Here is a 288,358-nt window from a genome sequence, read left to right on the forward strand (position 1 = left end):
CTGTCTGGCAGCGACATACCATTCTGTCATTTCTGAAATAGGAAATCACAGTATGATCCCTACTTCTCACAAGACAGATGAACAATATAGATTCAAGTCATGCAATTCATATTATGTGAAAACCAGTGCTCCATCATTTAGACATTATTGTCCTAGACATAGTCCTAATGCTTTCTTGGGTATTTGCATTTCCTTCTAAACTGGGAATTGGGAATTAGAATTAAGATTTTAGCTTTGCGTGATTTGTTAGGAAATAAAACATGGTTTTGAGTTCAGACGCGTAGTAATCAAATCAAGAAGGCCGAAGAAAATACGGCTTTGTATTCAGATGCGTTGTTAAAAAAACGTGTTTTATTTACCAACAAAGCACGCAAAACTAAAATCTATTTCCATTCTAACACGTTCTAATTAGCCCAGGAAGGGATATTAATCTGAAATCCCCTTTTTATGAGTAAATGGACGCATTACTTCCCTTGGCGCTAAAAGTAGGTCATTTTGCGAAACGTGTTTTAATCGACAAGACAATACACGGTAAAATCCTTCTTTGTTTATATAAAAGAAAATCTTACAACTGTTAGAATGGAAGATATAATTACGTCACATGAATATGCTACCTTGACGTAGTAGATCTGCTAGTTATTGTTTAGCAAATCTATTTAAGTGAAAAAATAAGGCTTCAGATCCGTGCATTTGCGTACCATATATGAGGAATTAAAATAATGTACAAGTATACAATAATTAAAACTTTGTCTTAAGAAAACCTGAGAAATCTTATTTCATTTTATTCTATGGCATTTTCTTAAGATATTGCACACATCACCTCTGTACGTAAAAAAAATCTTACATTTCTGTAAGCTATAAACCGGACATTCCCTGACAAGGAATGATCTCAAAATCGTTTTTTTTTTTTTTTTTAGATAACTAGAATATAACATGTATTTCTAAAGAAGGCTTTAAAATTTAATTACTGACAAACTATGATGTTACGGAAACATATAAGAATTGTTGTTTTTACTACTTTTTTTACGATGAAAATCGAAAAGCCTTTGTAACGCTTACTCGAGGTAAACTGTCTCGATTATAAATATTTATATTTTGAAGTCACAGTGATAATTCACTAATTCCGCTTCAGCGCTATTGGCTACGAGGACGGGAAAATGTCTTTATTGCCGCGGTGGTTCGGAGTTCGATTCCCGACGCGGTCATCTTTTTTTGTTGATTTGGAATTTTTATTATAATAACATTTTAGAAACAAAAACTCATATTCTAATGTTCGTAATATGACCAAACTACAATTTGAGAGAAAGATTATCTTTAGCCAAATTTTGAGGTCTGTGCTTTTAAGAAGTAATGTAAAAAAAATTGTGTTTTAACGTTATTAATAAATAAACAAGAGTGTCATGATGACCCTGCATCGCTCACCTGAGTAATATGAGCTACATGTTTCAGATGTCAAAATGATGATAAAATATTAAGAAAGTCAGTAGGTCACATTCATGGTCAATGAAATTCAGTTTTACGATTTGTGTGCAAAACTGTGTATGTCATCAAAATTTCAAGGCTGTATCTTAAAAAACAAGAAAGTACGTCAGTAGGTCAAGGTCACAGTCAAGTGACATCATATTACTTGGGGTCATCAGGTAATTATAATTAAACAGTCTTGGCGGGGCCTCTTTTAAACACAGGGGCATAGTTTGAACAATTTTGGTAGACAATGCATCATACTAAATATCAAAAGCCTAGGTTGTATGGTTTCACCCTACATTTTGACCCTAGGGGGATAATTTGAACAATCTTGGTAGAGGACCACTAGATGATGCTACATACCAAATATCAAAGCCCTAGGCCATGTGGTTTTGTACAAGAAGATTTTCAAAGTTTTCCCTATATAAGTCTATATAAACCATGTGACCCCCGGGGCGGGGCCATATTTGACCCTAGGGGGATAATTTGAACAAATTTGGTGGAGGACTACTAGATAATGCTACACACCAGATAGCAAAGCCCTAGGACCTGTGGTTTTGTACAAGAACATTTTTAAATTTTTTCCTTTCGGTTGCCATGGCAACCAGATTGCTGCATGGAATTCAATTCTTTGAACAAATTTGGGAGGGGGCTACACAAGGATCATTCCTGTGAAGTTTGGTGTAATTCTGCCAAGTGGTTTTCAAGAAGAAGATTTTTTTAGAAATTGTTGACGGACGACGGACATCAAGCGGTCACAATAGCTCACCTTGTCACTTCCTGATAGGTGAGCTAAAAAGAGGTATACTTCATAATATAAATGCGGAATAATTTCACATGGGCATAGCTTGGCGATGTATAACCGACTTTGAGATTTTCAGTTTATGTAAAACAACATTTTGCAATACACTATTTCGATCCTAATATGCTTTTTATCTAAAACTGAAGGTGAAATAAATATGCACTCTTTCTTGGTCACAGCAAAAAAAAAACGTTGACCTCATCGCCCGTTAACGTGACATTTTAGCTGTTTTAACAGAAACAAGCGTATTAGAAAACATTTTATTACTTGTGCTAACACGATTTGTCTTTTATATCTGTAACGTATTTGTTTAATAATATCAGTTTGTCATTTGAATGGCCATAATTGTCTTGCAAATGAAAACAAAAGCACCCTTGTTAGGATGTTGCTATATTTTTCACTTTGTTCACACAATAATATATCCAGGATTGTTTTGCTCAATACAATGCACTTGTTTTCAATGATAGACACACGTATAATCATGGGAAAAAGATTTTTTACACAAATGACGTGCAAGTGTATTTATCCATAGATTTTAAAGATGTCTTAAAGGCTCATTATTCAGCGCAATTCACTACAAACTGGGACACAAATTTAAGATATCAATTTCGCAATGCCTTTGTTATTGTTAATGCTTTTGTTGGCGACAATGAGTGAAGCTACTGATTTCTAGCCCAGCCGTTTGATCCAGTCATATCTAGAGAATGCACTGTGCTTATGATAGACGGTGACATTTATTAAGCATAAAATAGCAATTAAAAATACGGTCAAGAGATAACTAGTAAAATGATGATGTTTATGAGCGATTCGATCGCGATAATGCTAATAATTTTATTCATTTAATCGATTTGTCAATAACATTTTATTTATTTTACGCCAGATTTCTTCGAAAATGTCCCATACATCAACGACACTTTGAATATCGTTCGATCTGTCATGATACTTCCGAGGAGACTTTATATAGAAATCATTGCTTTATGTTTGAATAACCAAATGGTAGTGCCTAGCAACGCTTCCAATTGTAGAAATGCCTAGTCAGCAGAATAGAGGCTGGCTGCTCTTATCTCGATCAGGTCATTTCCTATACACTGTACCGGTATATTTTGTTCTTTAGTGTACTGCATAAATGCTGAGACACAGACTTAACATTTTAACTCAGAACCCGGAATTTCGACTTATATGTAATTTGAAATTTCCACATATTATGTAATTTGACATTTAATTATACTTACCCGATTTTTTCACTTAGTATTTTGCTTTGATATGCGTAAAATTTACACATTTGTTCTTTTGTCAAAGGACTAAAACGTTGATGATTCGGTTTTTCCTGTAAACTCCCGAGCTTGGGAGTCATTTTATTGCCTTGAATTTAAAGATAAGGATACATCTACGTACCCAAATATGTATTGTACCCAGCGTAAACATTTAATGCATTTATCTATTGACGACCTATCCTAGTCCCCTTAGCTACTCAGATTTCAAAATTCAACCAGATATAATTACACTTAAATGTCCAAGTCTATTGTGTGTCTATACTCCGGTTGTAGGGACTCAGATCAGATCGAAGTCCTTTAGATATGGTCAGAAATGTGAAATATTCAAAGTTCAAACACTATCTGATAGCGTTTGTCCCAACATTCTACCAGTTTTATTGGTTAAAAGCTGGTCACGTGATGACCCCCTATATTTCTGTGGAGGATCAGTACATTTTCATGTCAATCTTATCGGTGTTTGATATAGTAATAATTATTTTAAACAATCATGTACTCTGGAAATCTGGACATTTCTGAGATGCTCTTGAGTGTCTCCCACCTAACGTAGAGGCCTGAACTGGAAAGACGGCTTCGCGTGTATCGGTGCTATACACCGGGCACGTTAAAGACCCAGACTGTCTATTCGCAAAGAACTTGGCTAAGAAATGATTTCTCTCTATCTGTTCTGGGGGCTTTACTCACTCTGTCCCTCTGGTCAGATTGCTCTGTGTCTGTACCAGTAGAGGATGAATTTTGCACCCTGTGTGGCGGCGTTTGCTATATGTAAAGCGCCTTTGAACGTGTTTATCATGAAAAGGGCGCTATATAAATCTGGTATAATAATAATAATAATAATAACAATAATACTCTTAGCAAACCCTCCACTTCTCCCTGAGGTATATATTCCTTGTCCGTTCTATACTTACACATTCATATGGCATATTCAATCTGCAATGTATCTGATAATATCGACAAACGTAACTAGAAATTTCGACTTTCACTATTTTAAATATCAAGTTAATTAGACGAAATTTGAAACAAATATTAAATTATTATAATTTCGAGTAATATGTCCAGAACTTTCGAGTTCGTAATTTGAAATTTTGAATTAGTTTCTCGAAATTTCGAGTTGAGAAGCATCTGGCACTAATGGTGTGCCGAAATTTTAAAGAAAGCAGTTTAAAGATACAAATTTCATAAATCACTACTAGACATTAGAAAGACGTAGAAAATTGTGTCTGAAAACGATACTATGTATAACATGATAAAAATATGCTGCTAGTTATTACCATGCGGAACGATCTTCTTTAAATTTCTGCTATACGACTGTCACTTATGTCATGTAGAGTGTAATCTGTTACAGCTGTAGAACTGATAGAATAAGACAGTATCGGAAGGTATCACGGAAAATATGAATCCTTTCAGTTCTTAAGAAATACTTCATATACAGTATTATTAATTATCATATTTAAGGTAGTTAAAGGCATGTTTGACTAGAAGATTTGCATAACCTTCTTTCAAATCTGTAACTACTGATGGATGATGGAGTTCATCTTTGTTGATATGGACATGAAGCCCATGTGTTGGTTTACAACAAGATGAATGCTTACAAATGTCTACATCTTGCACGATATCTTAGCAGCATATGGCAGTTTCAACGAAGTACCAAGGAAAGGAATTCAATCTGCCTGACATCTGGTGTTTTACCGCTGATTTTATTTGAATTATGGATTCCTACAGTCAATATAATACACTGTATAAACCTCTGGTCGGAGAAAATGGCTTTTCAATTTCCTGAGAATTGTGACCGTTGGTTTTGACATTAATCCCTTTGCAAATAAGTACATAGAAATCAGCTCATTTTATATTGATTTAGCAGAGGCATTATCGAGAAAACTCTTAATTATGTAATATTCTAGCTTTAAGATGTTTATTTATTAAATATTTAGTACGCTATCAAATGCCCGGATTGTCACCCACACGACGGTGAAACTTGCCTTTAATGGAAAATGTCAGCAATAATGAGAGTCTTGTCTTTTGAATGAATAAAGATCCCCAATTGTTTTCTCTTGTCTTTTGACTGGATAAAAATTCTTCAATACGACTGCCTCGTCTTGTCTTTAGACTGGAAAAAGTCCCAATATGACTGTCTTGTCTCGTCGAATAGATATATATTACGATTAACATGTGCGTGTTTATTGAAAATAAACACTCCCTCGCTAGATACATTTTCGCGAAAATGTGCCAATTGATTCGTTAATGTTTGAAAAACAGGAAAATTAAAAACTTTTAAACTTTTCTTCCGAGTTCATGTTACACGTATTGAAATGTGGTAAAGAAGCAGGAATTCGATTCCAAACAGCAAAACTGTACAAAAAGTTGTATATATAAAATTAGCTTTAAGATATCCAATAGCCATCTTTCACTAAACTATTTTATCTTTAGATATTTACTTCAAATGTTTTAAACCATCATCAAATGTGTTGAACTTAACTAAATATAAAAATTAACTTTGTATATAGTGCTACATTCATGATTAAATGTCATGCTGTAACAGAAGCCATTTTTAGTGGTACATAGCACACATTTATACTGTGTATCATTACATGTGTACTGGGTTAAACCTAATGCAAAGTACTGTTAATTCACATAAACGTTTTCGTTGCATGTTTACATTAACAATATGAAGTAATTTTGTACATGTTTTAAGTACGTAATTTAAATCTCAATATATACCTTTAATATTCCTATGTGTGTATTCAAGCTACGGGAAGATATTCCTAAAGGACATCTGATAGCAAGTACACATGTGCGTAGCAACTACACATTTTTTATACGTCTGCCCTGATGATTATGATATGAAACCGGTAGGTAGACAGAAATACAGATAGAGGAAACCCATTGGATGTTTTTCTTTTTTATTTATTATATACTTGTCCAGGAGTAACTTTTATTATTTTCTATTATATATATATATACGAAATGGAGTACATCCTTAAAATGATTCACAAACAAAATATATAGAATAAAACAGCTTAAAGGCTTTGGTCTTTAAATTTAACAGAATAACGCTTCTGTCAGACCGAACAAATAAAGGAACACAGTGGAGCACCGCCGTGGAAAGGTCAGTGGCCAAAACACCACAGGGGATCCTAAACCGGTCTATGGTGTGCACTCAACCTCTCTAAAACTTATTCCATATAACTAAAGGATATGTATGCACAATGCAGCAATATATAATTCATTTGAAATGTTTCTCCATGGCCGGGTGGTTAAGGCCCATTAGGATAGCTGACTTTGAAAGACTTTACCCCACGGCCGTTGGTTTAAGGCCTCTCTTGGTGTGAAGATTTCTTTCATGTGTGGAAGCCATCCAGCTTGCTTGCAGAACGTCTGTAGTTCTTATAGATGCCTGCCGGTGATAAAATCTTACTCAGAGACTCTGAGGCACATTGGGTATTCCAACACATTCGTAAAAAATCTTGGAAGATGCAATATGTTGACTTTTAATTGCGTCTGTGAGAGGTTACCTCAACCGCCAACCCCCCTCCCCCTCATGCTAAAAAATCTAAAATCATGAGGTGAAAACAGTACGGACAGTCAGTAATCTAATGCAGACTAAAGCAAAACTAAAGTTTAAAATTGAAAGTACTGCGGATTTTTACTAAGACTAATGTTGAGCATATGGTGTGTAGCATTAGGTAGAGAGCTAATTTGATATATTTTCCATTCCATATGGACAAAGATGTAATATCGAAGCAATTCGTTTAATGTTTAACAATGCAATGTAATTCTAAGAATAATCGAGGCGTTAAACACTGTTGATTAATGTACTTTTCATCCTTTATGTAAAGAGAGCCGCTTAGAGAATTACAGAGAAGGTCATGTCTAATTACATTCGTTGATGGCCTTACAATTGTGTCTCTTGTAAACTGTCGTGGCTAATTCCATCCCTATGCAGAGGTAGTCTAACGACTGAATTACTGAATGTACTCATTCCACTATAGCGTATGACTAGGGAATAAAAATTTAGACATTTATGTAAATTATTGTACATAATATGAATAAAGATATTCACATTTAATTTTCAAATCACCTTAGTGAAAAAGACAGCGACTTAAACGTATAAATTGTTTGAAAATTCAGTCACACCATAATATATCTTAACCTACTTTTTTTCTAAATGTGTTTTGTTTTCATTTAGTTGACACGGTGCTCCCTCTCTACAGCGGCACTCAGAACAACCAGTTCCTCCTTGCAATAACACTTGCTTCTGACTCCAAAATATGCTTATTGTTCATTATTTTAACTCTCTACAACAACTCCCGAACAACAAACAAATTCTCCGCCTCCCAAAGGGTGTTGTTGTAGAGAGGGAGCACTGTATATATATATATATATATAACTTTTTAACAAGCATTGTTCATATTGTTCATTCTTTTATATTATGTTCTCATTTAAGTACACAAAATAACAAATTCAATTAGAAACAACATAAATATTTCAGGAAAGGAAATCAATTAGACACTTATGATGATAACATGTGGGATGATATGATAAAGACCAACGTTTGATGCATTTGTTTTTTTTTTGGGGGGGTTTGTTGTTTTTTTTTTTTGGTTGGGTTTAACGTCGCACCGACACATTTTTGATACATTTGTGGACATGATTATTACAGCATATCAGAACTGACGATATATATATATAGAACTTATATAAGTACCTATCACAAGAGCAAATATGCGTGCTATACCCGTTTCCTTGCAATCGACATAAACCATGTTTTTAGCACTATTTCTTCTAGATAGATACACAGCAAAGTTAAAGGTATATAATAAAAACAGAAAATATAACAATTAGTCCACGTACAGAAAGACATACTCAACACTTAAACACTGCTGTTGTGATAGTGAATAAAACCTTTAAGAAGATCCTTTGGGAAACATAGAACGCATCCAAGCAAAAATAGAAGCAGATTCGGTTGAAAAAGGGATTAATGCAATCGTATATGTTACTCTTCTCAATCAAAAAAAATGTTCAGCATTCTATATTCACATTCGAACATTCATTTCTATAATATGAAATAAAATTAATGAATCACGATTAGTATACCACTACAATAAAAGTACACACATACAAGTACACAAAAGTGCAATTAGGCCAAATATATAGGACATGCTCCAGAAAAATGACTCGTTTTATTGCTTACAGGACTTTCACAGATGGTTATGGCAGTTGTAAATAGCATTAAATGGCATTATCCATACTTAACAAGAGACAGATAACAAATGTAGGCAATTGTCTTTCGCGGAGAACATTGTTATTTCATTTTTTGATTATTTGTTCAAGACAAAATACCAAAATATTTACTTTCTGAATATGTCGCGGTGGTTTTCACTTCAGTTACATGTATATGAAAAATAGATACAAATCATGATTGTTGAGTAGATATCAAATCAATGTGAATTTTAAGAACCACATTTATAAAAGGTAGTGTTTGAGCATATAGGGTAATAGTCACCACAATTTGATCGAGACTTTTATTTGAGAAGTAATCTAATGTGCAATAACATTCCAAGCATTGACTTTAACGAAATTACATTATTAATCTACAGATGCAACTAAATAAAAAATTGGAAGTTCAAGCATAGGAGAGGTTTTGTTTTTTATATTTTACGACCGTTACACGGCACTCAAATATTGATATCAATTATTTAAAGATATCCAATGGTCACTGTTCACTAGAATATTTGATCTTAAGCTATTTACTTTAAATGTAGAAAAATCCTCATCAAAGGATGTAACTTCACTAAAATATACATGAATTATGTGTGGAAACTTCATATGAGCCGTGCCATGAGAAAACCAACATAGTGGTTTTGCGACCAGCATGGATCCAGTCCAGCCTGCGCATCCGCTCAGTCTGGTCAGGATCCATGCTGTTAGCTTTCAAAGGCTACTGCAATTACAGAAACCGTTGGCGAACAGCGTGGATCCTGACCAAATTGCGCGGGCTGGTCTGGAACCATGCTGGTCGCAAAACGCACTATGTTGGTTTTCTCATGGTGTGGTTCATATGAACTTTCTTTACATGCATTATAATTATAGGAACAGCATCAATATATACACAGAAGTATAAAGACAAACTAAGACACATAGACATCAAGGACGAAACGAGCTCAGACGGGAACTGACATAAAGTATTAAGTGGCAAAAGCACCACCGGGTGCATGTAACGGCTAAAGATAAAAGAATGTGTAAATAAAGTTTTTACCTCAGAGTTAACCCCATGCAAACCTAATGGTAACAACATGTATGTTATTTCAATCACTATAACGCTCATGTAGATTTATATAAAAACAATCCGAAATACTAACCATACATGCATGATCTCCATGCCTTTGCAGATAACAAAGAATCAAGAAAATCAACATTAAAGATCCGACGAAACTTTTATAAGTAATGCGTTTGCCAACAACATTAAAGGTCTGGCAAAACTTTTATAAGCAATGCGTTTGCCAAACAACATTAATGGTCCGACGAAACTTTATATTAAGCAAACAACATTAAAGGTCCGACGAAATTTTGTAAGCAATGCGTTTGCCAAACAACATTTATTTAAAGGTCCGACGAAACTTTTATAAGCAATGCGTTTGCCAAACAACATTAAAGGTCCGAATAAACTTTTATAAGCAATGGTTTTGCCAAACAATATTAAAGGTCCGACGAAACTTTTATAAGCAATGCGTTTGCCAAACAACATTAAATGTCTGACGAAACTTTTTTAAGCAATGCGTTTGTCAAACAACATTAAAGGTTTGACGAAACTTTTATGAGAAATGCGTTTGCCACATAAAATCTTAAGGTAGTTCTGCACTTTCAAATATTATTCTACAAATTTATCTTTAGATTTAGTCGTATTTCTAAATGTACACACAGGATGACATTTATGCTTGTTATAATTATCCTTTCGCTAATGCCGGATCCAGGCTTCTGTGCTATCTGGATAAATGAAATCACACCATGACTTACGATTTATCAAAAGTGAAACTCTACCTTAATTAAGAAAAAATGACTGCACTTTCTTCAAAAGAGACTATTAAGTTTGATTTAATAGCTGCAGTAAACATAACTTATTAAACATTTTAAATCATCAATGAAAATAGAACATGTCTGACTCCATGGTGTTTGCTGAAAATACATCATTATGTTACATTCGACTTCTGTCAGATTTCAAATGAGTTGTAACTCGCTCGAGACATTACTTAACTTTTAAATACGGCTAAACTGTCGCTTATGTGGGCTTTGAAGCACTAAAGTTAGCAAGGAGAAAAGTGTATAATTAGGCAACGTTATAAATTACCTTCTTTCTCATTATTAAGAACTCTAACACTTTAAAGATTTTTTTATATAAACAAAGACGGATTTTACCATGTTTTGTCTTGTCGATTAAAACACGTTTCGCAAAATGACCTACTTTTGATTATTCCGCCTAAAAATGATTCCAGATTAGTATCACTTCCTGGTGTTTGTTTGATTGATTTTGGTTAAAAGCCCGTTTCTTAAACAGTATTTCAGTCATGTAACGGCGGGCAGTTAACCTAATCAGTGTTCCTGGATTCTGTACCAGTACAAACCTGTTCTCCCCAAGTAACTGCCAACTTCCCCACATGAATTATCAGTGGACGAATGATTTCAGACACAGTGTCTTTTATCGTCACGGAGAACATACGCCCTGCCCGGGGATCGAACTCGCGACCCCGTAATCCGTAGACCAACGCTCTCCCTACTGAGCTTAGTGGGCGGGTTCACTTCCTGGTGTAATTCGAACATGTTAGTATGGAAAGTAGATTTTAGTTTTTCTTAAGGTTTTGTTCAGATGCCTCGATTCGCATTGTTTTGTATTGTTTGCAGTTCTAAATAAAATTGCCCTTGCATAAACTATATATAACATTTTATTTTTACAAATGCTATCAATTGTTTTATTCAAAATACTTTAATCATTTTTATAATTTCGTTTGATCTTTTCTCCTTATATTCATGAACTGTTGTGCATTTGATTAAATTAATTTGCCTGTTACAAACAGACACTTGTGTCCGGTAAGCGGTTTGTTTTTAATTTTGATATATGTATATCCACAGAAAGATCCAATTTGCTTGAGACTAGGGTAGACTGGCAGTACACATTGTAACATGTACCTTTGATACTTATCAAGGTATAATGTAATTTCTATCTTCAATTTGTACCAGAGAATCTACTTTACTTCAACTTCTAGTAAAACGTGTTTATGTTTCATTTCAAAGGATTAATACTTGTACTATCTCGCCTATACCACACACGATCCACGCTATCTGGCGGAATGCAATATCGCTCAAAGACTAATCGAACTTCAATGTCAAGAAAAATGTTTAATCATTGATACATGCTATATGTATCATTAAAATGTTGAAACACTCCCTGGATTGATCTTAAGTGACTGAAGCTCGTTTGTCAGACGTAAATACGCCTGTTTTGATGCAAGGAATTGTTGACATTCTTGTCTGAAAAACATTTCTGATAAAGTTTCAAGAATTATAGGTTGCCTGATATTTTGAGACTTTTATTGTCGTAACGCATAAGTTAAGTGTCGGACTGACGTATACTTATGCAGAAACATTTAAATTTATGCGACAGAAAACCAGAATATAAACTTCTATGCAATCATTACCAACGAGTCAATTAACGAACATTAAAGGAAATAGCTCAGAATGGTATGGTCTAAAGTACAACACAGTTTTGAAATTGAAATGTATACAGATTCAATTTTATTTAAAACCAGTATTGTGAAAAGGGCACATTTGAATTAAAGACACATCAATTGACTATTACATCGCATGTTGAATGAAAATTGGTTTGATTTGTGTTACGTACCTTTGTAAATACTCAAAGTCTATAAGAATGGTTACTTTGTTGTATGAGCGGATGCGTTTTAAGCTCACCTGGAAAAATTCGTTGAAAAAATGTGGCAGTGGGTGATCTCTCTTGAGGCCACATTTATGTCTCTATCTTCGTGAAGCTTGGTCAGAATGTTAATGCAGATGATTTCAAGGTCCAATTTGAATCTGGGTCGTGTAAGATCAAAAACTAGGTCACCAGATCAAATCAAATGAAAAGCTAGTTAACATTGTAGAGGTCACATTTATGACCATATCTTAATGAAACCTGATCAGAATGTTAATCTTGATGATGTATAGGTCAAGTTCAAAACTTGATGAGGTGGGGTCAAAACCTAGGTCACTAGGTCAAATCAAAGGAAAAGCTTGTTAACATTCTAGAGGCCACCTTTATGACTGTATCTTCATGAAACTTAGTCCGAATGTTAATCTTGATGATATTTAGGTCATGTTCGAATCTGGGTCATGTGAGGTCAAAAACTAGGTCACCGGGTCAAATCAAAGGAAAAGCTAGTTAACACTTTAGAGGCCACATTTATGACCACATCTTAATGAAACTTGGTCAGAATGTTAATCTTGATGATCGTTAGGTCAATATGTCAGGTGAGCGATACAGGGCCTTCATGGCCCTCTTGTTTAATGTGGCGTTTGTTTTTTATTAGACAGTTTGTCCTTGATTCTTAAGTGTGAAGACGGTTAAATTATTTCATTGTTCTAAGATAAAGTTGCTCCACGATTAATCTATGAACTTATAAACTATGATAGATCATAAACAAAGAGCATGATATATTACACCGTGAAACCATTTACTTGTAGACAATACATTTTGTTTATATACAATTGACAGTTAATGATAATATTTGCCCTTACATCACTGTATGCTGTCACGTGACCTGGTGTACGGCGAGAAAAATGCAGGATGGCGGACGTGGATATTGGGGAAAGGTAGACTCCTCGTTTGTTCATTGATTTCCCTGTTAATATTTCCTTTAGGGGAGAATGTTTTGTCGAATAACACGGCACTGACATTTGTCTTTCATCGGTTGTATACCATTACCTCCGACAATGGTTTGAATTTCTAGACTTTGCTCCTGAATGCAACAAAAACAACGGAAAATAAATTTAAGCGAGGAAAGACTCGGTTTTTTGAATTTTCCATCACTTTCTTCCACGATTTCTGCCAAATTATGAAGTACACATAGGCTATGTACATAGACAAAACGTGTGTATAAGCCAGTTTTCTGAAAACCGCATATTTCCTAAAAAATATTCCTTTTTGAAATGTGCCAAGTGTACGGACGGAAGGCCGAGGTTATTCTGTCGATGTACGGTAAGACGACGCCCAAAAGTGTATGGTAAAGCAGACAAAAAATCAAAGATTTTGCTACAAAATGATGTTCGGAGAGAAGACAAAATCCTGACACGATCACCAGCTGCCTTACCCTAGAAACTTAGAAGGATTAATGTGGTCTATTTTTCGACATTCGTGCTGCCAATTTTCAATGTGTTTCCAAAGAATTCTTCAGTCTCTCTAAACCGTACAGAATTTTAAAGATTATTGAAAAATTAGAATGAACTTGTTTCTGTGTTTAGCTCATTTGAATGATGTTTAATATCTGCATATAATCTGATAGATATATTCTTTCATGCACTTGCTTTTGGGGACCTTGATTTGTTGGGAAGCAAAGTATGGAGAGATAACAGTATTGTGTTTTACCTGATCATGTGAGCTAACTTGAACAAATGAATATAAAGCTACAATTTTCTTTCGATTTATCACTGTATAAAGTCATAAATCAGCCTAACACAAGCTGTGTTATGGTTCGAATCACGGACTAGAAATATTTCCGCCAATTTTGTGAATAGTTCTTCCAGAAACATTGTTATATTTTTAAGGCCGAATTTAGAGTAAATACTGGTCAAAATGTTCACAGAAAACATCACTAAATCTAAAATTGCCAAAACAGCTTAAGGCACAGATAACAAAAACCGTAACACAAAAGTGTGAAAGGTATTGCATGAATAAGGTTGCAGTCAGAACATACACCTAATAACATTAAAAACAACATAACGTAGGTATATACTCACATTTTCTGTTACAACTTTTATATTAAGTGGCCAAACTTGATTTCCAAAAGAGTTTGGAGCTATTTACTCTTTAGTGGCATACCTACTAAATCAATACTTTATAATTTATATTATTGTAAGTGTATTTTCTCTATTACGAAATACTGAATTTCATTTTGCATCAAAAGGCGCTAAAAAGCCACTTTTTGATCTCTATCATGTCTATGTTGATTTTATTAAGGACGTACGAGCGTTTTTTTTTTTATGATATCCGCCATTTTGAAAAATATTTCTTCGAGCATTGAATTTTAACAAAAGTTTTGCCAAAAATTAACGCTAAATAATTAAAATTTGACTAATAATGTACCATTTAACAAAATAGATTCTACTTTTTATAAAATATTCACCCTTATTTTTGGCTGGCATTTGCTCAAAATTGACGTAAGATTTACAATGGGGTAGAGGTAGGTAATTTCAAATATCTAACAAAGTAGATCAGGTTTGGTTTTGATATTTTCCTGACTGATACATATAACAATAAGCCATGGAACGGAATTCATATAAGTTTTAAGTAGCTTGTTTTCCAATCCATTCGATTAAAAATTTCTTTGTTTGTTTGTACTATTTTGATTGATGTATGTCTTTTTATCAAACTTTGTTAATTTGAATATAGTACTCATGTTTGTATATACCATTTGTGGAAATAATACAGTTTAAACTAACAATAAGCTATAACTGAAATAAAAGTTTTCAAGATAGCACTTTATTTTATCTCGAAAATATAGATTAAAACAAAAAGGACAAAATAATATCAAAATTCAGCAGTTTTTAACAGTTATTTCTTCATAAATTTCACAAATAGATATACGGTGACTCCACCCTTTTTTCTTTCCGTTTTGAAGCATTTTTGTGTGTCATTAAAGCTGCACAATATGTCAGAATTTTTCTGTAGATCTAAATACATTTTTCCATTTAAATTAAGTGGGTGGGGTAATTATGTCAACATGTAAAATAAAAGAGAAGTGTTAGTGACATTTATGCTTATATAATGCTGACATCACATTGTATTCATATCAACCTGTAAGACATGAAATCCCCATAGCATTAAATGGGATATTACATGTTTTATAAGGTACCACCATCGGTGACTTGTGTTTTTTCTTCTCTTGTTTGTCTTAGAAACTAATATTCGTCAAGCTCACAGAGTATGAAAAAAAATCTTAACGTTGGAAAAAATTGATTGAAATACTTCTGCATATACTGACATGCCTTGTGATAACATATGAAGTTTCCTTAGGTGACTGTCACTGTAATAGATTTTTATAATGCGGATTGCGATCATATTGCGTCAATGAAAATTTACCTCATTTTAAATGGATTTCTTTATACTGGTTTTAATGAAAACATCATTTCAATTGAATTGAGTATATGCCCTTTTCTCGTTATTCCGAGCCCCTTAACCGGTATTTCAGTTCTTGTCAGTAACAGTTTAAGTTTCAAAAGAGTATTTGCTATAGTTTGATACTCCAATATCTGAACTTAAAAAATACCCATGAAGAGAAATTCTAAGGAATGTTGTCAATGAATAATCCAGGCTTTCACATGATGACCCTCACCCTCTGAAACAGCCAGATACTTTCTCGTTGAACCGAGACTTGTGATCATTTGTACTAGCTTTCAAAAACTAATGCTTTTTTGAAAATAAAATAGTTTTTAAAATTAAGAACAGATACATAATTGTTTTGCAGACAAAAATGTTTTACAATAAGTGGTTTCAGTTTTCTATAAGAAGTAAATATATTACCTCAGTGATATTAGATAAGCAAATTTTGTGCAAAAATTTTCTGTTGTATATATTTCTATTTTAATGCAAGTAATACTATTTCTTTTTATTCTTGTTTAACTGTTATATGATTTGCCACAACATGCATAAAATTTAGAAACAGAAAATAGCTGCAAGTGCAAATTTTCCAAAGGCTCGGATCAATGAAAAGGCTCGGAATTACGAGAAAGAGGCATATACCATCACATCATCCGTATTCTATCATCTGGAATTTATCGTTACCATTGCAAATTTCCTTATCAGTTTACAACTTGATAACCAGAATCTACATGATCTATCGATTCCTATATTTTAGGTTACATTCTCCTAAAAATAAATTAATATTAACACATGAGACAATATCATCAACTTAAAATAGTATGTAGTTACCTTAATACCGTGTATCGAGACCTGAACATGAATCTCATGTAATCCTATAGAAACACCCGCTAGAAATATCAAACGAAAAGGAAGGAACAAAACTTGGTCTTTATCTCTGCTTTAATGGACAACCGTTATGCGTTCCATTGACTTTTTTCCCTTCTGACAAAATATTTTTTTTTAAAATATTGTGTACAAATCATGACCGGCTTATGTCTTTGACAGGCTGATTGGTGACACATTGCTGAATTTACATTAGCATGGTCTCGTAGGAGAACTTAATGACATATGTCACAAAGCTATTCGGTTGAGGAACTGTTGAATCAGACTTGATACCATTATTTCTATCTCTACAGAAATCAGACATAATCTCAAGGGAAAAGCAGCTGTTAATTTAAAAGCTGATATGAAATGTTTCCAAATTGCATTCGAGTTATTTACTGGAGTTCATGTTTTGTATATTTTTAATTCGTTAGAAAATTGTATATCGATCATTGAACAAGTCCTCTATAGCCTTGAAATATAATATGGCGAAACTACTAAATATGACTGACGTGTCATTTATATATTTAAATAAAACGTTTAGCAATATCCTTCGTGTAGTTTTATCTCAACCTGTTTTGTTCATAGGATAAACATCATGGAGATATTCGAATTCTGTATAATTATTTTTCTCGAAGCGTAAGAACCGAGACGAAATTTGATGTGATATTAAATCTAAAGAATAAAATTAAGTGAACTAGTTATTTAAAACAAAATACCCTGTCTTAGGCCAGGTGATTATTACGGTCTTTCTTTACATCTTGAATAAATCAAGCAGACGATTAATGGGCACACCAGCATAGTAAAATATTCGCTTAAATATAACAGAGATATATGGCATTATTAAAACATGAGAATAATGTACTTGATTAAAAAAATCACACAAACATTGAGTAAGGTATAAAGTTTCATGATTATCCAACGTTCGGTAATCTATTGACAAACCTCAAGCATGTCAGTATATTAATCGCTTACACTGTTGTCTCCCCTTGCAATAAAGAGACCTCTGCAATCAAGAACATTTTATCAAATTTTATAAAGCTTGTTGTTTGTTGTTTTTTTTTAATTTTAATTTTGATATTGTTTTGAATATATCTGAAAGAGTGGAGATTAACGCGTGTGATAAGACAGACAAAAAAAATTTCGAAAATACAAAAGAATGCTTGAATATCTTTTAGACGGTCGTATTATTTCTTTTGCCACGTGGCATTTGCGAATGTGGCGATAAATATAGCGGTAGGGGAGATAATTGCTGCTCGGAGTTGGGTTTCAGTAGCCCTACATGTAGATTAATCAAATTTCAGTGTCACTAAATTTTCCCGTTAAATGGTTACAAAGTTTAAGGAAATACACACTCAGAAATATCCGGATGATTTTTCAGTTGATTGCTTTTTTTTCTATATGAACTGTGCAGGTTTTCAAAAGTATTATACTTGGAGGGAAATATAACAGAAATATCGAATTTTAAAAGCACTTGAGCCAAATAAGACAAGCAATGAAATAAACAGAAACTCTGGTATAACAGTTTCTTTTCACCAACTATGACATGTGCTCCATTTAGTCAGCAAAGAGAGGCAATGTGCATAAAATAAGAAAAGTTATTATTTCTTGAATGTCTTTTTATTGTCAGTTTGCCCAAAGAAGTATAAAATACACAGAATGGCAACAGGAGATAATCTCACTTGATCAAATGTGATAGAAACAAAACGTCTGACGATACAATATTTTTATCCTTCTGCTGTCTGTTTCATACACGGTAAAACGAGATCTCCTTCAGCTGCCACGTGATGTTGGCGAGATTTGCACTATATGTCTTTTAAGTTGCCGATCTATTTAATTTTATAGCTCTTTGGTTTGCCGTAATTAGTCTGTATGATCTGTTTACAACATATTTCGTTGAAGCACTGTTCAATGTATTATAAAAATTGTAAAATCAAATAAATATTTTATTGTATCACGCCTGAATTGAAACAGAAGGAAAGGAATGTGGATAAATAAACATAAGGTGATGTTTTGGCTCGGTTTGATTTAGCCTGTTCATGGACGGTAGTGGAAGTACAAGCTTCCACGCCCTCTAGCCCCGGGATGAGCAGAACTCAACATTTACACGTTATAAGTACCAGAATGTAATTTAGAGCCATCCGCAGATGTATTCATACGGCGGTGCACATGTAATCTTCAATGATGCACAGAGTGCGGTTTCATGAACAGCGGCGTATGGGGTCCCCAGATAAAATAATGGCTGTGCCATAAACGAGAAAACAATGGGCAATTAAGGAGTCTAAAGCGCCACCTATTTTTTGAATAGTCGAGCTAAAAACATATTTTTTTCTTTCTTTTTCAAATGCTGCAGACTTATCTTACTCATGCAGTGTCCGTGTAAAATTGGTTAAATTTTTGCCATACCTGACATTTGCTGCAGAAATATGCAATTTCACCTTCTACTACAAAGACAAACAAGAGCTGTCGGAGGACAGCAACGCTCGACTATTCAACAGCCTTGTCAAATGAATGAATACAGAAGTCGGAAAAGGGACATAATTTTGTAAAATTGCAAAACAGGGTTATGGAGCCTGCACAGTGCTTATAAATCAGCTCATGACAGTGGACAAGTGTGTGAGGTTTTTATCAATTCCCATTAGTGGGTACTGAGATACCAGCTTACATATTTATAAAGATATAAATAAATCAAAAACTGCTAAGTTGAAAAAGGGGCATAACCTTGTAAAAATGCAAAGTATAGTTGTTGAACCTTTGCCCTGCATGTCACATTATGACAGTGAACAAGTGTGTGAAGTTTCAATCCATTCTCATTCGTGGATACTGAGATACCAGCTTACATACAAAAACTTAACCGAAAACTGCTAAGTGGAAAAAGAGGCATACTTTTGATAAAAATGCAAAGTAGAGTTATGGGACAGTGCATGTCACATCATGACAGTGAACCAAATTGGGACACAGACGCGGACCCCGGCCCTGACGCACGGGCGAGTCCACTAGTTCTATCTGTTTGAATAGTCGGGCTAGAAAACATCAAGTTCCCTAAAGTTTTACTTCACGTTTCGGAATCACGAGAAAATTTGAAAATGATCTTAATTTAACAATAAAATTTTCTTACAATAACGATGTTATTTATTGTAATAACGAAATATTTTCTATGATATAAAATACATACATACATTTTAGAATGTCTTCACCTGTACCCGTCATTTATATACAGCAAACTCAACACGAACAAAGCATGGACAATTATTGATATATACATCATACGGCCAAGTTAAATTTTAATTTTGTAAAGGTACTTCAAATCACTCATAAATATGACAAAACGAGATATGTTAAAAACTTTCCTAAGAATCAGCACTGAATATCAGTAATGTTTTAAAAAAACTGCAATAAATATTTATATGCAATCTAATTTAAACTCCATTTGACTTGGTATTTTTATTTAGCACAGACACAAATCAATAAATGGTCTTTGCCTAAAAGAGGACAATATTAGAGATATTATGTTATTATCACAACAATCTTGATATTTTAGTGAGGACCGTGTTTTAAGTTGGAGAAAAGCCTCAAACTATCCATTATGTGAAAGAATGGACAATCTCGGCGCGTTGCGACTCTCGACTTGTCCATTCTTTCACATAATGGACAGTTTTCGGCTTTTCTCCTTTACATAGTTCCTATTTTCCCTTCTTTAGAATGACGAATGATATTAGTTATACAATACAATATTATCTTAATTATTAAGAAAAAAGAAAACAATGAAAAAGCTTGTTACGGTAAAGGAGAATAAACCAAAAGACGAAGGAATTGCATTTGCAAGACTTTAGTAGTTATGAGTTAATTGTTTAAAACTTTTTGGCACTTCGGGATCTTGATGAAAAGGAAAATCGAATCTCTGCCTGTACCCGTTTGAAATTTCGATATCTCTGATACTGCTGCATAGAGATTTGAACGTAAACAGGTTCTTTTTTCTTTCATGTTTATTGATCTCATACTTTGATCTTATTATGATTAAGAATATAATGATGGCCACTGTATCTACTAGCAAAACTCGTGCAGCATTGACAAAATATCAGAATTTTGTAAGATTGACCCAACAGTCGCGAAAAACATTTGGTTTATCTGACCAGTATATATCATAAATATGAACCAAATGTTTACTTTGAATGTCATTATTCTACAGGTAAATGATGTTGAATTAAAAAAAAAAATTATGCTTTAGATATTGTTTCTCGTATCGATTAAAGGATGTCATGCCTCAAAAGCACACACTGTAGGGGCGAATCTGAGTAAAACATGGATATATCGCCAAAATATAGTTGATTGTTTACGCTTTAAAACATAGATGTAAATGAATAAGTCAGGTTATTGCTGTATACACTCTTCACTATCATTTTCATCCATAGAAACAAATTTGGTTTTTAATCTGTTTTATTATGTTACGTCTTGATAAAAGATACATTTATGGTAATATAGCAGGCAAGGAGCTCGTGATTACATTGCAACAGAGTTTTATCTATATTTGAGGACCTACTTTTTCTAGGATTTAGCACAGATTATTTAGCGAAGTACAAAGGGTAGACAACTGCATGATGGCATTATGCACCTTTCTCAAATGAATCAGCAGTGCTAAGTTTTAACTCTATTGCGTTTTTCGTATACTATCATATATGTTTTACACATTAGATATGTGTGTGAAACGGAGTTTTTGGGTTTGGATCTGTTTCCTGTAAAAAATAGACACTAGTTTATGATACAATATTTATTTCTAGTCAGTATGTTGTGTACAGTAAACATCATTCATATAAGAAATTCTAAGTTCTGTAACACAATCAATTAACATACATTTTATATTACATGTTCAATATTGTAGTAAATAGCATATTCCTTTAATAATCATTCATACATATATTGGATAGAACAATGCTTAAAAAGGAACATGCTGAGCATGGAAGCTTGCTTCACTGAGAAAAATAAGCATCATATAAAGTTTCAGGAGTAAAAAATTAAATAAAATGATACACAATGTATGATAGTTTCTAATTGATTATACATACACATGTTTAACAATCATACACTAATGAATAATGCGTTTAATATGGGGACTTTGTATTTGAAATGTAATTATTGAAAGTCTGTAAACATGGATATTTGAACTATTAATAAGTTCTCCAATTTGGGAAAATTGTTTAAGGTATCCGATCCACAAAAGAACAAGTTGTATATAACTGTGCTATTAAAATATATCAAATATTGATGTCTGGTAATATAATTATTGTATCATTTGAAAGTGTTCTGCCTACTGAAAAAGAAAATATGAATTCCATGGCAAAATATATTATACAATTTTTATTCTTTTACTTTATTTTTTTAATGATATTTGAACAGAAATCCAGTAATTACAGTGTAAGATCTATCATTACGCAGTCAAACTCATGACTGTAGTGGTTCATGCATATTATTGTTGCCATCTTATTTACTAATTCTTGTTCAGCTGACACAGCCCTTTCAAATGATACCAAAACACATGGGGTCACCAGGCAAAAGGTTATCTATTTATGGATCGGATACCTTAATTTAGATATTTGCTTGGCTAGTAAGATTATACCAAAAATGTCACGAAAAGAACACTATAGTATTATATTTTGAAACGAACATATTGTTTCAAGATCCATTACTGTAACAGTACCGCCATCCAGCTGGCTTACGGAAGGTCGGTGGTTCTACCAAGGTGCCGTGCTCGTGTTGACATAATGCAGGGAGGGGAATCCGGGGCTTCCTCCAACATCAAAGCTGGAAAGTCACCGTATTACCTATAATTGTGTCGGTGCGACGTTAAACCCAACAAAACAAATAAATAAATATAAAAAATACTGTAAAACTATCTAAAAGGTAACTTAATGACCATACACAAAATTACTTTAGTTTAACATTATTAAAAATGTGAAACCTGGTGAAACATAATAGCTGACCAATTTAAAATTATACAGAAAAATGTACATATCTGTACAAAAAAAAACCCAACAAGTCAAGATATAGTATTTACTTCTACAGTCAGTGTGAAATGTCTGCCCAAGGTATACAGAAAAAATGGTCTGGTCATGATAAACAGGTCATAAATATAATAAAAATTTAAAATGTCAATCTGTTTAATCAGCATTCTAATTGTTTCATCAATCATCTATAATTGAACCTTAAGCGCAGACATTTTTTATGATTTGTTGAATTATGAAAAGGGGTTTCTTATCACGTTTTAATTTGACTAGCAGTCTTAATTTATTTGCTTTGAGTATACATGTGAAGTTCTCACTGTGGGGATTGCACAACAAAGATACAATTAAATTCTAATCGTTTACTAATGATCCAGAGTTTGAAAGTTTGAACAAATGTCTCTACAATTCCAACATAATAACCACAATTTTGTTATTATGAATATGAGAATATGTTAATATGTATACTATGTTGTATAAACTAATGCAATTAGTTTTAATTTTAATAGATGTATCCGATTTTGGTGCATATTGGTACATTATTTTCTTAATTGTGATATACAGTCAAACTTGCTCGGGAAACCATGTCTTTAAAGGGATCACCTGCATTAAGAGACCTCTTTTCCAGTTCCCATTTGTGTTAAGGAAGAACTAAGCATGTGGTTTTATGAGACCGTTTAATGCAAGTTATATCTTAAGAGAATCTCAGGATTTTGATAAATTTTATTTCTTAGAACGAATAGACATGTGTACAAGTGATACTCAAGGGTTTGTTGCTATCTTACGTTTATACGAAACAGGGTATTGTTCTAATTTAACATGTGAAATAACTATGTTAGTCGGGTTCTATTCATGTTACAAACTGGAAAAAAGATCATAGTTTTAGTCAACCACTTATTTAGCATAGTGATAAATGTCTATAGATTATTAGATTTGAATCGCCAAAATTTAATATTCATCAGTTCTGCAGCGGAAATGTTGCACGCCTCTAAGAGAGCGTTATTATTCCGCGAAAGATTGAGTGCACATATTTCTTGATGCAAATCTGATGATCTTTTATGACACACGCATCCGCACATAAAGTTATATAAATGATTTGTTATTAAGCCTATTTGAAATTGATAATATCGTCGTTAAAGAACTTTTAAACTCGACGGCATAAATGAACCTGACGCCATACCAAGTATAAAACTTTGAATGTCAATATGGAAAAATCTCGACATTTTCAAATTTCATTGAAAATAAACTGATAAACATATTTATTAAATAAGTATATATTATAATGCTTATATGGCGCTTTTCGCACACTGAATAGCAGTCTTAAGCGTATTGTTTCATTCTTGCACAGACTGTGATACTATTTACAGTATAGTGTAGGCCTTGATGTATTAATTTTCTTTGCAGTTATATTGAAACAAATATTTCGAATGTAGAGCAGTCGGTAAATATTTCATTTTCTTACCATTCGATGGAAAGAAAGGTACATAAACGAATGAGACGTGTTTTACACAGAGCAACAGCGACTTGATACAACATATGTCATTAAATATAAATGTATCCTGTTGAATGTGTTTATACCAAGCCTACACGTAGCATATTGTATAGCTACATTGAACAAAAATTAAACAAGGATTACACTTACACGAAAATATGTACATACAGATTGCTACAAGAAATGAAAAAATCCTTATATATGTATCAGGCAGTTAAGTGAAGCTTTTGGGAGTAAGTAAATACAAACGTGAACCACCTACAATTTGAACCTCACTCTTGATTATTACGAATTTCATTTTCTTCTCATCATCATCTTGCTGGATTTCAATGAAACGTAATGTAAACCTAAGAAGCTTTCGTAATTCATAGACTGAACGTCGTTTGTCCCTGGTGTCAAGTACTTTCCATTGAGATTGGCCTCAAAGCAATTGTTATACCACCAGGCACCGTGGCAATCAATAGGACAGTGGCCGCCTTGATCATAAGTTGAAAATTCCTTGCCATTGTGGTATGGACCGAACCTGTTGTTGCTGTAAACTGATTGAAAACAATAAAAAAAATCAGACAAATTAATTATATCGCTGCATAAATAAATTTAATGTTCTACTGTAATTTATCTGTTAGAGCAATTAAAGTAGCCACCAAACAGGTACTAGAATATTAATATTTGTAATTATAAAATAACCTCAAAAGACTTGACCGTTCCAAGGTGGTGCCCCACTGTGTTCCTGTATTTGTCTGTTTTGTCCTTGCGATTTAAGGCCCAGTATATATTTTATATATTGGTTATAAACGATTATCTAAAATGTCTTATTTAAATTAATTACATGCTAAAGAATGTAGAAACGTTAAATGGAAATAAAACACAGTTTCTTAATAAATGAATAAATATCGAATGATCTTCTTCACGAAAGTAACTCCAATTGTTAGTGTTTAATTTAGATAAATACCTTAAACATTTTCTGATATAGCACTCTGTGAGCAATTATCAAAGATCAATCTAAATACAAAGAAAGTAACAGATATATTCAATTAAAAAAAATGCCTAATATAGTATTATTCATTACAACGTATAATAACTGAATTCGTGTAGTTTATTTGTTAAGGCGATGGTTTACCATTTGTAAGACATTGTGCACATGCCCAGCAAACTAAATGTGTTTGAACATATATTTTCTAAACCAAAGTCATTATGCTAAATGGTCTAATAATGCTGAAATAATGAACGAATTACCGTAGAAGTGCTACAAAACATTGTTGCGTTAAATGACGTCACCGACGTCATAACGGCACATGTCAGTTACTGTGCAAAAGCGATAGCTTTTATATTGCAAGTACGTAATTCTGAGCATTTGAGGTATTTTTTAACAGGCAGTATTTTCCAAAATATTTTTATGAGTCTTTTTGCCTAAAATAAAGATCAGTATTTTGCAGCATTACTAATGATTCGGAATGTAATCCGGAATATAAGCGAATTGCTAATATTGACTGACGTTATTGGGAATATAGTTCAGTATATAGTTTAGGGTGCAGTGTTACTTAATACGAACATTTTCAAACAGAAATTGGACAGTTTGATTTGTAATACTTTTTTCCGTTTTTACTGATAATTTATTACTTAATATATACTACAATTATAGTCTAACAGTATTTCTATTTTGCAGAATATAGTGATATCTTAATGAAAATAATGTTACCGCGGAATAGAACCCCATGACCTATATATCTAAATGTAAATTTCAAAGGCATTGACACTGCTCAATTTGAGGAACACAGTTTTAACATTTTCTCTGTATTTAAATGCTATCCATGAGAATAATATTTGCATGCAGAAAAAATTATCAATACTAAAAGTCAGAAGAGGAGTACTGCAGTATGTTCCTTAAGCTTTGATAATTGTTTAAATTAAAATAAATACAAAAAACAAAGATATTACTTACTTTTGAAATAAATTATTTTGAAGCTTCATTTATACAAAAAAGGGTAAATTTATTTTCCTAAGAAACAGGAGCTGCTTTTGAGAAAAGCGCATGTCCCCACAACTGCCTATTCATCTAAATAGTAAGTCAGTTTTTATAAACTCTTTACTCACTACAAATATACATTTGAAGAGTAAAAAGGCTGATTTGTTTGGTAATTAAAGGGCAATAATTCCGAAGTGCGTTGGGCAATTTGGCTAGTTAATGAACTTGTCCGAGGAGTTATGGTCAAAAACATTTGGTTCAAGTTTGGTGACGAGTGGAAGGGAAATGTTCGACTTAGAGCGCGGACAAGAGTAAAATGGCCGATCTGAATTGTTAAAATAAATTCATTTTACAAATCAAGCAGCATGATTAAGAACATTAGAATCTAGATTTGAATACAAACAGGATAACGTCAACCATTTAAGTCAGTATTTTGTTATGTCGCTGTTTTAATTTATTCATACTCTCTTTTCAGCTAGCTTGGTCATCGTTCACTATTTTTATCAGTACTGACTTATTTTCCCACAACGGATCTGACACAATTTGCTAATAAGAAACTGATGAAAAATGACTGATGTCAAGATAATAAGATAAAATATCAGTTTGATTTTTTCATGATTTTAAAACGCATAGACATGTAAAGTAGTTACTAACAATATTAATATGGTAAATGGAAATTATAAATCATAATACTAACTTCTCGAAGAATCTATAGTTGATCCAATATGTAGTGTATACGCCGGTCCAGCGGAAAGAGAGAAATTGTTGAATGTTTCAAATCCTCTTGTTCCATTTGCTGCTTCTAAATCGATCCGTAGATCAGTACGTCCTTGACCAGCCAACTGTTTAATGTACCTCAGACCTATTTCATATGCGATAAGTACCAATTTAAAACTATCCTGGGAAAAATCTAAAACACTGATTACATTTTAATTATCTTCAACTGATAGACCTCTTGAAAATCATTATTGATATACAATTTAAGAAAATAGCAATCCAAAAAATTTAGTTAAAGTAGAACAGTTGAGTTTTATTACTTCAATAGCAAAATTGAAATGTGATAAGCAGCAAAATACTGCAGAGGCCTTTCTACAACTCTGACAGAAAACTGGTAATAGTTTAACTCGCCAGCACTGACGGACCTCCTGGTCAGTCATTATTTTTACGCGATTTTGTTGCGAACTTAAGGAAAGAGTAAATCATATCAAAAGTTGAGATTTTTTATCAAAAATGAATTTCAAAACAGGCGAATACCTTCGAATATGAAATACATGTACCTTTATATTAAAGCATAGCAGAAATCTATAAATCTGACAGAAACAGTTCACTTAACATCTTATATGACTCTTGTGACGTTAGTACGTTTTTGCGGGAATTAACTGTGACGAAATGCGCAAGAATCCTTAAAAACGTGAATCTAAAAACAAGTGAATACACAAGTTTACATATTTAGCTTCTGTGCCATTCATGCGCACTAAATGAAGTATATTTTGTTCTTACACTGGAACAAAACAAATTTCATTTACAAAATTGCGGTGTTTTGTGAATAGTATTTCTTTTGTATGCGGTTAGATCTTAATGGTTTTGGATATTAAGACCTACATTCTATTTGCAAATATTAAAGAAATTATAACAAAAGTGTCCGTATTGACAGTCAAACAAAATGTGCTAATTTTTTGCTTTATTGCATTCTATGCTTCCACAGGAACAACATATCGATTTTATTAAGTGTCTTTAAAAAATAAATATCAATTCGTTTTCATAGCGGTGATAGCGTGAGAAAAGGAAAAAACGAATTTCAAGAAATTGTATGCAGTGTGATGATAACATTTTGTAGGTACTGAAAACTCGATGACTCATATTGTGCTTTTTGAGTTATAATATTCTGTTCAATATGTTAACAGATAATCATAGTAATTATGAAATAAATTCCGAACAGTGATTTCTCGTTGAATAAGACTCATATAATAATATATTCCAAACATGGATTTATTTTTTAAATAAAAATCTCCTTGGTCAAGTAGTTAATGTCGTTGACATCAAATCACTTGCCCCGCATTGACGTAGGTTTGAGCCTATATGGTGTTGCATTCGTCATGTAAGTAGGCCATTCAGCTGGCTTACGGAAGGTCGGTGGTTCTATCCAGGTACACGTCCGTAACGCAATAAAGCACGGAGGGGCATCAGGGATCGTCCTGCGACATAAAAGTTGGAAAGTCGCCACAGTACATATAACAGTATCAGTGCGACGTTGAAAAGAACAAACATAATGAATAAAATCGTTTTTGGTGTTCAGATGCGAAGGAGCAAACCAGTTTTGCACATATTATTTAGCTTTGTAGACATTATCAACGATTATTGTATACATCTTTGAAGATATTCACCAACATTTTGCATGATGTGTTTTTCTTCCAGCACGCTGGTATGACGCCTGGCGCTATGACTTAAGAAATTGTGACCTACAAATAATATATATGTTGCATAAAACACACAGTTTCAATCTGCATTGTTTAATAGGCAAACACATCGGGTCATGTTAGAATCAACTGTAAAGCAAAATATAAACCGCGTTCTTACGCGAAGTAAGACTTACCCAGCCAAAATTCAGATTTCAAATTTCCAAATCCTTGCTCATACTCAGAAAACTTTCTGTAAAAATCCACTGATCCATTAAAACGGTACTGGAACACCTACATGAAAAGGAACGAAAATGAAATTGGTTTTCCGTTGGGTCAACATAAAACATACCCGCAACATAATTCATAATTTACAATGTATTAACAATTGTAACATTGAAATTATTGAAAGGAAATTTGTGCATCCTAGCAATTCAGGTTTGTTTGTATCATTCAAATGAGTGTAGTTTAAGTAATGAAAGTTGATGAATTTGTTATTTGCGGAAAAATGAATTATACACATGCCGTTTCGTTGCAAAGCCTGTACAATGTGTCGATGACAACAATTTGGGATCATAATGAAATATTGATAAATAAGCTGATAAATTTTATTTGGAAATTTAATTAATTCCAACATAAACGTTTTGGTGTGGAATAAGTACATGTAGTATGGAACACAAAAAAAAAATATGTCCTAAAATATTATTTATTTTTTGGAGATATTGCATCAGCAAGTCTGAGGTAACGTCTAATATGTATTGGGGCTATTACTATTGACTTGACGAATGGACAGTATGTTGTATTCTTCTACTGCTATTTTTTTTTTTGGACTTCTTATGAAGATTTTATCCTGCATTGCATAAGTAACTAAAGATTTTAAATGAACAATAATACATGATGTTGGAATTATTTTAAGGTTCTGACATTTGTACTTGTTTTAAAACCAGCCAAATAGGACCTTTGAAGTAATAATATTCACTAAATGAAGTCTTAATGTTTTAAATAATCCATTGAAAACAAAAAGAGACGTGGCATTAAGAACATCATAAATGCAGTATAACCTTGTCGTGAATAGCTTGCATCAGTCGTGGCATTTCTACGACAAATAATGTGTACATTTTGTTCAAACTGAACATCATTTATTTGAATATTCAGAAACGATTAAAATGGATTTACTGAAAATTAGCTTAATTATATATTTTAGGAGTCATCGTGGTCCTTTTTACCGGTATCTATGCACCTCTATATTCTCATAGTGCTTGTTTTGTGTAGTTTACTCTAGATGTAATTCTAACGTTTAATTGACATACCGTCCAACCACCTCCATCAGTTGTCATGTCGCAATATACTTTAATAAGCTGACGACTTTTCCATGTTCTGATTGCATAAATACCGTCTTCTCTATTTCCACCGTACCGTAAAATGTCAAGGCAATCGTCTGTTTTTACTAAAATATCAGTTTGATGTTGATTAAAATACTGACAAAACAGTAACAAGTAGACCCGGTTTGATTCAATATGTTCATGATGTGAAATGAAATTTGCAATACTCTTCGCATCCATTAGCACTAGCTTATGTGGAACTATTTATACAAATACTAGGTAAGTACTGCCCATGTTGTTTACGCTGAGCTTAGTTTAGTTACAGAAAAAAATCAAGTTTTTGCAGACAGGTTGAAATTCATAATTTTTCGAGATAAAACAAATGACAAGGGTATAGTCTGCTTCGTTGTTATGTCGTGTATGGCCGAATTTGTCTAGAAAACTATAAAAAGGCTTGACTACTTCATTGATACATGTTCAGTAAAAATAATTTGATCATGAATTAGCTGATCTATAATCATTGCGTAGTGATGAGCCTGAAAACCCGTTGTTTATCGCAAATGATACAACGACAGATTTCTTTCTATGATGTACGAACGAATCGTGAAAATGTCTTTAAGTAAATTTAAAACCCAAGACTAAATTAGTGTAATAATTCTGAACGAAACTGACTTGCATGCTTTTAATAGATAAATTGTGAATTGTGTCCAGGTAGTCGTTTGACCTACATTACTGCTAAATTATTGACATGAAGTTTTACAAGTAATCTTTAGCAAACTTTTAAAAAATTAGACTGTCGGAATTGTCAGATATACATTTTCTATCAAACTATGTATGTCGTACCAGATGAAGACGACCAGCCTAACAATGACAAAGTAATGTTCTTAATGAAAACTAGAAATCATTTCATATGTCATTATGTAGTACCTGAAGAGCATTTGATAACTATGCATCTAAATTGTTTAGTAGGTACAATAGCTGAACAGTAACAACAGAAAATAAAAAGCAAACATGGTAGTGTTTCTGGTAGCATGGCCAAAAAGGTGGGATCGTTAGACTATGTTTTATAGCGTTAGACTATGTTTTATAGCATTATTATCAGGTTTTAGACATACAACCTTTTTCAGTAAATGTGTCAAGAATACATCTAAGAATTGTTGATGATATGTGTGTAGGATAACACTGTACACACAAATAAGGTGTAGGAATGGGTTTGCGACGCTCATATAACAGTTGTCTAGGTAGAAATTATGCGGCGTAAAACAGTGGTAACCTATTTTATTATAATAAGTAACAAAAGATAACAAGAGCTATATTAGGACAGCAATGTTCGACTATTCATCAGCCTTGGCATAATAGAAAAGTTTTTGAAAGAATATAAAAGTCGAAAAAGGTGCAAATGCAAAAGAAATGTAAATACAAAGTTAAGGAAATTATATAGTGCATGTCAGATCATTACAGTGATAATACAATCTGTTCTCATTAGCGGGTTGTGAGATACCAATTTACATAGAAAAAAACAACACCTAACCAAATCGTAGCTAGTGCTTACAAGAACTAACAAGAGTTGTATTAGAAACAGCAACGTTCGACTATTCAACGGCCTTGTCATAACAGAAAGGTAAATGAATGAATATAAAAGTTGAAAAGCGGGTTGTCAGATACCAGTTTACATAGAAAAAACCTAACCAAATCGTAGCTAGTGCTTACAAGAACTAACAAGAGTTGTATTATTCAGTATTATTCCCCTTGATTTCACTTAAATAGATACAATCAATCAGTCAATCATTCAGCTTTAAAGACAAGAGGGACAATTCGCGTAGAAAATTTACTCAGTTAAGTACGGTACATTTTTAATTACTCATAAAGGAGAAGAGTATATATAGAACGGATTCTAAACATATTTCATTAAGATTGTAAGATAAAGCTAGAAACCAGCTGGATGAATAGATGGGTCAGAGGCAGTGCAGTTTACATCTTTATATTACAGTTGTGAGGCTGAATTAAAAATGATTAAATATGTACGTTGCAAAAGCGTTAACAATTTTGTTGATTTGCCGTTTACGTTTATGTTTACATTTACATGAGTAGTCAGCTTCCCGTTTATGTTAACATTAGCACTGATATGATGTGTCGCTATTAATCAGTCAGTAAACTCATGTATGCATGCAATAAAGTATGGCGGGAAAGTTTTTTAAAAAATCGTGGTTACTGATTATTATAAAGGATATGGCCATAATCAAGAGACATAAGGTGTTATTTTCGATGAAGTATCGATGCAAGTTTATAGAATGTATTTTTTTAACAAGTTAACATATAAAACTATAGAAATTACCCTGGTCACAGTAGGTTCCACCAAATCCTTCCTTGCACGAGCAACGGTACTCGTCAATACCATCGATACATGTTCCATTACCACACGTAACTGAGCTGCAGTCATCAATATCTTAAACCATAAATATGTTTGTATATTATATTGATTATATGTCTGCAATGTAATTACACAATAAATGCAAATATGGAGATGTGTTAGTAAAACACGCATGCCTCCCAAGATGGCCTCATGATCACAATGACATTTGTCTTTAGGGTTATCTACATACCAGAGGCTATTATCCTTAGAAGTATGACGCCTGTAGACCAAACATTCTACAAGTATCAATAGGAAATCCTTTGTCGACAGACAGACAGACAGTAAATAGTTTTGAGATTTTTTTTTTCACTTTGAATATATTGACTGTGTTTAATTTTGGCGGAACGTAATTGTATCGCGGAAAAAAATTATTCTAAAATAGCGACTGGGGTCAATTGAGTTCCTGTAAGCAATTGGACCATGGACCCAGTCGGTAAGTTGGACAGTTAATTATTTTCCACAGGGCTCCTTATATGTTCCTACACAGAATTGTTTAGCTACTGTCAATGCATAGGGCCATAGAATATGTCAGTGTCTTAAATATAAAGTTAATGGCTTGTTTATTCAATTTCTAGTTAAAAGATGTTATTAATATGTTTTGTTAAACATAAGAACACTTTTCAGTTTTATGTCATTTTCTAACTTGTCACCGAAGTATAAAGTATAGATTGTTTGTTGTCACCAACACCACATTGACAAGCCAACAAAAGGTATAAATCATTTACAATTTCCGTTAAAAGTGTGAAGCAAGGTCACTAGATGATGATATCATGTATGTTTAACAGTTTATGGCAAGAGACTCTTTTTTGTTATGGAAAGCAGAGCAGTTGCAGTCAGTCTCTTTATGAAATATATAAAATGAATATGATTTTTGAATATAATCATATTAGAATATTAACTTTAACTTCCACGCATGGTTATCAGTGTGTTTGTTGCTCGCTACGTAGTAGCAGACAACATTAAAAATTTAATTTTCGCCGTGTCTGTCCGCCCGACCGCCACATTTTTTCAAATGTTTAAATGAAAATATGTTCTATTTTTTTGGTTCTAAAACATAATTCCTATTATTAGATTAGATTTACCGAACGTCTGGAAACGTCTACTACTTAACCAAAAAATGTCAGCTGGCTGGTTTAAGCAAAAGGAAAGTTTGTTGTTACATAAAAAATGATTAAAGTGTCATTCAAACAGGCCATAATTTGACTTTCAGGTTGGAAATATACCGACTGATCCATCTAAAACCGTATACGTCATCTGAGTGATACTTTTAGGGCCTATAGGACTATGTACATAAGTAACATGGCTAAGTTTGGAAATATATACAGGGAATTTATCAATAAATTCATGACTGTTATTGACATGAAAGTCTGGGTTTTACAAATAAAAGTGTAAATAGAGTTACTGTAGTAGTTTCCCTTTGTTGTAGAATCGCCATTTGCACAAATAAAAAACACGCATGGAGAAGTGTGTTCTTACGGGTTTGCATTTTTCTTCCTTTGTTTATTACCATTCAGAAAAATATTGGCGGTCGATAAATTTTGGCGGAAATGATCCCAACCGCCAACATCAGCAAAATAAAACAACTACTAATACTAATCAGTACACGAGATGCTATAATTAATGAAAGACACTGCGAAACAATTTCACTTTGTTATATGATAAATAAGACATCGTCAACAATGCATATGTTCTGAGGTACGTTAAAATTCATGTACAATACTGCAGATGCCAATTTCTGAGTCTTTAGATAGTAGTGCATTCTCCAGTTTTCAGATATTTCACATACAAATAATTCTTACTGAGTTTACAATAAAGAACAATCGTGAATTCTTAATCCAGTTACTTTTAAAATGAACATCTTAGTAATACTTACTATTTTCGCAGAAACGTCCTGTATAACCAGACAGACATACGCAATTAAAATGTTCCCCTTTTGATATGCAGATACCGGCATGGCATGGTCTAGACTGACACACATCTGTACAATTTTAATACGGAATTAATTGTATAGTTTGAAAAATGTATCCATAGACTTGCCGTTGAATAAAATTGTCTCAATGTTACAGTGTAAGAATTACATCATGAGGGTGCAGACAGAACGACAAACAATGATTTTATTGAAGAGCAAATCATTGTTTTATATATGTCATTTCGATATGTGTAATACGTTATCTAGAACTATTATCTACATCTTTGAATATAGCCAGCAAATATTTGCCTGTTTTGTGGGATTTCCTTATCAAGCGCGCTGCTATGACATTACACTTGTGACGTACGAGAAGCGCATCTGTTGAATAATAAGTTTTTTTGTTTCGTATTGAAAAAATCGGTTCGTATTACAATAATATGTAGTTATTATTTTTTTTAAGGTGTTTCAGTAATCACAAAACATGCATCAAACTAAAAACATACCACAATTGTCGTTTTCACACGACTCGATATCAATGGGGTTTCCTTGACAATATCTGCCAAAAGGAGACGGTGTTGGATTTGAACAAGTCCTTGACCTTGTTCTGAAACCACCACCGCAGACAGCACTGCAGTTAGTCCACATCTGCCAGCTTTCCCAGCTTCCATCTTTGTAGTAGTGAAATGAATATCAATTAAATGTTACATTAGTAGGTAATGGTTAAAGCTTGTTACCTATTACAAAATATTGTATAACTTTATCTTATGAGACCACTATGATCACATGGGCAACTTATTCTAGCATTTTACGTAAATAAATAAAGCAGAAAATGACTACGGATTAATTTACAAAAAGGCTCTGTTTTTCTGAGTTTTTGTTTGAAAATACTTTCGTAAACAAAATAGTTAGAGAACAGAAACAATATCGTCTTTTTGTTATTAGACTAGTTTTCAAACTAGTTGGTTGTTGCCTAGCCTGCAAAATTATAACTTTAGTAACAGCCATTTCATCATAAAACCCATGCATTTAACAAACATCACCATATTTATAGCGACAGTTTCATTTCGGAAATACCTTCTTCGTAATGTAAAGCGATATTAAGACGTTTAGAACACATCTCTTAAAGAGTTAAGGAACATACCTGTTTTAGTAGTAGAAGCGAATAGAATGATAACGCCAATTAGTGTCACAATGACTGTAGCCGACAGGAAAATCAGTAAAACATATATTATTTTCCTCTGTGAGATAGCTTTACATCGCTTGGTGTCAACATCCTGGTTTGTTTTACTCTTTTCTAATGCCTCATATAACTCGCAATCCTTAGTTTTCTGTAGCGATTCATACACATCAGTTTTTATATCCGTTTCTGTGACGATGCCCTTTTCTGTTATACTGTCATTTCCTGTAAAACTTTCATTTATATATTCAGTAGCCATTTCAAAAGAAAGAATTTTGTATTTCAGTAAAAATATTGTACTAAAGTGATGAAAATCTTACTTCCTGTTACTTCCTGTTACACTTCATGTACTTCAAGCTGTGGGCCTATCATCACTAAATCTAACAGTATATATGTTCTGAATGTTTGTTATAATTGTTAATAGAAATAATTTAATGTCATTACTACTTAAGTTGTGATACATAAATATGAAACTTTAGATCATATAAGAAGACTAAAAATGGTTAAATTTAATGAATTTCAATATACTACTGACTGAGCCCTTCTTTGCAATGAAAACGCCCGCACACGCTGGGAACCTCTCACTTTCTACCTGTTTCGTGGAATATATCATTTTCATTGTCAATCCAGTTACAAACGGCAAGATAATTATAACTACCTTGCCTTTTTAGCTCATGGTAACTTATTGTGATCTCTGTGTCTGTCTTTCGTCGTGCGTGCGTCCGTCCGTCCGTCCGTCCGACGTCAACAATTTCTTAAAATGAAATCTCCAAAACCACTGAATTGATTTTAATGAAATTTGGCCTGGATGTTTCTTTGGTGGTCTTCTACAAAAGTTTTTCAAACCGTTCCGCTTGGTTGCACATAGTGGCCGCCAGAACTACAAACGGAAAACCTAAACCTCTAGTCCGATTTTAAAATAATTTCACACAAATGGTCCTTATGTTACCTTCTATAAAGATTTTTTTCCATTCATCAAAAGCATGGCCTTCAGGGGGCGTGGCCACTTTACCCTATATCTATATAGTAGAAAACTTTAAAATATTCGTGTGTGAAACTGCTGGCCTAATTTTGAAATAATATTACACAAATTGTCATTGCGTAACATTTTACAGTTATTGTTCAAGCTATTCTGATCCGTCAAAAAACATGGCCACCAGAGAGCGTTGTCACATTTCCCAACATGTATATTGTAGAAACTTAAATCATTTCCTTGTATGAAACTGCTTGCCCGATTGTTTACACGGGCACGAAGTACTAATCTTGAGCTATTGTGATCACGTTTGTCCATTGCGCGTGTATCATGCATGCGTGCATCCGTTTGTCATCAGGAATTACTTAAAACGACAACTTCCACATCACTACTGAATTGATTTTGAACAAACTTTACACAAACTATCTCTGTATGGCTCTCTTTTCAAAATTGTACGGATGTTTTCGGGGTTTTTTTAACATGTGGGTCATTATGGTCAAAAATATGTTTTCAGCTATCAAACTTTAAAAGTATTTTTCTCTGAAACGATAATGACTAGAGCCTTGATATTGGGCTTGTGACAACAGGGTTTGACTCTCTACCGTAAGTGTTCAAATTACTACCATATGGTCAGAAATGACAACGCCCCTGAGTGTTAGATGTGTAACTGTATGCTTATGTATAAAAAGTTTTAAAATGGTCTTCTAAAAAGCCATAAATGCTAGAGCTTTAATATTTGTCATGTGATATAAGGGTAGACTTTTTACCATAGTTCTTCACATTATTGCCCTAGGATAAAAATGGCCAAGTCCCCGTGTATGACTTGTACTTAATATAGGCTTATATATAGGAACCCTCGAAAGTCTTCTCTGAAGCCAAAATAGTTAGAGCCTTGATATTTGGCTTGTAATATCAGGGTTTGATTCTCTACCATAATTGTTCAACTTACTGGCCAAGGGTCACAAATGGCCACATCCCCGGATGTGTCGTGTATATACTATAAGCTTATATATAAGGAAGTTTGAAAATATTCTTCTCTGAAGCCATAATAGCTAGAGCCTTGATATTTGGCATGTATCATAAGGGTTTGACTTTCTACATAAGTGTTCTAATTATAGCCCTAGAATCAATACTGACCACGCCCCTGTGTGTGACATGGTCTTACTATAGGCTTATATATAAGAAACCTCGAAAATATTATTCTCTGAATCCATAATAGGTAGAGCCTTGATATTTGCCGTGTGATATCAGGGTTTGACTGTTTACCATAATTGCTCAAATTATTGCCATAGCTTAAAATGCCATGTCCATGTGTGTGACATGTATATGTGTGTGGCATGTATATATTTTATGCTTATATAGAAAAACCATGAATATCTTCCACTCTAAATCCAAAATAGCTAGTAACTTGAAGGCTTTTACACATGTGAGCGCTTTAGGGTCAATGACCTTCTCGCTTAACAAATCTGCAAATTCTAAATATTTTCATGTAGACTTATGGCGACAATCGGGGGTCACATTGTGGTATGCAAAAAAAAAATGAAATGGGATAAATAGGATAAATGTCGGTCAAATCAAAGCGGGTAGTCATGCCGGCGGTTATATGTCAAGCAGCCACAGAGTACCTTTGACAAAAATGAAAGTACAAACTGTTTGTTGACAATCGGTCAATAGTTTGATATGTGAAGTGTCGTATTATCTGATTGAAAGATCAACTTCAAAGGACGACACTACAATAAAACAGATGAGTTTCCCAATATTTTTCTAATGAAGATTTTGTTGTTTTCGTTTGAAACTCACAACATAATTAATCTTTACGGATACTAATTTATGTACTGCCTTAGCTAATATAGGTGAAAATGCTATAAAGAGATTTAGGTCAGTCATTTTATATTATTCATTCTGTTATTTATATCATACAGTATGAAAATGAATCTGTCAATAGTTAAGGTTGCAGTAACGTTACTCTGCAAAGCTTCATTACCGCCGGACAGTTACCCTCATTCTGCAGCTACAGCCAGTGACAGTTTCCTAAAGTAAATGGTGTGCCAAAGAATCAGTGATGCTTGCGGTGCAAAGGCATTGTCCTTGTCGTCAATGATTTATTGTATAAATATGTAAGGTGTGCCGTCCGTCATAGAATGATTGGAAACGTTGTCTGATATGGCAATTTCGATATCGGTAGCCAATAAAATACAGATTAACTGGTAATCCTAGGCACGCTCTTCAAAATGGCCACTACACAAACCGAAAGTCGCTTCTAGTTAAGAAAGGGAAACAACAGTGATTTTATTTGTGTTATAAAGGCCAATAAGAATACTGACACAGATTATGCTAAATACATGTACTGTTGCAAAACATACACACATATAGTAAGGGCGTGACCAAGTTATCATCATCATTATCATCTTGAGTATTTGCCTCCCTCCTTGTAGGGTATATTTGCAATGTATGTCTTGACTTTGTGTCAGAAAGATTTGGAAGAAAAGAAAAAATAGATATCATTTGGTTTTTATCATTTGCCTATGGGCGCAGATGATGTACTGAGGATAATTCATGAATTAAAATATTTCCAACATATCATTTTCAAACACTTTTTAAGTCGGATAATATGAACGAAATTGAATGCAGACATATCCAAATTATTTCTTGATAAGTCGGTTATTACTCAATTATCAGCCAGGTTTTAGCGGCAGATAACCATCACTGACAAATTGCAGGTATATTACATGTTTTTTTCATGTTACAACATCTGCAGATTTCCTTGGGATCTAATGGTGCTCAAAGCACATTAGGCGACAATGTATTCTGAGGAATACTGCAGATGCTACACAGGAAACAAACATGTATAAAAATGTACAAAGCTATTCTAGCATAAGGTATGCAGAGAGCTAAAACACAGAATATAGTGTCCATATGTGTCATCGAATATTCTTAAAATATACGGGAATGTCAGCTTTGTCTGAATACATTGACATTATTTCCATAATGGAAATATATTATAGGGCCGTAATACCTTTACGCTTTGCTACGAAATGCGGTAAAAAGGTGTGTTGATAGCACATGAGTACGAAAATCTATGTGTTAACACACGATTACTTTCCTGTAAAAACACCCTCTTACAAAAAAGCAGTTGCATGCTAGAATATTTGAAAATATACAATGTATTTTGCACCGTATTATATCATTAATACTTCTGTTTGTCCATGGTTTTTTTCGAAGGGAGCATCCAGTTTTATATTTGGGTAAAATGTATCATCTTTATATTTTTTTTTTACTTCAGTATCTATCACAGTTTTCCAGATAGTCAGAGTGTTGGAAATGATACAAAACATGTATTCTGTCATACTGTGATGATTTCACTAACATTAAATCTAATATATCTAAACAATTGCTAAGTTATAAAAGTTCCAAAAAGGAAGCTGAAGGATCACAATCACCCTTCGATGAGTGTGAACATTGCCATCTTCTAATATTATTTTCTTGAATAAAAAAAATCTGAAGCTATGACGAAAACCTTGTTCAGAAAAGCCAGCATAACAGCTTACCAACCATACACTATTTTATGGGAATAATGTTATTAGACCTCATTAAGTTATGGAAATTAATCTTCAAATCTACTTCTTTTTGTTATTATATAAACAAGTAAATATTAACTAAAAGGTAAACTTAATTTAAGTTTTCAAGAGATATATGTCCCTTTAAACACAAATAACTCAGTCATAAAGACATAAGGTACTTATCTAACAAACCCTTACATTTATGGAAGTTAAACATACAAAATGTATACAGAATATTTTATAGAACTTTTAATGAAAAACAGAAAATAAGATAATTAAAGGTGGCAAAATTCAAAAATTCATACTGTGAAATCATTATTATTCGTAGGGGAATAATTTTCATGGATTAAGTCCCAACGAACAGATTGTGCCCAAGATGATGTAAATTGTACTTAATGTCGTCAAAAATACACCATAACCGTCCGATCTGGTCCGTAGTTGTGTGCATGCGGCAGTACTGACCTGCAGCTTTAGTGGGCGTTGAATTCTTCATGTGAGGAAGCCAGCTGGCTTACGGAAGGTCGGTGGTTCTACGCAGGTGCCCGCTCGTGATGAAATAAATAATGCACAAAGTGGCACCTGGGGTCTTCCTCCACCATCAAAGCTGGAAAGTCGCCATATGACCTGAATTTTGTCGGTGAGACGTTAAACACAATAAAATAAATAAATATTCAGCTTTAGTGTTGTTAAGAGAGGCTCCACCAACGATAAACATAGATATGCATCGGAACAAAACCGACTTCTTCATTCAGACATTTACCCGTGGTTTGTTTACGACATGCTCGTCAAAGTAAAAGTAGATACTAAAAATAGTAGTTAGACGTAAATTCACGTGACAGACCGCACTATGCTGTGGCTGTCATTTACATTTTTTACATTATTTTGTCGCACATTGTTTTAAGGATCCTATATATAATATGGTGTACTCCATGGTGATGTAACATGCCCTATTGTTTTATGTGTTATAATAATATTTGTAGCTTCTAACCAAGTTTATACCTGGATTCTTGAGCCCAGACGATCTATATCCAGAAAAGACGCTTCTCTTATTCCAAGAAGACCCTAGGCATGGGAAGCAACTACCCCACCCCACCCCACTTTTCAGAAGACCCTAAACCAGGAGTTATATCCGAATCTACATCTTCCGGCGAATGATTGTGAGATCCTTCAGCATTTATTTTCGGAAGATTCGAAAAAGTTCGAAGAAACCGGTACTACCAGGAGTCAAACTGGTAACATGGCTGTCCGGATTTGACATTAAAGTACCATTTACCATACTGTTGTGACATTTGTTACGTCACCAAGAGTAGTATTCGTCGAGTATAGACAGTAATTCAAATCACTTATTGTTTCTCTTTTATTCATTGCACATTTTCATCTTTTGTTTTTCATTTGTAAATAAATTTGTCGATAGTGTAGAGAGTTGTTAACACTTGTTCTTATCAGCTATTGTATTGTTTGTCTGTCTGTGCTTCGTCCATCCTGTGATACATTTAAAATGGCAAATATATCGCCAGAATTGTTTTGACGATAACATTAAAACTAATCAAGATGTAATGAAACTTTAAAAAGTTCCTATTGCCAGTAATCAAAATGCGTTTGAAAAAAACGGATAAATAGTTTACAACATTAATGGTTCTAAACGTTGACACACCAGACAATGAAAAGTGAAGTGAAATCTCTGCCTATACATTTCAACCACTCTCATAATGCTGCCTAGGAACGGGAACTTAAGAATCTACTTTTTCCTCAAAATCCATTCTTCTTTTTTTGGATCTTTTAGTTTGATCTAATTACGATTATGATAATTAAAAAGACGTTGTGACCGCTGTGTTTACAAACAAAACTAGATTAGCGTTGTCATGTGAAATATATCGGAAATGTAACATTGTCCAATCAGTAATCAGTTATGATATATGTCAAACTTGCTCGAGATGAAATTACAAAATATGTATTATTAAGATATCAGTTCTGTTAAGGGACCGGCGGTTTTTGTCCTTCCATAGTGTGGTCTCTGAATGCAAGTTATACTGTAATAGAATTTCAGGATTATCTGTGTTAAAAGTTTTATTTCACAGAATCGAAAGGAATATAAGTGTTACTCAATGGTAAGGGTTTGTTGCTGTCGTTCTGTTTTAACATATGAGATAACTATGTGAGGCGGGCTCATTTCATTTTACTATACCATTCAATCTGCACAGTCTCTAAATAGTGTCAACCTAAGTTGATTCAGAAGGATGCCTTTTAATAGCAACCTGAAGTTCACTTAAGTTTCACGAAGCATGAACATTTCCAGTCATGCTATAGCTAGAGGGACATATACTTTATAGGGAGGTTATTACCCCTTGGCTATATCAAGTTTACTCTCAAGTTAGATTATCTAAAGACCAAGCCGAACAACGGTTTTTAAATTTATTTACAAAGCCATTATCAAAAGTAAAAACAGCCAGTCTATAATATGAGACTATCATCATAAAATAAAATGTGACAACAAGTAATACAATGAATACCACGTAATATTGTAATTTCTTGAACAAATCTAAAGATGGGGATCAGCTAGGGAACCCAAGGCTTGTGACGGAGGAGGGCCGTCTGCAACCCAATTTGTACGAGATCTTACTTTAGTGTTATGACAGAATGCGGCTGTCTTTACCCTTGTAGAGATAGAAACACTAAGTATGTAATAATAGGGATCCACATTGAAACCCCCATTAGGGTTATAACAGAAAACGGCTGCCGGTAACCCAGATTATGACAAACAAACATACTAGACGTAGGGTCAGAATTGCTGACCAAGACTAACTGATTTCAAAAGTATTAATGTAAACTTACAATAATAATCAGACTGGTCTTAGATTAGCATAATAACATATTTATAAAAAATATTAGTTTCTCTAATATCATAAACACAAAATCCTTTTCACCTTAAAGATACACTGAATTCGTATGAGAATTTATTTTAGATTAACTGTGAAAGAAATGTAATTTTCAATGTATTTAATACACGCAATACACAGAACTATACTTCCAATTAGCATGTAGACGAGTCAAAACTCTTTCATTCCTTCCATCTATATACAATAAAGATGACAGGACGAAATATGGCTTATTTTAGCTATAATCATGAGTAATGAAGTATACACACAGCAAGTTAATGGATATGAAACCTATGTTTTCAATGTTCAACAATAAAGAAACAGCATGATTTTGTAAATTAAAATCGATTTATAACATGTAACCCTAACCTAATTTTCAACAAGTATTCAAAGCTGACCAAAAAAGCACGAATTTATTCTGGATAGTATAATTCATTAACATGGAGATTAAGCTGTCAATTGACTGTTCAAATATTAAACAAATATTTGATGAAACAGTCAGAACTCCAAAGTACTCAAAACCAATATAACGTAGCCTCTATTCAACATAATTATATTATTATTGTTAAATATTTAAAGCCGTAACCACTCTGCACTTCGATCATACAGTTTGACATAGTCCTTTGACGGAACTTGAGGAGTATAAATGGTCAACATTTTGAATACAAGGCACACTTATCAAATAAGCAGTCCCAGCTGTTTCCTACAGCGCTCAAACAATATGACCAAGCATGTGTCTCAAATGAAAATGAGAGGATTTTTTTCAAGCTGAAATTTGATACAATTTTAAGTGTATCACCTATTCCACCGAATATCACTCAGATATCATCTAATCTCATTATTAGATGTCGTCAAATCTCTATATCACTCTATAACAAACTGATCAGTTCCCACTTCAAAATAAAAAAATATCTCACACTAATATCTATCTAAAGTTGTAGATAACAAATAAATATTTAACCTCGAGGCCTACGTGTCCGAGTGGCTATGGTCGCTGACTTCAAATCACCTGCCCCTCACCAATGCGGGTTCAAACCTCACTCTGGACGTTGAATTCTTCATGTAATGAAGCCATCAAGCTGGCCAACGGAAGATCGTCGGTTCTATCCAGGTGTCTACCCGTGATGAAAGAATGCACGGAGTAGCAGCTGGGGTCGTCCTCTACCAAAGCTGGTAGTTTGCCATATGACCTTTAGTTGTGTCGATGCGACGTTAAACCCAAAAAAATATTTTACTTAATAAGCAAAATAATGATGGAGTATCAAACATTGATATCACAGTAACAATTGTTTGAAATTGTAGACATCAATATAATTATCGTAATAAGCAAAGTAATTTTTAAATATATCTAACCTTACATAAAAGACATTGATATTACATTAACAAATATTTCAAATTGTGCATATCAATATACTTAACATTATGAGCAAAGTAATGATTAAAGATATATACATGTCCGTGACCTTGGTAGGCCCTAACATAAGAAAAGGCACAAACAAAATTGTCATACTTACATTTCCTAACAAAAATCACCATTGTTTACATAAATCCAGCAAACTTGCGGTCTAAGTTCACAGTTTCATGATTTTCTCGAATTCCTGAATGTATCTATAAAATATTTTTAAACGTAAATAAACGACCAAAGTAAGGTGACAGCAAAACCGCTGAGTCATACCGAAAACATATGAAATCCCTTGCTTGGCGCTCAGCATTTAAAAGGACATAGGTACCCCCTCTCTGAGTCTGATGAACTCACGGCGCTTGATATCATCAGGCATGAGGTGTCAAGAGTGCGATATCTAAGTTGAAAAAAATGAAAAATCTTGCTAAACAGTGGACCGATCCGAATGGCATTTTTATCAAATACGCAAGCTTCTACGCGCTCAACTGGCTCTGTTACCTAAAGTTTTCCTAACTGTTAAGCTATTTCTTATAACCAGCAACAGAGGACCATATAAATTGTTCGAGCTACTCCCATACCTGAACACGCGATGTTTCCCTGTACTACAAAACTTCATAACACATGATTCATAACACATGAAAAGTTTAATCAAACAGTCTAAGTTGAATAAATGAAAACTTTGAAGCGATGTTTCACTACACATAACCTTGAAAATGTTTATTTACAACAAGTTGATAATTTACAATTTTACTTACGTTCATGTGAGGTAAAGTAGTAGCAATAAGGCTACGAACTGCACATACGTCTATTGTATGTGTCAAAAACTATCGCATAAAAGATGTTTACCATGGTTCCGTAGTTGAGACTCTGGTACATTTCGCCAATATTTTTAATTTTGCAATACAACAGGTAAAAGTTTTAACCAAACAGCGGCTTTTTGTGACAATATTCGCTACAAAAATCAAAATCGGCCGTGAATAGCGTGACCGCGTCCTTTTTAATATCAACACCGAATTATGAAGAACACCCTTATTATTTCTAAATATCCGATTAAAAGAATAAATCCTTATTTATTGAAGTCACGTAGTGTCCTCTCAATTAATTGTGAGCAAGTATTTTGCTAAGAGATTGCACGAAGGGCGTTCAATATGTAATGTTACTCCGTATGTAGTTCCGTAACCGCTTGTTATTTTTAGATGCGGTTTTCGGCACATTATAGAGCAATTTATTGGGAACACAATGCTATATAAATTATAAAAATCGGCAGGTATAAAGTAAAAATATATTAATTTTAGTGAGGTGTACTCAGGTATACTGGACCCTAATTATAATTTAGGTTTGTCCTGGGCAGCCAAAGTCTCAGAAAAATAAAATAACTTGTAAAATCACAAAATTCTATCATTTTTCTACGAGGTACAGCAATTTGTGATGTGTTTGCGTTTGTTTTAAACTATTTATTGCATTTTTAATTTTACAACACAACTAAAAAGCTAAACTCAAGGTTGATTCCATCTAAAATGAGTGTTGAGAGCGATTAATCAAAGTTGTAAGAACTAGTTTCGCAATCGAGAATTAAGATATTAGTATCAACTTAAAATACAAGAACTTTTTAAACAATGAGTATCGCGCCTGACAAAATTGCAGAGGCTTATTATACTCAACTTATCATTTTTCGAGTAAAAATATACACACTCAATTTAAAACTGTTATAAACATTTTTGCTTTAGTTTTCAAATGTTTTTGTGAAGATCATGATTTGTTTTATCTGCTTAAACTGAAAATTGAACTATAGTTCTAGTTGTTGAATAGTAGAATCAAGGAATTGCATATTACAATCTCAGTATTTTGGACATAAAATTGTCTAGTATACCCGAGTACACCTCACTCAAATGATTATATTTTTACTTTGAATCTTCCAATTTTTATAATTTATATAACATTTTGTTGCTAATAAATTGCTCTATAATGTGCCGAAAACCGCATCTAAAAATAACAAGCGGTTACGGAACTACATACGGAATAACATTACATATTGAACGCCCCTCGTATACATTTTCCATTCGGCTAAATCTGCCAGGATACGAGTTATATGACCCAGGGAAGTGCCTACGCCTTAAGTGTGTGTATGTTCGGGTTTAACGTCTTTTTCAACAAATTTTCAGTAATATAAACGACGGTGTCTACTTGTAGAAGTGAGCACAATGCCCAACTTTATAGTGCTGCCTCACTGGAATATCACGCCGTAGACACGTGGCATGATACCCCACCCAGTCACATTATATTGACACCGGGCTGACCGGTCCTAGCACTATCCACTTAATGCTGAGCGCCAAGCGAGGAAGCTGCTAGTACCATTTTTTTTAAGTCTTTGGTATGACGCGGCCGGGGATCCAACCCACGACCTCCCGCACGCAAAGCGGACGCTCTACCACTAGGCTGCCTTTTGTATCTTGAACAATGAAATGGGTCTAATCGTTAAGGTGACTATATTTTAGATTAGCTGACAAACGATGTAAAATGTCCTTTGTTAAAACGTATAGTTGCTGAGACCAAATAGTTCATTATCAAATTTTCCTCTAGCTACCTTGTACCAATGATTCGTAAATGATTTCAGTTATGAGCTAGATAACTTCAGGAATCAGAGAAAATCACTCAATGTTTCACCTATCAACCTTCAACTAATGAAATCAGCTCAAACTCATGTAGGCTGCAGATATTATACATGACTGGTTCACGTCAAACAATATTTTTGAATCTACAATATACGAGCCCTATCGTATAGATGCTCAGCCTATGTCTTTTTTTTAAAACTGCAACTCAAATGTTTGCCCTGACCGCCTATATGCTATCACATGTAGCATTTAACTATCATATAGATATAGCGCCGGTGCCTTGACTGTACTTCGCCAACAACGCTGAACCTCGTCTATAAGCTGGAACTCTCCTACTATCTCAATAGATTACCAAACTCTGGGTCTCTGTCTCAGCTTTCCGATGCTCAGCCTATAGTTGCTATCGTCTGGAGTATTCAACTACCGTTAAGGTAAAACTTTTATGCGCTGGCCCTATAGCTCGAAACCTTGTTGAAATTCTTCAACTCTTCTTTAGTCGTCTTCTTTTTAATAATTTATCCGCCCTGACAGTGTAGATGCAATAATTTACTTATCAAGGTACTGGGATAAATTATTAGTTGAATCCTCGGTGTGTCTTCTTCTGTCGCTGGGCACAGAATCCATCAACCCATTTATACTTTAGCAGACGTGAGCTTTGATTGGTACTATTTATAGAACTTGTTTCTGATTGGTCTAAATTCGTACATAATATTTTACAGGATCCAGCTAACACTGTAGTTAACCCAAATGTTCTATAAATGACCCAATTCCTATTATTAAGAGCAATTCAAAAATAATCATAGCAACGATAGCATAGAAAGGGAGTCAAGCACTAGCTGTGCTTATGTGTTACGTTATCAATATATTAAATATACAAAATATTCTGACAGAATCCAATCCCGGTAATACTATGAGTGCGCACGCTTACCAGAAAAAAACGACAGAAATAACTCGGGAGTCTGAGAATGCAATAGATAACAGTGGGTTAATACGTCAAACTTTTGTTTTCGTTTGTTTGTCTATCAGGAGTAAATTGTATAAATAACGACAAATATATATCATTTAGCCGGCTTTATTTACATACGTACAGAACTAATATAGATAATCAAAAGGTGATCTAATATTGTTAAAATATATTCGAACACTGTGAGAATGAATTATGAAAAATGAATCGACTTTTCAGTTTGTAATTTAGCCTTTTTCACCAAGAAAATTGTAAATGAAAACAAGCATGTAGAATATTTATGCTATTGTTTAAGGTAAACAAGTTAACCGCGCTTAATTCTAAAACTAGGTGGTATGTTTAGGACATACAATTATTTTTTTTAGGATTAAATTATCTTGAGTGATCAACATCTTATTTCGTGCGCACGACATCTTATCTTGAGCGATCAACATCTTATCTCGAGCGATCAACATATTATCTTGAGCGATCAACATATTATCTGGAGCGATCAACATATTATCTGGAGCGATCAACATCTTATCCCGAGCGATCAACATATTATCTTGAGCGACCAACATATTATCTGGAGCGATCAACATCTTATCTCGAGCGATCAACATATTATCTTGAGCTATCAACATATTATATCGAGCGATCAACATCTTTTCTCGAGCCATCAACATCTTATTTTGAGCGATCAACATCTTATCTCGAGCGATCAACATCTCTGTCATCTTATCAATATATATTAAGGACCTTTGTGTGAATTCAGATCATTAGTAAAAATATACGGCTGCCACCGTTTTGTGTTCTTTTTTTCTTATTATACTTATAACCGTTTCACATGTTTGCAGGGTTAGAAATTTAAATACGCAAACTGATAAAAACGCAGCAAAAAGTCAGTGATGATGCAAAGAAATAAATTTATGTCCTTGACAAAAAAAGGAATTAGTATGTAGGCTTCGCCCATATATTAAAGAATTTCCTTGTTTTCCTTTAATTCATGCATGCAATTTTTCTGCGCGAATTTATCAGTCGAACTGAAATTTCTTGCTATCTAATAACATGCAGTATGCATCATTGGTTATGTTCATTTGATTTCGAAGATAGGATGACCAATTATACGCATTGCTCTCCCAAATGATGTGATAAACTTGTACATGTACTTGTGGGAAGATTAAATAACAGCGGAATAGGCGGGACCCTAATTAACAACTTGTCCGTATGTTTTACTGATGACCTAAATGCACACACAAAGGGCCTTAATATATATGAATAAAATGTCGTGCGCTCGAGATAAGATGTTGATCGCACAAGATAAGATGTTGATCGCTCAAGATAATATGTTGATCGCTCGAGATAAGATGTCGACCGCTCAAGATAATATGTTGATCGCTCGAGATAAGATGTCGATCGCTCGAGATGAGATGTTGATCGCTCAAGATAATATGTTGATCGCTCGAGATAAGATGTTGATCCCTCAAGATAATATGTTGATCGCTCAAGATAATATGTTGATCGCTCGAGATAAGATGTTAATCGCTCAAGATAAGATGTCGTGCGCACGAAATAAGATGTTGATCGTTCGAGATAAGATGTTGATCGCTCGAGATAAGATGTTGACCGCTCCAGATAAGATGTTGATAGCTCGAGATAAGATGTTGATCGCTCAAGATAATATGTTGATCGCTCGAGATAAGATGTTGATCGCTCAAGATAAGATGTTGTGCGCACGAGATAAGATGTTACTCACTCGAGATAAGTTGTCGTTCGCACGAGATAAGATGTTGATCGCTCAAGATAAGATGTCGTGCGCAAGAGAAAAGATGTTGATCGCTCGAGATAAGATGTCGTGCGCACGAGATAAGATTTTGATCGCTCAAGATAAGATGTCGTGCGTACGAGATAATTTAATCTTTAAAAAATAAAAATGTCCTAAACATACCACCGTATAAAACTGCCTATAAAAAGAAATAAAAAATGCACATAACATTCACCACATGGTAGTGTCTAAAGGAAACACTACTTAACTACTATTGAAAAAGAGAAGGCAGTTTGAAACTTAAGAATTAATTGCTAGTCATTAGTGTGTATATGACGTAATTTACGCACTGCTGAATTCTTTATTTAGCAAATAACCTTTTAAATAGATAAATTTCATATGTTTCTTGAGTGTAAGACGTAAATCATTGTAATTTCTTTCATTATAGCTGGAAGAAGTAGAGAAATTGACTTACAGAAATAAAAAAATAAGGTGCATATATGTATCAAGATATTTAATAATTCCGCCATTTTGTTTTTGTCGCCTTTTTCATCAAATATTTAAATTCTCATAATTTTCTCATTCTTATGTCAGTTTTGAAAATTCATTCACTACTTAAGATTATTTAAGACATCTTAGCACACTAGATTAACGTAAGAAAAAAATGATTTACCCTTTAAGTTGCAGTGTCAATGAAGTCACACAATTCAACCGCGCATGCGAATAACTGGTTTATATGGTATTAAATAATGTTGTTTAAATAGTCTGCAATGTTTTGCTCTAACTTGACAGAGACATTACAGGGTATTTCTTAACAAAATAGGTAAGTTAGTGTATTAGATATCAAGTGTATAATAATACATGTTCATGAAATTATATGGTGGTCCGCAACGCGACGGTAACGAACAGTACCTGTCAACAAAATACAGGTTCAGTACAGTACAATTGTCGTTTTATTATATCTTCAAAAAAAAAACCTCTGCATTGTAAACAAAAGGAATGGATTTTCTTGAAGGAAAAGCGACACGCTAGTCTTGACAACTTTGACAGAGAAGTATTTCAAAACGAGAAACGTAAGTAAAAACGATACATAAAGTTTTAAAAAGTCCCATTTACAATTTGAACCTATAGCTATATTCATGTATTACTTCATATGCAAGCTTTCGGATACAAAATAAAGTTACAACATTATATTCAAATAAGTAAAATTTCTGCAAAAAAAAACATCTTAAACGTCTTAAAATAAAAATATTACACCTGGTTTACTTTCCAAAATATGTCATATCTGTAGGGATAACGCATATTTTTTCGGGTTATAACGTCTGCAGAATCCTGAGGGTTTGGTTGGTGCCCGAGCCAGTAGGGCGAGGGTACCAACGTATCCTGGGGGATTCCGAAGATGTTTTAACACAAAATGAACATGCGCTAACGCTATTCTAGCATAAAACGCGAAAAAACTAATAAATGAATACATTCTACCTCAACGTCATTAAATGTTCATGAAATGCGCGGGAATATCTGAGTTGATGTTTCACGTTGACGTCATTTCCAGTTTCAGTTTATTTTTAATACAAGGCCCATAAGGGCATCTGCATGGCATAATAACAATTTCCACAAAACAGTTCCAAGGCAGTTCAAACATATTCAAAATGATAATTCTATCTAAGCGTGGCTAGACATGTGAAAATATAATTGATTATAAAGTTACATTTAATGGAAGGTGGTACTATTACCTTACCTTTTGCATAACATTTTTAACAAATAGTGCAAGTTTTAATAATACAGTCCTTTCCATTTGAATTATCCGTTTTGGGGCCGTAATACGTTTACGCTTTGCCATGGAACGCGCATATATAAAAAGGTGTTATAACAGCACGTGAGCGCGAGAATCTCTCTGTTAACACACGTTTTCTCTCTTGTTAAAACACCCCAAAAAGCGACAATAACAGCAGTTTTATGCTAGAATACATGTTTGTGCGCAGATCTACGGATCTCTGAGTCGTGAGTTCGAGCCCTGGGCGAGGCGTATGTTCTCCGTGATGATTTGATAAAAGACATTGTGTCTGAAATCATTCGTCCACCACCTCTGATTCATGTGGGGAAGTTGGCAGTTACGTGCGAAAAACAGGTTTGTACTGGTTCAGAATCCAGGAACACTGGTTAGGTTAACTGCCCGCCGTTACATGACTGAAATACTGTTGAACAAACGACGTTACAAAAAAAAAGAAAAAACATGTTTTTGCGCACACAGGTTATCGTAAAAACACAGCTACGGGTATGATGTTGTTGACTTATTAGCTTCTGATAATTGTTTACACTGTCACGGTATTTTTATTATGTGTCAAACAACGTTGCTTCATTTTCTCCTCATCATCATTTTGCTTGATTTTAAGGAGACAGTACCCAAGAAACTTTCGTAAACCATAGCTTTATCATTTGAGGTTCCTGGTGTTAAGTAACGTCCATTTAAATTAGCATGATGGCAATTGTTATACCACCAACCACCATGGTTATAGACTGCACAGTTATTTCTGTCGTGGTCATAAGTGATGAAAGCATTGCCTCGGTGGTATGGACCGAAATCGTCTGGGCTGAAAACTGAGCAGACAAATGTATAAGACTATTTTAAATAATCAATATTGTATCTATATATACCTATAAAATGAGGAGTTGCCTATAGTAATATTTAATAAACTGAGTCAAATATACAGACGAAATATTACTGCATCTTTTGTTGGCTGCCTTTATATCGTGGTTACTAAATGCAATTTTACGAACAATGAAAATTTCATAAAGCTCCTATTTTGACATGCTTCCGTGTTTCTTCAGTTTAGATAATTATCAATAGCGACACACCAAAATATAACACAAGAGGGTCATGACGTCCCTAGACCGCTCACATCAGTTACGCTGCTTGCTTCAACAGTTTTGTGTATGGTTATGCAATAAAAATGTCTGTACAATTATTATGAAGTAATACCAGTTTTTTTTTCTGACAAGAATGTTTTAAAGGTTTCTGCTAAATAAGTACGAGCACTTTATATGTATTGTGTGTGTGTGTGTGTGTGTGTGTGTGCGTGTGCGTGTGCGTGTGCGTGCGCCTGCGTTCGTGCGTGTGTTTGTAAACGCTACCAACTGGGTATATTCGTATGAATAAATACCAACAAACCGGGAATACGCCAGGAACCGGAGAATTCCCCCATTTCAATCTAACAATACCACGTTAATCCTGACCTTGAAATTAGTTGTGTCTCGAAATTTGAGCCTATCCTAGGCGTTAGAAATTTATTTCCCGGTATGCAGTCGTACACATATCTCGCACCCAATCAGAATTTTACCAGAGTGTGTATTCTTCGCCGTTTACTACAACTCGTAGTATATACACACAAAAGGATTAAATTATTATCACTTATTTAACATATGTTTTCGTCATTATAAGCTAATCATGCTAATGGGTGAAAAGATAAAATGTTGATTAATAAATATCAATTACCAATTAAAAATGTTTCACGTTCCCAAGACAGTTTTAAATATTTATATTTCCGCATATCTTTTCCGGCTTATTGTTTCACCAATGAGATTTTATTGCTACACTGATAAAATATTTTGACAATAGAAATATTATACCTGAGTATATTGTGATATACAGGAGAGCACCACTCAAAATGTGCAATTTATTTACGAACTATCAATATATATTGTGATAAAGGACATCGGACATTATGCTAGGGATTTTGCCCTAAGTTCAATGCTATTTCTTGAGTTCAGTAGCTGATAGTTTTATAAAACAGCTTCAAATACTGATAAATAAGTTATATTCCTATCAAACTGTCACAAAAAAATAGTTTTATTTCATATTTGTTTTCTTGAAATGCGAACAATTTGTAACTAAGGGTCATATTTTTGAAATATTTGAAATGTGTATTTTTAGTTAAAATAAGCATTGGTATTTAAGGTATGTCTACTGTGAAATATTTTAACACAATAAATAAACTTATACCATGCAGATTATCAGTTTTATTGACATTTTTTAAAATAAACAATACGGAAAAAATAAAAGTGGAACAAAACTTTTGGTCCCTAACTGTAACTCAGTTATTTCCACCCGAGTGCCCATGATAACACTGATGCATTGATCATAGCCTATTGTTTGCTTTCTATACATCTGTTGCTATACTGTATTTATACACATGTACAATACTGACCGGGTATTATGTGAAGGATTATTATTGAATACATGCAGTGGTGTAGCTGGCCATACATTGGCATAGTTGGCCTTTTTCAGTTAAAACGGAGGGGTGCAGGAGACTGCCTATTCCACTGTGGGTTCAGAGATGCCTTACTTTTAGCATTTTATATCAGTGGAACAGAACTTCATTAGCTAGTATCAACATTTATATATATATTCTTGGGGTGTCTGTGTTAGTTCTTTGAGGTCCTTACTAGTATTTCGGTTGGCTTCAAAATAAGTTTCAGACGTGTGAGCGAATTGATGTTAATTCTGGTGGTGTCAGTGTTAGTTCTGGGCGAGTCAGTATTAGTTCTATGGGTCTCAGTGTAAGTTCTGGAAGCAACTGGGTTAGTTAATGAGATGGTGTCTGGTAGAGTTCTGTTAAGGTATAGGATGCTGGATCGAATAAAAGCAAATGTTGCTCTTAAAATGCATTATAGGTTCACTTCAACTGTGTCCTACAAAAGGTAAAAAACTGGCACCTAAATGGCACTATTCCCATAGAAGTTTGTCTGTATTTCTTTGTCATGTTTACGTTGAAGACATATATGTAATATGTCGAGTGTGTGTGTGTGTGTGTGTGTGTGTGTTCGGGTTTAACGTGTTTTTCAACAATTTTTCAGTCATATAAACGACGGTGTCTACTTGTAGCAGTGAGCACAATGCCCAACTTTATAGTGCTGCTTCACTGGAATATCACGCCGTAGACACGTGACATGATACCCCATCCAGTCACATTATACTGACACCGGGCTGACTAGTCCTAGCACTATCCTCTTAATGCTGAGCGCCAAGCGAGGAAGCTACTAGTACCATTCTTTACGTCTTTGGTATGACGCGGCCAGGGATCGAACCCACGACCTCCCGCTCTCGAAGCGGACGCTCTACCACTAGGCTACCGAGGCGGTGTGTAATATGTCGAAGCCACTTGCTTGGTTCTTGACTTATGACAGATGCAGTTGTCTCAATCTGATGACACTCAATCGACGGACTTAGACTGTCAAGAGGTAACAGATCTGATTGAAAAATTCATAAGGTATACTTATAACGATCTGTCTGCTTTCTAGCTTGACTTTCTATGTCCGCGATTTATTTAGTTTAGTGTTTTCTGTGCTTGCAATATTTACAAAAATGAATAAAGCTTTAAGGTTTAGGAAACACATGCAATAAGTGTCAAATATTTATGTAAAAATTTATTTGCTGACACCATGTACGTAGTTTTTTTCAATTTTAAACACTTTCCCACCTGTAACCAAGTGCCAATTTTTGCAGCATACGTATATAATAATTATTTACAAAGGCATGTGAACTATTTTGTTGCGTCACTGGGGGGAAAGATGTTTAAAATGTAAAAATGATTTATGTTCATATTTTAAAAGAAAAGAGAATGAGAAATGTCTACAAAGTCGTCATTTTTGTTCATAAACTTGTAAAATGAAGTCGCATTTATCAAGAAATGGTCTTCAACTATCGTAACTGTGCAATTTCAGAAATCTATCCCTATGTCACTTTTTCCTTAATCGGATAGGCAATCTTAATAGGAAAATGTCCGAGGTCCTTCAATTAATTTCGACTTCCAGTAGTGCTCAAATAATTATGCATTGCTTATTGGAAACATATTTCAGTATAATTTCTAACAAGAATCTCTTTAAGCTGTTCGTAAGTGTTACTGTAATATGCTAACAGATGACACAATCTGAATTTGAATACTTCAATAATGTTATTAAATTACAATGTATATAACAGTCTGCCGTTTTCTGTGTGTTTTATTCTGTTAAGCATGCAGAAGAACAGGCAACAACAGATAACTTTGAAAGTAACATCGTTTGCAAACTGCAGCTGCTACTTACAGTCGTCCATGACATTCCCGTTTGCTATTTTGGTCCTCAAAAAGTAAAGTAGATACTAATTCCTCTCAAATCAGTGCACTGCATTTGAAAAACAGCTGCAATTTATTTTTAGGCATTACCTCCTGCAATGTTTACATAATCGGCTCTCTACTAGTAATGTAATTATCTATTTGTGTTCAAGAGTAATTAATACCACAAACCTAAAGAATTTTAACACAGCTTTATTACTAAAGTATTTGTCAAATCGAGAGACCACATAAAACATAACATTAGTACATTAACTGATTTACATTATTTACTACATATCAATGAAAAAGGATACAAGGATCTGACTCAAGTACGTTGTAGATACTGTTTAAAACATATGAAAATTCTAAAGCTTAGACCATACCTTACTCGTGCTGTTGTATAAATACAAATATTTAATGCCAAACTATGGAACTCCTGAGACACCAACTAAATACATGTAAAACAACAACAAAACAGTAATTGGGCTTGTATTGGCGTGCAAAACAAAAAAAAATTGGATATTCACGTTACGGACAGATTCGTCCTGTTGCAAAATTGTCACCAGAATCTGAAGTTCATAATTTTAATACTTTATAGTTCTACAGAACCTTCACGGATTTGCAATATTTTAATAAGCGTCTTATCTTTGTTTACTATCGCTTCTGTTTCTAGAATTATACAAGAATTAAAATTGTTCAGCATGGGAAAATGTGGACAACACTAAAACGTACGTTTCTGTATATCAATGTCACTTAGATATCAAATCAGACGGTTTATTATAATTTATTTTGTGTAAAGTATGAAATCTCAAAGTCTAAGTGCATTACTGACATACCATGAGTAATTTTTACAAAATACCTTTGCTCATCAACCTTAAGGAGAATCCTTCATCTTTATGTATGAATATTGCATAAAGTTATCTGCCCGTGATGTTTTCTTCCTTCAGAAATTTTATTTGCATTGAAATACCTTTTTTTCTGGGAAACACAAATATATCATAATCATGAAAATACTTCGGACATAGTAGTTTAGATTAAAAAAACAACAATATCAAATGCAATTAAAATGCCTATCACTACTTTCATTTTACTTATCCTTGATCAGAATGACTTTTACATGAGCGTTCAGTTACTACTTGTACTTTGTTTTGAAAGAGTCGTACACGCCAGACTCTGCATTTGGTAGAAAATACCAATATACATAAATCTTATATCGCGGTAAATTCAGCAGTTATTTTAGTTTTCATGCTCCTACTTTTGAAATGTCATACTATATGTATATTTTCGTGAATGAAACTCTACCAAGCATGCTTAATATTGTTTGCTATGAAATCTTGAAGCGTGTCAAAAAGAAAAAGTGTCACAAAATTTGGGAAAATACTTTCCAAGAGTGGGATTTGAACCCATGGCCGTCACAAATTCTTGAATATTACCCGTGTAAAGCAAACTTACCAGTGCAGCCTGGTTGTCAAAAAATAAAACAGAAGCAAAACTTTTGTATAAGAAATTCCTTTCCTAACCAAATATATATGACGGAAAATGGTGTTTGTTTTATTTATTTTTTGTGTTTATTTTATCAGTCGTAATAACATGACACAAAAGTACAAATCACTTTTAATTCAGTGGTAGATCCTTCCACAAACAAATAATATTACAATCAGTAGTTAATAAATTACATGTTTAACAAGGGGTACCGAGATATACTAATTATAAATGGGTTTGAGGCCACTTGATATTCTGACAGAGAAAGCCGATGCATCTGTCTGGAAAAAAAATGAACGAAAAAACTCAATCAGCCGAGAGCAGAAAAAGCCTAGTTGTAAGAGATAATTTTCTGAAGCTTAGAGCGATTTTAAAGGCTACTTCAACTAAGCAAATGGCGAATAGTGCTGCAAGAAAAGTAAGCAAAGGGCAACACTGTTGTGAATAAAGTGAAATTGACTTGAATCTTATCAAGTCAATGATTATGGCAAGCGTAACAGTAACAAGGCAAGCTAGGATTGCCAGAACATCATAGGCAAAACCTAGAAACGCAACACGGCAAAAACTTGGCAAGCGCAACAATAATTATAATAGATAAAGACTGCGGAAATCTGAAGGCAAGCACTGTACATAATGCAGTCATATATGCATCTTAACCGATGCAAATGAAGCCATAACTTCAAGATCGGTCTCGAGGAATGTACAACTGACTGATAAATAAAAAGGAAGCTTGATCCGCTCTCAGCTGGCAGAATTTTTTCCGCTATAATAAATTTTACACATTTATCCCCCAAAAATGAAGGAATAGTTTAAGTTTTTAATGAAAGTGTCTCTTTATATAATCTAGGTAGAACTCCAGACCGACGGCATTCAAGTGGATGCTATGTTGCCTCCAGAAGTTTGTAAAGACATCAATATCCGGGACTATGATTTTATTTTTCCGGAAGAATGCACTAGATATTTCCTCCAGCGATTCACTCGTTTACGATTTCCGTCCATAACAGACCACCGCTTGACAGCGCCATCCCATACCCACCTGTGAAGAATGTCCACGAAAATAATTGTACTTGTAGAAAAGGCGGTGCGAAGGTATTTTACCTCGCATGCAGTTATTTTCTTAATTTGAAAAAATGGAAGTTAAATGACAATTACTTCAGGTGGCAAAGAAAGAAGAACTGCAGCTTCTATGAGAGCCAGCGTAGACCTCTAAGGCCCACCAGGCAACTAGCTTACCTGGTAAGCGAAGATTTTGTTTCCCTGCGGTCTTGGTTCTAACACCTGTCCAATAGAGGATCGAATCACCGAAAACCAAGACGTCTAGAGATACAAAAATCCAACATTTATTGTACCCTTCAACTGGCTTATAATCAATTTTATTCGACAAACGGAGCTAATGTTGAATATAAACCTTATAGGAATAAGAAGACCTTTTGCGTTATTATTTCTGTAGAAATACCTGTAGCGGCAAGGTCTGTCCCTCTACCTATTCTGAAACTTTGCGATCTATAATGTCCTGAATGATATTTTGTTTCAGCCATGCATTTGTTAAGAATCTCCGAAAACTGAGAACTTGTGACAGGAATACCGCTCTCGTAACAAAATAGGGAACCCTTGATGTGTGGCCTGACTACTGTATGATTTGATAACGCCTTTACAGGGCAGAACTGATGGTTTACTCTTGGTATTTTAATGTGAAACGGATTACCCTGTTCCAAGTCAAATTTGCCCGTTTGTTCCGAGAAATAGGTTTCCTATAATAGTCCTATAAGATTTGCTTAATAACGAAATGGGCAATAAAAAGAATAATGTATGGTGGCTGATTTCTGCCAGTGTCGTTCTGTCGTTCTGGCGCCCCCGCCATAACGAAAGAACGACGTTTTCCTCTTTTGGCGTTGTCTCGTTCTGTCGTTCTGGCGCCCCCGCCATAACGATAGAACGACGTTTTCCTCTCATGGCGTTGTTTCTTTCCCTCGTTCTGGCGCCCCCGCCAAAACGATATAACGAAGAATGCAACGCGAAAGAACGAAAAACGACACTTATAAACGGCGCCCTAAAAAACGTCGTCTTGGCGTTCTGTCGTTCTGGCGCCCCCGCCACAATGACGGAACGAAACAACGCCAAATGTGAAAATATCGTTCTGGCGTCATGGCACAGTGTTGTCATAATTTTCGTATTTTGTTTAAGCCCATTTCTACTGTTTCATAAATAGATAGATACACCTTTTCACGGAATCCATACAAGTTTGGAAATGGCATATATCTTTCATATTTCACACTTCATTTCATTCATATCACCCGGTTTTGTTTCAAGCTTAAGTTGAAAAATAACAGCGACTTAGCATATATATCCAGCTATAATACTCAGGTTATTCAAATTTGGAAAATATAAACATACTGATAAAAACGGTGGAAGTTTTTATCTAGTGTTATATATGTATACGGTTAAATACTTAAAACATCTTAGCCATATTTTTACTCTAGGGGCCTCCGTGGCCGAGTGGTTAGAGTCGTTGACTTCAAACCATTTGCCCCTCATCGATGTGGGTTCGAAACCTCATTTAGGGCATATAATTCTTCACGTGAGGAAGCCATCCAACTGGCTTACGGAAGGTCGGTGGTTCTACCCAGGTGCCCGCTCGTGATGAAATAGTGCACGGAGGGGCACCTGGGGTCTTCCTCCACCATTAAAGCTGGAAAGTCGCCTTGTACCTAAAATTGTGTCGGTGCGACGTTAAACCCAACAAAATAAATAAATAATATTTTTACTCTAAACATAAGTAGATATTTTTTAATGCGTTCATTCTAGCTTTAATGGAAAAGAATAATATCAGAAAACATGTTGTTATATCCACTCCCTTTGTGAACTACATGTTTAAATATGACGAAAAACTGGGTCATCAATTAGCAGCAAACATAATAAACCTTAAGATACAATTTTCAAAATGACATTAAATTATATACATATCATAAACATGATGAAATCGGCTAAGACCACAACAACAGCCCCTTAAATATGTCTAAAAATAGATTTTTTCGTCGTATGTTTCCGCCACACTCCGTGAAAATCGAAAGTTGCCGAAAATGAATACAGGCACGATATGGGGATTAGGAACAACACAAATGGCGGTCTCCACTAAAAGGGAGTGACTCCGAGTTACTCTGCCGAAACATGACAACACTGCGCATGCTCTACCGGAACGCGCCAAAACGCCAGAACGATATTTTCACATTTAGCGTTGTTTCGTTCCGTCGTTGTGGCGGGGGCGCCAGAACGACAGAACGCCAAGACGACGTTTTTTAGGGCGCCGTTTATAAGTGTCGTTCTTTCGTTCTGTCGCGTTGCATTCTTCGTTATATCGTTTTTGCGGGGGCGCCAGAACGAGGGAACGAAATAACGCCAAAAGAGGAAAACGTCGTTCTTTCGTTATGGCGGGGGCGCCAGAACGACAGAACGAGACAACGCCAAAAGAGGAAAACGTCGTTCTTTCGTTATGGCGGGGGCGCCAGAACGACAGAACGACACTGGCAGAAATCAGTCACCATAATAATGAGACTTGTTGGAGCTGGCCAAATATCATTTAGGTTTGTCTGAACCGTTAAACACATTCAAAGCTACTTGATAGGTTGAGGGGGAGTTGTGCGCTACATCAGACAATATTAATTGCCCGGCTCTTAGCTGAAAGTATGCCAGTGAAAGACTTGTACCTGACGAGGGATTGGATCCGCCCCTGGAGCGCAGTCTCTGAACCTGTCCCAGTGAAAACGAGACAATGAGTCACAAACTGTATTGTAACGGCCCTCTACATGACTAGCCTTAATATGGGTATTTAGCTGTAAAGACCTTTATGAAAGGATTCTCACGAGACACATATCGCGTTCTGACTTCGATGACAGCTTATTAAGAATGTGAATCAGCGCGATATTGTCGCAGTTAAATTTTAGCTTTTTGCTTTTCAGTTCATCGCCCAAAATGAGCAGAACGACAACACTCGGAAATAACTCTAAAACGGTAATGTCAGACGTTATGCCTAAAACATGCAATGAATCTGGCAATTTAGCATTACACCAATGAGTTTTGAAAAATATGTCATTCCTTTCCCGCCCGCGCTATCGGTAAACAATTGAACGTCCTCATTTGTGATCCAATAGCGGTCATGAAAAACCGATATTCCATTGTAATTTTGAAAGAAGGTTAACAACATTTCTAGATCAAGGCGGATCTCTTTTTTTAGTTCGAATATGGTAATTTGGTTAAGAAAGACCACATGTTGTATCTATTAATCGGCGAATAAACGGTTAGCCGGCGACAATAGCTCGATAACAAAAATTCAAAGAGCCAATTAGGGACTTCATTGCTTTCAAAGTTGTTTTTGAATTAGATAGCAAATCATGTTTTGAAATTACTTCTTGTAATTTTGCGAACGGAATTCTGACTACAATTTCACCCGAGTCCAATTTCAGGCCTTAAAACACCAAAGTTTCGACAGGACCTACCATTTTGTCTTAGGCTATTGAGGCCTTTAATTCACTCATTGTCTCTTGAAATGTATTTAAGGCGGAGGCCGCGGACTCGGTGTTTTTTCACAGCCTAGAAAGTCGTCCAGATAATGGATCAAGTTTTCCGATTTAATCTTCGATTTAGCAAAAATTCTATATACATAGCTAATCTTTCGAAAATAATGCAACTAGTTGATGCTCGAAAAGGAAGAGCTTTGTCAATGTAAATCTATTAAGGAAAGCGAAACCCCAATAATACAAAATCGGATGGGGAGACTGGTATTAAACGAAATGCACTTTTAATGTCGACATTAAACACTCTGCAAGGACTCCCTAGGTTTTGTACTAGCTTAACCGCTCCATAGAAACTTATATATTGAACAGAGCATAATTGATAGACTCGCCAGGAGGATAGGAAAAGTGGTGAATTATCCTGAACTCCCCTAGGGCTTTTTAGGCACGGGACCAATCGGAGATGCGATTAAATAAGAAAACGGTGGGTACTTGAAAGGACCTGCCATCCTACCAGCTTCAGTTTCAGTGTTTATTTGAATTTTAATAATATCAGTGTTCAACTTTATAGATTTCAGATTTGGAGAATCCCTTGTCTTACGAGGCTCATTATACTGTAATGAAAATTTGTTTCTAAAATAGAAAAAGTGGAAACTCCACAGGTCTTTCAACACGACAAAAACGAAAATGTTGCAGGCTCGGTTTGAAGCCATTTAATCGAAATGCCGCCTCATATTTATCAATAGAGTGCAATTGTTTTTTCACGACTGAAACATTAGTTTGGGAAAATGCCAGATAAGATATGTCCAAATTACATGGCTCTGGTGAAACTAGTTTATTTTGAAGGCTGACTCAGGCCTTGACCTCTGAATTGTCTATAGTAAGGGCGGGCTCGAAAGGGTTTAGGCGGTGCTATAGCTTGTTTATGTTGAGATTGATTTCTCGGAAAGGTTACAGCCGGATGTGATTCGCCACATATTTTCAGGTATGCACGAATTTGCAGTTAGGCCATCTACAACTTGCTAGATGGAAATCATTGCAGTTATAACAGAAAGATGCCGAAGGCATAAAATTGTTCCGCACCTGGATGCAACGCCACCAGAGGTCGTTATTAATGACTGACCAAGGGGAAAGCAAGATTGCTAGGCAAAGACGGAACTGTTCGTCATAGATCTTCCATGCATATCCCCCTGACGCCAGGTACACTTCCTAATAGAAAACATATAATGAAAGAGTTCATAAAGTTTGTCAGAATAGGTATACAGATAAGTTAACGCCTATATTAAAAACGCGTCTGTCCATCTCTCAACTGAACAGATTTTTTCTTTTACACTCCTGTTTGGACGATTCAATATGACCGTCTGGGCCAACTAACCTTAGAACACAGCCGTTACAAAATTCAGTTAGCCTTACTGCACCTTTCAAAAGTAGCGCTAAATTAACGTATTCCCCTTTACAAATTTGTGGCTTTATATAAGTGGGGACATGAGCTGCCAGGTCATCGACCACTAAGCGCATGTCTGGCGGATTTGATACCATGCCTGAAGAGGAATAGAATAAAGACAGGGGAAAATTAGCAACATTCATACCCCGGTAACTTATATCACGCTCTAGATTAAAACTATTGGAAATTGTTCTAGCATGGTTAGTTTCCGTAGGTAATAAACCAGACTTCCTAATAAGGGTTTCGAAATAAATAGTTAGACCTACCAACATCAGGTTTTAGCAAGTTGTCCTCCTCTCCTCCTCCTCCTCCTCCTGGACTAGATCGTTCCGGGTCACAAGCAACAGCAGGTCTCGGGGGCGATGAATTCTGGCACTGTTTTCATCGGTCAACATTCAGAGGAGCGACGGGAGCATTCCCTTCATTCTCCTGGGCAGCAATACTCAACATTTGCCCTACAAACTGTAGCACCCCTTGTGACTGGGGCTTCTCTCCCCCTCTAGACATTAACTTGATGGCGAATTCCACGACCATTTGACATGGCAAAAATTTAATTTCTGTACTTAATGCGAATCCGAACTTGACAATGCTTTGTCGGTTTAAAACATAAAGTGAATCCCGCATGGAAGTTTCGAGCTTATATACCGCTATTCTAAAAAGAAACCGTTACCCGGCTTAATCTAGCCAAGACACTACATCTTAGAGTGCCGGGACCAGGCTGATTTACGATAAACTCCGAACGAAACCAAAATGCTTAGTAACTAGCTAGAGGAGTATCGAATAGCCTTAGCAACGGTATAGTAATGACAAAACGATGTTGCAGAACTTTTTTTCTTGATAAATAATTTAAATCATTTTAAGTTCAAAATAATTTCTAATATATGATTTGCTATTTTTCCTGGGCAAGAAATAGCGGTGCAAAAATTGGGAAATGTGCCATTGTGGAGTGAACATTAGCCTGGTATTAAATTCTTGTCTGCTCATAACAAACCTGAAATATTACTTTGCAAATATGCGCAAATGTTTTTAATTTAGAATATCAAGTTTTCGCTAGACTAATATAGGAAAGAAAAGGGAAAATAAAAATAATCTCCCTGATTAAATGATATGTGTTTGCCTCAGATCTATATCATTCAAATTGATTACCTCTATTCTTTTGTTTTTGTCTTAATCTTAAGACATTGTTTTCACTCGTAAGCAGTTAGTGAAGCAATATTCGCGAGGGTCATGGGTTCATATCCTACTCTGGGAATGTCGTTTTTACCATTTTGTAATACCTTTTCTTTTCTAAACTTATCATGATTTAACAGCAAACGGAGTTTAAATCATGATAATGTATACAATGTTTATATAATAGTAATACACTTGAATGTAGGACAAAAACTGAATATATGCTGAATTATACCCCGATCGGGAGATAATCCCAGTTGGTTTTCTGTTAATTTCTATTGTACTCGGCATAATTTCCTATAACAGAATGATTTTATAGGAACCACTCATATGTGTAGTATACTTCTGAAATTGGTAGCATGTTGGTCTACAAAATTGTGTATGTAAATCAATACTTTAATTTAAACAAAATTGAAGGAAGCTATTGTATACCTAGGGAAAAATTAATTAAATCATGAAGAAGAAACTACGGTATACAGCATTCACTAAATATCGAAATTCAAAAACAGTTGTTGTAAGCCATGCAAAGTGACTGAAGTATAAAATTGATACCAGTTAAAGCATAGGAAAAGTTCCTTCTAGGTCACATCTATATTAATACACATGTATATATTGATCATCTTGTAAAATTTTGGTTGCAATGTCTGGTTTAAATATTGGTCATCAGTATGTGGAACCCCAGGATGCGGCCATAAAGACAAGACCATTCTACCTTATTGACATACCGTACCCCCACCTACCCCCGTTTAATCAGGGTGTCATTGGCGCAGTGGTGAACAGGTTGGACTAAAACGCCAGCGATCCGGATTTGATTCCCGGTTGCGGCTGATATCCCGACTAGTGTGCAGTGCTGGGTGAATTAGTGTAATTGTTTCCAGCAGTATCGGTCTAGACTGGATGCTGGTAGGTAAATATGACGCCTGTCGTGGGCTCGGCTGGAAATCAGTTGTTTCATCCATTCCAGGTGGGGACTTTCGCCGACTACCCACGTTAAACAAGAAACTTTACCTTTACTTCTTAAGCGCCCCTGGGTCTGTTATATTTTGCACCAAGGGTGCATTTACTTCTGTACCAAAATTTAAAAAAAAAAACACCAAAATTTTGAAAAAGAACTATGTTGTTTTCTACTACCTAAAATGTCAAGTAAGTATTTCCACTAACATAAATTGTTAAATCCAAGAACAAAGTAAATCCGTTACCACTTTCACTTATTATAAAAGTAAATACGGCAATTGAGAATACACTGCCTATACACATTTGACCCGGTCGTGAAGTGTACCATTCGATGCGTGAATTTGTTGCGCATAATCAGAGGGTCGCAATGGGGTTTGTTTTTCACATATTGACCATGCATTCGAATGTAACGACTTATGTTAACCTTTGTGACAAATAAGATGTTTGATATGTTTCATAAAAAGCCATATCCTCGGGTTTAGTAATATGAAATCCGCGGAGCGCGTTCTCTCAGAGTCGCCTCAAATAGAAAAGACTAATTTTAACGTCAGAGGTTATTTCTAAGGTCACGGAGTTTGATTGGCCAGCTTGTAATGACAATAGCTTTCGAGGTCAGTTGCTCAGTTAAGAGTGACTTACCAACTCTCAAGAGAAGGAACAATAACCAGGTACTGATTTGTGCTATATTGTGTATCTTCATCGTTCTTCGATTGTTCTATGTCTTCTCATAAAACAGTAATTTAGTATATACATTTAACACGGACAACTTTGATTGAATAGCAAAGGATTGATGTTACACTAACAAACAGAATGTAGAATTTCCTCGATTTACAGACCCCCTCTGTGGTCGGGTGGTTAGAGTGGCTGACTCAAAACCTATTATCACTGTAGCCTCATTCTGATTGAGGAACATGGGTTCGAGTGAGCCCTGCTACCAAACATGCATCTTTACGTCAGAAAAATGACTGTTTTGTATGGAGGATGGGAGTGCTGGAACTTCCCAGGAAAATGTAATGGCTAAACTCTATGCCTGACATAACTGATAAACTGTTGAAAACAGGCGTTGAACCCATCAAATGAAATGAGATCCCTCAATTGACTTTACACATATATATGTTATGCAATAGGTGCTTCCACGTACACCATTTTAATAGCTAGTCTTCGTTTCGACTATACACACTCACACGTTTAGTTGTACACTTGTAGATCTACCTCATTTAGTCTTTACACTAATTTCCCGCTTCTGAGACACACACAGTTCCACAATTCGCCCGGTTTGTTACACGTGCACCTCAGTTTGTTTAAACACGAAATTCCCCGTTTTGAATGTGAAAAGTCTTTTTGCAAAATAATTAAAGATATCTTCAATCTAAAGCCTCGGATAATTTAAAAGTGATAAGAATAAGAGTTGATAGAAATATGAATGTAGTTGCTATAGAAATAAAGACGTTCCCGGTTGGTGGGTTTACATCCCCCAGTTGATAGCGTTTACTTGTGTGGGGGAGAGTTAAGACGTTAGAGTAATGATGTGAAATATTATTTACCATGATATAGTGGGACCAGAATTGTAATACTTACTTCTGGATGAAGCTATCGTTCTTCCTAGGTGAAGTGTGTACGCTGGTCCGATGGAAAGAGAAAAATTATCAAAAGTTTCGTAACCCATCGTACCATTTGGTGCTTCTAAATCGATACGTAAGTAAGTGGATTCTTTGCTGGCAATTTCTTGAATATAACGCAAACCTGATTTGAAAAGTTCTTAATATTTAAATATATGAAAAATTATCTTAATATTATTACAATCATTGTGCAATTGAAAAGATATCTTACGCGTTCTGCTATCACTAGAATAAGCTCAAGAACAATTTATTTTGTCTCACTTAACAGTTGTTAATAAATATAATTTGGAAATAATCATAATCTTGAGGATGACGTAAAATGAAATAAATATGCAATCATGCTTCAGTAACTACTTAATAACAAATTGAAATAATGTGCATGCACGTGTACCGATGTTTAATCCTGACTTTTAAAATATATAACTAAAGTCAGAAGATATCATTGTTACATAAAATTGGAGAAAAATTACGTCGAACTTCTAAAGGTGGGATTTACATCTGTTTTAAGAGTGAAATTTTTCATATATTTTGTGCAAATTTTAAAGCGATAACGACGTCATTGTTTTTTAATTCTTGTAATTGTTTTCTGTTTAGGATTTAACAAATAAAATTGTGTCATAATTATGTGTTGATAGTTTTGAAATTGGAATGTCTCTATTTAAGTACATTTTATAGACACTTAATTGCAGAAAAGAATTCTAGCAAAATATCACAATTAGTTCATTTCTTTTACTGAATTTCACTTGGAAAGAAAACACAAAATCTACCACGGAAGAAATAATAAAATTTGTTATACATTATACACGAAGTGAACAGCAACAAGGTACTTAGAACGCTCAAGAATACGAGTTGTTTCTCAACTCATACTGGGACGTCTTGATAAGTGTGAAGTTCAAAGATATACCGCCCACACTCAATTAAAGGCCATGACTTAAATTTTTCTAAAGTGGTATTTAGGTCTTCAAAATGGTTATTATAATCCGGAGCAATCTATTTTTAATTGTAAATCTGTATGCATGGTAGTCGTAAGAAAGGAAAAACATTATTTCATTGAAAGCTGCAGTGTTAGTTTGTGCAACTTTTCCAATGAGCAGTACATATACCTGGCGTGAATATACAAATGTATTGTTTTTGATATGCTCATTTGGACGCGCATGGAACTTTCAAGTTAGATAAAAAGAACTACACACCTAGCCAAAATTCTGTGTTTAAGTCTCCAAAGCCATTTTCATAATCAGACAAATTCCTGTAGAAATCAACAGTTCCGTTAAAGCGATACTGGAAGACCTATTGGAAAAGAAATGCATGAATACATTGTTTCTCTACCTTAAAATATTGTGAATACGTTATGACGTTGATCATTTCATAAATCAAAACAGAAGGAAGAATGTGTTGATAATTCGGTTTAATGTAATTATTTTGTTTTAGAACTGTATGTACGAGGAGTGTTCGATATGATTTGCTTATTGTCCTCTAGCTCGATATCCACGTGGGGCACGATAAAAGCCAATACCTACCTGTATAGGGTTATTCAATACCTACACAACGGTGTATAAATGTACATGTTAGACTAAGTGTAAGACATAAAATTTGCCATTTGAATACACGCAATCATTGACCACTGTAGTAAAAATGGTTGGTAGAAGCGTCGACAAGAAAGATGAAATACGGGCTTACATCAAAGCTCGCTCAAAACTTGGTTGTTCTTTGAAGCAGCTGATGACTGAACTTTCTACTGCTTATGGACCTTCTTGTGTGTCTTATGACACAGTTCGGCGGTGGAAAAAGAAATTTGAGTCTGGTGTAGAGTCCATCAAAAATGCACCGAAATCAGGTAGGCCAAAATCTGCATCTCGTAAAGAAATCGTTTCCAAAATAAAGGAAATCATTGAAGGAGATGCCAGATTTACAGTTCGTGATATTGCACGAAAGGTAGGCATATCACTATCAACGGTTCACCTTATTTTGAAGAAGCATTTGAAAGTCAGAAAGATTTCTGCTAGATGGGTGCCACATCTGTTGACTGATGAGCAAAAGAGGCAACGGATTAAAGTGGCCAAAAAGCTGCTTCAAATGTTTCCAAAATATGACAAACAGCAGTTTGCCAATGTCGTCACAGGTGATGAAACCTGGGTCCATTATTTTGAGCCCGTCAGAAAGGTTAGCAATAAGATCTGGGCCACTAAACACAGCAAACGCCCAATAATTGCCAAACGTTCTTTGAGTGCAAAGAAGGTTTTGTATGCAATCTTCTTCTCTGGTGAAGGAGTCGCAATAAAAGTGCCGGTGAAAAAGGGCAAAAGCATCACCGGAAAGTACTACAAAGACGTAGTACTGAAGAAACTGAAAAAGTATTATCAGAAACGACGCCCTGCAACTGGTTTTAAACATGTCCGTCTTCTACATGACAATGCCCCCGCTCATACCTCCGCAATAGTTACGGCGTTTTTGAAGAAAGAAAAAGTAACTGTTTTGCCTCACCCCCCGTATTCCCCAGACCTTGCCCCATGTGATTTCTTTTTGTTTCCGAAATTGAAATCATTCCTTGCTGGGCGGAAATACCAGTCCCGACAGGCACTTGGATCTGCCATTCATCAGTAGCTTATTACTGTGCCCAAATCAGCGTACCGTGACGCCTTCAAGAAGTGGATACATCGGCTGAAACTTTGCATTTCTAGCCACGGGGAGTACTTCGAGGGCATGAAATGAGCCCTTTTGGGCTAACTTGAAATTTGAAGTCTCCAGATAGAAATAAGCAATTCATTTCGAACATCCCTCGTATAGGGTCTACCAATGAATATTAAGCATTTCCTTATGTAGGAATTCAATATGCCCTAAATAGAAAGGTTAAAACAATTTCGCTATTTACAATTGGAGACATACATTTTTATATTCACACAATAATTATCAACATTCTAACTACAAAGGAACTAAGTAAAGTTAAGCTTACGGTCCAACCTCCGCCGTCCGTGGTCATGTCGCAATACACCTCGATAACTTGTTGTGTTTTCCATGTCCTGACTTTATAGATGCCGTCTATAAGTGATTGGTTCCCGCCATGACGCAAAACGTCTAAACAGTCTGATAGCACTAAAACAAAATAACACTAAACACAATCTATTATCAAATACATATAATTATTTTCCATTGATTTTCAATGAACCGCAATCATGCAATATTTTTTTCCATATTGACGTGGAAAGTTTTGTATCGGACGTCATCCATGGCGTCCATGCGCACGTTGCGAAAACAAGTTGACGTCATTTTCGCGGAAAATATTGATATCGTTTATTACATTTTCGGAAAAATTCGTTTCGTAATTATCCTGTCGTTAGTTACAGAACGATAATTTAGACATAAATATAATATATAATTATTTGACATTGGGTATGTAATAAAAAGGTTATAAACTTTGTATGTGGATATATGCACTCGTTCTTTCACGGATAATATTGAACTCTTAAATTCGCACAATATTACCGCTGCAGAACTCGTTCATATATCCACATTCAAAGTTAATAACCTATAAATTATCACGCATTGCATCAAAGGTGAAAGTAACAAAATTACAGCACATTATTATGTTTTAATAGTGACCGTATCTTTAGCTAGGTTTCGTCGATGTAAAAGTGTTGTATGAATACAAAAATGTATAGAAACACAAACAAATGATGATGAACCTGTTCCCAAGCGTGTTATCAAAAAACAAAACTATTGGTCTCATTGCAGCGTAAAATGTATTTTCATAAGAACAAAAAGAGTGTATATCAACAAAATATTTAGTGGGAAATAATAAAAAAAGTTATAACCGTTGCCACGTATTCCCGACATATAAGGCATAATTAAAAGTAACACTTACTACTTTTACATCTGGGTCCACTGAATCCTTCATAGCATACACAGCTGTAAGTTCCGATGTCATCAATACATGTTCCATTATTGCATGGGTTTGAGCTACATTCATCAATATCTTAAAACGTAAACACAATGTAAATCGGAAATGAGTTCAGATTTCTTTTTGGTCATACAATTTGTAGGTTGTAGAACTCTTGAAAACATTACTATCTAAGGTGTTCTATAAATTTAAATGCTTATATGTTCACACTAGATAAAATACTACATGTATTTTGCATTATAAACAGACCTAAATTTGCAACTAGTTTGACTTTAAGATAGAGAAACCATTACTTCGCTGACAATTTTGTCCACTGTAGCCAAAGTGGCACGAACAAACGTAGCCGTTAACACTGTCACTGCAATTAATCATAGAGTTAAATAACAACCATTTCTTAAATGTGTTATTTCGTAAAACAATGTCTTCATCCAGACAGACAAAATGTATTTGTAGAAATAATATCATGCATGGATAAAACATATACATCGTCCATCTACTGTGGAACTTTGATTAAAAGTAAAATTATAAGAAGTACCCTTTTCACAGAGAGCTCCATTATAGCCGTGGTAGCATTCACATTTGAAGTTTCCTCCGTCCAATGTACAGTTGCCATGATAACATGGACTGGAGCGACAGGGATCTGAAGGATGAATTGAATTTAAATTAGGTACATGTATGTGATCATAGTTAATGTACGTACATGTATGTTTAACTTCTGTTCCGTTAGGTTTACGCATAAATTACTTTTGCAAAAGATCTTATTGAAGGAAATGGGTACCTATGACTTTCAAAGCATGTCGGGTTTAAATTGAACGTGAATTTTAAAATTATACCTCTTTGGTAGCACTAAAAACAAGTTTACAAGACATTGCAACCGAACAGAATTCTTTATGTACTCCACCGGCACTACAGTTCAGTTAAAGACAGTTTGCCTGCTGCAGTTTTGTGTTTTGACTTGTCATTTTGCGTTGTTCTTGTTAGAAGTGTAAATATTTTCAATAAGGGATTTACGACATCAGTTAATCTGTGGTTATCTTCTCCTATATCAAATCGAAAAATCGATTCAGATATTTCATTTTTTTTATTTTATCATTTTAGAAGTACTATAACTGTGTTTTCATTCGAGAATAGTATCAACATTTGGAATTGGACCATAGCAATTTGACCGATTCTTGTTAATCATAATGGTTCATACATAAATATCCTTTATCTAGAACTGTAAAATTGATTCTAAACAAAATTATTTTTGCATACATGTATATATGTATATGGACAATACATTATTTTCAAGATATTTCAAATAATTATTACACAGTTGTTAAGAAGTTGTTCTAATGCTGCTCTCTCAGACAAATTGTTTCTTTTAAGACTTTGAAAGTATTTTATAACGCAACAGACTTCGCTGACGCCAGATTTCATGTTCAAACAAACCAATATTAAGACGAGCAGTCGTGCAATCTTTGTTGCAAACATCAACTTCACAACACAAATCACAGATGTGTTGTCCATGACTCCTCTTCTCCATGCCAACATCCCGTTTACCGATGATAGCAACGTGATTTTCCTCTGTTGATTTACAAGCCTGTAATAATTCAAATACAGTTAGGTATATTTCAAATATTTGTATTGACATAGTTCTGATCAGGTCACTTTAAACTCGTGACAAATACGGTGAAGGTTAAAGCATTTTTTTTTCTTTTCTTTGTTTGTTTTGTAGTTAATTATTCATCACAAACAAGTAAGATAGGAAAATTCAGATACATGTAATAAATGACAGTTACTTAAGTTTTCTAAAATCAAAGGCTTGAGATATAAAAATGTTTTCTTGAAAATTTAAAAACTGGACTAGTCCACATGATAAATAGTGCAAGAATAAACGTTTTGACATTATATAAAAACGGTAGACATCATAATGGTACGAAAAGGACCTCACGTGTTTTGATATGCAGCGGCTAGTATAAACAACATCTGAAAATACATTCTTCCCTACAATGTTACACACCTGGAATGTAGAATCACATTTGGTTTGATAGCAGTGATGTCTTTTTCAATACGATTTTTGTTTTGTATAGACGGCATTTTTTCGATTTAACGAAACGTGAAATATCGGAGTGGTGTGAATGCAACTGTTTAAACAATTATGGTTATACCTACCAATAATTCAAGCATTTTCACATAATAAAAGGCCTTCATGATATAAACTCAAAACTCGGCTTATTCTACGATAAACCACGACCGGGAACTTATTATTTCTTAAATATCAATAAAGTGTTCTATTAAGCACCTTTCTACGCAATCGACTTCCTTTTACATATTCAAGAAAAAGGAAAGAGCTAACAGCCTTTGAATAATTGGAAAATACAAAGAAATATACAAACCTCGCCAGGCGAACAAAATTCTATGTCATGACATCTTCCTGTGGCGGTATGTAAAGGACAGTTATAACAGATAGGACCTCGTTCTGCTGGATAACCTTTGAATATAGACAATGAATGTCGAGTACTACATGTACTAAGTAAGATACCTGTGCTGGGTATCTATTTAATTGTTTCAAATATAAATCTAAAGGTTTGATATCAGGATCTCAAATTACATGAATGTATTCAATTAAAATCAACAGGTAAACTATTTTAGTGTGGATACAGCGACCATGTGTTCGACTGTCAGTTCAAAAATACGTTTTCCTTGATAATTCGCTGATTACTACATGTTTGGAGCCATGCGCTTCGGCCTATGCCTCATGTTGACAAGTTGTAAGTTACTTACATTATGTAAGACTGGCTGACCACTGTAACTGACCAATAAATGTTGACCAAAACACATTTTAAATAGAAATTGTACAGTTTATCAGATACTCTGCAATTCGTGCTATTTTACAGAGTAAAATTAAGTAGCACTACGTATATCATACAAATTTACAAATTAATGCAACAATCATTTTGACTGATAATTTGATTTTAACCTAATTCCAGACGATGAAAACCGTTACAAATTCGTTCATTATACCCAATTTAGAATATGATTAATTAAAACGAACATTTATCAATTTTACAAAATTGCTAATTTTAGTTCACACAAAGCCTTTCTATTACCTACCTTGTTCACCACAACCTTTTGAGTTACAAAGATTGGCAGATCTGCAACACTCAGAGCACGTTATAGTCGGTGACTGAAGGATACTTGTAAAGTTGCTACAAACCTATATATGTATAAACATGTTTGCATTAGCACTTCGTTTTAAGAAATAGTCATGTCAGTTATTCTTGAGAAGTCATAACATTCGAAGAACTTGTTCTAAATAATGTTTACTTCAACGTTTTTCAGATCTTAATAAAAAAAAGTGTCTGCTGTTTAAAATAGATTTCTTCTTGCTATACATTCCTTGATCTCAAAACGTTTTCAAATAATATATTTTCTGTTAACATTGTAAACTATTCTGTTTACCCTGCACTAGATTCCATTATTGTATTTTAACTCGTGTGCAAGGCAATCGAAATGTTAAAAAAGAATTCTGAAATTATCAAACTCATTAAAGCATACATGTATGAATTATACAAATTAAAGACGGTATAGTGTAAATTGTCAACCAAAACAAAAACGAAGACTCGTGTTCCACTTCTCTGATCAAACCCATAAAACGGTGTTTGTAAAGTTGTATGAATGATTAAAATACACATAAACATAATGTCAAAGGTAAATGAAACAAATGGTAGGACATCGGTTTGAAACGGTCAGTAGAAAAGACACCACTAAAATTAAATACAAAAACTTAACTCTAATTCCTACCGTGTTGCAGGGTAATGTAAATACAAGTTTTTCCCGCCAGGTTAAATCCTAAAGCTGCAGTCTTATGTTATCACGTTAAAAACAAGAAAATGTACCTTATTTGATAGACATCCTAAGTTATAAACATGTTCTCCAAACTCATTCAACACTTTCTCGACACTACATAACTGGAAAAAAAAATATTATATTAAAATTTTCGAAGGGACAAAATACATTGACACCTATATACATGTTTATTACGAAACCATTTTTTATACCAATTACGCTAATTGTATCTCCTTTTAGAAGTACTAGATCAGCGGCCCTCCAAAATACATTACAATTATAAAATGCAGAAAGTATTTGTAACACAACATTTGCATTTACAGGGTAGAAATGGTCAATGTTTCAGGTCAATTTGATATGCTTATATGTTCAAAAGTTGAAAGGTAACAGTTACCAAAGAGCTTGCGCATATAATTGTTTTCAAAATATCTCTTTATTCTTCACAGAAAAAAAAACAATTCTTTACTAATAAATAAATATAAGGTTTTGAAAAATGCCCTTTGCATTTAAACATGTAATAAATCAATATGAAATAAAACAGAATCTTACTTTCTTAATCTTCAATTTGATACACAAAAAGTAATAAAAGATAAAGGTAGATTTCCCGAAAGCATATAGCACCTTCTAATTTCGTTTTACTTTTCCCACTGGTTTTTACATACCTCCCCATCATAACACTCCACTACCTTGTTACATATCCGCGGCGTTGGAACACCATCGCATTTCAAACATGTTAGTCCTTCAGCTGTCAAGATTTGAAAACCGCTGTAAACTGCAGTGTAGTGCTTTATTACTCTAATTCATTGTTAGTGTATATATTTTGAAAAATCTCTCTAAGCGATTTCTAATTTACAACGTTTTTCTTTCAAATACTTTCCATTCATTCATTAATTCTTGTACTATTGTAAATGCAAAAAAATGTGTTTCCGATTTAACGTGTAAGCATAGTAAACCAGTTGTAAACAAGTAATAAAGCGAGCTGATCATCAAAATTACATAATTATGTGTTGCTTTGCATAAGTTATAATAGCACTAAGACTTACCATTTTGAACAAAGAGCAGCACTGTTATTACAGCTAACGCTTGCATCGTTTGTCCTGAAATTGGTAAAATAAACAAATTGGTGCTGAAAATAGTATCACTAATTCGAATTAAAACAAATGATAACGTTCAATGTCTATTTCTTGTGCGGTTCGAAGATACAACTAATTAGAATATTGTAATCCACTTAGTTTCTTCTTGTAAAATGTATTCCAGAACAAATAATGAGGATAATGAATAGCACCATACAGTGGGCAATTAGACACTAAGTATTGATATTATCCTTCAATTTTGCTAAACCCTTGAAAGATCATTCAAAATAAAATAAAGCAAAAATTATAAGAAACCAATCTGCTTATGAATTATTCATACAAGTATGTAAATTCATACCTTTGGTTTTATTTTACTTACCTTCTTTGTGTTTGTTCTGGTAAGATGTCTTGCACAATCCGAATCAAGTTAAATACAAATTAAAGACAGATAACAAAAAATCAAAAATGTAAAACAAGATATGAAAATCTATGTTTTATCTAACAACGTAACTATGTCCCATGACATACCAATAGTACCTATTATGTTTAACTCTAGTGTTTTTGTTATAGTACACAAATTACAGGGTTGATATTCCGAATTCGTGTGCGGGCAAACAGTGCTATTTTATTGCCTCTTCAGGAGAAATGTTACTATTTCAAGTATGTTTTTAAAAGTTGATGACTGACAAAGCAGTACGTTATCTTCACGACTGCATAGTGATATCATAATGTAGTCTTCTTTTATCATAACTAGAACATTGAGCATTTACAATTACTACTATCTGATTGGTTTAAGATACGTTTCGTGTTTTGAACGTAAGAAAAAAAAATAGGGGTTTTCGACGGCTTCAGTGCCATTCTGTTAATGACCAACACGGAATATTTGGGTAATATTATTAGCAAAATACCAAGCACTATACATGGTACCCTATTTTTCTTAAAGACTTTGAAGTAACCATGGCAACAGAGATGTTTAAAATGGCTTATATCTTGCTTTTTTTCGTAATTTCTTATAAAATAATATTGAATAAGATTATCTTTCTAGTTGATGTAGCTTTAAAACATATTATTTCTAACGTAAGTTATATTTTCGTGTTATCTGCATTTATTCAAACAAATTTCTAAGCTTAGAATACTTACAGCAGTACCCCTCGTCTGGCATTTTTCATGGAAAACTCGTTCAGCATGCTACTATTATTCTCATGGATATTGTTGAAATGAAAATAAAAAGCCGAAGCTGTGTTTCTTTAATAGACTAGTGTCAACGCTTTTGAATTTTACATTTAGATACATAGGTCACGGGCTTCGTTTCCATAATAACATCAATACCATTCAAGAAACAACAATTTTCTACTGAAATTTGAACAATTTTAGATCTTAGTTTTAGAATATAAGTAACAAATTATCAACGGAACCTGAAAAATAGGTATTACAAATCAAACTGCTAGATTTTTTATTTGAAAATGGCCGTAACAAGTAACCTCTAACCCAACTATATTCCAAATAACATTGGTTACCATCATCCATTTTCATACATTGGTTACCATCATCCATTTTCTTACATTCCGTATAACATTTCAATATAACTACATAAAAGAAGCAAAATATTGATTATTATTCAGAGCAAAAGACTCATAAAAAATATTTCAGCAAATAATGGTTATTTGAAAATAGTTTGAATGAAGAAAAATGCACAGAATTACGTACTTTCAAGATAAAAGCTATTAATTTTGCGCGGTAACTGACACGAAACGTCATGACGTCAATGACGTCATTTTAAGGCAACATTGTTTTGAAGCGTTTCTGTGGCAATTTATTCATTATTTCTGCATTATTAAACCATAAAGCGTCAGATCGAAGACAGGTCTATGATTTGTTTTCAGAAGAATGAATATACAAACACATTTAGCTTGTCGTAAACGTCGTCGTAAATCGTCACGTTAGCTTCCGGTTGGACATGCGCACATACACAGATCAGCTCACGCGGAAAACCCATTCTACTCGATCCTCGGAGGATGGCCAAAACGAGTACCAAGGCTCCGACTCGAAGTTTCTTCGAGTCAGCCATTTTCCGTCAAGGAATTTCGCTATCTGACTCCGAGGATTTATGCGAAGTCACTCGAAGGAAGTCCTTGAAGTGACTCGAGATGAAATCCAATTAGCGGAATACACATCTACATTTGTATATTGGTTTCTTTTGTTTCCGAGTCACTTGACATAATTCTTTCGAGTGACTCCGAGACGAATAATTAATTACCTGTACAAATTTAAATGAGCCTTCGAGTAACTTCGAGGACAGATATCAGATTACTCAGAGCAGGGTGGTTATATTTTACATAATGATACGCGAAATAACACGATATTTGTAAATAAAAATAATACTGAATTGTAAATAAAAATAATACTGAATTGTAAATAAAATATAATACTGAAGTATTTTTATCTTACTTTAAGATCAACCAAATTTTTCTGTTTACTTTTGATATTTTATTACTTTTTAAATGGATACGGCAGTAGTATTTTTATCCTATTTATAATTCCTTCCAAATGAATAAAAGAAAGACCACTTTCATGATGAAAATTAATAATTTCTCCTATAATTTTCATTAATTAATAAGTCACTTTTCTTTCACGGCCATTATCTTAACGTTTATCTAGTATCATATAGTTTCTAATTTAGTCCATTTTACATGAATTTATTTCTAAATTTAATTTGCACTGTAAGAAACTATTTCAATATTATATTTAACAAATCACTATTCTTTAACGGCAGTTATTTGAAATTCTGTTTACTTTTAATTTACTTTTCTAGCGGGCGTAATTTTAAAGTTTATCTAGTTATAAAGTATTCATAATTTAGTGCATTTTTATGACTTTTTTTCTAAATTAAATTTGCAAAGTCAGAAATTATTTCTATACCATCATACAACAAAGCACTTTCCTTTAACGGCGCTCATTTGGAAATTTGTTTATTATATATGATTGATAATTTATTCCGTTCTACATAAATTTACTTCTTAATCTAATTCGCATGTATTTCAATATCATACTAAACAATTTATTTTAGCGGGTGTTATTTTAAAGTTTATCTAGTTATAAATTATTTTTAATTTAGTGCATAAATTATAAATAATTTCACGACTTTTTTCCTAAATTTAATTCCTAAAGTCAGATTTAAATATCAAACTTTAACAAATCACTTTCCTTTAACGGTGGTGATTTCAAAGTTCGTTTAATTTCGTATGATTAATAATTTGGTTTATTATAAATAAATATACTTCTTAATCTAAATTAGCATGGTCAGAAACTATTTCAATATCAAAATTCACAACAGTTTCATACATTCAAATAAACAAAACAAAAAACAAAAACTAATAAATGTAAAAACAATCCGTAAGTAAGGAAATACTGCCTCGAAGTTTCGTCAAATCATCTCGCGGCACTCGAAATGGCCGATTTATTGTTTATTACAGACTCGGAGTCGCGCGGAGTGGCCATAAAATACCGGAAATCATTAAAGTGTTACCTGTATATTTTGACTCGGAGTTCCGTCAAGTAATTTCTCGGAGTGCCTCGACGAAATTCCGCTAAAGTAATAAAACTATAACAGTCGGTACTCCGAGTCAGAATTAGGCAGTACTCGGAGAAATTCCTCGCTATGCAAGATTTTTCCTTCGAGGAAAAACGGAAAGTGGGTTTTCCGCGTGAGCTGATCTACAAATATAAAGGTAACCTACCTCCTTAAGACAGAATTATTGAATATTTCAAAGCCTACATTTTGAGGCAATTTCATGATGAACTAATCTTAGACTACTGGCACCAGACCAGAAAGGAAATGCCTCTACATGTTATACCCTACCCCTAGGTATTCTATAAGAACCATGGTCATTGACGGGAAAATATACTAACCCATTTCAATCGCGCATTTCATACCTAAAACCCGCAGTTCGGTAAATATGTACTATGTATATTGAACAAGTTGTAATTTATCTTCCATTGTGTTTTGGTCATGTTTCTTCAATATTTCTTATTCAAAGAAACAACGCACAATTTATCCTTTCTTCAACGTTATACAAAAAAGCTTGGTTGAAATTCCCTAGTGAAGTTCCGGTCTAGATTACAAAATCATTCTGATTGGTTGATGTGAAAATGTATGACATCTGTCGTTTATATACACGTGTACGCTACAATGTGTATATGCATAAAAAAATGTGCAATATGAATTTAATAAACGGTATAGATGTTTACCAATATATGGCTTTAAATTCAAAATCATATTTGTTATAAAACTATGAATATTTTGCATTCATTTTTTGTTTGTTTACATTTCGCCTAACATGTGCACACTGTGACTTCTAGACCGGATGTTCATTAGGGAAGTTCACGCAAGTATTTCCTGTAACGTTGACGAAAGCATAATATATGTGGAGTATCTCTGCAATGTGAAATATTGAGACAATGTGACTGGTGCACGATGGAAGAGTGACTGGTGCACGATGGAAGATAAATTACCGCTTGTTTAGTATGCCGAGTACCCATTCACCGAAATTCGTCTTTTGGGTGAGAAATGTACGATTGAAATGGGTCAGTGTACTTTCCCGTTCTTGACCATGGTTCGTATAGAATACCTAGGGGTAAGGTATAACATGTACAGAGACATTTTCTTTCTGGTCTGGTGCCAGTGACCTCACCCCTTCTTTCTATAGAATTTCCAATTATAAAGGAATTGTTAAATATTTCAAAGCCTATAGGAACACACATGCGTAACTGAATTTATAACATAACTGTTAACGGTATAGATCTCTCTTGACAAGACATAATGAATAGTCGCAGCTTGCTAGACAGGTATCACGATTGTTTACCTCAGCAATACACAGTGTATTAAAAACAAGTTATTACAGTTTTAAGTGGCCGTGTCCTCAACCTACGACCCTATATTTCTAAAGATCTAATTATTAGTTTAAAAGCAGTACTGATGAAAAACAAATTAATGGACTTTATATTGTGGATTTTCCTGTTTCCAAAAGCTTCATATTGGCGAATGTTCCATGACATCATAATGATTAAGATAAGACAGAGAAAATTGCAATTTAATAATATTCAGTATCTTAAAATAGCTCGATGAACTCTTAAAGTCAGAAATTGGTTTGATGTTTATCGTAGATGTCGCCAGAGAACTATATGGCACATTAATTGACCTGGCATTGATGTAGACTGAATAAGTTAAGCGTTGGTTTAGTTTTGTTTACAGCGTTGACTAAGAAGGCAGTACTCTAATAGTTAGAAATGAAACAGTTGAAAACCACGAATCTCCCAACGCCACATAAACTAAAATGTTGCAGGCTCGGTTTGATTAAGCTTTGTAGTGGACTGTAGTGGAAATTACGTCCGCGCTCTATAGCCCTGGGTAGAGCAGAACACAGCATTCAAACATGTTTTAAGTAAGAAAATATTACATAGAGACACCTGTAGATGTATTCTTATCGCAGGACACATGGAACCTACAATTATATTTAGAATGCATGTCCATGAGAAGCGAGAACGTAGAGTCAAAAATACGAATTTTACCAGGAGCCAATTCGAAGTTGACGATAATTGAGCCGAAAGCTGGTATTGGAAGATATTGGAACTAAATGTTAACAAGGCAAAGGTTTCAAAAAAAGGGGAGACACTGTTAGAAAATAAGCACTTCGCTTGCATTTAACTTTACATCTGCAAACAGAGAACAAAAAAAATGAACTTTACAATAGCGTTTTCAACACGAATAACGACATCAAATTGTTCAAACTATACACTATTTACAGCACTATTGTTTTGTACTTCAGATGAAATATACATAATCAAAACAAGTTTTATGTCTGAAATTAAGACACATAAATCTAAGTGAATAAAACTACTTTATTTTGCCAAAACCATGTTGTGGAATATAAAGACAGGTAAGTTCGTCACTTTATTAATCTTTCTTCCTTTTATAGTGAACTAATGTTAGATTTTGGGTCAAACTTCTGATTATAAGACGATCACTGTCATTACATTAATTTTATTGAAGATATTTGCAAGACTGTATGTCTAAATTAAGTTTGAGTTTGCCAGAATTTTACATGAAAAGAAGTTACATGTATTCAATATTAGGATAATAAGAAAAAAAAGTGTTCATAGACATTGCCGAGTTTCACCACACTAAATAACAGTGAACTTGTGATAACAATTGGAAAATACTCTCCCTAAACGATGTCGGGATTCTATGTTGTTGTTTTGCGGGAAACGATGTGTACGGGCATTCTCTGTTGTTGTTTTGCGGGAAACGATGTATGCGGGCATTCTCTGTTGTTGTTTTGCGGGAAACGATGTGTACGGGCATTCTCTGTTGTTGTTTTGCGGGAAACGATGTGTGCGGGCATTCTCTGTTGTTGTTTTGCGGAAAACGATGTGTGCGGGCATTCTCTGTTGTTGTTTTTCGGGAAACGATGTGTGCGGGCATTCTCTGTTGTTGTTTTTCGGGAAACGATGTGTGCGTAGAGCTACATTTGACTCCGAAGAATGGTTCCTTACGCCCTAACAAGAATACGATTTCACACTGTAATTGCTAGACTGGTATCAGTCGTAAGAGTCCTTCAAAATATCTCTACTATAAAATCCTCTTTAATAGAACTTTCTTGAATATTTTACAATTATATCTCTTATCACTGAGATGAACCTAAACAGGAAATGGTTTTCTGAGAAAATACCAGTGTCCGTAGGAAGAAAAAAAAACATTATTACAGATTATTTGATCTCAACAGACTTAGTAATTGCGGGTGCAATGGTCTACTTCCTAAAAGCCAAAGATTAATCAGCTGATTAATCACTTCCGGAACATATTAATCTAAAACCAAATATAAGTGATCAAAAGATCAAAACGTAATGTAAATGTTGAAAACAGACAAGGCCATTCTATCTCCCATTGAGAAACATTCAAGTTACTTTTTACAGGGAAATATTTTAAAACAATTACGAATTTTCTTTTTTATTAATACATTCTTTTAACAAATATATGTTGCTTTCATTCAGTCTATTGGTATTTTGGAGAATTTTATACATACCGAATGAGAAAAGAACTCAGTAAATTCTTTGGTTAATTTCATAGTATTTAAATATCAACTTTCTTTCAGAAGAAAATTATTACTAACCCTTCGATCCAGATTATATCATTGAATTGTTTCAACAAAATGATGATAATTTTCAATTCCCACAGATTACATGCATGTGTTGACATGTCTTCTGCTCACCGCAGGAACGTCTGGTAAGATAAAGCTAGCATTTTGCATTTATTAAGTCGGTTAGTTTCACTTCTCACATGCTACCCAAATGTTTCCGTGTCAAAAATATCATAGGAAGTATTTTTCAAGTATCTTATGGAATATTTATTTACTTTTCTGGCAACAATATAAGTGCTGGTACCATTACCTTCAATATGGTGTTTATTTACAAAAAGAACATTATGACTTGCCTTTATCTAACGCATATAAATTTCAAATCGCGTCTTTCTTTTATTTTTTTTTTTTTTCAATTTCCTGTACATAAAATCCTTTTGTCAATTTGCATATTGCAGTAAAACGGATATAAAGTCTCGAAAAGAAAAAAACAGCAAATGGGGTAGATTCCACTAGCTAACGACCCCGATCTCTACCTAAGAGTAGTTCGGAGTCACTTTATTCAAAGTATCTGTATTTTAAGATCATGAATAGAACAATGGAAACATTACGTTATTATTATTATTATTATTATTATTACCATACTAGATTTATATAGCGCCCTTTTCATGATAAACACGTTCAAAAGCATTTTAGCTACACAGGACGCGAAATTCGTCCTCAACTAGTACAGACACAGGGTGATCTGACCAGAGCGACAGAGTGAGATAAAGCCCCCAGAACAGATAGAGAGAAATCATTTTAGATAAGGCCTGTCCGGCTAACTTAGCCTAGCTCTTTTCGAATAGACAGCCTTGTTCTTTAACGTGTCCGGTGTATTGCACCGATACACGCGAAACCGTCTTTCCTGGACGTTAAGAACCAGTACAGGCCTCTTGGTTAGGTGGAAGACACTGAAGAGCATCTCAGAAATTGTCAGTACTTGGACCTGGATTCGAACCCTGACCTCTGAATTGACAGTCAAGCGTGTTACCACACGTTCTTCCCATATTCAAAAATGTTTGTCATGTATGAAACCCATTTTAACAGTGCTGCCTCATTGGCTGACATGTCGCGTGATACCCGATAGACATTATACTGATACAGATTGGAGACAAGCGAGTAATTCAACCAATATGCTAAAACTCTATTACCAAAAATGGTGAATCACCTTTCTCTACTGAAAGACATCTAAAGTGAGCAATGTAATGCCCTATAGTTCTTCAATGCATGACAATAACAGTGTAATTACTGTTCTCTTTTCTTATGCAAGATGAAACTCTTATCACTCGTTAACAGCATTTCTTACATTTTCGCACGAGGTTCCGCTGCACGAGATAATAGTGGATCGAGTGTTAACATGGTGGTAGATATTATCGTATAGTTATAAATACAATTAAAACATCCTGTATTTTATGTTGAACTTTTCCAGCACCGGAACACATTTCATTTTAGTTAAATGTCTTGTCTTAAATTGTCTACCTATGTTTTATCTTTCCAGTGTCACTTGAATGCTTTTGCTGCACGGGTGTGGCTGATATCAGCACGTGCAAATCTAGAATAACATGTCAAAGTGGACAGGTACTTGCATTAGATAGTAAAGCGTCTATGCTTTCTTATAGGCTACTTGTCTAAGACTTTGATTTTAACATTCCACATGGAACAATATGATCATATCCATTTAAAGCCAGGCCACGTTTTCAGCTTTCACAATTGTGTACTGTGATTTCAGTTGTTATTAGTTATAAACGATTCAGTGAGCTGTAAGCAGCTTTTATTTATTTATGTGTAAAAATGTAAATTGTTATAAAATGTCTCAAATGCATTTAGCCAGTTATTTACTAAAACTTGCACGTAGAGCTTTTTGAAAAACTGATTAGTTATATTTATTTATTATATTGACAATGACTCAGTTTCAAATATTGGAAAGTAAAATATTGTGTTATACATCTTGAATCATGTCCCTTTAACGCCGATTTAAACTTGAAATTGTTTCAATAGCAAGAACACTTGATCTATACATAAATGTGGGAAAAACGTGGCATTTTATCTGAAATCGAAGAGAAATTTGTTGAAACTGTCCAGAAAGGAAATTCATTTTGTAGATAATTTTATTACTGATAAAAGGAAGTTGAAGCGCTTACGTCAAAGTTTATGAAACTATCTCAACAAATGGGTAGAGTTTTGCTTGGTTTCATATCCTTAAGATTCCAATACTAGAAAAACATGCATTTTCAGGTGTGCTACAATAATAGAATAAATACGGGACAATACGTATATGATCTCGGATGTGTCAATATTCGGGTAAATTTAAATTTTGAATTTGCAAGCATTTTCGATAGAAAATAATGCAAATTTCAAATATTTAAATTTTATTATAATTATTGCATTTTGTATCACAGACTATCGAATCCTATTTTGTATGCATAACTGTGATGCAGTTCTAGATATGCATATGAAAATAGAAGTTTCACTTTTACATGCTAGTCAAAATATTTTTGTACTTTAATATACTCTTACTTCAAAGCAATTTATTTAAAACTGGAACAAAACTTTTAAATATTATAATTATTTATGTACAGTTGTTTGTGAATCACAGCAGGAATACAGAATCGAGTAAAAGCCTTAAATTTAGCACAAAAGTATTTTTGCGCATTACTTATAGTAATCAATGTATACATTTACTCCTTCGACAGTACGAAATAGAATTATACAGAGAGTATTCGCAAAATTGAGACTGGTTTCTTTCAAACACGATACACAAACATCAGCGAAAGAGCTGCTTCAAAATTTGCATGCGCTCTTTCTTATATGATATTGTTGTTTATTATATTATAATATTATTATATTAAACATTACAAAAATTATATATTACTCAGTCATCGTACTCTTGTTACAGAATTGCGGAAATCAAGGCAGTATCCCAAGCACTATAGTGGGTAGATCTATTTCAGTAAGGCAGACTCACGATTGCCATCAATGCTGCTCTACCAACCTTTGTAACAGGAACTTGTGTGGACATACTGATAGTGAGTTGGTTACATTGTGTTTCCGTTACCGTTGAGTTGTGGTATACGAATACAAAAAGTGGGAAACCACAGGCCGCCTTTCATGACTTAGATGAAAAATGTTGCAGCCACGGTATGATTTAGCCTGTTTGCGGACAGAAGAGTGCTTTTTTTTAGCTTGACTTTCCATGTTGAATATTCATCCTTGCTTTCATCCAGCACCCCGCAACTTTCTCAACTCCTAACCCACTTTTGCATTGTACTTGTTGTTGGATTTTTGTGAGCAACCAGTATCTTTTCACTTTTGTTTCTATTACCAGCCTACTTTGCTATATACATTGTATAGCTCCCTGGCTGTGTTAGGGGTGATCTGTTCTACAGGGAAATCTGCGCTGAACTTTCATCTGCTTCAGGTATTGAACAAGTAACGGCAATTGGTAAATACCATGTTTATGCGTATTTTTCTGACGCTATTTCAGCACCCTCTGTCCATTAACATAGTTTTTATCACAAAAACTGAAATAGCAAACGGAGCAGTTGATGCAACATGAAACAAGTCTAGCTTTAGCCGAGGAGAAGACTTTTTTCAGATGATTTTTAGGCTCAGGAAACTATTGCTATGCTTCTTTGGAATGCTTTGAAACGTAGTTACTAACATATTACATGTTATGAAAGCACATGAGAATTAGTTATCAATATTTTTCCATTTAAAATTGGTCAAGGTGTTTGGATAGTTTTGAATGCCCCGGGTTCAATTCGTGATTCAGACATGTTTTATTTCTTTACTAATATTCACCGCTGTTGTTCTGTTACAGTATCAAATATCACTTTCAATGAACAAAATATACAGTTGCATGATGACCGTTAAGATTTACGTTAAGATCTACGTTAGGATTTGCGTTACGTAAAGATTTACGTCTTACGTTACGTTAAGATCTACGTTAAGATTTACGTTACGTAAATATTTACGTTAATCTACGTTAGGATTTACTTTTCATAAAAATTTATGTTAAGATCTACGTTAGGATTTAAGTTACGTTAAGATTTACGTCAAGATCTACGTTAAGGTTAATGTTACGTTAATATTAACATTATGTTAAGATTTACGTTACGTTAAGATTTACGTTAAGAGATAACTGAAACACACTTCGGAGAGACTTTTAGTCTTCTGCGACATATTTTGATAATGTCCAGATAATCCAGATACTATCAAGTATCAGTTGGAAAAATGTTTGACTCTTTTCAACTCAGATCAACTATTTTAACACAATCTTGTAACTTAACATTTCAGTTTTCACTGACTGTAAAGATATCCACAAAGATCATCCTACCTCTAAAAGTGGTATATATAGCGTCAATTTGTGGCAGTCAAGGAGAGCAATAAATGTATATTGTGATATGGACACCGATCAGGGCGGATGGACGGTATGTTTGTTTTGTTTAGTTTGGTTTAATTTGGCACAATTATAGGCCATATGGCGACGTTCCAGATTTGGTGTTGAATGGAGACTCCAGATGCCCCACCATGCATTTTTTCGTCACGGGCGGGCAACTACGTAGAGCCATCGACCTTCCGTAAGCCAGCTGGATGGCTTCCTCACATGAATATTTCAACGCCCCGAGTGAAGCTCAGCTCGAACCCACATCGATGAGGGGCAAGTGATTTAAATATAACGACCTTAACCACTTGGCCAAGGAGGCTTCTGGACTGTACATACGTAGTGTTGCCTTTGTAGTTTGTATCAAGTCACTACGACAGAGCTTAGTTCTTATTTTCACATCAGATAGTATGTGGCGTATGGATGAAGACATCATGTTGCTCTGGTGCTCATTTCACGAAGTTTACTTATAATAAGACAAAGTTTTACGTAAGGTGTAAGGTGTTTCATGAAAATTTTTTAACCTTTACCCTGCTAAATTTCTATAATGGATTGGTCCATCATTTAATTTGGGCAGTACTATTTATTATTCAGAATCAGTTGCCGCCAACAGACTAAACGTTTAAAGTAAATTCATTTCAACCATTCGGCTATTCCAAGATTATAAACTAAACAAGAACAAGATAGATTTTGCTTAAAATCTAACTAAGGATACCTTTTAAAAGATACAAGTTATATCCGAAGAAATAAATGTGTTTAAAGGTCCATACTTAGGACAGAACTAAGGATGAAACTGATGGATATTTATGAAACGGGTCCGGCCATTATTAGTATGACATATCGGTATATTACTAGGACAAGCTTCCTTATTTTATTAATTACAGAGACTCGAACACAGACCTTAATCAGACAACCACATTAAACAAAAACTAAGTTTCATGGAAGTGAGAAATACATCAAACATTCAAAATGTACTGATGTTTGTTTTGTTTTGTTGGATTTAACGTCGCACCGACACATGATAGGACATATGGCGACTTTCCAGCTTTAATGGTGGAGGAAGACCCCAGGTGCCCCTCCGTGCATTATTTCGTCACGAGCGGGCACCTGGGTAGAACCACCGACCTTCCGTAAGCCAGCTGGATGGCTTCCTCACATGAAGAATTCAACGCCCCGAGTGAGGCTCGAACCCACATCGATTTGAAGTCAGCGACCTTAACCACTCGGCCACGGAGGCCCCTTCAAAATGTACTGAATAATTATTCATAAGTGTTCTCCGTGACGATTTGATAAAAGACCATTCGTCCTCCACCTCAGATTGATGTGGGGAAGTTGACAGTTACTTGCGAAGAACAGAATCCTGGAACAGAATCCAGGAACACTGGTTACGTTAACTGTCCGCTGTAACTAAGAAAAACGGCGTTTAACCCCAAACAAACAAATCAGTAAATAGATTTTGCAGAAAGTCTGCGAGCAGACTAAAATAAGATTCTACATGCATCTTTTTAGTAAGCACCCTTTTAACAGATAATGGACAAGTTCATTATAGAAATTTAAGTTAATAACGAATCATAGTTCTTAAATCATATTCCGTTACAGGTATTTCAGTATCGTTTTGACGGATCAGTCGATTTTTACAGAAACTTTTCCGAATACGAGCAAGGCTTTGGAGACTTGAGTACGGAGTATTGGCTGGGTAAGTTACAGTACTGTGCATTCATATAATATTTGAAAACGACATTACATTATATTCAGTTGTTGGTAAAAGAAAAGTGGTCAAAAACATTATAACTAAAGAAGGACATTTAGTTTCGATTCTGACTGTCAATTTGTAATGATTTACGCTAGCCTTCATAATGTTTTTTCTTCTTGCGGCTAACGTATATCTGCAGTTTATTAAACAGGTTTACATATATCTTTAAGCAAAGATTTTCAATCAGACGTTTTTATGTTCGAATTCTAGACGATGCGTTGGTTTTTAAGGAAGACTTACTAAAGGCATTGTTTTTGAAGGTTATTTGTCATATACGTAACCTTTGAATTTTGTGTGAGAATGTTGGCAGGTAATTTCGGAGGTGGGGCGGGGGGAGGGGACAGGTTATAACGTAAAGGGAATCCGGGAAGACGGGAAGAATGTATAGATAAACTGACCAAAAACGAAACTGAGATACTTCTTAAAACGGCCGGACACACAGGGAAACAAACAATAAATCTTCGGTACGATTTTTATGTGTATATCATGCGAATCTGTTGTCATTTCAATTTATGTAATTGCATCCGTTATTTCTGTCACTAAGTTAATTATTTTAAGCACAGGTTTGAGAGATATTTATGAGATGGCCAGTCAGGGACAAACGGATTTACGTATTGACCTAGAGGCAGCAAATGGGTCAAAAGGATACGAAACGTTTCAGAACTTTCATCTCTCTCCCAGGACAGCGTATACACTTCGCCTTGGATCAACAATAGCTTCATCTCGAAGTAAGTGTGCATGATGATGCAGTAAGTTATCGCACAAATAAAAAAAAAGATATAACTTGCGTAGATTTTCTTGTTGTTGTTGTGTATCGTACTTAAAAATATATACATTCTAATTGTGTATCACATATAACAGCCATCCTTCTTAGGTTTAATAGCTCTTATACTATAGCATGGTTCCTTGTTACCGTAAATTTGTAAATAGGGATATAATGATTAAACATTTTTACATATAATTCATATTTATAAATATTATAAATTGAGGCGCGGCATGAGAAAACCAACATAGTGGGTTTGCGACCAGCATGGATCCAGACCAGCCTGCGCATCCACGCAGTCTGGTCAGGATCCATGCTGTTCGCTTTCAAAGCCTATAGCTATTAGAGAAACAGTTAGGATGCGCAGGCTGGTCTGGATCCATGCTGGTCGCAAACCCACTATGTTGGTTTTCTTATGGCGCGGCTCAATTAGTCTTTGCAGAAAAGCATCATTGAAATACAGCTTCGATAACTTGTTTCCGTAATATTGACTCCGATGTAGTTTCTGTACCCTAGATAGCTTATAAGAGGCTATCAGTATTGTTTAACCCTTACCATGCTGGTCACCATTGATTCTGCCTTTTATGATCAGCCTCTCATCCGTGCATTTTGATTCCATACCTCATGTTTTTATTTCGATGTAAATTAGATGTGAAACCAAAATTTGTAGTCCTGTTTGGCGCCGTATAACCTATACTTTGTTGGTGTGCCGTAAAACCCTAATACCGGTAAATAGATTAATCTCATCCGTGCAGTCTGATCATCATCTACACTGTTCACCATTCAGCCAGTATAATTTGGGACACACCCTTTTAAACAGTTAATGTTTCTGTCTAAACTGGAAGACGGACAAGTTCATTTATAGAAGTTTAGAAGATTAAGGGTTAAGCTGATGCTTGGCTATGTAATATCTGTGAATGTTTAAGATCAAGAAAAGGAATACTGTATAAACGTTGAAAACTCAATTTTTTTATTAGAAATATATGTTGCTCTCGCAGTTTTATTATGCCCCCGTATAAATTGTATGTTTTGTTTTACCAGTTTCTAAGTACTTAAGTGAAAGTGTTGGTCCATACCACAGTGGTCATCCGTTTTCAACTTACGACCATGATGTTGATGGATTCGGTGGTAACTGCGCAGTGAAGTACCACGGTGCCTGGTGGTATGACAGCTGTTACTATGCCAACCTAAATGGGCCGTACATAGCACCCGGGACCTGGAATGAGAAGGCTATACGTTACAAGAGTTTCTTTGATTACAGATCTTTAAAGTCTGTCAAGATGATGATGAGGCGGAAATAAAAGTAAAATGAAAAAATGTTGTTCTTTTTGTGTTACAAAGTAGAAAAAAAAATAAAAAAATATAATTATGTATCATGTAAAGCTATTGAATATCAGTTCCGTATTAGTTTATTAAACTAGCTATGTTGTTTGTGCCTTGTAGTTTACCGTTTTTGTCTTTGAAGAAAATTGATCCAGACCCCTATCCATTTTCTATTTTGACACCAATGAAAAATATAAAATGATACTTTGGAATCGTTCGGGAATTTTCCCATGGGAAACTTAATTATTATTTGAAAAGCAATATTTACAAAATTGATGAGACTAGAATAGTGAAAATTGTTGGTTGGTATATGGTAGGTATGGGCTATCATTAAGTACCATTTTTAAGTTCAAAGTCTTTGTAGAGGTACTAGGCGTTTTTAACAAATTTTGTCCGTGGGAAATTAGAATTGGTGGCCATCGACATAAAAGGTAATGACTTTGTAAAATCTTTTGTAAAAGTGACCTATAGTATAAACAAATGTTTAACGTATGTAAATGATTCATTGAAAGGTAAAAAGAAATTCTTTTTAAATAATGAGCATAGATGATATTTTATATTTGCTCATACAAAATACTTAACACTTGCTTTTTTTTTCAAACATCCGATGTCATATCTTTAGGTCCGGTTTACAGTTTAAATTTAGTTTTACCAAAATTAGTTTACCCCACCTCTTAACTTATCATCATTTTGATATATTATCTCTACATTTAACATTATGTAAGCCATGTTAACCTTGAGCCATATTTCATGTACAAGTATAGTAAAATTTCATGAACTGTTTTCGGACACTTTTACTGCTTATTTTTTTTCCCTTGTTTACTTATGTACTAATTTGAAAATAATAATCACCTCATTTGGATATATTTACGTTCTTATTTTATTTATTGAGTATTAAATGATGTTTAAATGTTTGAAGCCCTTGAGATAACACCGGTAAATATTTCTATTACTTGTTTAATATCCTTAGGACACCGAGTACATTTTTATGCAATATCGCCAGCCATATGTATGTTGACGCCACTCGACCTTCAGCTATTTAGTAAAAGTGCACTATGCTAACCTCGCCTTTGCATTGGTCGATAGTCAGGGGTCACGCGCATGGGTCACCCGTCAAAATGAATGCTTGTGGACTCTTTTTTTTTTGTTAATGGGTAGTCAATTCTAACGATTTAAAAGTAGCTGGGCTTTAGCACGACAGCTTTTCATCTACGAAAACATATTTGAACTCGGAATAAACACAAATCCCACAGGGGTCCGTAACCGAAGCATGGGCACATTAAAATGTTTGGAACTCAAAAGGACCTTTTTGGTGTTGTCTGAAAGTATCAGTATATGCCTCGGATGTAAGATAGTTCCGATTTTGAGAGCTGCAGACCTAGAAATTTTCAGAAGTAGTTTCAAAATGAACTTCGTGTAATAAAAGTTGATTCTACGAACGCATAAAAGGGCCATCATACGTTAATACGTTTTATTATGTTGCAGGTTCGGAAAGGATATCGGCCGGAAAGTCATCCGCCTATTAACTTTACAATTACCTTATAATTACGAAGATATATAAACACGATTTCTGCAATTTGAAATATTTAAACAAATTTAATACACACAACAGTACACATTCATAAGCATTTATATGTTGATAACTTGTGTATGATAATAGGGAGTTTCTTAGTTAAAATATCTAAGTTTAAATGTTCAAGTATTTATAAATTATTACCTGCGACACGTACAGCGTTTATTCGGAGAGTTTTGCATAATCAATGATAATAAAAAGCAGTTATTTATTAAAATCAGACAGAATACGACACAAAAGCAAGTACTTTAATATCATTGATATCACAGATGGACTAATTTTTCCTTATTGCAAATTAATCAACGAAATTTAATCGTTTAATCGTGACGAATGAATTTTCAGTTTGTTTAATTCTATATTCCAACTTTCATATTCAAACGAAATATGCCACTTAAAGGGATTCTCGTGCTCACAAAAAATTATGGTTTTACAGTTGTACTTAATAATCGTGATAGCTTTGATAACTATCGATGCCTTTGATATGCGTGTCCTACTTTCTCAAATATAGAGATTAACCCCATGTGATGTGATAGGCTCTTGTTCCATATGTAACAATCTAAGTCATATGACCGTCACGTGTTTGTAACATTTTATTGTCCGGTCACAAAGGTGTCATGTGAACATTTAAATCTTAATTAGCATATAAAGGCCTTAGATTTGTGAAATCTTCACTTCGGAAGTACAGCTCATTAAACCAAAGGTAATTTTTCTTCTTGTTAGTCTATATTTACATACGTATGCAGGGTAATATTTAATACGTATGCAGGGTAAATATAGTTTTATTCAGATGTATTTTATCTTTGTATTGATGTTAATGGAAAATGGTTAAAATTGTTTGTCGGACCGTATTTAATAGTAATAGTTTTAGGATCAGCAGAAATAGCTACAAAACGACCGGGTCCGTAACCTGATCTAACATTTCTGATAGATTTTCTATGGTTTTTGCTTTTTTTATTGTCTGATAGATGGCTATTAAGCCTAAAACATTTTTGTTACCGATAACATGCTAAAAGAAAATAGGGTAGGTAGGTCGGAAATTTATTTATTTTATTTTTTTTTGCGGGGGGGGGGGGGGGGTTTTTTTTATTATTATTATTTTCATGTCAAAAAATGAATACAAATAAGGTTATGCATTTAGAGCACCAGTTGATTTCTAACATCACTGAACATGTTTAAAGCAAAAGATATGCAGTTAAGCAACTTTTTGTTAAAAAGTTGAAAAAATATTCTCCCAGGCCATAAAAAACATTTAGGGTCGGGCCAAAAATTTAGGGTAGGTCGGGATACCGGAAACAAACAATTTTATTTTTACGCATTACGAACCTACATGGTCAGAATCCTGATAAATTTGAAATTAAAATAGAAATCCTCTTTACAGAACCAAGTATTGTTCGGGAAAGGGCTTTTTAAATTAAACCCGGAAGCGGAAATCTTTAGCTTTTAATCTAGACATAATTATATAGAGTGATGCGGACTAAATACTTAGATGGTTAAATGATATCATTAAACGCTATTAATGTCGATTCATTTATTTTATTAAAATTTCGCTTGCCTTTTTTTTAAGAAAACCAGTGTTCCGACATGTATATTTCAAGGCGGGTTGAACATATTTTATTGTGTAAATCTATCAATTCAGTTTTACTTCTCGAAATTCGTTTTAACAAGGCTTATTTTTTATTTATTAATGTGATATGTAGCACATATAACTTGTTTATATGTTTAATCTTTATTTGTATTAATTTTGGAATATAATGCCAGGAGAAAAATATATAAAAGGGCTGGACAAAAATTAAAGTATGCATGATTTATAAAAAAATGTATTCAAAATACACTCTAACCTGGTACCTGATAAAGGATTGTTAACCTGATAAAAGCGTGTCGGCCTATATTTCATTTTCATGTTGAGATAACAATGGACATTGTTCTAGTTTAATGACACCTAAGTTAAACCGTACGGTCATTTTGTTCGTCTGTTATTGCGCAATATCTTCTGTAGTATCTTCCGCGTTTCTGTTTTCCCTTTACAACAGTAATTCGCTTGAACAGTTTTTGTAGAAACGATTTTGAAACGTGAAATAGTTGGGTTTTTTTTAATAAATCCTTTTTTAATATGATAAGACTGTTTTTATTTCGGAAAAAGGGCCTTTAAATGCCTAGATTTTGACAGTGGGCCAAGGGATTTCTGTCTTCACCAGCACAGTTGGGGGCTAATGACCATCACAGTGTGGTTCCAATAAACAAGGGTCAATATTTCTTGGAGAGTCAATCTACCTTACAAGTGTATCAATTAGTGAAAAGGGGAAACAATGTAATTTATTTCAAATTGATATATAATTGATAACTTTTAAAGTTATACTCTTTTTTTTTGCATTTCTATGTAAAGAAAACTATTTATTGATCAAACACAATAATAAGATAACCAGAAACTTATTTCCACAATAATGAAATAATGAGAAACTTACTTAAAGAAATATGCAAGTTTTTATTTTTTCAAAGTCTGCCTGGAGAATTGTGATATTTCAGAAAAATATGACTTTCATTCATCTAAAGCTTGCGGAACACTGTAAATAACATTTGTCTAAAATTGAAAACAGTATGTGCATTTCAAAGTTACAAAGCAAAGCACGAAAAACGTCACTTTTGACAACATACTGAAAATATTATTTCATTATTGTGGAAATAAGTTTCGGATTATTTAGTATTGTGTTTGATCCACAAATATTTTCCTTCACATAAAAATGCAAAACAAAAAACTAGTATAACTTTAAAAGTTATCAATTATTCATCAATTTAAAATAAATTACATTGTTTTCACTTCTCACTAATTGATACACTTGTAAGGTAGACTAACAATGACCCTTGTTTATTGGAACAATACTGTGATGGTCATTAGCCCCCAACTGTGCAGGTGAAGACATAAATCCCTTGGCCCACTGCCAAAATCTATGCCTTTAAATAGTACTGAATTGTATGACCAGCAATGTGAAATGTGAAATTTTATACATAAAATCTTAATTCAGCTTAATTATATCGAGCCCGCCCATTAGGTCGATAGGGAGTAATTATACTGAGCCCGCCCACTAGGTCGATAGCAGATCCAGGGAGATGACAGATCTATAGATCCCTAGGTCAGCCGTGATTTCATTCCCTGAGCGAGGCGTATATTCTGCTTTAGGATTTGATGTGTCTGACATAGTTCGTCCTCCACCCCTTGTAGTTACTTGCATGGTCTTTACTGGTACAGAATCCCGAAACACTGGTTAGCCTAACTTAGGCCTATGGTACATGAAAGCAAAGCAAATTACTTTTTGCAGTTTTATATTCATATCATTACAATCTACATTATTGTTTTTTTTTATATGAAGTGACGAGTGCTGGTTCATCCGAAGAAAGACTACTTCGCGTGTAAGGGTGCTTTAGACTTGGTTCGTAAAGAAGGGAACTGTCTATTTGCAAAGTGCTTGGCAGAAATAGCCGGACATTTCTGTATCTAAAATAAATTGCAATAGTGTATATAAATAGAAATCATATGACAGACATATGATGTAAAAATGTTATCATCATTCGATCATATACCTATGTTGTTGTTTTTTCATGGCACGACTCATTTACTTTTATGTACTTGATTATCAGATATTGACATTATTGTAGGTGAATATTGTCTCTTGTTGACTATCATATGACAGGTTTAATATCATATTGATATCTTGATAAAATTCGAAAACTAGATAAAGTTGATTTTATGTTAATCAGTTAAACTCAATTTAATCAGTTGGATATAATAGTCTAACCTGTCCTTTTATCATCATCAGAATGTAATATTGGTATATTGCTATGTTTATCTGACTTTGTGTTAATGCGCAGGTCTGATTTCTAGTATGTCATCCTCCTTTTTTTCCTCCTTGTTATATCCCACTTTTGTTTTATCTAAGGTTTTCGAGTTTTACAAGAAACTTTTCAGACTATAAATATTATAAATTCAGTCATTTGTACTAATATCACGTCTTCCTGTTTCGTTTGAACCCCACTTTGTTTCTCAGCACTCCGTGTTACATGTTAAATTGTCTTTCCGTATTACACTAATGACATTTCCTCTTTCAGATGCTCCGTGTTACAGTTGCAGTGTGCGTTATTGCTGCCGTATTTGCAGCCCCATTTGACAAGGCCCTTGACAGCGAATGGGAGGCATTTAAGGTGGCACATAAGAAGAACTATGTCTCAAAAGAGGAGGAATCATTGAGGTATAACTCTTCTTCTAGAACGTTTAAATGCAACAGAGTTATTATAACAGAAGCTTGTTATGGGACGCCGTATTTGGCTCGAGTAGATTTCACCAGATCGAATTACATAAGGCGAGTGCGATCCGACAAGACAAAGTTCACTAGAGCCGAATACAAAATCCCAGATCAGATCTAGCTCCTGCTTTAATGACTCTTTAATCCCACTTTTTGTTTATTGTTCTGTTATCGAACAAAATTTTAAATGTCTATCGATGTTAAAATAGATCTTTGCCAGGTCATGCTTACTAAATGAAAGTAGTCCGGCAACATACAATATAAAAAGTTCAATACGGATTTTTTTTCTGCTTGTTCGTAATTCCTTGTGAAATTCATGCCGTATTTTTTTGATATTATTTATGTAGGTATATACTAAATTGCAATTCGCTATATAAACGAGATTTTATGCTTCATATGTGCTGATTTACTACTAGTCGGAAATTAATGAATTACCTGGTTGTGAAAAATGGCCTCTGCTGTTAATAGGAGTTATATTGTATTTTGTCTATTTGTATGATCATTTCCAACATTTTTCGAGTACATGTAGGACTACAGTTACTATAGTGCTTTACACAGACCTGAATAACATCGGGATGGGTTGTTTATACCATTAAATTAGCATAACTATGAAATCAATAAGGCCTTATTACATTTCGACTTGTTCTTTCACCGCTTGGCGCTCAGCGTTAGGAATGTACTGCCAGGTGTTGTCAGTTTGATGTAAGCATAACGTTACTGGTTGCATAACGTTACTGGTTGAGATTCTATGGTAAGATTTTGCAGTGAAGTAACATTATAAAGCTGGGCATTGAAATCGTTTTTTATATGACTAATTTTTTTTTTTGAATAAGCTAACCCCAAACACACACAACTCGTCTTTGGCATGACTTTAAATTGTATTTTACAAGTAAATATTCTTGTCTATTTCAGACGTCTGTTGTGGGAGGACAATTTACAGTATGTACAGACACACAATCTGCAGGCAGACAGAGGTGTACACACATTCTGGCTCGGCATGAATGAGTACGCTGATATGGTAGGTGTTTTTATTTGTATGGGACGCCGTTTCTGTCATGATTTATCTGATGGTTTTCACTTATTTAAATATTATTCAGAAGAGGGGTTTTCGCTTTTTATACCTGCTAAAAGTACTTCAAGATCTTAATATTAACAAGTGGTAGACTGTTGTTTGCAAATAATTCTTTATCCTTTTTCTGAAATATTGAATTAAATGTTGATTTCTTTTTAATAATATTTGATCAGGATCTGAACGAACTGAGCAATCTCAGGGAGATAGCAATTATTATAATCGAGCATTTGTAATTTCAGCATAGACGATGAAAACTAAATATTTCAGGGTATCAAAGAATTTGTTGCTGTAATGAACGGTTACAAGCACAACGCTACAGCCGTGTCACGATGTGGACATTACATGACCCCTAACAACGTTGAACTTACCGATCTGCCAGATTCTGTTGACTGGAGAGATAAGGGCTATGTAACACCAATCAAAAATCAGGTAGGCACTGTGTAGCGGTCTTCTGCGCATGTCCGGAAGTGATTATCAATTGGAGACGACTGTGACTCAATGCAGACTTGGAGCGCCTGTATAAATTACAGACTCCGGTACATACCGGATTAACTAAATTTGAACGAAAATATCTTAAATGTATATATTTTGTAACCATGGTGATACTAACCCTAACCTTTAGTCAGTATTTTATGCATATTGTACACTAAATGCATGCGGACATGCAAAAATATGCATATTTTTGCCGTGCGCTACAATTGATAATCACTTTCGGGCATGCGCAGAAGACCGCTCCAAGTCTGCAATGAGTAACATCGATTGGAGACTACGACGATAAAACACCTAAGAAATATTTTTACTTATTTATTTCGTTCAGGTCACTTTGTGCAACATCAAGGATGTAAGATAATTAATTCGTAGAACGTTTTATACTCTTAAAACAATGTCATACATTTTTTAATTTAAAAGTTCTTGTAAGCAGGCAATAGAATATTTACGCAAAGTCTTGTCATCAAGTAACAACAGAGATGTTTAAATTTCTTTCTTTCCTAAACCTGTATTGAGTATGATTATTATCGCAGAAGCTTGACCTCGTATGTTGTGTTTAACTTGAGATAATTTGATGAGGCTAAACGCAGTCAAGACCAAATTGCTGTCATGAATAGGCAATAAGATTTTTTCTTGAACACCTTCGCCAATTTTCCTTGTTTTCATCTTCACTAAAGAAAACAATAAACTCCTTAATCAAACAACTGTATATCTAGCAAGGCATGAATATAACTGAATATAGCAGCGACATGAAGAATGTCGATTTTGCGTCTTATATTTCTTACAGAACGTTTTTATAATGCATATATGGAATAATAAGCAATAAAATAATAGTACATTAACATATTTCTTTATTGGAAGCCGAGGCGGTACGCTTAAAAATTTGTCCTGTGGAGATGACGTCATCAATTTAAGATCAATTGTTGTATTACCTGTTATGTATAGATTGTAAAAATTGTACATAACACTCAATGATTTAATAAAATTAGAAGGTATAAAATCAAATTGATTTTATTAAATCATTCAATTTATTTTCGATGCAGGTGTATAATCATAATTATAACATTAAATTGTTTGAATTCTGTACTGACAACCACGAGGTTGTCTGATTTAATCCAAATCACAGCCGAGTAATGTATAAGACTCCATGGCAACGCTCGCAACGCCTTTGTGCATTTTAAGACTGGTAATATTACAGCTGTTACTGCAAGTGCAACAATACCGGTGAACTTGGTAAAGAAATTGTTATCTAGAGGCTTTTTTTCTTTTAGGGACAATGTGGATCATGCTGGTCTTTCTCAACCACAGGATCACTGGAAGGACAACATTTCAGGAAAACACAAAATCTCGTATCTCTCTCTGAGAAAAATCTCATGGACTGTTCTCAAAAAGAAGGTAAAAAGTACAGCATAATTGTTCTTGTCATTCTTTGATAATTGTGTCTTCTTTTTAATTTTGTCTGTTGAGAATTGCTGTCATATGTGCAAACATTGTGCTCTGCTTTACCCGAGGCTGTATGACCTGGACTGTAAAATGCATTTCCACTACCGCATTTGAACATGTCCCATCAAACCGGACCTACAAACTTTTCTATTGTTTTCGTGTAGGGGAGTTTCCCCTTTTTCCATTCTATAATCTAACAGACTTTTCTGAAAAACAGAATCTCATTGTTTCTCTTTCCAAACTGGTTTCAGTACAGCATTGCATTCAAATAATTGCGTAATGAATGTCTGCAAGCATAATTATATAATTCACTCTGCCTATAAAAAATAAATCTACCTAATTTAGAAAAAAAAATATGACGTATCTTCGAGTAAAATTTCCATTTTCAGAAGATTCAAAAGTATAATCCAGGCTTTCTTGACAGAAAACAGAGAAATTGATTTTTTTCTAAAATTCAGTTTTCGTCTTTTTCAGATTAACCTTTATCGCTAATGGAAAACACGCTTTCATAGATTTTATCGTTTTTCCGAAAAAAGTTGCAATATTTGATTTTTTTTTTTTTCAATTTTGTTATTGACAGGTAACCATGGTTGCCAGGGAGGTTTAATGGACCAAGCTTTTGAGTATGTTATCAAGAATGACGGTATTGACACTGAAAAATCTTACCCATATGAGCCCAGAGTGAGTACACGTATCTTCTAAAAATTTCCTACACTTTCTGATCTACTGAATATTTTTGTCTTGCTAGCCTTATAAATAATCACGCGCTTATTTCCCATGAATTATATAAGTGAAATAAACTTTTAGGTCTATTATGCTTGTAAAAATGTATATGTATAAGTTATAAAGCTGTTTCTAGATGGTCGAAAAATCCTAACTAAGTTCGGTTATGCATGAACTATTCCACAAAGTGAAAATATATCGAACCAAATTTTAGAAATACCTGTTGCAATAAGGACCAAAGTATAGAAATACGTGTTGCAATAAGGACCAAAGTATTGAAATACGTGTTGCAATAAGGACCAAAGTATAGAAATACGTGTTGCAATAAGGACCAAATAATAGAAATACGTGTTGCAATAAGGACCAAAGTATTGAAATACGTGTTGCAATAAGGACCAAAGTATAGAAATACGTGTTGCAATAAGGACCAAAGTATAGAAATACGTGTTGCAATAAGGACCAAAGTATAGAAATACGTGTTGCAATAAGGACCAAAGTATAGAAATACGTGTTGCAATAAGGACCAAATAATAGAAATACGTGTTGCAATAAGGACCAAAGTATTGAAATACGTGTTGCAATAAGGACCAAAGTATAGAAATACGTGTTGCAATACAGAACCGAATGAAACTGTATTTATTAAACCTATATAGTGCAGTCAGTAAAGGTACACATAAAATATTAAAAGTAAACATATTTCAAAAGAGTACAGCAACACAAATCCACAAAATTAGAGATTATTTAAAATACACTCCCATAGTCTGAGTGACAGATTTCAACGTGTTCATTTCCACCAAGTTTCTTGCATGTATATAATGTATATTTGACACAGAAAAGTGATAAATTGTGTGAAAGTAAAAGTTAAATATTGGTAAATATGCAGAAAAATAATGTAAGAATATACGTTTACTGCATTTTTTCAGGAGCGTTGCAAAGGTTTACTACCTTCTTCACAAGATATGAATGGTTGTTCATAAGAATATCTTGCTAAAATCTTTTATCGTCACTTTCAGAATACTCACTCTTTACGGATTTTTGAGAGAAATTATTTTTCGCCTAAAATGTCTGGGTTAGTTCTTTTAAATATGCACTTAAAGAGAATATCTTTTCCTATTGGCAATAGAACGGATTCTGTAGATTCAAGCGTGACGATGTTGGTGCCACTGAAGTTAGCTGTATGGACATTGAACACGAGAGCGAGACAGACTTACAGAAAGCTGTTGCTACGGAAGGCCCAATCTCAGTTGCTATTGACGCTGGACACAAATCTTTCCAACTTTACAGGTGTGTATTAACAGCCAATAGTGTTAATTTTGTCTGAATTCCATGTTGGATATAATCAGCAACATTCTCAATTTGCATTTGACAACTTTTCTACCTCAACGTTTGATATGTTGAAGAAATCTTTAAAGTTACCAAAAGTAAATGTCTGAATTACCATTGCCTTTTCAATAATTTGTTAATCGTATTAAGTGGTTCGGTGTAAATGAACTTTTGAAACATAACATCTATTCGCCCGCAGTTTGGGTAAACCTTTAATCACAATATAGATTTGTAAATGTAGGTAAATTTTGAAATTGCACTTTATTTTCAACTTTTAAAATATTTGAAAAATGTTGATGGAACTTTTGTTTCAATGTTCAAAATCAGGTCATAGCAGATTTTTCCGTCTAAGTTATATCAAAACATTTGCAAAATAAAAGGTCACCTGCTTAGTTTGCACAAAAAGTGAACCTTCTTTGAACCTTGTTTGAATTTCTTAATACAGGAGTGGTGTTTACAAGGAACCTGCTTGCAGCAGTACAAGACTGGACCATGGGGTTCTAGCTGTAGGGTACGGTAGTGAGTCTGGACAGGATTACTGGCTGGTTAAAAACAGGTACCATCTAATCTAGTTTCCTTGCATGAAATGATTTCTGTTCCGATTGAATTTTATTTACGGTGTCATTATAACATACACTTATTTAAAGTAGTCAACTTTGTTGGTTTCCTTTTTTTTTTTCGTGGTTGAAAGTAAAATATATGATTCGTAATAAGCACATAGTATACATTGTAGTTACAATAATGACAACAATGTCTGCATAACAATATAGTTACTAGCATAAAGTACCGTTTTACAAGGTGAAACCAAGCATACCAGTTATTTCTTAACTGGAAAACATAAACACCATTTAGTGGGTTTAATTTATGACAGTGACTCAATGCAGACCTGAAGCGCCTGTATAAATAACAGACTACGGTATATACCGGATTCAAGCAATTTGAACGAAAAGTATCTTTAAATGTATTGATTTTGTAACTATGGTGATACTAACCCTAACCTTTAGTCCGTATATTCATGATACATATTATACACTAAATGCGTGCGGACATGCAATAAGTTGTGTATTTTTGCCGTGCTGTCCAAGTAATAATCACTTCCGGACATGCGTAGAAGACCGCTCCAATGAGCAACACCGTTAGTTTTATTATATCAAGAACAGTGATAACATGTTTATATATAATTTCAGCTGGGGAACCAGTTGGGGAGATAGAGGATACGTAATGATGGCAAGAAATGACAAAAATATGTGCGGTATTGCCACTCAGGCTTCTTTTCCCACTGTGTAAATCATAACCTGCACGTAAATATCGTGCGCAACATGATCATCAATAGAACAATGAGATTCAAAGACATTCACTTCCTAATGCTGTGATAAATTTTGTTGTTAGAGTTAATAAAATGATAATATTGTGAATATAGTATTGAGTGTTTGTTGTTACAAAATGCAAAAAAGAAAAACACAAACGGAATTAGGCGTGAGCCGTTATGACCCTTGTTAGTGTTTATATCGTTATGTAAACCAATATTTAAGAAGCCCCACAGTCTACTATTAAAAAGTGACACTCCGAGTGAAATACATGTATGAAACTTTTCATTTCTTGGAAAAAAGGTCTTACAATATGAAAACAAATATACACTCAGACAGACATGTATAAGCTATTGCAAGATGGCATAGTGTACTGCAATTCTGACCTTAATAATTGCACCCTTCTTCTCAATTTGCATAGAGCGTAGTCTATGAATTTGAAGCAGTTGATCTTCTCGAGGGCTTGATTCGAGGGCAGCGCATGAAACAGTAGCTCACTCGTATGCGTATAAAGTTACAATAGCTTCGCGATAAACCCTCGGTGCATTGAATAATTCCTAAAGGGCCATTTTGATTTCTCTATCATTAGCAGCAGTTTGTGAGACTTAATTAACCGAGCCTCAATCCTCTCACAAGTTCAATGCTTCCAAAGTGTATTTTCAGAGATTTTATAAACTATCACGACAGCTTTATGTGCTGCGTGGCGGCTCTAAAAAGTATTTTCATACAAGGGCTCAATGCAAATATATTTTCTGGTCCTTTAGGATCATGAAGTTCATTCAATTACAACTGTAGAATTACACTTAAGACAGTGCTAGGGATGCGTTACCATGATAGGCCTTGCTCATTTCATTATCTGTCTTGAAAGGACACGGTCAAACTATTTTATTATACCTCTCTCTTGTCTACAATGATAAAATCCCATTACCCAAGAAAGAGATATTTTGACTATCAAAAACATTTCCAACCTTTTTGACACGTGACCAAGCGAAAGTGATTGTCATGTCATATGACCGCGCTGATATTTTGAATGTCATGTAAGGGCAATATGTAAGGGCAATTAACTGCTTCATTTTTTTCATTTTTTAGCCATATGATTGCCTCCCTTGTACACATATAACAGTAACGTCACTATTCAATGTGTACACAAGCAATTACCGCGCTAAAGATGAAAGTTAAATCAAATGAAATAAAAAGATATTTAAACATTTTTATGTACAATGTTTTGTCCGGTATAATAGAATAAATATCATATGACAGCCCGTGTGACATTGATATTGTCAACCCTCGAAACAGAATGTCACCACTCGGCTTTCGCCTCGGGTGATATTCTGCCCTCGGGTTGACAATATCAATGTCACACACGCTGCCATATGATATTTATATAATGACGCTTGATTACGATCAATGCTTCCAAAGGATCCTTCTACAGATTTAATCAACCCCTTGTGCAAAGTTTTCAACTGCATGAATACAATAACTGTTTTAAACGCGTTTGATAACATTTCAAAATTTCAACAACAACCAACTATGTCATCATCTAAAATTATACATTTATACGCTTTAATCCTTAAAAAACACAAAATACACTAAATTCTAGAGAATATTCACACTTGCGAAAACCGTTTTAAGGATATGACAACAAAAACGTTATTTTCGTTCCCTATTTTTAATGCCGTTTTTCAACAGTTTATACAAGATTTACCATACTATCTTGTACTGTTTGATTTTGTTTTGGTTCAATGCCGTTTTCCAACAGTATTTCAGTTATGTAACAGTGGACAGTTAAACTAACGAGTGTTTCTTGATTCTGTACCAGTGCAAAACTTTTTCCACAAGTCACTGTCAACGGCCCCATATTTGTTTGGGGTGATGGACGAATAATTTCAGATACGATGTCTGTTATCAGATCTTCACTTAGAGCATGATCGAACTAAAAACTCCGCGATCCAAAGGTCTGTGCCCTCTCAGTTTGTTGACATGCTAATATTTGTAACATGCTAATACATGCTAATATCGGTGGCCTGCTTATACTGGTGATGTGCTTATATTGTTGTCATGCTAAAATTGATTACATGCTAACGTTTATTACATGCTACAACCGGTGACATGCTAATTTTGTTCACATGCCTATAGCTAAATTGACAGGATTTTTATTGTCAATAACATAATCATTCTGTAAAACATTGTTGTGATGCAACACTTGAGACGATATTTTGCCAATATAAAAATCAAAGCCTTGAAATGTCTGGTAGTTGCGGGTTTTTGGTAGATTTATTTTCTGTTTAAATGCCAGTCTATGAATATACATGAATGAGAAACAAATACAAATTTAATGTGCCTCATGTCTAAGATGAACTCTGCCTGACCCAGATTGTGATGTAACCATGGGCTGGAATACGTTATCATTGATAGATCTTACGTAATCTAAATGGTCAGTGGAGTGGATACAGGCTGAATAAGAACTGTTTTTTCATTGATAATTCATCCGCATTGTTCATGAATGGGACTATTTTGTGTAGCACATGAAAATCCTTTGGATGTGATTCGGAATCAAATAAAGATGCTATGATTGTCAGAAATACACTTTAACTTTGGTACATGTTTTTTTTTTTAATTTTACATATTTGTAGACACGTATATTGCTAGTAACACTCAAAATGTTCCCTAAATAAAGCAAAGTATGCCAATATGTTGTAATTATCACTGTAAGGGGAGCTGTAGTCTAGTGGTTAAAGTGTGGGACGCTCAACCTGGGGGTCGTGGGTTTGAGCCCCACTGGGGTCACGACCATGACTTCTCATATGACACAAGGACTGGTGTTTTCAGGAAATGGACATGAAAGTGGTGCAAATAGGCTTTAAGCTTTCATTACAATCGAGCTTAAATAAATTAGTATAAACTGTCTGAAAATAAAAATAAAGGTACATGCTGAGACTCTACGAACGAGATTATAATATTTGTAAACATGATAAGAAAAATAATATGGGATTTTATTCTAAATCTATTTTATCTTTCACTCGTGAAGGTTCATTTGCAACACGTGACCGTACAATATATTACCTTATTGGACGCACGTGCGTACATAAAAAACCTGTATTTTTCCGTATTTGGACGGTTCAAGAAGTCCCATGTTAAACATATGATAATGCCCGAAACGCGTGAAATTGTTCCATATGTAAATCGGGTGAAGTAGGCGCTCTATGTACAAAGTTAGATATGCGTCTTAAAATGAGGAAGGCAGAAAAACAATATTCAGTGAATAATTTTTAATATAAACTAAAATTAAATAGATAAAGAATAAAAAGGTTATTTAACATTGAACTGTTCAATACGAGATATTTTTAACCAATAGGAGGCCTTTCTTTCTATCACGTGACAATTCAGTAGAAACCAGTATTGTATATAGTATGTGATTTAAAACGCATTCACATTTTCTTAAGTATAAATAGTAACATCCAAAATCTACAGTCCACAATCTCCATATTTTTTCCTATTGGACTCCAGTCCTAAAAATCGATAACTTTTTTCATATTGGTCGGGACAACTGTTCCGATTTCTTATAAGGAGGCATTTGAAATTATTTCCCGCGTAAGCTATATAGCGACAGTAGTATTATTTTTTGTTAAAAAATTACGATAATTTTTTTATTTTTAATGAAACATGTAAGTGAAAACACCCAATTTCTTAGTTAGAACGTTTTCTATCCAATTACAGTTTCGTGGCTACGGTTCAAAATTTCAAAAAAAATTGTTTTCGATTTTTTTTGCGTTGAGAGTAAATGTATAGATCTATGTATTATCAGAGAAGAACGTATTTTAAATTGATATGTGCTGTTGTTAAATGAACTTAAATGTTTGAATTAAGAAAACAAATCATAACAAAAGAGTGTTTTAACACTATTTATGCACGATGGGCGGTTATACGTCGGGCGTAATAATTTCACGAGGGCGCAGTATTACCACCCGAGTGTATAAATAGACTAAGTGTTAAAACACGGTTTTGATATAAAAAAAATTTAATCTGAAACAGTAGATAAAATGTAGTAGCGCTCTTCCTTAGTTTGACGTCACTGCACGTTAACGTGAAGTCATTCTAGCGTAAGTGTGTTTTAACAGAGAAAAGCATATTAGAATTTTTGTTTTCTACATCTGTTCTTTTTATGGTGTGAAATAAAGAGGTAATTTAACAGTGTTTGATACAATACTGAATTCAATTGGTACACAGCAGTAATAAGCCATATTTGGATTATATTACAGCTGTGTACTCGTCCAATAGAATTCAACATTGTACTTAACACTGTCTGTTAAATAAACTCATAATATTTATCGCAACATATCTAAAAATAATTATTATTTTTATCTGAAACATAGTCATATTCTAACGAAAAGTCCAGATATTCTAATGAAAAGTAGAATTATTCTCATGAATAGACTATTTCCTTAATACACCCTGACGGTATCAAAAAAATAATGGCTTTGATTTCGTGAAACAGTTTACTTTACTTTCATAGATAATTTTACTACATTCATTGAGAATAGAAAAAAAACATTTTCATTTTGCTGTTTCCTTTAAGGATGTGAAGGTTCCATGTCCCAGTTAAGATTGGTTATGTTGGAAAATGCCCAGAGTGAAATGAACAACTCGTCTGCAGCCAGAGGGATCTCGGACGCCGGAAGTACAAAACCGTTACTGGTTCCACTCTTCGGACGCAGTTCGTATGTGTACGAGTAAGGAATGTCTTGTGTATAGAAGTAGTCATAGGCACCTCCAGAAGCCTCATCTGAAAATATATGTAATGTGTGTAAACATTTATGCATAGCCTGAAGCCACATGTGCAAATATATGTAACGTATGTAAACATAAATACAACTCCAGCAGCCACATCTGAAAATATATGTAATGTATGTAATCATTTATACACCACATGTAGCCACATCTGTGGATATATGTAATGTATATCATATTTACACATATCTGGAAATATGTCTAATATCAGATTTACAACACTGGATGCTTAATCTGAATACATTTGTATTGTATGTAATTATCTATATACTTAAGGTAAAAGGTTCTTCATGCATTCATGCAGTATGCAAAAGCACTTTGGTTTTATCCAAGTGTATAACGTGTTGGTGCAGATATATCCTGAATCGAGAAGATCAATAACTGATTGCGACATATGTCTAATAAAAAAACTTTTTTTTTTTCAACTTACACAGAATATCTGGCGGTGTCCCGGTTAAGTAGTACCTTTCGTCAATTGTCTCCAGCCACATCATCATGTAATTAGCTACATCCATCTGTTCAACAAAAATAACAAAAGTATGTAAACCTCTGAAAAGAAATTTCTGCTTTAAATTTGAAAAAAAATGCTTTCAGCATAGTAACTGATTATAAAATTTGACATGTGTTGTGTATATGAATAGATTATCAAGTGATTTTCTGTGATTACTATAAAACCTTACAAAATGAGGAAAATAACGACCTTAATTGTTGTCAAAACCACACCAAAAAGCCCAATGGGTTGAGCATAATACTGTTTTATATTACCTGTGGTTGCCATTTAAAAACCTTTCAGAGGCGAATGTTTTTTTGTTTTTTTTTCATACTGATTTGAATTTTATCATAGATATGTGTTGCTATCTTATTGCGTTAGATCTATCTAGATAAGATTTCGAGATAAAGTTATAGCAACTTTTGTATCATATATATAATGTAGCAAAGATTTTCATTGGATATATTTTCTTAAACAGTTACTAAAATGTACTGAAGATGACATTCCTTCGTATATATGACGGAAAATCAGATCATAGTACAATGCATTGCTCTATTTCTTCCCTTACTCAGATTCATAAAGAGAGCATGTCAGTTCACTACCAGGGATGTTAGTTACCTTTTTATTACATACGCATCAACAATTAAAATAATTACATAAATGATATATAGAGAATATTAGGTTACTGTCTTATAAATTTAAATTTATTAAGTGAGTCGGAGAAAATATAAAAGTCGAGGCTCTGCCGAGATAAAGCAAAATTTGTCTGACCCCTTGATTTTTGCCTTTATTTTGCATGAAGGTAGGATAAAAATATATTCTTAATGTTTAAGCCTGGGTGAAATTGAAAATATTGCCGTAAAAGGATTTATAAACGCGACACCATATATATGAAACTGACGTCATTAACGACGTCATACACTTGAAATTCGAATGGCTATATGGAATTTTTATGTAAATTAAGCACTTACTAGGTGATCATATCTACCAGGATAAGCTGACGTGTAGCCATACGGAACGAGCATGTACTCGGAGTAGCAATGGACAGAGAAGAAAGCCTTGACCAAAGGTGTTGCCAACACTGCGTCTCTCAGGGCAGCTGTTTCAGGTGCCGAAAAAGCTGTCGTTCCTCTGTATGTTTCACTGAAACAGGACGATGAAGATCCGGGCCCTAAAATCATAACACATAGAGAATAAATATTTGATATTTAGAAAGATAGATATTTGACATCTAAATATCTTTCTACGAGCAAACACACGCTAAATTTTCAGACCTTGTCTAATATCCTACCTAAATTCCTGATGTACAGGAACATGTATACACAAAAATTTTATTGTGATTATTTAATATGTTTTGCAATAATAATTTACTCATTTTGATCTTGTATGATTCCGCCAGTTAAAACATATGACTATTAGAATCGATATTTTTTTTCGTCCATTGAAATATATTTGATTTTTTTTCACAGTAGATCTAGATCTATTTCACTAAAAAATATGACATACTGGTCAGGAGAAGATTTATGAAATTACGGCGTATTTTGACTCTGTTTTATTTCACAGCAACTGTATGATATTTATATATTTATATATTTTACGAGCGCAGAGTATATGCATGCGTGCGTGCGTGCGTGCTTGCATGTGTGCGTGTCTGTGTTTCAGGCCTTGCACAAACCTCCGAAATTAGCTTCCCAGTTCCGGTTTAAATCGGTCCCTGTGTAAAACATGTTACAGGGTTGTCTGTTTTTCCTCCACAGCCTATTATTGCTTGATGCCTGAAACAAAAGCATTCTTTTGAAAAATTTATTTTCCTGAATTCTTTAGTCTGTGACTCAATCTGACTAAAGTACATTTCAAATAAACGCTACGCTTTGGATCTGAAGACGTGCTATTGAGAGACTCGGTCTGACGACCCCTCCGCTAGCCAATCAAAACCTTGCCTTCAACACTTTGAAAGTTAAAACAGAAGTTTAAAACATTTATATTTATCCTCGGTTTTTCATGTTTGTTACGACGGCCACATCAAGACTGCGCCTTTTCGTTTTGAGAGGTATCTTATGTCGAGGTACGGACTTGGCCACGTAAGGGGAGAGTATGTGTCAGGCAGCCGGTTGGCTCAGACGGTAGAGCACTCGCCCTGTAAGCGTGAGGTTCTAGGTTTGAGCCCCGGGCTGACTCCATATTTTCCACACCCTGTGACATTCGACACTATTTTGATGGTTCAGCCAAATACTTGTTGAAACGAGTTTTCTGATTGGTTCAAATGAAGTGAAGATTTGCGAAAATGAAAAAATCAATACTCAGTATCGGAAATCCAAATATACAGAAAGATGAATGTGAATAGGTCATCCTCAGATATCAAGTACTTTAGTCAGATTGTGCTTTGACTCAATGCAGACCTGGAGCGCCTGAATTAATTACAGACTCCGGTATTATACCGGATGGATTCAAGCAATTTGAACGAAAAGTATCTTAAATGTATATATTTTGTAACCATTGTAATACTGACATTTAGTAAGTGGTATATTATACATATTATACACTAAATGCGTGCTGACATGCAATAACTTGCGTTTTTGCCGTGCGCTCCAATTTATAATCACTTCCGGACATGCGCAGAAGACCGCTCCAGCTCTACAATGAGCAAACTCGAATGTTTTAAGCCACTTGATCAAAGTAAGGATATATGTCATAGATATCATGAACAAGGATTCTAAGAAGAGAATAAAGTGAACACTGTGCTAAATGTATGTGAAAAGTATGACGTAGTTTGTCGTCTCATTTTAACAGAATCTCTGATTATTTTAACACTATGGTTTTCGTATGATTTTAAAATGCTGTTTTGAAAACTGAAAGAATAAATAATAATATATAATATATATCTAAAGGACTCTCATACATATACTTCACTACATGATTCTATGATAACTTTTTGCACAAAATGATTCTCCTATATCAATTTCTTCATACGTTCCCCAAATATACTAGCGGAAAAAAGAAACTGTGCATGTGTAAAATGTTCATGTATCGCTCAATTTTATAAATTAAAGCTTGAAACGTTACACAGGTAAGCTGTGTATCCCTCTCGGTCATTTCCTGATGCAATATTCATATCAACTGAGCTGGTGTTAAATAAAGGTCAGATAAAACCGTGTTGAATTTTTTTTTGCGATTTCTTATATACCTCCTAAGTTATAGCATATTATACCCATGCACAGTTTCTTTTTTCCGCTAGTATATCTCTTTCATTACATGTTCCCCAACCATTCATTTACTGAAGAACCTTTTACAACGAACACTCATAGAAACTGAGCGTACACACTTACATGGGTATACAAGTAACCATCAGGATTATGTACGGGCACGATATACCAGTCGTACTTCGACAGCATTTCGGTAGCCTCATTGGAGTTGCTAAGTAGCTAAAAGATAAATTAAATATGCTGTTGAAATTTGTATTTCAAATTTGATACAAATACAAGGGATATGTGAAAGTATTCGTGTTTGTTGGCCTTGGTAGAATAGTTGGTGTTACCTTTTCTTTTATATATATTTTTGTTGATGTAAAATTTGTTTGTTTTGTTTTTTAAAAATTTTGATACTGTGAAATCATTAATATTCGTAGGGGAATAATTTTCGTTGATTTCGTGGTTGAGTCAATCCCAACGAACAAGTAAAATTCCTATTCACTTTATGTTTAAAAGTTGAAATCCACGAATTCATATCCCCACGAAATTGCCGTTTTTGACCAGAACCACGAAATTTCATGCCCACGAAATTAAATAATTTTACAGTATTCATTTATCCCTTACTCGGCTTAATTTTTATAATGAACTTCTTGTCTATCTTTCAATTGGGACAGTACGATTAACTGTTAAAAGGGGTGCATACAAAACAAAAATTCAGACTGAATGGCGAACAGTGCAGCTCATATTCAGACAGCACGGATGTACAGGCTGATCATGAACTATCCTGGTCGCAGAAGCAGAAGCGATAGTGTCCAGCCGGATAAGGTTAAATAAACTTTTTAACTGTTTTATGCCTTATTATGTGTTAGGTTCGGCAATATATGACCATTTTGTGTCGATTCGCCGTAAAACCCTACTCACTCACTCACTATTATGTGTTAGGTCGTTATTTAAGTAACTCAACAGAAGTCTCTTTAACCAGTTCATGTTGGTCACGATTGGTTCTGTATTTTGCGACCAGTGTAGATCACTGCTTGCTATCCAGCCAGTATCTTGTTGGTGAGCACCCCTTTTAACAGTTAGTGGTGCTGTCCAAATTCAAAGATAGACAAGTTCAATATTGAAGTTTAGCAAGGTACACGGGTTGAATAGAACATTTCGGGCTGAGTATACATATGATTTTAAGATCTTACTAAGAAATGCAAGTTTATGGAGCGGAATTCATATAAGTTTTAAGTAGCTTGTTTTCCAATCCATTCGATTGAAAATTTCTTTGTTTGTTTGTTTGTACTATTTTGATTGACGTATGTCTTTTTATCAAACTTTGTTAATTTAAATATAGTACTCATGTTTGTATATACAATTTGTGGAAATAAATACAATTTAAACTAAATGCAAGTATGTTGGTATAAATATTGCATTAAATTCTACCTTTTCAATCAAATTTAGAGCAGACGATATTGCAATCCATTCTCGCGCATGCGTACCAGCCTCAATCCAAACAGCTTCTTTGGGATTATACATGTCTCCAGCAATCTTAAAGTAGATGATAAGATATCCACAGTTTACTTCACAAATCAACTAAATTTAATGGAGGGACGTATAGGATTTAAAACTACCGTAAAATAAAGGAGTTCAAGAACTTAATTTATATACTACAAGCACAAGCATATGAGCCGTGCCATAAGAAAAACAACATAGTGGTTTTTGCGACCAGCATGGATCCAGACCAGCCTGCGCATCCGCGCAATCTGGTCAGGATCCATACTGTTCGCTTTCAAAGCCTATAGCAATTAAAGAAACCGTTAGCGAACAGTATAGATCCTGACCAGACTGCGCGGATGCGCAGGCTGGTCTTGATCCATGCTGGTCGCAAAGCCACTATGTTGGTTTTCTCATTGCGTGGCTCATATATGAATAAATTCACACATAAATGCAAAACATACTTTTCTAATCATAATTAAAATTAGAAAATTGTCAATTCATTATTAAAAATATTTGTACAAAACTACGAATTGTAAAAATCATCAAATTTTACAAATGAACACAAGTTCATGACCAACCTTAACTTGGTAAATCTCCCTTCCCTCGTAGGAAAGCCCGTCCAAATATGTAAACTGCATTCGATATGGGTTGCTTGAAGCCATAGAACTCAACCATGCTCCGATCTAAAGAAAACAAAACATACCATTACATATACAACAAATTATTCATTTAAAATTAATATCATTATTATTATTATTACTATTATTATTATTATTATACCAGACTTACATAGCGCCTTTTTTTATGATAAACACGCGGTTTCAGGGCGCTTTACTTAGAGCAAAGGCAGCCACTCAGGGATCCACAATTTGACGTCATATTATGGAGCAATATTAAATGTACATTATCATTGAAAATCTTGAAGTAATATCAATAGTAGGCAAGACAAGGTATCTAACAAATCTGTCTGAGTAAGGCATGTGTTTCACAACTGTTAGGACAATGGAGATAAAAAATACCCCGTAAGCGCTCGAGTTTTCATTTCTCGTTGTCCCAAGGCTGTGGAAAAAACGTGTCCTACACATGCAGTCTTATAAGTTTCTAGTCTGGCTACCGACTAGATAATCTTTCTTTTTATTTTAGAAAAAAAAAATTCTTTTATATATTCTGACTTTAACAGTCTTGGCTCTGATGTTTTGAGAAGAAAAGGGACATAATTATACAAAATTTGAAAAGTCTCAAAAGTTCTCTCCTACGAAAAGAACATATGGTCTGAACACAGACTAATAAGTTCCTTGTAATTTTCGTTAGGTCAAAAAGGTTATTATTTTTTAAGTTCCTTAAGACTAAACATTATGTGAGACAAATAAAATAAATGGGAAAAAATGCTATGCGGTATTATGACATGGTTAGAAACGCATAACTTTCAATAATACACATGAACTTATACAAATAGAACTGCCGAAAACAAAATGGATTTAATAATATTTCCTACTTTGATAATCAGTAGTAAAACTTTTGGTAAATATATGAGAAAGAAATTATAAAAAAAATAGGACTGGACAACAAATGAGTGTATTGTTGGTTCATTACAAAAGATGTAGTAGCAACATTAAAAACAAAGGCATGATGGAACCTTTAAATAATTGAGCCGCGCCATGAGAAAACCAACATAGTGGGTTTGCCTATTGCAATTAGAGAACTCGTTAACAAATAGCATGGGTCCTGACCAGACTGCACGGATGCGCAGGATGGTCTGGATTCATGCTGGTCGCAAACCCACTATGTTGGTTTTCTCATGGCACGGTTCATCTGCAGTTTGTGTTTACATAATCGCAAAAAAGAGCATGTGTCAAAATGAGTGCGAAACGTCTCCTGAAATTGATATGTTTAAAAAATATGTATACATGTTGTTCAAATGTACTGTTTTTCTAAGTTAACCACAAGATTCGTACTACGGAATTGTAAGGCGTTTAGTTGGCGGCATATCTCATGAAAATAGATGTAGGTGTTGACTACTGTGTGCCTTTGATGAACTTCAAAGCAGTCATTTGCGTAGTCTTACACATATCCAATGGTAATTTTTTTTATCAAATACATGTATAGAATAACATTGCGTGTATTTAATAAAAAAAAAGCGTAATTTCACAAATCAAGTTTGCATTTTGAGCAACATCAATAATTGAATGGCATAAGGTAAAAAAAGTGCAAAACCACAGGCTTCCCAGCACGATATAAACGAATATGTTGCTGGTTCAATATCACTTGAAACAAGTAGATTTTGAGTGGTAGTACACACTTATATTGTGTTTAGCTATTCATTTATACTGTGTGTACTATTCTAACATAATGCATAGAACTGTTAATACACACAACCCTATTAATTTCATGTTTACATAAGCTATATGAAATAATTGTATCAATGTTTTCATATACAAAACTTTGGTTTAATAAACATTTGAATACGAATAAGCTGTAGAAGTAGTTTACAACAACAACAACAACAACAACAACAACAACAAATTAAATTACCTCATCGTAGGTACAATATGTCGTTTGCGGATTGCAAAGGCCAACCTTCGGGATTTTTTCCATGGACCTTCTCTCCTCGTCTATCATACTGGAATTAACACAATTCTAATAACTTGCTTTTAGGGAAAATATCGGCTATGATTTCTTTAAAAAATCTTTGTAGAATTTCGTGTACAATATACTCCTTTGTGACAATCAAATTAAAGTTTCCTCTCGTTTCACGAGAGACAATCATTCTTTGTAAACATTAAGATGTATCAATTAAGAAAAATATTTTTTGAATTATATAACAAAGGATATCTTAGATAGATAATTTGCAATTTACACCAAATGTGTTGTTACACTGTAATTCCGTTGCTACCAATTGCCATAAGCAAATAGAAAAGATAATTTGTTTGCAAGTCAGTGCCAACATCTTGGAGAGGCTGCGGTTTTGGAACGTGACATTCCCCGTCTGAAATTATCCTTGTTCCTTAACAGGAATCAGAGTGGAGGACGGGTGATTACGAACACAATGTTATTCATCAAGTCGTCACGGAAAATATTCGCCTCGTCGTGGGCCCCGCGATCTATAGAACTGTGTTTTTCCTATTGTGCTAAACCGGCGGGCTTTCGAAAAGACAAATTAAAACGGTTTACGTTTCTTTAACCTTGATATGCTTGAAGAAAAAAGACCCCATTTTCATATCTATACGGTCGGCACCCGGGTAGAACCATCGACCTTCCGCATGCTAGCTGGATGGCTTTATATGAAGAAGGCAACGCCCAAAGTGACGCTCGAACCCACAAGCTGGTCAGGATCCATGCTGGCCGCAAAGCCACTATGTTGGTTTTCTCACGGCGCGGCTCAAATATATTTACTTGAGAGGAGAACTTACTCTTGTATGTTTTCATTTATGACGTCAAACGAAATGCCAACGCTCTTAAGTGTTTGTTGCAATTTCTCATAATCGTTTGGTGAAACACGCACTTCGACCGGTCGGTAGACGGAGAGATCAGTCCAGAAATCCAGCTGTAATGTAAACAATGAATTTTTTTAAGTTTTCTATGTAAATTACCTGATTTTTTTCTACATTTAGTAAATGTAAAGTTTTTTTTTAAAAAGTTTTAAAAGTAAATGTAAAGTAAAAACTGTTTGATTCGTTATCCGGTATGGCGCTTTGTCAAATGTAATCTTTTCATTGATTATTTAAACTGTTAATTTAGATATGAAAACTTTATTTTTACTGATATATGACATTGTACAATTATATAAGTATACTCAAATACAGAAATTAAATGATTATCATTTAAGAACGCTAAATAATTCAAAATAATGTCTTAAAATAAGTGTGGAATGTGCGGTTCACCGTGTTCATAGTTAAATATCTCAAAAGTAAGCACACGGACCTATATATCTTATTACACCACATTATAGGCCATGTGTTTATTTACAACTGTGAGAAGTTTCATAAAAATCTACATTGGAAAAAAAAAACTTTCTATTCTCGAAAATGTTACAAAAGTAATGGCTTTCCCATAGACTCCCATTATGAAAACTTAACTTTCATGAGGTCCAAACTTTTCATATCAGTCTAGCAAAAAAACCAAGTACACGACCATATCTTTTTATTGGCTGTAGTTTCTAAGTATATTCTTAAGTTTTCAAAAATCAGAGTTTAATCAAATTCTTTATTGTAGAAAAAAAATCGACCCAAACGTGCAGAACTACCCTAAAGTACACACTGAGTGTCTCTCTGTAACTTACCCCTTCGAAATCGGGATTTTCACCTAAAGCATTCAGAAAGTCTAAGTCCTCTCTAGAGCGAGCATTTATCGAAACAAGCCGGTGCCTAGAATAAAAAAAAAAGATATTTTCTCATAAAGGCTTGCCGGTGCCTAGAATAAAAAAAAAATATTTTCTCATAAAGGATTGCCGGTGCTTAGAATAAAAAAGATATTTTCTTATAAAGGCTTGCCGGTGCCTAGAATAAAAAAGAGATATTTTCTCATAAAGGCTTGCCGGTGCTTAGAATAAAAAAATATTTTCTAATAAAGGTTTGCCGGTGCCTAGAATAAAAAAAGATATTTTCTCATAAAGGCTTGCCGGTGCCTAGAATAAAGATATTTTCTCATAAAGGATTGCCGGTGCCTAGAATAAAGATATTTTCTCATAAAGGCTTGCCGGTACCTAGAATAAAAAAATATTTTCTCATAAAGGCTTGCCGGTGCCTAGAATAAAAAAGATATTTTCTTATAAAGGCTTGCCGGTGCCTAGAATAAAAAAAGAGAGATTTTCTCATAAAGGATTGCCGGTGCTTAGAATTAAAAAAAAGAGATATTTTCTCATAAAGGATTGCCGGTGCCTAGAATAAAAAAAGAGATATTTTCTCATAAAGAATTGCAGATGCTTAGAATAAAAAAGAGATATTTTCTCATAAAGGATTGCCGGTGCTTAGAATAAAAAAAGAGATATTTTCTTATAAAGGACTGCCAAATATAAATGATTTATTAATCAATTAAACGTTTACATTACCCAATATGAGAACGTTTAAATTACCCTATATGAAAACGTTTAAATTACCCAATATGAAAACGTTTAAATTACCCTATTTAAAAACGTTTAAATTACCCAGTATGAAAACGTTTAAATTACCCAATATGAAAACTAAATTACCCAATATGAAAACGTTTAAATTACCCAATATGAAAAATCGAAAGATAAGTGTTTTTAACTGTTGCGCAAAATTAAAGACGGTTTGTTAAAATCATACAAGCACAGATTTTACCAGTATGTATGAGTTCATAATACTATTAATTTTATCTTTTTCCAACGTAAAAAATGTTAGAAAATTTAGCTTCTACATTCCGTCTTTAGTTATCAAAAACTTTTTGTCTCATACCCGATAGTTATATCTTAGCAATTTCAGAGAATAAAAATGATTATCTATTAGATCTAATTTCTAACTTACCCGGTGAAGTCTGCGGCCGCAACTCCAATCAGGAAAAACAACAGAACGTATCCCATTTTGTCTCCCGAAACAATGCTCTGGTCTGGGGACCGTTCTTTCTCCTTATATGAGCGCCGTGACACTTGTTTAAACCATCTGTTTCGGTTCGTATTATCAAGTAGGCTTCATCTGTCAAATAAACTGTTCAAGACTCTTTATGAATAAAATAAGTAGAATTTCATGCTTGCACTTAAAATCTTCACACCGTTTATTGGGCTACCTTTTTTGATGAATAATCACATGCAAATATATTAAGGTAATGGAGCGTAATTTTGGCGTTGGATAATTTTCGTGCGATTTCGATATTCTACGGCAATAGAATTTTGCTCATGCGCCAAGGAAAGGTTTAGCTGACAACTGGACCTGAAAAAGCCGAAATCAAAGACAGAGGAATCGCCGAAAGTCATTTCAATACATCGCCGATAGTCATTTCTATACATCGCCGATAGTCATTTCAATACATCGCCGATAGTCACTTCAATACATCGCCTCATTTCAATACATAGCCGGTAGTCATTTAAATACATCGCCGATAGTCATTTCTATACATCGCCGATAGTCATTTCAATACATCGCCGATAGTCGTTTCAATACATCGCCTCATTTCAATACATCGCCGATAGTCATTTCAATACATCGCCGATAGTCATTTCTATACATCGCCGATAGTCATTTCAATACATCGCCGATAGTCATTTCAATACATCGCCGATAGTCATTTCAATACATCGCCGATAGTCATTTCTATACATTGCCGATAGTCATTTCAATACAACACAGTACAATACAACGTTTTCTTTAATAGTCGCTCTTGAACGTTTATCATCGCTTTTGAACGTTTTATAGATGAAAAGAGAGCTATAAAAGTCTTGTAAATAACAGTAATAATAACTCCTACCATGCTAAATATCTATAATGGACTAGTCCGTCTTCCCATTTGGGTAATACCATTTATAATTTGATGGGATATTTACTGAAAATTTATTGACTGAATAGGGAACAGGGCAGACCATGATCAGACGGCACGGATATGCAGGCTGATCTTGGTCTACACTGGTCGCAAAGGCAGAATCAGTCGTGTCCGGCATGGTAAGGGTTAACGATATTCAAAAGAATAACATATGCTTCTGTTTGTACAGTTATTTTTACAAACATAAGGATCCTATTCTTTATAAGCAAAAACTATGTTATTTAGATACATGGTATTAATCTTTTTCATGATGGACCCCATTGATTCTACCAATGTAGATCATGAACAGCCTGCACATAGTTGCAGTCTGATCAAGATCGGCACTGTTCGTCATTCAGTCTGTATATTATTTGGTGAGCACCCCTATTAACAGATACTGGTACTGACCAAATTGAAAGATGGATAAGTTCTTTATTTACATTTAGCGGGGGAGGGATAATAGTACTTAACTAGTCACACCATAACCTCACTTTGAAATGTGTGTACCAGGTTTTCAGGGAGGTTTAACTTATAAAGATGGTACTATAACAATAGATAGATCAGACGTCAAGCAGTGAGCAAACCCTCAAAATGACGTTTGTATGGACGTCGCCATCTTGGAATGGACGTCGTGTCATTTTAAACGCAAGTCTATGGAAAAACATAAATTCCTGAATTTTAACGTATAACATTTTTTCAAATAAAAACGTGACTACAGATATTAACCTTCCGGTATTAACGATGCAATTTTCGATAATTTTACATACAGTATAAATGAATTATCGGAAGTCTTATATTAGGTGGGACAGACTATAGTGTTGAAAATTGCGTTTTCCAGGAGCTAATATCACGAATGGTATACAGTAAAACAAGGTACATGTAGACGGAAGTAACGGCAAAGTTATTGTATAAAATTTTGAATATGCGTTAAATTTTGATAATTTACAATCGTATTTAGATACGTGAAGTATTTGTGCAAAACCGCCCTTTTTTCAATGACGTTAGGTTTATCATCTGAGATGCTTACCTCACTTAAAAATTTTTACAAGTATCATTACCAGTAGACGTGAGAACTGTCAGCCACTCATACATAATAACCATATATTGTTTTGAATAGTGTAATTCTTACTGTGCGTGCTTCTAATCTCGAGCCACATCTGTTTTGAAGGCACTTCACGGCTTATTTTAAAAGTGTCAATATTAACAACTGCCCGAGTGTCTACTTCATTTTCAGTTTGCGTGTTTGTTACATCCAAGCAGCTCCTTGTTTTCAATTGTGAACAATGCTGAAACTGCATAATATATTACGAAAAAATACGGAATTGAACGGAAAGTTCCGATTGTCGTTACGGAAACACAACGCTATGTTGACGTAGTCTTTATTTGCGGTATCAGAATCAATAACGGATGTTAGTTATTATGTTTCTACGTTATTTTTAATCAAATATTTGATACATAATTATCTTTCAGCAAGTTCAATACTAAACAATTATTATTATCATTATTTTTATTACTATTTCATATAATTATTTTTATCATCATCATCATCATTATTATTATTATCATCATTATCATAATCATCATCATTATCATCATCATCACCATCATCATCATCATCATCATCATCATCATCATTTCTAATATTATTATTATTATTATTATTATTATTATTATTGTAATTATTATTGTTATTGTAATTATTATTCGAATTATCATCTTTATCGTTATTATTTACAGGTCTTATTCACCTGATAAAACCTGTTCCATTCTCATTCGACAGATTTAATCAAAATCATGAACCTTTATCGCTAATTTGCCAACACTACAAGTTTTCACAGTTGTTTTCTTTTTATATAACAGACTAGCCATGATACAATTCATAACTTTAAGAAACATTTTCAAAAATATATCTTGAAGAATGGTTCTACATTTTATAAATTTTTTTTATTCCCCTTTTCTTAAAAAGCAAACCCAAAATGATAAAACAGTGATCCATGATTCGAATGTCTAAAATGGTCTGACACAACATAGTTAGATAAGGAATCTAAGTGCTTGACCTCGAAATACACTTAAAATAACCCTGTTGTGATCAGTGTAAACACCACGTGACAATGAAAGTCACATGGCAGCTAAAGAAAAGCAAAGGTTTTTTTTTTTTTTTGTTTTTTTTTTTATAGCGAGCTCGAAGAGCAGGCCCAAAGGGCCTGCTCGAGAATCGAGCTTTACGGTAACGCAAGTATACTTCCACACTTGGTGATGGATTTGAAAAGTTTCGTCGGAAGTTCTTAAAAAGCGCACCCTAACGGATAGGTGCTCACAGGAAGTACTTCTTTCCGGAGTGAATACAGAACTTCATTCAATTGCTAAAAAATATTCATCACTTAACAATAATGAAAGAATGCTTTCCAGTTGTTTGAAAAAAATATTATTTTCATTTAAAAGATCAAGCATCGCTCAGAAAATGGTAAAAATGTCATTAATAAGCAGAAAGAAACGGGAACGCGGTAATGACGTCACCGTGACACCGGCTTCCCATAATTTTTGCAACGTATGACATTCACTGTTACAGGTATGGTGACACTAAATGTAGACTTTTTCAAGTGAATGGGTTCTCCTGAATTCTTGCGAGTAGGGAATAGTTTCTGTGTGACAAATAAATGATGCATAATATTTTTAGCGAAATCCGATTTCTTTGAGCTCGCTTTGAGGCTTTGCCTTATTTCATATTAATATTAGTTCCTATTATCACCACTATTAATCAAAATTCATTGATAAAAAATCTCATATCAAATGATGAATAAAATACGATTTGTTTAATTCTATATAAAAAATGTTTCAGGTGGCAGATGTATATTTTACAGTAAGGGGCGATCACTCTAAATGAATGCAAACTACCATAGTGCCACTTTTTTACTGATAACCCAGTTGCGTATATACTTTTCGATGTGTATATGTAACGTGTACGAGGTCACCTGACAGCACATATATATACATGTGTATATATCAATTTTGTAAGCTTGTGATAAAGGTTATATAACAACGATGCCCTCGTTGTTGGTCATCCTGATTGGACTGGTGCTTATAGGTAAAACAATTTATTTGACCTTTTGTCATGTTCGTTTTGTTGTTACAAGAGGACCACAATCTTCAGATCATACGTGGCGTTTTATGATTTGAAAGTTATATTAATTAATGCACCAAGGTGGGCATCTGGTTAGAACCAATGACCTTTCACAAGGTTACAGGATTTTAGCAAGGCGAATAACTATAATCAGCCAAAGCTGTATTTCCTAATTATTGGAAGTTATCAAATATGGTGTTCAAACATCGATGAAGCCCATTCTACATTTTTGTATCCATAACACGTTGAGCGGCCATTTTGAAGTATAACATTTCTTTTTACGTCATGAATTGATTCGTTGATTAGTTTATGTAAAATAGCTTGATAAAATACATATTCAACGAAACCCTTACAAGGTACATACCCTTTGCAAAGCGTACGGGTGGCGTGAATACAATTTTGCCTGGTTCATTCAGGATCTATGGTATTTTAGATATAAAGTTAACATTGTCGTGTGTTTGTAGATTGATCCACACTTTTTTCATTTCCGTAAAAATGAAATGAGCCGCGCCATGAGAAAACAAACATAGTGGCTTTGCGACCAGCATGGATCAAGACCAGTCTGCGAATCCGCGCAGTCTGGTCAGGATCCATGCTGTTCGCTAACGGTTTCTCTAATTGCAGTAGGGTTTGAAAGCGAACTGCATGGATCCTGACCAGACTGCGCGGATGCGCAGGCTGGTCTTGAACCAGGCTTGTCGCAAACGCACTATGTTGGATTTCACATGGCGCGGCTCAAATATCTATTCATTTTATAACTAAACGAAGAAAATGCTGCTTTGCACTCCGCACCTTCTCGAACAAACATCGGAACGACAAAGCAGGCGCGTATCAAGAGAGGAAGCGTTAACTGCTTGTTAAAAGATGTTGTAATAATCAGGCAGATTAGCCACGGACCTTCCTACTTTACCCAAACCTAGTTTGGTGTCATTTTTGTTTTGTAAATGTTTGGCCTGGAAGAGCTTATCGAGAACATGCTTACCAACACAGCGAGCTCACGAAAATCTCCATTTTTTTTTTAATTGTTTTGGCAACAAGACAAAGGTTTCATGCACGAATACAGATTTAAGCTAACATAAATGTTATCTTTATACAATTTTGTTACTTTATTTTATATCGCAGGATTGTGCTATTGTGAATCATGCGACTCAGTTACTGACTGCCACTCAACCAACTGTAAAGACTATCACCATGGAAACTGGATACTTGAATGCAAACACCACAAATGCCAATGCAGTAACATTGTTAAGTCATATATTTGACACAAGCATGATCATAGTCGATTGCTTATTTAAACCTTAACTTTGTTTTTAAACTGTCGTATACATATTGACATTATTTTACTGTCTTTGTGTCCACAAATGATACTTGGTGGTGGCTCTTAGATTTACTTATGTCCGAACATCTGCCCGTCCGTTCGTCCATGCGCTGGGTATTATTTTGCTTGTTTTTCTTTGGTAAAACGTCACATCGACACCGGCATAGATCATATCAATCTTTAAGTGGTGGAGGAAAGCCTCAAGTGCCCTTTTAGCATTATTTTCGGCACATTTGTAGAACCAACAACTTTCCGTAAGACAGCCAAAATAAGTATTTAGGGTTGAAATGTGTGTGTCGCACAAAAATATTTATTAATCAATAGCGAATTGTTACACAGCATGTGAAGTTGTGCATCTAGGGTATTGATTTGGATTTCACTCGGCCAGACCAGAGTTATGGCCCTTGTCGCAATTATCTAAAAAATATTTGATCTAGAGTATGTTTTTGAGGATTGTTAAATAGCAGGCTAAGAAGTGCGCCTTTTAATCTTCAAGACGGGAGGCCATGTCACTTCACTTAGTCCAAAAATATATTAAGGGTAACAAAAATCTCAGGGATTATTTGACTTGGAATTCTGAGACTTTAAAGGAATATGTTTCGGCGTGCGGGATGGGTGGGGGTGTTCTTTAATAGTATTCTACCCATACCCACCAACAAATGACTGTCACCCAGAGTAATATGTAAGTTTTTTTAGTCTTAGATTGTTAATATGCAACATATGACCGTGCTGTGAAAGGAAGTTAGGGTTCTTGTGTCCTACGCATGCGCATCTACATTCTGATTGATATTTCGAACATAATTTAAGTCAAATGAATTAGAAATTTAGTATTCTAAATGATTGCATGCTGTTTCAAATATAATTGCTAGAAGAGACAAACGCATGCGGGACCACACCTTGTTTAAATGGCGGAACGTGTCACTCTACGGGGACTGGTACCATGTATACGTGTGAGTGCGTTAGCGGGTTTTGGGGAACCAGATGCGAACGTAATTTACTTTATATTTATACATTTATATTCTGGATCCAGTTGTTAGAAATTTTCACAGGTGATTGAACTAACTACCGATTATCTCCACGGGATATATTTTCAAAAGTTAAAAATAAATTTGTCAAACCAACGTAAGAGTTAAGTATTATGAGCTATAAAACACCAAAACATCAATCTGGTATTTCTATCCAAGAGTAATATTTCTAATCAAAATATAACCGGCGGTTAGTTTAACAGCCGGTTAATGTTTGGAGCAACTCGGCCCTGAAATCCATAATGTTGACATCTGTAAACATCTGAAACATTTATTATTATATGAGCCGCACCATGGGAAAAGCAACAGAGTGCATTTGCGACAAGCATTGATCCAGACCAGCCTGCGCATCCGGTTTCTCTATTTGCAAAAGGCTTTGAAAGCGAACAGCATGGATCCTGATCAGACTGATGCGCAGGCTGGTCTGGATCCATGCTGGTCGCAAAGGCACTATATTGGTTTTCTCATGGTGCGGCGCCATTGTTTGCGAGTAAGTACCACCTTCTTGGAGAGGCTGCGTTTTTGGAACGTGGCATTCCCTGTTTGATAAAGTTCTATAATGGACTGGTCCATCATTCATTTTGGGCAATACCATTATTTATCCGAAGGGGTGATTACTGAAAATTTACTGACTGAAAAGCGAACTATGCAGACCATGATCAGACTGCATAGAGGTGGAGGCTGATCTTGGTCTGCACTGGTCGCAAAGGCAAAATCGCTTGCCGCCAGCAGGCTAAAGGTTAAAAGAACAGGAAGCAATTTGAGCCGTGCCATGAGAAAACCAACATAGTGGCTTTGCGACCAGCATGGATCCAGACCAGCCTGCGCACCCGCGCAGTCTGGTCAGGCTCCATGCTGTTCGCTTTTAAAGCCTATTTGAATTGGAGAAACTGTTAGCGAACAGCATGGATCCTGACCAGACTGCGCCGATGCGCAGGCTGGTCTGGATCCACGCTGGTCGCAAAGCCACTATGTTGGTTTTCTCATGGCACGGCTCATTTATTTATTTTGAGTATACTTATCAAGCAATTATATTTTCAAACTTCACGCGTTTTCAGATAATGCACACTGCAATAAAAATCCATGTCACAACGGCGGAACATGTTCTGAGGACAGACATAGACCCTTCTACAAGTGCAGTTGCCTGAGTGGATATTATGGACACGCTTGTGAACGTAACTGTTTTAAATTGATACATATCTATATTTGGCTTAATAGGCTTATAATGCCTTTGCTTAAAATGTGGCTGCCACATTTTCCGCTATGGTCATAAAAAAAATATTACTTTCTTGTTAAATCATATATCTGAAACATTTTGACAAAGGTTTGAATATTGCTAAATATTCTTTAATGTTTTATTGAATCTGTTAGTTTTTTTTATTACTTCCCTTTATGGTTCTAACTACAACAGTTAACACCAAATTACTGTTTTTAAACAGTGCAAGAATGCATAACATGTATTTAGAAAGCTGTTTTCTTTGGTTTTAATATGAAAATTTAAAGCATTATGGACCCTTTTTCCCCTTTTTTCTATTATTATTGAATTTGACCCGTGCTTGGCTGATTGATTGATACACAGAGAAGGAAATGTGCCTGAGTGCGTGCGTGCTCGTGTTTGGGTTCAGGTATAGCGTTCACTACAATAATTTTTGAGTCATACAAACCACGGTGTCAACTAATAACTGTTAGCACAATATAGTGCAGACTCACTGGAATATAGAAAGCTCACATTTCATAAGTGAATACACGGCATGAATGATTTCATAATGAACAATCTATTGGACCTATTTGACAAATAATATTTGCACTTTGAAATGTTAATTGGCATAAAAAGTACTGTGCATTGTGTGTTTTAAACGTAACTTTCAACAGTTTTGTGATTTTTTAAATGCGAAATATCTGGAAAAGTGCAAATACTATGGCATGATTCTTTATTCATTATTTTCGCTTATAAGACGCACTCGCTTATACGACGCACCTCGACATTGGACATGCAATCTGGGGTTTCTTTTTCTTTTAATTTCCTTTAAGTACGCTCTTATAAGATGCTCCCCAATCTTTGAACTGTAATTGTGACTCCTAATAGTGCGTCTTATAGGCGAAAATATACGGTATTATTGGTATGCTTGTTAAGACCTCAGGCAGCTAGGCTGAAACGAATGGAAAGCGAATGCATAGAGAACATATCAACAGTCTGTACAACTCTATAAGTTTGTAAACATAGAGACATAAACATAGAGACATATAATATATGTATGATATCATTTTAACGCTTAAAACTTACCTTTCTATTAATGTGCCTTGCACACTGTTCTGATCATTACTGCCGGTGTCAAAACCTTTAGAAAACTGCCCATACAATCCCATTCAAAACAGGTCTTTTATAAGTCTGCTTTGGTCTAATTGATTTGTTTCAATTTTTTTTTTTTGAAAATTTTAGATTTCTCATCAGCATGCGATTCTAATCCTTGTGTTCATGGAAGATGCATGCCGTCGAGTTCGGGACATGGTTACACGTGTCGGTGCCGACAAGGTTTTTCTGGGGACAGATGTCAAGGTGATGTAAACTTTATTTACAAATAACGTGTACTAAACATTAAGACAAATAGAAAAGAAACCTTAATAGGTTTGCCTACCCCCACCCCCACCCCCACCCCCACACCCACACAAACGCACACCTAACCCATTTATCCCCAACTTGCGGCCAACATCAGAATACCAGGATCTTTAAAACGTGATGAATCTGTGTAGTATTTCTTATCGTATATGGAGACTGAAAATAGTCTATTATAACAAATTGTATCATGTAAAGCTCCAGTATGCGACCGTATCATAAGATGGCCAAGTATAACGTATTAAATAATTTATCAATAGGAATATTTTTTGTTGGGTGAAACGTCACACCTACACAACTGTAGGTCTTATGGCAATCTCCCAGCATTGATTGTGGAGGAAGACCCCAGGTGACCCTCCAAGCCACAGGCACGAGTATCGGACCAGGGACAAAAAAATGACCAGACTGATAAAAAGAAACATTGTTTTCATCCTAAATGGAAAATATGGAGTGAAATATGAGCCCCCATCAAAAGATATATATGTCTATTGAATGTCAGAATCTCGAGATTTGAACCTGCAAGCAATGAGTTCACTTCCCGGCAAATGACTGCAATGACGTCAAATATAGTTAACGTCACGTCACCGAGTCTTCTTATTTGACGGAAAAAAATAATTTTATGAATTTACCAAGCAGTTAAATAATGCGCATTGGTGAATTCTGTTACACCTTACATGATGTTTTTGTGTTGTTTTCTATGATTCTATGTCGAATTAATTTTTTACTAATTGTTAAACGTAAATGCGATCATATTTACTAACAGGGAGATTGTTTTGCCTTTCTTGTGATATAAGAAGATAAACAACCGTATTTCTAAAACGAATTTCATGAAACATTGAAGTGAACGAAACTGAAAAATTTCCGATGTCCGCCAACAACGTACGCAACGTCGTTTCAGTATTGTAATAAAAGTTGTAGCGTTATCATGTTTCAGTATTGTAATAAATGTTGTAGCGTTGTCATGTTTCAGTATTGTAATAAAAGTTGTAGCGTTATCATGTTTCTGTATTGTAATAAAGGTTGTAGCGATGTCATGTTTCAGTATTGTAATAAATGTTGTAGCGTTATCATGTTTCAGTATTGTAATAAAAGTTGTAGCGTTATCATGTTTCAGTATTGTAATAAATGTTGTAGCGTTATCATGTTTCAGTATTGTAATAAATGTTGTAGCGTTGTCATGTTTCAGTATTGTAATAAAAGTTGTAGCGTTATCATGTTTCAGTATTGTAATAAAAGTTGTAGCGTTATCATGTTTCAGTATTGTACTAAATGTTGTAGCGTTATCATGTTTCAGTATTGTAATAAAAGTTGTAGCGTTGTCATGTTTCAGTATTGTAATAAATGTTGTAGCGTTGTCATGTTTCAGTATTGTAATAAAAGTTGAAGCGTTATCATGTTTCAGTATTGTAATAGAAGTTGTAGCGTTATCATGTTTCAGTATTGTAATAACAGTTGTAGAGTTGTCATGTTTCAGTATTGTAATAGAAGTTGTAGCGTTATCATGTTTCAGTATTGTAATAAAAGTTGTAGCGTTATCATGTTTCAGTATTGTAATAGAAGTTGTAGAGTTGTCATGTTTCAGTATTGTAATAGATGTTGTAGCGTTATCATGTTTCAGTATTGTAATAAATGTTGTAGCGTTATCATGTTTCCGTACTGTAATAAATGTTGTAGCCTTGTCATCTTTCTGTATTGTAATAAAGATTGTAGAGTTATCATGTTTCAGTATTGTAATAAAGGTTGTAGAGTTGTCATGTTTCAGTATTGTAATAAATGCTGTAGCCTTGTCATCTTTCTGTTTTGTAATAAAGATTGTAGAGTTATCATGTTTCAGTATTGTAATAAAGATTGTAGAGTTGTCATGTTTCAGTATTGTAATAAAGGTTGTAGAGTTGTCATGTTTCAGTATTGTAATAAAGATTGTAGAGTTATCATGTTTCAGTATTGTAATAAAGATTGTAGAGTTGTCATGTTTCAGTATTGTAATAAAGATTGTAGAGTTGTCATCTTTCTGTATTGTAATAAAGAGTGTAGAGTTGTCATGTTTCAGTATTGTAATAAAGATTGTAGAGTTGTCGTGTTTCAGTATTGTAATAAAGATTGTAGAGTTAACATGTTTCAGTATTGTAATAAAGATTGTAGAGTTGTCATCTTTCTGTATTGTAATAAAGATTGTAGAGTTGTCATGTTTCAGTATTGTAATAAATGTTGTAGCGTTATCATGTTTCAGTATTGTAATAAAGGTTGTAGAGTTGTCATGTTTCAGTATTGTAATAAATGCTGTAGAGTTATCTCTACAAATACGTGATAACACACAGTCATTTCCTATAGATATATGACTTGAAACGTTTTGTCAAATTATTACGCAAAACATCGTCTCCCTAATGGGTCCATCTCGTGATATGCCACATAGGCAATTGGCGGCGGATTTAGTCATAGAAATATTGTGATAATTCTATGTTGATTTTCACCTCGTAATGATGAACCTTTCGTCCTGCAACTACATTAGGCCTCTTTCACCAGTTCGCGCATCAAACCAGTCGCACACCGCAGAATACAGTACGTCTGATTGCATTCTTTTTATCTAATCAGTCCATTTAATTAACTATTTATTAAGTGCCCTAAAATGTCAATATTAATTTCATTTCTCCAGCTCACGAATGCGAAAGACATCCCTGCAATAATGGTACTTGCTATAGAACGGCTACCAGTCCCCACTTTGCTTGCAGTTGCTTCACTGGTTACCATGGAATCCATTGTCAATGTAAGTGTTCTGTTTTTAAGGCTCATAATGCTTTTTTATTTGAAATGTGGCTGCCACATTTCCCGCAATGAATACAAGGACTATAAATATGTTGTTTAATCCTATTTTCGATACCAATTACGCCACCTTAAAGTAAAATAGGTCATTACGCCACCTTAAAGTAAAATAGCTCATTACGTCACCTTAAAGTAAAATAGCTCATTACGTCACCTTAAAGTAAAATAGCTCATTACGTCACCTTAAAGTAAAATAGGTCATTACGCCACCTTAAAGTAAAATAGCTCATTACGTCACCTTAAAGTAAAATAGGTCATTACGTCACCTTAAAGTAAAATAGCTCATTACGTCACCTTAAAGTAAAATAGCTCATTACGTCACCTTAAAGTAAAATAGCTCATTACGTCACCTTAAAGTAAAATAGGTCATTGACAAATTACTTTACATCCAAATGTTGATAGTGGATATGTCGATTAAATTTTCTTTCCGCAATAAATTATTTTAATATCAGCATAATATTTCAATTTTTTTATAATTCATATCTTTCCGCCATTATCCCATATATTTACAGAATACTTTAGATATTAATTCTAACACGCCCCGATTTGTTTCCTATTTAAAAAATGAAGGCTGAAACCTGTGTGTTATTATCCAACAATTTATTTTCTGACATCATGATTATTACGTCATAGCGTTAGACGGCATAAGCCTGTTTTAAAAGTCACATAATTAGTAAATTCCAATTCACACCAATACACTTTGATCTTATGAATTTAATGAAATTAAAATTATTATATTCTGAATGTTCAACTATGTTTAGTTGAAAAGGAACATCCGCCAATATTTTCAATATGAACATGTTAATTTTATATCAGGTTTGTGACGTGATTACTGACACCACATTAATGACAAAACTGTTTAATCCCGCAGATGATAGTACTTGTCGCATGGAGACCAGCACCAAGTTGCGTTCATTCTGTGACTTTTTCTTTTTGGGTTACCTTATTTGAACTGTCATGGCTCAACAAATGTACGCACAATTGATATCACTGTTATGTTTATTTAATTGAACTGGTCAATAAACTATGTATCCAATTTTCATTAAAAATCTGTCAAAAATTGGCAGAGATAAAAACAAAAGTCATGTGTGGAGATGTTGAGTAAATCATAATAAAACGACACTGCAAATGCCTTTCTTGCACTTCAGGCAGCAATTTAATTTGAATTATAAGCTTTGAACTGACTATAAAAAGAATATTTACATATTGTACACCTATCTTTTGAGAAATATGTGCAAAAGAGAAAATATTGTAGGTTTTGAAGAAGAAAACTACAATGGAAAATGAATTATATATAAATGTATAACAAATCTCACATAAACAGTTAAAATCACTTTACAGTCATGTATACAACCAAGTATTTTTAGCTAAATAAGTAGAGCGCAGATTTAAGGATCGCGATGTCGAAAGTTCGATCCCCGGGAGAGGTGTATGTTCTCCCTGACGATTTGATAATAGACATTGTCAGGAGTAATTTCGTCTTTCGCTTCTGAATCATATGGAGAAGTTGGCAGTTACTTGCGAGGAAAGCAAGCCTTTGTTTATAACGGGGTTGGCACATGTATTGTTATGACACATAAACTATACAAATGCACATTTTTGTAGATGGCCTTCAATACAGGTTTTAATCACTTATGTCAAGTGCAAATGTTAAGCTATTAAATAACCTGGCAGCTTACTTATATCATGCTTTCAACGAACGAACTTAGATTATATTTTTACTCATTTTACTTCAACTAAACGATAGCTGCTTTCAGTGTTTGCTAGTTTATGTATCTACTGGGATTGTGTTATGTGGCGACCTCTGAGCCAAATGATTACATACATAAATACACCTATGTTGTGTTTGCAAATACGAATACCTTACATAAATACAGTGGTATTCTAAGTATATGATATACGTCATCATCCGAGAACGTTATTAATACAATAGTTGAGTAAATTTCGCAGGTAGTAGATTTAATCTTACATAGACCAACGAGCTGGTCTTTTATTTTTGGTTTTCGGAAAGGCCAACCGAAGTCTGGTCCATAGACATAAATCATATCCGAAAATATTTACAACATCGTCCACACCTTGACTTTTGGACATATCTGTCAAGGAAGTAGCTTTTATATATCGTAGCTAAATATCTGATTAATGCTTCAGCGTAAATCTATTTGCGGATGTTCTCGTATTACACATTCCGTTTCATAACGATGAAACAAGAATTATTCTTTTTTTCAGAATATTCTTTTTTTAATATTTATAAAAGCTTTGAAAACGATTAGCAAACTAAATTTTTAAATCATTTTAACAGTTTTAGATTACCTCCTTTAAATCATGTTTATGGCTCTTACTGTAAAAGTTCAAATTCTGTATTTAAATTGGTGTGTTTTTTCTAACCGTGACTGATTATGCATGACGTTATCTATTTTGACAGCTGTTTCATTGTAGGGATAATGCATGTTTTTTTCGTGTTATAATATCTGCAAAATTCCGATGGATTGGTTGGTGCGCGCGCGATCCCAAAAGGCGGACGTACCAACGTATCCCGAGGGATTCTGAAGATGTTATGTAATAGAAAGAGCATTGAAACTCGAGGGTAAACGATTTGTACGAGGGGGCGTAGCCCCCGAGTATAAATCGTTTACCCGAGAGTTTTAATGTTCTTTCTGTTTTGTATCATAGCCATCCATATATGGTAGTTGTAGGCGTTCCACATTGCCATATACAGCAGTTCAGTGAGTACTTAAAATTCTTGCTTTACAAATGTGTAAAGCCCAGGTAAAATAAACCAATGCTAGAGCAGAAAATCAATAAAATACTCTTTGCAGTCTACTGTTCCAGACATGCTGGCATACTTTCCTATCCAACAGTGCGGTAACTAGCGTGCGGGTATTAAATACCTGCACACTTTTAGTTACCGCACCCTGTACTCAGTGTATACGAGTTACCTGCACCAAACTTGTTAAGAAAAAACACCGAGCTATGATACAAAACACAAAATGAACATGCGCTAACGCTATTCTGGCATAAAACGCGTTAAACTGATAAATGGATACATTATCCCTCATCGTCATTAGGTTTCCATGAAATACGCGGGAAAATCTGAGTTTGTTTTTTTAACGTTGACGTCATTTCCTTCTGAATTATCCGTTTTGGGACCGTTAAACATTTACGCTTTGCTATGGAACGCGCAAATAAAAAAAGGGGGTTTAACAGCACATGCGCGCGAAAATCTTTCTGTTAACACATGTTTTCTTTCCTTATAAAACACCCCGGAAAAGTTTAGTTTAAACAATTTTATTGCCAATATATTATAAACAGATAACTACGTCAATTTTACATATAATAGGCAAAAGGGTCGACCCACAAGTTCTCGCAACATTAGTAAAGGGTCTTCCCTAATGCAAATATTTACATATTTAATTTACAGCAATGGCAACTAATTAAGTACATGTGTGGTAAATAATAAGTTTACAATATTACAGCTACAAAAAAAGGAAAGAAAAAAAAAAGAGTTGAAATATGTATAAGGTACAAGTACATGTGTACTTATGTGGGGATAACGCATGTTTTTTCGTGTTATAACATCTGCAGAATCCCGAGTGGCAATGTATAGATAAATATAAGAGTAAAAATGATGCAATTAATTTGCATTAACATGTACTACATTTGGGGAAAAAAAGAACTTAAAAAAGTAAAACAAGTACATGTGTACTTATATATGTTTTAACAGGAGAGAAAACGTGTGTTAACAGATAGATTCTCGCGCTCACGTGCTGTTATAACACATTTTTATATATGCGCGTTCCGTGGCAGAGCGTAAACGTAGTACGGCCCCAAAACGGACAATTCAAATGGAAATGACGTCAACGTGAAACAACAACTCGGATATTCCCGCGCATTTCATGGAAATTTGATGTCGTTGAGGGATAATGTATTCATTTATTCATTTTTTATTCGCGTTTTATGCTAGAATAGTGTTAGCGCGTGTTATTTCCGTGTTATAACACCTTCAGAATCCCTCGGGATACGTTGGTATCCTCGCCCTACGGGCTCGGGCACCAACAATCCCTCGGGATTCTGCAGACGTTATTACACGAAAAAACATGCGTTATTCCCATAGACAAACATATTTGTGAATAGTCAGTGTATAGACAGATGTAAGAGTATAAAAAAGATGCAATTAAATTGCATTAACATGTACTACATTTGGGAAAAAAGAACAACAAAAAAAGAAACAACTGGGGTCTTGTCAATAATAAACTTATATATATAAATAAATTTAATAATATAATACCCCCTAAAAGTGACAAGAAAAGCAGTTTTATGCTAGAATTGTTATTATAGCCTTATGGAATTTTGATTTGTTTTACAGTTGAAAGCTGCAAAGAAGTGAGATGTCACCATGGAGGAACTTGTAGACCCACTGTTCATTCACCATTCCATACTTGCAGTTGCTTACCAGGATTTCAGGGAACAAGCTGCCTACGTAATTAAAAACTATCATTTGTTAAATCTAGTTCAAACTCATGAGAACAATGAAGAAAACTGAAGTAAGATTCATTCTCTTAACAAAATTAGAAGTTGCAATACTACAATTTAAGCATAAATTAAACGTATCGTTCATAATGACACGATGATAATTACCTCTCTGAAATTTACTACTTTAATTTATGAGAAAAAATGTATATATGATTTTCAGTGCACTCGTATTTTTGCAGTTCTACCTAAAGTCATTCTAGAAGAAGTGTACTTGCTCAATCTCCCCCTCCCTACCCCCACCCCCGCCCCACCGCACGCGCGCAGGAAAAGGACCTCTTGTAGTTTCGAGCGAGTGTTTTAATCATACTGACGCATGATTAATTATTGCCTTACAGACAGAGTTCCGCATTCAACGACAACAGCCAAACCAGCACTAGCAACAATTAACACCGGTGAGAACTAGTTTATATATGATAGGGATTTTGATAGGGATTTTTATACATTTAATCAGTAAATCGCGAGTGCGTTAAAAGTGTTTTAATCATATTGACGCATGGTTAATTATTGCCTTACAGACAGAGTTCCGCCTTCAGCGACGACAGCCAAACCAGCAGTAGCAACAATTAACACCGGTGAGAACTATTTTATAGATGATAGGGATTTTTATACATTTAATCAGTAAGTCGCGAGTGCGTTAAAAGTGTTTTAATCATATTGACGCATGGTTAATTATTGCCTTACAGACAGAGTTTCGCCTTCAACGACAACAGCCAAACCAGCATTAACAACAATTAAAACCGGTGAGAACTATTTTATTTATGACAGGGAAATGCGTTTTTATACATTTGATCAGTTAATCGCGAGTGCGTTAAAAGTGCTCCAAAATCAAACATGTGATCATACAAGAAGACGGCGGTATCTGCGAAAGTATCGGAGTCGATAACCAGCCCAAAAGTTGATCGTGTTTTTTATTATTTAGATTTCCATTGTTCAAGAACTTCATATATTAATAATTTTCCGTTTCAATTGGATTAAAACTACTCTTGAATATCGAACAAAATCTTTATAAACAGTAAAACTAAACATCACTAAATAACAGTTAAAAGTAAAATAAATAGCTAATATAATTATGTTTTTTCTCAGACACTTTGTACCGCTTTAGGACACTTAAAAGTATATCATATTTTCATAGATTTTTTGTATGCCTCACCTGAAAACTACCATAAACCTGACAAATGAAATTGTCGACGAGTAGCGAGGATATGTTTTAAAAATTTGAGGTATTGTCTCGTAATGACATTCGGCAATTTCCGTGTCATTTCGGATTTATGTTCGGCATTTTCCGGACAGAAGACTTGCTCATCGCGCAAATAGCTTTCGGAGAATGCCGGAAGCGCATACGGAGTTTACGTAATTTGCCGAACGTAATTCCGGGTCCACTACCTTGATTTAGAAGGGGAAAATCCCAAAAATTTGAAAGCATTTCGAGATAAAGAGTTACCTCTACATCTCATCAGACGTATCAATACATGTGAATAATACAGGGTGATTATTATCTAACTAGAACTGTTATAGTGACAATAATATTTAGCCTGCTAAATGTCTAAAATGGACTGGTTCATCCTTCAACTTGGGCAACACCATTTATTATAAAAGGGTTGTTCATAGAAAATTTGCTAACTGAATAGCGAGTAGTGCATACCATGTTCAACCTGCTTGGAAGTGCAGGCTGATTTTGGTCTGCACTTGTCGCAAAGGCAGAATCACTTGCCGTTAGCAAGCTAAAGATTAAGTTATATAAGGTTTATTGGTCGAGTACGTTAATATCATGCAATCGGTACCTCGTGATCTTAAACTTTATGTTGATCGATTTATAGCACTAAAGAATGATTTTGCAAAGTCATTAATTTTACATCAGTTCATAACAATATGTCAAAATTAACGTAACTCTAATGATTAAACTGACAACCCTTGCAACATAATTGAGCCGCGCCATGAGAAAACCAACATAGGGGGTTGCGACCAGCATGGATCCAGACCAGCCTGCGCATCCGCGCAGTCTGGTCAGAATCCATGCTGTTCGCTAACAGTTTCTCTAATTCCAATAGGCTTTGAAAGCGAACAACATGGATCCTGACCAGACTGCGCGGATGCGCAGGCTGGTCTGGATCCATGCTGGTCGCAAACCCACTATGTTGGTTTTCTCATGGCGCGGCTCATATATTTGTTTGCAGAAAACATTTGCTTCTACTTATAAACATGAATTAGTATCTGACATAAAAAAATTATAGCAAAAAAGTGAAAAATGGTACCAAATACGGCAGAGCCTTGATTATACTCACCATTTCAGTCGAATCATTAAACTAAGTGCTATCCTGCACTAGAATCGTTGTACCTTTTCCTTAATTACTATGCCATATATCATTATTTTAGAAAACATGCATTACAGTACAACCTCTCCAGAGTGGCCCTCTCTTAAGCAAAAACCTTTCTATAACAACATCTGATTCATCAAAATTTTCCTAAACTGAAATATACTATCAAATTTACCTCTCCGGAACAACAACCTCTACATAACAGTCAATATTTGTATCCCCCATGGGCTCTCCTGTAACTTCACAGAATATATAAGATCACATTTTGAAATCAAGTAATTTCATTTACAATTGCTAACAAATAGAAACATTTCTTATTTCTTAAAGTAATGAAATATAAGAACGTGCCATACAGCAATTTCTGTTTTTCTTTCATTAATCACCTCGTTAATTTTTTTCCCACAACTTTCTTACAATACATTTTCAAATCAATAAAAGGCGTACAATACAACCAATACAATACGAACAAACAACTACACTTACTAGTACTTGATTTTTGGCAATTCCAGACACATCCTTGAACAGACATCTTGTTTTGATTTTTTTTCTCAAAGTTGTATCACATAATTTATACATATCTATCAAACTGCTAGCCGAATAAACCATGCCTGCATTTTCAGGCTCTACTTGCTTAGTTTGATATTTTCAAAGATGTATCATATGAGCCGCACCAAGAGAAAACCAACACAGTGGCTTTGCATGGATCCAGACCAGCCTGCGCATCCGCGCAGTCTGGTCAGGATCTATGCTGTTCGCTAACGGTTTCTCTAACTGCAGTAGGCTTTTAAAGTGACCAGCGGATGCGCAGGCTTGTCTGGAACCATGCTGGTCGCAAAGCCACTATGTTGGTTTTCTTATGCTGTGGCTCAATTATAAAAGTATAAGTATCTATCTAAATGCTTACTGAAAACTATGCTTGTATTTTCAGGCCCTGCCTGCTTGGCTTGTAGTAATGTGGTATCACCTGATACATGTGAAAATATTGTCCAGTGTGGAATCCACGAGGTACATGTATATACATATTGTAAAGTAGGAGAAAATACCGTGAAATTATTAATATTCCTTGAGGACTAATTTTCGTGGATTTTGTGGTTGAGTCAATCCACGAAATTTAATCCCATCGAACAATTAAAATTCACATGCATTTTAGGTTGAAAAGTTGAAGTCCACGAATTCATATCCTCACGAAATTGCCGTTTTGACCAAAACCACGAAATTTCATGCCCACGAAATTAAATGAGTTTACAGTAAATGACTTGACATGATCGCATACCATTTTTTTATGATTTTGCATTTTGGAAAATATTCTGCTGCCTCCTTTATCAAGTCACTATAGAGGATCTACATGTACGAGAATTTTATGTTACATGTAACTATACTAAAAGCAAAACGTTTGATAAATATATTCAGATTTAACTACATTTGTCAAATCTTACTAGGAACCTTAAAAACATTTATATTGATTTCTTTAATACATGTAGTCTTGATGATGGATTACTGTAAAAGCAGATATTTTCGTTGGGTCAGTATTTTGCGAATTTGAAATTTTGTGTATGTTTGTGAGGTTAAATATTCGGGAAATTGTAAAAATGGTATCATACTTAAATTTGAATTGTACTAAATTAAATGGTGTATATTTACACAAGGAATCACTTTCTCGAGATAAAGAGCCTCGCGAATATAGCGAAAATTAAACCCTCGCGAAAATTTCTGCTTTAAAAGTTTACAGTATTGTGTCCCAATGTTAAACAGCTTTTTTATATGAACACCTCAAAATGACGGCTATCCCCGTAATGAAAACCGGGATATCGATTTTGTTTGCTAAATGTCCACAGTCAATTTCAGGCTGGATAGAAAGTATCCTTTCTATATCCAGGCAAAGGTTCGGCCATAAATATAACTTCTGACTAAACAAAACGATTTTACTACCGAGATCAAGTGTAATGGAGCGACACATTATTTTAAAATTAATGCAAAATGCTCTCTGTTACTTTTTACATATATTTAGAACGAAGCCAATGTTTTTAAACCTGGATATCGCAGAACTGGGAATAAATAAACAAGAGGACCATGATGGTCCAGAATCGCTCACCTGTCCCCACATGACCCAGTTTTGAACTGGGTATGACATCGTTTTTTCTATTATTTGACATAGTGACCTAGTTTTTGAGCTCATGTGACCCAGTTTTGAACTTTACCTAGATATCATCAAGATAAAAATTCTGACCAATTTTCATGAAGATCCATTGAAAAATATGGCTTTAGGGAGGTAACAAGGTTTTTCTATTATTTGACATAATGACCTAGTTTTTGAAGGCACGTGATCCAGTTTCGAACTTGACCTAGATATCATCAAGTTGAACATTCTCACCAATTTTCATGAAGATCTCATGAAAAATATGGCCTCTAGAGAGGTCACAAGGTTTTTTCTTTTTATATCTACTGACCTAGTTTTTGACCGCATGTGGCCCAGTTTCAAACTTCACTTAAATACCATCAAGGTGAACATTCTGACCAATTTAAATGAAGATCCACTGAAAAATATGGCCTCTAAAGAGGTCACGAGGTTTTTCTATTTTTATATCTACTGACCTAGTTTTTGACCACAGTTGACCCAATTTCAAACTTAACCTAGATATTATCAAGATATATAAACAGACAAACTTTCATATAGATCCCATGAAAAAGATGGCCTCTATAGAGGTCACAAGGTTTTTATATTATTTGATCTACTGACCTAGTTTTTGATGGCACGTAACCCAGTTTCAAACTTGATCTAGATATCACCAAGATAAACTTTCTGACCAATTTTCATGAAGATCCATTGAAAAGTATGGCCTCTAGAGAGGTCGCAAGGTTTTTCTATTTTTAGACCTACTGACCTAGTTTTGGACCGCACGTAATCCAGTTTCGAACTTGACCTAGATATCATCAAGATAAACATTCTGACAAACTTTCATAATGATCCCATGAAAAATGTGACCTCTAGAGTGGTCACAAGCAAAAGTTTACGGACGCACGCACGGACGCACGGACGCACAGACGACGGACAAAAGCGCGATCACAAAAGCTCACCTTGTAACTTTGTGACAGGTGAGCTAAAAAAATGTCTAGGTATTTATAAGTATGATGGAAGTGTAGAAATATTTCCTTTCGAAAGACTTCTTGTTTTATGTCGTTTGTAACTTCAGATACAGCATAGGATTTTAAGACTGAATATACTACCAATAATGTTTTGTTTCAGAACTCCATGCTGGGAAACAAGCGGGGAAACAAAGTCTTTGGATGTTTGCATATAAGCATAAATACATATTAAAGATCCGGTTAATGTGTTTTCACCTACCATATATTTTTGCTTATAAGACGCACTCGGTTATAAGACGCACCCAGACATCGGACATTCAATCTGGGGTTTCTTTTCTTTTAATTCTCTTGTAATATACGCTTATAAGACGCTCCCCACTCTTGAACTGGAAATATGACTTCTAATAATGCGCCTCATAAGCGAAAATATACGGTACTATGAGTAACAGTTGATTAACATAATTGAGCGCCGTTTTGCGAATACCAACGTAAGGGTTTTGAGACTTGTATGGGTCCAGATCATATTGCACTGATATTGATTCATATTGTTCGCTCCTGCAAATGATGAAATTGATAAACGAACAGTATGGACACTGGTATATGTTCACAGATCTGAATCTTTACTTGTCGCAAAGCCATAATTTCGGGTTTTGCGCATGCGCAGCCACTCTCAGATATCTTTGTTTCGACAGGTTTGTTACGTGGACCAGTTCGTTAACAGCATTGGCAGTTTCAGATTTAACCTAGGATGTCGTGACAAGGCGGTAGGTTTCCGCTTTGTAAAGAATACTTTAAATATTTGACATAGGTTTGCAACTGAAATTTTACTTACTTATAAAATAACTACAAAAGTAATGTTCTCTGTCTGTTTTAGTGAAATAAATATACCTCCAGTAAGTTTGCTTCCTTTTTGTAAATTCTGTATAAAACCAATATAGTGAGTGAGTTAGGTTTTACGGCGAATCGACCCAAAATGGTCATATATCGCCGAGAAAAAATATGGCATGCTTGTATGGGTTATATGTTAAGGCTGAGGCCTTCTCGTAGATATTTAGTTCTTTTAAGCGTTTAGAGGATAGTCCAACAATCACTCTAGTATTATTCGAGTTTGTTGTTAGGTGTCTACATACAATGCTGCAGAAATGTTGTTGCACTAATAGTCATTGTATGTATAACTGTGCAATTTATTTTAAAGCAATGTGACGTCATGCAAAGAGGTGACTCACAAAATACTGCCAGTGGACAGGCTGCTGACACCCCGCAGCTCTACGTATGCACAGAATGTTGCAGAAACAGTTTATGTAATAGCGGAGGATGCGGGGAACAAGGTCGTTACTTTTATTGAGTTGTATTGTTTTTAAAGGGGCATGCAAATAGATGAATATTTTAACAAAATTTATATTGAAAGCAAGCTATATTGATTAAATTACGCCGTTCAAGTCGATACATTTTGAGCATGATCAAATGAAAAGAGGCAAAAACAAGAACGAATAGCCATCAGGGAAGGACATGTTTCAAAAATGCGTCTCTCCAGAGCCTTTAAAGCCAGCTTGAGAGAATCTGATTTCGCTTTTTTCAAATTTTATTACAATAAACTTCTTCCCTGCTTAAACAAAGCGAAAATTCTAGACATTTTTGAATATTTCTATGCTCTTGAATTTAGGTAAAAGTTCGTAAAATGTGTAAACTTATTTCATAACATTACTTGATTATGTTTAAATATGATTTAAAAATAAACTTTTATAAATGTACGATTTGTTTCAAAAAATATATAGCTAGCGGTTTGAATGATATGTCCCACAGTGACTCAATCTGACTAAAGTACATCTCCTATTACGCTACGCATAGGATCTGACAACGAGCTATTGATGGCCTCGTTCTGACAACCCTTCCGCTAGCCAATCAAAAGCTACCTTACAACATTCTGTAAGCCTTGGTTTTTGATATCAACAATTTTTATGTCAAAAGATGAGAGATAGCCGGTTAGCTCAGTCGGTAGGGCACTTGTAAACGAGAGGTCCCGGGTTCGAGCCCTGGATAAACTGCAAATATTTCGGATAGTGGTTATATCTTTGACACACAGTCCACAGTTTCCGAGTAAATGCCACTACCTTGAATATTATCTTGTTTTAGGTTTTCAATCATTTACTTCTGGACAAAGGGGGCCAATTTGCTTTAAATGTGAGCAGCAAAGTAGTCCAAACGACTGCAATAAAATCAGAATCTGCGGTCGGGATGAGGTAACGTTATCTTTGAACTTTTTTCTTTTATAATGCATAGTTTGAATACATTATCTTACAAAAAAAAATAAGAAAAATAAAATCTAGTATTATTCAAGACAAATCTACACAATAGATGCGCAGTTAGATATTTGTTTTTAAGTTTGCTTGTTGAATACAAGCATTTCGCCGGTTTGAATTTTTTGATAATCTAGATTTTGGTTTGCTGCAGAGTACTCAGTCGTTTATGTGGATTGTAGAGGCCAAAACATCAATTGAATACTGCCATGTTCTTAATGTATATATCTGCATTATTTACGGGGTGTTTGTTTTATATTAGGTTTGCATATTTTACATCCACGATTTGTTTTCTTAACACAATTTAAAATTAGAAAAACGTTAACAGTGAAATGTTCGTTTCAAGGTATGTATGCTGAATACGACATCAGTTGGGACGAGTCATCAGATGCTATGGAAATCGGATTGCCAGAAAAAATCGGTAATTTGATCACTTATTAATTGACCTTTAAGTAGTAAAGGATTGTAAACATTTAAAATTCTCAGAAAATTTTAGCATTTAGTAGTGCTAAACTTAAATAAAACAGCAGTAACACATGATGTATATAAAACTTCAATTTACCAGTTATTTTCTAATAACTTAATTATAATTTATGAAATAAGAAATGAAACTCAACATAAAAATAGTGATTTAAAACAATCGCCTGTACTATAGCTTGCTGGCGGCAATTGATTCTGCTTTTGCGACCATAACAGACCAAGATCAACCTGTACGTTCGAACAGCCTGCACTGTACCAAATTGAATAATGGGCCAGTCCATTTTAGAAAATTAGCAGACTAAAGGTTAAAGACCTCTCTGTGTACATAGTATTAGTTGTATTGTCAATTGTGAGATAATGCAAGTCACTCTTATAATGACGTCAGCAAAATGTCACGTTTTGTAATAATCTATTATTAGTAACAATTTGAACATGTTAGCATATAAAGAATATTCCAAATTATATAAATAGCAATTTACTGCGGTTTTTATATGTTTTAGACATGTCAACACACTGGTGTTATCAGTTCTAACTCAGGTATATAGTTTTCGCTACTTATTTTTATGTTTTTAAAATTTAATGATTAAATATTACAAAGACAACATATTAATAACTATTTTACTGATGTAATGCTGAGAGAAAAAAAATATATTTAGAATTTATTACAATACAATGACGTCTCTTTTTGTTTTACATATTACGTTGGACGGTATGGTTCTGAAACCAAAATCTTTACATATTCAGGGAATGGTGGCTGTTCGAAGAATTGCTGTTCCCAGGACCTATGTAATAATGTGTGTTAAGGTAAAACTGAAATAAACATTTTGAAATATAATATTGACTCTGATATTAAAAACACCCCTAAAGTCTTTATATTTGTCCCCGACTGTAAAACTAGAAAGATTGAAAACAAAACAGGCCGTAAAGCCTCATATTTAAAACCAAACAAACTAAGATATGCAAAATTTTAATGGGAAAATAAGTCGTAATTATATACCCATTTAGTTCCCGTTTCGTGAAACCAAAAAAAAATGATAAAAATGTAATTGAATATACCTATTTTCGAATAAAATGCGTCGTACGCGTTTCGGTACACGGAACAGTCATTTTAATGAGATATTTAGCAATTTTATACAAGTGAAGGCCACGTTAAAAAAGTGAGTAATTTGATTTTTTATAGTTTATTGATGTATATTTGATTTAATGATTAAAAATGGAATCTGGTAATTACTAGAAAATAAACGTTACCAGATCCTTCCTTTAAGTAGACATAGGACATAGAGATCAATATAATTGCAACTTTACTAATCCTACCAGGTGTTCTGTATTACAAAAGTGGTTCTATTGTGATATTTTGATACAAGCAAAACTGTATTATCTGCACTATTATTTACCTACTGGTACTTCATTTTATTATTGGATTGTTAAATGTTAATTTTTTACCATATGTAAGTTGACAGAATCATAGGAACCATATTTTGAGGGGTAAATCAAACACAAATGAATAAATTCTAAATTTTGTTGTGCAAAAAAGTATGATATTGTGTCTAAAACAGTTTTCATTTTCCACTCAATTGTGTAATTGCAAGGGAAGTAAACTAATAGATATCTCTTTATAAGTACTAGCCCAAGGCAAGAGTTGTCATTCTTTGTAGATCACAACTTTAAATTAAAAATTTAAACTTCTGTTATTGTTATTAAGAAAACTATCATAAACTTCACATTTGTGAAATCATTTTTGGTTATTTCAGGGCCTTGGAAATCAATTTCTAGACTTTATTTAATGTAATACTATCACTGAAAATTTTAGGGTCTTTTGTTTTTGTTGTTGTTGTTGTTTTGTTTTTTTTTTTTTGGTTTAACGCCGTTTTTCAACAGTATTTCAGTCATGTAACGGCGGGCAGTTAACCTAACCAGTGTTCCTGGATTCTGTACCAGTACAAACCTGTTCTTCGCAAGTAACTGCCAACTTCCCCACATGAATTATCAGAGGTGGAGGACTAATGATTTCAGACACAATGTCGTTTATCAAATAGTCACGGAGAACATACGCCCCGCCCGAGGATCGAACTCGCGACCCCGCGATCCGTAGACCAACGCTCTTACGGCCATATTTGCTCACACAAGTATTGTGCATGCCGACGCACTTACACTGTTTCAAAATTGGTACAAAAATCTCATTTCAAACTAATATTTCTTGAAGGTTGCCTGATGCATGATCTAATTGACTTGTAAAATCTTATTGATATGTAAATGATTAGAGGAAAATTGACCAAGACAGTGTTTTTGAACATCTAGATATTGACGTCGCTTCTGCGTCGCAAAGATAAACATGTAAGCTCCTGTATGTTTACAATTCCCAGTGAACTCACATTTACACTTCATGATTTTAATATAAAAATCTAAACAACTAAACCGTAACTTACTTCTTAATTTATTTGATACATTTCACAAGTTTTGTGAATGAAGAAGAAAAAAAAATAACACTGAATTTGGTAAAGTATTTTATATACATTTTCATTTGTTCTGTACATTTTTAATGCGAAAATTTATTTTTGTGTAACTGATATCGATAATCGATATCCTTTGATATGTTTTAATGTGTTATTTACAGGATGGAGGTTTTGTGGTACACCGGTTTGCATGGTGTATGGCTTAGAATGTTTTTAGAATGTGGTTTTGCCTGTTGGATATTCTTCCTTGTTTTCAGATCAGTTTCGTTTACATGTACCATGTAACATAAACTTCAGAACCTAAACGTTTTTGTTTTTTAAGTTCCATCTTTCTGTTTATCATCTATCAATATTTTTATCACTTAATATTTTCCGGAAAATTAAGTTCACAAGAATGTCCGAATACGGGCGGATACAGATTATGTATCATATACGCATATTGGCTAATCTTTAATTATAGCTTAGATTGACACTATTTATATGTTTTACTTTATACAATTTGGTATATTGTCATTTATGTTACAGCCTCTTTCAACGGGGAGTTACTTTATTTACACTGTCGTGTCTAACTGTTGGAAATAGGGTAAGTGCAAGGTGGGCATGCCCTAAACGTGTTTAAACCCAAAGTTTTCTTTATATAGATTAATGACCGTTCCAAGGCGGTACCCCTTAAAAAAATTTTTATTCGTCTGTTTCGTACTTTCTGTTATGTATATTGTCGTGTTTGTTGATTAGGTTCTTTCTTTACACCCCCATCGCCTCCTAGCATTGACACCCCTCTTCTTTTACTATGACTGATGTTAGGAGCTCGCCTTTTTAGTTTGCGTCCAAGAGCCGAGCACAACTGTGTTGTTTCTTCTTATTTGTCTGTGTTTTCTGTCTGTCTGTGTGTGTGTCTCACGCACGACCGTGTTTGCGCTGCAGTGGTTTGCGTTGTAAGGGGAATGTGGTTCTGGAACGTCGCATACCTAATTGAATAATCATCATTGTTTATTTCCACTTTCCCCGGCACTTCCGCCCCTTTATCTACCTCGTACCAATTTTTGTACCTTGCATGTATTTTAAAAGCACCTGTTGTTGGAATCTCTCCACTACAGTTTATTTTTCTGCGGACATACTTTGCAATGCCTGGCACTCTGGCTACGTTTGGGGTGCTCTTGCTCCTTACCTTTTATTTTTTATAAGATCATTGCAGAAGATTTGAGATATTTATATCTCAACAGAAATTAGGACGTATCTATGCATAGACATTAATCGTTAGAATGTTTGCGTCCCTTCCAGTGCACATGTTAAAGACTTGAGTTTTAACATGACTTAAAGTACGAAGGAAATCCTTTGCAAAGATATCTGCAAATACGAGTTTGAAAAATGCATATGTTTTAATACCGATTTAATATTTTATTATACATCTCACTGACATAATTATTCATTCTAACACGACCAGCAAATAACCTACATACCTATAGAGAAAAATCTATCTCTGGTTATTCTGCAATAAACCACTCGCGTGCAATGACGTCATCCGATCCAGGTGCGTAGCACGGTCGTAAAAAGTAGTTACCATTTTTTCTAGCATTGTTGATATTAGTATGTCGTGTTAGAATCGAAATAATAAGTTCCCAAGTGTGATTTATCTTAGAATAACCCGAGGGATATATTCCTACGCATTAGAACTCAAAACTCGGGTTATTCTACGATAAACCACGTTTGGGAACTTATTATTTCTTAAGTAACATAAATAAAAGACATATAATAAGAGCTGACTTTTATTATATATATTATATGAAGTAAAAGGTACGCAACAGGCAACGTAAGGTAACTTCACGCCATTTCTCCTACTAGCATAAGTAACACGTACACTACATTTCTATATGCAGTAATTGGATGCATCCTTTGGAGTTTTAGAAACAAAGATATTGGCGAAAGAGATATTTATGCAGTGAAAACATGCATGTCAAAATTTGCCTTTTGTTTCCTCTGGTTTGTGGTCAATCAAAACTACTTCCTTCCTGCGTTGTTTATCAAGGTCTTCTGTGATTTTATCTGGCAATGTTGTATTCATAGTTTCAGGTAGACAGAAAATACACAGTATAGACAGAGCAGCAAGTCCAGCAACCACAAAATAAAGTAGTCCTGGAACATAATCTTCCTGTAAGAAAGAATATGCAAATTTACCTACCAAAATAAAACAAGGGGCCAAGTTATATGTATTTGTTTCATAGGAGAGAATATCCCTGAGCTCTTTGTACCTATGCAACTACAACATTACATAAACTGGGAACAAACTATTTCTGTAATTTGAAATATAACACAATGTTTCAATTACTTGTGATTTCCCTTTTATTAGTAAGCACAAAATAAATAATTGCGGAAGTAAGAGTTATATCCCTTAGGTTATTCTCTTGCAATAGTTTTGATAATTATTGTCCTTATTTGTTTGTTTGTTTTGGGTTTAACGCCGTTTTTTTCAACAGTATTTCAGTCATGTAACGTCCGGCAGTTAACCTAGTGTTTCTGGATTCTGCACCAGTACAAACCTGTTCTCCGCAAGTAACTGCCAACTTCCCCACATGAATAATCAAAGGCGGAGGACGAATTATTTCAGACACAGTGTTTTTAACAAATCGTCACGGAGAACATACGCCCCGCCCTGGGATCAAACTCGCGACCCCTCGATCCCTAGACCAATGCTGTCCCTACTGAGCTAAGCGGACGGGCTTAAGTGTCCTTACTTTAATATAATAATATTGTTTGTTTCTTCTGACGTTCTATAATCTGTTTTAGTCTGATCATGTGGTGAGTTAATCTATCACGTGATCCAGATACATGTTAAAGCACACAAAGAATCTAAAAACACCCAACTGTGATCTGACGATTGGCAATATTCATAAAAGATAAACTATACCTCGCCCAGAAAATCTTGTGGCATATGCACTGGTCCTAACGAGTTATCTTCCCTTATTTCAAGACGGCAAAATAATCCTACCGGCTGTACTGTACCCCAAACCAGTACTTCCTTTTAATGCATGCTAAAGGTACGTAAACTATATACTTCTCAGATTTGATTAGTAAAAATTTTATTGCTACCCCCAAACTTACCCTAACCTAAAACTGCCGGACAAGACGGTGTAATCGAAACCTTGTAAATACCTATTACATATAACATGATATACTTACTAAATATACAACTTGTGGACCGACAACTGCTCCTAGCCTTGCCAATGTACTAAGAAAACCGAATCCAGTATTTCTACATGACAATTATAAAATTTAAAATAAAATTAACATAGCGTTCTGTATATTTCTGAAAAGTTGTATAGAAAATCGGATAAAATAAATACGCCTTCGTTTCGGATAACACATAGACGTTTTAAAACTTTAAATATTATATACGTTCTTCAGAAGTCTATTATATTAATCTGAAAGAAGAATGGATATTGTACTTTACATAGAACATACTGGAAATATAAGTAACACAGACATCATTAAAAAAAAGAAAACTTCACCCCTGGCTTTGACAACTTTAGAACTATAGTCCAGAGATAACTCTACTCTTTGATATGCGAAGTCAACATTTAACATTTTTCATTAAATTGCAACACTTAAAAATAAATTCATCAGAAAGTTTTATTCATTGGGAAATAAAGTTATGAAGAAAACTTTATTTTTACACGGCAGCAATTGGAAATATAATTCAGAAACCTTAATTCATTAGGCAATAAATTTACGAAAAATATTTGGCAAACTAAATTGAATATAGTCACTTACATGGCATCCACTGGAAATATAGCCAGACGTACACGGGCATTTTATTCGCTCCCTTGGAATAATAGAAAATACTTTAGTCAACAAAGTTTTGAAATAGGTAATTGGATCATTATGTGGGCAACCGAACACAATGCTCATAGCATAGAGAATAAAACATAACAACAACATAATAAAGCACTTTCATTACCTAGCAATTGTTGGATAGACTTCAACTGTGAGTGTCTGCATCGGACCCCAGGCCCCGTCAACACCAGCACTTGCAGCAAAAGTAAAACCATTTATTAAACCTTCTTTGAGTGGTGTATCTGAATTTATTCAAAGTGCGAGATTGAGTAGTATGTTTATCATATTTGCGAAGTTTAAGATATTTTAAAACCAATGCAATATTGTCCACAAACACAGTCTTATGAACAAGACATTTTACATCCGATTTTGTCGTATGATTATTGATTTCTATCACGCACATTAGCCCATATGATGGAAATATACGCACATAACTCTGTAAAAGAATATCAATACGGGGGAAACCGACTCTTCAAAATTATATTACACTGAATTTAAAGGCAATTAGCTTTCATTTAGACATTGTCAAGTTTAATTTTATTCAATAATTTTTATACTGTGCAATGTTTCAATGCCGTTTCTGCAACAGGCATTTCACTTATAAGCATCGAAATTGTATTTGCAGAACATTATTATAGAGCATTTATAAATGTTTTATTTATCAAATGATGAACAATAAATCTCGTTCTTAAGTTCTTAACACCACCATGTTCGAAGTTTACAGGACAGTGTAAATAAAATTTACTTCAGCCACATGATTCCTAGCACACACAATGTTAACAATAGGTATAATATTCAAACCAATCCACGAAAGAACATCAAGAGAACCATATAAACATGATAAGCATGGCACAACAAGAGAAATACCATAAGGAGACTGGCTTAGTAGGCTGGAAACCTGCTTCACCCAGTTTATCAGTTGGGTTTATTCTTATCGAGGTCTTCCATATTATTTGTTTTACACAGACAAAGAGGAAGAAGTGACGACAGATTGTGAAAGAGATGAACTTCAAGCATGCAAAGTACTTTGCAGTCGTCGAGTTTTGTTTTATTAAAATGTTAAATAAAATAACATAGAGTCTCTTATGAGGATGAGACTTCAGTATTTACGCGTAAGTTAATCACTAAACATCATTATACAACATGTATAATTTAACGTTTCCTACAAATTGTTTGATAAAAAATACGAGTGAAGGAACCAGATGTAGACTTTCAAAATAACGTTATATAAGTATTCGTTCAAACCTTTTTAAACGGCTGTGCGCAGTTATTGACATCTAATGTGCATTACACAACAAATCTACACCCATTGGTACGTTGACAAGTAAGCAAACGCAAACTCTCTATGACGTCATAGCCATAATATCCCACAAACAACTTACCTATATACTGTATAACTCCTACTGTAGTACCACCGATGAGACAAACCATAAATGCAACTATTGTTGTTAACTTCCTTCCTATCCTGCGACCAGACAAGAGTATAAAATTAATAAACAAAAGACATTGGTTTTGCGAATCAAGTAAAATTATTGCAGGCTTGGTTTGATGAAACCTTTTAATAGTAGTTAGTGTTACGGCGCGACTCCCTTCACACTACCTAGCACAACGTTGAGTGGAATAAAATTATACAAATACTTCAAATGTACTCTGTGATTTCAAAGAACCTATAAAAATTAATAGTACTGAGTACAATCAGGGGTCGGGGGCTTGAATGTCCTCCAAATGGCAGTTTAGAACTACTACGGAAAGTGATTGTTGTAATTTGATATTACGCAATTTGACTAAAGAAACAGGACTGTCAAGGTTATTTTACATCTGCAGAGTACCTACCTGTTTTGTAGAAATATGGTAATGACTTTTGATGGTATAGATACTATTGAGAACAAGAATATGTTGAGAAACAGGTCTCCAGACAGTTTCTTGATACCAAACCCGATGCCGTAACTAATAACACCAAGAGAAAACCTGCAATATTTATATAGAGCTGTCACGTAACATTAATAACCCAGTTACTGTTAGAATAAATCTACGTTTTGCAGGTTGTTTGTGTTTAGATATTTTCTGCTAAGGAAAAAGGGTACATTTTTATGCATATTATATGCATTCTAGTGAAAAAAGAAGTGAAAATTTTGGAATAAAAACACTGATAATAAGGGGTCGTATCTTTTTACATGATTTCAATAAATCGCGTGCTTAAAATATAATGTTGTAAGTCAATAGAAACTAAAAAAACACTTAAGACCTTATACTTCTGAGGTATATTGCGGTCATTCCTTCCTGTGCATTATTATACTAGTCTTACACAGGTTAAAACTAAACGAATTCAGTGACTTTCCCTATTTTGGTCAGTTTAGCTCGTACATGTTTATCTTGCCATGCACATTACTTGTTATGCCTGTAAGGGGCAAAAAAAAGGATTTGTTCTCGTATTGAGCAGCTTTAGACATATTTCTCACGGCGTATACTTCTTACAAAGACACTTAACATATGGCATGTGTAATATTACTTTAAAAAAATTACCAGCCGGCCATCAAGGGAACCGTCAGTTTTAACAGGGCTCGTTTCCTGAAGAGTACAAGGATGGAGTATTTTTTCGACTTCTCTTCTTCCGGTACGGTGAATGCCTTGATAATGCGGTCATAATTTGGTAAAGAACGCTTGTTCCATTTGCTGATCTGCTTAACAATACCATGTACCTCTGAAAGTCTGTTCCTCGCTATAAGCCATCTCAAACTTTCAGGAATGAAGCTGGAAACGAAGTGTAGAACAAAAATCGGTGTTTTTTCGCGGTCTCCTGCGCATGTCCGGAAGTTATTATCATTTGGAGGGCACGATTAAAGTACGCAAATTGTTGCATGTGCGCACGCCTTTAGTGTATAATATGTTTAATAAAGTGGCTAAAGGTTTAGGGTCAGTAGTCAAAAGGAATAGCAAAATACTACCGTATCTGTGTTTATATATAATTCATATCTTTCAGTTATTTTTTTTTTCTGATACTTCAGTAATTTCCTCTGATAGAATACCTTTATGTGTGCATATACGTATCGACCTGTCTAAACAGATAAATTTAAAAAGTTAAAATTTGTCTAAAATTAGAATCGTATCCTTGGTGTTACATGTTAAGCACAGCTAAACCCCTGACATTACATCATAATTGTATCCGTACTGAATTTACAAACTGCAATTTTGATAAATACTGCTAATTACTGAAGTGGTATAGCTCCACAATTTTACAAAGAAACAATTTTGTCTTAAACGATGGTTTTATGTTATAAAAAATACCAAACTTGGTCAGTATTAAGGCATTTATTGTATAACCGGGTTGTTTTATATGAATAACATATTTTTGTTTCATTACAAGATTGTCAGATGGAATCAACAAACAAGAAAAAACAAGAAATGTTTTGTAGAAATATTTATGACGGAAAATCACAATAACAACCATTTTTGTAGGCTTTTTGAAGCCTATGCGTAAAGTAGTTTTAAACCAGTTTAGAGATATCATTAGATATAATTGAGCCGTGCCATGAGAAAACCAACATAGTGGGTTTGCGACCAGCATGGATCCATGCTGTTCGCTTTCAAAGCCTATTGTTATTAGAGAAACTGTTAGCGAACAGCAAGGATCCTGACCAGACTGCGCGGATGCGCAGGCTGGTCTGGATCCATGCTGGTCGCAAACCCACTATGTTGGTTTTCCCATGGCACGGCTCATATGTCCTGTGTCTGCGAATACGTTTCAAATAAAATCAACATCACCGCGGTAGCATAGATACAAAAGCTTAGTTGATTAAAAAATTATGAAACGTGGAAACTCGACAGGTCGCTCAACACGATAGAAACAAAAATTTGCAGACTCGGTTTTATTGAGCCTGTTTATGAACGGTAGTGGAAATGGATGCTACCGCCCACGCCCTCTAGCCCCGGACTGAGTAGAACTCAACATTTCACATGCTTCAAGGAGCAGAACTAAATATTTACACATGTTACAAGTACAAAAAACTATTTTGAGACATCACAAGATGTGCTCATACGGCGGTGCACATGGAACCCTTCAATGATACACTAGCGTGTAATTCCATGAAAAGCGGCGTATGGTCCCCAGTTAACGGGTTTGCCCTAAACGGGAAAACAATGGGCAGAACTTAACAAACTGGAATTTAGAAAGGGGCTTAAGCATTAAGGTATATCGTAGCGCGAAGACAAACTACTTACAACCAAGAAGAAAGAAAAGCTAGTGATCCAAGAGCAGTGATCAATGTAATGTGTTCCCAGTCATGCAGCAACCAGGCAAAAAGTGTAAACAAGCACATCTCTAAAGCCCAGGATGGAAAACTTATCGTGGTTGAACGCCATTTTGATAAAGTGTACTCTCCTTGGAATATACAATAAATACTTAAGAAGAAGGCTGAGCCAATTCCTGAAATGAAATATATAATTCTCAGGTTACAGTGCCACAAACTTTATTACAGATAATTGAGTTATTTAAAAAGACAGAAGGTAAGTGAGAGTAGACTCCCCGGAAGCAAAGAGCACCCCAAACACAACAATAAAGCCATGCATCGCAAAGCGAGAAGCTGTAACGTAGAATCATAGCAAGACTGTTGTGGTCCCTCTCTTTAGTTGTTACTTGGTGTCACTGACATCGGACTGTTTGCAAAGTGGCGCTCTAAAATACTTTTAAAAAGAGGTAAAGCGTCAGAGAATGCGTATATAAATATTAAAAATACTAATTTTGTTCTCCATTCGACCAATAGTCTTACCCCAATATTTCATAATGTGAATGTTCTAATAATGATAAGGAAAACAATTGAACTACGTAATAGAAATAGGACTTGGCCCAATAATTCAGAAACGTTCCTGTTAGATAAAAAAAAAATCATTAAACAGTACTTAAGACTTCAATACTAAGGAAATGGGCTGGTAAGAAAAATTGGCAAGTAATGAATTTTCTGTATGCGATTGCTGCATTCTCCAGATTTTACGGAAAGCTATATGCACGTTGAGTTATGATCTCGTTCGAAGAATGCCGAACAGTCTAACGAGGATCGATATTTCTCATTACAGATCTGGTGCAGATCATGTCACAAAATCATTATCATCGGAGCGCACGGCAAACAAATACGCAAAGTTTTGCATGTCCGCACGTGTTTAGTGTATAATATTATGTATGATATACTGACTAAAGGTTAGGGTTAGGATTACCATAGAATCGCCATGGTTGCATAATCTAAACACTAAAGATACGTGTCAGTCAAATCGCTTGAATCCGGTATATAGTCTGTAATCTATCACAGGCGCACAAGATCTGTTTCAGTCATTGTCACCGACTTATTCAATCAAAGAAAATAGCCGACTTAACGACGGATTTATTTCGTTCATTGACAGAACTTGTCGTTGTATTAAAAGTTTGTTTTACATGTCTTAAAAAGAAACAAACACTGTCAAACAAATATTGATATTCAATGGAATATGGATGTCGGTCAGATTGTTTTAAACTTTTTACATTGTAACGTTCCTCTTTGCTGATGATTGTGTGTCTAAACTACTGTTTGGGTCGAAAGCTAAAAGCCACACAAAGTAGAAGCAGTACCAATGAAATGACTCCTTACCAACAGCCACGCGACCAACTGCAAACATAATCCAGTTGACGGCAAAGTAACAAACCAGTTGAAAAACGAACAAGATTGCCATAGAGAAAATGAAAGGTTTCTTCCGTCCAAACAAATCTGATATGTTACCGACCACAATAGAGCCCACCATCATCCCAATCATTTGCATGGATATGATACTGGCAGTAACCCAGGAGTTGTCACATACCAAGTCAAACTGTAACAAACATCAACAAGTATTCCTGTTTAAATGCTAAATACTAGGTGTTTTTGAGAAAAGCGCATGTCTCCCACAACTGCCTAATCATATAAGTAGTAAGTATGTCTTTGTATATTGTTTGTGGCCTATTTGTATTCACATGTTGGAGTAATCGGTCTGCAATGCTGTATCGGAAGTGTTGGAGTTAACGGTCTACAGTGCTATATCGGTAGTGTTGGAGTTACCGGTCTGCAATGCTATATCGGTAGTGTTGGAGTTACCGGTCTGCAATGCTGCACCGGTCTATAGCGTTGTATCTGTAGTGGAGTAACTGGTATACAATGCTGCACCGGTAGTTGTTGGTAATTTCGTTCAAGGGCCATAATTCCAAAGTACCTTGGTCGATCTGGCTAGTTATCGAATTTGGCCGAAGACTTATGGTCAAACACATTTTGTTCAAGTTTGGTGAAGATCTGATGAGAAATGTTTGACTTAGAGTGCGGACAAGCTTTGTGACAGACAGACAGACACACAGACAGGAGAAAATCAAAACGTCTCCTACACCACTATGTGGTGGGAGACATAATTAAAGCAAAATCATGATGGCACCCAGTAATACTGTTAAAACTAATCAAATTTAACAAATATCAGCAATAGTTGAGCCAGGCTTTTTTTGTCCGATAAATAAGACAACGGAATTATGTCAACGTGATAAAATAATAAAAAGAATATACCACAGACAAAATAATGTCGTATGATAAAGTATCTACTTCTATCTCCAAAACATCAAAAAGAATACATTTTGACAATTTCCTTATTTCAGTATATGTCAAATTTTAGCAATATACGAGAAAAAAAGCTAAACTTGACAATAACATTCAGCTTTTTTTCTCGTCGATTTTCTTAGAAGTATTAAACAATACTCTCGAATATTTTGACACCCGAAATATGAAATGGTTTTTCTTGATACCACGGAATTCATCGCATACATTTACATAAACGTACCATTACCACTTTTGTGAAATTAATACATATGATAGAGTAGGACAAATCTACAAATAGTTCAAATAGAATTAAGTATAAACTACATCAAGAAATTGACTTTGCAGAAAACGAAAACTATTTACCTCACTGACCAGTGTGTGAATATTGTCCTCAAACTCAAAATTTATGCATTTTGCGCCAGACTGCGTGTAACATTTCTTGTTCCAGTACTCTTCCGACTGCGTTATATTACCTGAGGCAAGACTTAAGTTTTTAGCACTATCATTCAAGGTTATTGACGAACCAGTCGACCCATTGCTACCAGATCCATCATTATAATCCAAACAGCGCCATCTAGGAACATAGGCGAAGAATGCGTTTCCACCCATTCCCCAGCAGACGACAAGCTTCATAAATTGAATAAGGAATGCCAGAAGAAACTGGAACATTCCACAACCTCCCAGTTGAACCAGTATATCATCTGGTGTTAGATTCTCATCTTTACATACAACATTGTCTAGAAACAAAAGTGTACTAATATACTAAAGTGTAATACATATATATATGTATACAATTTATCACATGTTTGACGTCGCGGGAGTGTAATAAAGCCATTAAATAAAAATGATAATACACAAGTGTAATAAAGCTTTGACGTCGGCGTCAATTATAGTATAGGAGACGTTGGTCAAATTGGCTTGTTTATATAGTAAAAGAAAGTAGAATTTTTGATGTTTCGACAGGAAAAACTAACATGTGATAAAAGAATATTGCATTAAAAGTTTGTGACTTTCCACATTGAATTTATTAAACTCGTTGAATAAAATTGATAAAATGCTCGGCAGCCTCGCATTTTATTATTTTATTTAACTCGTTTAATAAATCTAACATGAAAAGACACTCATGTAATATCCTCTATATATTTCATACAACTAATTAAACCTAGCTGGAAAGTTTGGTGGTCGCAAAACTCGTCATGAGATTTAGTCTTTGTAAAGACTTTGTTCTGTTCTGTTCTGTTCTGTAAAAATAGTAATTATTGTGATAAAATACGTACATATATGCAAATGTACAGTGTATTAGCAAAGCCGACGAAACATTCGAAAAAAATGTCTTCAGTATGGTGGCATATTTCTACACAAGATATCAATCTACATAATGATACATTATTATCAAGAAAATTTCCAAGAAAGTATATATTTGTTCGTCAAGAGTGAACATATTTTCTATTCAGTTAAGCGAGTCATTAGTCATTTGAAGCTGTCATAATGTAGGGGTGGCACTATTTTTACATTTTTGTCTCGAGAACGCAAAAGCTTGCCAACAAAATCATGAAATTCATTTTTGCGAAAACTATTTCATTTTCTTGAATTTTCATATCGGTGTAAACAGACATAGAGCATATTCTATTCTCTCAAATGTGTTGAGAATATTATGATTTGTACATTATAAAAGTTATTGTTACTTTTACCTTTTATCAAAGTCATTCTATGGTCAGTCTCCATATACTTAAAGAAAAACATACAGCTTTTAGAGGAAATCACCATAATATATGTTTTTTATGTTTGGTGTTAACGGTGTGCGCTAATAATATTCAAAGAAAAAGAGACAATATGCATTAGTTATCATATTAGACACATGCACACAGACACAAGAGGTGTACATGTACTAAATGTTAGTATGTACAAACTCCCTTACCTTTAACATCTTTTGCAACATCTCGCAGCTCATATTTTCCTTCTGTCAATACACTGTTATCTTGCGGCTTTGCCTGATTTCCAAGTTCGTCTTCATTTAACTTCCTTAAAGCCTTCACAATTACATTGCCCTGCTTTGAATTCTTGTTAATCGTCATTTTAACCTTAAACGAAGATTTAGTTAACTTAAAATGTTGTTACAAAATACTATCAATCAGCTGTTAAGTGGAGCATTAAGTAAGAGCATGTAATTATAAACATTAGCGTTATTTTTCGCTTTTTTGTCAGGGTTGTTTTTAGGAAATTTGTAATTAATCGTGTTTTTATTTCAAATAAGGTTCGCTGTTGCTTTTTGTTTACATTCAGAGGCATTTAAACTCAACTGAGTATAATGCTAGTGTGTAGCCATTAAACTCAACTGAGTATAATGCGAGTGTGTATTTAGCCACGCTTTGGTTTTCTACAGTTGGTCTTGATAAAAGAAGGTAACCGGCAAAAGAAACGTTCCCTTCCGCTTCTATCACCTGTCATTTATTCATGCTGGCATCCCGTTAGTTAAACATCCTATACATTAAAACAAGTGTTCTAAATATATCTGTACAAATAAAAAATAAGCTTTACCCTTACCCTGCTATTTTTTTTAAATGGACTGGTCCATCATTCAATTTGGGCAATACCACTTATCATTCAAAGGATTGTTCACTGAAAATTTATTCATTGAATAGCGAACAGTGCAGACCATGATCAGCCTGCACGGAAGTGCAGGCTGATCATGGTCTGCACTGTTCGCAAAGGCAGAATCACTTGCCACCAGAAGGCTAAAGCTTAAAGAAGAATTAAAATCTTCAGAACCCCTTCTCCTTCGACTATCGTACACTTTTAGCAGTGTTATGGTTAAATAGCCATCCGTCAGTAGCGAATTAGATACCGCATATTAAATTCGGTTATACCGAATAGCTGGCAATTAAAATAACCGAATATTGACCTCCCTATTTCAAATGAAGAGGTTCTGAGCTAATTTCATTTCACCTGAAAGAAAGAACGTTATAAATTGAAAAAAAATATATTGAGAAACATTCTCTTGTTATATAGGTTAGATCATACGGGTTCGAAAACACTTACTGAATAGATCTCTTTTTTTTTCAATTTAATGTATTGTAATGTTATCGTTTACATTATTTTAATATGTATCATATTTCATGAATTTTAGTTGTTTTCTCTTGTAGTATTAATTTCTGGAACGCTGGTGACAGGTAATTTATCTTTTTATCTTATATACTTTAAAAACAATTTTATTCCACTTTTTTTTACAACGGGTAGATATGATTAGTCTTCATACATGAACCATAAATATCGCGATACGTTTGATCAAATGAGTAGTAAGTCTGCATATAAAATTTTGGGAAAAGAAGATATGATCGGAAATAGGACTCGAACCCACAATCCTGATATTGGCAGGTAAACACTTTGTTCGCACAGCTACCTGCACATGTGACGGTATATCAGTTAAGAATGATATATGTAATATTAAGCTATTTCGCTATTTATGTTCCCACACCGAAAATTAATTTACGGAAATATAAGGAATATTCATGAGTGACAATACTTAACAGTGAAACGTCTTATCAACAGTATCATTCAATTACCGGCGGTTCATTGTACACGGACAGTAAATCTATTTTCTACAACTTTCCATGAATGAGGAATTTCAACACTCGCATGCTATTGCAAATGAATCAAAACAAACATGTGAAACAGTTCTTTTAAAAATGGTGAGTTTTTGAAGGCGTTTGACTGCCCGGAAGTGGAGTCCCTTTGGGCAGTACTTTTTTCGGAATTCAATGTTTATATTAGTATACTGACACTTGTTTTGTTGTTTTTGTAATGATAGCGTGTATATTACTCTACAAAACAAGTGTCAGTATACTGATATAAGCATTGAATTCCGAAAAAGGACTGTCTAAATAGGCCCCACTTCCAGACAGTCAAGCGCTTATAAAAACTCACCATTTTCAAGGAACTGTTACACATGTTTGTTTTGATGCATTTGTAATAGCGTGCGAGTGTTGAAACTTCACATAACTAGGTGGAACACAGTTTTCAGCAATTGTTTATTTTTATTTCTTTACAAATGGCATTCATTCTCAAAGGGGGACAACTTTTTCAGATTATTTTCAGTACGGGACAATACGGCAGAACATGTAGTGGTCAGGTAAAATATTGGTAACGATGTTGTTCGTTTATAAAATATTTCTGTGTTTTGTTGATATACTCCTAAACCTTAAACAGTACACAATGTACACACTGTACACATAAACAAAATTTAAATTAAATGTTACTGCATGAGATTTAATTATGACTGTAGCTCTAAATACAAGCGTAATTTATACACGGATTTCATACATTTGAAGTAAATAATCCAGAAATAAAATATTTTAGTAAGAGATGACCATTGGATATCTTTATATTTCAAAACATGGCTAGAGAGCGTGATGGCTGTTACACACTCCATTACTTCTCATGAACAGTCTCGGTCAAATCGAGACTGCGATTTTTTATTCTTCTGATTTTTGACGTCTGTGACACTACGTGTCATTTTTAAACAATTAGATATACTACTAATAACATTGTATTCCTGTAGGCTTTTCCTATATCTGAATTGTCTATTTCTTTGCTTTTTTAATCAAAACACCAAAATGCTATCGCTGATATCCCATCAACACTTATTTTCAATATGTGATCAAATCAATGTATACCGGCAAACATTTCTGATACGTCATATTTGATTTGACGGTATTGTCGTAATTATATGTCATAGTTATCGTGAACAACACGAACCTTTGGAAAACGTAGCTTTGAAAACATGTTAACAGCAAGCAATGTTTTATCGAATGTAAGAAAAGAAAAAAAAGAAGAATCTTTAACGGCTGACGTCACAGAAAGTTCTGACGTCACAGAAAGTTCTGATGGGACTCTCTTTCCTGCATTGCGTTTAGCAGCATCTTCTTCGATGTCTGGATGATTTGCGAAGTAATGAGAGCCCTTTTCTAGTACTGACTGAAACCCCCTCGTATACATTGCATTGTAACTGCTTATAATATGCATGTATTACATTTTAAATATATCTATAATAGTGATAAGTAACGCCATGTCAATCTTGCTGACAAACTGTCAAAATGGAGTACAACACTCATTCTTTTTCTTTTCTTTCTATCTTAATAGTTACATAACGTAAATGTTAAAATAGAAAAAGTGGAAACTCCACAAGCCGTCCAACACGACAAAAACGAGTACATAATTGAGCCACGTCATGAGAATACCAACAGAGTGGGTTTGCGACCAGCATGGGTCCAGACCAGCCTGCGCATCCGCGCAGTCTGGTAAGGATCCATGCTGTTCGCTTTCAAAGCCTATTGGAATTAGAGAAACTGTTAGCGAACAGCATTGATCCTGACCAGACTGCGCGGAAGCGCAGGCTGGTCTGGATCCATGCTGGTCTCAAACCCACTATGTTGATTTTCTCATGGCGCGGCTCATATTACAATTAACGCATCAACAAACAATAAGAAACAAATATAACAGCTTCACTTACCATACACTTATAAAGAAAGCACGTTTGTATTTTAATTCATAGTCCTAAAGCCGTTTTAGCCTGTTACATTTTAATAGTGACACTCCTTTACGTTGTATGTATTAATTTATCATGCGGATTAAGGTAACATAAATATGTGATACCTAAATTGCTAATATAGCTTTATACACACTTGCCCTCGATGTCAAAGGTGTATATCCATATTTTAATAACATGCTATAGCATAACCCATACTATCAGAGGAATAAGACACTCATATCTCTGTACATTGTTCCTAACTAAATACATGTATTAAAAGGGACCTCGATGCCGCGGTTCATTCAGCATTTAGACGGGCTGATCAGCTTCTAAAGTGAGATTCAGGGTCGCTCTCAGACAATAAACATCACAAGACGTATTTTATCTTTATACATTTCTTTGACCAGCACATCTAGATCCACAGTATATATCCGCTAAAACACATCAACTGAACAAAATCAATATTCTCGGATTTGCTTGTCGTGATATATTTAAAATAAAATACACCAAAATATTTCCTATTGATTGTCACACTGCTTGCAAACGATAAAGTTGGTAAGTTCCTAATGAAGTCAGCTGCTGGAAGTACCCTGATACGGTCGTCAGGAAAGAGAACAGCATTTTCAATATTGCTGACGATTAACCGGTTCGATTCGATTTCAAACAAAAGATTAGCCGGTTTCAAAATTTTGAAACCGTCAACCCTAAAAAGTATTCATCCTCCACCTCTTGAGTCATGTGCGGAAGTTGGCAGTTATTTTGGGAGAACAAGTTTGTACTGGTATGGAATCCAGGAAAATGAACAGTCCTATATCCGTCATCTCGCTATTGCATAATTAGAGTAATTTAGTTTCATTTTATTTTATTATTTTACTACATATTTATACATTGTAATCGCATTCATACATCGAGCATACATAATTACACCAATGCAAACAAACAAACGGGTTGGTCCAGAAATTATAACTGCATTATTGGGGCCCCTTCCTGAATTGCACAATTCCCCTTTATGATAGATATTTAGAGACTCGTTTAAATGGTGATGACAAGAAGCCCCATATTTTGAGAAAAAAAAATCAAACAACACCAAATCATAAGAGGTAAGGTTTGCTCTACATGAAAATTGAACAAGATATAAAATAGAAAAAACAATTTACTGATATATACATGTAATTGGATTCTGGAAAGGGCTACATTTCGGACAGTTAAACGACTTTAGAAACTCACTATTTTCAAAGAATCTTGGTTTTGATGCATTTAAAATAATGTCCCAGTGTTGAAAGTTCACATAACCAGCTGGAATCTAGTTTAAAGAATTTTTTTTTTATTTCTTTAGAAATGGCATTTATTTGTAAAGGGGGACAACTTTTTGAGATACTCAAGTATCCAGTGTGGTAAAAATGAAACGGGCAGGATGTTGTTTGTTTACCAAAGAGTTCTGTCTCCTAAACCTTTATTTATAAAACACATCTAAAATCATTTTAGGAATCAATTATAGTCTTTCAAATGTTTTAGTAACAGTTTTACAGTTTCCAGAATTAGCTCAAATAGCTTATTTTTATTTTTTATTTTTTGCACTTCAAAGTATATAACGAACCAATCTAAATTGCAAAGCATTTCAACGTTGCGGTATATAACGAACCAGTCTAAGGTGCAAAGTATTTCAACGTATGTAACAAACCGATCTAAGGTGCAAAGCATTTCCAATGGACGATTGACATTTCCATAATGATAATTACAGTGAAAGCACATGTATAATTTTTTGACCTCAGTACGTACATACTTAAACTACACCCTTATACAAATTGTGTAAGCAGATAGTGTAGTTTGGTTGTTTAATCATGACTTAAAGCATCGTACTAAATTAAAAAGTATATTACAAGGGACAAACTGAATTCATTAACGATTAAGTTGGATAGTAAAGACGATAAAAAAACACGGTCAGGTCATTTCACCATTCAATTACAATCCATAGTGTTAATGCAAATTCATAGTGTTTATGCAAATAGGGTAACAATGGCCGTGACTTCTAAATGTTTAGTGTGACTTTTATATATCACAACAATAAAAAAACTGCATATCATTAGATTTGGGTCTTATACTCCTAAAACAATAAAACAAACGTGTTTGTAAACATGGACGGTTCCAAACTGAAGGGGAAGAAGCATCTATAGGAATATTTCGACGGATACATATCGCATATCCGTAGCTCTTACCAACCTATAAACTGGGCCAGTCTATTCTATAAGTACAACAACACTATTTAAACGAGGAGTACATATTAGAACAAGGACCATGAATTTAAACTGTTTCGCAGGGTGTTGGTGAACTTTCAGGGATTTCACTGAAAGTTGTGTCTTATCATGGATGCTCTACTGATAAAACTCTGATGGTTGCAATTAAGATATCTATTTTGGAAATCAGGCTATTCAGTAAAGAAAACAATGAATTTATCGTCCTCAAGCTTTACTTAAAATAGATCTCCAAATTTCCCTTTTACGAATTTTGGGCCAAAATGAGCTAAATTAGTCGAACATTTAAACACACACACACACACAACAAAATATCAAGAATTGAAACTTTCAGATCTTGACTTCAAAGATGTATTTTCTACAAATAAATTCATCTTTTCTGGCCGCACAGTATTGAAGAAATGACATTTATCGCAAGAGGAGTCAAACGTTTTGTTTGTGTACATTATATCTCCTGATTGCAGATGTTGTCGGTTGTAAATGCCATACCAGGCATGTGCTCGGCGATGTTTTCGTTGAAATTAAGGCCGAGCGGCGACCGTAAAAAGTCTTCACTAGCTTTGATTATTGTAATAATTACAAATCGTTTGGAATCCTGGGGTCAATTCAATATCTATGTCATAGAATTACGCTTTAGCTAGTGATATGGACTCGATAAGTGTTGCACTTTACGATACCTCTGAAAAACAAACTCACACAAAACGAGTCTGCTATCATTTTGCTTGGCTGCATCCTTTGCTTTAAAAGAATCTCAATATACCGGTATAGGTTTTGTTCTATAGAAAGGAGTTTTTGCCCCCACTTCATCGCTCTTTTGAGTGACCTTATATATTGCGTGATATGACTACTTGCAACAAATAAGAATTAATACTGCACTGATTTTTTTCTTTCAAAATACATTCTCTCTTTCCCCAATCTATTACTATGGCAAATTTTCATCCTTCTGTAGTTGGGAGATGTTTTTCAAGGAAATGTTACATGTATGCACACAAATAATATTAAACAGAGTTGTCACTGATGTGCATTGCACTCCGTTTTATTGATATCACCGTAGATCTATATATATTTCATTGAAATGTCCAGTACTTTGGTATTACGGACAAGACCCAAGTACAAGAAACGTGATACTTTAAAGGAAATGAAAATTTCATGACTTGTGCACCGCACCGCAACCTCCTCCTCCTCCTTAATATGTCCACATATTTCAAGTAAAAATGAAATGGTTTCAGGGCTTTTCCGAATTATGCACCAGACCTGGGAGACGTAAAATAAGCACGTACGAGTAGGGGGAAATAATTAAACCACAAAGTTTTGTTTTTGTGCACTGCATTATTTCTCATTGGTATCAATCTATATTGTTTTAAGTTTCATTTGGAATTTTGCTCCACGCAAGTAAATCCTTAAAAAGTACAAAATCTGAGATAGTTTGAAAACAAAAATCTTATCGTTTAAACTGAAATATATTTCTTTCTCATTGTGATTTGCTTCAAAACTATTTATCTGTCGAGTTTTATTGAATTACCTTCCGAACTTCTTTAATTGTGCTTTGGACAAATGCAAAGAGTAAGATAGTTTGGAAATTATTCAACATAGAGTGATTTCTTATTGCCATTTTAGCCCTTTTTAGAGTCATTACAATAAAAGTTTGATTTTATAAAGGGAGCTAATTCAATAGGTAACAACTGTAGATTTATATTTTGTGTACAGTATACTTTCTTCTGTTCTGTCATTGTGTTGAAGAAATCATATTGATGGGTTTGGAGTTATATTCCTGACACGGATGACAAGAGTAAATCTAACAACAGAAAATTCCACAAGACAAACAAGATAAAGTTATAATTCTTTTTTACACATCTCCTTTATGTTCTGTATCTCGCTATGCAGAATGGATAAATAACATACAGTCATGTAGAACATTCAAATTTATGGCCCAAAAACTACATTTAACAAAGGGAGGTTCAAAGTAAGGGCATATACATTTACCAAAGAGATATGCAAATGAAGAGCATAATTATATAGTTTACAAAGGGAGATTCAAATTAAGAGCATAATATATTTAACAATGGGAGAAGTCAAGAAAAAGCATATACATTTAACAAAGAAATATTCAAAGTAAGAGGGTAGCGAAGATATATGTCTTGAGCACATCACTTTCTGAAAATATGTCCTTGTTACTGTTTGCAAATTGAATTTGAAAGTTTACGAGTCGTGGCCTATGCAAATTGTTCGGAAACGTAAGTCATACACTACCTTTAGGACTCCCGCCAACGTCATCAAGAGAATCAAATTTACTTTAAATACTCACAGAAGTAAAAGCTAGCCTTTCACAAAAAAAAAGCATTGTGTAGCAGCGTTGTTTGCGCTTCACTTGTCTCCCCGCACCTTCAGCTGTTATATTTCGATCTCTTCAGATCGTTCAGCAGACATTTATGTTGTGTTAGTGTACTGTTTATATATTTAGCTTAAACATTTCGGCTTTGTTGGTTCCAATACTCCCGTTTTAAAAGCTTTGGGTATTGTTTAATCACCCCTTGGATATGGTGTCTGCTTTTAGTTTTGTCTTTTGGCAGTTTCTGTGGTATGCAGGCTCCTTAACCACAGATTCCATCTCTAAATTCCAGTTTGTATAGTTCTGCCCGTTTAGGGCAAAGTAGTTTTTAGTCCCCTGCAGGTTAAAATTAAGTTTCCTTCTTTTCCTTCTGTCCGTCCGTCATTCTGTCCGTCCGCATTTAAGTGTCCGGTCCGTAACTCTGTCAGTCATCAAGGGATTCCAATATTAAATGTAACATATATTCCCCATGATAAGACGACTTCGGACCCCTAGCTCAAAGGTCAAGGTCACAATTGCAGGGGTTATCTTCCTGTTCTGTCCATAACTCTGTTATCTATAAAGGGAGTTTAATATTACTTGGCACAGACGTACCACATAATTAGACACTGTGCAATGTACAACTTTCAGACCCCTAGCTCAAAGGTCAAGGACAAACTTGGCAGTCAAATGTTAACATGAAATGAACAGTGTCTGTTTCGTGTCCGGTCCATATCTCTGTCATCGTCAAGGGATTACAGTATTTCTTGGCATAAATGTTCCGAATGTTGAGACGACGTGTCACACGCAACACCCTAACCTCTTACTCAAAGGTCATTTTGAAGTCAGAGGTTGATAGGGTTTTTGTTCTGTCATCCATGAAAGGATTTGATTTTAATTATTACTTTGCACAAATGTTTTCCATAATGAAAGGACAACTAGTCTTACGCAATCCCTTATCCCTAACTCAAATCTCAAGGTCACTGTCAGATTTCAAATGTTAATAGGATTGCCTTTTTTTCATTCTGGCCCATAACTCTGTTATCAAGTAAGGGATTTTAATACGAACTGACATAAATGTCCATCATAATGGGACAATATGACAGGTAAAATACCAAGACACCTAGTACAAGAGTCAAGGTCACACCTGGAGGTAAAAACTCAGCATTGATCTTTTCCTGTCCAGTCTGTAAAATATATTTATAAAAGCTCATGGTTCATATGGGCCCAACTAAAAATATGTTGATGTATTTCTTTCAGAAGTACTTTCCTTTGATGTGATTTTATTATTTTTTTCTCTTATTCTCCCATTCATTTCAAAATAAAATGTTATCAAAAGTGAAATTAAATACTTTTCTTATATTTATAGATGTTATAAAACAATCAACAACTGTAGATTTTAATCTAAGTGTTGTGTTATAACATATCGTTTATATTATACAGTTATTGACTTATGTTGAGGTCACTTTGTGTTTTTACGGACCTGTAAAATTATATTGACCGAGGACGCGCAGTCCTCGGTCAATATCATTTAACAGGTCCGTAAAAACACATATGAACCGAGACATAAGTCCATAATTGTAATATTATATGCCCTTCTCAAATGCACTCATTTGACTGACCCGTATTTCATACATATAAGAAAACGTGATATCACAAATCATTATCACTTTTGCGGGTCAATATCGCTTTTCGCGGACCCGCACGTGCTCCCCTTTCGACCAATCAAATGAGCGCATTTGAGAAGGGTATATAATATAGTACAATAGTGTTTATATATCATTGACATATATCAGATCATTACGTTATACTGCGTTGAGAAAATTAGGTGCCTTCCAGTAGGGTACTTTGTATTGCATTGTAATGCCTAAATCACTTGTTTTACCCATACGCTGCTTTTCATGGAATTGCACTCTGTGCATCATTGAAGGTTCCATGTGCATCGCCGTATGAATACATCTGCGGATGTCTCTAAATAGTATTCTGGTACCTATAACATGTGTAAATGTTGAGTTCAGCTCAACCGGGCCCAGAGAGCGTGGACGGTAGCTTGAATCTTCGCTACCGTCCATGAACAGGCTCAATCAAACCAAGCCTGCAACATTTTCGTCTTGGGCGATCCGTGGTTTCCCACTCCTTTATTTTGGGTTTATAAATAATCTGGTGCATATAGTATCGGTAGGGTAAAAATAACTAAAGCAGGTGTTCAAAATCTAGATTTTATTCAATAGATAACAGTAATATTCCATCGTCTAGACATATATATCGTATGCTTATTCTAATCACTTATATCATTTTCTAATCACGAACCGACATAAAACAGAATCTTATTGGCTTTGACAAGATAAACTAATATCGACCGTTGCCATTTTTGTTATTGGATTATGCTAAACTGATAAAATATATATTATGTCAATATGTGATAAAAGTCTAATACTATTTTAGTGTAGTCTAATTAATCATTTAACAAACTAATGGCCTCATGATGACGTCACAGACATCAAATCTGACATCACAAGATATGATGACGTCACAGACACCAAAACGGACATCACAAGGTGTGATTTAGATGCAAAGACACGCATAAGCACAATACAAACATAGCAGTAAGAAACTAAAAACTAAAACAGTATAGAATCTCATAAAACGATGAGTAAATTTGAACAAAATGCTTACAGATCCTACGAAGTGATACGAAATAATTTCGAAATAAAATCATTGCAACAGTGATACGACGTCAAAGCCATGACGACGGAATTTTATCTAAAAAGCTTAATACCCCCGCTCCTCGCAATTAATTTTGGATGTCACGGAAACCATTTGAAACTATTTCTGTTTCTGTCAGCATTTACCATTCTGAAAAACAAAATGGAAACAAAATATAAATTGAATTGAATGTCATTTTAGACAGATACAAATTGCATTTACGTAAAAATCTTAATTATAGTTGTACTTTTATCAAAAAGGACACGAACACATATACTTTTGTAAAGATGTGTCAGCTCCTAAAAAACGTAAATTGAATGACATGCTGCAGATAAAGAATAAAGCATATCAACAGGCTATATTCATTTTATTATGTATAGCAAATCTAAAGACGTTATACTTTAGTTAAGAAAATTAATTTACAATATACAAATAGAATGACAGAAAATGAAAATTTTTAGATGCGATTATTTTTCTCAATTCTGGGCAAATCTGGTGTTTCAACGAATTCCCTGTGATTTTGTAAATTCTGAGTTTGTAAAACTTCATAATATTTTTCCACAAATTTGCTTTTTTCTTTTGGAGATTGTAGCAAAATCTGGAAAATTAGAAAAAAAAGACAGCTTTCATAAAAGGTATTTTCTCAATCAGAAGATATAATGGCATCTTATCGGACGAAATCAGAGCAATTCTCAATTTAAGGTACATGGACACAGAACAATCCTTTTCAAAGGCAAAACAAACATTTGAAACTAGTTGACATTGAAGTTCATTAAGTGGTGCGTATCTGTATCACCATTACTTTTATAACGGTAGCTGTTTTGTAGAAGAAGCAGTTTTGAATCAAACAGAGAATGACGTGAACTTTGTCCAAATGACGTCACATTCTTTCTTGCTACAGAGCTAAATAAAGCTGGTCGTGATAAACAAACTGGTATTAAAATCTATTGTTTAAGAAATACAGATACAGCACAATACGAAATCAACCGAAGAGATTATAAAATTAGACGCTTTATGCAGTACTTAAAACATAAATTCCGACACATTTCTTTCAGAGTTGTGAAATATTAGGAAATAGCGAGAAGCAAAAGCAAACTATCAGAATTTGAGCTTAGACGATACCGTATATTTTCGCTTAAAACACGCATAATAAGGAGTCATATTTCCAGTTCAAAGAGTGGGGAACATCTTATAAGCGTGTACTACAATGAAATAAAAAGAAAAATAAACCCAAGACTACATTCCGATGTCAGGGTGCATCTTATAAGCGAGTTCGTCTAATAAGCGAAAATATACGGTATTTGCCTTGAAACTTTATGTAGAGTAAAACCTCAGTACTTACTTAGTATATACCCGTTTTATAGCCTTTGTATTCTAGAAAAAAGCGAAAAACAAAAAGCAAAAGCGTTAATATAGCAGCTAGGCATGGTAATACTTAAATAATGATGAACTAATCACTGGCTATAAAGCAGGCACATATATTTGACACAGTCTTCGTTTACAGGCGAATCGAAAAATTTGCATGTTTTATTCTTACACAAATGGTCTTTTGACGTTTAACACTTACTAAATACAAAGGCAAACGGTATTCAATATTTGTATACAGCCAAGAAGATTTTTTTTTTGTTCATGTGGAAAATAAGCGTGCTTTTTGAATCATATTTTTGTTCTGAACTACCAAATGTCATTATGTTCCAAATTTATGAAACGTTACTATGGTGGCATATTTCTGCATACGATAACCAGATAAGTTTCGCGAAAATGTATCGAGTTTTCAAGAAAAACGTAAAAAAATTCGCGAAAACATATAAGCTTTCCGCGAAAACATAAAAGTTTTTCTCGAAAGGAACTGCAAATATTAAGTGGATAAATTTGTGTTAGTGCCCACTTCTGCATAAGAAAACCAGATAAGTTTCGCGAAAATGGACCAAATTTTCATGAAAAACGGTAAAGTTTTCGTGAAAATAAAATATGATTTTCGCGAAAACATTTTATTTTCACGAAAACTTTACTTTGTTCATGAAAGTTTAGTCCATTTTCGCGAAACTTATCTGGTTTTCCTATGCAGTAGTGGACACTTACGCAATCTTTTTCCATTTAATATTTGCAGTTCTTTTCGTGAAAAGCTTTTATGTTTTTGCGAAAAATTTTCTGTTTTTTCGTGAAATCTCGATACATTTTCGCGAAACTTATCTGGTTATCGTATGCAGAAATATGCCACCATACGTTACTCTTCAAACTTGTACTTATATAGGTAACAGGCAAATTGCCATTTTAAACAGTACGATCTTTGTACGGATAAAATTATCTATATCTAGCAATATTCACGTTTCAAATTTCGAGAACATGTGAGCGATCGTTTGTACTGATATTAATATTTAACAATCTATTTTACCTACTTAGTTTCTGAAATACTTTAGAAAATGTTTTCTTCCAATACATTTAATACCAATACATCATTGAATGCGTTGTCATTCGTAGCATAATATCAATAAAACAATTGATGTGAAGAATAAATACATGCACGCTGGGTAAACTTGACACTTTCGTGTTCTTGAATAGATATATGCAAAAGCAATATACGTAAACATAGCATGAAGTATATGTGTAGTTTTAATACGCAGAGTGACGTATCTATATATAGATGTACATTGCATATTCGCAGTACAACACATATATGCAGTGTGTAAACATAAAGCGGCATATGTGTAAACATAAAGCGGAAGCGTAAGCTGATTATATAACCACAGTAAGTATCTCACTTTTCGGACGTCGAAACTTCTTTGGCGGTGGCATTGGCACTAATTCCATGAAATATTTAGATGTTTGTCGTAAGAAAACAAGCAAAATGGAAAAACGGCTTTCAAAAAGCAAAATAGCAGGCAGACAAAACGCAACTTCGGCTTTCAAGTACATATCGAGAGCAGAGAGACGAAATGCAACTTATTTATTGCAAGAAACGAAGATAGCATTTCCGTTCAGGGTACTAACTAAAAGTCATTTTTATAAGGAGAAAGCACAAATGTTGCAAGAAACGAATATAGCATTTCCGTTCAAGGTACTAACTAAAAATCAATTTTATTAGGAGAAAGCACAAAGCAGATTGTTTAAGAATCATTACAGACAATTGTGCTGCTTTTTTTTGATGACTGGGGAAAGCCTAAACATGCACGACGTTTGTTCTATAGCGGAGGATGTTTTTTTTTCTCAAATTAAAAACTTACTTCCGTAATGACCTGATATAGAAATTAACATAGCATGTAACAATAAGATCAAAATGTAATTGTTTATTCTATGCACAATTAATTCTTAACTTTAATAAATAAGGAATGTATTTAGGTATTCATTTAAGAACAAAGCATGATCAACTATGTACACGTACAAGATATGCAAAATGTATGTCCTTATGATAATATGATTGCGATATATGATCCGAAACATTTTGGAGTCAAACAAAGAAAACGTTTTAGTATGCCTTACCTTTCTTCTGTGGAACGGGCACTGGGTATGGTACCTTTACCGGAACTTTGACCTTTTGTACTACGTGAACAGGGACTGGTTGCTTAACTGGAACCTGTTAAATAGTTAGTTTAATTTAGAGCAGAAATAGAGAGTCTATATACACATATAGTTTAATACTGTGCCGTTGGTGTCTTATGTTATACACTGTGTTTTGCATATTAGTCTAATAATTTAACAATTCTGGCTGTTAATTAAAACAACGTTTCATCGAGGCTACTGGTCTGACAGCTTAGTCGCGAACGACAAGAAGAAGAATTAAAACAACTTTGATCTGAAACAATCAAGTTACATTTTAGATACTATTCCCTGCGACAAAATAAAAAAAAACCTCGGATCCACTCTTTGGTCACGTCAAAACATCACGCACAAGTAGTACGTTTTTTAATTATTTATTTGCTTGGCAAACATTTGTTTCTAAACAAAAAGTATATAATCGGTATATGGGTAAATACATTCTTCAAATAGACTTTAAATTTGACAATTTGTTTGATACTTACGGGAACGTGGACTGGGTAAGGAACTTTTCGTTCGACTGGTACAGGCACTTTCACTGAAAATTAAAACAACTGTACAGTAAATGCTGCTAAACCATTAGGCTGCTAAATTTCTAAAATGGACTGGTCCACCATTCAATTTGGGCAATACAATTTATTATGTGAAGATTACTGATTGAATAGCGAACAGTGCAGACCATGATCAGCCTCCACTTGTCGCAAAGACAGAATTGGGCTTAGGTTAATCTGTACTAGAGGTATTGAGGTAAAAATGACCTGTATTAAAGAATGTTTGAATGAATTCATAAAATACCCTTAAAGAGTTAAAGCTATTCTCAATATGTATTGTATGAAAGGAAGAAATGTTTATCGACTGTGCTTTCTGCAACCAAAGTTAGTATTTCGTATTTGCAACTACCTACATTCAACTATTATATAAGAAAATCTAATAGAATTCTATATTAATTTTCTTAATGTCAAGAGGCTCGAATGAAAGTCTACGATAGAGTGGTTACCTTTGCGTTCAACTGGAACTGCAACTGGTGTTTTTACCGGTACTGGGTATGGCTGTTTCACAGGAAAAGCAACCCTCTGGATCACTGGGTATGGCTTCGGAACAGGTACTGTAGAAAAATCAGAAAGGTGTTGACCTTTACGATTCGTAATTATATTAACAAAACAATATTTTTCATAAAAGTAAGGTCAGTTTAAGAAATAATTTATAGCAAAAGAGTGCTTTAACACTATTTATGCACGATGGGTGGTTATACGTCGGGCGTAATAATTTCACGAGGACGCAGCCCGAGTGAAATTATTTGTATGACGTATTACTGCCCGAGTGTATAAATAGTGTTAAAACTAGGTTTTGCTATAAATTATTTCAATTCTAATATGCCTTTAATCAAAAACAGTAGATAAAATATGGTAGCGCTCTTTCTTGGTCGGAAAAAAAAAACTCTGGCGTCACCGCACGTTAACGGTACGTCATTCTAGCGTAAGTATGTTTTTAACAGAGGCAAGCATATAAGAATATAGGTGAACTTCGGTTTTCAAACGTAGCGTGGCGTATGGGTATTTTTGCATACCCGAGGGTAGTTAACGGTTTTCCATCAATGTTTACATTCCGGGCATGACTCTCGTGCTGTCAATGACTTCATAATGAACTGTATGTATGAAATTATACTAATTCAATAAAAACAATTGAACGAAAAGTCATTCCTTTAATATGCAATATGACTGCGTATAACATCTTGCTACTAATTTAAAAGGACACTTCGGGCCGGATACACCTAGCCATGCCTAGTAAAAGATTATCATGTCGAGTTAGAAACTTTTCTCAGAACACAACTACGTCATTTGTCTTTTTCAGGGCTGTAATCTGAAACAGCCAGCAAAAAGCTTGAACCCGGAGACTTTTCTGTATGCTCAGTATCATTATAAGTGTAGACCATTAAATTGTATATATAAATAGTAAACATTATTTACCTCCAACTTTCACTGGATAAGGAACTGGCCTCTCCTTAATTACTGGTACTGGTACCGGCACCTTGTGTTTTACAGGAATATGTACTGGGACATGGACTGGAACGTTTACTTTCCTTTCAACAACAACTGGATCTGAAAACATTTCTTAAATCTGTTAGTACACCTAAATATACCAGATAATACTTCTACACTAAGTCTAGACAATTTTTCTGATAATACTAGTATGTTAAATTCCGCCAGTTTTATGCAAGATTTCTTCCAGCGTGAAGGTTGAAGTCAACGTCTCTGTTTAAAATATTCAATAACAAGTCAATGATCAGAAACAATGACGTAAATAGATATTCTTCTAAGCGCATTTCGACTCTTTATATCAACAATATTCCATAATGTTTTATTTCATATTTTTCAAGCCATGTTTTAACGACCCCTTGCTTGTAGTAAGGATAAAACGACAAAGGGTTGGCGGTGTGTACATGAATTTATGTTTAATAACTTGGAAAGACATGAGAGTTAATTTTTCTTTCTTTTTTTCCCCATTCAAAATCGAAACTGTTTTATTCAGGGCACACAAGGTAAACTGCCTTAATTGATAATGATTCACATAAAAAGTCGTGTAGAACGAATACCTTCGTGGAGTACTGGTCATTTTGTTAAGAAAGTTTTTTATTATTATTGCCGAGGCACATTTGGGCACGATTCTCAACACGGACATGATTTTCTTGACCCACCATTGTTTAAAAAATAGTTAAAACAAATAAAGTCATGTTCTAACGAACGAACTTCAGGGAAGCTGCGTTTATGGAACATCGATTACCTGTTGGACGTACATCCATGTTTTTTTCATAATATGCCAAAATTCTTTTTCATAGAAAAGTGAGTTTTTAAGAGAAAATTTGGAGTCCTGACCAAATAACGTACTATCAATTATTCCGAGCATTAATTATATTTTAATATTTATGACAATTTTCGAATATTTATCCGACAGGACGTAAAATCATTTAAGTAATATATTGAATAGAACAAATCGTATACAGTGTCACTGCCCAAAATGATCAGACAATGGTGATCTGAATTAATTTTCTGAATAGAACAAATTGTATACAGTGATTGCCCAAATGATCAAACAATGGTGAGCTGAATTAATTTTCTTACATAAATCTTATTATGGAATCGACCGCCTGACACGAAAAATTAAGTTAAAATGATAGTCACGTGAAACAATTATGAAGGGTAATTAGCTACATTCATTTATCTTCCGACCGTCATTGCATAATCAGTAAAACCCTAATATATCAGGGTAATAAATATATTTGACATTTTATCACTTTACCGGCGGAGAAGATGACAACAGCAATGAAATCTATGATAAACTATTGCAAAGAAGAGATTAATCTCCCAAAAGATTTATGGTTGTTAAAACAAACACATCACGTGATATGACGTCGTACCGTGACGTTTCATATTCTCGTTCATGATCTTTGGAGATTTGCGCCAAAGTCGAACACATATTTTGAGTCGTTTTATTAATTTAACACGAGACCAACTCAATTTCTTGTTTAAGATATGCAAAAGATACGTTGAGTAAAACAGATTCATGAATGACTTTGATTAAATATATTGCTGGTAAAATAAATGTCTGAATAAGCAAATACATACATGGTTTTGGTACTGGAACTTTAACTTGAACTGGGTAAGGTTTTGGTACTGGTACTCTCACATGCACTGGGTCTAAAATAAAAACAAAACTAGTAAGAATAAAACAACAAACATGCGTATTCTAAAAAAAACATCGATACACAGACATGTAGACGACTGTGTTTTGCAATTAGTTTTTCGTAACATGTTAAGTATTGTGAGAAAGATACCCATATGAATACATAATATAGAATCAAAACAGAAAATAATTTGAAAGTCGCTCAAACCTAACAGCCTGAAATGCTATTTTTTCTGTTCGTGGTACATATCTTTAGCACTTAGATAATTTGATATACAGTTAGAGCGCTGCTTGGATATTGACTGACCATTACTAACCGGAAAAAAATATATAAAAGCAGCGCCTTATCATATATATGTACGGTCATTCGATTTGACTTGTTTTTGCTTTTGCACTATCCCCGTTTTTCTTAAAAAAAGTTCAGTTATCAAACGGCGGCAGCGTAGCAGTGTTCCTCGATTCTGTATCAGTACAAAGCTGTTCTCCGCAAGTAAATGCCAACATCTCCACATGAATCACCGGTGGAGGACGTATAATATATTATTGTTGTTTAATTATCACCGAAAGCATACGCCTTGCCCGGGATTAAACTCTCGACCCCGCTATCCGTAGATCTGCTCTCCTTTTGAGCTAAGCGGGCAAGCTGGGCGATTATTCGACGATGATATAATAAGAGTTTCATTTTTCTAAAAAAAAAACTTACATGGTTTTTCGACTGGGTATGGTTTGGGAACGGGCACAGCTACCTTTCTCTCAACATAGACTGGTTTCGGTACGGGAACTGCGACTGGTACCTTCTGTTTGTGGACAATGTGAACCGGCTTAGGTACTGGTACTGGTACTGAAATTGTGCAGATGTATAAATGAAAATATTTGTAAGGTATTAAAATATATTCCACGGTTTAAGAGTCTTCTGCTAGGATTTGAGAAGAAAAAGAAGTAAAAAGACATCAAAATGTTAATAAATTTATAGGGTACTGGTAATGAATGGTAACAATGCACAGGAAATTTAAGATAAAAATTAATAGTTTAATAGTCATATTTTTTTCTTTATTTTAAAATTATGAAAATTAAATGTAATGTAATGTAAATGTAATGAACATATATGATCATAATTACAGATTAAGTTACCATAGTTATCGGTAAAGTTATGGTTACATTTAATCGAAAAATAACAATCAACTGTTTACCCGCGGAATTGTAATCGATTTGAATGGTGTTCAAATTATATTTAAAAAACGCGGGATACAAACATTACTTAAGACGGCGTAAAAGACATAAATATAGAAACAAAAAAAAATAATTTTAACTTTGTATAAAAACAAAACATAAAACCATATAAAGCGTATAGACATTAAACACAAATAAGTATAGGAATGGAATAGCCTTACCTCTCACAGGAATATGGACTGGTACGTTTTTGACGACCTTAACTGGGTATGGTTTCGGTACATGAACAGGCACTGTAAATACATGTATATATAATGGTAATTTCATGTTTGTGAACTAAAAATGTATACAAAATTTAAAACATAAAACTGTAACCAAATGATTCATATTATTATCAAATCTGTATTCAAACTTTCTAGCACTTTCTGAGAAAAAGGCCCACGCACGCACGCATACACACACACACAACGACAATAAAAGCGCACACACACAAACAACAAAACAAATCTACACACATACACCTGTTTTTCTTTTTTTTAATAACACGAAATTATGTCGTGAAGAGATGTAACATATTTTAATTGCTGACCATTTACTCATGTATTACTGTTCATGTAAATTTATATGCACAATGTTTGTAAATATATATAGAAAAATAAACACGGTTACACTAATAATTATACACTTATTGCCTTTTGGTGAGGTCGATATCCAAATATCGACCGAACCTAAAAGGTAACAATTGTTTTATTATTAAATCCAGCATACTTATAAATTTAAAAAACTAATACAATTATTTGAAGCCTTTGGTCATTTTTCGTAGTTAATTGTGTACGACGTCGCACTGTTTTGACGTCAACCGTGATGACGTCATGGCTGGAGGTCAATACGTATTTTAGCTCCACCTTTGAGTCCATATGACTTTTTATCATTGATCATGTGACTACATCTAGACCAATGGAAAGGATTATAAATATAGACTTGATAGTTAAAACGCTCCCTTATGATCATTTATTTTACAGGTATGCCTGGTCCAATACACTTTACTATTCCTCACGACGTGTAATATCTACGGCGCCGTCACAATCGTAACGCTTGGTATGCGACTTGACTCCTGGCTAATATGACTTCCATGGCCATTATAAAAACAGATTCATTTATGTTACAACATTACCTGGAACGTGAACTGGTACTGGGACTTTCTTCTCTACCGGAACTGGGTATGGTCTGTGAACTGGGTATGGGACCTTTCTTTCTACAGTTCTCACAACTGGGACAGGGACCTTCTGTACAACTGGGTCTATAATGTTCAAAAGAAAATAAGCTAGGGTTTGTCTTTGCATTAATATTAGCAAGAAATATATACAGTTATACGCTTAGATAATTGACAATACATCGGTTGTTCTTTTATAATCGAACAACAGAAGCTTGTATTGTTAAAATTAATATAACATCGCATGTATAACCGCCCTATTGTAGTACAAAATTGGATATAACCATACTATGGAACCTCCTCTTATTTAGAATGGTTGATAAACTGCTTTTAGTTCTATATGTAACAAAATGTATTTAATCTCGTTTTTATTAACTTATGGTTCAATTCATTCGTGTCGCTGCAAATGACCGAACGTATTTAACCATTGCAGGTAAGTGTACGGAAAACAAGTGTAGGCAAAAGATATTCAAAAATGTATTATTTTACAAAAACGGTGGTCACAAAATGAACTCTGGAATTCGAAATTCGTGCAAAATTGGCAGACAGTTTGATTCTGTAAATAATTCCCTTACATGGTTGTGGTACTTTGACCTTCCTGACTACCTCGACAGGCACGTGCTGCACGACTCTCACTGGTACATATCGCACAACTGGGTCTGAAAAAAAAGAATTATTATCACATTTGTCTCTATACAGATTAAGAATGTTTGCCTTCTTTTGTTTTGTTTTCGTTTTTTCTTGAAAACAGAACACCAGGCAGACATTCTAAAACGTCTGCTTTTATCGTCATTTTGGGAAGTTGAGTATTATTCTTTTAAGAGTGTGCCATACCATCATTATCTAATAATTAATAATATGTCAAATTAATTTAAGGTTACTTTCTAGTTTCATGTCTATCAAGAGGTAAACGCATTGAGTACAAGTGTACTCGTCATGGTGGATATAATGCGTCTGCCATATACGGCACCAAACTTTGTTTATAAATTGCATTCTAGGTTTGTTACTGCCCGTATATCAATTCGAATACAAGTTGAAAAAATATCTAAAACGCCGATGCGGCGGTTCTGTAAAGCTGGTAGCTTACAAAATATTCAAGAACGAAACATGAACAGGTGCATATTCTTAAATGAGGTATTTTGCTACGTGACATAACGTGCACTTTTCATTACAAAAGTTTTTCATTTTAACTCATTTAGATTTGAAGACTGAATACTGCTTATGCCGGTGCTAGGGGGCGTGGGCAGTGTTGCATTTTCCATTACTGCTCATGAACAGATTCAGTCAAACAGAGTCTGCAATTTTCACTGTTTGCCTTGTTCTCGGTGCTTCTGAGGGATCTACTTTCCAGATTTTATTTCAAACAACGTTAATATATATAAAAAAATTACAAAAATACGGCCCGTGTTAGTCTATATTGTCTAATGCTGTTTGAAAGTCGACAAAACGATATAAGCAAATTTTAATGCATACATAGTCACATTTGAAGCCATTTATATTTACTGATCAGTTAGAAAAACATCAAAACATGACAAAAGCAGGTGTGTTTCAAGAAATATATGCACATTTTTACTTAACTGTAAATGTGAGAAACATGTTTGTCAAATTGTTTTGGTCTTTTTCTATTTCCCCGAATATGAATTTTTCCTTTTTCAATGTTAATAAATACAAAAAAAATGTATAATTAACTATACAGAGCATGAAATACTTACAAGGTTTGTGAACTGGCACGTCTGAAATATGAAAGAGATACTCGTTAAAAATCATACTAAAGATACTTCAGAAAAATACCGTTTCCTTCTAAATAATTAAACTGGAAAATATTCAGGTATGGAAATTAAAACTTTGAATAAAGGAGGTAGCACTGTTACAAATATATCCGTTCCATCGCAGCCTTTGTCATAATAATATCTATGAAATGTATTTTAATTTAATTTTTTCTTTTTTTAATAGTAAAACATGTGTCCTATATAATTTCAAATGTGTATGCGGCTCTTTTGTTTGTTTTATTCATGACGACAGTTGTAATACTGTAATATTTTTCAGCTTAGTAACAGAACTATAAAATACGTTACGTTAAAATGTGTTACGTAAATGACATAATTGTTGTATACTTACGGACAGGAACTGGAACTGTAAAAAAAAACAAACGTGAAAATAAATGAGAGGAAAACGAAGATATTCGAGAAAATAATATAAATTAAATTTCAAAAAAAATTACATTATAAATTGTTTCGAATTCTGTTTAATTTGAATAATAAAAAAAATGTCCTATATCTATCATTATGCAACTAAAGGTTACGCCACTACCTGTAGAGAAATTTAAAAACTGAAGAACAAAACATATCTAATGGAATAAAAAATACAAAATAAGAACTATAACAATACGCGTTATGAATTGTTTTGAAAAATTATGACGTAATAATCCGAAAAGTTATTGTCTATTATCTGCTTCACGCAATTACGTATACAGGGTTTGTAGCATGGAGCAAAAACAAAATTGGTTTCTGGAATATGAGACACCATGATCAAAGCGAAAACAAAATATTACAAATCGTTTTGAACTTTTTCATTTGAAAACTGTATCAGAAAGTGACTAACAAATATTATAACTTGCGTAATTATGCATTGTCACACAACGAAATCGTCGTTATTCTATTAGTATTTGCTTTATATAACTTTCTCAGTAGTTTTGCCCATAAGGATCATGGTGTCCTTTCGGTGTCTCTGAGTAACATATTTTCACTTAAGCCATTGCTAAGGTTGTGGAGAGCGGCAGGAAGGGTATTTCACAATTCATTGCCTCTTACTAATGCCTGGTTGCATTATACGTTTCAAAATGACATTCTTATAGACTAAATCGTTACAGAAAATACGGAATAGCCAAATCTTTCACTTTCAAGCAAATTTACATTTAAAGGTTTGCCTGACACGTTATTCCAAACGCATTAGTGACCAAAAGTTTGTAGATGTCTAATTATATTTGAGTTTTTGTTGGTTCAACTCATTATCAGCACTTCTTCAACATACGGCGTCTAGTTTTCCTGGGATTCTTACTAATAATTTCTTCGTAATAGATAATCAACATCCAGTACAATTTAAAGACTAACTGCCGTCTCTCAAATATTCATTCACAACAAAAGCAATCCTGGTGGACCGAATGACCAACCACTCTAGCGAGAGCCTCAACCTCGTCGCGAAGCACAAATTCGGCAGGGTACATTATACATACCTTTCTTCTCAATAACTTTGGTCGAATGAGTATGCTTATGAACTGTGGCTTTACCATAACTACCTCCTTTTCCGTAGCTGTTTCCGAAATTATTTCCGTAACTGTTTCCGTAATTGTTTCCGTAATTGTTGCCTGTAATGGGTATAGGGTTGACAAAAAAGCATGAGCAGTAGGACATTGTACAAAGCTGGCAGGAAAAGGTATATACATACCAATCACCAAGGAATTTTTAAAAAAATGTATCCTAATTAACTCGAAACCTGTTTTGTAAAATGTAGGAGTCAGAATGCTAATAGTTCGATTTTCCGCCAGTTTGAATTTTATGCGTCGTTTCTGTTCTAATTTGGTAATAAAAATGTTAATAAAATAATGCAATTTGCGCAAACTGGAGTTAAAATAATCTGCGTCTTGTCAAATTTTTGATAACATTAAAATTCAATATAATCAGAAGTGAACATGGTTTCGAATTATCAAGGTACAACTATCAAATAACACATTGATCTCTTGTCGGTTTGCCAACGAAAAGTAAGTATTCATCCAGATAATTTTGAATATTTATCTAAACACAAAACCGTCAAGGAGTTGCATTGAAAATAAAATTTACAGTCAAATTTTCAAGATGTTTAAATTCAATTGTATGTTTTAGTGTAGATAAAATGTCACAATGTCTGGCTAATCGGCAAGAATCAAGTCAAATGGAATTACACTTTAAGGAGAGGTTGCTAATTCATAGTTGCGCCAGTATGAAGGTATTTCACATATTCATTTATATATGTTTTTGAATACTACAAATGTAGATTGATACGTCGAAAAGTCACTTGGACTGAGTATAAAATCGTAGTCTATGCGGATTCATTTTTCTACCTTGATAATATATTACCGACCGTTCATTCCTTGGTGCATAGATACTGTACGCATACGAGTACGTGACACCTAACTGAAAAAAGCAACCTCCCTTGTCTTTCTATAAAAGTTTTGATCATCCGATTACAAATAGCAACGAAAACAAGTAAGGTATGCGCTTAAAATTTTAACTATTACCAACATATTCTAGCTTTGATGCCCGTAAAATTTATTTTATCTTTTGAATGATAGTTTCCTATAATAAAGATATGATTTTTTTATTTCAATAATATTCTGTAATTGCTGCAGTTGCACCCGTGTAAAATCAATGTTTTTACAAGTACTTCTTTTTTCAATATAACTTCCAGTTATATCTGCATCTAATAGATTGGAATGCCCCTCTTCCTCCCCCCCCCCCCCCCACCCAGCCTCACCTCCCCCACCCCCATCTCTATTGCTTGTGCAACAACGATAAGCAAAGTTAAGTCACACTAAATGGCAAAAATGAAAATGTTGTAGACTCGGTTTAGAAATAATATTTCTTGGCGAATTCTTATAACCTATTTTTCAGAGATATGGCAGATTGTTTTCATACAAATTGGAACAAAAAAAACAGTAATGACGCCAAAAGAGTATTTTTGTTGAAACATAATCACTCATTAATCTGATTGTGGCGCCTAAATTGAATTTCACTAACACTGCCCGAAAAAAAAAATCAAGAAATGATCAATATCAATTGACAATTAAAACTTTAATGTAGTTGATTACTTGAAGTTAATATTACATTCAATGATTAAACATCAGAGATCGAATTAAAATGACATCAAATGATTCACTCTTCTCCACACCAGTAAGATTGGCTGTTAAATTATTTTAATGCTGAAGGGTACAACTGATTTTAGCAGAGAACGGTGTTGGTATACATTTGATATAACTCACGTATGAACAATTGTTTAAAGTTAAAAATACATTCCAGATTCGCTTGGAGAATTAGTACACCTGTGCTAAACAATAAATTATTGCATTAATTAATACTCTCGGTTCATATTTTTGAAATTCTTTCGTGTTCTTTACTTCCGATATATAACTTGTACATAAATGATCGAACATTTGATTTTATGTCATACTCGGTTTTTCGATCTATTTTTTCTACAAAACATATATTAATGGAAGAAAAACATATGTTTAATCGTTACTAAGTACAATTTTTATGAAATGAAAATAAAATTAATGAAACATGACGTAATAAATATAGTGTTTAACAAGTTTATAAAACTGATAAAATGATTCATATATCAATTTTTATTTTTACATTTTACAGAGACGTCAACCTCGCCTTATTTCGAGATCTGGTTTCCTTTATAATATAAAAATATTAAAGCGTGTTGTCATGACATTAAATGTACTTGAAATCGAAGCACGTTGGCTAAAAATGCACAAACAATGCTATTTTAACCACAAGAAGACAAAAATTAACATCATGTTCGGATAACCACACTTATTTAAGTCAATAAATTACGTGGTTTAAAATGACTTTGTTTTTTTTTCCATTTTGCACAAAAAAATGACAACTTGGCAAAAGTTATTTAAAAATAATCGTGATACGTAAATAATAATGTTATTAAAAACAGCTGAAATATGACGACTTGAATTGTATCTCTCGCCAAATAAAATATATCAGCGTCATATTTCACGCCGATTCAACTGACGTCATGAAATCTGGAAATGTATATTCTAACACTTTTCATTTTGGATTCATAATACCTTTTTAGTGTTTAGTACACGCATGTTAAAGCATTTAATACGTAGGTACTTTTACTCTACAATATATGCACACGAAACACGTTGGCATTTATTACTATAGTGTTCTTATACCTTAAGGTAGTTCTGCACGTTTGGGTCAAATTTTTTTCTACACTGTAGAATTTGATTAAACTCTAACTTTTCAAAACTTCAGAATATACCTAGAAAATTCAGCAAATAAAAATGAAAGGGTCGTGTGCCTGATTTTTTGCTAGACTGATTTGAAAAATTCGGACCTCACGCAATATTTCATAATGCGAGTCTATGGGAAAATCATAACTTTCATAACATTTTCGCGAATAGATTTTTTTCTACAATGTAGATTTTGATAAAACTTCTCACAGTTGTAAATAAACACATGGTCTATAATTTGGTGAAATAAAATGTACAGGTCCGTGCGCTTATTTTTGAGATATTTGACTATGATTTAAAGGAACCGGACATATCACGTTAATTTAAGATATTATTTTGATTTTTTCAACATGCCATATGTTTGATATCATATTTTGTCTTGAGAAATATAGCAACAGTGTCACTGTAATAAATTTACTCATAGGTTTCGATTAATTCATAAACTGATTTTTATTTCCGTACGCCGAATCCAGGGTTTATTCTACGTTTTCCGGATAAATGACGTTACGCCATCACTTCCGGCTTTTCAAACGTGCAGAACTACCTTAATACAGTATGTAACTGGGAAACCACTTAAAACAAGCTTCTTGGATACAAATAAAACAAGCTGGAACAAAGCGGGTAATGACGTCACAATACAGATTTGACGTCACAAAGCGGGAAGCAATACATTTAATTCATACCTATACGATTTTTGATTCTAGGGGGCTGCCATTTTGGTTTTTTCCAATGGCGCCACTTTCCGTATTTCCCAAAGTGTTGTGCTGTAGTAAAATTTACATTCGTGAATAAAAAATAATAACGTTAGATAATTAATTGCACGATTACTTCGTGCTGCATGACTTTTGTCCTTGTACAAATTACCTCCTTTTATATTTTCTCGTTTGAAAGTAATAAGGTATGTGTAGGATATTTTCCCTCACATAATAACAAACTACAAATGAAATGTTTAATTTTATGAGTTAAAGATCATCCCAATATTGTTTGAAATTGTGCATGCTGCCGCCGTATTAAAGGCATTCGTGTAAGTTTTGTACATTAATCAGTTATGCCATCAAGTGGGTACTAACCGACACGTTCTAAACACTTGCGACCTAACCCCCCCCCCCCCCCCCCCCCCTCCGTATATAATGTGTATTTCTAAGCGAAGTTCTTTATAAGCAGGATAGGGAAAAAATGGTACTATATGAACGGTGTCGACAAAATTAAACAGACGGTATTTTATATATGGACAACGATGCTAAATATCTTTATAGACTTTTACGTCGTTTTTCAACAATATTTTAAATATCTTGCACACACTTAACCTTAATAGTGTTACTAGATCTTTTTCACTCAAGTAAATGTTTTGTTTTAAGATTTGATCGATGCGGCGATTGAAGTAAATCCGCCGTTATTAATGACATAATTTACCCCTGCTTTGATAAGAACTTACCGAATGCGGCACTGGCCAACCCTGAAATATAAAACAAGAACAATTATTGTTGTTTTTATTATAACTTTTCTTATCAATATACGTTTCCATCGAAAAAGAAACCCATAAATTCAACAAATACTATAAATATATTCCTCCTTTCAAAATGAAAAAAATGTTTTGCTGGAATTTACGTTACCATCAATTCGGACGTGACAAGTTGAAAGGTTTATGTGGTAACGTGGCTTTTGTGGCGCGACCGACCAATCATATGGTTGATTTTTATTCCTTCCTTTTATTTTGATATGATGGATTAAGCTATAAAAATATTGTATATATATAGACTGTCAGATACGCGCTAAAAAGTGGTCAATCTATGGCGGTTTTATTACCACGCAATCATTTCGACAATAACCAGGTGTTATAATATTCATATTAACTCCAGTAATATAACCTACTCTTATAAATTGGGCGAAATAGCGAACTAGGGCGCATTAATTTCCACCGTCGGATTGAGAACTTAAATGTACAGAGAAACACCTGGTACATCAATTTAAACCTGAATACGATGTCATCATGATCAGTGGAAACAAATCTGCACGAGATATATTATGTAGCGAGCCATCAATACCTCATTTCTTAACAAGGCACGTTCTCATTAATTAAATATAGGTTATCTTCAAGTTTTTTTCCCCATGTAAATGAGAAAAGTGAAGAAACAAAGTGCTCTTTTCAAAATGCGTTTTAGTAAGAATAATATTCATAATATTAGATTAATGCATGTTCATATATTGTTTACCTTAATACTTTTGTAGAAGTAATATCAAACTGCATGTAAACTAAATATCACAATACCTTTTGGTAGTTTGCACTTTTAGGACAGTTGTGATTGGTGCGCTGAAAATGCGCTGAATGTGCAACGCTTTATCACACTAATACAATATCTTCGGGTGTGGATGTTACCAGTAATATGTAGCTTTGAAAACAGAGACTACCCAATTTTGAAGTTAGAAAGGAAAATTTGTAGCTTTCTTTGTTATTATTCCGATTTGAGTCTTTAGTCTGTTTTTATTTTGTTTATTATATTTACTTTGTTCTAAAATCAAATCTTTTGGCCGGTCCGTATGGGCAACATTCTGTCTAAAACAGTCCTAGTATGTTTCAAAGTACACAGTAACGTCTGGTACCAAATACCATATGATAGGAAAATTGAAATGAGTGCTCCTATCGATAGAAATTGTCTTTGTCTTTAATGAAGACCGTATTATACTGTTTATTTCACGTCGCGTCACAACCTCAAAATATGTACGTTAATCATAAATCAACGAAAAACGTTTTCATTCATTTCGAAAATATGTGTTGTTTTGCACAAAGGACAGCATAAAAATAAATCAAAAAACCAAACTGAGATGCATGATATTGTCAAAATTTAAGCAATTGCAGCTGTGTTAAGACAGTTAAGGATGATGGAACAATTAAACTGACTGTCATGTTATGTAATACACACATGAAAAGGCAACAGTATTTTTGTGACAACTATCAGCTGTCTTCACTTGTCAATGTATTGTTTTCTGACCTTTTTTTTGTTGGTACACTATAGGCTTGAGGGGAACACAAACACGTCTTGCAGACCCAGCGAACACACCATAAACCGGAAATACATCAGGTCTGATTTTCCCACATTTTCATTGTTATCAGCAGATCAAGCGTTCATATATGAAATACTGAAAATGCCCTTCTCATTAAGAACACAAAGGTCAGCTCGTTTTCAGTAATTTATGGACGAATGTCAAATGCTTTTTGCTAAATCATGTTATTGCTTTACTAGTCTATATATAGAAACATAAAAAGGAAATGGATGGCCCGTCCCTTTCAGCATTTACTTCGAGATTGCTCTCTTAGAATAAATTACGTTTATCCTATAGAATGTCACGTGGCAGGTAGCGAATTTTTTCGTCAGTTCATGACTTACTTCAAACGACTGTGAACAAAGCTTTGCCAAGACATAAAGTCAAACATTCAAAGCACGCCGATATATCATATTAAAGGGACTGCTCTATAAACGACACTCAAAATACAAGTTAAACTAATAGAAAGGCCAATGGACTATTAAGAATTAAAACTAGTGGTATTTATGTTGATTTGTATACATATATTATATTCAACGTAATTACAACAGCCCTAGAATTTGTCTCAAATCCTTTGTGAACACGTGCTAATCATTTTAATTTACAATCATTCAAGATTAATAGTAGAAAAGATTGACGTCAATCTGAAGATATGTCCCGTTAACAGAATTTGTTTTCCTTCGGACTAATAAACCGCTTTAAGCTCCCCAGTGGTCTTTTTGCCACTGAACGTTCCAAGGCGGTGCCCCACTGTGTTTCTTTATTTATTTGTTTTGTCCTCGTGCGTTTGCTTTGTGTGTGTGTATTGACAGTGTGCACATCTGCGTGCTGTAAGTTTCGTTTTGGGGAGGCATTCCCGGTTTGATATTTATCCTTGTGTGTTTGTTTTTGACCAATGTCCTCTTTCATGCATATCCAAGAGAACGTGTTGCGTTCGTGAGCACTAAAAATAAAGGTTCTTACCGATGTCAAAGTAGTTTTCCCAGTGTAAACCCATCAATTAATTTTGACATCATTCTAAGATATATTTTTATTGATTTGGATCTAAATATTTTACATAACTGCTTGGTCACCGAGTTCGTATATTGCATTTTGTCTTGTTTTGGGGGAATTTTTTAATGAAAACACAGGTGAAAAACGTTTTACAATCAATCATTTTTCTTGAAATCAGCCAATAGGCACGATAAGTATAAAATATCTCGTGTTCTTTAGTTACATTGTTTGTCAAATTAGCGACATGAAAACGCTGTACACTACAAAGAATTTATCATGAAGTGCTTAATCTAAATACATGTGAAAATCAAAATTTTGTTAACAAACTGCCCAAGGTCAATCATCACATAAAGAGGTACCTTATCGTGTTATGCGCGCCAGTAACAGTAACATACGCAAATCTAACAGCGGGATACGCACATCTAACAGTAAAATACGCACATCTAACAGCGAAATATACGTATATCTAACAGCGAAATACGCACATCTAACAGCGAAATATACGTGTATCTAACAGCGAAATACGCACATCTAACAGCGAAATATACGTATATCTAACAGCGAAATACGCCCATCTAACAGAGGTATACAAATATTTAACAGCGAAATACGCACATCTGACAGCGAAATACGCACACCTAACTGTCAAAAGCGTGTGCGCGTAACAGACAGTACAATGTATTAATCTGATTTCAGTTTGAATTGTGTCAGGATGTTGCCGTGGTATTTCTCACCCGTTGTATTGTCTCAGCCGTGACTAAATGCATATTGTTGGGTATTTGGTTTAACCTGGTGTCATTTTTGAACACTTTGACATATGAATTGCTTAGACCTAACTTCATTTACTGAACCGAACACTTTGCAACAGAAGTTACGCGTTAGTTTTTTGCAAGATTTAGAAAAGGAATGATATTTTGCACTCGAATATCATTTTAGGAAATAAACTCATAGTGAACCACAACGAGAGCAAGTTTACTAAGGACAGTCTGTCAATTTGATTATGTATTTCAACGACGGCGTAAATGTACATATTTTCATTTCTGTCATCAAATATGCACTTTATGTATCATTGAACTTCCTTATATTGTTAAAACAACATAGGTTAACATATGTTTGGCCACGGGCCACGCCGAAGCGCAGCTTAAATGTCATTACGTTTAGAAACAATAATAAAATACAAGATTTAAGATAGTTTCGTGACGAAGACAGAAATATTACATGTTTGCGGGCGTGAATTGTCTGTGTCTCGAAAAGAAAACAACTTTATACTCATAATAATTACGACAAATACAACATCATTATCAGGCACGTGTCGCTCTTTACACAATACTAAGGATTCTTTTGATGAAGGGTACCATAAACTTGATAGAAATTGTTTCAACTTTAACCTTTAGCCTGCTAGCGGCAAGTGATCTTTGCCTTGGCGACCAGTGCAGACCAGCAGGCTGATCATGGTCTGCACTGTTCGCTGTACAGTCAATAGATTTTCAGGGAACACCTCTTTCAATAATAAGTGGTACTGTCAAAGCAGGGTAAAGGTTAAAATTGTATTACAATGTATCAGTTGCTAACATCGTTCTGCCATGAGTAGTCAAAACTTACGACATACATGTAGTAAGTATTATTGACATTAATAACCCAAACAAACGGACTTTATGCCTTTGGGTTAAATCTAATGTAAGTAAAGATACACAATTTACTAAATATTGAAATTAAATCTAGCGCATATTGAAATAAAATAAAAACCTTCCGGCAAAAACTCAGAATGAACTTTCGGACAAAAGTTTAATGATATGTAGATTGCGACCCTTTTCTGAACGATCGCTTTAAGTAACAGATTCACACAATCAGGTATCTTACTAAAAACTTATTTTCGACGTATTTTCATTTACTAAATTTTGTTTAAAATCATAGTTTTGATTACACTCCTATTTGATCATTTTTATCATGCACTCGGCGTAATCCGATGACAAAATCACTAACCGCACATTGTACATAGTAAACACACTTCACATTTTTCAACAGAGGTTTAGGAGAAGAACTCTATAAGACCTGTCTTTCGTTCTTATTCTTTCCATCTACTGTACATATAATGTTTGTATTTCAATATAATTTTGTATATTTTTGGGAATAAAATATGTTTAAACCAACAGACGTTTGTTACTCTGCGGACAGTTGGCTATTCTCTGGCAATATGGAGATTTTTTTTTCTTTTTTGAGATTTTGAGAATTCAATACTTTTGTTTCTACTCAAATTTCTGATACATGTATGGACAAATCGCGGACATTAATTTAGTAAAGATCTGTAAAATATACAAATGCCGGGCCTGTCTATTAATTTTATATGTAGATAACATATACACACTGCCCACTTCGTCATCCACGACACATAAAATTACATCCACTGATACGATCTGCATATTAATTGGAAGGTAACGTTTATAATATGAGCCGCACCATGAGAAAACCAGCATAGTGGCTTTGCATCCAGCATGGATCCAGACCAGCCTGCGCATCCGCGCAATCTGGTCAGGATCCATGCTGATCGCTAACGGTTTCTCTAATTTCAACAGGCTTTGAAAGCGAACAGCATGGATCCTGACCAGGCTGCGTGGATGAGCATGCTGGTCTGGATTCATGCTGGTCGCAAATGCACTATGTTGGTTTCTCACGATACGGCTCATTATTATGTCTTTCGCTTGACAATCCGAAGTTGCCACTTAGCTAAATGAGAGTTCAAACAAACGTACGTCCGACTTGTGTCAAAACGATTTGTTTATTATCAAGATATTAACAGGACTAATTGTTTGTCATCTCACACTTGACAGAAATTGTCTGACGCTTCATGACCACAGGCGATCACTGTCAAATCGATATATATTTTGTACTTTTTTATCTTCGGAAATTAAATTTTTTTTTGTTTTAATAAACTGTATAGAAATATTTATATTACGAGAGCAACATATATGTGGATATTAGTTTTTAAAACAAGAGGGAAGCGTCAGCCGGTAGCTGAATTATAATTTATTGATATGAGCCGTGCCATGAGAAAACCAACATAGTGGGTATGCGACCAGCATGGATCCAGACCAGCCTGCGCATCCGCTCAGGCTCCTGTTCGCTAACAGTTTCTCCAATTCCAATAGGCTTTAAAAGCGAACAGCATGGAGCCTGACCGGACTGCGCGGATGCGCAGGCTGGTCTGGATCCATGCTGGTCGCATACCCACTATGTTGGTTTTCTCATGGCACGGCTCATATGTATACTAAGAATATGAAACTGCGTACAATTTCAATATAAAGTAAATATCATTAGCGCAAGAAGTGATCTCCATTGAATAATATAGGCCTCTTATTATAATAAATTCAACATATTATTCTGGATTATACAATAAAAATGGTCTGCTTGCCGGGCTACATATCTTTATTCTAGATTGTACAATAAAGAATGTCTGCTTGCCTGAGATATTCACTATACAGCTGCATATCTGCGTAAAGGCAAATATGCGCCTAGAATTTGTTACTATCAACATTCTCAAACACGGTTTTTTCAAATGAAGAATGTCTGCGTGCCTGAGATATTATACAGCTAGGTAACTGCCTAGTAAAGGCAGTTATGCGCCAAGCAATTGGTTAATATCAACATTTCTCAAACACGTTTTAATCAAATGGAACAAAAAAAACTTGTAGACTCATCCTATGTGAGGTAATGTATCAATTATTTTAACTATCATTATCACGATTCAGTTTCAATTATTTGCTTTTTTTATTTCAGAACAGACATTTAAACATATTTGACAGCGTTTTACGACGAAATTGAATGCAGAGTGCATGTTAATAATGACAGATAGCGTAAAATAACGACTCCATGATTTTTGTAACTGATTAACTGTATTTCATTAACTTTGACGATTAAGTATGAAATATCGTTAAAAAAGCAATGAATTCAATGGTACATACAGAAGGTAAAAAACATAATAATTCTGATTAATGTTCAATATAATCGCACCGATTGAAAAGATAAAAGAAATATTCTGATTTCCGTACTTCGTTATATAAAATGTACGTTTTAAAAAAGAATTAAAATTACAGATTAAAATCTGATAAAGTCCATTTATAAAAACAGCCAAAAAAATGCAGAACAGTGGCCAGAAACTTTCCGTTTTATCAAACAGAGCGCTAACTTTAAGACCGTTTCCTACACGAACTTTTATTACACGGCATGCCTGTGCTTACGTTTCGCGGTATATATGTTTTCTAGGTAAAAACTAAGTCCTATATGAAACTGTACACGCAGTGTGAGATGTAAAGGTTTACAGCACAGCAAAAACATTTTAGATTAAATTAACGTTTTTTTTCAAACTTTCACAACATGTAATTTTTTATTGTACGTTCATTAAAATGAAAAGTCTCTCACATAACATACGAATTATATATATACGGATATGAATAGATAAATTTTTATTAACTTTTTAACCTCCATTAAAGGGAGCATTATGCTATGTCTGTTATATTTTGTTTGTGTCCTCGACATTGTGTGTGAAATCCGACATACGCCAATGCAAGAAATATTAAAAATGTATAACTATTTTCCAATTGCTCAAGTCGGATAACAGCAAGGTTTAAAAGTAATATAAAACTTAACAAAAATGTCCCGTTTCTTGCTTTGTTATTATACTAATATTATAGTAACGAAAATACAATAAATTTATATATGAATTTCAATTTAAAAAACAAATCAAGCAAAAGATCGCTAAGCTAAAACTGTTTGAGAAAACGGTATGAGTTTTCATTCATTAAATGAGCGAAAGAAAAAAGGACAGTAAAGCACAGTATTTGGTTAAAATAGGAAAGCTAAAAGTCGTATAATATATTGTGGAAAAAGCAATAAAATATATAAAAATGAATAAAAATTTCAAGTACTTACCCAACAAAACTATAATTAAAAGACACCTCATTCTTGGGTATCGGGTCCCACTAATCCTTATAAAATTGTGGTTACCCAACTTATCAGCAACAACTTCACGGTGTGCCAAAATTTGTGACAACCCTGTATTATATCTTATACTTTAAACGCTAATGACAAGGCATTTTGTTGATTACCCTGTAACGACGATTCTGATTGGTGGTCAGCGGTTTTATAATGATAAATAAGACATCGTTTGATTAGCTGACATGTAAAGTGCACCTTGTTTGACAGATTTTGTTAGATGAGTTATAGACATCGGTCTGTAATAAAACCATGAACGTAACGTGAAAAACGTATAAAAGTTTTTGTGTATTGATGTTGACACTTAGATTCTAGTCCGAGCTAAACAAAACTGCACGGTGCATTGGTTTGAAGTATTTCATTACCTTTTTATATCAACGAAAAATCTGCTGAAACTGTTCAAATTCATACCTACACTCTTCTTGAAATAGTTCATTTAAAAGTACACCAGAGATTCCTTTTTTGATAGCAATTATGTAATTATTTAATAGTAATGATAAATATAGCAAATCTAGTTCAGTTACTTCTTTCGGGAATGCAGAAATTAAGTATTTGTGAAACCATATATCATTAAGTCTTTAAGATACCTTGGAAGAACAGACGGCAGTCAAGCAAAAGTAATAGCAGACTCCGTTTGGTTCAGTCTGCTCATCAGGTAATGAAACTATACAACACCCATCAAACCCCCTAAGCACCGGCTGGACGAAATTTAAGACGGAATTAACATTTCTTTTCGGAATTAACAAACAAACAAACAAAAAAAAAGCACTGCTATTTTGTTAACAAGCATTTTGGACTGCACTTTGTCTTGTCATAAAACAAGGATGAATAGCCTACAGTGAAAGCCACGTTCTAAAAACACAGCCTCCCAAAACGCAGACGGTCAGTGGCAAAACCACCACCGGGAGCTTAAACCGGTTTATGGCGCACCTAACCACACTCTTACCCCCACGAGATTTCAGTCACAGAACAGTTGCCATACGCAAAGGTAACAGAAGGCATGTCATGTAAAAACACATAAAATGCTCCTGTATACATTGTATTTATATAAATGCAATCCTTAAGAACCTAAAACGCTTGTACACAATGCCTTTTTTAAACTCTTGGTTGTTTTTTTTTTAGGAATTCAGAATGACCTAATATCACTTTTAAGACTAATAAGTATCACTGATATAAGATTTTTGACATGTTCTATATATTTCCTTACTCAATTTAAATACAAAAATATCTTGACATGTTATTTGTGTGTACCTGAAAACATTCAATTTTCAGGTGTGTTCAGGTGAAAACAATGTATCACGATTTTTCGATATTTCAAAAATAAAATAACAAAACTTTTTTCTTACATTTAAAGGCGGTGCAAAATATTCAAACCCTGAACAAAATTAAGTATTCTACATTCACATATACGTGTATATTGAGAGAAGAGCTTGATACAAATAAATAACCACAATAAAACATCAAACGAATTATGGCAGAACGAGAATGCATATTCGAAACACATTATTTTCTTGCGGAGAACAGGTTTGTACTGGTACAGAATTCAGGAACACTGGTTAGGTTAACTGCCCGCCGTTACATGACTGAAATACTGTAGAAAAACGGCGTAAAACCCAAAACAAACAGATAAAACATTTTTTTCTACGCTTTCGCTAGTGTAAATGCGGTCATATGAAATCATCTTCGGATGTCTCTAAATTGTTTTTGTATTTGATGCATGTGTAAATGCTGAGTTCTGCTCAACCCGGGGATAGAGGGCGTGGGCGTATGGTTGCTGGAACTCACGGTTTCATAGTCCGGCGAGTTGCAATTTTAACATTGCGTTTGCGATATAGGATCAGTATGTGGAATTTCATTTTCATTTTCATAAATTCAGACAGTATGTGAATTTACCGAGAACCTACCCCTCGCGAAAATATATGATTTTACAATATCAATATCATATTTCTCTTATCGTTTAAAAAATATACTAGACACTGTCAATTGCGACATCTTATATTAGTACACCGGTATATAACGTGTAACCTACTGACTAAATTAACCGGTAACCGCGTGAAGTCTTGACCACACAACCGTGTTATCAAAATGTTACAATTTATAGTTTTAGCGCTGAAGTGGAGAGGGAAGCAATAAACATAATTTTATTACGGAAACACGGGCTTTATTTCGGGCAGGTATTAAACGTTCATTTCTGATCATCACTAAAACCACTAAATTCCTTGATCAAATACACGAAAAAAAAACCCAAAAAACAACAGATATACGGCCTACTTCTTTGAAACGGTTTTATCAACAAAAAGAACAATAGGTCCTTCTTTTACATCTTTGTATGTTTTCTTGCCAGGATGTTACTGAACTTTTATACTTTGAATATAATCGAATAGTTTCACTTGAGAAAGCTATACAGCGCTGTTACATTTTCAAATTCCATCAAATAAACAGACCTTAAAAGCAGCCTATATCACAGGTCTAAACGAACGCTTGGCTGTGATTGTTTACATACGTCACAAATGCATGTGCATTTTACCTGACGTTGCCTTTAGACGGACGCCTTACATTGTGATGCGACTTAAGAACATGTTCCATTCTAAAACCTGAAGTCAAGTGAGTGCGTTATTGGATCATTTGTTACAATGCGAAGGAAAGCAGACGGGCTTTTAGTCGCCACTATATTGAAACACGCCTCCAATGAATACTTCTGAAAGGCGTTTTACTTCTTAAAAACATAGCTTAAATTAAGTTTTGTTTTTCATCAATTTGCAACAATGTAGTACAACTCTTAGTCATTCATTTTGTAATAAGCCGATTTCGAACATATACAGTGTACTTCGCGATATCACACGTCTAATCAGTATTTTTAAATTGATTTTTTTCAGTAGTTGCATTTTACATGTTTAAGTAAAACGAACATTTTTTAGTCATAGACCTTTACAGGAAGGTGCCCTAACATATTTCTCTACGTGTTTGGTTTGTCCTCCGCGTCCGTTTGTTTTACGTTGTCTTAGTATTTTTGTATGCATATATCCAACCATTCGTACTCTAAAGGTCCATCCCTACACGCCCCCTTAGCTCAATAGGGAGAGCGCCGATAAACAGATCACGGGCTCTTGAGGTCAATTCTAGGGTTGGCCGAATGTTCTCCGTGACGATTTGATAAAAGACATTGTATCTGAAATCATTCCTCCCAAACCTCCTGATTCATTTGGGGAAGGTGGCAGTTACTTGCGGAGAACAGGTTTGTACTGGTACAGAATCCAGGAACACTGTTTAGGTTAACTTCCCGACATACTGTTGAAAAACGGCGTTAAAAACAACACAAACAAACAAAGCAGGCCCATCCGAAACTTTAACTACATAGCTACTCGTGTCATAACTTCATTACAAAACCATGTTGGCTAAATATTACATGATTACGCTGAAACGCATGTAATTTTTGCAAAGAAAAGCAAGTGTATTAGCACATCGTATCAAAATCGTTTATATTTTACAAGACTTATTTGTGTGTGTGTGGAGGGGGGGGAGTGTGGGGTGGTTAACACCGTTTTTCAACAGTATTTCAGTTATGTATAATCTAACCAGTGCACCAGTTCAAACCTGTTCTCCGGAAGTAACTGCAGACTTCTCCAATTGCCAACTTCCCAACATAAATCAGAGGTGTCTTATCAAATCGTCATGGAGAACATACGCTCTCCCGGAGATCGAACTCACGACCGATCCATAGATCCGCGCTCTCCCTTTTTAGCTAAGCGGGCGGACTCTTACAAGATTTATCAATTCTTTAATTCTTAATTCATCTATCAGAAACATCAAAAATCAAATTTAGCAGAAAACATATTTTAACCGTTTTTGCATGTAACTGATGCAGACCTGATCCGAGGTAAGAACATGTCATTGATCTGAGAAATATGTCGTATAATATAGATTAAACACGTTTTGTTGTCATCGAGTTTTTTGCGTTACCTCAAGACATGAAAATAAAACCATCTAGTGTCCCAGCAAAGAAAACCCTTTCACAACAAATATCGTCCGAAATAGTTAAAATTCAAAATTTTTATAAACACTATGAATTGAAAAAAAAAAATACAAGTCTCCGTGACTGGGCTGTGACTCACTGCAGACCTGGAGCGCCTGTGATAAATTACAGGCTCCGGTATATACCGGATTCAAGCGATTGGAATGATAAGTATCATTAATGTATATATTGTGTAACGTATTTTTGCCGTCCGCTGCAATTGATAATCACTTCCGAACATGCGCAGTAGACAACTCCAGGTCTGCAATGAGCAACATCGGTTCTTCCATATATATGCGATATCGGCAATTCTTTGCTGGAACTGACTGTCATGTGTTGTTTTGATCTACGGTAACGACCGAATAATACCGATTTTTTTCCGGAAGTAGAATTCAAAGCTTACATAAATTCAAGGAAATTGCCGTGTATTATTTAGCCAACTACGAAAATATGAATAAAACAAGTGCTGTCAAATACCCGTCACATTAAGCGTTAGATGTATCGACGTCAAATACATTTGTGGGAGAGACTTGTTTATCTATCATAATTTTTGCGAATAGTTTATTAACAGGCGTTATTTGTGTCAGTTTTAAGTATAACAACCTGTCAAAGTCTGAATACAGACGATAATGCATTCAGTCTGGCCTCAGGCAAATGTTCGAAATCCTTCTGGATCATCATTTATAAATATAAACATAAAAACAATATTTCAGACACATTTTTGTGGAACGTAAAATTGTTTCATAATTTGTATTGTTTGATTTAGATTGAAGTAATACTGTATTTTATTTCTAAAACGTAATTTCTTAAAACTGTTAAAGTATATAAGATATATGAAAGTCATTAATGTATCAAAACAGAACAAGTGGAAACTCCACAGGTCGCTCAACACGACAAGAATAAAAATGTTGCATGCTCGCTTTGTCTTAGCCTGTTCATGGACGGTAGTAGAAATGCATGCTACCGTCCACGCCCTCTGGCCCCGGCATGAGGATAACTACACATGCTACATGTACAAGAAAAAATTTAGAGAAATCCAAAGAAGTGTTCATACGGCGGTACACATGGACCCATGATTGATTAGCTCTGTGTGTAATTCTAATTTTTGAGACACCCACAGATGTGTTCATACGGCGGTGCACCTAGACCATTCACGCCCTGCCCACTAACCTCAATAGGGAGAGCGCAGATCTAAGGATTGCATGGCCACGATTTCGGAACTCCGAGCGAGGAGTATGCTATCCGCGACGACTGTGTTAAAGGACATTGAGGCTGTAATCATTCGTTCTCCACATGGAGACATTAGCAGTTATTTGCAGATAATAGGTTTGTACTGATAAAGAATCCAAGAGCACTGGTGAGTCAACTATGACCGTTACATGACTGAAATCAAGACATGTTTTACAAAAGTTAAAGTGTATTAAATTGTTTCTCCAAATGAAAATCGTTTATGGTAGCATCTTTATAACAAGTTGAAAAGACTGTAGGTGCCTCCGTTACCGAGTGATTATGGTCGCTGATTTCAAATATTTTTCCCTGTCACGTTTGGTTTAAAACCACGTTTGTAGTGTAGAATTCTTTCATGTCAAGAAGCCGTCCAGCTGGCTAACGGAAAGTCTGTGGATCTATCAGAATGCCCATCCGAGACTGAGACAATACCAAGAGGATCACCTGGCGTCTTACTCCGTTATCAAAAGCTGGAAAGTCGCTTTATGATCTATAATTTTGTCGATGTGTTGTTAAAACCACTAAAAGTAATGGAAAGACCATAAAATACGTAATCAAACAACCTTTGACCAGTGTCCCGTGCGAGCACACCAAAGTATTGATATATTTACTAAATATTATTTACGAACATGTACTGGCAAAAAATTAATTTTATTGACATATGAATGAGGCAACGACATCGCAATTACAAACATAAAAACCTGAACAAAAACGCTAATAATGTTTACATTCATAACAATAGATTTAATTGGTTGATTCAAGGGGAAAAGAACTACGATTCTGTTAAATTTTGAATTACTCAAAGTCAGAAACATTGTAAATAGTTTATTTCATTCAACATTTACAAACTGAAATCTGAACTTGGACTTGAAATCCGAACTCTTATCAATCTCTGCCATTGAAAACCTAAACACATTTTGACAATCAACATGCAGTTCGGTTGCTTGGAGGCATTCAGATCTAGTGCGATGAAATACTTGCGTAGCGGACTTGTAAAACATAGAACAGAACAAATTCTGTTCGAGTCTTCTGATTTCGATTTAGTGTACCATTACAAAATTATGATTGACATCATTGATGACATCACCTGGTGCGCATCAGGTTCTGTTTCAGGTAAATGTGAGACTTGCACTAAACTGCAAGTTGACTACACTTTGCCTGGGCATTTCTGAGCCAGGGTCACTAATATATACTTGTCATTGTTCCTATATGTGTGTTTCGTCGAAAGTTATACAGCTATGCAAAACTTTGGAATGTTTTGTCAATTCCTTCTACTTTCGAGCACTTCTTCAGTGATTTATCATAAAAAAATTACTCAAAATTTCTGATTGAAGTACCAAAAACGTGTTTTAGTCACATGACGTCTTGTTCTAAAATAGATTTGACGTATGCTAAACTGATTCTGTGCATAAGAAAGTGTTATGTCATTATTTAATGTTATTTTAAAGGTATATTAGACCCGAATTTCATATTTGGAAACATTAACAAGGACGAAATATAGTTTATGCAAACATAAAAGTAACATGTTTATGTGTATACAGAGTACTATGCTTTAGGTTAAAAATAATACACTGTATAAATGTATAGCTGAACACAGTACAAATGTATACTACCACTAAAAAACTGGAAGCTTTAAAACAATCGATTTTTGCTGCATGAAAATGTATAATGAATGTTTCTTCAACATACGCAATTAATTTATATAGTTAAGTTAAATATATTTGATGAAGATTGTCTACAAGAAAAAGTGATATCACAAGTCATTATCACTTTTGCAGGTCAATATCGCTTTTTATGGACCCGCGCGTGCACTCATTTCGACCAATCAAATGAGCGCATTTGAGAAGGGTATATAATATTTGCGGTTATAAGATCAGACGCTTTAACACATTTTAATCGATAATACATGTATGATTCACTGTTACTATATTAATCCTTACCCTGCTACATTTATGTAATGAACTAGTCTCCATCTTTCAGTTTAGACGGTGCCATTAACTATTAAAAGGGGTCCTTACAAAAATATACTGACTGAATGGCGAACAGTGCAGATCATGATCAGCCTGCACATCCGTGCGGTCTACACTAGTCACAATGGTAGAATCTATTGTGTTCAGCATGATAAGGGTTAAACAAGATTTATACAGAACCCGTTACATGTTAAGAAGCTTATAGATACAGAGTGATCTTCCTAAAGAGACAAAACGAGTGGAAATCCCGAGAACAGGGAAATAAATCCGCAAGATAGAAGCATGTCAGATTACTTAACTAGTAGCCTTGCTTCTTGTGCATGGACAGTCTTGTCCTTTGATGTGTCCGGTTTATAGAACTGATATGCACGAAGCTGTATTTCTTGTGAAGGACTAGTATTGTCCTCTTAAAATAATGGGAGACATTTCAGAACATTTGCATTTCAGATGTTTTCTTTACAATTTTCAACCGGACCTCCGGATTGACGCTCGAGTGTTTTACAACTCGACTAACGGGTAACCCGTGTTGGTAGGTACGTTACCTATATTTTAACGGTCAATGCCCCTTAGGTCATCAATGTCACACAAACAAAACCTCTCCAAGTCATATGACTGGATTAACTCTTACAATGCTAAATTTCTAATAGTATAATGAACTTGTCCATCTTTCAATTTGATACAGGAACTTTGTTTTATTTGTTACTAAGCTATTTAAGGTTCTAGTGTTATATTTGAATAAAAGCTGATCGACTGATTTGCAATTTCGAAGTATTTATATAATAATAAAGGCAGAAAATAAGCACTGCATGGTTTACTTTTTTTTGTTTCAAATAAATTAGACTAACAAAACTATATCTGAATGAAACAGAATGAATTTCCAATTTGTTAATTATGAATAATCTAAGTGGGCTACATAAATGAGCCGTGCCACGGGAAAACCAGCATAGTGGGTATGCGACCAGCAAGGATCCAGAGCAGCCTGCGCATCCGCGCAGTCTGGTCAGGATCCATGCTGTTCGCTAACAGTTTCTCTAATTCCAGTAGGCTTTGAAAGCGAACAGCATGGAGCCTGACCAGACTGCGCGGATGCGCAGGCTGGTCTGGATCCTTGCTGGTCGCATACCCACTATGTTGGTTTTCCCATGGCACGGCTCAATTAACTTTAAGAAGACTTGGTTTGTTTTCCTTTTAAACAAAGAAGACTGAAAATCTGTGTTATTATGCAACTAAAAGTTATTGCGTTGTAGTTCTTAAACGTCATAGCGGCGCTCTGCAAAAGAAAAATCACACAAAGCAGGTTATTTAGGTGAATGGCGTCAAGGACGTAGACAACAATCGCTGCTATTGCTGCGCTCTCGTGATATAATTGGTGTACATGTACTCTCAAACAATTTATTCAACAACAAATTATTGTTCAGGATATATCATTTAATAAACAATGACACGCTCAGTAAGACAAGCAAGGCTAAAGAGAATAGTCGCACATTTATATAGATTTAAATTAACTTCTCGACATCTCCTAAATTGTAAAATACACGTTAAATAAACAGTAAAACTCAGTTTGTCTTTGTGTCTTAATATTGTATGCTTTTGTTGCGGGAGTGGTGCAAATTCCGAGAAAAATGTGCACATACTGGCGCCTTTAATTATGTAGAAACACGGTATTAACAAGAATAATTCTAAAAATCAAACTTTGAAGCGAACTTTACAGTTGTTTTACGACCACTGCACCCACTTTGCTTATATCTTGGTCCAACAGTTAACGAACGCGTCATGCAGGAAAGGTGGGGAAAAAAAGAATAAAGTGCAAAGTACACACAAACTTCCTTGGAGAAACAAGTATTTTTTTCAGACAAAGATACGATGCACCTTTTCAGGTAATTAAAGAAAAAAATAAAATACAGGATTGCTTGTAAGCTGTTCTCTAACATTGTTTTAGGTAAAACATATTACAAAATCCATTCAATAGACAGTCGCTATTTTATTTTTACATTTAAACAAGCAAATGCTTACCAAAAGTCACACTAGGGCTCAATTTAACAATAAGATAAAGTACAGTAATCCTTCGTTTGCATTGTTTCTGGCAGATAAAGGTTCATTTCAACCTTGTTTCCATTTTCTGTAGTGTCGTCTCTCAGAAATGCTGCACAATAGAATGTTGTTTTTATGGCTACATCACTAGACACCACAAACACAAAGAAGGTTATGGGAAAGACTGTTGTATGCTGGAATAAAGGTTTCACTAGGAGGCTTGTATATTTTTTATAAAGGTTGAATTAACTAACCATTTCTGTAACAAACTCATTTCAATCATGGTTATAAGAGAAAAGAAAGAACATTATATATTCTATAAACTTCAATGTAGTAACAAAACAATGTTAGGCTAGTTTAAAGTGTTCTAAAAAAATTATAGGATTTCGACATGCAGGCATTCACAAAAATAGTTTATTTTATATTTGTTTTTAAATTATTTTACTCAACTCGTATAATAAATTCAATAAGAAAAGACACTGATGTAAAACACAGATATGCAAGACCATCTGTAAAAGAAAAACGCATTATTCTGCTAGTGTTGCGAATCGTTTTCAATATCAAGGCAACCGTGTGACTTTGAAATTCGAACTAACTTTAATGACCTATATGAAAATCACAGTGATTCAATAATAATATTAAAAATTATCAAGTTTCAAGGGTTGGTCGGTTAACTATCAAGAAAATGTGGTCTATGGATCAATGGGCCCATGCTTCCTTGTAGGGTAATATGAAACAAAATTTGTTCTGAAATTTAGCCAATATGACCACCCCAGTTCAGTGCAAGTACAAAACAAAAAATATAAACAGTATACGGGTAATATAACAGCAAACTTACACAAAAATACTGTGATTAATCACCAGACGTCGTCTTGAATATTGCGCACCAGATGTGAGACTATGTTCTTGGTCCGAGTAACAGTTACATTTTAAATGTATTAATTCAAAAATTAACTAGGTATAAAATACTATCACTTTTGGAATTTTCACGAAGGATATTCGTATACTTAAAGCTACACGCCAGTGGTTGGGATGAAAGTTTTCAGTATGTTCATTCCACCAAGTTTGGCACAAAATGTGTACATGACACTGAATAATGGTAATGTGGGTGAAAATAAGTGATTGGCAAAATGCAAGAAGAAAGTTGATTTCCTCAAGTATTTCAAAAGCGTTTCAACAGTTTACGCGCTTCTGTGCAATACTTATATTAATAAGAACTGCGAAAATCCTACGTTTGTACCACTAGTTACTTTCACTGTTACCACCTTTTATGTATTTTTGAGTGACAAAAAAATCGCCCAAAATCACGAACGAGTCACTTTAAGAAATAAAATTTTGATGTGCATACTGGTGTGCATTACTTGTGTTTCACTGACATTAGGCTTATGCATGTTGTGATGCAAGCCTGAGACAATATCGACCCTACAGGCGATTCATCAACATTACTTTAGGAGGCGTGAGAGGTGTTTTACTTTCCATTACTTCTCATGAATAGACTCAGTCAAACCTAGACTGCTGTTATTTTGCTTGCTTCTAAATGATCTCGTGCACAACAATTTTATCTATCATGATATCGTGCAAAAAACGTAAATCAGACAGTTTGCACCACTGGTCATTTTTACAGTAGCCACATTTTATGGACTTTTGAAAGAAAATAATCAACCAAAATATGCAGACGAGAGAGTAATTAAATTGTGATCTGCATTATTTCTGTTTTACTGGTTTTAAGCTCATGCATGTTCCAATGCGTGCTTGAGACTATATTGGCCAGTCTGACTAAAGTTCTCGATTTTCCTAAAAGTTAGATCTCCAAGGTGCGTGGTGATTTTAATAAGATTGCTATATTGGCCAGACAACCTTCAATATGGTGCGATGTTGCACTCTAGGTAACAGCTAGTGTCGGCTAGAATAGACAGGTATAATTAGGAAGTCATTAATCAGTCTGTGGCAGCTGCATATGATAGAAAGACGTGTGATATAAAGCTGCAAATGGTTGAAATAAGAAGAAAAACTTATACTTATATAACAACCGATGTGAACGAAATTTCTTGTTAGTTTATCCGGGAAATGTCGACTATTATGCATTTTTATCATTTATAAGTTGTTTAAATACTGAACCGAATTAACCTTACCGAAAGAATAACCGAATCATTAAATGCAACCAGAGTTGTTTACTACAAGCGATTCATCGTCGCCACATTTCAGGAGCGTAAGTGGTGTTGCACTTTCCATTACCTGTAATGAACCGAGACTGCTATTATTTCTTTGCTTCAAAAGGATCTTATAGATTTTATGAAACGCACTGACCTCCAGATCGTACAACAAAAAAAAGGGGGTGGGGGTTTGCGAATTCAGCTATCATAAAATTATTGCTTAATTTCTTAAGAAGACTTCGAAACTTAATAACTTACAGATTATATGTTATTTAAACACATTAGAATTAGCTTTTCACGGTTACACTATAATTGAAGGTTCGATGTGCACCGTATGAACACATCTGCGATGTCTCTAAATTGTTTTGGTAAAACAGGAAAAATTTAGATATCACAGAATGATTGCTAAATTTCTTAAGAAGGCTTTAAAACTGAGTTACTTACAGATTATATGTTGTGGAAACACATAATTATCTTTTTTTTTTCACTGTTTGCCTTGTTTTCGATGCTTCCGATGGATCTACTTTTCAGATTTTATTTCATGGAATTACACACAAGTTTATCATTAAAGTGTTCATGTGAAACGCCGTATGAGCACATCTGCGGATGTCTCTTAATTGTTTTGGTACTTGTAACATGTGTAAATGTTGAGTTCTGCTCAACCCGGGGCTAGAGGGTGTGGATGGTAGCATGTATTTCCTCTGCCGTCCATGAGCAGGCTCAAGTCGAGCCTACTGCATTTTCACTTCTGTCGTGTTGAGCGACCTGCCGCGTTTCCACTTTTTCTATTTTTCCATCTTTTGTTTCAAAATTGATAAGCGTTTGTAATGGGGTACCGGAGATAACTCGCCTTAAGGTATGACCCATGTAATAGTGTACCTCCCTTTGAAGAGTATTCAATTCCTACATAGCCCGCCCGCTTAGCTCAGTAGGGAGAGTGTTGGTCTACGGATCGAGGGGTCGCGAGTTCGATCCCGGGGCGGGCGTATTCTCCGTGACGATTTGATAAACGACATTGTGTCTGAAATCATTCGTCCTCCACCTCTGATAATTCATGTAGGGAAGTTGGCAGTTACTTGCGGAGAACAGGTTTGTACTGGTACAGAATCTAGGAACACTGGTTAGGTTAACTGCCCGCCGTTACATGACTGAAATACTGTTGAAAAACGGCGTTAAACCCAAAACGAAAATCAATTCTTACAAGAAACCTACTTTGACTTAAATTTTCCAGGGAGCATAGGTTCAAGCCCCACTGGGACCAAATTTTTTTCCCCGTACTTTCCGTTTTTTTATTTTATAAGTTTTTTTTTTTCCTTTATAGACTTATTAAATGATTTATTGTACAAAGTGAAAAAATTACATTTGGATAAGGAGTTCTTGCTGTTGAAAAACGGCGTTAAACCCAAAACGAAAATCAATTCTTAAAGAAACCTACTTTGACTTAAATTTTCCAGGGAGCATAGGTTCAAGCCCCACTGGGACCAAAATTTTTTCCCCGTACTTTCCGTTTTTTTTTTTTGTTTTCTAGTAAGTTTTTTTTTTTACCTTTTTCAAGACTTATTAATGATTTATTGTACAAAAGTGAAAAAAATTCATTTGATAAGTGATTTCTTGCTGTTGAAAAACGGCGTTAAACCCAAAACGAAAATCAATTCTTAAAGAAACCTACTTTGACTTAAATTTTCCAGGGAGCATAGGTTCAAGCCCCACTGGGACCAAAATTTTTTCCCCGTACTTTCCGTTTTTTTTTTTTGTTTTCTAGTAAGTTTTTTTTTTTTACCTTTTTCAAGACTTATTAATGATTTATTGTACAAAAGTGAAAAAATTCATTTGATAAGTGATTTCTTGCTGTTCAAAGTGAATTTACCTCTGAAACAGAAGGGGGAAAGAGAGAGGTAGACATCTTTAAAAATACTGAGTTACATGCGGTAAAAGTTCTCTATTTTGTCTTTACCCTTTAGATTGCATATTGTGGAAGAAATGTAGGTAGTTTTTACTTCTGCCCCAAGGTTATTTTTGAATGAAGTGAGCAAACTTTAACAGTCCCACAGGACTCGACCTAAATTTTTCAGTGTTTGAATTAGAATTCTATCTCATTAAATCCTAGAAAAAAAAAAAGATATTCACTGTTTTATTTTCTGTTTTATAATTGTTTACCAATTATAGTTTGACGTTTCTTTTATCAAAATTAATGGTTTAATGAATTTACTGCAAACGCTTTGCTTTCAAATTTGTCTCTACTTAAGCTTGAGCGAATATCATGAATTACACAGAATTTATAAAAAAAAATAACCGGCACGGTAAATGTTGTTGAAATTTTGCATAAAAGTCTCTCACTGGATACAGTATGTTGTTGAACACGCCATTAGGTAGGTCATACCTTAATTAAAAAAAGTTTAAATCTAATGATCGTTTAATACCTATTCCTCCATGGTGTATTTGTCAAGAACGCAGGAAAAAATCTATTGCCGAGGCGGTCCTGGTCCAATTTTCCGTGTTATATTTTCTGATCCTTGAGGATCATTGAATCGAGTATTTTTTTTTTTTTTTTGGTTTGATTTAACGTCGCACCGACACATGATAGGTCATATGGCGACTTTTGAATCGAGTATATACAATACATATATAATAGAAATACGCTCAAGCCAGTACTTGTTGACGTTTAGAATAAAATTTTACGAGTATTGTCGTAATAAAACGAATAGAACACCGTTATAGGACATCAGATTTTGTGTTCATTTTTTTAAATGTACTTTTATTTATTGTACTTCACAAGGATACGTTTAACTTATTTTTGTACTTTTTTGTGATAGTAAAATTCATTCATTTCGAATCCCGTTATAATTTATGATTATAATTTATGCTTTTATTCTTTTTTATTCTTTTATTTTATTATTTATTTTTTATCCTGCTCAACCCGGGGCTAGAGGGCGTGGACGTTAGCATGCATTTCCACTACTGTCCATGAACAGGCTCAATCAAACCGAGCCTGCAACGCTTTCATTTTTGTCGTGTTGAGCGACCTGTGTTTCCACTTTTGTCTATTTTATTAAACAATTAAGGAATTTTACATTTTTGGCGTCAAAATTGCATATAAGGCGACGTCGGTCTGATTTCATTTGAAAGTGTTTTATTGCGTTATACCCCTGTCACACTTACGGCGCGGATAGCTACGTCTAGTTACGGATAGGAACGTAGTAATCCGTATCGACACGTACATGATTGTTACAGATTGATACGGATTACTACTTTAAGGTACGGCTAAGGTACGGATCGATACGGATTACTACGTTTCCATCCGTGGCTAGACGTAGCTAGCCTCGCCGTATGTGTGACTGGGGTATTACAAAGTTGTTATTTTCAATTTCACTCCGGCTACAGAAAAACTGTGTATCATTTTATATTAAAATAAATTTAAATGGGGTATTATTTTCATTAAATAATTTCACAAAATACATCTAATAAACTCTGCAGACATACGTGTATAAATGTAGACAAACGTTTACTTGCCGGATACCGGAGATGCGATGGAAACTCGCCATTAATTACAAGAGGCGGTGGCTGTCAAGGGTTGAGACAATTACGCTATCGATCAGTTGTCCGAATTTGTTTATCTTACGTTACGTTAGGCCATAAAACGACGAGTCTTGTGATGAATGTTGACTTTTGTTGTCTGTTCCTGTCACAACATAGCTCTATTCTGGACATAAGGAACAGAAAATCTCGTATAATTACTATGTTATAAGAAATTAGGCGATACCTTATTGATATACAATTTCTACCAGTCAATACGTAGGCAAAAACGAGCTGTATCAGCTACACAAACTTTAAGGTGTTAAGCGCTGTGTGGCGGCCGTAAAAAGTTGCCCCGACTTCATCTTTAAAAGTGTTGTTATATTTTCTGGTCCTTCGGGATCATTGATTTCAACTCATTTAGATTTGAAAATTGAATACTGCTTAAGCCGGTGCTAGTGGGGAGTGGGCCGTGTTGCATTTTCCATTACTGCTGATGAACAGACAATTTTCACTGATTGCATTGTTCTCGGTGCTTCCGAGGGATCTACCATCCAGATTATATTTACTTGCTATTTCGGACCTTAACACTTTAACATATTTCTACTTGTATTAAAATTCTTAAAACAAATAGATCTAAAGTTTGTTGCGGAAGAGATCTTGTTAAAACAGAATAAGAAAAAAAAATCTTAATTAGTCATTAGTAGATCTAATACTGTTTTCGCTTTATATTATATTGTTTGTTTATTACATGTTTTGCTCAACGCTGACATAATAAGAATCTTAAAATGATGTGTTGTGACTTCATGAGTTGCTTTAACATAGTTTTTCGATAACGTTTTAACTTTAACCTATAACCTGCTTAATTTCTAAAATGGACTGGTCTATCATTCAATTTGGGCAATTTCATTTTATAATTCAAAAGGGTGTTCACTGTAGGGATAATACACGTTTTTTTTTTTTGTGTATTAACGTCTGCAGAAGTCCGCGGGATTGTTTGTGACCGAGACCGAAGGTCGAGGTCACAAACATCCCAAGGGCATCTGCAGACGTTAATACACAAAACAAACGTGTATTGTCGCTATTCTTGCATAAAAACAATACACGACGACTTTATGTATTGTTTTCATATGTGATGACTTGACGATTCCGGTACATTTTTTATTTACCATTCTTATTGTTCTTGGAAACGGTAAACATGTTTTAGATATCCGTATCCAGGGCCCAGAAATAAACAACACTATCAAAAGCGCATCCTGAAGGTTTTAAACGATTTTTTTATCTCTCGTTAATACAAACATAAAATTACCAATACTTGTTCATATCACTTCACAATTTGGTGCACTCGAGCACAATTTCAAAAATAATAACTTTACATTCGAGTTATATAGAGTACGGACACAGTTTGGAGTACGGATGAGTACGAACGTAGTGTCAAGATTCCAAGCTGTTAATATAAATTGTTCGAGAAATTAGATAAAAACATACCGACTGATACTTACCAAAATCATAAATATGATTCCTGAAAACAAAGAATCGCACAGGTTACACGCGATTTTTAATATTCACGGTTGTCTACAAAATCTGAATCGACGCCGAGTTCTAAAAGGGGAGTAAACAAGGGAAGAAACAAGTACGAACATTGTTGGGGACAGCGCATTTGGCGTTAGTTACTGATACAGCAAAACATTCTATGGTTTAGATTGCATCTTTTATGCTTCAAGAAGAGATTTTTATGAAAGAAACAAGACGCAGATACCAGATGTCAATCTGCGCAGAAATAAATATACGTCCCTGGGAAAGTATTTCAAAAATAAAAAATCGGGTATTAACAGCACGTGAATTGCCTTGTTTGCACACGATTTTTCTCCCGTTAATACATGGGCGGATCCAGTGAAAAAAGTAGTTTTTATGCAAGAATGAAAATTTACTGACTGAATGGCGAACACTGCAGACCATGATGTGCAGGCTGATTATGGTCTGCACTGGTCGCAAAGGCAGAATCACTTGTCGCCAACAGGCTAAAGCTAAAAGATCGCAGTATGATGGAATCATACCAAATCAGTCATTCTGTACGTGTATTTGGTAAAAGCATATACTATGGAAATATTTTTTACTGACACACAGTGAACACAGAACGTGCATATCTTAAATAAGATGGTACAAAATTGTGTACATGTAATAACAAATACCTAGCTGTGTTATTAAGACTGTAGCTTCATTTTTTTGCAATATAAAATGCTGAAACTAAGCGGTCATTTTGTTTCTTTTCCGCCTTTAACTTTAACTGAAATAATTAAAATTGAAAGATTTAAGAGGAACGCGAAATGACTTTAAGGTAACATAAAGAACTTAATTTTACACTGTTTTATTCTTTGTCAAATTTGATAAATGATGCAGTTTTTGTAGGAAAGATTTATAGACGGTGAAATGTCTCCTGTTTCTACTCTAATGCTTACAAAGTGTAAATATTTGCTGATTAATCATGATGAATTTATAACGGTTTTAGCTTGAAAGGGGATCCATTTTTTTTTTAATAAATGCCGATTGTTGAACTTTTATTAAGATATTGTACAATTCATGAGGACAACCTCAGCAAAAGTGCAATAAAAAAAACGCAGCTGAACAAATTTGCTGTAGGTACTGATTCGTGTTCTTATTGTCTTAATTTGTAGCGGTGCTGATGCTTTTCCGTGTTCTAATTAATTCAGTAATCATAATTAGACAAAGCATTTCAATAGTTCTTTATACATATGGTAAATTTAATTCTTGACCTGCTTTACGGTACATGGTACCGACTGTGTTATCTGTCTGCAATGCTTCGTCCTCCATCTATTTCCGTGTTTGGATTTGCAGATGACCATACTACGAACGTTCGTTTTCAGCCAACAATCATCGCAGAAAAGACTGCAATTCAAGACCTTCAAAACTGTGCTACTGTTATTAATGATTGGATGAACAGTAACAAACTAAAAATGAACACATCTAAAACAGAATTTATAATGTTTGGTAGTCGCCAACAGTTGAATAAGTGTTCCACCACAGACATTGAAATATGCAGTGATAAAATCAAAGTGCAGAGTTGTATTAGATACTTAGGCGCTTTTCTAGATGACACACTTAATTTCAAGGAGCATATAAAAAGGAAATGTAAAACTGCAATGTTGAATTATTTCAAGATCAAAAGTATCCGTAAATACCTAACCAAAGAAGCCACTGAAATATTGGTTTTGTCATTAGTAATTTCTCACTTGGATTACTGTAATGTTATTCTTTATGGTGTTGCTAATTGTGAAGTAGGTAAATTACAACGTATTCAGAATATGTGCGCCAAACTTGTTCTCAACCGTAAGATGCGTGATAGTTCAAAACAGGCATTATATGACTTGCACTGGCTACCTGTGAAGGCAAGAATCAATTTTAAGATCCTTACTTATATGTACAACTGCTTTGTTAGTGATGCTCCTCAATATCTAATAGAACTTTTGTCTAGTAAAATTTCAAAACGTACACTACGTTCGTCAAAATCATCAATAGGATGCTACGTTGTCCCTTATAACAAGAAAAAAACATTAGGTGACAGAAGCTTCAGTACGGTTGGACCAAAACTTTGGAACGAACTGCCATTAAATCTTAGACAAAGTGAATCAGTTAAAATCTTCAAAAAGCAGTTGAAAACTCACTTCTTCAAAGACTACTATTCATTGTTCTAAAATTCATACTACAGCAATTACATTGAATCAAATCAAGACTTTGTGTTAATACTGATGAATTTTTAATGCATGAGTGTACAACGCCACTGAAGATGCTTTGTGTGTTGAAATAGGCGTTTAAGAAAATTCTCAAGTTTCAAGTTTCACCTCTCATAATTCATGTGGGGAAGTTGGCAGTTACTTGCGGAGAACAGGTTTGTACTGGTACAGGATCTAGGAACTCTGGTTAGGTTAACTGCCCGCCGTTACATGACTGAAATACTATTAAAAAAAGGGCGTTAAACCCAAAACAAACAAATATTAACAGGTTAATATAGGCCTACAGGTTGGCTGTTCCTTCTTGTCCTAATGGAACACGCAGTGCGATAATTGTCCGACGATTCTAGCTCGTAGATCAAATCGAAAATACTAGTAGGTGTTCTATTATGTTGAGAAAGCACAAAATATCCATTTGTTATTGACTTTTTTTCCCTCTTTCTGTCTTGGTATTTTCATCTTTCATATTTCACTTCTGTATCTGTTGTATGTCATCAGTATTTTACCCTTACTCTGCTAAATTTCTGAAATAGACTGGTCCAATATTACATGTCGGGAAACCATTTGAAATTCAAAGGGGTGTTCACTGAAAATGTACTGACTGAATAGCAACAGTGCGGACCATGATCTTTTGGCACGGACGTGCAAGTTGATCTTGGTCTGCACTGGTCGTAAAGGCAAAATTACTTGCCGCCAGCAGGCTAAAGGTTAAGAATCCACCTGAACACAATTTCGGCACCATTTAAACCGCCTTAATAACGTTGCTACATGACGTCGACGTTAGACTGCGCCAACGTCCCTGTTACCAAGGGACATTGCGATAATGGTACGTGAGACGCACCGTGCTATAATGAATCCGTCGAAGTGGGCCTTTTCAACAATTTTTTCATAGTAATGTATGTATAATAGATATTCTTAGACATGGCACAAACAGATGACTCGAACTGTCGAAAAATGTTGTTTTTTTTTTTTTTTTGTCTTATTTCATTTATAGATTATCGCTACATTTAACTTTCGCTTGTCGTTGTCATAAACATAGACCTAGTTCCATTTTTGCATTTATCAATAAAATCTATATGAGCCATGCCATGAGAAAACCAACATAGTGGGTTTGCGACCAGCATGGATCCAGAACAGCCTGCGCATCCGCGCAGTCTGGTCAGGATCCATGCTGTTCGCTAATGGTTTCTCTAATAATAATATTCTCTGAAAGCGAACAGCATGGATCCTGACCAGACTGCGCGGATGCTGGTCGCAAAGCCACTATGTTGGTTTTCCCACGGTGCGGCTCATATGATGATAAGTTGAAAGCATGGAACGCAGTCTGGCAAAATAATAGCGGTCTCGGTCCGATTGAGTCAGCGGTAATATTACGCGACTTTATGAGCGCAATATTATCCGTGAAAGAACGAGTGCATATATCCACATACAAAGTTTATAACCTTTTTATTACATACACACTATCAAATAATTAATCTATGTTTAAATTATCGTTTTGTAACGAAAGATATGGATAATGGGAAACGGATTTCTCCGAAAATGTAACAAACAAATGAAATTGACACGCAATAATTTTTTTCCGCGAATATGACGTCAGATTGTTGTCGCAACGTGCACGTGGACGCCGTGGACGCCATGGACGTCTAGCGATTCTTTCCATTACAACGTTAAGAAAACATTCCATGTCCAATATAAAAGCGTTCCACGTCAATATTGAAAAGTATTGCACGATCGCGGTCCACTGAAACTCATCGGAAAATAATTTCAAGTATGCAATAATGACGTATACAGCACCTTTCAGGTTTAAGCGGAATTTGATTAAAGTTATTTTTGAATGGACTCCGTGTCCCTGACGCACCAGGAAATATAACAGACATTTGCACGTGGAGACCCTTTACCGCTTCAACATGACACTTAAAAATAGTTAATAAAATCTATATTATGAACACATAAATTTTGAGTTGTCTCGTGCAATTTACTTGTAGAAATGAATTCAATTGTTTACATTGTTACATTAATAGGAGATGGATAAAAATTTGTAAGGTTTCGTGAATGAATACTACGTTTACATAAATCGCCCCGAAATTTGCTATACAGGTAATTGTCGTTATTGGTGTAATAATCTAATAAATATAATATATAAATAAAACTTGTGAAACATTCTGTATCTTTGATAAAAAAAGAAGGCCCTAGATACGACGTGCTTTTGTTCTCCATCATATATGTGTCCGGATTTCTTATCATCTGTCAATTCAGGCAATATAATGCGAACATGACTGTCAAATACATCAAACAATATTAATATCTTAATGTTTAATAGTTTGTGAAACACGGGCCATAAACAAACATAAATATTGGTAGTGATTTTGACAGAAACATGTGTAAATTGGCAATCTACACAGCTCCTTTCCGCTAGTATAGTACGAGAAAACATGTATACTACACATTATATTACTTATATATATGTAACTATTATAGCCGGACAGAGCCGGACAAGACCTTTTGTACCAGTAAGGACATAATAGCGTTTGACGGCTATATAAAACATAAAATCAGAGAAGAGCCTAAGGCAGTCCTATCACAACTTTATGTAGGTCATATAAATTATATACGAATCTTTTTATTAATATTAATAATATTATAGCAGCGTTTAAATAAAGAATATGATTATTTCTTATTGTTATTATTATTATATAAATTATTGCCAACAGCGATCTCAAGTAATAAAATGAGTCTCGTGTTCTGCGGAACTTGTTCTAGACTGGTATCTTTTATATATGAAGGTCATTCGCCATATAGGTAGAATAGACAGGTTGTTTAAACTAATTAGTACGTAATTTACGTTCTGTTGTATGCTTGTATACAGTATTTGAATTTGTATGGCTGTCAGAATCATAATGCATTTCTTGTCGTCAATTTGTTGTATAAAATTGAATGTATTATTGTTGCTATGTAAACATGTTTTACTACATAATACTTATGTCGTTAACTCTTGCTATAGAATATTTTATATTTCCTTAATAGCTATAATACAGTTAACGACAAAGAAAAGAAAAGGTAATTACTAGTATAAATATTGTGGCAAAAACAAGAAGAAATTAACATTGTTTTTTTTTTTTGGCATATCAGTAAGAAAACAAAAATATATTTTTTGGCATATCAGTAAGATAACAAAAATATAATTTTTGTCTGGTAAAACAAGAAGTCTCAAATCACGTTAATTATATACTTAATGAAGGGCGTTCGGAGTAGGGTGAAAAGAAGCCATTTAGTCTATATATATAGCCTTTGTCACTTACCCAGCTTCTACCAAAAACCGCCAAAGAAAAGCCTAAAAGAAAGAGACAATGAATGGTTTTATTGAATCTGGACTTCAAAACTGTCTATGTAGGATATTATTACGAACAGATGTGTCAGTCTTAAGTTACATCATCGCCAATGATGTCAATACTTTGACAGATTACAAAATTTGTTAACGCCTTGTTAAGACATGTACAACAGGCGGGTGGTTTGATTCGTGTCACTAAGTAACAGACACCCTCGACAGGTTTTGACAGTGCGATAAATCGCGCCTGATTTGTATCTTTAAAATATTTGATATTTATTCTTGTCTCATCTGTGTACATACATCAGAAATAGTATAAATCTCATGAAAATGGTGACTGCACTATTACGTCACATACAAATCGATTGCTACCTTAGTCAGAAAATTGATGGTCTTGTTATAATTTTAAAAAAATCTGTCCGATCGCAAAAGCAAGGGTCTTTTCTATTCTGGTTTATTCTAAATTCTTTCAAAACGCAAATGTTTTTGGTCATGTATTTGAGTTAACCTATAATGTATGATTATGCATGCTTGTGGTCAATCTAGTTATAAATGTGTTGTAAAACGTCCAGATATGTAATTAATGCGAACACGCACATATCTTATTATATCACGTTATTAGGTGATTTTTTTGTTTGTTTTGGGTTTAACACCATTTTTTTCAACAGTATTTCAGTCATGTAACGGCGGGCAGTTAACCTAACCAGTGTTCCTGGATTCTGTACCAGTACAAACCTGTTCTCCGCAAGTAACTGCCAACTTCCCCACATGAATGATCAGAGGTGGAGGACTAATGATTTCAGACACAATGTCGTTTATCAAATAGTCACGGAGAACATAAGCCCTGCCCGAGGATCGAACTCGCGACCCCGCGATCCGTGACCAACGCTCTTACGTTATTAGGTGACCTTCAAAGTGAAATGTATAGACGTACATATAGTGGGATTGATTTGGAGTATATAACATGTAAATATGCAAACCTTTTGACATATAAATACATTTCAAATTCATACTGTATAACAAATGACTGAAAAAGGATGAGAAAATAAAGCAAAATCTGCCTGTTATATAATTTTATACGCTATCAACAAGGGAAGCCGTATAGGTACATGGACACCAGCCAGTTTTACCTTGTGATAGCGGACCACGTAAACTAGTGCTAGGGAAATTGTTACATTATTTCATGCCCTCTGAAGAACACACTAGGTCAAATATCGCCTATTGCAACGGAAGCTCAGTGGTCCTACCATTCTGCCCGTTTTTTGGTGAAATAATAGGATTTTTCTCCATTATTAAAAGCTGGACAGTCATCATAATGACCTATATGTTTTTCGATGAGACGTTAAGATAAGATAAGATGTTAAACCCATAACAAACGTTAAGCCAAGGGTAAAGCGAAACTCGACAATTGTACATGTAACCTAATACGTTGCAAGTATAAAGATACAGTTTTGAGAAAACCACAGATACGATAGTAGTTTTAAGCTATCTAAAGAGTATAAGTCATATTACATCATTCGAATAAAAATGATTTTAAAATTACTTCTTTAGAAAACTGGACCTTACCACAAAACCCTCAAGCTATAAAGGCAATTTCCATAATAAATGTATTGGCAGGGTTATGCCTTGACTTGAAACATAAATGGAATGCAAATTCTAGATTAATGGTTACATAGCATCAATTAACGACAATTTCTAATCAAAATCTGATAAATCAAACGCGAGTGTACATTCCACAAAATAACAAATATAAAACGTACTGAACTATAAAATCAGTAACAAGGGAGATGATCTAGCATAATGGCCTTCGAAGTTTCTTATCATGCTCATTACCCAAAAAAAAAACTCTTCTTTTTGTTCTGTCTGACATCTTGCATTAAAAATACTGGGTCTGTTAGAAGAGCCGTCCCCACAATTAACACCCTAACTCAGTATAATTCCACGGGAGAGTGACATACAAGCGCTATCATTGATTTGTTTTATCGATCACGTAAAATCTACTGACTCTAAACAGAAATATTGGGGTCAATCATGTGATCTCATTTTAACCACTGAAAATATGAGAATTTATGGTAGTCAAAGTAAAGAATAATATAAGATTTTAATAAAATGACAATTACTACTCAACTCACCATTTTATGCATTTTCTAAGGAACCAAAAGTAGAGTTTAGTGCAGGTTATACATATAGCTACTGATCGCTATGATTAATACTGATCTTTCTGAAAGTCAGTTGATATTTTTGATTATTTCACTAGCACTGTGAAAGTCATTAAAGGGAATAATGAGCATCTTGAACATTGAAAGTTTATTATTTCTTTTCAAAAGTTTAGCCATTGCGATGCACCCTATAACTAAGATGTCTCCTAAGCATTCATCATTGCTTAAAAAATGAATGAAACCGGTAATGAAACACGCGCTATCATGTTAGATTTAAGGTAATAAATCTTCAACTTTAAAAATTAGGGGGACAATTTTCTATTACTGTGTCATGGTTGGTTTTGAATCTGTCCATTTTTTTTTTCATTTTTTTTATAAATGTGTGTAAAAAGATGTTGAAAAAAGTCTTGTTATAGAAGTATAAACTATCAGAGAATTTTTGTTTATAAAATTATAGCATTTAATTACATTTTAATTGTGTTAAACATGTTTTCATTTATATTACGAACTGCCACCTGGTGTTAGGTCATTATAACATATGTATGTTAGTGTATGGTAGCGCGTGTCGGCACTCAAACATCCGGTTAGGTTCTTAAACAGGTGTCCTTTGAAAAAAATATTGGCATGCCTTGACTTATCTCATAGTTGCATCTTTTGGCTATTTTGGTACTAATAAAACATGTTTAATTTGTGCATGGTTGACCTTTACTAAATTGTTTTAAGTAGGAACAAGTCCTAAATAGATGATAACGTGTTGTAATAGAGACCAAAAATTTAGTGTACAGACTCACTCATATATTGAGTGATATCTTTCAAATGTTTAATAGGCAACTATTTTATGTCCAAATAAATAATAGATAAAAAAAATTAAACTTTAAAATGATTGATTAAGTATTAGATATAATTAACTTAATGACATCCCCTTTAAAAACTTGATACATTACTTCAATGCGAGTTAATTATAAAAACCTTCCGCCATAGATTCCAAACAGATATAGACTCCAACATTACGGGCACAAGAATCTAGATCATTAATGCTTAAATTTGATTCGATTTGAAAATAAGATGGTACGTATAGTGTAAAAACGCACTGTGTTGGAGATACTCTGCTCTGAATACTATTAATACAAATCAGTTTTATACTTTTATTCGTCAGTTGTTTTACTGACATAATTATAACTTGTCGTGAAATATATAAACTCTTTATTGATTATTTTGTTTTTAACATATGCACTTTTTGTGTTGCCGATGAAGTACTTTGTAAAGCCGGTAAGCTAAACTAACAGGAAGTAATTAAGGAAAGAATAGACCAATTGTCTTATTAGACCAGCTGACATACTCGACCAGAAACCAGTAAGCAAAATTTTAATTAAACCAGTTGTCTTTCGACCATACGTCGTGCACTGCAGAAAGTAACCACTATCGAATATCGTACGGAAGCATTCAAAATGCTATTACAGTATTAATTGTACAGTAAACCGTGGATTTGATTAACACCCGAACGAGCCTCGCTTTGAAAGCAGTTGGTGAGCTGTAAACAGTAGCTAAACGTTTTGCAACCCCTAATTTCTAAATAGCTTTACCTGTTTAAAACTAAGAATTGTTTGCTTTTGCTGATATCTGTGTTAATTATGGTATTTCACAAATGCCTAAAAGTGATAAAAATGTACGTTTCATAAGAAATGTTTAGAACAAGGAACAAGCATTGCGTGTAAAAGTACAAATTGTTCGGATTGAAAATGATCCTAGATTCCCGGATTTGCGGCTAACTTTCTGGTGAAAGTTGCTTTTACAAGCTGTAAAATTCAAAGCTTATGTCTTGTTTTACACTAATTTGTAGCATTTATGAGTGTTAAGCCGCCTAGTAAATAATTAAATTTGACATACACTTAAGATCTTTTGTTAAAACCGTTTACAAGCAAATGATCAAATAAAAGAAAGGAATGTAACAAATTAAAGTGCTATTAATCTCACGGTCGACAAGGAAGAGTTTTTTAATTACGTTTTTCCTTGTGGTGTTTGAACACGCTTGCCGCATACATAATTAAAACATCATTAGAACCTACCACATCAGTTGCTAAAGGGTTATGCACTGCACTTGAAAATGGACGTAACATTGCACTGAGCAAATAAAACACGGGGCAAAGGATGCAAGTGCAGAGCCGAATTACAAATAAAATGATGTCAAAATAGTTGTGCAGAACACTTTACATGCTTGTCGCAGTTGTAATCCATTTGTTCCGAGACAATATGAACATAGCTACCAAACATTTTAATAATGATGAGAACAAGCTGGAACAGTTACATGCGACTTGTAAATATCTCCCCATGAGAATCAGTCAAAAATAAAATTGTATGACAAACATCAGATAAAGATATAATTGGACATATATGTATATGGTGACTTGACTGTTGAAACAAAGATATTGTAAATCTTCACTGGCATACAAATGCAGCCTGTTTGAGATATCGAATACGAAGAAAATATGTTCGATGCGTATTCTGATGTATTGATTATTATCAATCTATTAATTTCACAAACAATCGTCAAAATGGTAATAATGGCAATTTATCTTTGAAAATTTTGAAAAGCAATGCTGCACTTAAAATTCATTATCGTGCGAACAGACTGTCAACCGAAGTTTTGGTTGTTACTGAAAGGTTCATAACCTCTTTTTTGTCTCATTTTCTTTCGTTTTTTGCTAATTTCTAGCAGTACTGTATAAACGATTGCTAATTAGCCAAAGCAAAGCAAGACTGGACTTGCAAAGAATTGTAACAAAAGCGATGCGGCTTGCCTTTTCAATGCCATCCGTTAGCCAAAAAAAAAAAGATAAACAACCGTAACGTACTGTGCTTACGTAAACCATGTATATTTTCTTTCGAAAAAAACAAAGAAAAATATCAAACAGGGAGTGCCACGCACCAAAAGCGCAGCCTCCTCAAAACGAACCCCCCAGCACGCAAACGCGTGCACCACAAAGAAGTTGCCTTGATTGGAAATGGGGTCGACGAAATGCCTTTTCTCTCCATAGGAAGCAACAGTTTTTGTAAAGGTAATGAACACCATATGACAATCGTTAATTTCCGGACGATTACGTAGCCTCCGTAGGCGATATTGCACCCCTTGGTTGTAACATTAACTGTTTTACTTAACAACAAAATGCAAAAATCGCACACGGTAAACGTATACGAAAGGATATTGCCTATCGCCCTTGCGGATTCAATACATCTTTTATAAGGTACTGATATTTGCTTCCGGAATAAAAGAGGGTCTTCCGGTCTGTCCCTCATTTTTGTCGCTATATAGGTTTTTTACCGGTGAAAATCACAGCAAAAATTGAAGAAATCCCAGACCATAGCAACAGAAAATCAAGATATTTAATACACTCCTTCTCATATTTGAAATAATTTATTCATAATTCTAACACGATCCGCAGCAATTGCTATATAAACATATAGCGAAATCGCCTATACATGAATCTACGATAAAATATGGCTGGCTGTTACATTTCACCCCCCTATGATTGTAACATAAGAGATTCTACTTCAGTTCCATTACATACGAATTATTTCAAGGCCAAACGGTTGAAAACAGCATTTCAATAACATAAATATAATAAAAAGTCATACTGACTTATGTGTCGGTCCGTAAAACACGTTCTGATCTCTACCAGCAAATTCAATTAGCTTAATTATGATTCAACGGTGACGTCATAAATGTTTGACATAAAGTATGACGTCATAATGATGTGACGTCATATAAAAGTTAGGCTCGTCATTCGTAACACAGGATCAACTCGCCTATTTTGATGATTCTGTTCATAATTAGTTTGCGAGCTGTTAGATTACTAATTTATAAATACTTCTCAAAATTCTGATAAAAAAGAAACAAATATCTATACGTTCCATTGGCTATGCAACACTTTCTAACCATAGGGGGTAAATTGTAACAGCATATGACCCGAATGACGTATTACGCTGAAAATGTAGTTACTGTAAAATGCGAATTATTTGCGTTGTTAGAATCGAAATAATAAATATGTTCCAATAATTTTATCAATTAATAAAACATGGGCAGTCGTTTGGATGCGAATAATTAAATCACTCGTGCTACGCACTCGTGATTTAATTATTACGCATCAAAACTGCCCATATTTTATTAACTGATAAAATATAGAAACAGATTTATTATTTCTTAAGTAAAGATTTTTTCAGTTCTGACATTTTGTTCGTACATACGAACAGCCCAGACGTGTTCGTACATACGAACAATATTCCAAATTGAATTTACAAATTCTTTTTCTGTTCTCACATTTGTTCGGACGTACGAACAGCCTGCATTTGTTCGTACGTACGAACAATAATCAAAATTGCGTATTATTTTTCAGTTCTGACATTTTCTTCGTGCGTACGAACAACCTGATTTGTTCATGCGTGCGATAATTGTGTATTCTTTTCAGTTCTCACATTTCAAATGCATACTAGATTTGAAATGATGTTCTGGTTTTTCTTCGAAAGCCGTACCTTCATGTCAGAATGTATCTTACGAACGGCTTGGTTTATTACATTACATTGTCCATGGTTTCAGCTGCATATTGGAATGTCCGACTGAGGTGGTAACGAGGCTCTGCCGAGTTACCGCAAAGATACTTATGCGAGAGATTGATTTTCCAATCTGCACCGTCAACCGGTTATAGATGGATTTTTCTTGCATACCAGATTCTACCAGTTGTATAATTAGTAAGGTAACATTTAGAATAAACCTTCTTTACAGAACGTTTTTATAGGATTTTATTTCAACAAATATGCTAAAAATAAAAGTCCTTAATCAGAAATTAAGTCATAGAGCCCGGCTTAGTACTACTGTTCGTAGCGTAACGTTATGTCTAATCTGTAAAATAACATTTTTTAATCGAGAGATATACTATAAAGAACAAAAAGAAACTATATATCTGGCTTTTATCCAGTTTTAAATAAAATACGCACGAATCTGCAACATAGATATTGTTCGCTAGCCCTCATTTACACCATAAGAAAAATTTCGTAAGGGGAATCCAGATATGTACGGGCGGGATGGATAAAATCCCGGGAAACAATTCTTTTCGAAAGAAGATGCAACTTATATTACATGGAGCTATATACAGAATATTCCTTAATATTATTATAGTGTCTATTCCTACTGTATAAAGCGTACTTGTTAATCAATCATTACGTTTTATATGTTTATTAAAGGCACTGGCATCAAGATTTCGTTTCTAAACTATCTCCTAAATGCAAAATTAATAAAAAAAAAAGATGCCCACGTCGTGAATCGAACCCAGTCCGCCGCTGCGACAATAACTTACCGCTGTCTTTTCCAATAACGCAGCGGAGGAATATGTGGTTCACACGCGTTACATATAGATGTTAAGTAGTAAAGCTATTTATCTCGAGCAAAAGCGTTCAAACGCTTTTCAACTCTCAGTTTAAAAATTAGTAAAAACTAATTATCATATGTTTCCACAACAAATAGTCTGTGAGTAAGTTTTTAATCTTTCTTAAGAAATATATCATTCATTTCATGGTACCTATTTTTTTCTCTTTTTCAGTTGTAGTACGGTTTGGAGGCCAGTGCCCTTACATATTGTTTTATTTGCATTTTGTTTTATATGTTTATCAAACATTTTGCTCTATTACACATCTATTGAATTGACTCAATGATTTCAAACATCAGTGAATCCCAATCGGTCTTGGAGTGTAAAGTTTTATGATTTCATAATTGTGTTTCCTTGGTTGCTTTGTCCTCACATGATTGTTTTAAAAACTTTGTCTAATATAGGTGTCTTTAGAACGATTCTTCAACTAGTATAATATACAGAAAGTATGAAACAAAACTAATTAAACGAAGAACAATAAAGGTTGTAATATAATAATTATATTGTATCTACAGTTTATTCCGAATGTACGGATTCGTTCCATGCATAGATGATACATTTTGTAATCTCAACATTAACATGCATTATTACATAGGTCATCAGAACAGCAATTGTTCTGGCAGCCACCATTTCCTGCAATAGATACAGATATTAGTTGGCATGTTTCTAATGATACTGGTCTTGATTTTGAAGTAATGAAAATGTAAAAAAACGCTTAAAGCCTCTAGTATTAGTGTAAGCGTAGAAATATTTAATAAACTGTGATCCTAACTTGCCAGGAATAATAACAAAATGAAATTTAAACCATGCTTACGTTTTCTAAATCAGAATACATTCAAGAGTGTGCCGAAACAAACCAAAAATATTAGAAATTGACACAACATTTTAATTTATATTGTATAAAACTTTAACTTTGTAACATGTCAGTATAAACAATTGAATATGCTATACTGATGGCAAAAGCTACAAACCTGTTGCAGAACTTAATCCGTTGTTATGCTGACAAGTCTAAAATAAATGAACAACCAGGCGTAAGACACAACTGACACAACTTTCTAAGTTTTCAATATTCGATATACATTAAAGAGGCATACCCTATGACGAGGAGAGTAGACACATAGAACCTTATTATTAGCTACATAAACCTAAAATAACAAATAAATGAATGTTCACAGAAGAACTTTGCCATTTTAGGCACGTAAACAGCAAAATAGTGACAATTTAAAATAAATCGCTATTCACTTTTTTAGTTTATTTTAGTTTATACTAATTATTCAAGCTCAATTATGATAAAAGCTTAAAGCTTATTTGAACTACTCTCGAGTCCGTTTCCGGCACAAACAAGTACTGGTGTTATATGAAAAGTTTGTACAACAGCAAAAACTATATCTGAATAAATTAGTAAGACCGACACTCGTTGGAAGTTTTTTTGTAAGAAAAATAACGCGATCCAAAATCTATCCAACGGTAGCCATGTTTGCTTGCTACCTATCCTCTTTCGACTGCTACGTGTAGGTGTCGCGGTGGCGCAAAACCAAAGAGACAGAAAAACGAGAGCTGTAGGCGAACGATAAGGTCCAGTGATCTGGAATCGGCGTCATTTGATGTAAAATTATAAATTCTCTGTAAGTAAATCAATTTCAGGCGGTATTCGGGTGCACCAAATTATACGATAGACCTCTTTAACATGTTTGCAGTTAGATGCAACATTGTAAGTCGTTACAGTTACACATACTTCCTTTTCATATTGAGTCCTGTATAGGGGATCTTTGGTTCCTGTTGGAATTTTGTCCAAGAATTTGATCAATATCTTATTTTAAATTACATTTATATGTTTGCTGGCGGATGTGACGTTATGTAGTTATGTATTGGCAGGTTGCTATGAACGGGCAGACCAATAATTACAATGTATCTTTTGTTAGACTAATGGTACTTATTTAAGCATTATGCACCTTCTAAATCAGTATAATAATTTCTAATCAGGGTTTCTTATATATAAACCAAACAATTACAAATATGGTAATAACAAAGAAACGTACCTTACAGTTACAATCAAAACCAATTAAATTTTATCAGCAGTATCAATCAAGCTGAATGCTTCCGTTTTCATGTTTTTTATAGATGTATCCAGCAAATAATTGTCCCGTTTTACATCGTCATGCTTATATGTATAGCCCGACAGAAATATTCATTTAAAATGAACAACTACCAATACTATAACTCATTTAAGAGATGGGCATCTTTATAGGCTGAACACCACTAAATCCGGCAGTTCTGTTTTCATATGAAATCCATTTAGTAATACTTAACAACGTTTTTTTTTATTTTGACATATTCTAGCACATAAGATTTTTAAAGAATTTTATTCCTGTGAAGAACTAAATAGGTATTATAGAAAAAGACAAAGAAATACGGGTGTTAACTTTTAAATAAGAAGGCAATATTTTGTTAAATATAGGCTAACCCTCTAATTTTACTTCTTTTCGCTTATTTTCAATGTCTGTTTTCGATACTTAAAGTTCCTATGCCGCAATTGTCATGTAGAAGGAGAAAGAGACATACCGAATTTAATAGAATGCTGCGCTAAACCGCATTAGAGTTAAAGAAAACGCGATGCTATTGAAAACGGCTACGAGAAAAGGAAGAACAATTAAAACCCTCTCGCGTTTGATTTTGGAGTGTTCGCGTTTGATTTGGCAGAGCTCGCGTTTGATTTGGTAGTGCTCAGCCTATAGGAGCCCTTCTGCTTAGCTCAGAAGCTAGGGCTTTAGTCTACAGACCGCGGGGTCGTGAGTTCGATCCTCGGGCGGGGTGTATGTTCTCCGTGACTATTTGATAAACGACATTGTGTCTGAAAAAGATAGTCCTTCACCTCTGATTCATGTGGTGAAGGTGGCAGTTACGTGCGGAAAACAAGTTTGTATTGGTACAGAATCCAAGGGACGCTGGTTACGTTAGCTGCCCGCCGTTACATGACTAAAATACTGTTGAATAATGGCGTTAAATCCAAAACAAACAAACTAATCAGCCTATAAGACAAACTGCAATATATTACCGATGTAGAAAGACAGTCGGACCTCCACAACGTCTGCTGTGTCGTCCCAACGGATGTCGTATTCACCATGCACATCTACATTAAATAATTAACCCATTCAATTAAATTTAATTTCATAATCATACTTGTTATAGCGGTAAAAACATCAAGAGGCTATGTTAATTTTATAAAGCATTTATGCATCGATATTTCTGCTTACAAGGTCGTATATATAGTTATGTTACGAACTTTAACATACATGCATATGTTCGGTTGAATATCAATTTCACAGAAAGGCAGACGTCGTTCAAACCTACTATTCTGCAATGTAGGGATAATACACGTTTTTTTTGTGTATTAACGTCTGCAGAAGCCCGCGGGATTGTTTGTGACCGAGACCGAAGGTCGAGGTCACAAACATATCCCAAGGGCTTCTGCAGGCGTAAACACACAAAACAAACGTGTATTGTCGCTATTCTTGCATAAAAAAACATTATACGACGACTAAATGCATTGTTTTCATATGTGATGACTTGACGATTCCGGTACAGTTTTTATTTACCATTCTTGTTGTTCTTGGAAACGGTAAACATGTTTTAAATATCCATAACCGGGGCACACATAAAAACAACACTACTAAAAACGTGATTTGAAGGTTTTTGATCATCTTATTTTTATTTTTAGTTATTACAAACGTTACATTACACATAATTTTGCATATAACTAAAAAATTTGATAAACAGGAACACAATTATTTTAAAAATAACAACTTTACATTCGAATTATTTTGAGTACGAACAAACAGAGTACGGATGAGTACGAAGCTAGTGACTAGCTTTCGAGGTTTATTATATGAATTCTGCGAACAATCAGGTAAAAACAAACCGACTGATACTAACAAAAATCATTAATATAATACCTTAAAACGGGCAATAGCACAAGTTACACGCGATACTTATTTATTCACAGTTATTACAATAACTGAACAGACGATTTGTAAAGGGAGTAAACTCTAAGAGAAGCTAGTGCGTACATTGATGGGGGCAGTACGTTTGGGGTTGAAAACTGATACAGCTAAACATACTATGGATTACATTGTATCTATAATGCTACAAGAAGAGGTTATTATGGAAGAAACAAGATGCAGATGCCAAATATCAGTCTGCGCAGAAATACATACATACGTCCCTGGCAAAGCATTTCAAAAATAAAAATCATGTATTAACAGCACGTGAATTGCCTTGTTTGCACACGATTTTTCTCCCGTTTATACATGGGCGGATCCAGTGAAAAAATAGTTTTTATGCAAGAATAACGTTTTGTTCGTTAGAGTCGATCTAGTTACGAAGTGTGTGTTGTTCAACACTTCATTCAGAAAGATGCCTCAGGTCTGGGAGCGGAGGTGTGCATGCGCAGCACTCATTGGCCCTTTTACTAAATCTTAAAAGTGTTCTTGCAGGAAGAGTATTCTATTCTATTTATTCTTTCAAATACATTTTAAACTTCTCATGTTCATAAGCTACTTTTACAGACCTACAGTGGGATACGGACAATCGTAAAATGAATCCTTGACAATGTTGTAAAATAGAAAAAAAGTGGAAAACCACAGCTAGGTCGCCCCACACGACATATACGAAAATATGACAGGCTCAGGCTGATTGAGGCTGTTCAGCAAGAGTATTCTGTAAGCAAAGTTACAATACAGATAGGACACAATATCTGGTTTCTTTTACTGACTACCTAACGTATACTTTTAAGAAGGTTCTGTACATTTTTGAAACACCAAACTCTATTAAATTCGCGCTATGTAAGTAGTTAAGAAGTTTTCAAAATCAAACCTCGTCCCGTCCACATATCTTGATTTTATTGCAGTCATCGGGACTATTTTGTTGGTCACAGTTAAAGCATACAGGCCCCCTTTGTCCAGATCCGCTGGCTGGAAAACCTGAAGAAAAATGTTTTCAAACAGACAAGTTCTTGATCTTTAACTATTTTAATTAAGTATTACTAAATAATCTAAAAGTTCGCTACGTTTTTTTTTATATAAAAACGTGTGCTAATTATGTTAATATTTCTTAAGTTACTTTTTATGTGCAGCTTAATTTTACCATGTCTAACCAGATAATGGACCTACTAAAAAAAGACAAATATCCCTTAAGACGCAATAAATTGTTTTATTATTTTATTGTGTTCAAACAGACCCATTCCGCTGTTTAAGCCGGAAATAGCGTGGATACTAGTTTTATTACACATATATAAGCTTCAAAAGATACACTGTTCTGAATTCGTGACCATTGCTTTCTGATTATCATAATCAGTAGTATTGTCTCTGACGACTGTGCACATCGTCGTCGTCATATCAAAGTTATTTATCCTGTCACTTGCAGTATTTTCAACCCGATATCAGGGTGCCGTGTATCTTTCTTGATATACCGTCAGTTGATCATGTGACCAGTGATATACGGTCAGTCGATCATGTGACCTTATGATCGATATTGTTGTCATAAGAAATTTTGCAACGAAACCATCATCATTGTGTTGGAAATGTCCGAACTAAGAAAATGAGTGGTCAAATAATGAGTTTTTATTCAAAAACGAAGAAGCTATTGCGATTTTGCCGGTAATGACGTCATTATATAAGTGACGTCATTACGAATATGACGTCATTAAAGCGGTTGTCGTACACTTATTTTTGTAAAATAAATTGCCAAATATCGGCAAATGAAGTAATGACAAGATAAATAGAATAATAGGTTAGTGCCTAAGATGGAGAAAGTTTATCTGGCTCGGCTCTGGACGTTATCAGGTTCGCCTTCGGCTCACCCGATAACCTCCTCCACCTTGCCAGATAAACTTTCTTATCTACGGCACTAACCTATTATTCTCTATTTTTAGCATATGCGATATAAAGTCCCTCAGATATTTACGCTTAAGAAAAGAGCTATTGTTTCCTTTTTTTAACTTTCGATTTTTAAAACAGCGATAGGCTCATTAGTATTTCGTTAGTATTTCCATTGAATTAAATTACATAACTATGGTATACAAACACTGATATTAGCTAAAACAATGATAAAAGTACGACCGGAAAACACCTTCCAATACAGCAGCCTTTTTAAACTGAAATTTGTCTGAAAATTATGTTTTCTGCACATTTTATTTTAAGGAAAGAGACTTGAAAATGTCTTTGACTGGAATTTTAAATAAAAGCGAGTTTCAGCTGTATATGAATACAGCAGGGCACCGTCTTGGAACTGTCATCGGGAAATGTCTAAAGCGGTTAATGGTGCACTAAATATCGCATGTTTCAAAGTTGCAGGATAGTTTATGCATCCGCATAGTCTGGTCATCTGCGTTCACAGACTTTGTCCGGAGTATATCTTCTACATGAATTGAGGAATTTTGATAAAACTTGGCACAGTTGTTCACCATCATGAGTTGGAGTGTCATGTTTAAAAACCAGGTCCCTAGGTCTAAGGTCAAGGTCACACTTGAAGGTCAAAGGTCAAATTCGAGAATGAATTTGTCCAGAGCATATCTTCTTCTTCATGCATGGAGGGATTTTGATGAAAGTTGGCACAATTGTACATCATCATGACACGGAGTGTCATGCGCAAGAACCAGGTCCCTAGATCTAAGGTCAAGGTCACACTTAGAGGTCAAAGGATACAAAAAAGAAAACTTTGTCCGGAGCATATCTTCTTTATGCATGGATGGATATTGGTATAACTTGGCACAAATGTTCACCATCACGAGGCGGAGTGTCAGGCCCAAGAACCAGCTCCCTAGGTCTGACGTCAAGGTCAGACTTAGAGTTCAAAGGATACAAGAATGAAAACCTTGTCCGGAGTATTTCTTCTTCATTCATTAAGGGATTTTGATATAAATTGGCATAAATGTTCACCACCACCATACGGTGTGTCAGGTGCAAGAACCAGGTCCCTAGGTCTAAGGTCAAGGTCACACTTGGAGGCCAAAGGTCAGATACAAGAATGACTTTGTCCAAAGCATATCTTCTTCATGCATGGAGGGATTTTGATGTACCTTGGCACAATTATACACCATGATGAGACGAAGTATCATGCGCAGTTCCCTTCTTTAGAATTACTTCCCTTTGTTGTTACTATAAATAGCTTATATTGTAACTTTTTCATTACTAGTCGTATGGAAAAATCGAGACCACTTTTCTGCAGTACAAAATGCATGCTAAATCCAATTTGAGGTGTATTTTGACCAATCTCTACCTGGTACAGATTTTTGTGTGGACTTAAATTTTTGTTTTCATATTAACTTCCCTTAGTTGTTACTATAAATAACTAATATTGCAACTTTTTTTTATAATTGACCATAGGGAATAACCAAGACAACTTTTCTGTGGTACAACATAGATGTTACTTTCAAATTTTAGGTGTATTTTAAGGTATCTCTACCTGGTAATGACCTTTTTGTGGACTTAGAAAAACAAAAGACTTACAATGATTACTAAACAACCACAAAATTAAAATTCCATTTGCAAATACAGGTGCTAGAGTAAAGAAATTAGCTGTGACGGGCGTATATTGTGACATTCTGGCACTCTTGTTGTCGAATGCAAGATGGTATACGCAGTCAAACAATAGATAGATAAATGGTGATAGGGGACACGAGAGGTGTAGCACATTTCATTACCTCTCATGAAAAGACTCTATCAAACCGAGTAGGTTATTATTTTTCTGTTTTTGTATTCTTTGCTTCCAAGGGATCTTTTTAAAGATTCTATTAACTATCACAACAGCTATCTTTAAGTGCCGTGTTGCGGCCAAAAATGTCTCCAAGTATTTTGATCAAGTGTTGTTACATTATCTGGTCCTTTGGAATCATTGCGTCCTTTAAACATAATGTGTAATAGAGTTCCGCTTAAGCCGGTGCTAAGGGGGCATGAGAGGTGTCGCACACTTCATTACCTCATGAACAAACTCAATTAAACCGAGCCTGCTATCCATTCTTTTACTGATTGTATTACCTTGTTCCCCACAGCCTCCGCTGTTACACAAACTGGAATTGCAGCACTCTGTGCATGTATAAAGTGTACCGGAATCGGATGTCGTGGTAGCGCCAGCACTTTTCTGTGAACGTCTCGTTCGCATGCCCTGACATTGCTGTGTTTAAATAACATTTTTACATTAACAACTTTAACATATCGGCTTCAAAATAAATAAATAAATAAATAAAAACAACACATGTATGTTCATACATACATGGCGCCCGTAAGTTATTGATTTCATAAATTCTTCCGATAACTGTTCTAAGAATGACGTTCAAAATGGAGATTCAAATTGGTTTTCCGGCAAGGCTTGGATGGAAAGTGCCAGAATGCGGTTTTCAAGCAAGACTGAAGGAGAGTGTTAGAATGCGGTTTTCCAGGAGACTTTGATGGACAGAGTCAGAATGCGGTTTTCCAGGAGACTTTGATGCAGAGTGTCAGACTGCGGTTTTCCAGGAGACTTTGATGGAGAGTGTCAGATTGTGGTTTTCCAGAGAGACTTTGATGGAGAGTGTCAGACTGCGGTTTTCCAGCAAGACTTTGATCGATGGAATGTCTCACGTTAATTTATACAATTTACTAAATAGTTATACATATACAAGAATGTATCTATATTTTGACCCATTTATCTGACCTTCACATATAAACGATTAACCACTTGGTTTAATTGATTGATGTGTGCGACAAGTTCTTCGTTTCAATTAGGCATAAAACATAAAACTGTTCAAGTCCAGTGCAAGACAGATTTATCTTTAAGCGAATGAACATCAGATGCAATATTTTCACATGAGGCGTAAACATGGGTGACAGTGTAAGATAAGATGTTTAAGAGTTTACGGAGGAAAGACCCTGTTTTATCTTATGTGAAATTAACAAATTTGTTTCCTTCTATTCCATGTTTTGTCGTGTCAATGGCTGTATAAGAACTATTATGGCTTATATTTAGTGTTCTTATATTTTCTGGTCCTTTGTAATCATAGAGTCCATTCAACATGTGTGTAACAGAGTTCCGCTTAGGTCGGTGCTAGGGGGCGTGAGAGATGTTTCACATTTCATTACCTCTCATGAACAGACTCAATCAAACCGAGTCTGCTATTATTCTCCTTGATTGCATTCTTTGCTTCCAAAGGATCTTTTTACAGATTTTATTATACTTGTGAAAGTTATAATTCCTATTGTCATATATTTCATTTCCAACATTATGTTAATAAAACCATTCTTTATCAAAACTGATTAAAGCGTATACGTGACGTGTATTTTGTAAACGGCATAACTGGTTATTTATATTGTTTTCGTAGTGTGAAATACACAAGGAGTCAATTGATGTTTATTTTGTAGTTTTAAAAATTGTTGAGACAAGTTTTCATTTGTATTTATATATTGAATAAGCATATATACAAATACCTTATATTATTGGAAAGCAGATCTAACCCTAATTGCCGAGCTTTGTGTAGTTTTAAGCATTCACTAGGCAGAGCATATATACTATTCATGTTTAGTGAAAGTATAATATTGAGTGGAAGAGAGACAACCTCCAAGATATGCGGCTTCAAAGCCGTATGAGTTACCTTACATGAATACTGATTCCACGATAATGGCGAACATTTTAAAGCTAATGGCCTTTTTAGAGATTCCACTGAAATTACTTCAGAATCTGTACAAACTACTGAAAAATTCCAGAAACAAATTTTCGTATCCAATTCAAATTATTATTATTATGATATTATTCAATCACATTTAGATCTATATAGCACATTTACAGTATCAAAAGAGCTCGACAGCACAAATAAAAAAACAACAACAAATAATTAAAATTCAAAACAACCACAAATAATAAGGATAATACAGGGTGTTTCATAATATTTGTCACCAATAAAACGTACATGTAAAACATATAGCATCTCATGTTAGATAGTATTCTAAAAAGACAGAATGAAATTTTAAGCAATGTAAAAATTGAGGTCATGACGTCATAAATGATGTCATCAAAACAATGACGTCATAAGAAAGCAGCGTTCCAAGAACGCAGAATACCTACATAGCAACCTCATAGCAGTGGATGTATTGGTGATCATATAAATACCATATATACACAAGGATGACACGAAAAATTAAAGAAGCAAGGTGAGTCACGGGTCTTAGAAAGAGCACAGCTACGTAGAGATATACCGAACCGTACCATGCTCCAAACCCACAGATAGGCAGTGTATTTTTGGATATGTACATTACTGAAGAATGATACACACAATACATAAAGCGATTTATAGACAACAAAAGCAAAGTAAAAAAAAGAAATAGAATAGAACAACGCTAATGGCAAACAGTTCAATTGATAATTGCATGAACGGTCTAAATTGTTCCCTCACATCTTGTATATGTTTTGTCAGACAAGTGGGCAGGGTTTATAAACTTTAGTATACATCATTTTACTAGAAACTATAGAAATAGGAAGAAATAATTATTATACCTCTGACATGTCAGACTTACTAGTTTGTCACGACATCCGAGATTGTACCTGAAGCTCCCAATGCTGGTTACAAACTGATCAACATAGCAACCCTGTCAACACAATCAACAGTTATAGAACATAAATTTAACGTAGTCTTAGATATGATATGAACAGAACTTTGATATAACCGGAAATATTATATACCCTTCTCAAATGCGCTCATTTGATTGGCCGAAATAAGTTCACGCGCGGGTCCGCAATATTGCGATATTGATATGATATAACAATTATAAACTTACGTTTCGGTCAATATGTATAATATCAATGTGTAACAGGAAATATTGAAATGCATTATTTTCAAATGCTAGTACACATTAAGAAGAAGTGCAATTCGGTGGTACAACCATCTGATGCAAAACACACAACTGGTTTAATAATACTCGGTATCTCAAAATCTAAGGATACTCGATGTTTGACTTAAAAGGACAATCTATACACTTATTTGTGGGACAGCACTTGAAAATATCTTCGACATAGCCGGATTTTTGAGATAAGCCAGTTCGAAATATCGAGTTTCAACTGTATTTGTTCATCATACCGAAGTCATCAAGCATTTTATATTTCACAAGTATTAAGGTTTTATTAAAGTAGTGTACGCTAAAATTAATTCAAGGTCTCACAGTTTGAACACAGTATCACGTGTTTTCCTCATTTTGAACAGTAATCCGTTTCTCCTCTTACCTCATGGACTCCACAATTTCTGATAATTTCACATGCATTTGGCGACACAACCTCATTGCAAGCCAAGCACGTAGGACCTAAAATTACCAACGTAGGCAGTTAATTATTATTTCAATTCAGATCCTATAGCGGTGTGTGTGTATATGCATGTTTCATCATTATCTTATGCACCAAAATATATAAACAACTTTAAACATACGGACAACAAGAAATATACAAACAAATCATGAAACACTGCTGAATATCGCCTTAAAACAGTGCGTCACAAAACACCGCTATGGCAGTTCATTCGGTTTGTTGTGCATAAAATAGAAAAAGTGGAAACTTCACAGGTCGCTCAACACGACAAATACGAAAATGTTGCAGGCTCGGTTTGACTGAGCCTGTTCATGGACGGTAGTGGAAATGCACGCAACCGTCCACACCCTCTAGCCCCATAAATTTATCATTTATTAATATTATTCTAACCACATATCAAGATTAGAAGACTGTTTCAAGTATATTCGGGCAGACGTATCCCAAACACGAGCAATGGTAACAAAAGCCATTCTAAAACACAAAATGTTGTCTTGTATCTCATTATAGAGATTTTTTTCACATGGCTTTGCGAAATTCATGTGCAATTTCTTTCTGCGCAGATATGGTAAGTAGGTAAAACATTTACTTTTTATTAAAAAAGCAACATTAATATAAACTTGTACAGTCTGTTTTTCACTAGTAAATACAAACATCCTATATATAACTCCCATTTAATACGGAAAAAATACTTTGACAGGACTATTTGTTTCAGCTGCGGCTTTCAATGCATCAAAAACGTTTACCGTTTAAGACGTATTCTCGATGTGGCTGATACAACAATAGAAATACACGAACGTTTATAATACTGTGAAATCATTTAAATTCGCTGGCATTAAATTTCGCGCAAACGTGAAAAAGGACTGTTTCGTGCGGGCTTTAATTCGCAGATTTTCAATTTTAGAAATGAAAAACTAATATTGAAAAATAATTATAGCGCGGTCTTAAATTCGCGCATCGGTTCTAGCGCGAAGTTCACGAAAATTCGTCCTACGCGAATAAAAATGATTTCACAGTAACAGAGTTTTTACAGCAGAACCTTAATCTTCAATGGTCAAACTTGGCGAAAGCTCACCGTGGGGTACAGCACACAAGTCTTAAATAACATTGTATACTAAGACTAATGTCCTGTTAAAATATCCCTGTTGTAAAATAATATTATATAATCACCTGTAGGAGTTGAACGTTTCGTTGTTGTTTTGATATTATACCAGACAGTCGTGGGTCTTCTTGTTGTGGTATCCATGGGTTTATGTGTTGTTGTTGTTTTTGTTGTTGGTTTAGTTGTAGTTGTTGTTGTGGTAGTTGTTGTTGTTGTGTGGTCTTTACAAGTAAACACGGACTAACATATCAAATGAATCTTGTGCTTCTGGGAAATCTACACTTATTTTTTATTTTGAGTTACACTACCATGGTGTTAATCAAGTTCAATAACTTAAAAGATGCCATTCAAACATTTAGTTTGAACCTGTGTAATTAATAACCGTTTAGAGCGCTTGCTCATTTTTTCCGGTATCATTTATAATAAACTTCGTTTTTGTATTGTGACTTGATATATTAATGATAAACTGTTACCTGGATATGCCATATCTCTATTCGTACTATATCAGTATATCAAACAAACAAATACATGATAATTAATAAAAGGTAAGGAGCACAGAGCCCCCAAAGCATAGTCCTAATGCAATGCATCGTTAAAGACGTTGTACGAATATTTACTCATACAACATAATACATTGTATCTGGAACTGGAATTAGTACAAACGAAATGTTTATTAACCTTTAGCCTGCAGACGGCAAGTGATTTTGCCTTTGCGACCTGTGCAGACAAAGATCAGCCTGCACATTCGTGACTCTACTCTGTTAGTAAATTTTCAGTAAACACCCCTTTGAATAATAAGTGGTACTGTCCAAATTGAATTATGGACTAGTCCATGTTATAGAATTTTAGCCGGTTAAAACGATAATGTGGTAATAAAACCTAAGGGTTTTTTTGTGGCACATAAAAATAGAATAAAAGAGATCTGGTCAATTTTACCCTATCATATCAGAATTTTAAAGTTATAATCACAGTCTAACTTCGTCCAGCCGACCTTGAATATTTGAGGACGTATTTTTTTCGATCGAACTCATCACCATGCGCTGCAAAGTTTCGAGGTATTATTTTCAATGACTCGAACTACATATGACTAAAACAAATTCTGTCTGTCCCGCCGAGTTTGAGGTAACAAAGTCCGAGGGTAGATATTAAGAAAATAGCTTTTTTAAGTATTTACCGTTTATTTGGCATCTGCTTCCGCTAAAACCAGGCATGCATTGGCAGGTATAGAAAGGGGAATGCACGAGCGGTCTGCAAATTCCTCCGTGACGGCATCTATTTACTGGGCAACTTGGAACTGTAGAATGTATGAAAGAACATGAACAAAATATGTGTGTTGCCTTGCAGCCAAATCAAATATAATGCACTTGTATTATTTTTTCCGCAAAATCCACAAAAATAAGATGTTACTGGACTGAAATTCAAATTTTAATGTAATATGTAAATCCATAATTCATTTCTTTACAAACTGTTGTTCTTCGGACAAAGGTATTTGTACAGAATATAAAGCGCCATTGTATACTATCGATTCAATAGAAAATTCTAGTTAGCAGGTACAGTACAGACTGTGCTCGGATAGAGAATTCCATGCAATCATTGACCTTACAAATAAATCAATAACTCCAAATACTTCGACGGAGAAAATAATATCATTTGAAAATTTTTAATAGATTTACAGCAAATTATATGAAACACTTGATAAAGCGTACTTACCTAAACACAAGGGTCCATGGTAGCCTGTGTTACAGTGGCATTTGAAATAAGGAGATGTTGAGGTTGCTTGACAGGTTCCATGATTACAGGAATTTTTATCACATTCATGACCTGAATTAGTGAAAATGTAAGTAATGGCATTATAAAAAAAATGTAGTTCTAATTTTATTTATTTACATATACTAATGACCTAAATTAGTGTAAATGTAAGTAATAACAATATTACGAAAATGCGTAATTAAGTTATACTACTATTTGTTCTTTTGATATTTGAATGTTAAAAAAAAATGAACACTTAGACGACAAACTTTAAAAATCAATTTTAACATCCTGCTTATCAGTATTTTCGGTTGAACATTCGGGAAAACCATCGAATACAAATAACTTATTGACATACATGATGTCTCAAAAACTGGATCAGTAACAATGAGTTATCAATAAAGTAAAATTTAAGGGGGAATAACATCTACATAACAATCAATTTTTCCTTCTTCCACTGCCACGCTTTTATACACAGATAGTGTGCCGGAGTATTACAGTTTACCAGAATCAATTTGTTAAATGAGCCGTGCCATGAGAAAACCAACATAATGGGTATGCGACCAGCATGGATCCATGCATCCGCGCAATCTGGTCAGGATCCATGTTGTTCGCTTTTAAAGCCTATTGTAAATAGAGAAACCATTAGCGAACAGCATGGATCCTGACCAGACTGCACAGATGCGCAGGCTGGTCTGTATCCATGCTGGTCGCAAACCCACTATGTTGATTTTCTCATCGCACGGCTCAAATCAATATCTGGCACACACTAGTATTGGCCAAATGCTTTTTATATACGTTTAGATTCAGTGCGACTTTGTTACTACATTTTGTAACATATCGATGGTTGAACGCAATACTGTCGTAAGTCCTCCTTTATTTAATTATTAGGAGTTGTGCAATATAGCGTTCAGCCCTTGATATGCAATAAAACGTTATAATTCTCATCTAAAATTCGTTTTATTTTCTTGTAATTGTTAAAGGTTCATTTATTTAATATCTTACTTTCGCAGTGTTCGCCTGAGTATCCGGGTGGACATGTACACGCATAGTATGGTGCAGTGACAGTAGAATGGCACAGTCCATTGTTCTGACATGGCACTGGGTGGCATTTGTTTTCTGTAAATAAAATATAGTAATATAAGGCACTATCTTATCATTTTTTCTTAAATACAACGGTAAGGAATATAAAACAATGAATCAGTGTGATAAATCATTCTATTTCAGATTTATATATAATCTGAAAAGTAGATCCCTCGGAAGCACCGAGAACGAGGCAAACTGTGAAAATTGCAGATTTGGTTTGATTTAGTCTGTTCATGTGCAGTAATGGAAAATGCTACACTGCCAACGTCCCCTTAGTACCGACTTAAGCCGTTTATATCTTCAAATCTAAAAAGAGTTGAAATTAAAGATCCCTAAGGACCAGAAAATATATCAACACTGAGATGAAGTTGGAGCGACATTTTACGGTCGCCACACAGCACTTAACACCCGCTGTTGTGATTGCCTGATAATGACTGATTGTATCAAAAGCTATCCTCTTGGTTGTGGACTTAAACAGACGCTATGAAATTAGCATGTTAAAACTGTCTAAAGACAAGACATAAAGGTAGGTACGAAACAAAAAAAGCCATTAATTGAAATTTCACAGAAACCAAGATTTTAAAACATTACATCCTTCTTACTCGCGCTTAAAAAGGTCATGTCTTGTTATACATTTCTTACAGAAGTAAACATGCAACAAGGATAGATGTGCAATTAGCTGATTTCATTCCTGTCTCAAGTCACTGGTTGGATATTGACCTTATGGCATCTAAAATGATTTTTCTAGTTCAAAAGAACTATATTTCCTATTTTGCTCAAATTGATTTAGCCCAGATTTAGCTCCAATTATATTCCAAAACTTTGTCTCTGATAAAAGCTCTCTGTCAAAATTACAATTATTATAAAAGGTACTTAGCATCAGCCAACTTTCTACTGTAAGTAGTTATAACCCCAAATAAAATCTAAAGCACATTCTTCATATAAACTTGGTATAAATCAGGTTTGGTGACATTAAGTCAATTCAAGTTTAAGTCATATGCCGGAAATCAATCACCTTTTTGATGGGCAGAGTGAAAAAATCTGTTTTAGTAACGTGACTTTGACCTTGACCCTGTGAGATCAAAATGTATTTTATCTAAAGAAAGACATGGACCGAGATAGGAACCGTTGACCCACATCACAATAAAAAATAAAAATCTAACACTTTAGCCCATAAGATTAGGGATTTTTCAAACAATGCAAATTAATCTACTTATCTCGTTTAATTAAAGTAATTTAGAAGAATTTATTGTTCTTTTTTTAGTAACAGTGGCCTTGTCCTTGACCCGAGTGACTCCCAAATATTTTCCCAAACGTCGCGTTTGAGAAATGATATGAGCCGTGCCATGGGAAAACCAACATAGTGGCTTTGCGACCAGCATGGATACAGACCAGCCTGCGCATCTGCGCAAGTCTGGTCAGGATCCATGCTGTTCGCTAACAGTTTCTCTAATCACTATAGGCTTTCAAAGCGAACTGCATAGATCCTGACCAGACTGCGCGGATGCGCAGGCTGGTCTGGATCCAGCTGGTCGCAATCCCGCTATGTTGGTTTTCTCATGGCACGACTCATATGTAGACTCCAAATTTGTGGACAATAGGTGTACCACAACTAAAGGTGATTAAGTGGAACTATTTTTTTCTACTTTCAGTCACCGTGACCCCAAATACAATCTAAAGCTGGTTATTTATATTAGCTTGCAATACGCTCGTTTTTCTGACAGTCAATCCTAACTAAAATTGCTTTTTGTACTTTTAGCATGTGAATGTTGAGTTCTGCTCAACCCGGGGCTAGAGGGCGTGGACGGTGGCATGCATTTCCACTACCGTCCATGAACAGGCTCAATCAAACCGAGTCTGCAACATTTTCGTTTTTGTTGTGTTGAGCGACCTGTGAAGTTTCCACTTTCCTCTATTTTATTACACATGAACGTGAATAAAACTATAATTATAACACTAGATATAATTAGGAAGTTATGTTCGGCGAATTGTAATTTTACAGGTCTGAATAAAACTCGCCCATTAAGCAAATTCTTCCAATATTATATCATAAAGGACTTGCGTATTAAAGTGATTTTTTAATACCACTGGTATCTATCATTAATACGATTTCAGTCCAATATTCAGAAGAAATTAAAGACCTTCGACACATTTAAGAATGCAGCATTCTTGTTTGAAAAGGAAATTTACATGTAGTAGTCAATCAAAATTGTTTCGAAGAGTCACATTTTAATATAAGAAAGCTGTCAGGTGACCTATATTGTGCCCCAAAGTATTTTTAATGCATTTTTTTTTTTATAATTTAGGAATGATATACAATCCGAGATGCACGCAACATCCGGACCAGTCTATGTAACAACCGGACTAATTACCCGTTTGACAGTTGGTTTGGCCAGTTGTACATTTACAAACATAGCCTTTGCCATATGTAATAGTTCGACACGTTGTACCGGCAGGACATGGTGATGACGTGCAGTGATCAAAATCTGAAATTTAATCCTTTTTTATATCAGTAAATTTAAACTTGTAACACTGTTATTGAAGACGAAAATTGTAGCCATGTGCAAGCAAAGCAAAACTATAAGTTTTTAGTAAGAAGGATAGTGCAATATAATTTGCATAAAGTACAGCATTGTAAAGTAGCTCTAATATCCTATAAGCGAATATGTTCGCGAGTCAAAAACATGGCGAACAGCCATTAACCAGACGTTTTAGGAGCGGAAATATTCGCGATCACCAAACATTCGGAAGTACAAAGGCTTAATTTGTTTATGTTTACATAATATGTCTAAGCGGACGTGGAAGTTTACGCTTGCTAACATTTTCGCGAAACTCTTGATTTCGCGAACATTTCCCTCTGCGGCATTTTATGGAAACCTCTTTAATTGCTCATAAAACAAAAACACTTACGTTGGCAGAATGGACCATAAAATCCATTTTTGCACCAACATGTATAATATGGGTAGCGATTGGACGTCAAACATGTTCCATTATTCCGACAATGGTCAAGTCTGCAGTTCTCATTTACTAAAAAAAAAAGACAATGTTAATAAAACTGTTCAAGTAAATGACAGAAATACAAACAATTAATAAGCTTGAATGTATACTAGGCTCAAATTTGAAGATATGAACAATTACTAGATGTAGTTCATGTAAAGAAACATAAATAGGTTAAGGTATATGAACCGTACCATGCATTAGTTTTAAATTCGTACACATGTTTTAGCTTAACACTGTATAAATGTGTTCGACCACTAAAAACCTGGAAGGTTTTGAATAAACAATCGATACCTGATCACATTTAATTATGAATGTAGCTCTATTCAAAGAACGAGTTAACCCCAAGAATTTAGTATCTTAAGCAATGATATGGATCAAATCGCTAAGGTGACTATTCAATAGCTTAAGCATAAAATATCCTTTGTTAAAATCTTTAGCTGGTGATACCTATACATCTCATTATATAAAGTTTTTCTCTGGGTACCTCACCTGAATGATTTGTGTACCAATGATTCGTAATAACTTGAATTACGAGTTAAATAATTTCCGGGATCAGGCACATCAATTAATGTTTTAAACTAACAATCTTCAACTAATGGTATTTAGCTCAGTATAGGCTGGGGAGACAGTCTATACTTGACTGATTCTTTTGTTGAAGTTCCCATCAGACGATGTCTTTGAATCAACAACATACAAGTCCTGTCACATAGATATTCAGCCAATGTCTTCTTAATTGAAGCTGCAATTCATTATGGTTGCCCTGACACCTGGATGTTCAGCGCTTATATTCTACCACATATAACATACAACTCTCATACAGGTATAACCCCTTGGCGGTTCTTCGCCAATAACGCTTCAAATCTCGGCTGCAAGCTGGAACTCTTCGAATGTCTCAGCAGATCACCAAACTATGTCTCTGCCTCAGCTCTCCGACTGACACCGTGTCTATAGCATTCGACTACCCCGAACAGGTATAACTATAACTAGTATGTGCTGTCCATAAACCTCAAATCCTGGTTAAAATACTGCAACTCTTCTTAAATGTATGATGTCAAACAAGTTCTTTTAAGTAATTTATCCGACCTGACAGTGTAGCTACAACAGCGTTCAATAGCGTTCTTATCAAGGTATTGAGATAAATTATAAGTTGAATCCTCGATGTATTTACATCAATCGCTGGATACAGAATATATTCACTCTCCTCCTCTACCTATTTATAGCCTAGCAGAAGTGAGCTTTGATTGGTGCTATTTATAGTTCCTGTTTGGTCCAAATTAATTTTGTACATGGTACTTTAAAACGGGTACTTGCTCTTACAAATAGTTGTTTCACTTTTATTATTGTATATAACACAATTTGTGATGCTGGGATCCAGCTATCACTGTAATTAACCCAAATCGTCCATAAATGACCCAAATCCTATTATTTACAGCAGGTCTTTTATAATTATAGCAATCTTTTGATAGAATGAAAAAGTAGTCAAGCACTGCCTGTGCTGAAGTGTTATGTTAGCAGTGAACTGATATATTTTGTAAAATTCAATAAATTTAATGTGGATTTTCTACATTTGAAGTCAATATCTAAAGATATAATATATATTTAGTGGGAGGTGGATATTGGATATCTTTAGACATAAAGCTCTACCTACTTATGTTTATTACTTATAAAAAAAACTCAGTTCACCTTCACACGTTGCGCCGGAAAATCCATGGCGACAGACACATTTGAAATAAGGCGCTCTCGTAGTGTTCCAACATCTTCCATAATTGTGGCACGGGTTACTCGCACAATAATCCACTAAAATAGGAAAACTCATCATCATCATCACTTTCATCATGATAACAGGTAAAACGAAAAGAATGCTATTAAATTAATATACTCTATAGTAAAACAATGGTAATATTTTATCGTGATCGTAATCATCATCATCATCGTCAGCATTATCATTTTTATTACTATTTTAACAAACAGTGCTTTGAGACAACCAATCGTAAAGTGGCATAATTACCACTATCAGAATAATGATATGATAATGATGATCAGGGTGGCCAACCCACGTGACTTTTGGATACCGTACATATGGAGAAAATATCTGTATATATAAAAGGGGTGCATACATAAAAGATACTCACTGAATGGCGAACAGTGCAGATCATGATCTAACTGCACGGATGTGCAGGCTTATCATGATCTACACTGGTCGAAAAGGCAGAATCAATCATGTCTAGCATTGTAAGGGTAAATAAGGTCCATAGAATACATATAACTGGAATAACTATTTACACAGATTTTTCTGTATATAGTTTTGAATCTTCCTAAAAGGCTGAATTTCTGTGAGTTCCTTTTGGAATTTATTGATATAATTGTTAGTACAGGAGTTAAACGAAGTAATTAGGGTCAAATCTGTTAAAATGTATTTGTCTGTATGCATCAAATTGGTCAAATAAAATAAAAGAGGTTGTCTAGTGAGAAAAAGAACCCTTTCCTACTTAGTCTTAACAATATGGCGTATATTTCTAGAACAGTACTATAACACGAGGTATAGAATTACAAAATGTAAGTAAACAAATAACATGAATCTTAAGATATATAAGGGCCTCCGTGGTCGAGTAGTTAAGGCTGGTGACTTTGAATCACTTGCCCCTCACCGATGTCGGTTCGAGCTTTACTCGGTGACTTGAATTTTTTATGTGAAGAAGCCATCCAGCTGGTATATGGAATTTTGATGGGTCTACCAATGTACCCGCTCGTGAAGAAATAATGCACGGAGGGGCACCTTGGTTCTTCTTCCACCATCAAAACTGGAACGTCGCCATAATAATGACTGTGTAGGTGCGACGTTAAACCCAACAATATATCTAGATAAAGATCTATAAGCTAAATCATTTGTACATTAATCTAGTCAAAATATTAAAACGAACAATAAATATATTTATTTTATGCTAGCTGATGAAATGTTGTATTCTATCAGTGAGATATAATCCATATCACTCACTGCATATCACTCACTGTAAATGATATCATTTTTGCCGATCTATTTGTACATTGAGTATAAATTTTAAATCATTTACTTAAAACAGGCTGAAAATTGTAGTCGCACTTTATTGCGTACTTCTCGATTCAAATCATTTTACTTACTGAGAATTTCATAACGTTATGCAGCAAAAAATAAAATAAAATGGAACTTTATGTTGTGTGTGTCTTTCTAACGTCACAACATGTCATGTTTATTTACGCGCGCCTGTTTCTCGCGCTAAGATTAAAATTTGTTGCAAAATGCATATTTCAATGTAATTAAGCATAAAATAAAAAAAAATTGTTTGTTTTTTTTGTAAATATATAATATCTCACTGAAAATGCAGAAAATTTTCACATTAATTTCCACTCGCGCTACGTGCTCAAAATATTTGATAATTTCTCACTTCTCAGTTAGATATAATCCATATTCACTCAAAACAATCAAATATCATCTATATATGTATATCATTGTTCTCCTACCATGCAGCTGACTGATGGGTTCGCAGTGACTCGTTAAACATTTACAGATGTGACTCGAACGTAAGCGTTCGCACACATAACCATGCTGACATGGATTATTAGCGCATTCGTCTATGTCTGCGGAATAAAAAAAATGGTGTGTTAAGGTTTATACAATGCTCATCCAATCTAGAAAAATTATCAGAGAATCTTTAATTGGAATACTAGTATATAAATCATTTGTCGTCACAGTAAATCATATTAGCACTGTTGAATGATTCATTTACATATAATATCTTAGAAGGAACAGATGTTCATCAACAAATGTCAGTTTTGTATACTAGTATCAAATCGTGCACTTCTGTCCTGTCTCAAATATAGGTAAGATTTTTTTATTTTTTCACTTGAAATACTGTTTTAGAATGAATATGAATTAAAAGTCTGCACTGGTCATAAATGCAGAATCACTTGCCGCCAGCAGGCTAAAGGTTAAAGGTAACACTTACTTTATTATTAAATCTAGCAACAAGAGAGTGTATTTTGGAGAGAGTAAAAATTACGAGCAGTCATTAAGAGGATAGTGCTAGGACTGGTCAGCCCGGTGTCAGTATAATGTGACTGGGTGGGGTATCATGCCACGTGTCTACGGCGTGATATTCCAGTGAGGCAGCACTATAAAGTTGGGCATTGTGCTCACTGCTACAAATAGACACCGTCGTTTATATGACTGAAAAAATGTTGAAAAGACGTTAAACCCGAACACACACACACACACACACACGCACACACACACACGCACACACACACACACACGAGCAGTCATTTTTTTTAAGTTGTTGACTTGAAGTCAAGTATGATGTCAAACTATTATGACGTAACACAATTGTGACATCATTGCCATACATTGTATTTTGGCATCACCTATACAGCTCTTATCAGAAAAAAAGTGTCTTTGCTTTAGATTATAAATATATTAGATAAGAAAAAAGAATATATTTACATTCACAGCTAGACCCATAATATCCATGTGGGCAAGTACATTTGTAGTGTGGTCGCTGGTAGTGTGTATGGCACACGCCGTTATTTCTACACGGGCTACTCTCACAAAATGTATTCTCTAAAAAATAAAACCATTTTTTATTGCAGTTAAGAACACATAATATCACTGGCACCCAGGGGTACGGTATAACATGTACAGAGGCATTTTCTTTCTGGTCTGGTGCCTGTGCACAGTATAACAAGAATATTGCATTAGAGAATATGTTTGTAGCCACTGTTAAATGTAAGCTGTGCAAATAACCTATGCTATTTATCGAGTGAATTTAAGTTTTAATATGTTCTTGCCTATCCGGTAAGGAAGTACATATTTGTTCGATCATGTACCCCCAAGGATAGATATTCCTGTTTTTGCTACGGAGACCTTGCCCGAAATAGCTTCACTAAAATGAGGTCACATAGTACATGCAATAGTTGCCCCATTATGACGTAATAATTAATAAACAAAATGCTAGGAAATGCCCAAAACGGGTCTTCAGCGGGATCTGTTATTAACGTGATAGGCAAGAAAACCAATCTCACATGTCTGCCTGTGGATGATACCGAAAACTCGGAACAGTATGGATAAAAAATTGCTTGGTTAAATCCTGTAAATACGCATACAGTCGTGTGAAATCATTCTAAACTAGTTGCTTTGGTTACAACGTATCAAACAAGGAAAAATCAACAAAATCAGGAACGAACTTACCGGTACATTTTATTGCATCTCATGCTATCAAACGTCTAAACACCTAAATGTATTTTTACTTACTCTCACATCTGTTTCCAGAATAACCATGCGGACAGTTGCAAGTATAACCTAAACTGTTGTTGGCGGGTTTGCACAGACCATGGTTATAACATGAGTTACTGTGACAAGTGGATGCCGCTGTCGTTGGCGCATCTGTTAAGGGCCAATAATAGAAAAATGGCCTTTAGATATGGAGAAGTGGATAGGTGGTGTTGAGAACTGGTATACATCTTATCGCAAACATGAAAAAAAATATATGTTCAATGGATAATTTAAGAAATAATATATCTCATCCAGTGATTTGTCGTTGAATAAATCATTGTTTGGAGTTCAGATGCGAAGTAGTTATATCACGAGGGCGCAGCCCGAGTGATATAATAATACGCATCTGAACGACAAACAATGATTTAGTCAAGAGCAAATCACTAAATGAGATATATTACTTCGGTTCTAACACGTTACCAAGGATTTTAAAGTGCATCCTTGACGACATTCATTAAATATTTGCCCGTTTTCAATCGGTTTCTTTTCCAGCGCGCCGCTATGCCGTTCGACGCCATGACGTAATAATTGTGTCGTCAGAAACATTGATTTGTTGTATAATAATTCACTGTTTTCTGCCTTCTTTGTTTAATAGGAAAATGAATCGGATCGTGTTAGAACTGAAAATATTATATCTATTACGTTTGATATATTTACATTTATTGACAAACTGGAGTTTTGCCTTGGCAATATGCCGTATCGCAAAGCATTTTGTTGCAGCTTTTATACCGTTTAATGAATATGGTGAAGGTAAGAATGAAAGAAAATACGTAAATTAAAATTAAAAAGCTTATAAATGGTAAAACAGTATTTTGTGTATTAAAGACCCAGGACAAGTAATATATAAATAAAACTGAAAACCTCTCTCAATGCGGTTAATGTTAAACAGATCAAAATATTTTTTATAAGTAAATTGTATTAATCAGGTATCAAGTTCTGTCATAATTATATTGTCATATCGTAAAGGCATTGTCATCTCATTTACACAAGCTATTCTTTGCCGATCTTAAAACATGCTGCTTTGAAAGTCATAAAACACTGGATAAATAAACCTAAATAAAAAGAAGTAATTTACATTACATTCACAACGTGCTCCATGGTATCCAGTTGGACAGTTACAAAAGTAGTATGGATAATACGACTTTATGTGACATGATCCGCTATTCAGGCATGGGTTGCTGTTGCAGTGCGTGTTTGCTATATGAAAAAACAAGCGTTTACATTAGGCATAAAGTTTGCTACGTTAGATTCGGGATTACCTTAGGAGAAATCTTTGAAACCGGTGGAATGGAAAATTTAGCAAACATGCGTACGTAAAAATATAATAATTGTATTGATAATTTGCTGACTTGACAATATAATAAAAATTGCGTACTTTGAAATACAATTAAGATATCTTTATTCTTTGGAAACATTGCATGACATGGAATTTTTATATTAATAATATGCTTGATTATACAGTTGAACTTCTATATCTCGAACACCTTTATCACATTTTTGCTATCTTGAATAAATTTCCAAGTCCCTCTCCGAAAATACATGCATCAGATACGGTAAAAGCATATATTTTCGCGAGGTCAAAATTTCGCGATGTACGCGAGGTTTATTATTCGTGAAATTGTAAAAATGGTATCCTACTTAAATTAGCATTATACAAATGATGAATATCTACGCAAGGATTAGTTTCCGCGTGATGTAGGGCCTCGCAAATATAGCGAATATTAAACACTAGCGAAAATTCCTGCTTTTACAGTATCATGTAAGTCGAATTGCGGTTATCTCGAAGTAAAACACTGGGTCACGTGACCAAGTTGCAAGTGTAGATATTATAACATTTCAATCCTTAGCCTGCTGGTGGTAAGTGATTCTGCCTTTGCGACCACAGAAGACCAAGATCAGCCTGCAAGTCCGTGCCGTACAGGCTGATCATGGTCTGCACTGTTCACCATTCAGTCAGTATCTTTTTGGTCATCACCCCTTTGAACATTTAATGGTACTGTCTAAACTGAAAGATGGGCAAGTTCATTATAGAAAATTTAGCAGGGTAATTGTTAAAGAAGGAAAGAATGTAAATAATTCATAACACAATTGTTTTAATGTCGTCTGCCACATGAGTCATTACAGCAATTCATAGTACACAAGTAGTAATGATAAAAACAAAACAAAAACAAATGAAGAGGTTCCAATTCGGTCATTTTCATAATGCAATTAATTAGACGTGTAAAATGCAAAGCCAAAAACAATGATAAGGAAAGAAATTCAGTTTATTACTTGCGCATCTCAAGCCGGCGAACCCGTTTGGACAAATGCATGTATAGTCTACATTGTTGCTGGCAGGTTTGCAAAGACCGTGATTATAGCACGAATGTGCATTACAAATTGTTGTTGTCGCTGGTACTGCTGTGGTAGTGGCATCCGTGTCTGGAAGGAAATATATCATATTGTGAGATAAAGTAAATCGATATCTACAGTGACGAGAGTGGAATTTACATTTCCTTGCGAAATTCATTGGCTCAAAATGTTATACGTGTGTGTGTGTGTTCGGGTTTAACGTCTTTTTCAACAATTTTTCAGTCATATAAACGACGGTGTCTACTTGTAGCAGTGAGCACAATGCCCAACTTTATAGTGCTGCCTCTGGAATATCACGCCGTAGACACGTGGCATGATACCCCACCCAGTCACATTATACTGACACTGGACTGACCAGTACTAGCACTATCCCCTTAATGCTGAGCGCCAAGCGAGGAAGCTGCTAGTACCATTTTTTTACGTCTTTGGTATGAAGCGGCCGGGGATCGAAATCGGCTCAAAATGTTATACGATTTCTAAATGATAAACTCCAAAACTGTCGGTAAGTATGACTTTTATTTGCCCAGGTAATGTCCGACGGACTCCCGTTCAATATCATAATAATGATGAATTTTTTTTATAGAAGAAGTAACTATAAAATCTTTAAAATATTAACACCAACGAAAACTTATGCCTGCACAGTGTTACAATAAGGTCTCATATGGTGCAAAACGTTCATCAAAAATTATTCTTGCTTACAACATGGTCTCTGATTAAATAATTGGTTTGTTCACAGAACAATAAAAACTACAGTACATAGAAACAGACTACATTTGTAATACATACGAAAATAAATATTGTGTTTGAAAGTAATTGAAAGGTTTAATTAACAAATGTATTTTACATTGTGCTTAAAAAGTTGTGATAAAACAGAACAAAGTATCCCTTATTAAGTGCTTTAGTTTACAATTATGTTGACAGTCCTGAAGGTAACACAATTACAAGTGTTCGACTGCTATAGTAGTCTCAACTTGACCGCGATGGCTGACCTTAGGCTGATTATTCATATCGATTATTTCATTGTAAAAATCAAGGGTGCTTAGGGTACCCGTGTATATTTATATGGAATTAGTTTGTATACAGTGCAGTATTAAAGTATATATACTTACATGAGATCAGTTAAAACTTTCCAATACACTAATTTATATTTAAACAAATTTATATTTCCTTTTTCTCGAGCAGGTCGTGTTTTACGTACACTCCTTTTCAATAATAAGTTGTGCCTCATTATGTATTATAATACAAAGTTCAACCATCGGGGTCAAGTTGCGTCTACTATATCCTTAGCACAGCATTATGTATTTACATAACAAATTTCCCTGCGACAAATGAGTGCAAACCAATGCTACACTAATGTGCATACAATTAGTTCAGTAGTGAATATAAAGTTTCAAAATGTTTATATGGTGAATTATACCCTTATGCTCGAATGTCTTTACTTCTACGTGGACCGTGGACACCTAAGGCGGTAGATTTTTCAAGGGGACCGTCTCAACATAGTTTAATTATATTATGCGCGATATGAAAAAGAGTTTATAACGGCAATAGGGTTTGAGTTATTATATCATCACTATGCGGTAGGTGATATAAAATTTGGATGTGCCTGTTTTTAGCTCGACTTTTCGAAAAAAAGTAAAGCTATTGCATTCGCTCCGGCGTCGGCGTCGGTGTCTCCGTTGGTTAAAATATCTCTGTTATGTCAAAGCTATTGACTTGAAACTTAAAATACTTATTAACTATCAAAGTCTACACAAGGAAGAACAATCCCCATAACTCTGATTGAATTTTTACAGAATTATGCCCCTTTCTAATTTAGCATTTTTGGTTATAGTTTTTGATAAAGTCAAGTATCTCTGTTACTATCAAAGCTATTGACTTGAAACTTATAATAGTTATTAACTATCGAAGTCTACACCAGGAAAAATAATCCCCATAACTCTGATTGAATTTTGATAGAATTATGCCCCTTTTAACTTAGAATTTATGGTTAAAGTTTTTGATAAAGTCAAATATCTCTGTTACTATCAAAGCTATTGACTTGAAACTTAAAATAATTATTTACTATCGAAGTCCACACCAGGTAAAACAATCTTCGTTACTCTGATTTGAATTTTGATAGAATTATGCCCCTTTTTAACTTAGATTTTTTGGTTAAATGTTTTGATAAAGTCAAATATCTCTGTTACTATCAAAGCTATTGACTTGAAACTTAAAATACTTATTTACTATAAACGTCTACACCAGGAGAAATAATCCCTATAACTCTGATTTGAATTTTGACAGAATAATGCCCCCTTTTAAATTAGAGTTTTTGGTTTAGGTTTTTGATAAAGTCAAATGTCTCTGTTACTATCAAAACTATTGACTTTAAACTTAAAATAGTTATTTACTATCGAAGTCTACACCAGGAAAAACAATCCTCATAACTGTGATTTGAATTTTGACAGAGTTATGTCCCTTTTTAACTTAGAATTTTTGGTAAAAGTTTTTGATATTTTTTTTTATTTAACGTCGCACCGACACATGATAGGTCATATGGCGACTTTCCAGCTATAATGGTGGAGGAAGACCCCAGGGGCCCCTCTGTGCATTATTTCATCACGAGCGGGCACCTGGGTAGAACCACCGACCTTCCGTAAGCCAGCTGGATGGCTCCCTCACATGAAGAATTCAACGCCCCGAGTGAGGCTCGAATCCACATCGATGAGGGGCAAGTGATTTGAAGTCAGCAACCTTAACCACTCGGCCACGGAGGCCCCCAAAGGTTTTGATAAAGTCAAATATTAGAGGTTGGGAGCAAAATTTAAAGAACTTTACTGTTGAAGTCCTAAGGAAAATGACAACAAAGGAAAGAAATTCCCCGAAAAACTCTTAGTCCACTAAAATTATTAACAGGTACAGATGTGTCAAAATACACATTAACTTTCCATGTTGTACCAAAGAAAAGTGGTCTCGGTTTTTACCTACGGCTAATAATAAAAAAGTTACAAAATAACCTATTTCTAGTAACATAAAAGGGAAGTAATTCAATAAAAATATTGTAAGTGAACAAAAAAAAAGAATCTGCCAAATAAAAACAAGAGCACCGCAATGCAAAGCAACATAAACACAAAACAAAGTCATGTGACTTTTAACCTCTAAGTGTGACCTTTACCTTGAAGCGATCTATGTGCTCTGCACGTCGTCTCAATGTGGTGAACATTTGTGCCAAGTTTTTTTTAAATCCTTCAAGCAGTTTAAGAGTTACACATCGCACTCGAAACAAAGTTATATGACCTTTGACCCCTAAGACGGACACACACACAGACAGACGGTCAGACGAACACCAAAATACGTTCCTTCGGGCGTATAACAACAAAGGAATGGAGACGCAAGATATTATGTTTTCTACAGTTTTCACAATGTTTTACCTGCTGACCTACATTTTGATCCCAGCTAACCCAGTTAAGATTTATTTTCATTTCGGACGACGATGGAACACGGATACATTGCGAACAGATAAGCTCATCTTTTCAACTTTGTCGCAGATGCGCAACTTATAATATTTAAGAACCTTTAGGGAAAGTGTTATGACGCTAGATCAAATACTTTTTGCAATATGCATGACAAAACACCTCTCTGGCGAACAGACAGACGGACAGACAAATCCAAATCTTATCCTGAGCGGTAACATAATAAGCCAGACCTTACCATCAGTATTGGGATGTTTTCCTACACATAAATTAAAATTAGCATGTCGAGACGGTCCCCTTGAAAAATCGATCGTCTTAGGTGTTCACAGTCCACGTAGACTTAATTCGTAAATGTCTAATATGTGTTAGCTTAAAAATAACTGTAAATACCAGTTCCTCTTAACTTTAAAGCCCTGCTCCCCGGCTATTCAAATTCTTTTGTGTGTATGTAACCCATGATTACAATAGGTAGCAGTTAACGGCCACGTGCCACACTTTAGCATGCAAAACCACAGGTATTTCATATTTAGACCACGATAATCCGTAAATAGCCAATCGCAAAGCAGACTTGTACCCGTCTATATTTCATATACAACAGTAGAGTTGTATATATATCGGAGGAAACTTGGGCAAAAAACGCGTGAATTTCGTGCCAATTTACCATCTAACAATACAGGCTAACGCCGGAGTTAAATGACCTTGCAATATTCTCACCAGTTATCAATGGGATAAAAAATAAGACTGACTTGGAAAGGTAAATTCAGTTGACAACGTCTAAATATTATTATTGTAAAAATGACCCCATGTTATTAGATATCAATAAAAATGAATTACAATAAACTACATATTTGTAGTGTAGAACCAACTGGGTATAAACGTAATTTACACATTCACTGAAACGTTTCCAACAGTTGTAACTTTTTATGTTCACTTGTTATAAAAAGACATGTCAGCACGATCCTTACATTTGCAATCAACTGGATCCAGTTGTTCGAAACTTTAACAGGCGATTGAGTTAACGGTCGATTGACTTTAGCAGTAGATTTAGTTTAGAAAACTTAGAAAATCAAATGCACTTGTTAAGGATTATAAACACTAAACCATCTTTACAGTAAAATTAAAACATCATACTAGTGTTTCCCACCCACCAAGACTAGTATCATAAATAGAAATTTAACAGGCGGTTAGTTTAACAGCTTAATGCAGTGGTCGTGGGTTCGAGCATCATTGGGGTCACGACCATGACTTCTCATATGACCCCAGTACTAGTTTTCATAGGAAACGGACTCGAGAGTGGTTACAATAAGCTTAAACAGTTAAAGCTTTCATCACAATCGAGCTAAAACAAATTAGTATAAACTAAACTAAACTAAATTACAGTCCGTTAAAGTTTCGAACAACTTGGCCCAGTTAGAAAGTAAAACAACTACATCATTCTTACAAGAAGGGCACGATATAGTAAAAGGTATTCGTAGTCCTACGAGCATCTACGCACTAACTATATCCTGATAAACAAAGTAAACAAATAAAAAAAAATAACTAACTAAGTAAATAAATAAATAAATAAATAACCTGGCTGTCTTCTTGAATCAACGAATCAACGTATCTGTCATCGTGTTTCGCCAACATGCTAACTCCTCACAAAAACTAATTGTTCAGCATGCAGTCCAATTTTGAGTATTTTTGAGAAATCCATATTTAACTGTTTAGCATTAATTTTGTGATTGCAAATGACTCAAAGTGTTAATGAACGTTAAATCTTAGTAAATCCGGTATTTGAGTAAAACTGAATTTATACAAATAACCTGCACTACTGATAATTAAGCGCTAACGGTACAAAGATGATATTACTCTTATAAAAACACGCTAATCCTAATTTCCATAGAACGCGTGGGAGAGTTTTCAATAATTGCAGTTTTTATGTCACGTGGTCTAAGTCGGATAGACAACTCGTGCCGTTGTCTACGGGATATATACAACTCGCTTTGCTCGTTGTATATATCCCGTAGACAACGGCACTCGTTGTCTATCCTATACATATAAAATAGACTCTATTTTTAACAAGTGCCACTGTTCACAGTCAGGGTTTTCATGCTTTTTAGTGACAATTCAAGGTTAAAACGTAGGACGGAAGCAGGGCTTTAAAGATAAGATTTATATTTTACGTGCATAACCTTCTCTCTAGAATTCAAATAAAAGCATACTTACATTGACAACGCGACCCATGAAAACCACTGCGGCACGAACAACTGAAATATGGTGAACGCTGTGCTGTATAGCATGTTCCATGGTTGTAACACGGATTGTGGTCACAATGGGAATTCACTGAAAAATGAAATGTTTCAGTACCTTATACTACTATAAATGCTTTAAATGATTTCCCAATTAATACCTCGTGCACAGAGTTGTGGTAATACCTCTCCTCATTTGCAAAGAAGTCCTGTCCTGATTTAATCACAAGGTAGCCATTATGAACGTATGCCTTAACTTAAAAATGAACAACTATTCTTTTTTGTCAGCTTTTGTAGTGTTAAGACTTCCTTTTCTAGATTTCGAAGATAGAGAAAGACCCCGGGCATTGACTTGCAATTGAGTGGAACCACATAGCTTCCCGTGTGCGAGATCACATACCAACCTCTAAACAAAGCAACAAACTAGGTTTTGAACCCACAGCGGTTAGGGGCAAAATATTTGAAGGCGCTTTGACCTTAATCGACCGGCCAAGGACGTCTAAGAAACGAAAATTGCTCCCATAAATAAATACATCACCTTGGCATCTGTCTCCGGAGAAACCGGAATAACAATGACATGTGTAACCATCAGCCGTGCTTGCCGGTTTACATGTACCGTGTAAACATGGTCTCGAGTCACAGGCTGTGATCTGATCTGAAATTACAATAGCACGTCGGATTTGTTTGGGCCGACTTCACATATAGGAAGACAACCTTGATACTAGCAAATGGAGTCTCCCTTTCTCTAGACAGAGTACTTCGATAGAAAAAAATGTAATTATTTTATCACATGTTCATTATACTCTTGATATGTTTACTTGCAGCCTTGTGACTTGTTTCTAAGTTAACAACAACTCTTTGTTGACAAGCGAAATGAAATTGATTCCACTGGAAATGTGTAGGACAAGGAGAGAAACTGCCATGAGATTTGTGATTCATATTTAATTTAATTTTGGAAGATTGTCAGTCACATTGGAGACTGAGATGATGTTAACGCTGAGTCAAAACACAAGGGATAAGTTCACTTATTCCGTGTCTAAATCAAACCATTGAGCCCTGATGGGGGCGGATAGATTTATTTTCTGTCTATTGGGAACTATTGTGTACACCAATGACATTCATTTACAGCGAGGATAAAACAGACAATATATCTGTATTTACATTTTTCTGAAAATTGTCATGTCTCATGTACAAATGTTATTTTATAAAAAAAGCTTCAGTGTGAAATATTATTATTATACCAGATTTATATTATCATACCAGATGTATATAGCACCCTTTTTTATGATAAACACGTTCAAAGACACTTTACATAGCGATTAGAATACTAACATTCATCATTTTTGCTTTATAAATAAAATGTATCTTACTTATAAATTGAGCGATTAACAATATATTTCTGATCTATTTTTTACACTTCATTTGTAACAAAGCAAATGCCAAACTATTAAAATACATGTATGAGAAACTAATGGAAATGTGCCTCAAATTTAAGATGAACATTACGTGACCTCGCGCGAAATTATCAAATGACCAGCTTGAAAGCAATGATGCAACCGTGGGCTGGAATAATTCATTCGCAATGTTCATGAATGGAACTATTTTATAGTGTATGAACATTTTTTACACGTAATTTGGAATAAAATAAAGATTCTATGATTGTTGGAAGTATACTTATAACTTTGCTAGCGGGTTAACCCGCCCCAAACTGTAAAGAAAAGAAAAGGCAAAAGTCCATTTACATGTATACGTAATATATAATTTGGCTTTCACTTCAAATGGCCCGCCCGCTTAGCTCAGTATGTAGAGCGTTGGTCTACGGATCGCGGGGTCGTGAGTTCGATCCTCGGGCGGGTCGTATGTTCTCCGTGACTATTTGATAAACGACATTGTGTCTGAAATAATTAGTCCTCCACATCTGATTAATGTGAGGAAATTGGCGTTACTTGCGGAGAACAGGTTTTTACTGGTACAGAATCCAGGAACACTGGTTATGTTAACTGCCCGCCGTTACAGGGCTGAAATACTGTTGAAAAACGGCGTTAAACCCAAAACAAATAAACAAACAATCACTTCAAATGTTTATAATTTTTCGACAGTTCCTGATATTTAAAAATAACTTTTGAACCAAACGAAATTTTGTTCCAAATGCTAGGTAGCACCTACATAGGAAAACGCAAATTTTATGACATGTAAATATTCAGTATAAGGTACTCACGTTCGCAAACTCTTCCATTATATCCAGTGGGACAAGTGCACGTGTAATATGGATGATGAGTACTCAAGCTACACGTGCCGTTGTTTCTGCACGGATTATGGTGGCAGTGGTTGTTGACTTAAAAAAAATGTGCACAAATAATAAATGAACTATAGTTATTTTATTTCGTCCCTAGTGTCAAATATTCAGAGTTATTGTTCTTGGTACTCGTCACTGCGATAATGTTGACATAGGTATTACAGATCAATGTAATTGCACCTTTACAAGTCCTACATGTTATATTTAGCAATACCTAATTATAATTGTGACATTGCGTTACAAGCAAAATTGTGGTATCTTCACTATTAAATACTGAGTGAAACTTCTCATTGTCCAAGAAGAGGGTCATGATGGCCCTAGGTCGCTCCACTGGCACAAGATCAGAAAGAAAATGCCTCCGTACGTGTTATACCCTACCCCTAGGTATTCTATAAGAACCATGGTCATGAACGGGAAATTATACTAACCCGTTTCAATCGTACATTTCTCAACTTAAACGCGCAGTTCGGTGAATGGGTATGTAGCATATTGAACAAGCGATAATTTATCTTCCATCGTGCACCAGTCACATTGTCTCAATATTCCATATTGCTGAGATTATCAACATATTTTATGCTTTCGTCAACGTTACAGAAAAAACTTGCTTGACCTTCCCTAATGAACATCCGGTCTAGAGGTCACGACAGTGTGCACATGTTTGGCGAAACGTAAACAAACAAAAACAAAATTTAAAAAAATCACAATTTTACACTAAAACTCGAAATGATGAATGAAATTCATCTTGTATACGATATTTAATTTGAAATCGTACATTGGTCTGCATCTGTTCTGTTTATTTTATTCATTTTGCACATTAATGCTGCATTTTCACATTTTAGCGAACACGTGTAGTAAAGTGACGATTGACATACATTTTCACAACAGCCAATCAGAATGTTTTTTTAATCTAGAACGGAACTTCACCAGGGAAGTTCAAGCAAGTTTTTTGTGTTACGTTGAAATTACTATAAACTACGCGTTGTTTTTCTAAGATAAGATGTATTAAAGAAATGCGACCGGTACTCAATGGAAGATAAATTACCACTTGTTTGATATCCATAGTACACATTTACCGCACTGCGTGTTTTAGGTATGAAATGCGCGATTGAAACGGGTTAGTATATTTTCCCGTTCATGACCATGGTTCTTATAGAATACCTAGGGGTAGGGTATAACACGTACGGAGGCATTTTCTTTCTGATCTGGTGCCAGTGGGTCGCTCACCTGAGATTCACTGCTTGCTTCAACAGTTTTGGAAGATAATTGTGCGAAGAAAAAGTCTGTAAGATTATCTTGAAACAGTATATTTGTATAATCTTTGTAAAGGGCGAGCAGTTTCTGGTAAGAACATTTTGTAAGTTTGCAATATACACTAATTAGAAAGACGTGACAAAACACCCTGGCAACCATGCTTTTTTTTTGACGAATCGGAATAATTTGGACTGTCTTGGTAGGGAGTCACGCACGGACAATTTACGTGAAATTATTTTAAATCGGGCCAGCAGTTTCCTACAAGAAGATTTTAAAAGTTTCCGTTACATACATATAGGGAAAAGTGACCACGCCCCCTGGCAGTCATTTTATTAATCAAAAGTATCAAAATAATTTGAACATTTTCGATAGAGTGTCACAAAAGGACCATGTATGTGAAATTACTTTAAAACCGGGTCAGCAGTTTCATACAATAAGAAGTTTCTACATATAGGGAAAAGTGACCATTGACCTTGACAATTCTTTATTTGGTTTGAGTGATATTAAAGATGGTACATGACGATACATCAGGAATTCTAGACATTTGCTTATATGTCACTCAAAAGTGTCAACATTTGTTTTTGTTTACTTTGTATATAGACAAACTCTCAAAGTGCTGGATTTTCATTTGATTTCTGACAGTAAAACCCAGGCTGCAGACTTTGCACCGAATAGTACCACCTCTGATTTACAGGTTCAATTGAGTGCTGTGGATCTGCATTTGTAATAGATACATATTGTCCAGCACTTCAAGGGTTAAAAGGTCTAATGTTAAGAGCAGAGAAAATTGTTAAGTGATATGGGATAAATAAGACATTTCAGAATAATAAAAGCGCTGATATATTTCTTACTTTTTATTGTATGCATTACACATTAACCATTCGATACTCCAAAGACAATGCTGTCTGAATGTTACTTCACACACATTTGTTTTTCCGGCTTATAAATAGAAATACACTTGATTTGGTGTCAAACATGACACAAGCGATTTTTTTTTATTTCATCGCTCTTCGCTCACTTCAATAAATGTTGATTTGAAAAAAAATATTTTAATTTTTTTTTCGCTCGCTCGCCCCAAATATTTTTGAAAAAAATCCAAGGAACAAGACATCAAATTGGTGTGGCCTAAATAGATTTTTTTTCATCTTACCAATTACATTAAAATGTAACGTTACCATCACAAGTTGGCCCTGTAAAACCATAGGCACAATGACACGTGAACCACGTGCCATGTGGGTGGCATGCACCGCTATGTAGACAAGGGTGTGAATCACAAGCATTTGATTCAACTGAAAATAAAGGTGAAGATTGTTATAGTGGATGCAACTTGACCCCGATGGTTGACCTTTGTATTATAATACATATTGAGGCACAATTTATTATTGAAAAGGAGTGTACATAAAACACGAGCTGCACGCGAAAATGGAAATATAAATTTGTGTGAATATAAATTAGTGTATTGGGAAGTTTTAACTGATCAAATGTGAATATACATACTTTGATACTGCACTGTGTACAAACTCAGTCTATATAAATATACACAGCTAACCTAAGGCCCCTTATTTCTACAACGAAATAATCGATATGAATAATCAGACTAAGGTCAACCATCGCGGTCAAGTTGCGACTACTATACTGGTAGACCACTTTAAAATAAAGTTGATACTTATTGTCTCGGTCAATTGTTTTATCTGAGACAGCCATTCAGTAAGTGCATATTATTTCATGAATAAGTCTACAGTTCAATAGTAACGAACTGAATTCTACTTCAAATGTCATACAGTAAAAACTCACTGGATGGTTTGACGGTGAATAGTAAAATGGTTTGCCCGAGATCGCAAACTATTCAATGAGCGTGTAATCACCCCTATCATGCTGAACACGATGGAGTCTGCCTTTGCGATCAGTGTAGATCATGATCTGCACTGTCCGCCATTTAGTCAGTATCTTTTTAGTAAACACCCCTTTTGACAGTTTATGGTACTGTTTTTGAAAATTGAATGATGTAGAAGTTCATTATAGAAATTTAGCATGGTAAGTGATAACATGGCCTAAAGAAAGATAACAATATTGTCTTTTACCCCAATCATTTCTAGATTCCCAACAATTAGCAATACAGTTGAAACTCAATATCTCAAATTCCAAGTAGTCGAACATTTTACTCCAAGATAATCGAAATTCGACTTAAAATGTGTTTTGTGGACGGGACTGGAAAATGTCTTCGAGATAACCAGAATTTTGAGATAAGACAGTTCCAGATACTTACATAATCACACGAGGCGCACAAGCACCTGGCAAAATCCTAAAGAGCAGAATACGAAATCTGTTTTAATGACCCTTTATTATATATTGTCAGGATATGAGTTATATGACCCAGGGAAGAGCCCATGCCTTTAGTTTCTTGAACAATGAGTTTCAATTGTATTTGCCTGAACAACATAGGTCATATCAGACTCCATCTACTTGAAAAATATACTCGTATTTATACACGTCCGCCAGCTTCGCTCTATAGGTAGAGCGGAGTTCTATGAATCGCGGGGTCTTGAGTTCGATCCTCAGTATAGGGGTGTTTTCCGTAACGATTGAATAAAGACATTGTGTCTGAAAACATGCGTCTTTTACCTCTTTTATATTTGGGGAAAGTTGGCAGTTACTTGCAGAGAACAGGTTAGTACTGGTATACAATCCAGGAACACTAAGTTAACCACCTGCCGTTACATAACTGAAATACTGTTGAAAAACGGCGCTAAACCCAAAACAAACAAAATTTCACAGGCACGTTTAAGGCTCCAAGAACACAGCATACAAATATTGCATACAATGAATGCGATAAAAATGTTTAAATGTTTGTATGCCACTGAAGATCACTTACATACTGTTTTCAAGGATTTACAAAAAATGTCTATCAGTTAATGAAAGATCCGGATTGAATAAAAATACAATTTACTGCATTGACAAGCATGGTTTTTACAGACAAGTGTCCATCCATCATGGTGGAAGTCCTTGCAGTTAGTGGAGTGACAATCAGCGATTGAATTGCATGACTCTCCATGGCACATGCCTGTAACGAAAATATAATAGGGTTATTACATGCGTAGTAGTAGATAAGGTGAAATCTTACACCTGGCAAAATCCCCGTGAGAAGAATACGAAATCTCTGATATATCTACTGTTATAATGATATGAATGAAATCAGTTACTCGATGTTAAAAGAGAACTAAGTGTAGTTGCTATTTATAGAACTGTACATATTAAATGAAAGTAGTTTGGCATCATGTAATACATAAAAGATATTTGTTTGTTTGCAGTGTGATTCAGCGATAAGGGACACAACTGAATATTTTCACGAAGGTTGGGCCTGAGCCTGAAAATATCAGAATTGTCTCCCTTATCGGTGATGATATATTCCGATATCACACTGCAAACAAACACATTTTCTTTTTATTTTATGCTAATTTGTGAAGATCAAGGAATATTCTGTTTATTACATGCTTTGATGTTCAAATAAGGCCAGTACTTCATGACAAAATTCGAATTTATTTAGGCTACCGTGTTACATATAATGCATCCGCTAAATAGGCACATTGATATCGAATATTGGTGATTAGGTCCAAGAAATCAACACGACGCCATTTTGTTTTAAAAACAAAAACTGCATTTTAAAATTCGGTTTAAAAAATACACAATCCGCGGATAACAGACAGCGGCAAATGTCAGTAGATAAGTAAAAACTTTTCGGGTCAATACCGTTTGTTTGTTGAATGACCGGAAGCTTGCTTTGTTTACCACAAACTCACGCTGAAGGTCACATTACAAACAACTCGAAAAACGTAAACAACTGAAGAATTTCCAAAAGTCCTTGGTAAATCAAGCTGCAGAATTAAATATGATCATGGATTCAATATAAATACCTAGGAAATATTGATCTAGGAGCTGCATATCATAACGAATACGGATGGAAGTTGAAATCAGAATTTTCCCAAACCCGACTTTTCTGGATGCTATTACAGTTTTGAAGAATGTTTTGGATAAATTCAATCTCCTAAGTATGACTTTGGATATTAGAAAATGTCTATAGTAAGAGAATTTTTTAATAAAGGTGACATAGAATAAGGCTAAAAAGTAAAACGTTTAAATATGGCAGGTACTGCCGACAAAAGATCACTTTATTTGTTCTCCCTTTTCTTTGGTTTAACACACCAACACACTTAATTAATATGGCGACTTTCCAGCTTTTGGTGGTGAAGGGAGAAACACCATGTGCCCATTCGTGCGTTATTTTATCATTAGCGGTCACCTTTGTAGATCCAGCAACCTTCCGTAAGACAGCTGAATGGCTTCCTCACATGGGGAGTTCAACGCCCCGAGCAAGGCTCGAACCCACATCGATGACAGGCAAGTGATTTGAAGTCAGAGACCTTAACCACTCGGCCACGGAGGCCCCTTAAGCTCATTTAAAGGGTAAGCGGCAGGGTGACATATGACAAATATACCAGAGTAAGAGTGTAGTAGAGATGGTGGATTTAATTCTTTTAATATTTAGAACATTCAAACACATTGAAAACAATGTCAAAAACAGTGAAGCAAAAGCGAACTGCAAGTGTTGCTTAAAATTCAATAATAAAAAAAATAATAATAACTTCCTATCGGTTACCTTAAAAACGGATTCAGTTTGATGCTTTTATGCTAGTAGTGTGTGTTTTAAAGAGATGGACATTGTTATGCTCATCCGAGTATATTGAAAGCTAGACTTTGTTAAACGGTGCAAATTTTGGATTTATATTGTAAAATTTCCAACAACAAAATCAGTCTGGATGATTTCGTTGAGCGGAGTTAGCCGAAACAAACCATACAAATTAACTTTGATATGAGCCGTGCCATGAGAAAACCAACATAGTGGGTTTGCGACCAGCATGGATACAGACTAGGATCCATGCTGTTCGCTTTTAAAGCCTATTGGAATTGGAGAAACTGTTAGCGAACAGCATGGATCCTGCCCAGACTGCGCGGATGCGCAGGCTGGTCTGGATCCTTGCTGGTCGCAAACCCACTATGCTGGTTTTCCCATGGCACGGCTCATATGCTATGGAGGATTATTTAAATTCTTTTAAAAAAAAATATTGTGCGATGCTATAGCCAAAAATGTAGCCAGTATTATCAGAAAAAGCGGCAATATTACTCCTTTCTTCCTTCCTAAATATCAGAGCAGTATAAATTTTATGCAATAGCGATATTTGGAATAAGACAAGTCTTTTAGTTCATTGGTTTTATGAGTATGAATTTCGGTATTGTTCCAATCATTGCACGACGCTACTACTTTTTCAAGATATATCTATGAAAACTTAAAAAAAAAATTTACCTGTAAGCGTTAATCCAATGAGGAATGTCCATAATACACACATGGTTAGTACGCCAGTACTATAATCTTTCATGTACGAAACTCCGTGTCAGGCTTAATGTGGTTAATCGGAGTATCAGGGATGTTATACTTCACACCATTAGAAACGCCACCTTCCTGTTACTCAGTAGAGAATGCGATGCGAAGTATTATTGCATTACAGATACTGTAGAACATTAGAGAAGTTGAAAAACAAAGGTCGCCAAACAAGACATAAACGAAAATGTTGCAGGCACGACTGGAATGAGCCTCCTCATTGACAAGCACGACACCCGTGAAAATTATTTCCCCGCAATTATCAATGATTACAGTCTACAGAGGGATGACAAATAAAAGTCAAGATAGAAGTAGAGTGTTTTCACAATTGAAACATTTAATCAAATTATAGCACAGAGAAAAATATTTGAAATTCTAATATGCTTTTATCTGATAAAACACTCTTACGCTAGAATGACGTCACGTTAACGTGCGGTAACATCAGTGTTTTTGTTGCAACCAAGAAAGAGTGTTACTATATTTCATCTACTGTTTTAGATTAAGGGTGTTTTAGAATCGAAATAGTTTATACCAAAACCTATTTTAACACTATTTATATACTCAGGCGGTAATACGTCATACAAATAATATCACTCGGGCTACGCCCTCGTGAAATTATTACGCACGACGTATAACTGCCCGTCGTGTCTAAATAAGTGTTAAAACACTCTTTTGCTATAAATTATTTCTCAAATGTAGATTTTTATTTAACTGAGTATTAACAAAGTTCAATTAAGATGAATGAAAAAGAACGTAAAAAATCTTTCGGAATAATAGAATGCAAGGTGATGAAGAGAGAAATATCCCTCACGCCCACTAGCACCTACCTAAGTTGAAAGCTTTCATAATGAAACTAAAAGTGATACCAAAAGGACCATAAAGTACAGCAACACTGACTTCAAAGTTTTCTAAACTCTAGGGCATTATCGCTGTTTATGTGAACATGTACGCTACAAAACTAGAATGGCAATTACATTTATCATGGCTGTAAATCAGCTGTATTTTTTCCTTTTACTTGATATGAGCGGCACCATGAAAACCAACATAGTTCGCTTTCAAAGCCTATTGCAGTTAGAGAAACCGTTAACGAACAGCATGGATCCTGACCAGACTGCGCGGACGTGCAGACTTGTCTAGATCCATGCTGGTCGCAAACGCACTAGGTTGGTTTTCTCATTGCTCGGCTCATATTTTCCAAAGAAAGTCAGGAAAGGAGTGTTGATATTTCTCTCAATAATTGTGCAGGAAGATATGAATTGAACTGTACCACTATATATTTTCTAAATATTGTTAAAAACATATAAAGGATTACTTTATGATTTTCCAGTGTTGAATGATTTCCTATTTATACATAATTTATATGATATTATAGCAACGATTGGTACGTTAAACAGAAATACTGTTATTATAGTTACTATAGTTGAAATCTATATCTCGAAGTCGCTACCTCAAATTTCCAGTTATCTCGAAGACATTTTCAAGACCCGTCCCGTAAACCCATGCACAAAATCAACTTGAGTCGAATTTCCTACTGTGTGTCTTACTTCCTTTGCTTTCTATAAGTTAGACCGAATCGATATAAGTGTAGCTTTGTTTACAATGTAAAGTCGAGGTTGCCCTTCCAACCGTTTATACTACATATCTGTATTGCTAGACAGATCAGTGTAACAGACTAATTATATATAGATTTTTATTGGCGATGACTATACAATGTAATCATTATCAGGCCACGAACTTTAAAAATCTTTTATCATAGATGGTCACACAATAATGAGATCATTATTCTATATCTGTCTTATCTTTACAGTGCTTCCCCTACTCTACCATTTTTGACAAAGTCATTCAAAAAGATTGTGTTCTTATTTAGGTACGGTGTGACAAAAAAGCGAAACGTAATTTTGCACCACTGAGCTTACCTTGATTGAAATATCCTAAAATATTGAGAAAAATGCTGCTTTAATCTAATCTATGCCGAAAAAGTGTGGAACTAGTCATACATGAGAAATATATATATACATATATATATATATATATATATATATATATATATATATATATATATATATATATATATATATATATATATACATATATATATATTTATAGCTTAACATGATCTCTTTCCTATTATGTTGTATAAGTTATAAGTATAAGTATAAGTATAAGTGAATTATCGGAATATTAGAGCGACATGTACCTAATATTTTCACAGTAAAATATCAAATATACTTTTCATTAAAATGAGTAAATTTAGTCAAAACATTAAAACGGAAGAAAATTTGTTTTTTAGATGCAAGATCAAAATATTTTTCACTCACGAACACCAAATATTACATTTTCATTTGCGGCTACGCCACTAGTGAAGATATTACATCTGGTGTTTACTCGTGAAAGATATTTCATTACTATATATTCTAACAAGAAACGCGGCAATGCCACGAAACCAGGTTTTCAACACATTTCATAAGAATAAACAAGAGTGCCAGAATGTCACAATATACGACCGTCACATCAAATTTCTTTACTCTAGCACCTGTATTTGCAGATGTAATTTTAATTTTGTGGTTGTTTAGTAACCATTGTAATTCTTTTGTTTTTCTAAGTCCACAAAAAGACTCCTTACCAGGTAGAGATACCTTAAAATACACCTAAAATTAGAAAGTAACAACTATGTTGTACCACAGAAAAGTGGTCTTGGTTTTTCCCTACGGTCAATTATAAAAAAAGTTACAATATAAGTTATTTATAGTAACAACTAAGGGAAGTTAATCTTAAAAAAAAAAAAAAAAAAAAATACAAAATTTTTTTTTTAAGTCCACACAGAAATCCTTTCCAGGTAGAGATTGGTCAAAATACACCTCAAAATTGGATATGTAACATGCATGTTGTAATACAGAAAAGTGGTCTCGATTTTTCCCTACGTCTAGTAATGAAAAAGTTACAATATAAGCTATTTATAGTAACAACAAAGGGAAGTAATTCTAAAGAAGGGAACTGCACAAGACACTTTGTCTCATGATGGTGTATAATTGTGCCAAGTTACATCAAAATCCCTCTATGCATGAAGAAGATATGCTCCGGACAAAGTTTTCATTCTTGTATCCTTTGACCTCAAAGTGTGACCTTGACCTTAGACCTAGGGACCTGGTTCTTGCGCATGACACTCCGTCTCATGATGGTGAACAATTGTGCCAACTTTCATCAAAATCCCTCCATGCATGTAGAAGATATGCTAACCCTAACCCTATTTTTAGTAACAATGACCTTGACCTTGATCCCAGAAACCCCAAAATCATTCCCAGCCTTTGTCTTGATATAAGCTACATACATACCAAGTTTTATTCAAATATCTTTACCGAAACAAAAGTTATTGACCGGAAACCCTTTTTCTATTTAAAGTAACAGTGACCTTGACCTTGACCCCAGAAACCCCAAAATCAATCCCAGCCTTTGTCTTGATATAAGCTACATACACACCAAGTTTTATTCAAATATCTTTACCGAAACAAAAGTTATTGACCGGAAACACCAGTTTGACGCCGCCGCCGCCGCCGCCGCCGCCGCCCGCCCGCCCGACCGACATCTACCCCAATCTAATAACTCAGGTTTTCGTTGAAAACCTGGTTAAAAATAACCTAATTTTCATTGGCCGAAACCGATCATCATCTTTCTATATAATATTATATGTTTATGGTTAGTGGGTTTTTCCCATTAAACATGACTTTCTAAAAATAGAAAGGAAGTTATTAATTGTTACCTTCAAACATTACATATGTTGAAACATACGTGTGTTACTTCAGAAATAATATATTTCAAACAGTGATTTTCCGTAGAAAAAAATCATTGTTTGGAGTTTAGATGCGAAAGAATTATATCACGAGGGCGCAACCCGAGTGATATAATAATACGCATCTGAACGACACGTTCTAACACGTTATCAAGAATGATTATGTACGTCATTGACGATATCCATCAAATATTCATGTGCCTGTTTTCTGATGACTTCTTTCCAAGCGCGCCGCTATGCAGTGTGACGCAATGACGTAATAACTGTAACGTCAGAAAAGTTAATTGTTTAAGAAATAATATATCTCATTTAGTGATTTGTCGCTGAATAAATCATTGTTTGGAGTTAAGATGCAGAGGAATTCTATCACGAGGGCGCAGCCCGAGTGATATTATAATACGCATCTGAACGAAAAATAATGATTCTATTCAAGAGCAAATCACTAAATGAGATATATTATTTCGATTCTAACCCGTTACCAAGGACTTTAAAGTACACTCTTGACGGCATTCATTAAATTTATATCCGCCCGTTTTCAAACGGTTTCTTTTCCAGCGCGCCGCTATGCCGTTTGATGCTATGACGTAATAATTATGACGTCAGAGCAGTGAATTTTTGAATAATAATTCACTGTTTTCAGCCTTCTTTGGTTAATAGGAAAATGAATCGGATCTTGTTAGAATGAATAATAACACACAATGTTCAGCCTTCTTTGTTAAATAGGAAATTAAATAGGGTCGTGTTAGAATTAATTATAATCCTGAGTCCATACAATAAAACAGTTATTGACTCTTGAGCATCATTGGATATGATGTGATATTCACCGGAGGAGGACAATATTGACCTCTTGCTTAAGAATCAATAATTGTAAGATCTCATACTGAAACAAACAAATATCATCTATATATTAAGCTACATTGTTAAATAAAATTGAGTATGCAATCATTGTATTTATTGTTAAAAGATGAGATATCACTTTGATCTTGTTGAGAATTTCCTGAAAAGTATGAACGTTAAGTCTCATTATCCGGTGATCACAGTAAATTTGATAAAAATCTACTTAACAACATTCATTTGTGCATCAAACTCTAACATTACAACAGCATATATATTGGACTTGGCCTTAAGAATCAAATCATCTCTGTGGTTAAAATTTTATGTTTTGAAGGATTATAGTAGAAGGAATGGAAGGACTTCGGTTTTCAAGTGCTGCGGCTTTATTCTGCAGTATTTCATCGCTGGTTGTTTCTGCGATTGGGCTGTTTATAAAATCTTGGTGGTTAAATGTACAAGATAATGAAACAACATATGGACTTTTCACAGTTGTACATTGTGAAAAATACTTGTGTACACTGGCTGATGGCTCAAACGAAGGTTTGTAAAGAAAAGAAAGCTTTTTTAGAGATGCTATATGATTTATTGCCTTTTCGTCCTGCTAATGATTTTGTGAGGAATCTGTTTCGCCTGAACAGAAGATCTTGAAAACAATAGTTGTTGGGTAAACATAGTTTCTATCATGATAATAAATATTCTCTTAAATACAAATTTTAAACTATTTTATGAACGTGTTGATTACAAGCAAGAATGGACTTAACTCTGAACATATTTTGTATATGCAAAGGTATTGGTGAAACTGTGCGATATTGCAAGCAAGAAAGTTAATTGGTTAATTGGTTAATTCTGTTAACATAATTTTTACAACCAAGAATGTTCTTTAGAAGAAAGCAATGCTGTTCATGTGGATGTACTGTCTAACAGGTTTAACTAAAACATTTGAGTATGGTTTTCTTCTACATACAGGAATACGTGTGTGAACATATTATGTACTTTAATTTAATACGTGGACATTATATTCTTACTAGCAAGACTTTTCTTATTCATATTTGTCTTCTAGTTTTAGTTTTTTTCATAGAAATTTAAATGCATAATTGTCTCTGTCTGTAAGGTATTGAGAGGCAATTGTCTAGTGGTCAATGTTGTCTAGTGATCAAGGTATGGTTCGCCGCAGACGGATACTGAGGTTCAAGCCTCATCGGGATCGCGATTGGACATCTTTATAGGACTGCTGCAGTATCGGGTTTTCATGGAAGAGGACTAGAAATACATACTTGAATGAGCCGTGCCATGAGAAAACTAACATAGTGGCTTTGCGACCAGCATGGATCCAGACCAGCCTGCGCATCCGCGCAGTCTGGTCAGGATCCATGCTGTTCGCTTTTAAAGCCTATTGGAATTGGAGAAACTGTTAGCGAACAGCATGGATCCTGACCAGACTGCGCGGATGCGCAGGCTGGTCTGGATCCATGCTGGTCGCAAAGCAACTATGTTGGTTTTCCCATGGCAGGGCTCATATAACTACAGATTTCTTTCTTTTGTAACATACCAAATAAATGTAGATACATTCTGGTGACGTCAATATTACCATACACATTAAACGTTATTTTCTATTCCAGGCTGGGTCGTGTTTACGCAGGTTGCAGTCGTGTCCCAGTTTATCATGCTGATTACAGCGGTCATATTTCAGACTACTGGGCTTGTGAAGAAAAACTTTTGTCTGATAATCGCGGCGTCTGGTTCCCTCGGTTGGGCGTGTAAGTATATGTCTTTGCATCACCGACCATTAACTTGATGTCAGACTATCAAAATATTTGAAACTAGTAAATGTTTAGTGTAAGTTTATAAATATATCTTGTTTTTTATATAGTTACTTAGCGGATAGTTTTATTTAGATTATTAACGATAAGAACAACACTACCTTTTTTAATTACGACAACAGCGCGTGACTCGTGCTTTAATTAGCAGACAAAAGCATGTTAAGTGTTCAACCTTTTACAGCTGGACGCTACGTTCTCTTCTTTGATTGTGTCTGGCTGAACAGTTGGAGTACTCTATGATAGCCAGTTGTTGAATCCGACTGTGCTGTTTCGATATCTGTCTTCTGGTCTGTTTTGTCGGGTACTTTAAGGACTTTTGTCTTGATGCTCTGTCTCCTGCAAAGGCATTAAGTAATGTGTTTATTTAGTGCTAAAGATTTATTTTATACAGTTTTACGAGAACATTTTGGTGTTTTTATCACAAGTAATTAAACACCAAATTGCTTTAGCATATATGCATTATTATAATTTGCCACGAAACCTGATAAGTGTTCAATCACCAGACATGTACCATATTTTAAGCGGTTTAAGCCTTACCTTATTAAAATAAGGTTATTAAAATAAGGTAATGCTTTTTTTAGTACTTTTTTTACATTTTTGTCCGTCTCACGAAATTTGTCTGGTTACAGTCTCGCGCCAGACATCTAAATCTAGAAAACTATTTTTATCTGTTTCAGGCTTGTCATCGGTGCTACAAATGTGTGTACTGTCAAAGATATACTTGAAGTTGACAGACGCATACCAGACGACAACAATTCGACCCGGAAATTACGTCATCTACCAAACACTTCCTCTGGGACTGTGTCTTATTTCCGGTTCTCTCTGTATTCCAGCGTTTGTTTGTTTGGTTATTTATAGAACCGAGGAGAGGAAAATGAGACTAAAGCCATCCAGTATTGTTTAACTTATGAAATACTTCCGATTCTGACATGAATATAGGGAGTAATTACGTAAGCAATCTTAAGTCGTTCAATTTACATGTTAAAAATTGTATATTCTTAATCCCATTGATTAAAATGTACATGTATTACCTTTTACATTTGTTAAATTCGCACAATCTTGGTATTGTCCTTTCTCTTATATATTACTTTGAAGCATATGGTTTAACCATGAACAGGTTTAATCAACATTTTAGTTTTGTCGTGTTGGGCTACCCGTGGAATTTCCACATAAAGTTTGTGCTTTAAGTGCATAAAACATGTGATAATGAAACAAATAAATATGTTTTATCAATTTTGTTTGGATCATACTGCATACACAACCTGTCGCAATATGCCGATATAGTGGTTTGAAGTTACATAACGAAACGGACGGTCCAATGCTAAATAGTTCCGCTAAATTTCTTTTAGTTTTGTATAGCTCACGCAAAACGTACATGTATATACATATTGTTTGCTGATCACAATTCGAAGATGAATAATCGGCAGACAGCCAAATGCCAGAAGGCTGACATATATCCTGCTTTTGCGTTTTAGACGACCTTAAATAACAGTTGACCAATTCAATTCATACTTTTGAGAATTTATACCTAAGAAAAATTGCTCTTGCAAATAGTGAAGCATTTAAAACAATTGTCTCTCGCACATTAAAAGATGTATAGGCAATAGCAATAATGAAACGGAAACCAAATATAGCAACGCAGCATGACACGGTCAACAAGACGCACAATGCCTAACTTGGTAATGCTGCGTCGCTGTTACATGGGTTTGTTGTTATGTGGAATGAATTTCAAGAAATTTCACTTGTGATAAGAACTGCATAATTCAAAAACAATAATTTTTTTCTCAAGTTCTTGTAGAATAACACTTTTTATCTGGTTAACTTTTTAAAAGTTTTAATACCACACATTGAATTAACATTACGTGACAAAGCCTTTAACGTCGCACCGACACAATCATAGGTCATACGGTGACTTTCCAGCTTTGATGGTGGAGGAAGACCCCAGGTGCCCCTCCGTGCATTATTTCATCACGAGCTTCCGTAAGCCAGCTGGGTGGCTTCCTCACATGAAAAATGCAACGCCCCGAGTGAGGCCCGAACCCACATCGATGAGGGGCAAGTGATTTGAAGTCAGCGACCTTAACCACTCGGCCACGGAGGCCCCCTTATTATTATTATCAACATCATTATTATGATTTATCAAATATTATATGTTTCGAGTTGTTATGCATTGATGACGAAAGAAATTGTTCAGCTAAAATAATTTTGAATATACAGCTGAACCTACTTCAGCGACCACCTGTATTGAATGACCACTTGCATTAAGCAGTCAGTCGACTAACGTCTCAAGTTGACATTTAGTTATAATTTCAACTTGATTAACATAGCCATTTTGTGTAGCTCCCTGGACTGGCAGCGTCAAACAGGGTTGACCGTAAATTAATGGAATGAAATTGCGTTTACACTATTCGCCGTTGCTGTGTTGTTTTACTGGCTTACTGTTGAACTTCATATATCTTTAATTCGATATAAAAAGGTTATTATAATAGAAGCTTGATCTGGGATGCTGTGTTCGATCATGATCGTGGATTTTGCCAGGTCGGTTGTCGTGGATGTCGCCACGTCTGATTGTACGAGGCGCGCAAACGCAAATGCGACTCGGCCTTGCAATATCCACCACTGGAGGTGAATAAACGTCCCAGATCCAGCAATTGTTATAATGATGCTTTTACAATATATCTCTTCCTTTTGTGTTGTTTTGCTTTTTGACCAATGCAAATTGTCAGGATACGAGTTATATGACCCAGGGAAGTGCCTACGCCTTTAGTATTTTGAACAATGAAATGGGTCCAATCGCTAAGGTGACTATATATTAGACTAGCTGAGAAACGATGTAGAATGTTTTTTGTTAAAATGTAGAGCTGGGGAGACCAGATATCTCATATATAGAATTTTCCTCTGGCTACCTTGCCTAAATGATTCGTGTATCAATGATTCGTAAATGATTTCAGTTATAAGCTAGGTAATTTCAGGGATCAGGCAAAAATCATTCAGTGTTTAAACTATCAGTCTTCAACTCAAAATCAGCAGGTTTAAATCCTTTAGGCTGGAGATACTTTACTTGACTGGTCTTTGTGTCGAAGTTCCCTTCAGCCGATGTCTTTGAACAACATCGTACGAGTCCTATCGCATAGATGCTCAGCCTATGTTCTCTTCATTAAAGCTGCAACTCAATAAGATTGCCCTGACTCCTGAATGCTCAGCGCCTATGTGCATTCACTTATAGCATTCAACTACCATATAGGTACAATCCTGATGCCTTGGCCGACTTCGCCAATAAGGCTGAACCTCGGCTATAAGCTGGAATTCTCCTACTTTCTCAGTAGATCACCGAAACCTATGTCTCTGCCTCAGCTTTCCGATGCTCAATCTATATTTGCTATCGTCTATAGCATTCAACTACCCGTAAGGTAAAACTCCTATGCGCTGGCCCTAGCCTATAGCTCGAAACCTTGTTGAAATTCTGAAACTCTTCTTCAAACATCTTCTTTTTAATAATTGATCCTCCCTGACAGTGTAGTTGCAATAACTTCCTCATCAAGGTACTGGGATAAATTATTAGTTGAACAACGACTTCCGCATATAGTAAGCGAGAACGTTCCTTAGATGACGTCGCAGTTGTTCCGTCCGGTGCACTGAATGGCCGGGGAAGCTGCTTTAAACGTTCAATGCAACAAACTGTGTGAAACTTTAATCTTGTTTACAAATGTATAGGAAATACAATGTTTAATTTGCCGATCCTACTCTATTGTTCATTGACACCGGAAAAATATTTCATTTCTTAAAATAAATAAAAAAAAAAGAATATATAGTGGACATTTCAAACAAAGCGTAACAGGAAATTTCGTCTACATATGTCCCTATAAAATAATTAGTTATTTTCAAATTATTAAATTATTCTTCAAATACCAAGCGTCTGTAATACATATTTGTCCTATACAGTGTGCCTATTACATAATGTCTGGTAAGATAGACATCAATGTATCAAAGACTTGCATCAAACCAATACATATTTGGTAAGGTAACGACATCTTTATTAACAAACGTTCATTAATTATTCAAAAGTGGTCAAGAAAAATAATGTTCTATTACGGTTTCCAATAATTTAATTTATTCCTATTTACATCTTGGTCAATAAAATCATATTCTTTATGTATAAGATGTATGGAAATAAGCTGAAGTTATCCGAGTGAATGCCAGTTTAGAAAAAAAAGCAAACAGCGTGGCAATATATGTTTAAATTATCAACTGGAATGGTCAACGTAAATAGCAAAACAGAAATGTGAAAGTGAAAGCAAAATGGTATGTATTTTTCCTTTTACATTTTCATTATTGTTAGATCCTAAATAATGTATCAGTGCGTATTCAAAAGTTTCTTTCTTTGTTAAACGAACCGACATAATTTTAGGTAATACGGCGACTTTCCAGCTTTGGTGGTGGAGGAAGACCTCAGGTGTCCGTACGTGCATTATTTCATCACTGGCACGCAACCGGGTATTATCTTAGATAATACGTAATATGCATAAAACATTATAAAATAAGACATTTTTGCTCTTTATTTTATAACAGTACAATAGTAGAATACAAACAATTATCAGAAGCAAACTAAACATGGTTTAGCTAGAGACATATAAACTTTGAATATTCCAAATATAAGATTAAAAAAATAAAACATATAAACTGAAATTAAGCCTAACAGTGTTGTAACTTTATTTTGCCGATAAACGAAATAAAACTGTGTCGGAGTTTTCTGTAAAATATAAAACAAAGAGAATCTCAAACAAAAAGCTTACTTATAGTTAAATAATTACGTATTGTAGGTAGGGGCAACTTCACGCACGGGAAACAGTCTATGGACGTTTTCCCTAATTACCGAACGGAAAGTTGATACTTAAAATTATAACTTAATTAATTCTCGTTCAGGAAGCAGCTTTTACTTGTTTCTGTCCAAATTCTAAGTGCATAAAATATACATTGTATCATTTAATACAATACACCACTGCAAATATGTGCGACTTTTTTCTAGAGCCCTATCGAACATTTTTAATTAACGCCGACGTAACAAATTTTGATACGACTTTTGATATATTTTTTTTTTTCAAATTTCAAAGCTTCCGATTTTAATTTAACAAAACTTAACTAGAATCTACATCCTTAACCATTATCCCGCTAAATTTCTGAAATGGATTCGCCTATCTTTCAATTTGGGCAGTACCATGTATTATTTCAAGGGGTGTTCACTGAAAATGTACTTAATGAATAGCGAAAAGGGCAGACCATGATCAGACTGCAAGGATGTGCAGACTGATCTTGGTCTGCACTGGTCGCAAAGGCAGAATCATTTGCCGCCAGCAGGCTAAAGGTTTGTACTTAGTATTAAGTTTTCTGTCCACGAAGTAGGGAAAACCATAGCTGCATTGAACGAAAATACACTCGGACGGTTACACGTTCACGTCGTACGTAATAATTTCACTCTGGCTGCGCCATCGTGAAATTAATACGCCCGATGTATAATTGCCGTGTTGCTAAAATTTTGTTCATATGTAAGAATATTAAATAGCATTAAAAATCTTAAATAAAAGTGGTTTTAAACACACATGTGATTCCGCGCGTATATGAGAAGCAGAAAAGAGCCGACTAGCGTTCAATATGTGTGATCAAAGCATAGCTGATTAAAACTTTTTTTTTCGTTTCAGAAACTGACTTACGTTTTATATTTTTTAACCGTAGCTACGGTTTCTGGACAATTTGATCCACTGGGTAAGTATCTTGTCTGAGATTTAAGTAAGTTCGAAATATGATTTTTCAAAGTTAAGAAAATCTTATTGAACTAAATTAATTTAAGAACGGGTGGAAATGTTTATTTCAACCGACTTCAGCTTTTAAACACTGTTATGATTGGACTGGTTTGGCCCTGCCCTAGCGGTCGCGTGCATCAGGCAGGCACTTGCATAAGGATCAAGCTAAGAGACATAATCAACTGATATTTGATTCTACTTTCAACCTGACGTTTTTATCAACTTCTCTTCCGCATACATACTATGTTATTCACACGGCTGGCTGCTTAATACAGATTTGCTTGTATAATAATTATGGTAAATGCCTTTTCATAAAATTTACTTTGGTTATAAATTAGGTAAATGACCTGAAACGACAATCGGCAAGTAACATTTGATAACGTCCTCTCCTAAGGTTACCTCTGAATTTCCCGGATGCTAATGTAGTTCAAACGAACAACCGCCCGGAAAATGCCGAAAAGGAATACGGAGATTACGTAAACAGACGGAAATTGCCGAATGTCACAACGAGTCCACTGTTTTAAATGACAGACTCATACAAACATTAAAGTGTGTATTCTAATTTCAAAAGTTTATCCAGCTATTTCAATTTCGCTTGACAGTCTTGTATAAAAAGATAAACATTAATAATTGATTAGTACTTGACATTTTTTTGAAAGTCAGCATTAGAAGGTGATAAGGTTAAACAGTATTTATCCGACACAAAAATGTAAATACATACATGTTTTAGCATACACAATGACACCTGATTTTTGAATTTTTTTCTGGCATAAATCCATCACTCCTGATTGCCTGAAAATCTGTTTCTTTCTTTGACAGTAAATGTTGAGAGCTGTACAAAATCTAAGCTGGTTGTATCTACATACGGTGCAATGGATAGCGGTCTCATTTATATACAGGGACAAGACGAACAGTGCAAACACACGACATTGTCAGGACTGGCAATGTACGAATTTGACTTTGAAGATTGCAATATTCAATGGGTATTTATTTTTCATCGGGCTCTTAAGTATAGATTTTTAAAGTTAAAAATTACTTAGTCTAAATTGTTACATATTTTCGCGACTTTCATTATTTAGTTACAAATTTCATCAGAAAACAGTATCATCCTTCTTTTTCTCGTAAATCTATAAATAAACCATTGGTTGCGATAACTGCTTTTAAACATAAAGTGTATCTCGTACTGTAAAATAAACACGAATCACTAATTCAAAATCTTTTAATCCTTTAGCCGATTTACAGTTGGTAATGTTTGATTATTAATAAATCCATCGATTTTTTTTTCTGATGTTAAAGGAAATGTTGTTCCGGATTGTTGTTCAAAAGAACAGCGGGTACCAAACAGGAGCGGATAAAGTCATTCCGATATTCTGTGTTGCGGACCGTAGTGAACTTGTTGTTTCAAACACCAAAAATGCGTAAGTAAAATCCTCTAAAGCTGTCCCATAGATGTTTCCTTTTCAATACACAAATTCTCGAATTTGTTGATCTACTCTTAATTGCATCTCACTGAATCTTTGCAGTTTTTAAACGTTTGAGAATTATTCGACTTTCTTGCTAAAAGGCTTGAAATTTATGAGGTTGAGACAAGATGCTGATGTCCGACTTTAGCAATTCTTCACAAATACTTGTATTTGTGTACAGAAAGTAAACATGATAAAGAGAGTTTCGTACTGTAAACTATCTGATGAAAAACATTATGTCGTGGAAAATAGCTTTTGGAAATACAATTTGCGAAGCAAAGGACCTCACTTCATATAAATTGTAGATTGGTTAGTATTTTGAATGCATGCCTTTCGCAAATTCATTAGTCTTCATATTTAATAGCTGCACGAATAAGGCTCATTGACCACAATGGTTTGAAAACTGTATTAGACAAACCGTTTTTATTCTGTCAGGGAGAAGGCTGACGATGGAAGTGTGAATATTACTGTGAAACCCACCGCCACCATGTCATTCTATAAGGTAGTGGCGGAGGAGGAAGTGAGTGGCCAGGAGGTGAAGTTGTCAGACACACTTATCATGGCACTTCAGTTAGACAGTCAGTACATGGGTAAGTTTGGAACATAGTGGGGGTAAAGCTACAGTCACATATACGGATATGTCCGTGCGTTCAGGTACGGTGCGGACGGGATTGGTCTGTTGTGGGGGTAGGGGTGGGGGATAAGTACGGAGAAGTACGACTTAGTACGGAAAAAATGGTGAGAAACGGGGAACAATAAAAATACAGAACGCGAAGAAGTACGGATAGGTACGGGGTACTACGTTGAATTACGTTTTACTGCGCCTGGCAACATGCCAAGTGTTGGGACGTGTCTGCGGTGAACTACGTTGAACTACGCTTAAGCACGGGCAGCCTCGGATAACTACGTTCAGCTACGGCAAGGTACATTCAGTACGGATAACTACGTTTCAGTACGGATAACTACGTTTTAGTGCGTTTAACTACGGATGAATAAGTTTCAACCAAGTTGGCTAAAGTCACGTCCAAATGGCTACGGATCGCTCAAACCTTTGTGTATGTTCAAAAGTTGGAGAAACTTGTAAGTTTGGGATAAGTCTTGAATACGTTTTGACCAAGTGTTGGTACGGATTGATACGGATTACTACTTTGAGGTACGGCTCAGGCACGGATCGATACGGATTACTACTTTTCTATCCGTGGCTAGACGTAGCTATCCGCGCGCGTATGTGTGACTGGGGTATTAAGAGGGAGGGAGGTTCTGCAGGCAGTTGAGTTCCCCAGTGGTGATTTGTCACTGACTGTTCCAGAGCAGTATACCACTGTGTTACGTCACATGTTCGTTTTGTCTTTGTTTCTTGGATGATATACTTAATCAATGATTTGATGTACATGAAAATATTACAGTAAAATATTAATTACTGGGTTTGTTAGCGACCTTCCACGGAAATATGTGGTGTCAGTAGCCGAGTCCCCATATTTACCATATTTACCCCATATATTTCCGTGGTGGGTCATTAACTAATCCTATAATTGATTGATTTGTTGTATCGACTTCTTATTTATGGCCTATATCGGCATGAAAATCTGCTGACACCCCGCAGAAATATAGGGGGTCATCATGTGATCACCTTTTATCTAATTTAAACACTAGAATCTTATGTGAGGTAATACATACACACACTGCTGTAGGATTTCGTTAGTGGTTTGGTGGGAATGGGGTGCGTTTTTTGGAACATAGCTATTCTTATTTGACATTTGTTTGCTTAAGCTTAATGCTGATTCATGTATGGGACACGTTTTGGGAGGAAAAGGGATGAAGTAAGGATTTCGGTGGATTGGGGGAGGGAGGGGTTTGAACTGCGTCTTTGGAACATACTAGCTATTGTTATTGGACCTTAGTTTGCTTAAGATAGATGCATACCTATGTATCGAACCATGTAAGTTTCGGGAAGGCAATGAAGTAAGGCGTTATACAAGATACATTTCATTTTTTTTAGCCATATTGCTTTCTACTTGTAGATGATCTTGATATAAAGGCAAGGTACTGCATAGCTTCCGGGCTTGTCATCATAGAAAACTAGTGAGTACCTTAATTTACCATTAGTACAGCCGCCTAGCCCAGTCAGTAGAGCGCAGATCGTCGTGAGTTCGATCCCCTGGTGAGGCGTATGTTCTCCATGATGATTTAAGAATAGACAATGTGTCTCAAATCATTCGCCAAGTTTTACAAAGGCAATGTCCTTCATAAGTTAAAGAAAAATTTCGCAAACCGTCGGCCAGCAACTGGTCTCCGTGATGTCAGGTTGTTGCATGGCAATGCTTCGTCACACAAAGCGGCCATTGTACGCGAATATCTGAAACAAAAATCTCGGTTCAGCTATTTTCCAGTGTCTGAACAGTATACCTCGAAAAGATTATGAAAACGCCTTTAAAAATTGGATTAAAACACTGGCACTTTGTACAACACATGGTGGTGCATTTTTCGAAGGATTGAGATAATTATTTTGACATTGTTTGTTAAGTACTTCTGAAAATTTGCCTAGTTGCATTCATATTTGAACACCCCTCGTACTACATATAACTTTGGGTCAATTTATTTTATTATTATATACAACTTTCGTTATCCAGCTGTTCAACCGACACCGACCTGTTTCCCAACTTTTCGAGACTGAGGGCTGGTTATCTAATGAGTGAGTTCGGAGCATTTCGACCTACTAATCTTGAGGGACAAGCGCTTGAAATGAACTTCACATGCATACTCGAGGTTTGCAGAGACGCTTGCGCAGAGGTATGTAGACAGTCCCACATAGCTGAATATTTATTGTTACACAAACTGACAGTGTTTATGCAAAAATAGTTGTCATTTCGTTAATACTTTTTTTGAAACTTAGATTATGACCTGTAGATACTCATATCTCATAAAAATAAAGGGATTTATGATATGTATAAAATTAAATTTGAAGTTAACATATATCATGTCACGTGTTTATAATATAAAATGACAATTTTGACACTTACGGTAGTGGACCCGTAATGACACTCGGCAATTTCCGTGTGATTCCGTATTTCGATAGATATTTCGGTATTCTTCGGACATGAATGCAGTTACGCTTATTGCTTTCTATGAATACAAAAAATACCGAAAACGCATACATTGAAAAAGTAATTTGCCGATACTCATTTCAGGTTGGCTGTCTTAAAAATAAACATAAAGCGTTTTGAAAGGATAGTGTCTTCAGCATCATTTTCTTGGATAGAACAAATATGAGCCGCGCCATGAGAAAACCAACATAGTGCGTTTGCGAACAGCATGGATCCAGACCAGCTTGCGTATCCGCGCAGTCTGGTCGGAATCATGGGACTTACTGTTCGCTTTCAAAGCCTATTGCAATAAGAGAAACTGTTAGCAAACAGCATGGATCTTGACCAGGCTGCGCTGATGCGCAGGCTGGTCTGGATCCATGCTGGTCGCAAAGCCACAGTGTTGGTTTTCTCATGGCATGGCTCAAATAAGAAAGAACAAATATGTACTTATCTGATATACTTGATTCATTTAAGTCAGTTTCCTATGATAATCATGAATATCTACATCTCAATTTCTTCGTTTAACGTCAAATGTTAACTACAGGACACATGACTGTTATTTCTTAAAGAGCTTTTTAGCATTTTGTACAAAGTACATGAACTATTTTTCTATAATCGTTTTATAAAACTTTGTTTTTGATATTTTTAACATAAAAATGACATTGCTTTCTAAGAATTTCAAGATTTTAATGAAAGACATGTTGCTCTAAAGGTTAGGTTGTTGACCTGTGACACTCGGCAGTTTCCGTGATTTTACGTATTCTCGTTGATCATAATCGGAAATAACTTTACTCCTTACACTTAATACTAACGGCAAACCATAACATCCGAAGAATGCCGAATCCGACTACGGAGAATATTGAATCGAACGGAAATTGCCTGTCGTCTTTACGTGTCCCCTAACTAAAGGGATTTATGATATGTATAATTTAATTGAAAAGAAACAGACATATTTAAAATGAAGAACAATTTATTCATAATCTCATGAAAATTGTGAATATGATTTCCCTAAGGTATTGTACCCGTAATTACAATCGGCCATTTCCGTACGGTTCCGAATACCCCGTGTTCGATTTCTGCATCCTCCGACGGTAACAAAAATCTGTTTTTCGTAATAACCGGAGAATGCCGAAATCATACATGGAAAATACGGAAACGAACGGAAATTGCCGAATGCCATTACGGGTCCACTACCTTAAATAAATGAAATGTTTTCTTTTCAAGACATTTTGTGGAGGACTCTCTGGATGGGGAAGAAGAAAACGAAATTCTGCGGAAGGAAACGTAGCTCATATCGGCAAAGACAACACAGTTACTGCCCTTGATACAAAGGAACATCAGTTATCGAAGCGACAAGCTGACTTGTATGACATCGATGTAGGGGCTAATGTTAAGATAGTTGAGAAATATTCGGAGATCCGTAAGTTATTTATAATACATATTTACATATAATAAATCATAATTTTTTTGCCCGTCGATCCGTAAACGAACGGATATTGCCGATGATTACGAGTCCTTTACCTTTAAGCGGCTTTAAGCTCGTATACTGCGTAAACGGGACCAATGTTTCTCATTACAGCTCTGATGCAGTCTTTCTGCTTATGTCACAAAATTATTATCATTGGAGCGCACGGCAAAAATACGCCTTTTTTTGCACGTCCACGCACATATAGTGTACAATATGTATAATATACTGACTAAAGTTCAGGGTAAGGAATACCACGGGTACAAAATATATACATTAAAATACTGTCATTCAAATGGCTTGCATCCGGTATATACCGGAGTCTGTAATATATCACAGGCGCACCAGATCCGTTTTTTGTTGCAGTCAAGCGAGACACATGTGTAATTACTGTGACAGCTACTTGCACACTATACTAGTGGCATTATCTTTGTTAAATAGTTCTGCCAAAGCAAAGACAGTCCCACATGAAAGCATGAAAGGAAACACTAATGAAATATGTTACATTTCGCAAAAATTTAGTAAAAAAAAGTCTGGTGAATAATTTAGTATATAAAGAAAGTCATGAAAGTGGTGAACCAAACCGAGCCACATGTAATGGATTTATGTCTTAAAAATGAATTGGACTAAGGATAATATTGACATTCTGTTTTTGTAGATGTAGTAACAGAAGAGACAATGTGTATGAATGCAGCCATTCTCATCACCATTATGATATTTCTGAGCGCGGGCTTTGTCGGGTTTGCTGGTTCAACATTTATTTTCTACCGGAAGTGGACAGCTTCACAGTCTGTGATCGGAAAGTCTGCTGCCGGAAGTAGAGCAGAGAATAAAAGAAAGGATTCGGGCTTCCCTGGACAAATAGAAAATGCGTTCAGCAGAAATGTCTTCAACCAATATTGACATGTTACAGAAGTTAAAAGAAATGTTTGTGTTAGTGGTTGTATGTTTACAAGGCAGCAAATATTTCAAGACTCGTGTACTGATGATGAGTGCATATAAACGAAATATACGTTAAAGATAATGCATGAGTATTTTTTTATTTGAAAATGAGATATTGACAACTGCACTTAGATATAAAGTATGATTAAAACTTATAAATTGCAAGAGGTGTTTGGAAATTTATTTTTGGGTCAATGCCCCCAGATTTAACAAACCGTCTTTCAATTTTCCTGTCGAGCTTATGACCAAACTGACAACACACAGAAAACAAGTTCCAAAGTATTTACCAAACATAACTTTCATATTGCATTTTGCAATTATATTTTCGATCCAGATATGATTAAATAAATCTACACATTTTATATCAACAACAGTATGTGAAGAAAACTAAACTGCATTATAAATATAAATTATAATAGATCTTCTTCAGCGTAAGAATAATAAAAACGCTTGATTTGATCACGTGATCAATTCTGAAACCGACACTTGTTTTGATCATGTGACCTATTCTGAAATCCAATAACTAGTTTCAGTACGCTTAAAAATGTGTTCATGACATGATTCTGCGTGAAAACGCCACTGATAAGGCAGGAAGGGGGCAATTGGCCGGATATGCCTCCGTGGTCCACTCGAATGTAGTCCATATCAATATATAGTGCAATTTTCCCGCCTAGTAAAGGCCCTTTTCATGCCAGATATAAGCTTTATTGATGCTTGATTGTAAAAAGGAATGTCCACAGATGATTTTAAGCTACGTTATATGCTTCAAAAGTTGATTTGAAGCTGCCTTGTAAAATGAAAGTGAAAGTAGGTATTTCCTGATGTCTACCTACGCAATATTAGCGTTTCCATCACGTGTCTCAGTCACGTGACCATGGTTTCACTGCATTATGGTCGACCCCATATTTTTGGGTATATTTTGATTGCCTAAAGACAGACCTTCAAGACAAGGGTAGTCTCGCAGGAAGTGAAAGGCTAGAAGTCTTGATAAAAATATGTTATAAGTTGTAAATTTTATATAGAAACTAGTAGCGGATGCATTTAATACCTTCATACCGATAGATTATTGATTTTTTCATCACCGTGCCTCGACACTGTTGTGGATGTGTATTACGGTGAAACTTTATCACTTTGCGGCGATAAGTACCGTTTGTCAGTAGGCGAATCTATAAATATGCGGCAACATCCTATAGATCCCGATTCTGTTTCGCTGATCTGTTAATATGTAGTATCTAACGCGTGGAAGAGTCTAGGTCACAATAGCCTAAATAGTTTCCCCTATATATTCTATATAAAACTGACCTTTTTCAAAGAGCTACCAAACATAGCTAGACCCATTTCAGAGAACAAATCCTTACCTCATTTTAAAGAGTTATGATAAAACTGATATAAAATGAAGAGAAAAGTAGGGGTAATGTATCTTCTAAGAAAGATTTCTCTGGTCACATTTACTTACTGTAAACTGACATCAAAATCACACTGCTGTGACCTGGAAGTACTACTCATACTAAAATGGAGCTTGACTTCACCAAATACAACCTGCTCTCCCATTTTTCCTACCAAAATGTCAACAATACATCCACAATGAAATTTAAACAAAAACTAGCCACAATTTAGATCTCTGTTGCCATGCCAAGTGAAAAATTAGTGTTCAAATACCTGGCAGCCATTACGCGACTAGACCAGATGGCTCCCACGCTGGTTCCTTTAGTTTAGTTAGGCCTATAAGAAAAACTGTTTTTCTGTAATAGTCTCAATTTCATTTGTATAGTACCAGTAACACATCTGCATGAAAAATACCAAGTTTCAGCTTGATTAAATCAGTTTTCCAGGTTTTATGGCATTTTCAGTAACGCGTGTCCCTGCGCCAATTTTCCTTCGAAACTGATGTCGCGACATAATTTTTAACCAGTTCTTGTAGCCAGAGCTTGTTTTTGCCCTATTTCATAAATTTTCACCATAATTTGCAAGCAAATTACACATTAACACTTTGAAATATACCAAATGTCCCCTCTGAAAGGTATAGATGGGCATAATTTAGAGAGCAAATTTGCATTTTTTTAAAAAAAAAAATACCCCCAAGACAGTGAAAATGTGATTTTTTGGGTTTTTACCAATTTTTGCAGCAAAATTTCAATGAAATGCTCATTTTTTACCAAAATCTGACCAAACTAGTTCATTTATATCAATATCTGGACAAATCTCATTTTTTGCCCACATTTTCTTATAGGTCACAATAGCCTAAATAGTTTCCCCTATATATTCTATATAAAACTGACCTTTTTCAAAGAGCTACCAAACATAGCTAGACCCATTTCAGAGAACAAATCCTTACCTCATTTTAAAGAGTTATGATAAAACTGATATAAAATGAAGAGAAAAGTAGGGGTCATGTATCTTCTAAGAAAGATTTCTCTGGTCACATTTACTTACTGTAAACTGACATCAAAATCACACTGCTGTGACCTGGAAGTACTACTCATACTAAAATGGAGCTTGACTGCACCAAATACAACCTGCTCTCCCATTTTTCCTACCAAAATGTCAACAATACATCCACAATGAAATTTAAACAAAAACTAGCCACAATTTAGATCTCTGTTGCCATGCCAAGTGAAAAATTAGTGTTCAAATACCTGGCAGCCATTACGCGACTAGACCAGATGGCTCCCACGCTGGTTCCTTTAGTTTAGTTAGGCCTCTAATCCCGATTCGCAATCTGTAAAAATATCTTTTTTTGTGCAGGTGTTATTTCTAAAATATTATTTCAGAAAATAGAGTGCTGAAATAAAAATACTTTTCGCATGTCTAAGAAAATATTTTCAAGAGATATGTTATTTAAAAAATTAATACTATATAAAAGATAATAATGATAAAAATAAAATAAAAAAAAACTGGTTTACTTGAAATAGAATAGGTAGAAACAATTCATTACTTATTCGTCAGTTTGAATTTATGACTTATTTGGTTCGTGGGGGAGCGAGGGGGATTATTTTGACAGTTTGATTTTTTGTAATTATTATCTAATCTAATAATCCTCAGTAGATTTTTTCTCTCATTGTTCGAATTTGTAAAATCAACTATGAACAGATTACTTCTACTTTACACCAACTATTAAGAACATTTTAAAGCTTAAAGGCATATTTATGTACTTGGTCGGACCTTCCTTATTCGTGATTGTTTATATATATAATTATATATTTTGATCTCGAAATCAGCTGTAAATCGTTAATCAAAATGTCTTGTCCACAGAAGTTGCATAAAAATTAATTGAATTTCAAATAGTTACTAAAATTTAATACACAATTGCACGGTGCATATCCATATTGGCGGACTCTTTGCGAAATATGCTTTATCGGCGGTTTCTTGCGTCGGCAACGGGGATTCTTTGCTATAAACAGGTTGGCAGTTATAAAAAGTCAGATAAACACACTAAATTAATATTTGTATAATGTTTCCAGATAGTCATTAGCCTAGAGCCTCTCTGTGCGTAATGCAGAGAGCCTGCCTGTGCATAAAAAAAAACAACAAAAAAAAAAACAACTGGTATGCAGAGAGACCGCCGGTGCCACGACAAAACCGAAAGGAAGTGGTTTTGAAAAATTCCATTACATTTCGGCCTATTTATCTTTATTATTTGGAAGAATATTGATAAATGAATACAAATAGTGCGCTTGATATGTATGGTATCAAAGCAAAAATTGTTAAAGACTGTGGAAAAAGTCGCTGATAATTAAAACTGAACATGTGCCCGATTCTTTAGTCTAAAGATCAGAACATTATGTATATGACGTGTTAAACATAATTATAATGTTCGGGAAATCCTTGAAAAAGGACCGAAGAAAACATTCATTCCCAGATTTTTATTTTAAAAAAACGCCATATACGTTGACCAAACTGGTATTTATCTACAGGAAAATTATCGTTTAAGGTAGAACGCGACACTTTGCGAACTTTCGAGTAGCGTCTTGAATTTTTGCATGTGTAAAGTTGACCATATTTCAAACAAGATGCAGTTTATTTTATACCATTAGAGCCAACCAGTTTTTGTACACGAGACGTCAAAGTTGACCACCAAAGCCCGTTTTTGAAACTGACGTTGACGCGTATCCTTGGCAACTGTTACGGGTACTGCAACGGCACCAGCCAACAAATTTTCTTAAGTTATACATTATTCGACGAGAATTAAATTTTCCTTCATGGTGATGTAAAAATCATTGTTTTACACCAACAAATATTTGAGAACTGGAAAGAAAATCGCCGTTTTGGACTAAAAATTGACGTTTAGTTTCGCAGCATTTTTCGGCTTTAAATCAGCATATTACAAAATCCCTGAATTAAATTTTTGATTTTTTTCAATAAACGGTGTTTAAAATGTATACCGAGTCCAACAGACAAATAAAACTGGGGGGTCACCGACTTAGTTATTTTGGTACATGTGATTTTATTTCCCCCACCCCCATGCGTAAAATGACGTCGCCGTGTATCCTTGTCAACACTGTTACTGGTACTGTGACGACACCAGCAAACAAATTTTCTTAAACTACACATTATTCGACGAGAATTAGTATTCCCTTTATGGTGATGTAAAAATCATTGTTTTACACCGATAAATATTTGAAAAATGGAAAGAAAATCGCCGTTTTGGACTAAAAATTGACGTTTAGTTTCACAGCATTTTTCAGCTTTAAATCAGCATATTACAAAATCCCTGAATTAATTTTTTGATTTTTTTTTCAATAAACGGTGTTTAAAATGTATACCGAATCCTAATGACAAACAAAACTGTGGGGTCGCCTACTTAGTTTTTTCGGTACATGTGATTTTATTTCCCCCACCCCTTGCGTAAATTTTGTACCATAATTCGACGTCTGCATGCAGATACGTTTGAGACATCATAATTCAGTCATTTTGAAAATCGCTTTTAATATATTTTCTATATAATAATGATTTTTTAAAATCTTTTTCTTATTCAAAGTACCAAATTAACAAGTTTTCCGTTGTAATACACTGCTAAAATGAAGAATTCATACATATGCAATTGTGTAGATAGTTCGGAGATTTAACATTTGAAAGAAAAGTTAAAGCGTAATTATTGTAAAATGTCATAGATCAGTATTATACAGCAGTTTCATATATTTTCAAGTTTGCTCTCCACGAGAGTCAAGTTTTTCTTGATATTATCCTTTTTCCTCCATAAGCACACACGCACGCACGCACGCACGCACGCCCGCACATCCCAATGTCATATATGCTGGTGGTACTATGTTGGTTTTCCCATGACACGGCTCAATAATAGGTATCGCTTTGAATACTATCCTAATGTTATATTAACGCATAAGCGTAGCTTTATAAAATTCTGTTGAGTGAACTGCTAGAAAATTGTTACATTCTGAATGTTGAAATCTCAGACGCTTATAAAAATAAAAATAAAAATAAATGAAAAATAAAATCTTACGGTA

General features: G+C 34.7%; 10 protein-coding genes across 18 annotated transcripts; 4 read left to right on the top strand and 6 right to left on the bottom strand.

Annotated features, from left to right (window-relative positions):
* Positions 1 to 21,649: 21,649 nt before the first annotated feature.
* LOC123542243 (uncharacterized) lies at positions 21,650 to 36,610 on the bottom strand. Its single transcript, XM_053531641.1, has 8 exons — positions 35,401 to 36,610; positions 34,763 to 34,927; positions 34,224 to 34,328; positions 32,273 to 32,383; positions 29,926 to 30,062; positions 28,813 to 28,909; positions 26,917 to 27,081; positions 21,650 to 24,792 (listed from the first exon to the last, which is right to left on the bottom strand). Exons 1-8 carry the CDS (start codon positions 35,693 to 35,695, stop codon positions 24,548 to 24,550), a joined length of 1,320 nt encoding a protein of 439 aa, XP_053387616.1. The 5' UTR covers positions 35,696 to 36,610; the 3' UTR covers positions 21,650 to 24,547.
* A 12,765-nt stretch (positions 36,611 to 49,375) lies between these two features.
* LOC128551045 (neurogenic locus notch homolog protein 2-like) lies at positions 49,376 to 76,313 on the bottom strand. The gene is made up of 14 exons (XM_053531333.1): positions 76,012 to 76,313; positions 75,603 to 75,656; positions 75,222 to 75,304; positions 74,610 to 74,681; positions 73,825 to 73,927; positions 73,107 to 73,201; positions 72,662 to 72,730; positions 72,160 to 72,310; positions 71,264 to 71,368; positions 70,693 to 70,803; positions 69,784 to 69,923; positions 68,024 to 68,120; positions 66,793 to 66,957; positions 49,376 to 52,165 (listed from the first exon to the last, which is right to left on the bottom strand). Exons 2-14 carry the CDS (start codon positions 75,646 to 75,648, stop codon positions 51,924 to 51,926), a joined length of 1,479 nt encoding a protein of 492 aa, XP_053387308.1. The 5' UTR covers positions 75,649 to 75,656; positions 76,012 to 76,313; the 3' UTR covers positions 49,376 to 51,923.
* A 7,956-nt stretch (positions 76,314 to 84,269) lies between these two features.
* On the top strand, positions 84,270 to 91,032 carry LOC123542903 (ficolin-3-like). The gene is made up of 7 exons (XM_045328935.2): positions 84,270 to 84,385; positions 85,043 to 85,108; positions 85,704 to 85,833; positions 87,104 to 87,237; positions 88,791 to 88,887; positions 89,508 to 89,672; positions 90,749 to 91,032. The coding sequence occupies exons 4-7, from the start codon at positions 87,211 to 87,213 to the stop codon at positions 91,006 to 91,008; spliced, it is 549 nt and encodes a 182-aa protein (XP_045184870.2). The 5' UTR covers positions 84,270 to 84,385; positions 85,043 to 85,108; positions 85,704 to 85,833; positions 87,104 to 87,210; the 3' UTR covers positions 91,009 to 91,032.
* A 2,114-nt stretch (positions 91,033 to 93,146) lies between these two features.
* On the top strand, positions 93,147 to 103,368 carry LOC123542666 (procathepsin L-like). The gene is made up of 9 exons (XM_045328614.2): positions 93,147 to 93,303; positions 96,705 to 96,844; positions 97,811 to 97,916; positions 98,238 to 98,399; positions 99,731 to 99,854; positions 100,483 to 100,583; positions 101,749 to 101,909; positions 102,394 to 102,504; positions 103,136 to 103,368. The coding sequence occupies exons 2-9, from the start codon at positions 96,705 to 96,707 to the stop codon at positions 103,233 to 103,235; spliced, it is 1,005 nt and encodes a 334-aa protein (XP_045184549.2). The 5' UTR covers positions 93,147 to 93,303; the 3' UTR covers positions 103,236 to 103,368.
* Positions 103,369 to 106,509: 3,141 nt separating this feature from the next.
* Positions 106,510 to 118,832, bottom strand: LOC123543132 (zinc carboxypeptidase-like). The gene is made up of 11 exons (XM_045329205.2): positions 118,690 to 118,832; positions 117,486 to 117,570; positions 116,617 to 116,750; positions 115,739 to 115,826; positions 113,785 to 113,889; positions 113,153 to 113,257; positions 111,860 to 111,955; positions 110,209 to 110,308; positions 109,505 to 109,704; positions 108,474 to 108,558; positions 106,510 to 108,038 (listed from the first exon to the last, which is right to left on the bottom strand). Exons 1-11 carry the CDS (start codon positions 118,743 to 118,745, stop codon positions 107,827 to 107,829), a joined length of 1,266 nt encoding a protein of 421 aa, XP_045185140.2. The 5' UTR covers positions 118,746 to 118,832; the 3' UTR covers positions 106,510 to 107,826.
* A 3,767-nt stretch (positions 118,833 to 122,599) lies between these two features.
* LOC123542654 (neurogenic locus notch homolog protein 1-like) lies at positions 122,600 to 145,976 on the top strand. 5 transcript variants are annotated; one of them, XM_053531899.1, is made up of 17 exons: positions 122,600 to 122,762; positions 123,921 to 124,034; positions 124,986 to 125,105; positions 126,200 to 126,316; positions 127,582 to 127,698; positions 130,409 to 130,519; positions 134,939 to 135,052; positions 135,441 to 135,497; positions 135,621 to 135,677; positions 135,789 to 135,845; positions 138,349 to 138,425; positions 141,197 to 141,268; positions 141,700 to 141,832; positions 142,638 to 142,744; positions 143,148 to 143,222; positions 143,782 to 143,818; positions 144,026 to 145,975. In XM_053531899.1, exons 1-17 carry the CDS (start codon positions 122,720 to 122,722, stop codon positions 144,082 to 144,084), a joined length of 1,467 nt encoding a protein of 488 aa, XP_053387874.1. In that variant the 5' UTR covers positions 122,600 to 122,719; the 3' UTR covers positions 144,085 to 145,975. The 5 variants fall into 5 exon arrangements, with proteins under 5 accessions (XP_053387874.1, XP_053387876.1, XP_053387877.1 ...); XM_053531901.1 differs by lacking the exon at positions 135,621 to 135,677 and having other exon boundaries at positions 144,026 to 145,976; XM_053531902.1 differs by lacking the exon at positions 135,441 to 135,497 and having other exon boundaries at positions 144,026 to 145,976.
* A 1,523-nt stretch (positions 145,977 to 147,499) lies between these two features.
* Positions 147,500 to 161,784, bottom strand: LOC123542590 (solute carrier family 22 member 4-like). The gene is made up of 11 exons (XM_045328510.2): positions 161,653 to 161,784; positions 158,062 to 158,224; positions 156,507 to 156,880; positions 155,181 to 155,397; positions 153,784 to 153,988; positions 152,089 to 152,316; positions 151,399 to 151,533; positions 150,948 to 151,030; positions 149,690 to 149,807; positions 148,912 to 148,984; positions 147,500 to 147,883 (listed from the first exon to the last, which is right to left on the bottom strand). The coding sequence occupies exons 1-11, from the start codon at positions 161,653 to 161,655 to the stop codon at positions 147,689 to 147,691; spliced, it is 1,794 nt and encodes a 597-aa protein (XP_045184445.2). The 5' UTR covers positions 161,656 to 161,784; the 3' UTR covers positions 147,500 to 147,688.
* A 6,651-nt stretch (positions 161,785 to 168,435) lies between these two features.
* On the bottom strand, positions 168,436 to 193,633 carry LOC123542743 (uncharacterized). 3 transcript variants are annotated; one of them, XM_045328728.2, is made up of 16 exons: positions 193,506 to 193,633; positions 185,980 to 186,000; positions 185,228 to 185,308; positions 180,653 to 180,667; positions 180,247 to 180,267; positions 179,110 to 179,193; positions 178,496 to 178,621; positions 177,543 to 177,614; positions 176,855 to 176,992; positions 176,094 to 176,165; positions 174,438 to 174,569; positions 173,468 to 173,575; positions 172,956 to 173,008; positions 172,417 to 172,510; positions 171,699 to 171,737; positions 168,436 to 169,086 (listed from the first exon to the last, which is right to left on the bottom strand). In XM_045328728.2, exons 1-16 carry the CDS (start codon positions 193,534 to 193,536, stop codon positions 169,079 to 169,081), a joined length of 1,095 nt encoding a protein of 364 aa, XP_045184663.2. In that variant the 5' UTR covers positions 193,537 to 193,633; the 3' UTR covers positions 168,436 to 169,078. The 3 variants fall into 3 exon arrangements, with proteins under 3 accessions (XP_045184663.2, XP_053387879.1, XP_053387880.1); XM_053531904.1 differs by lacking the exons at positions 185,228 to 185,308; positions 185,980 to 186,000; positions 193,506 to 193,633 and adding an exon at positions 181,767 to 181,959; XM_053531905.1 differs by lacking the exons at positions 171,699 to 171,737; positions 185,228 to 185,308; positions 185,980 to 186,000; positions 193,506 to 193,633 and adding exons at positions 172,161 to 172,172; positions 181,767 to 181,959.
* A 29,983-nt stretch (positions 193,634 to 223,616) lies between these two features.
* LOC123542690 (neurogenic locus notch homolog protein 1-like) lies at positions 223,617 to 261,817 on the bottom strand. 3 transcript variants are annotated; one of them, XM_053531894.1, is made up of 24 exons: positions 261,215 to 261,814; positions 259,443 to 259,556; positions 256,939 to 257,055; positions 255,259 to 255,375; positions 254,698 to 254,814; positions 248,957 to 249,106; positions 247,766 to 247,882; positions 246,665 to 246,796; positions 245,858 to 245,974; positions 244,879 to 244,995; positions 243,064 to 243,177; positions 241,291 to 241,407; positions 240,753 to 240,866; positions 238,300 to 238,413; positions 237,256 to 237,366; positions 236,720 to 236,839; positions 235,614 to 235,766; positions 234,369 to 234,445; positions 233,666 to 233,737; positions 231,158 to 231,293; positions 227,997 to 228,103; positions 226,180 to 226,254; positions 224,096 to 224,132; positions 223,617 to 223,757 (listed from the first exon to the last, which is right to left on the bottom strand). In XM_053531894.1, the coding sequence occupies exons 1-24, from the start codon at positions 261,324 to 261,326 to the stop codon at positions 223,699 to 223,701; spliced, it is 2,616 nt and encodes an 871-aa protein (XP_053387869.1). In that variant the 5' UTR covers positions 261,327 to 261,814; the 3' UTR covers positions 223,617 to 223,698. The 3 variants fall into 3 exon arrangements, with proteins under 3 accessions (XP_053387869.1, XP_053387871.1, XP_053387870.1); XM_053531896.1 differs by lacking the exon at positions 235,614 to 235,766 and having other exon boundaries at positions 261,215 to 261,817; XM_053531895.1 differs by lacking the exon at positions 240,753 to 240,866 and having other exon boundaries at positions 261,215 to 261,816.
* A 6,716-nt stretch (positions 261,818 to 268,533) lies between these two features.
* Positions 268,534 to 282,954, top strand: LOC123542562 (uncharacterized). Its single transcript, XM_053531334.1, has 11 exons — positions 268,534 to 268,862; positions 269,942 to 270,079; positions 270,820 to 274,444; positions 275,839 to 275,902; positions 276,760 to 276,923; positions 277,237 to 277,358; positions 277,839 to 277,993; positions 279,425 to 279,485; positions 280,034 to 280,193; positions 281,714 to 281,909; positions 282,613 to 282,954. Exons 3-11 carry the CDS (start codon positions 274,442 to 274,444, stop codon positions 282,855 to 282,857), a joined length of 1,170 nt encoding a protein of 389 aa, XP_053387309.1. The 5' UTR covers positions 268,534 to 268,862; positions 269,942 to 270,079; positions 270,820 to 274,441; the 3' UTR covers positions 282,858 to 282,954.
* Positions 282,955 to 288,358: the final 5,404 nt, after the last annotated feature.

The sequence above is a fragment of the Mercenaria mercenaria genome, chromosome 19, assembly GCF_021730395.1.
Source record: "Mercenaria mercenaria strain notata chromosome 19, MADL_Memer_1, whole genome shotgun sequence".
Lineage (NCBI taxonomy): Eukaryota > Metazoa > Mollusca > Bivalvia > Venerida > Veneridae > Mercenaria > Mercenaria mercenaria.

Excerpts from the sequence above, each read along its gene's own strand:
- LOC123542743 (XM_053531904.1), bottom strand. The coding sequence starts at position 181,944 with ATGTCCTACTGCTCATGCTTTTTTGTCAACCCTATACCCATTACAGGC. Across the intron at positions 173,576-174,437 it reads TTATCCAGTGAAAGTTGGAG|TACCTGTTCCGAAGCCATAC; the intron begins GTAAATAATGTT and ends ATTTTTCTACAG. Across the intron at positions 172,511-172,955 it reads CTTACCCAGTCCACGTTCCC|GTTCCAGTTAAGCAACCAGT; the intron begins GTAAGTATCAAA and ends ACTATTTAACAG.
- LOC128551045 (XM_053531333.1), bottom strand. The coding sequence starts at position 75,648 with ATGCAAGCGTTAGCTGTAATAACAGTGCTGCTCTTTGTTCAAAATG. Across the intron at positions 75,305-75,602 it reads GCTGCTCTTTGTTCAAAATG|CTGAAGGACTAACATGTTTG; the intron begins GTAAGTCTTAGT and ends AAATCTTGACAG. Across the intron at positions 68,121-69,783 it reads CGGACGGCGGAGGTTGGACC|GTCTTCCAGTATCGCTTTAA; the intron begins GTAAGCTTAACT and ends CTTTTCCAATAG.
- LOC123543132 (XM_045329205.2), bottom strand. The coding sequence starts at position 118,745 with ATGGGATACGTTCTGTTGTTTTTCCTGATTGGAGTTGCGGCCGCAGAC. Across the intron at positions 113,890-115,738 it reads CATATTGTACCTACGATGAG|ATCGGAGCATGGTTGAGTTC; the intron begins GTAATTTAATTT and ends TGTTTTCTTTAG. Across the intron at positions 110,309-111,859 it reads ATGGTTACTTGTATACCCAT|GCATCAAGCAATAATAGGCT; the intron begins GTAAGTGTGTAC and ends CTTTTGTTTCAG.
- LOC123542666 (XM_045328614.2), top strand. The coding sequence starts at position 96,705 with ATGCTCCGTGTTACAGTTGCAGTGTGCGTTATTGCTGCCGTATTTGCA. Across the intron at positions 96,845-97,810 it reads AAAGAGGAGGAATCATTGAG|ACGTCTGTTGTGGGAGGACA; the intron begins GTATAACTCTTC and ends TGTCTATTTCAG. Across the intron at positions 97,917-98,237 it reads TGAATGAGTACGCTGATATG|GGTATCAAAGAATTTGTTGC; the intron begins GTAGGTGTTTTT and ends TAAATATTTCAG.
- LOC123542562 (XM_053531334.1), top strand. Across the intron at positions 277,994-279,424 it reads GTTAGACAGTCAGTACATGG|ATGATCTTGATATAAAGGCA; the intron begins GTAAGTTTGGAA and ends TTCTACTTGTAG. Across the intron at positions 279,486-280,033 it reads CTTGTCATCATAGAAAACTA|CTGTTCAACCGACACCGACC; the intron begins GTGAGTACCTTA and ends TTCGTTATCCAG.
- LOC123542690 (XM_053531894.1), bottom strand. The coding sequence starts at position 261,326 with ATGTGCCATGGAGAGTCATGCAATTCAATCGCTGATTGTCACTCCACT. Across the intron at positions 246,797-247,765 it reads CCATGGAGCACGTTGTGAAT|ATGCGCCAACGACAGCGGCA; the intron begins GTAATGTAAATT and ends GGCCCTTAACAG. Across the intron at positions 231,294-233,665 it reads TCGGATGTCGTGACAAACTA|CAATGTCAGGGCATGCGAAC; the intron begins GTAAGTCTGACA and ends ATTTAAACACAG.
- LOC123542903 (XM_045328935.2), top strand. The coding sequence starts at position 87,211 with ATGGACACCGATCAGGGCGGATGGACG. Across the intron at positions 87,238-88,790 it reads CCGATCAGGGCGGATGGACG|GTATTTCAGTATCGTTTTGA; the intron begins GTATGTTTGTTT and ends ATTCCGTTACAG. Across the intron at positions 88,888-89,507 it reads GAGTACGGAGTATTGGCTGG|GTTTGAGAGATATTTATGAG; the intron begins GTAAGTTACAGT and ends TTTTAAGCACAG.
- LOC123542654 (XM_053531899.1), top strand. The coding sequence starts at position 122,720 with ATGCCCTCGTTGTTGGTCATCCTGATTGGACTGGTGCTTATAG. Across the intron at positions 130,520-134,938 it reads CCATGGAATCCATTGTCAAT|TTGAAAGCTGCAAAGAAGTG; the intron begins GTAAGTGTTCTG and ends TTTGTTTTACAG. Across the intron at positions 143,223-143,781 it reads CGGATTGCCAGAAAAAATCG|ACATGTCAACACACTGGTGT; the intron begins GTAATTTGATCA and ends TATATGTTTTAG.
- LOC123542590 (XM_045328510.2), bottom strand. Across the intron at positions 151,534-152,088 it reads GTTCCCTTGATGGCCGGCTG|GTTTTCTCTTGGTGTTATTA; the intron begins GTAATTTTTTTA and ends TAAATATTGCAG. Across the intron at positions 149,808-150,947 it reads AGGAGTTATACAGTATATAG|ATACACCACTCAAAGAAGGT; the intron begins GTAAGTTGTTTG and ends GAATAAATTCAG.
- LOC123542243 (XM_053531641.1), bottom strand. The coding sequence starts at position 35,695 with ATGGCTACTGAATATATAAATGAAAGTTTTACAGGAAATGACAGTATA. Across the intron at positions 34,329-34,762 it reads GTGTGAAAACGACAATTGTG|ATGTGTGTCAGTCTAGACCA; the intron begins GTATGTTTTTAG and ends AAAATTGTACAG. Across the intron at positions 27,082-28,812 it reads GAAATCTGAATTTTGGCTGG|GTCTGAGGTACATTAAACAG; the intron begins GTAAGTCTTACT and ends CATATGAAATAG.